Source organism: Heterocephalus glaber, unplaced genomic scaffold, assembly GCF_053883595.1.
Source record: "Heterocephalus glaber isolate CG9 unplaced genomic scaffold, H.glaber_assembly_v1.0 deba00001613, whole genome shotgun sequence".
Classification (NCBI taxonomy): Eukaryota; Metazoa; Chordata; class Mammalia; order Rodentia; family Bathyergidae; genus Heterocephalus; species Heterocephalus glaber.
The window spans coordinates 15378656-15622448 of record NW_028258384.1 but is presented as its reverse complement, the minus strand read 5'-3'; the positions used below and the strand labels follow the sequence as shown (position 1 = coordinate 15622448).

General features: G+C 35.1%; 2 protein-coding genes and 1 non-coding gene across 3 annotated transcripts; 1 reads left to right on the top strand and 2 right to left on the bottom strand.

Moving 5' to 3' along the window:
* Positions 1 to 23388: 23388 nt before the first annotated feature.
* On the bottom strand, positions 23389 to 132062 carry Pcdh11x (protocadherin 11 X-linked). Its single transcript, XM_021251257.2, has 4 exons — positions 131699 to 132062; positions 71737 to 72320; positions 30497 to 32992; positions 23389 to 26982 (listed from the first exon to the last, which is right to left on the bottom strand). Exons 2-4 carry the CDS (start codon positions 72274 to 72276, stop codon positions 26938 to 26940), a joined length of 3081 nt encoding a protein of 1026 aa, XP_021106916.1. The 5' UTR covers positions 72277 to 72320; positions 131699 to 132062; the 3' UTR covers positions 23389 to 26937.
* LOC147822501 (U6 spliceosomal RNA) lies at positions 48606 to 48709 on the top strand. Its single transcript, XR_015445628.1, has one exon. It is a non-coding gene; the product is annotated as a U6 spliceosomal RNA (small nuclear RNA).
* Positions 132063 to 229261: 97199 nt separating the features above from the next.
* LOC147822500 (uncharacterized) lies at positions 229262 to 235036 on the bottom strand. The gene is made up of 4 exons (XM_087196573.1): positions 234752 to 235036; positions 234509 to 234633; positions 231382 to 231567; positions 229262 to 230462 (listed from the first exon to the last, which is right to left on the bottom strand). The coding sequence occupies exons 1-4, from the start codon at positions 235034 to 235036 to the stop codon at positions 230438 to 230440; spliced, it is 621 nt and encodes a 206-aa protein (XP_087052699.1). The 3' UTR covers positions 229262 to 230437.
* Positions 235037 to 243793: the final 8757 nt, after the last annotated feature.

Below are 243793 nucleotides of genomic sequence, written 5' to 3'. Positions count from 1 at the left end.
CTGTGCTGCTATGAACATTGGTGCACATATATCACTGTGGTATGATTCTTTTAATTCTTTGGGGAAGATACCCACCAGGGGAATAGCTGGGTCAAATGAGACTTCCAGTCCTAATTCTTTGAGGTATGTCCATACTGATTTCCACAGTGGTTGCACCAGTCTACACTCCCACAAGCAGTGGATCGGTGTTCCTCTTTCCCCACAGCCCTGGCAGCATTTGTTATTGGTTGATTTCTTGACAGTAGCCATTCTTTCTGGAGTGAGGTGGAATCTCAGTTTTGTTTTCATTTGCTTCTCTTGAATGACCAGTGATGTTGAATATTTTTTCATATGTTTATTTGTCATTTCTACTTCTTTGTGTGAGAAATGTCTGTTCATTTCAGATGCCCATTTTCAGATGGGTCTTTAAATTTGGGAGGTCTGATTATTTTAAGTTCTCTATAGATTTGAGATAGCAGACCTTTTTCTGAAGGACAACTGGTGAAAAGTTTTTCCCACATTGTGGGTTGTCTCTTCACACTGCTGGTGGTTTCTCTTGCTGCACAGAAGCTTTTCAGTAAGAAGAGATCCCACTTGTTGATTGTTTGTGCTAATTCATGGGCAACTGAGGTTTTGTTCATAAAATCTTTTCATACACCAATGTCTTCAAGAGTTCTAACATCTGATCCAGCCAGTTCAGCATTTCTCTTTTAATATTTAGATCTTTGCTCCATTTCGATTTTAGTTGAGTGCATGGTGAGAGATAAACATCGAGTTTTAGTCTTTGGCAAGTTGAAGCCCAATTTCTCCAGCACCATTTATTAAAGAGGCTATCTTTCCTCCAGTGAGGGTATTTGGCTCCTTTGTCAAAGAAGAGTTGGCTAAGTGTGTCTGGAGTTGTTTCTGTATCTTCTAATCTATTCCATTGGTCCTCAGGTCTGTTTCTTTGCCAGTACCATGCTGTTTTTATCACAGTAGCTTTGTAGTATAGTTTCAAGTTGGGGGTTGTAATACCCCTGCCATGTCTCTGTTACCTAGAATTGCTTTTGCTATTCTGGGTCTCTTCTTGTTCCAAATGAATTTTTGGATGGTTTTCTCAAGGTCCATGAAGTATGCTGCTGGAATCTCAATTGGAATTGCATTTAATCTATATAGCAGTTTTGGAAGTATGACCTTTTTCACTATGTTGATCCTTCCTACCAAGGAGAAAATGATGTCTTTACATTTTCTGATATCATCTTCAATCTCTCTTTTCAAAGTGCTATAGTTTTCAGAGAAGAGGTCTTTGATTTCTTTTGAGGTTGATTCCTAGGTGTTTCACTTTTTCAATGCTATTGTGAAAGGAATTGTTTGCTCTATTTCTCTCTCAGTAAGTCTGTTGCTTGTGTAGAGGAAAACTATTGATTTTTGTGTCTTGACCTTGTATCTGGCTACTTTATTGAATTTGGTTATTAAGTCCAGAAGACTTTTGGTGTTCTTGAAGTCTTCTATAAAGAGTATCAAGTCATCTGCAAATAATGAGAATTTGACTTCTTCATTTCCTGTTTTTATTCCTTTTATTTCTTTCTCTTGTCTAATTGCTGTGGCTAATGTTTCCCAAACTATATTGAACAGGAGTGGTGATAGTGGACATCCTTTTCTTGTTCCTGATTTTCATGTGAAGGATTCCAGTTTTTGACCATTTAGTATGATATTGGCTGTTGGTTTGTCATAGATGGCTTTTATCAGACAGAGACTGTCTATTCCAATTTTTTGTAGGGTTTTAATCATAAATGGGTGTTGGATTTTGTCAAATGCTTTTTCTGCATCTATTCAGATGATCTTATGTTTTTTGTCCTTGATTCTATTTATATAGTGTATTACATTTATTCCTTTGTGTATGTTGAGCCATCCCTGAATCCCTGGGATGAATCCCACTTGGTCAGGGTGTATGGTCTTCTTGATAATCTTCTGGATTCTATTTCCCAGTATTTTATTAAGGATTCTTGCATCTATGTTCATTAGTGAGATTGGCCTATAATTCTCTTTTTTGGTTGGATCTTTCTCTGCTTTGGTGATCAAGGTGATGCTTGCTTCCAGGAATGAATTTGGGAGTATTGCTTCCCTTTCAATTTCATTGAAGAGTTGAAACAGTAGTTGCAGTAGTTACTCTTTAAATATCTTGTAGAATTCAGCAGTGAAGCTGTCAGAACCTGGGCTTTTCTTAGTTGGTAAGTTTTTAATTACATTTTCAATTTCATTAATTGATATTGGGTTGTTTAGAATTTTTAGGTTTTCCTCCTTCAACTTTGGTAATTCATATGTATCTAGGAATCTGTCCATTTCTTCTGTGTTTTCCATTTTTATTGGCATATAGGTTCTTTGAGTAGGTATTGATGCTCCACTGGATTTCTGCTCTGTCTGTTATAATTTCATTCTTTTAATTCCTAATTGCATGAATTTGGGCCTTTTCTTTCCTTTTGCTGATAAGTTTGGCTAAGGGCTTGTCAGTTTTGTTAATTCTTTCGAAGAACCAACTCTTGGCTTCATTGATTTTTTTGTATCGTTCTCTTAGTCTCCATTGCATTGATTTCTCCTCTGATCTTTATAATTTCCTCCCTTGTATGAGCTTTGGGGTTGTCCTGCTCTTCTTTTTCTAGAAGCTGGAGGTTCAGCATCAGGTTGTTTAATTGGGCTCATTCTGTTTTCCTAATATGCATATTCACTGCTATGAATTTCCCTCATAAGATTGCTTTCATTGTGTCCCATAGATTTTGATATGTTGTATTGTCATTGTCATTTAATTGAAGGGGCTGTCTGATTTCATTTTCAATTTCGCCTGTGACCCATTGTTTATTCAGAACGTGTGTTGCTCAGTTTCCATGTTTTTATGAAATTTTTGCTGTTTCTTTTGCTATTAATCTCCAATTTTATCACACTATGGTCTGATAATGTATAGGGGATAACTTCATTTCCTTTGCACTTATCTAAAAATGTTCTATGAGCAAATATGTGGTCTATTTTGGAGAACAATGCATGTGCATCTGAAAAGAATGTGTATTCTGATTTTGTGGGGTGGAACATTCTTTAGACATCTGTTACGTTCATTTGTTCAAGAGTTTGGTTGAGTTCTAGTATTTCATTGCTTACTTTTTGTCTAGTTGATCTATCTATTTGTGACAATGGGGTATTGAGTTCTCCAACTACTATTGCATTAGTGCTTATATGATTTTTCATGTCTGTTAGTATTTGTTTTATATAGTTGAGCGGACTACCATTTGGTGCATAGATTTTTATGATTGTCATGTCTTCCTCTTGGATTGTTCCCTTTATAAGGATGTAGTGCCCTTCTTTGTCTCTTTTAATCAGTGTGGGTTTGAAATCTACTTGGTCTTCAAAGAGGATAGCTACTCCTGCTTTTTGGGGGGTGAGGGGGCTCCTGTTGCATGGAGTATTGTTTTCTACCCTTTAAATTTCAATCCATGAGTTACTTTTGGAATTGTGTTTCTTGTATGCAGCATATTGTTGGATTTTGCTTCTTCACCAATTCTACCAGTTTATTTCTTTTGATTGGTGAGTTGAGAACATTACCATTCATGGTTATAACTTATATGTATTGAATTATCATTGTCATGACATTTTCTTTTTGTTGGATTCTGCCCATTTCCTTTTAATATCTTGTTGTGCCTGGTGGATTCATTCTGCTGAGATTCGGGGGGTTATGATCCTCATTGTCTTTTCCTAGGATTTTGTCTAAAATATTTTGGAGTGCTGGTTTGGTATTCATGAACTTCCTAAGGTGTTCTATATCATGAAAACATCTTTTTTTTTTTCAGTGCAGGGGATCAAACTTGGGTCCTTGCGCTTGTGCAACAGGTGGTGAAACCACTGAGATAAATCCCTGGCCTTGTCATGAAACTGTCTTATTTCACCATCAACTTTGAAATATAGTTTTGCAGGGTACACCAATCTGGGTTGGAGGTTGTTTTCCTTTAGGTCTTGACATACATCATTCAAACCTCTTCTTGCATTGACGATTTGCCTTGAGAAGTCTGCTGTGATTCTGATGGGCTTTCCTTTGTACAAAATTTGTTTCTTTTCTCTAACTGCTTGTAGAGCTTTGTTCTTATGTTGAGTTTCTGGAATCTGAACAATGATTGGCCTATGTGTAGATTTGATGAAGGCTAGTTGGAGTCCTATATGCCTCACTTATCTGTATGTCAAATTCTTTTCCACTGCTTGGAATGTTTTCTGCCATCACTTCTGTGAACAGTTTTTTTATGTCATCTGTACTCTCTCCTGTTTCTTCATTGACGCCAATCAGTCTTATTTCATTCTTCTTTGCATCATCTAGCAGCTGCTGGATTGATTTCTCATGATCCCTTATAATTTTAAATAATTATTTTTTTTCCTTGTCACTAATTGCAATCTTATCTTCCATATCTGAAATTCTGTCCTCACATTGGCTCATTCTGCTGCATAGGCTTTCAATGGAGTTTTTAATCTCCTGGAAATCTGTTTGCATCTGTTTTATGAATTCCATTTGTTTTCTATGTTGGGATTCCATCATGTTCTTCAGCTTCTCTATTTGTTTATCTGCGTCCTCTCTAGATTTCTTAATCATGTCTTGCACTATGGGCACAGTCTTTGCTGTTATCTGAGAAATTATTTCTAATTTCATTTTTTCCATTTCCTCTTTCTTTTCTAGGTCAGGGAGTCCAGGTGGTTGAGTATCAGAGTGTGCCATCTCCTTTCCCTTTGGGTTTGCTGTAGGTGATCTACAAGTCTGGTTCTGAGGCTTGTTTACGTGTCTTCACATTTCAATGGGGGGGTGCTGCTGGCACTCACCCAGCTCACCTCCTCTGTGCTGGAAGTGGTGGTAGGTTGGCCTGGAAGCGTGCTTCTCTGCACTGGGAGCTGTAACATGTTGACCTGGAAGCCTACTCTGTGGTGGTAGATGTGGCACATTGACCTGGGAGCCTCCTCTGCACTGGGAGCTGTGGCTCATTGACCCAGAAGCCTCATGTGCTCTGGGAGCTGTGGCACATTAACCAACTTAACTTTACTATAATCTCTGTTGAATAAAACACTGCATTTAAATTTAATAGGTCCCATTTTCCCCATAAGTGTAATGGAGAAAATAGTGCTTGTAATATGCAGATTAATTGGGAAAATATTCTTAAAAATTTTGATACAATACCTGACATGTAGTAAATTTCCAAAAATATTATCTTCTGTTATTTTAGTTATATTTTTATGTAAATTCAAAAAACATTCACTGAACTGTTGGAATGGGAGAGAGAGAGAAGGAAATATGGGATGTTATCTGGATTTTTAACCTGAGTGATTTGAATGAATGATGATTCCATCAGTTATTATAGGCTATGGATTAGATTTGTGGAAAAGGAATTAAAAAGTAATCAAGTTTAGTTGGAAGGCACTCAGCTTTTTGTTCCATTGACCATTGACAGGGAGATGTTCATTGAAGAGTTTGATATTTTAATATAAATGCAAAAAAGGGGCCACAACTACATAAGGAGGTTAGAAATCTTCTCAGTATAGATCATATATGAAATAACAGAGAGAATACAAAACAGTGAGAATGGCAAGGTGGGGATATATCTTCAAGAAAATACTACTATTTATGCCATTTGTGAAGTGCCTCCATACAAAAAATAAGTAGACATATCAGAAAACAAGAGAAAAATCACTAAACAATATCATCAAAGAAGCTAAGAAAATAGAATTTCAAAAAAAAGTAAGTGAAATAAATAGAAACAAGGATAAAAGTCATATGTAACCTAAGTTGATGTAGGAAAAAAAGTCTTCTACAAAATTCAACATGCTTTAAGAAGACTAGTACAGAAGAGGCAATCAGACTGCTGCAACTGCGCCCAGCCTAGTAGTCACTGCTCACTGTTTATGTGTCCTAGTTCTCTTTCCACAGAAAGTCAGAGCCTAGTGAATGATGTATTCACAGGATAGTGCCTCCTCAGGTCAAGGCACTAAAGAAGGCTTAGGTCAGAGAACCACTGTGAGAGCAATGGTGGAGTTAGTGTTCATGAGCTCTGGGGAAAGGAAGAAGCAAGACCACAGCTCTGGATAGGAAGATAGAGCCAGTAATCAAGGGTTAAATGGGTCTGTGAGTATCAGAGGCATGCAGCAGCTGTGACCAGTGTGACCAGTGTGACCTGAGGATGGAGAAAAAGCACTATAGCAGCTAAAGAGTGGGCACTCTCCAACCACCTTCCCAAATGCCTCAAACTCTGTGCCCCTGTGGTATCTCACCCACGATTTACTCTCAAATGCCACCAAAAGCTCAATCTATGTGAGATCACCAAAGCAGCTGAGTTCAGAGCTCCTGTTTGCTCCCTCTAATTGGCTTCCAAATGTTATTCAATTCCAGGCAGAAGCAGTCTCTTCTGACAAACCCTAAACACCACTGAATCCATGGGAAGGATAGAGATACCTTGAGAGGAACTAGAAGACAGTTTAGTGCAAGGAGAAAGCCAGAGAGGACTAGGGGTAGGGTGGAGAGTAGAGGTCAGAAGGTAATGCATGGTGTGCTTAGTTAGGCACAGAAAGAGCAGACATGAACAGCTGCAGAGATTTTCATAGAGAGAGGGACATGGAGATCAAGGAAGGGCTCCTAGAAATCAGCAGAATACTAAGTGTTTGACCAGTCCTACTCAGATCTCCATTCCAATGCAATTAAAGGTATCCAATAATAAAATAGAGATACAAAAATTTAGGTAGTCATGACCACAGAAGTGCAATTGAAGTCTAACAAAGTTGTGTCTGTAGAGGAAACAAGAAGCAGGCTCAATGGTCTGGCCAGACTTTCAAACCCCTCACTCACAGGTAAGAGATAATATCACAGTGGAGTGTGGGGAGACCCTGGCCAAAAGAGTGATTAAAGTGCATGGGTAAAGATGAAGGGACCTTGGAACAAGTTTCTAGGCATCTGGACTGCATGGTTAGAGTTTAGAGCAGAATGTGCAGGGCAATAGACAGCAGAATTAAGTGCAGTTTGTTCTCAGAGGTGTTTGCTTTGGACATTGTGTCCTCTCTACCAGAATAAGATTGCTTAAACTAGATCAATATCTGTCACATGACCAAACCATCCCATTCTGGCCCTATACCCTGATCAAATGTTGCAAAAACTTTTCTTTTACATCTTTGTTCTCATGTCTTTGGGCAACAAATAAATAACCACAGAGGTCTCAGATTATTGCTGTTTCCCTGAAGCTCTCTTATGCTGAGGAAGCGGCCCCTCTGTGTCCTCTCACTGACTGAACTAAAGTCTTGTGTCTGAGGAATCTTTCTCATCCTCTGCACAGTAATGGTCGCCACCCTGCAACAGAAGGGAACTAGCTCAAGCACTACTGTCCTGATGACAACCACAGAGGACAGAAGATCAGCCTTCCTACAAGACAAAGTCTCTCATTTTCAAAAATTTATATTTTGTATTAGTACGTGTTTATAGTATATAATGATCTCATTCCTCATGGGGAGTTAGAACATGTACATTAAACATATTAATTCTTTTTAAAATCTCCTTCTCCCTTCTTTCCCTCTGCCTTCCCTCCATCTCTACATCCTGTTCCCACATGCAGAAAATCTCTTGTTATTTCATATAATCTATCTTTTATTGTGCATTTTATTTATATTTTGAGTTTCTCATATAAAAGTAACATACTTAAGCTTGTTTCTCTGATTTATTTCACTTAATATTATGGTCTCAATATGTATCCATTTTCCTATAAATGACTTAAGATTATTCTTCTTTATGGCAAGTTAGGACTGTATTGTGTATAAATATCTCATGTTCTTATCCATTCATTACTTGATGGACATATAAAATCATTTTTGAAATAAAAGGGAAGAACACAGTAGTTAAATTCTGACTGAAGAATAAATAAGACTGAGAAGACTCTTTTTTGTTTTGTGTGTGTGTATGTTTTCTTTTTCCCCTCTCATGAGGTAATTTTATATGTGAAATAAATAGAAATTAATTAATTCTTTATTTTAAATACTATCTTTTATGGATATGTCACCAAATATTGTGTATGTAGGTTTCAAACACAATATATCTACTAGCATATTAATTGCTTCTGACTTTCTTTTTGCTTCCCCAATATCCCATTATACTTTCCTCTGCACCTGCAAATAATTTCTCAAAACCTTCATTTCTCCCTCTATTCCAGACATAAAAATGATACCACAAAAGTGCCATGTCTTTTCTGTCTTTTCTTTACTCTTATCATTTTTCTTCTTCCTTTCTAAGTTATTTTCTTCCTTTCCATTTTTCTTCTCTCCTTCAATCATCCTCTACATGCCACCCTACTTGACATCAAAACTACTTCACAGTTTTCCTAGATTACTGAAAAAGTGTGAAATTATTAAAACAGGTTTTAATTTATATGATTGAAATGTCATTGTTTCTGTAGATAAGAATATAACCAGTAGCTGTTCTTTCCTTACAAAATAGTAACCAGGAATCTTGTTACATTGTATAGATTGATTATTTGTACTATCACAGAAACATACAAATTAAAGGAATCTCCACAGTAGCAACACAACATTTCTACCCTAAATGATCTTCAACCTTCAACACAGAGGCAATAGAAACATGAGGAAACAAGACAATAAGATGCCACCAGTATCACTTAACTATCAAAAAGATGATCTTACAATGACTGAAGTGGAGGAAGTTTCAGGTAAATAATTTAAAAAAATGTTTAAAATATTCTTTGAATGGATCAAAGAAGAAACTAATATGCAAATACAAAAGATACTCAGTGTGCCTATAGAAAATTAAACAGATAAAGGATTAGATTGATAAACTGTTCAATGAGTTTAAAAAGACACAAATAAAAGTTGATTAAATTGAAGAAGACAATCTCATATATGAATTACAACTTTTGCAAAGATTTAGAGAATATGAAAAGGAATTAAACAAAAATAATAGATATGAACATTCAATTGAAAGTATGGGCAACAGGAATGACCAATATAAGAGGATACTACCAAAACTTGAAGACAAGATTGATGTAGAACATGTAGTCAGCAACACCCCAAAAACAAAGACAACATAGAACCTGGATGCAATAGCTTCTAGATGACTAAAAAAATCAACCTAATAATTATAGGACTTATCGATAAATCAGAAGATGTCACTAAAGTTATAATAATTTATCTACCCAAATCATAGCAGAACATCTCCTAAATCTAAGAAGAGTTCAATATATAGGTAAATGAGACATTTAGAACCCCAAACAGGCACAATCAGAAAAGAACATCCCCAGAATACAGGAATTAGTCACAAAGGAACAACAGTAAAATCTATAAAGTTAAGGCAATTAAGTAGGAACAGATTTTCAACACAAATTCCAATAAAGCTTGGAATGAAGTTTTTTCAATCCATAAATGAAAATAATTGCCAATCAGAATTTTTATATCTTATAAAATGATCCCTCCAAATTGATAGATAAAGAAAAAACTTTCAGCAGCAAAGTGAACCTAAAGAAATTCATGACTACCAAACCAGCACTACAGAGAGTGTACATAAAAACACCCTAAATGGAGACACACCATCATATGAAGTGAAGAAAATACAAGGATAAATATTACTTGCCTTCTCTTATCTCAGAAACTCAAAGTATAAATAACTTAAAGAGTGAACTAAAAGAGAGGCAGTAGAAAAAAGGGTTGTAGATTTTATGGAGATGGGAATGGATCTGTGGAAAGGGTAGGATGAGGGTACCAGAAGTAAAAATGATCAAGATGCAATTTGAATATTTACCAATTTCCCAAGATGAATGTAATTATTATATAATTCAAGGATAAACAAAAAATAAAAAACACAAAAACAAAAACATTCTTTACAGAACTAGAAAAATCTATCTTAAAATTCACATGGAAATCCAAAAGGTCAAGAATAACTAAAGCAAACCCAAGAAACAGGAACAATGCTGGGGGCATTACAATAGCCAATCTCTTATTATTCTACAAAGTCATAGTAACAAAAAAATATTATTGGCACAAAAAAATGGGCCAGGGATTTAGCTGAGTGATGCTACTGCCTGCCTTGCAAGTGCAAGGTCCTAAGTTTGATCAGCGGTAACAAAAAAAGAAAAATACAGTGATAGTAATTGTATGAAAGATTCAGAAATAAGCCCAAGCACCTACAGCCACCTATTATTGACAAAGGGCACAAAACCATGTGCTTGAAATAAGACAGCCTCTTAAACAGATGGTGCTGGGAAAACTGTACATCTACATGCATAAAATTGGAACTAGATTCTTACCACTTACCCTATAACAATATCAAGTCAAAATGGATCAAAGACCTAGACATAAGAACAGAAATGTTGAAAATGCTACAAGAAATATGGGAAACTCTTGAAACCATAGGCACAGGCAAAGACTTCCTGAATAAGAATCTATCAACACAAGAAACAACAGAAAAAAATTAACAAATGTGACAACGTTCAGTTAAAATCTACTGTTTGCCAAAAAACAGTAAAAGAATAGTTTATAGAATGGGAAAATATACTGCCAGCTACTCTTCTGATAGGAGATTAATATTTAGAATATGCAAAGAATACAAAAAATTAACAAATAACTCAAGGAAACCAATGAATAAAGGGCAAATAAATTGAACAGATATTTACAAAAAAATAAAAATGGTAATTAGTATATAAAATATTCAACATATTTATCCATCAAAGAAATAAAAATCAAAATTGTATTGAGATTTCATCTCATCCTGGTCAGGAAGATTATCATTAAGAATACAAAAACATGTGTGTCCTATTTATTTCACTTAAGAGTATGGCCTCAATGTGCATCCATTTAGCTATGAATTTCTCTAATTTCTCATGCTTTAGGGCTGAGTAGTACTCCATTTTATTTTTTAAAAATCACATTTTTTTATCCAGTTTCCAGTTGATGGGCAACTGGGCTGCTTCCAAATTTTAGCTTTTCCAAACTGTGCTGCTATGAACATGGGTGCACATATATCACTGTGGTATGATCCTTTTAATTCTTTGGTGAAGATACTCAGGAGAGAAATAGCTAGGTCAAATGGAACCTCTAATCCTAGATTTTGAGGTATCTCCATACTGATTTCCACAGTAGTTGCACCAGTCTACACCCTCACCAACAGTGGAGAAGTGTTCCTTTTTCCCCACAGCCCAACCAGCATTTGTTATTGGTTGATTTCTTGATACCAGCCATGCTTTCTGGAGTGAGGTGGAATTTCAGTGTTGTTTTCATTTGCATCTCAAAAATGGCCAGTGATGTTGAACATTTTTTCATATGTTTATTTGCTGTTTCTACTTTGTCTGAGAAAAGTCTGTTCATTTCAGATGCCCTTTTTTGGATTGTGTCCTTAAATTTGGGAGGTCTGATTTTAAGTTCTTTATATATTCCAGATAGTACCTTTGTCTGAGGAACAGCTGGTGAAAAATTTTTCCCATATTGTGGATTGTCTCTTCATGCTGTTGGTGGTTTCTCTTGCTGTGCAGAAGCTTTTTAAGAAGAGATGCCACTTGTTGATTCTTTGTGCTAGTTCACAAGTAACTGAGGTTTTGTTCATGAAATCTTTTCCTACATCATTTTCTTCAAGAGTTCTACTTAACGACTCTTCCATCAGGTTTAGTGTTTTTGTTTTAATAATCAGATCCTTAATCCATTTCAACTTTAGCTTAGTGCATGATGAGAGATATAGGTGCACTTTTAATCTTTGGCAAGTTGAAACCCTATTTTTTCAGCACTATTTATTGAAGAGGCTATCTTGCCTCCAATGAGGGTGTTTGGCTCCTTTGTCAAAAATGAGGTGGCTGAATATGTCTCGAGTTGTTTCTGTATCTTCTAATCTGTTCCACTGATCCTCAGGTCTGTTTCTTTGCCAGTACCATGCTGTTTTTATCCCAGTAGCTTTGTAGTTTAGTTTCAAGTTTCTACTTGTCATTTTTGACTAGAATTACTTTTTGACTAGAATTACTTTTGGTGTTCTAGGTCTCTTCTGGTTCCAGATTAATTTTTGGATTGTTTTCTCAAGTTCTGTGAAGTATCCTTTTGGAATTTCAAAATCTAGTGTGAGAAACTGAAAGTGTGAATAAGGATAAAAAGGTATAATAGATAATGTGAAATAGGAAGAAAATGTCCAAAGGAGAAGGGGAAGTGGGAGGGAGAGGGGAAAGGAAAGAAGGAAAAAGAATAAGTATGAGAAAAGGAAAAAAACAGAAACAAAGTCTTTGTAAATAGGAATGGGTGGAGGGTTGAAAGGAGGGGAGGGTAATGGGGAAAAAATAAGAACCATGATATATTATGTAAAGGCAAAAATTCCCAATGATTAATGTCATCATATTGTATGCCTAAAATGTACCAATAAAATTAATAAAAATTTTATAAAAAGAATACAAAAACAATAAGTGCTGGTGAGAATGGGATGAAAAAGGAAGTCTTCAGAACTAATGGTAGGAATGTAAGTTAGTAGAGTCAATATAGAAATCAGTTTGGATATTCCAAACAGATTGACAAATAGATCTACCATATGACCCAGCTATAGTACTCTTTGGTATATTTCTGAAGGAAGAAAACTCAGTATCTAGAGGGATCCCTTCAAATCTATGTATATTACAGAACAATTCTCAGTACCAAATTATGGAAACAGACTAAATGCCCACCAACATATAATGAATAAATAAAATGTGGAATATTAGTCAGACATAAAGAAGAACATGATTATGTCATTTGCGGGAAAATGAATGGAACTGGAGATCATCATGTTAAGCAAAATAATTCAGACTCAAAAAGAAGTATCACATGTTTTTCCTAATTGTGGAATCTTAAAAAAATGATATGAAAACAAAAGGGAGACTATTAGACAATAGGAAGGGAACAAGTGGGGGCCGAAAGAAGAGGAATAGGTGCGGTAAATGAGATAAAAATATACACATGTATAAACAATCTACACTGAGATTCAGTATTTTGTAAATTTAATAGGCACTAAGAAATTATTTTATATATTTATATATTTAAAAGAAGTGCATGAATGAAGAAAACTATTAATGACACATAAAGTTATAGAAATGAAAAACTGATTGCTGTGAGTTAGAGGCCAGCCTGGGCTACATAGTGGGGTCAAAGCCAGCCAGAACTACATAGTGAGAACCTTTCTAAAAATGTCAAAAAAGAAAAAAGAAAAACTTTCACTGAATTTAGCAAATAGGTGACCACTGTTAATCTTATGAGGAATGTGAGCAGTGAGCAGACTAGTTTACAATGTTTTAAGGAACAAATGGGAATTTACAAAGTTTTAGATAGTTGATGTAAGTTTCCCATTTGAAAAGGCTATCAGAGAAAAAGTATTCAAAAGTATATATCTTTTATCTGCTATTTATTTTTTCCAAAAAATTGTTTATAACTTGGTTGTAAGATCTTCCTAACTTTTTCTCAAAAGATAATGAAAACACTGTTCCAAAAATACTCTAGGCAATTTGCTTTCCATAGTGTATGAACTCTAATCATGTTGAAACTGGACTCTAATAATACTACTTATATTTATACATAATTATGAACAGATTTGATATTAGTTTCTGACCAACAACCTGATTTTGTTCTTTACTCAAATGGGTAAATGTAGAGAGGTCATCCAACTCTGCAAAAAAAAATATTGCACCTATTTTCACCTAGAGTGAATAAAACTATAGGTGATTATAATCAATGCATATGACAAAGCTATATACAATTTAAAAATTTATTTTGATGTTTTATGTCAGGACATCAATTTTAATTAGTGCCATCCTTTGTAAGATAGCAATCCATATAACATCAAATAATGTGGTTTAGGTTTTAAAAATAATAGAGGGACAGGAAAGGGAAAGGGGATAGGAAAGAAAGAATTGAAGGAAAATAGAGCTTTTGCAAAATAGAAAGGGAACAAGAGTTGGAAGGAGCAGGGAGGGAGTGAAAGGGTAGAAAACAAAAGAAAGAATATATATTATGTACATATCCCAATTTCCCATGATAAATGTAATAATTATGTATGACAAACATGTACTAATTAATAAATGACTAATATTAAGAACACATATTAAAGTCAGATTCATATTATATTATAAAATTTCCTCTCCTAAAATAATATATTCACACTTCAGAACCTAGTGTCCTACCCATATCTCCTCATGCTAAAGAAAAAGTGTAAAAAGCTATGCAATTTAATGTCATGCATAATGACTTGAATTACCTGAATGTATAAACTGTCTTAACCAGCAGCAGAATTGTGGGCAGGAAAGGACTCAGAAGAGTCCATTGAGAGTTAGATCAATTTTGGTATAATTCCAAACAAGTCACTTACCAGTTGCCTGAAACTGAGCAAATCCCTAAAACTCTGAAAGTTTATGAGAAAAGAAAAAAAATGGAAACGAAGTATGTAAATAGGGAAGGGTGGAGGGGTGAAGGGTGCACAGGTAATGGGGAAAAAATAAGAACCAAGATACATCATGTACAAGTACAAGCACACAATCATAAATGTAGAAGTATTGTATACCTAAAATGTACCAATAAAAGAATTTAAGCAAAAATAAATAAATAAATAAAATAAAACTCTGAAACTCAGTGTCCCAGTTTAGTTTATGATATGAGGACAATGCTAGTACTAATAGCCTACCAGGCAGTGAGATAAGTTGTCTGCAGTAATGGATGAAGAAGATAACACTTCTTAAAGTGCCTATTATATTCCAGAAACATTATATAGGTTGTCTAATTTAATTCTCCCAGTAGCCCTATGAATTTCCCATTTTTCCATTTTGTGATTGATTGTTTTAATAGTCAGTAACCTTAAACAGTTTTATGGAATGCCCAACTGCTAAGGACCACAAAGTCAGGTTACAACACATGCTCTCTGATTTTGAAGCGCATCTACTTCCTGCTTACTCAGCATGACTGACACAGTTTAGGCACACAAGAAAAATTTATTCTCTTCCATTTTTTTGAGAAGAGTGACTATACTTAACATATTACATGCCCCCTACTTGCCACTGAAAGTTGTCTAAGGTTTCTTAATTAAATGTCATATAAAACCAATGGTTTTAAGGAATCTGATCCTTCATGCTTGTGAACTGTTCTAAGAAATACTTGATATAAATTTACTTCCTGAATAAGGAGGTGTATTTCAGAAAAACAGGAGTCTTCCAGTCTTCTCCATATAATGATAAGTTGGACATTTTGGATACTTGCATGTAATATTACTAAGATAGCTGTAGTCAAGACTTCATCAGTTTCAGTGTCTCATAAGAAAGGAAATTTTATTGTAGAGCAGTTTAAAAGGCTTATTTAGTTACATAGTATTGATAACAATTACTTATATACAACCTTTATTTTTCTAATTTTTAAAAGTCATCTTACTGAGGTTCTGAACAGGCCACCACCTCCATTTTTACCATAAGAATTAGGGTTTGAGAGAGCATGAGTGATCTTTGAAGGTCACATTAGATATATTTAGACAGGAGAGTTAAACCTCAACCATACTTTGGAGCCTAGGCCAGTTTTATTTTTGTTACCTTCACTTTTTCTTAATCTTAAAACTATTTACTCTCACTGTATGTGGTTGTTATTCTGGCCACAAAGTTATCACATACTAAACAGGCTGTATACATAGTGGTAAGAATTTTGAACTGAAAGTCAGGAATTTAACAATCACCACCTTACTTTTTAAAATATAACTGTATGAGTGCCAGGGATGTAGCTCAGTGGTGCCACCCCCTGCCTCACAAGTGGAAGGTCCTGAGTTAAAAAAAAAAAAAAAAAAAAAATATATATATATATATATATATATATATATATATATATATATATATATCCTGGTACCAAAAAAAGAAATATATATATATATACATATCTGTATGATATTGCATAAATAACCTTTACAATCTGAACCTTACCTTCTTTTTTTTTTTTGGCACTGGGGATCGAGCTCGGGACCTTGCGTTTGCAAGGCAGGTGACAGAACCACTGAGCCAAATCCCTGGTCCTAACCTTACCTTCTTTTGACATTTTGTGATTCTAACGGTAAACTGTTTTGTCAATAGATTTGACAATCATTAGAATGCAAAATTAGGGAATGGGAAAAAAATAAGAACTAATATATACTATGTAAAGTACAAATTTCCAATGATGAATGTCATATAGTATACCTAAAATGTATCAATAACATTTTTTAAATCACTGAACTGCAAATAAAAGGGTTTTAAATTTAACATTACTATTCAAATCAATACTTGGCATTTCTATATAGACTCCTGCAAAAAACAAATAACAGGGTTGAAAAGACAACCATCCTATCATATGGATGAACTCTTATTAGGCAGTTAATAAATTAGGGACCTCAGACTCTTGATCTAAGACAGCTGTGGAATAGGGGAAAGAGCATGTAAATAAGTTAAAGTGGGCTGGGGAAAATTATTGAAACTCTTGGAGGATCAGGTTTTTATTTTTAGTCTATAAAGTGTGTTATTACACTGATAATATTCAAAACATTATATTATAAAATTAGATTAGTTCATCAATAGAAAAGTGAATTTATACTAATTGAGTATGCACTTTATGCTGTGATAAGAACATTTTATACATTATTTCATTTAATCCTCACAATCTTGTTACTTGGATATTTTGGGAAAATAAAGATCCTGTGGTTCAAACTTGCAAATCCAGATTTGAAAAAAAAAGTGTTCTATCTGGCTTTGGTAGTCGGTCTTGCCTCACCACCCCTTACATCCCAATGTGCCTAGCACTATGTCTGGCACCTACCAGGCATTCACAAAGTTTTCTTGAATTAATTCTCCTCCAACCTTTTCTTTTTTACAAATCCTTATTTTTAGAACTTAATGTAGCACAAGTATCTAGTGCATCCTCTCAAAGTGACACCTAAGGCATTAATATATTTTCACAAATGAGTGCTGAACCTTGCCTATTTGGAACCAAATGCCTTAAAATGCATGGTTAAAGAATGTTGAAAATTAATATTTCACTTACTATATATTAATTGAATGAGTAAAATACAAAACACAATCTAAAAACAATATATTCTTCCAATTTCTGCTACAAATTTTTATTAATATATGTTTGTGATACATAATAATCACATTCATCTTGGAGAACTGGTACATATACACATTGCATCTTAATCATTCTTACTTCCCCTTTCCTTTCCCACCCTTCCATTTTCCTCCATCCTATGTTCCCTTCCAATCACCACAAAGTAATAAATGTAACTAATTATAAATAATTAAAGTGAAGATTTATATTGTACATGAATTTGTGACTTTTAATAACTTTTATAAATACTTGTATCTATTTGGTATAAACTTCTTGTTATTAAAAAAATGGCAAAGCAGACTTAGAAATTCATAGCTATGTTGAATGTATTAAAATGTTTTTTCATTAGACATGGACAATTTGCCATTCTTGCTGTTTTCTGTTATCCAGCCCTTACCCAATCTTCTACTTTATTGCCCCTTTTAATAGTAGTTCTATATGACCAAAGGCATATTCATTGAAGAAAATAGCCACTTACTTTAAATGTAAGAATATTGATGGCTGCTTTTGTTTTGCTTGGGGTGGTTTGAAAATCCTTACTAATTATAACTATAAGGGAGAAGAATGTTATTTTCTTACTTACAATGATGTTCATTTCCTTTACAAAAAAGAGATCGCATAAGTGATAAATTTTTGTAAAGCATCATGTACTATTAAAATGTTTTCACATTAAAATTGGTGTTGGTGCTCCAACATCAAGATATAAAATTTCCTAACAAAGTTATGAAAAAAACTAACCACAACAAAACCCCAATCTCCCACTATGTTTCCTGAAAATGATTTAGAAGGACTTTTCTTCTGTCATAAAAAGGACAAAAGAAAAATGAGCTACTTTAAGAACTAGATGGTTTATTTTTATCTCTTCTACTTCTAGGAAATAAGTGGTGTATTTACTATCAACATGTACATGAAGAAATACATTCTCATATATATATATATGTATATACATGTATATATATATTTAATTTAGAGTAGAGATATATAGTTTCTGAATTTTCAGTATAATATTATCATGTTAAATCTTACGCATTATCATAGAAGGGAAGGGATAAACTGATTTTCACTTGGGATAACGATTTCATCTCAGTACTTCAATGATAAGATTAATTCATGTATATACAAGCACAACCAACCAGATATGTCGATACTATTTTTGATGATTCATCATGGAAAATATGTTTCTCTAGTGAAGACAAGAAAATCTTTCTCTTATCACAGTGCACACTGACAATATTTTTCTTTCAAGAAACAACAAAGTGAGATGCTTCTTTTATTAAAAATCCCTGAACCCTAACACCATATGTGGTTCTTTCACTCCTTTGTATGTGGACTATTTGCAGATCAACAGCATTCCATTTTTACTTTTGTACTTTATATTTTGAGTAGAACTCATGGACAGGAACTGTAACAAGAATCAAAATATTTGAAATAAGTATTTGTAATCTTTCTAGAATTAGTGAAGTAAAGTAGTGTAATAGAAATTTTTTGCGAATAGTTTTCAAAAATTAATGCTTAAAGGTTATATGATATACTCATTTATTTGAGGGATTTTAATTATATGGCAATTATATGGTTTATTCTAATAAATTAGAAAGATATGTAAGAAAAGTATACCATCCAGGCTTCTATTATTTTTTTAATAAAATCACAGATAGCATCAGGCTTTCATTTTGTCATATTCTCTCTGGTATTAAAAATTATTTGCATGCATGACTTATCTCCACAATTGCACTTCTACTTAACTGACCACGGATTAGTAATGTTTGTTGTCCCCACAGAAGTGTCTTAACCAAAGAAAGTGCTCAATGTGGTTCTGGTAAATTGTACAGATTTATAGAAACACTAAAAATCATGGTACAGTCAGGGAACAAGGAGTATCACACTAAAAATCTGGGGTACACAGAATGGTAGAAAAGAGGACCAACAAGTAGACCTAGTTAAGATGGCAGACTCTTGAAAATTGAACTAATTGAGACTTTATTCTATATGTAATAGAGAAAGATTCAGATTTTTTTTGGTCATAGGCTTCATTTGATCAAATCTGTGTGTTATAAAAATGTTCTGATTATAGTGTAGAAAATCAATTGGTGAGACAAAAGTAAAAAGGAAGACAACATGATAGGTGTGAAACAGGTAGTTCATCATGAAAACTTGGAAGTGGGAAAGAGACAGATGCAAGAGTTATTTTAGAGGTTAGAACAGGATTTAATTGCTAGTTGGAATAAAGTGTTACTGACTTTAGAATGCTTCCTGAAATAGGTTACTTACATTCTCACTCAGGTCTAATACATACATTCCACGTAATTTATTTATGATACATACACACACTAATTATTGTGATAAAAATAACTAAGATTTTATATTTTGTCACTTTTATGTATCTTTTTTATCCAGTTATGCTTAGAGATTTTTCTTCAGTAAAAAATAAAATATTTTTAACCTACTTGATCTAAAATTATTTTGCAAGGGGCTTTTGACACCAATAGTAACTGGAGGAGAACATTAATTGTCTTGGATTTCTACACCACTGCACCCCATCCTTCAATGAAACCAACTGTACACTTCATATTGCCTTGCTCATAGAAGTGTGACACATATTTAGCTAATGTTGATTGAATTCATGATAAACTATCTTCCATGTTTTATCAAATATAGTGGATAATAAATACTATTTTACCAATATTCAAAGAAAATGAATACAGTAAAATACATAAAACCAGAACTTTAGTACATATAATTTATTATTATCTACTTTATTGCTTTGAGTTATTGAAAAAAATTAGTTACCTCACAATGTTGGTATAAAAGAACAGCAATGTATAGAGTTCTGGCTAATTCAACACAGATTATGAATTTTAGCATGAAGAATGCAAAATGTTATTTTGCTTAAAATATTTCAGATCATTGATGAAGTTAATAAAATTATTAGCCCCCGATGACAATAATTCCTTCAAAAAATATCAGGAGATGTGTTATTGCAATGCAGAAACAATTTTATTTATAGATATTTCACTTAGTACAGACTACACGCACTTTATGCACTGAAGTTCCATGAAATACAACCAGTGTTAATATCTACACATATTCCAGTTGAAAGATGTTCTTTAATATTCAGTCTATTATATTCAAACAAAAATCTATTTATTCTTTTTAAAAATTCAAAAAAGTAGAAACCAAAAACAAGAGTTTAAAAGCAACACATATTTTAAACTTTCACAATTTTAACATTACACATTTTTTCAATTATCATTTTAATACAAACTCCACTCAAAAACAGATATTACAGAGATAGGTATAGTGGCACATGCCTGAAATACCCATACTCAGGAAGCTGAGGCAGCAGGATTGCCATGAGTTTGAGGCCAGCCTGGGTTACATAGTGAGTTCAAGACTAGCTTGAACTGGATAGCAAGTCCTTGACTCATAAAGACAAAATGAAGCAAAATGAAACAAAATTATAATAAATTTTATATATTACATGATCTGAAAATTGGATCTACCCTCATAAATATTTCCATGATGTAGATTGAGCCATAATTCACACTAATATTTTTACAAAAATGAATGTTTATATACATAGATAGGCATATACACATGTATATGAGGATAGCAAATCCATATTATAATCTCTTGAATATCGATTCAATCCATAAAATTGTAGTCATATGAAATTGTAAATCTGACATTGAACAAAGCTCCTTGATTTGCTCTTTTTTCATAGTCTTTAAGGTTAATAAAGAGCTAATACAAAATAAAGGTGAAATGCCAAAGGATTTTTATTTGGATATATCTTAGTTGTACCAACTGAGTCAAACTTTGATGCTAATAAAAGCAAAATTTTCTTTCCTTTTTTTTTTTTCAAGAGAAGCAGAACCTGTATACTAATGCTTAGGTAACCGAACGCAATGTAGTGGTTTTTCATAATACTTGAATATTACTGGATCTTTATTAATTCAGAAAACCTTTATGAAGAGAAGTACTGCCACTACATACAAACCAAATAACTTGATTTAAATAAAGCATTACATTAACATATATTCTGAATGCACTGAATATGACAAGAAATTTTACTAAATGAAAGATGGTATGCAGGATTATATGAAGAATACAGAATTAATATAGTTTGGAAGTGAGGCACAATAGTTTAAAAGAAGCTAATGATATTGTGAATATAAATACATAATCTTTGCATAAAGTGTTTTCATATTGAAGTTTATATCACATTATTTCTGCTAGAAATTTGACAAACACAAATAAACACATATATGTAAAGATGTGTGCATATAAATACACTAAATTTTTAAATCTCATTGTATTAGAAGTACTTAAAGATCAAATTAAAATGAGTCTTCTTCTAGACACAATTAGGTATATTAATTTCTAAGCATGAATTTATTATGCTTTATTTCAATTTTCAAATCTAAAACACTTGGTTATACATTCCTATCTTTTCTATAATTTGTGTGCAGTTTCAAATAATATTTATATAAGTAATGGTGAGTTGTAGCACCATGTAGAATGTTGTGGTTAAATATTATCAGTCTAGACTCAGACAATGAATTTATACAACATATTGAACTATTTTTTCTATATAAGATGACACTATTACCATATAGCTTTTTATATTGAAATTTGTGTGTTTATGAAGTCAAATAATTTTGTCAGGTTAACAAAAATATCCCCATGTATAGTAAAAATTACATTTTGCTACAGATGTCTTGATAACTGAATCTGTGTGAAAAATGTGATTATTTAATATGAGCAACAGGAATTATGTATACAATTTTCTGCAAAAAGGCATCCAGTGCATAATCTTGAACAACAAAGTTATCGAATGAATGAAAATAATAAATTATAGTTTCTTATTAAGAAGTATATCAACTAATTTTCCAGGATAATGCAATTTCATTTTTGTGTTTGTTACAACTTTGAATATGAGACTGTGCCTGTTTTTACATGCCAAAAGAGCTGTTTATAATTTTTATTTTAGTTACTTGAAGGTTATGATGTGACAATGAAGAGCTATTTGACTTGCATGTTGCAATTAATGGAAATATTTTTACGTAAGGTGATAATGTTTGTGATCAACTCTCCTTAGATGTAAGACAATATTAAAACCATGATCTGCAACGATTTTTAATTAACATTAAATCTGATATGTAATAAAATTAGTAAATATATTTTTAATTTATCAATTTTTGTAAATAATATTTTTATCAGAATTATATACTGCATGGTATTTGTTTACTTTTGACTATATTTCATAGAGTGAAACCAGAACTATTTAAATTTTTTCCTAATCGGTTACCTGATGAAGGCATTATTTTCTTATCTATTGTTTTACCAAGTTTAAAAAAAAAAAAATTAAATGGTTATATAAGACAACTGTATTCAAAGAAAATAACAATATATGAATTCAATCAATAATTAATAAAATTGGCCTTTTGGCTAAGATCAAGTGTAATAATTAATAAATGTTTCCATAATAAGAAAAAAAAGTGAAAATATCTTCAGAAAATCCACTGAAATACTTGATTTTCATTATTATATCAATTCGACTATCTAAAAGCTAATGAAATGTGACTTTAAAAAGAAACTTTTATTCCTAATTGAATAGTACCTTTGGATATGTGGGTAATTAAATAATTAAACACTTTAAAAGAAACATTTAGGGCCGGGGATTTAGCTCAGTGGTTCCGCTGCCTGCCCCGCAAGCAAAAGGACCTGAGTTTGATCCCTAGTACCAAAAAAAAAAAAAAAAAAAACAATTTCAATTGAGAATATCTACAATGTAGAAAATTAAAAATAGTTTCTTATGAGGATACCTGAAATAATTAAATAATTTGGTTGTTCAGCATAAGGGAAGTTTTGGTGGAAATGTAGATAGCCTTCTTTTTAACTAAAATTATTTTTTCAGGAAGCCTTGATATTTTCACTGAAGGGAAGTTAGTTTCATGGTGGAGATATGTAGCATGCCTGCATTATTACACTATAAATTCATCAAACTATGCTATTGTGTGAATTTGCTCAAGCATACAACTACAAAAATAAATATGCATAATAAAGAAGTCATTAATGAATATGTGTAAAAAGACCTGCATGTGTAGTTTATAATATAAAGGAAAGAGAATAGTTTGTATATTCAAAATACAACATTTCCAAAGTTATAGAGCTTTCAAAATGAATTACTAAATTATAAAGCAATTATTGATCTAGCTTAAAATAAATAACAAATAATTTAAAAATTCATCTATAATCTACTTATAGTTTTCTAAACTTTTCTACAACAAATGTGTATTACACATATAATTAAAAAAAGTCTATAGCTACCCTATAATTTAAAAGAATCATACTTCTAATTCTATAGTAAAAGGCGAAAGATTTATACAATCTGAAGAGAAACCAGAGCATACTTCTAATTCTAAATACAACATTGAAACACAGTTGTCATGTGTGAACATCCATAATAAAAGAAAAAACAAATTGCACTAAAAAAGTAATTTTATATGACATGTACAACTTTACATTATCACAGTACTTTGAAATCTAAATAATATTTAAAATAAACAATATTAAGCTTTACAAAATCTAAGAAATCATGTCTATTACACAAGAGCATGTATAGGAAGCATTTATAGTGTGGCTTAAATTCACACAAGATTACTTAAAATGTTTTTCCTGTATCATATCTCTTGAGATGAGGCAACATATTATACCTAGCTAGACGCACAATTACAGTATGTAATTAAACAGTGAGGAACACAGATGACTAGAAACATGAGGCACCAGTGTTTTGTGTTGAAACAGGAGTTATAAATATTGTACAAAATAGTGATTGATTGAATCTAAATTCAACTTTTGAAAATTATTCTGAAGTATATAAATTTTATTGGCAGTGTGGACAGGATGGTCAATAGAGAAAACAGAAGATATACAGAAAACTTTAATTAATAGACGAATTTAAATTTGTTTTTATAATTGTACATAAAGACAATATCAGAAATATAATTGCTTATGTGTCATACTGTTAAAAATAAATTTTTATATTTAAAGTAAAATGAAGGACTCTTTTTCACTTTTATTTTCAGTGTATGAACTGTGGTTTTTAATAAAAATAATACTTCTTCAGAGTGTTTGCAGGGGAAAAACTACACAGTACTTTTGACCTCACTATTTATTCTACTTAGAATTAAGGAAAGTTCACAAAAAGTTATTTTTCTTTGTCTATAACTGCTAGTTTTAAGAGTTGCTGTCTTCTTGCTTTTTCCTATTCACTGACTAAACTAAGAACCATACACACTTTTAAAGACACTTTTAATGCCAACAAAGGGATTGGAAGATATCTGAGACCTCATGTTATAATAATGATAATTAAATTAAAAGTATTACCAAATCAGCTGCTAAGAAGGAAACAAGTAGAGAAATATCTATTTCTGTTCTCTTTGGCTTTTGTTAAAAATTAGTTTCAATGCCCTCCATATTGTTCTCAAGTGCAAATATTGCCTCAAATAAAAGGAAAGAATAGATCAAAGATAGTTAAAAGTGAAAAGTAGAGTCTATTTTCATCCATGGTTCAATTTTAATACTGTTAAATCTCACCATTGGGTAAATATTTTCACACAAAGATCTGGAAGGAAATCAGATTAGAAGTTTCTTGCTCAAAAAAGCTGCATTCTGAGAGATGGAGTTACTTATAGTTTTAAAAATAAATTTTTTATTTTCATGTTCTGCAAAGAAGACACTCATAAAACCATGGAGGAATGTTTTAATAGATTCTAGATAATGATTTCAAGATATTTTAATCTACATACATACAGAGGAATAATTAGGAATTATTCATAAACAAAATTAAATGTAAAAAAAATGAGGTACCTGCCCTTAGCTCACAAGAGTGTGTAGAAAGGGAGGGATCAGATTAGTCATGACACAATCATTTAAAATGCATTTATGTAATAATTGTATACACAAATGATCATGAAGCCAAGGTACTATATTTTGAGACACTAAAACTCCTGATTTACTTTTGGGATCTCAGTTTAATTACAATTACATTGAAACTGTAGATTTTAGAAATCTCACGCTTAAAATATCTTAGTACCTGCTGTGAACTGACTTTAGAGGTATACTAAATTGGCTAAATTTTCACTTTTTCAGGGAAAAATTTGTGTCACACTGAAAAATTTAATTTATCAAGAAAAAATGTTGTAGAACTGCAAAGTTGTCCTATGTGATTATCTTGCATGAAGGTAAACTTAACTTTTAAGTATTTTTATGGTAGTTGTTTATAAGTATGTAATATAAAATGGCGACTTACATGATATTTCTCATTGCTAGTAAAAGTAGTTACACTCAGAAATTATAATCAACTATTTACTGTTTAACAGTTTGATAGCACATACATTCAAGGAACTTGATATCATTAGAGGTACAAAATTCACTATTGAGTCAATGAGAACATAAATTTTAACACAAACTTATTTAAAATATTACCTATACTTTAAATATCCAGGAGTTATAGTAATTTGAAATGCTAAAATACATGAACCTTTTCTAAATACTTTTACATCAAAGAATATTTTAAATAATACACTAATTTTAATGTACATAACTAAGAGAACAATTCTGCCCATAGATTTCAATGTCAAATGATATATAAGTAAGAATTTGAATGAAAATTCAGGAAGCATATGCTTTGACATGTTATATCATAAAAGATCCTTTATACTTCCTTTTTGTCCTAAGAAATTATTAGTTTACTTTTTAATTCTATTTAGTAAGTGATAAGCAGCTTAAAGTGTATAGTATAAAATTGGAACATGTTATTTGTTTTTCAATAAAATATAACATCTATCCAATTTGAGGTATTTACTCATGTAGAAAAGGAGTTAATCAAATTACTGTGAAAAGTTAAAAAATTGTAAAAGGCAAATAACTTAATACTATGACACATAGTCATTTAAAGCCATAAAAATAAAATGTCTGTTGATTTACTCTAACAACTTAAATTTTCCCTAGATAGTTTCAGAATTAAACTATGATAATTTTGAAACAAACTATCTCAATTCTTGTTTTTCTACTCTCATATGACTGGAGTTATGTTTCATAATAAAAGAAATATCAATTTTTTTATTATCAGGGATTATAAAGAACTTTATGTTCTTCTTTTGGTATATAAAAATAGAAAGAACTTCTTTCTCTTCAAAATTTATAGAAAAATGAAACTTGATTACACCAAAAGTAAGTTTTAGTTAGTTCCAAAGTAGTGGAAAAATGCGATTAAAATCAACATAAAAACCCCAAAAGATTACTTTCTACCATCCAAATTTTTGGCAGAGCAGTATGCAATTACAAGTTTTTTTGATGAAATTTTGTTAGTGTGTATTTTCAAAACATTGGAACAAATATTTTTTTTATTTGGTCTTAAAAATATCTTGTGCCCTGGATAACTTTCAGAGGGTAGCTTGGGTAGTTCCGCCTCACTTTCAAACTCCCAGAGATGATATTTAAACTTTTCAGCAATCAAACAGGGCAAGTAATTCCATGTTTTGTGATAGACATAACATCAGTGTGTACAACAAGAAAATATTATATTACATCACAGTTATAGACATTCATAGGAAGCAAACAGAGATACAGAATGATAAAACTCTGTTAGTGAAATGCATTGTTTCATATATTTTTAATTTCAATTATCAGATTACTGCTAAAGAAAGCACAAGGTTCACTGGGACATCATTTTTAAGGTGGCTTTTGGTTTGCTTGTTTTTATAATGGGAAATCCAGATTATAAAATTAATGATCTTAGCCAAATTTTGAAATCACAATTCATTGAAATATTTTGGTAAAGGTATGGAATTTGCTATTGCTAGAAAGTTATATCTCACTGCAGATTTCAATAGTTGATGTCCTGGAATCAGTCTAGGACAAGAAAAATAACACGTTATCAAAATCAGATGGTTGTGTTCTACAAATCTCATTTGCCAAGCATGCTACATGGCTAAAATTCACATACCAAAGTACAGATGCACAAAATCAAAGTTATTAAATTTAACCATAGTGACTACTAATCCCATTCCAGGGTAATTCAGACGCTGTTACCATTTGAATCCATGTATCACATCTACAGCATGACTTCAGCCATGAGTTACAACTGTCCAAACCTTTCAGCATTCTTTTTACATCATTACCATAATTGTGAGATTATTCAACTCAAATTATGGAAATTTATTAGAATATTTTTGGAGTTGGAGAAATGAATTAACTAAATACATGCCTAAGACTGATATATAGAAGACCCCTCAAAAATAGTACTTTCGGGGCCAGGGATTTAGCTCAGTGGTTCCGGCGCCTGCCTCGCAAGCGAAAGGTCCCAAGTTCGATCCCCGGTACCAAAAAAAAAAAAAAAAATTGCACTTTCTATTTTTCAAATGTATGGTTTTCAACATATTTTAGTGGAAGAATTGTGCTAATCAGCTCTTCATTTTGACAATGTATTTCTTATATATAAAAATTAACAAATTTTTTTCTAAATTAGTTATTTATACTTAATAATTTTTAGGGCCATATGAAACAAATATTATAGGCTTGCTCTAAAAGGTATTAATAGAAGATCATCTGTGGATTTGCTCTCTTAAATTTTGACTACAAATATATGTGAAAATGTTTTCTATAATGTAAAAACTTAGGCGAGGGAAGTTCATCATGTTTCGTGTAATAGGTGCACTACTATACAATGACAGCTCTGTATTTTTCTGAACAGCCAGTTGGAAAAATTAAATTCTATAGAAAATATTTGATTCCCTTTTAAAATGTAAAATTTTTGATAAAACTCCTTGTATCTTACAGCTACTAGGACCCTTTTATTTCTCTGCATTTCTTTTATTTCTTTTCAGGTGAATATTGAAACAAATGTAAATATCATCCTAAACCCTCCTTCTGAAAATATATTTCTCTGTCTGTTTAAAACAAAGTGGAATATTTGTGACATTTGCTATCAGTAATATTTTATTTCACTGGCTGAATTTCCTTAAAAATGAATTTTTATTTTATTAACACATACTTCTATTTTATATGACTTTTTAAAAAAGACATATACTGTATTTGAATTTTTAAATACATAATTTCTTTTTTAATATTCATTTATCTCATTAGCATTCAGCAATAGTGAAAATAAGATTCTTCTTCTGGAATTAATCATAAATTGAAAAATATACAGAAAGAGTAAAACCATAGCATAGGTAGCATAAAATGTAAACATCCAAATAGTTTTTAGTATTCAATTAGACTGCCTAAGTTCACAAACTTATATTGAAATGATAGCAATAAGTATGAAACAACTGTGAGTCAATGACACAAAATATACAATTTTTTAAAGATGTGAGGAAATAATAACTCACTGATTTTAAGACAGTCCTTTTAGTTAATTAAAACGTAATCAGTAACTCATTCTCAGCACTTCTCATACTTTGTCTAACTCATGAAGGCATTTGTCCTATGTTTAGCGAAAAGCCTCTTAACTGTATAATATAAAATATCATGGGACAGGGTTATTAATTTAATGAATGCCATAAAAATTGAAAAATATCAAAAATAAGAGAACATTTGAAAAATACTTAATCTTTTCTTTTCATCCTTGCATTGTTTACTGTCTGTTCATATCAAGTCCAGCTCATAAAATATCTCTGAGCCTTCAAAATCAGTAAAAACCAAACTTTGCTGTATTAACTATGTTTGTGAGCCAATCTAATAACAATGATAACCTACAAATGTGATTCACAAACTCCACCCTTTGTATGTTTTTCTAAGGAAGTCATAAATTTAGCCTAAAAAACGCTAAAAATAGAACTAAGATTAGAAAATAGCTACATTTTAATGGCTAAATATAAATGAAAACACATCCGGAGAAGATATTAAGCATTTATTATGTGTGTTGCCCATCTATGACCCAGCAGTGTAGAAAAACATTGAACTTATTCAAATTGTAGATGAATTGTAGCATAAAATCATTCACAGCATAACAAGAATTCTATACAGAAACAAAGGCTCCATTTTACTTTCTGTAACATCATTTAATTGCAGATCTATTGAAGCAAAAAATTCACCCACAACTGAATCAGTACCATACCTTCACTCTATGATTAAAATAGAAACGTTAATATTATTATATATTATTTAACTGTGCATATCCTTGAATGATTTGCATTTTTAAAACCATCCAAAAGTATGGGACATTCTTTGCATGGTTATCTTAAATGTGGTAAATGTCTTCAATATCTCTAACTATTCATGAGAGGACATCTATTTTGACTTTTACAGTACAACTGTTTTATTAAGCCTGAAAAACTTTTCTAAAGATTTTATATACTGCAGCTGAGATAAATGCTTCTCTAAGAGGTACATAGGCAAAATAATGAAGTCAACATGTGGCATGACTCAGAGAGAGAAAAATAAAAGTAGATAAATTCTGTCACTTACCATTATTAAAAAGTAATAGTACTTTAGATTTTCCAGATAAATTTATTTTCATTTATACATCAAATACAAGTTTTAAGAACTGCTGTATAAACTCTAGTTTTTATATTGGGCTTTAAATTATTGTGCAAAGATATATCGAGTCTTATTATGTTCTTATTTCCCTTTGTGCCCATTATAGAAAGCAAATATACTGCATTTTCCAAAAATCACTACATTTTAAGAATGTCTTCTGATGGGTTCTGAATATCTTGTATAAATATGCAAATGCTTAACTATTTAGTTAAAATAGAGATTTCACATATATTTCATTCTTGACTGGAAGACAAGAATGAACATGCCATTATTTTTCTAATCCCACTCTTCCATATATATATATATATATATATACATATATATATGTATACGTATATACTGATATATACATATCAGTATGATTTTGAGCTCCTAATTTGAAAATTACACTGCTTTCAAGGGTCTGGGAAGCACGTTGAGGTATGGAGGATGCATATCTTGGTGTCATTTAATAGCTTTGGGAAGCCACAGATTTTCCCCAATTAAGCTGGAATCATCAACACCTTTAAGAGCTGCTTATCAGATTTAAAAAACTTTGTGTGAGGTAGATAACTCCAACTTTTCTGATGCCCATTCACACAGTGGTAAGTAGAGCAGTGTTAGAAGCCTTCTTATGGAATTTTTCTGGTTTACAGGCATCATACTGCCACCTGTAGACAAAATTGCCCCTATTATGACCACCATCCTGCATTTAAATTTCCTACAATAATCACTTATTTTGTTCTGATTTTTTATGAAACAAATAAATTCATGTATTTATTTTTTACATTATGATTACATTTATCCCTCTTTCAAGTCAATAGATTCTATAAAGTTTTACATTAGTTAGTTGAAAATTATAAATTTATAAAGACAGAAAGTTTAGTTAGAAATTTAGATTACCTACCAGTCTGGTGTGTACAGACACAGGGGTCTTGAATGTTGCCCCTGGATAGCTGCACTCAGAAACACTGTAGGGATCAGAACTGCTGGAGGAACACTTGGAGATGGAATCGCAGGCCATGAAGGTATTATCTAGGGGCAGTTCTTGGATGATGTGGTGTTTCGAATTCAGGGGAGTTTCAGGTTGGATCTGAAAGGCTGGCTGTGGAGAGGCAGATTTGTAGTGCTGGGCCAAATCAGGACTATCAGGCTTGAAGGTAGTTGGCGTAGTGCCCCAGTTGTATTTGCCCATGTGTTTTTCTTCCAGCTCAATGGGAAGGTCTAGTGTGACACCATTTCCACCATTATTAGCATCATCTGTCTTTGTTTTTTCAATAGTGACAAAGTTAAGCAACAAGTTTTGGGGGGCATGCGTCTTCATTTTCCTCTTCTTTTTCTTCATCACTCTCATCTGCCTATTTTCTGGGTTTGGAGTAACCCATTCAGAATTCTGCTTGTTTTTCTGAGCAGATTTAAGCTGTGGTGATTGGCAACATCTTACTACAGCAGTGAGGAAAATTATTAGGATGACAGTTATGGTTCCAGCAATAATGGCAACCATGATTTTAACATAGTCACTTGTTGTTAGGGATGCATCAGCTGTTTCAATATTCTGGGTCACTGGTGTTTCAATGCTTTTGTGGACCAATTCATGAATCTGTGTCACATTAGAAACTGACTCATTCACAAACAGATTGACAATTACAACACTGAAGAGAGAATCAGGTTGTCCTAAGTCCTTAACTTTAACTACTAGTCTGTGTAAACCGAGGTCTGCAACAACACATCTCTCTTTCAGTGTGATATTGCCTGTTGTTTGGTCAATTACAAAGAGTCCTTTTGTGTTTCCTCCTACAATACTGTAACGAAGCTCTGAATTCATGCCAGTGTCATTGTCAATGGCAACTACCTTGAAGACGACTGTTCCCGGATTAGTGGATGGAAGAACCAATTCATAGGAGTGGTTAGAAGGAGGGACAACAAAACCTGGTTTGTTGTCATTGACATCAACCACATTTATGGTCACTTTAGCAGTTGAAGAATGTGATACCCTACCACCATCCTCAGCCTTTACATAGAAAGTGTATGATTCTTGTTTTTCTCTATCAAATGAAATATTTGGCCTGATGACACCTGTCTGTGGATCAATGGTGAACTCATCACTCACATCTGAAATGGAGAGGGTAACTGCAGAATTCTCTCCATAATCAGGATCAGTCACAGTAATTAGTCCTACTGTGCCATGCCTTGGAAGGTTTTCTGGGACATAGAAGTTGTACTCATTGTGAGTGAAAATTGGGCTGTTATCATTCTGATCAAGAACAGTCACAAAAACTGTGGCATTGGTCATTAAGGGTGGCATCCCATTATCTTTTGCCAGAACAGTGAAATAATATTTTTCCTGTTTTTCTCTATCTAGTTTCTTCACCACAGTTAAGATGCCTGTACGACGATCCAAGTTGAATTCAGATGGAGCATCCATACCCAGAAGGTAACTGATCTCAGCATTATGCCCACTATCTGTATCTGTTGCACTTATTTTTGTCAATTGGGTGCCAGGGGAGTTATTCTCAGGAACAGAAAGACTTATAAAAGGCTGAGTGAAAATGGGAGCATTGTCATTTTCATCTTTCACTTTGATGAGGAGCATGGATGACTGATTCAAAGGGGGTTTGCCAGCATCAGCAGCCAGTAATTTAATGGCATATTCTCTTGTAGACTCATAGTCAAGATATGCAGCAGTCTCCAGGAGGAACTGATTACTGAATACTGGCCTTAATCTGAAAGGAACTTCATGATCTGTGAAGCATGTCACCCTACCATTGTGCTCAGCATCCTTATCGGTCACAGTTATTAGAGCAATTTTGGTGTTGAGTGGAGCGTTTTCTGAAAGAACGACAGTGCCATTGGTTGGATTGATGATGTATCTAATGTCAATTGATGGGACATTATCATTAACATCTGTAATATTTACCAGCACCGTTGCTTTTGCAGGCATTGATCCACCATCACTTGCCAAAACAAGTAATTTATGGCTCGGTGCTTCTTCTCTATCCAGTGGTTCTTTGATTGTGATAAGTCCAGTGGTAGTGTTAAGGTGAAATAGTCTCTTGGCCATATTTGAGATTAGATTGCTGAAGTAGAAGTGAATCTTGGCATTTTCACCAATGTCAGCATCTGTGGCATGGAGCTGTGTCACTGAAGTACCTACAGGAGCATTTTCTGGTATACTAACTTCAATTTCCTGCTCCTTAAAGACTGGATGATTGTCATTTGTATCAGAAACACTTACTTGCAAAATAGCAGTACTAGATCTTTGAGGAAAGCCACCATCTTCAACCTTTACTTTCATCACATAGGTATCCTTCTCTTCCCTATCTAACTCCTTTTGTACTATTAATTGAGGCATCTTATCTCCCTCTGATGTTTCAGTGACATCAAGTCCAAAACTATTTTGGCTCTGGAAAAAAAAGAAATGAAATATACTTTTACTTACATTAATATATTAATAAAATATAAAATAACATGTTCACCTATGTAATGAGAATAATTTTCAATTTCTTGAAGTGATATAATACAGTAGAATAAGGCCAAAATATAGTGTCAGAAAATTTTTATTCTAAGTCTCAGCATTACAACCACAATCAAGTTGCTTGATTGCTCTGCATAGCTGTGAAATTACAGAGTTGTGCTGAAAGGTATAAGATAGATAGATAGATAGATAGATAGATAGATAGATAGATAATTTTATATATTCTAATACATTTTAAATGCAAAAGTTGCTGACATGGAGCAGCTAGAACATGTTCTGCCAAAATTTTAGTGTGCAGCATAGCATTTTGTGGTAGTAAATGTAACTCATTTATATAAACTAGTTTTCAAAAGGAGAAAATACACAGAATTTTAAAAAACAATCGTCACCAAACTTCATATGATAAATGAAGCTATAAGTGAATTAAACATTGCAGGAGACTGAAATATTAATTATGCCCCAAAGCACGCTATAAGCAGTGTAAAGAGTTAACCCCACAATTTGCTTATTGAATTGAGTTCAGCCAAAGCCTACCTACTGAGGTCAGAGTAACTCGCACCCAAATTCTGTTCCCACAATTAAAATCTTCTTACTAGAAGGACAATGCTCTAATTACAACCATATATTTTGTCTATTCTGTTCTTAATTCAAGCATGCTTTGTCTTGCCCTTCACGAGCCTTGCTTACATTAATTTCCATAGAAATTGCATGATTGCTTGTCCTCCCACATAGTTCTGCCCTTGCATATAGCTCACCTTTATCTCAATTGATTACCAATAAATATCAGTGGCTTGGACTGGCCAGCGCCTTTGTCAGTTGCACAGGCATTGGTCATCCTGGCACCCCGCTTTCTGTCTCTCTTAGTTCTGTCTTTAATTTTTTGTCCCTCAGGCCTGCATTGTACACTGGGCAGGAGACTGGTGCCTACTGCAGAGGTTTCTGGTAATATTTCAGGGGTCCCCAGTAACCCATGATTAATACAAATGAATTAAAATGTTTTTAATGTCAAATTCAGTTGTTTAAAATGCCTTTTTATCTCCAAAAATAACCAGCAAGTATAAAGTATTTATCAAAGACAGTAACATAAGAATTGTATCAATAGCTACAATATTAAAACCTTTGACAGATGGAGAAAATACACAAACATTGATTAAAATATAAACTTGTGTAAAATGCACAAATTTTCTTTTAGAAATAAATGACAAAAATTAAATGATCTTGGAGACTAACAACACAATGTTATTTTACTATCCTTTTTTAATGAGCGAGTACAATGAGCCAAAACACATTTCCAAACATAAATTTGGAAATGGCAGCTTGGAATACTACAGTACATATTTTCTCTTCATGAAGTCAAGGTATGAGGATATTTAAAAACCAGTTCCTTTTCTGAACTACAGTAAAATAAGACCATGAGGGACAGTGATCATACTAGCTCACAGAAGAGTAATATAGACTGGCTCTGAGGTGTAGATATGTCAAGGCTTAGTTGTAGAATTTTTAACAAAATGAATAAGATAGAAATTCACTAGAGGGTGTGAAGAAAAGATCTGAAGAGGATTGTTAAATTACCTGTCACATGTGATTTTTGAATATATATGTATATATTTATATGCACATATACCTGCATATATTTTTTGACAAATGAACCAAAAAACATACATTGGAGGAAAAATAGCCTCTTTAATAAATAGTATTAGGAAAACTGGCTATCCACATGCAGAAAATTGAGTATAAACTGATATCTCTCACCATGTACTAAAATAAAATTAAACTGGATAAAAATCAAAATGGTAAAACAGAAACACTTAATTTGCTGGAAGATAAAATACACAAAACTCTTTAAGTCATAGGCATAGGCAAGGATTTTCTGAACAGAACCTGGTTTGTAAAGGAAATATTACTGTGAATCAACAAGTGGGATCATATCAAATTAAAAATATTGTACACAGCAAAAGAAACAACAAAGAGAATGAAAGACAACCTACACAATGGGAAAAAGGTTTGCCAGCTATTCCTCAGACAGAGTACTGGTATCTAGAATACATAAAACCCACAAAATAAATGACCCAATCAAAAAATAGCCAAGTGAAATGAAAAGACAGTTCACAGAAGTGCAAACGGCCAATAAATACATGAAGAAATCCTCAACCTTGCTGGCTATTACAAAATAAAAATTAAAATATCACTGAGAATCCATCTCAGCCCAGAAAGAAATGCCATCATCAAGAAATCAAATCCGGCCGGGGATTTAGCTCAGTGGTTTCGGGTTTTGCTGCGTGCTGTGCAAGCACAAGGACCCGAGTTCGATCCCTGGTACAAAAATAAATAAATAAATAAATAAAATAAAATGCTAATGAGTTTATGGGGGAAAACAGAACCCTTCTACATTGTTGGTAGGAAGGAAAATTAGTATTTACCACTATAAAAAGCAGTGTAGCAATTTCTCAAAAAACTAAAAATAGAAATTCCATTTGACTCAGATATTCACCTTCTAGGTATCTTCTCGAGTTAAAAACATATTACAATGATACATGCATACACATGTCTTATAGCAGCACAATTCAGAATAGCTAAATCTTTGAAGTGGTCTATAAGTCCATCAGCAGATGAATGGCTAAAGAAAATGTCATATTTAAACAGCATGGAGTATTATGTACTCTGCCATACAGAAGGATAAACTTGAGTCATTTGTAGGAAAATGTATACCTTGAGACCATAATGTTAAGTGAAATGAACCAGAAACTCAAGCTTAAATATCGCGTGGTTTCTCTTATATGAGAAATTCAAGTTATAAATAAAGAGCCAAATAAAAGGTAGATAATAAGAAGTAGGGCGATAGATCTTTCTAAAATGGGAAGGGGATCGATAATTGGGGGAATAAGAACAAAGCAATGAAAAAGGGAATTAAGATGTCTATGTACATGTAGCAATTACAAATAAATCATGTAAGCATTATTTACTGCAAAAATGCACTAATAAAAAATTTGAAAAGAAAAGTTGCTGACATACAATGGTCATCATGTATCTCTCATTTATACATTCTGTCAGAAAAGAAGCATAACATCTTAGATTTTCATAGTTTTGTCATATCACTGCATAAGCACCTTAAAATTAGAAATTAATAAATCTTACCGGGTTTTCATGGACAGTTGGAATATATAGTCAGTTGTTAAACATATTCCATATCAAACTATTTGTTTTTATTTGTAGTGCTAGGAATAAAATCCAGGGCATTAAACAAGCTAGCCAAAAACTGTAACAATAAGCTACATCTTTGGCACAACATCATCATTTAAAAATTTTTCAATGTATTATAATTGCTTACATATAATCTTATACAAAACTCAAGTACAGTTTCTTTTTTTTCTTGTGAATTATTTGAAAATATTTTTGCAACTTTTAAAAATTTTCTTTTGTGTTGATTCACTTATACTTTTTAAAATATAAAGCCATAATGCACTGTAGTGAAAGAGTAAATGTTCAATATGAAATTTAAGATAACATTTCAGCAAAATTAATTAAAATCATCAGTTTGCTTCAGTGTAATTTAAAATTTTTCATATTAATTTACCAATTCCCACTGGTAATCTTGTTTTTAATTCATACAATTAAAATGAGCACATTTTATATGTCCGCTAAAATCTAAATCAATAAGCCAGACATGGTGGTACATGTGTATAATTCCAGAACTTTGGTGGGCTGAGATTGGAAGATCATAAGTTTGAGCCAAGCCAGGGCAACTTTATAATTTGGTAAAACCCAGTCTCAAAATAAAAATGTATTTAAAAGGGCTAAGGATATAGCTGAGTGTGAAGGTCCCAGGTTCTATGACCAGTGCTGTCAAAAAATAAATTAAAATAAATAAATAGATAAAAACCAAACAATGAGAATTTTGTGTATCATTTTTATATATAGCATAGTTTTTCTTTTCTTTGAAAATATGGCAAGTTAATATTTTTTAATATTATGGCTATATCCAGTGCAGAAATTACCAAGCTGAAATCTATTATTTCTTATATTGCACATGTTAAGAAAAATATAATTTTATAACAATATTGTTGCATGTAAATAAATATATTATTACTATTAAAATTTGATCTAAAACTATTTTGCCAAAATGGCCATACTTCCAAAACTGCTAGGCAGATTCAATGCAGTCCCAATGAAAATACCAACAGCAATTCTAAAATTTATATGGAGCCAGAAGACACTGAGAATGGCAAAAGCAATTTGGGGCAATAAGAGCAAAGCAGGAGGCAATACCTGACTTCAAGCTGTACTACAAAGGAATAGTGATAAAAATGACATATTACTGTTCAAAAACAGCTATGTGGGTCATTGGAACAGAATTGAAGATACAGAAAGTTCCCAAGACACATTCAGCTATTGGATCTTGATAAAAGGTCTAAAAACATATGTTGGAGGAAAGATAGCCTATTCAACAAGTAGTGCTGGGGAAACTGCATATCACTTTCCAAAAGACTGAAATTGGACTCTTATCTCTCATGATGTGCTACGTTAAAATAAAAATTGATCAAAGATCTAAACATTAAAACAGAAATGTTAAAACTATTGGAAGATAAAATAGGTAAAACACTTGAAGACATAGGTGTAGGAAATTATTTTTCTAAACAGAAACTCAATGGCACAAGAAATAACAGCAAGAATCAAAAAATGGGATTATTGCAGACTAAAAGTTTCTATACAGCAAAAGAATCACTCAGTAAAGTGAAGAAACAACCTACAAAATGAGAGAAAAGTTTGCCAGCTGCTTCTCAGATAGCATACTAATACGTAGAATATACTAAGAACTTAAAAAATTAAATCACCTAAAATTGAAGACGTAGTCAAGAAATGAGCAAGAGACATGAAGAGACACTTTAGCGAGAAAGAAATACAAATAGTCAATAAATATATGAATAAATGTTCAATATCTCTGGCTATTAAAGAAATGCAAATTAAACCAATGCTAAGATTCCATCTTACTCCAGAAAGAATGGCAATCATTAAGAAATCAAAAAAATACAAATGCTTGCTTGGCTGTGGCAAAAAAGTTGGGAAAGTAAACTAGTACAATGGAAATCAATATGGAGAAATCAGTATGGATATTATGGAAATCAGTATGGAGATTTCTCAAAGAACTGAAATTAGAAATTCCATTTGATCCAGCTATCTCCCTGCTAGATATCTTCCCCAGAGAATTTAAGATATCGTACTACAACTATATATGCTTACCAATGTTTATAGCAGCACAATTTGTAATAACTAAAACCTGGAAGCTGCCTTAATACCCATCAAGAGACAATTGGATAAAGAAAATGTGGTATCTATATATAATACAACACTAATGACAAATTTAAGACATTTGTAGGAAAATGGAAGCACCTGAACACATAATGTTCAGTGAAATGAACTGGACACATAAACTTAAATGCCATATGGCATCTGTCATTTGAGTGAAGCAAAGTACGAACAAAGAAATAATAAAGGATGGATAGAAGGGGACAAGGGGATTGATCTCTTGCAATAGGGAAGTGGTCCAAGAGAACAAGGGCAAGGGGTGAGTTGTAGGGGAAATGGAAATAAGAATTAAGATATGTCATGTATAGGAACCTAATAACCTCAATTAATATAAACATCACATGAGCTACGATTATTAATATTAACAAGAATGAAAAATGACACAGGGGAAATTGGAGCAGAAGGGATGGAAAGAGTAGGAGAAGGGGATTAAAAAAAGAAACAAGATGTCGTATGCACATGTAACCACTCCCCAAGATGATTTTAAATTGCATGAACTACAAACATGTACTAAAATTTTTAAAGTTTTTTCCTTTTACCTCTGTAATGCTATACAAAAGACAATTTCAAAGTAATTTTCAGAAATAATAATTGTTGTTAATATAATAAAAGCTACAATGTCAATAGATAGTAAAACTTTGCATTCTTATTTTAAAATTTTATTGTTAAAAGAAATTATTGCAAATGATAAGTGTGTGATATGTGGCCAGGGGATTACTTATAAAATATAAAAACTTACTTTGAACAAACCCACATGTATACTATCCATAAACAAAACAAAAACTCAGAGAAGAAAATACCATATATGAACTGAATGCAAGAATAATTTACACATGCTACATTGATTTTGAATTCTGATATATGTAACATTGATCACAAGTACACAAAATTGCCAACTCAGGTTCAGGTCAAGAAAAATGTACGGGCTTTTCAACAATCTCATATAATGCAAAAGATTTTATTTCATTTGTGAGTGACCTTTCTAAATATAAAAAAATAAGCTGTGGGATTGTGAACATAGGACAAAAATCTGAAATAAGCACATCTGAAGTCTATCTGAGACCTTAATTCTTTATAGAAATTAGTGCAATCAAAGAAGCCAGGTCTAGTGGCAAATATAAAAGTATTAACATCAAACAGGGTGAGGTAGTGCATGCCTGTAAACTCAGCACTCTGAGAGGCTGAAACAGGAGGATGCCAATTTAAGGCTAGCTTGAACAATTTAGAAACTTAGGAAGATGCTCTCTCAAAATGAAAACTGAAAAGTGTAGCTCAGTGAGAAGCCCCTGTGTTCAATCTCTACTACCAGAAAATTTTAAAAAGTATATCTGATGCTGGATATGAAACTTCCAAGAGAAGAATATTTTGCTTTTAAAAAATTAAATAAACAATATTTGTTGCTAAGTGGAGTGCATTGTAAAAAGCTGTATTTTTTTCTATTTTGGGGGTAAGAATTACCTGAATGAACCAGTGCTGTAAACTTCAACATTTTTGACAATCTCATATGAAAGTCACCACTTTATTGCCTCTTGGATGGTAATAAATAAAACAGCACTTTTGGAGCTATAAATCTGGTACAGTCATCCAGAAAATTCATATTGTGCCAGTAAGTAATAAAAATAGTCTCAAAGGGATTGAATTCCGGAACTGATTAAATAAAAACTGTTTTCTATACATCCAGGAATGCTGGTGGAAAAACTAAAAATTTATTTCTGTGGTTTTGCCACTGCTTGCTTTATGAAGAATTTTTTTAAATTTTTTCTTACACATAAAGGTGCATCATTTTTCACAGAAACACAAGAACATAGTTTCAAGTGGATGAAACTACAATTATATGGCAATTTGAAAAACAGTAAAGAAATACATTTCATAATCTCAATTTAAATATCAAGTGTACAATAGTAAATTTACTTTCCACTAAAATTTACCTAGGTTTGGTATAGGCTGTCCAAAAGTATTAGAAAGAATGAGAAATATTGCTTATATATTCAATGATGTCATACCATTTAGATTCTATGCACTATTTCTGAAACATTTCTTTCAGCATCCATTTGTGACATTGTCGAGGGAAATACAATAAAAATGTGTGACAAATCACATATTTACCAATTATCCTAAATTCACCAAATCCTTCTTTGTTTTAAAGGTATAAAACAGAATAAAGAATAATGTGTAAAAAAACACCAACTCCCTTTAAAAGAATTGAATTTTCACTAAAATATTGATGGTAGTACTATACATAAAAGGTCTAAGGTAACATAAAATTTCATAAATCAAATTGTGTATTTAATTTACTGGTGTAACAAGGTCAGTTTGTTTAGCAAGCATTATTATTCAAAGAGGGTGTCTTTTTTCTTTCTTTCTAATTATTAATCCAAACAAAAATTCCTTTATTTGTTTTTCCTTTGTTTTATAAGATTTCAATGCTCAGAACTTTCTTTTTCCTTTTGACAAAAATGTAGTCAGCAAGGGAGGTTCTTAAAATGACTATTTTTGTACCATGTTCTATCTTAATGTGTACTCTTCCTTCAGATCTCTTCATATATGATAAATATTATTGTCTTTTTATGGCGGTATGCCATTGTCACTTCCTCTTACCTCATTTGAGAGAATAAGCAACATATCTGATTATATTATGTGGAATATGTACCTAGATTAAACTCTTTCAGTGTGCCAACAAATTAATAATGGTAAAAGCTGGGAAAAATGAGATTTAATTGATATCAGGGTTGTTGTACCCATGAAAACAATTTAAAAAGTGAAACACATCCATTGATCATTTTTCCATCTGTAAGTCTACAGAATTCTTCATTTAGTTTTGAAAGGGTAAATTTTGACTTACAGAAAAAAAGAAAAACTCTTAAGCAAATGATTAAATATGAGGTGTAAAAAAGAAACTAAAGACATAATTTCATTCACTCTACAAATCTCCTAGGAGGAAAAATATCCTCGCCCTTTCTTTCTGTCTCAGACTTTTTCTCTCTTTAGTTTCTCTAACTTTCAAGATTTCATCATGTCTTATGACACAGAAAAACTCTTTAATACATGTATGTGTTTAAAATATAAATTGAATTTTACATAGATATTTTGTTATTTTATATTTTATTGTAAAATATTTTCTTTTTAAGAATATATTTTCAAGTGATTTTAACCAGTTTTTAATTGAAAAGTCATGCAAAACAATGTGTCACATTTAAATATTGCTAGTCAGCTTTTTTTAGCAGCTGATCTTTTGTATTCAAGTGACATGAATGAAGACAAAGATCATATCTTGAATTCCTGAACATCAATATTACAATGGACTTTAGATATCATCTAAAATGACTTTCAATTTTCAAAAAGAATACTGTGACTCAGTGGAGTTTTATGACTTGCCCATGATCACACAGTTTGAAAGCCAAGCCTCCTATGAGTTCAATGGCTTTTCCATTAATTTACAGTTACCTCTGAAAAAGAAGGTGTTTTTGGTGCTCAAGAAGAACCCTGTAGTGTGAAGAGTTCTCAGTTGGAGTTGATTGTCAAGTAATTACTACTATTCAAAACAAAACAGAGCAAAATCAAAACAACAACAAAATTATGTTTCTGATTTCAGAGCACTGAGCCAGGTCATGTTTCTTTCCTACTCTCTTCAAAATGCCTATAATCTCAGCACTCTGGTAGGTTGAGCCAGGAGCATCATAGGTTTGAGCCCAGTCTGAGCAACTTAACAACCTAGTAAGACTCTAACTCAAAATAAAAATAAAAACATAGGGCTGAAAATGCAGCTCAATGGAAAGTCCCTGGGTTGAATGCCAGATGACCCCCGCCTCTGCCACAAAAACAAATACCAAACAAATAAAAGCACTTTTACTGTTCATGAAGTCTTTCAAAAATTAATTAATATGAAGCCAGAACCAGTATTTATGTGGAGCAACATTCAACAACTATGTAAATCAAAGAAATAAGGAAAACTTTTACTCACAACCAATTAATCAGCTCTACAGACTCAAAGACAGGCTAAACAAAACTGAGTCTGAGTTGCTCATGGAAGCATGGACATTTTCAAATGACTAATAGCCTTTTAGATAGAAATGACTAAGAATGTATAGTCAAAAATATTTTTTCATGTACCACAATGTTATAAAATACTATAAAACTCAGGAGATAAGAACATTTGTGATAATGAAATCCATTGATATATTATGTTATTAAATGCTATTTTAACATTATGACTATATTAGTTCATTATACAACAATATCAACTTTTATGCACAATTCATGTAGTGAATTTTCAGTTAATTTTAACTTGCTTAACTCTAGTTGATGCTAATTTTCATCACATCTTATCCATCTTATCAAATAGCAGAGATTTTTTAGTTTATTATTTTAACATTACTAATAACTCTTACAGTATCCTGAGATGAGATTAGAAAAATGCTTCCCTAAAGAATCAATCTTTCTGTACTAGAGTTCCAATTGTCTATAACACACATTAGGACTTATACCCATAGGGCTGGGAAATTAGCTCAGTGGTTCCACCACCTGCCTTGTAAGTGCAAGGTCCCAAGTTTGATCCCCTGTACAAAAAAAAAAACTTATACCCATATATAACAATTTTCTCCTCCCATGTTTTTTGTCTAAAATTGAAAGGTAGATTGGTAAAAAGGCATTCATAATTAACTGATACAAATATTCAGTTTTTGATGCGGGCACATTACATAGGTTAAAACTTTGCTAATAATAATAAATATATTTTCTATATATATATAACAAAACAGGATATTGAAAAAACCATTATTCGATTAATGAAATATAAATTTCTCCTTAAAATTAGAAGTAAAGAATCACTCAAAACTCTACCTTTTGGCATTCTGTTCCCCTTCACACAGTATTTTCAAGTGCCTATATCCTATTCTACTAGACCTAATCATTTTCCTAAAGATAAGTTCAAATTTGATGCAGAAAATATTCTACATCGATGTAGGGCATAATGTAGAGTTTTATTTTAATCATCAGCTATAGATATTAGAATCCCTTATGTCTTTTATATCACATTATTCATAACAATAAGTTATTGCATGAATTACTATACACATTGCAAGCATGTTTATTTTAAATTTGCCCTGAATTTTTAGAGATATTTTGAATAGTTTAGCATAGTCCCTAAAAATAATTGAATTATATTCAAGTAAGTATCTAGTTGATACAAAGATGACTAATTCTGGTAATAATAAAAATCAATTCATATACAAAATGTAGTACAAAGTCTAGTCAGCTTGATAATCTAATGATTTAATGGTACAAGCTTGATTTTAGACTAATGAGCTTGTAAAATGCACATTGCACATTGCTTCATAACTTTATATTGTTTTTCTTCTACCTCTGGGCACTTTACCAAATTATAAATAGGTCTTTTACCAGAGAAAAATGAATTTATTAAGTTAAATTCAGCATTTTAAAATGTTTAACTATCTACTATCATTGATAGGATTTGCTATATATTTAGAGTCCAGTGTTGTCAAAATTTGAGAAAATGTGATTTCACTAAATTACTGTTTGACAATCAAAACATAACTTCGAAGGCAATCACCTGAGTGCTACTTTAGTATCCGAGATTCTTTGGGCTTGCTATGAAGTGTATGAAATTAATTTGGCACAACTCCATATAACTCATTCATTAAAAATCATAGTCAGTGCTTCATTATCCAGTAGTTGAATGAATCATGCATGTCCTTCCCCATTATATTGTATTTTCCTTCCAAATACTTCCTAGAAATTCTCTACTTCAGCATTTTTATACCAGGATTCCCAGGAAGCATTTTAAAAGTCGAGAATTATTTATAGCATTAGTTAAACTCACATCTCCATTAGATGTTCTTTACAATAGTTAGTAGCTCTCCTGTTTAGATCAGTGTTGCAGCACACTTGCTCTTGGTTTCATTATGGAGAAACTATCTTTCAAGAAGGACATCTTCCTTCTTCTAAGATGGTAGGTCAAAGCAAATAGTTGTGTTTATTTACAAGATTAGAGATTATAAAGGGGATTTCAATTTAGACTTTGTAGGTGTTAAGGTATATATCTAAATGTATCCTCAAAACCTCATGTGGTCATAGGTGGGGCTTTTGGGAGGTAATTGGATCATGAATGTATGCTATTCATCAATAGATTAGTCCACTGATGAGTTTATAGCTGGATGCGATGTTGGGAGGTAAAGTCTGGTAGGAAAAGAAGGGTCACTAGGTGTGTGGCTTGGAAGGGTATATCTCCCTCCTTCCTCTCTTGATTGCTCTCTGTACTTTTTGTCACCATGCCATGAGCTGTTTCTCTTCTGCCATGCCCTTTGCCATTCCACCCTGGCTTGGAGCTGGACCTCTAGAAACTGTAAGCTAAAATACACCTTTCCTTTGTTAAATTGTGAATGTTGGATATTGTGTCTCAGGGATGAGAAAGTAAAACAGTAGGTATAACAAATCTCAACTAATGGGCATTGATGAAGAGATTTCTCTTTTACCAATTTATATTGGTGTAGCTACATACACTTTAAAGATGTTTAATAGCCTATTTAAATTTTTTTCTTACAACTATTGGCTCCACATTGAGGCTGTAATAACATGCAGAAACAGTCGATACCTAGTTTTAATTACTGTTTTGATTCCCAGTAGGGAAGTGCTTTTAGGAGTTAAGAAAATAGGAGTGGGTCATTGAGGGTGTGATATGGAAAAGTATGTTCTTCTCCATGGATCCTCTACTCTCTCTTTACTTCTGAGCCATCGTGCAGTGAACAGCTTTCCTCTGCCTTGTCAAACTGTCACGCTATTTCTGCCTTGAAGCTAGCCAACAATGGACTGAATCTACTGAAGCTGTAAGCCAAATAAAACTTTCATCCTTTAATTTTTAGGTGTTGGATATTTGCAAACAACACAAAAATGACTAATAAAAAATTGGAGCCACAGGGCTGGTGTCATTGTTATGACTGCACCTGAACATATGATATAGAAGCATTCAGAACTGATTTGCAGGAGTAGTTTGGCAAACTTTGGAAATGCCGGCTAGAGCAGTCCGATGATGCTGTAAACTGAGCTTGGTGAGAGATTCTTGTCAGAATACAGAAGACCAGAATGCTGATAGGAACTCTGAAAGTAAAGATTAGGCTCAAAAGGTTTCAGTTAGGAAGTTCTCTGTTGGCAATTGGACTAGAGGCTGTTAGCAAAAAGGTTTTCTTCATTTTGCCTATGTACTGAGACTTGGTGGAAGAATGAGATTAAATGTGGTGGAATAATTAACCTGGCAGAGGAAATTTCAAAGCAATTTAATGTTCAAGATGTGGCATGGGTACTGCTCACTGCTTTTAGAGAGGAAATCCACAAGTAGTAAACATAGCCACTATGAAAGAGGCCATGTAGGCTGCAACTGTCAATGGGTCAGGGCCTTCCAAACAATTTAAAGCCCACATCTCAGCACACCCCTCCCTGGGTGGTAGACATGGAGATAAATTATTTAATATTTGCCCTGCCTGGTTTTAGTATTGTTTTGCTGCCATTCCTTTCTATCTTTCCATTTTCCCTTTTTGGACTGGGAACGTTTATCTTGTGCCATTGTGTATTGGAAGTATCTGAAACTTTCTTTTTTATTCTGCAGGGGCTCACACCTAAGAGTTTGTCCTGAGTCTCAAAAGATACTCTGGACCCAGCCTGGACTTGTCAGAAGGGCTGGAAATGTTAAAACATTAGTGAGCACTAGTTTGTTTTGTTAATCACCCATTATTTTCATTACTAATGGAAAAATTTTCTATGTTCTATTGTCCCTAAGATTCAGGCTAGTTATTCTTTTATGTTTCCCTGGTTCAACTATTTTACATGGATACTTCTAAGCAGGTTCTTATCCTCAAGAGAATATCTTGGTGCTCTCATAAAGCAGGAAAAAATCCTAGAATAAATTAAGGCTTGTTTTAGCAAATCTCTTACTTAAAATGACATTTAAAATCTAATTCATTTAGAACTAAGATAAAAAATTCAAATAAGTTTTGCCATATCTGTCCTAGAAAATTGACTGCAAAAAGACAGTCATGATTGACTTCTAAAGAAAGGGATAGAAAAACAAAATAAAAGCTCACAATATGAGAAAGAAGAGAGAAAATCTGATTTTTTTAAAAAATGGCATACAAATGAGATGTAAATAAAGCAAGTCCAGATGGTGGAAACAGTATATGAGATAGTACTCATATTTAGCAATATCACTATCACATGAAGGCACAGGAGGAAGCAGTGGCAAAGAGGAGACATTTGATTCAAGAGATAAGCTAAAGGCAAATGAAAGATTTTTTTAAAAAATTGAACTAGCTCCAGATGTAAATTTGGAGCCAGTGGCATCAATGGAGAAATAGAGTATTCCTGTCATATTTTTCTATATATATGTACATAAAATATGTATAAAATACCAAATTTAAGATTTAAATGGTGAAATAAGCTAATTAAAGAGTATTAAGCATCAGTTCTTTAAAAAGTTGAGAAAGACTATAATCTTAAACTGTAGAATAAATCGAATAACTATTGTTTATAGAACTTTTGTTTGAGATATTCAAAAACTTTTATAGATTGTTTCTTATTTCATTAATTTGTACATCTCAGCTTTTTACATAATTTTAGTTTTCCATGTCTTATAGTAGGGAAAAATGGAGGCACACATACCATAATCAAAAAATATAGAAAAATTTATATAATTACCACTAGTACTACATGTGAATTGGCATTGTCATCAAAAAGCTTTTATTTCTGGTTTCAAAGTGATTTGGCAGATAAATGTGGGTAAAAAGTATCACTGCCATAGCTGGAGACCTAGTGACAAAAAAGTCATAAATTACTGAAGATCCTTTGTGAAATTTAGAAATTTTAAGTTTTCTGTAATTATAAAGACTTAAAATAATGCCATATTATTAATGGCTCCATGACCAATTCAAGATCAAATGTTCTTTTTTTTTGGTACCAGGAATCAAACTCAGGACCTTGAACTTACAAGGCAGGTGGAAGAAGCACTGAGCAAAATTCCCGGACTCAAATGTCCTTTTTTTATTATTAATTATATTGGTACACTTAAGGTATACAATATAGTGACATTCATCATTGGAAATTTGTACCTTTACATAATCCATCTTGGTTCTTAGTTTTTGCCCATTCCCCTGCCCTCACTTCAACGCCTCCACTCCTCCCTATCTACAAAGACTTTGTTTCCAGTTTTTCTTTTTCTCATATTAATTCCATTCCCTTCTTTCCTTTCCCCTACCCCTCACACTTCCCCTTCCCCTTTGCACCTTTTCTTCCTATTTCATATTATCTATTATATATTTTGGTCCTTATTTACACTTTCAGTTTCTCACACTAGAGAAACTTTATGGTATTTACATATGTGTGTCCTATTTATTTCACTTAAGAGTATCGCCTCAATGTGCATCGATTTAGCTATAAATAGCTCTAGTTTCTCATTCTTTATGGCTGAGTAATCCTCCACTTTAATGAAACAAAAACACGTTTTCTTTATCCAGTCTCCAGTTGATGGGCAATTGGGATATTTCCAAGTTTTAGCTATCATGAATTATGCTGCTATGAACATGGGTCCACATATATCACTGTGGTATGATTCTTTTAATTCTTTGGGGAAGATATCCAGCAGGGAAATAGCAGGGTCAAATGGAACTTCCAGTCCTAGTTCTTTGAGGTATTTCCATTTCCACAGTGGTTGCACCAGTCTACACTCCCTCCAGCAGTGTACATGGTTACTCTTTCCCGACAGCCATGCCAGCATTTGTTATTGGTTGATTTCATAATAGCAGCCATTCTTTCTGGGGTGAGGCAGAATCTCAGTGTTGCTTTCATTTGCATCTCTCAAATGACCAGTAATGTTGAACATTTTTTCATATGTTTATTTTCCATTTCTACTTCTTTGTCTGAGAAATGTCTGTTCATTTCAGGTGCCCATTTTTCCATTGGGTCTTTAAATTTGGGAGGTCTGATTTTTAAAAATTCTTTATGTAGTCTAGATAGTAGATCTTTGTCTGAGGGACAGCTGGTGAAAATTTTTTCCCACATTGTGGGTTTGTGTCTTCACACCTTGGTGGTCTCTCTTGTAGTGCAAAAAGCTTTTCAGTAAGAAGAGATACCACTTTTTGACAGGGAATTAGTTCAGTGGTTCTGCTGCCACCTGTCTTACAAGCACAAGGTCCCGAGTTCTGTCCCCATTACCAAAAAAAAAATGTGGTTTTTTGTGCTCGCTTCAGCAGCACATATACTAAAATTGGAAAGATACAGAGAAGATTAGCATGGCCCCTGCTCAAATGTTCTTTTTAAAAAGCAGCTTTCCTAGCCATGAAAGGAGCTGCGGGGGCACTTGCGCTCCCACTGGAGGCCCACCATTCCATAGGTGAGTGAGTGCAGATCCCAGGGAGCAGCTGTGTGGCTCAGAGGCTCTGGAACAGCCAGAAGTCTGCCCAGAGCGGAGCTGCAGTGGCTCACAGGCTCACACAGGAGGCACACAGATCCCAGGGGACAGCTATGTGACCCAGACCAGTGCTGCTGCCAGTAGATCCCAGTCAAGGCTCTGCTCTGACCCCAGAGGCTCAGGCACAATTGCCCATGCCAAAGGCCTGCCCAAAAAGGGATGCATGGGCACAAGGGCTTCAGCCAGAGACTCACCATATGATCGGCCACAGCCAGGGACCTGCCTGGAGAAGAGCTGTACAGGCACACAGGCAATACCCAGATGCTTGCTCCGCTACCATTGATAAGTACAAGGAGACCCTAGCCAAAGCCTGTGCAGACAACAGAAATTGGGGTGCGCAGCCCCCAACCAAAGGTCCTCCCAGACAATAGCTACATAGGGGCCCCAGTGAGAGGAACACCTAGATACCATTCCATGTGTGCTCAGGCCCCAGCCAGAAGCCCACCCAAACAATCGGTGAGCTCAGGGATATAGAGGGCTACCACTCTGAATTCAGGAATTGGTGTACTGGAGAGCAGCAGAGTAAAGGCCACTCAGTAGCTTGCTGAGAATTCAAGACAACTGGGTGAGCAAAGAGTTGCCTCAACAAAGGCATAGCAGGCTGCATCTGTTGAAATGAGAAGGCATGTAAATAAGTCACAAAAACAGACTTCCAGATGACCTAAGGGAACCCCAAAAGGCAATGAGAAGGAACAATCTGATACTCAAACACCTGGACTCCCTGGAACTGGAAATGAAAGGGGACCGGGAAAAAATGAAATCAGAAATAATTTCTCAGATAACAGCAAAGATTGTGCCCATATTGCAAGACATGATTCATAAATCTAGAATGGACACAGATTGAAAAAAATAGAGGAGCTGAGGAACATGATGAAATCCCAAAATATGAAAAAAATGGAATCCACAAAACAGATCCAAACAGATTTCCAGGAGATTAAAAACTCCATTGAAAGTTTACACAGCAGAATGAGCCAATGTGAGGATAGAATTTCAGATACAGAAGATAGGATTGCAATTAGTGACCAGGAAAAGAAACATTTCTTAAAAATATGAAGGGATCATGAAAAATCAATCTAGCAGCTGCTAGATGATGCAAAGAAGAATAACATAAGACAAATTGGAGTCAAGAAAGAAACAGGACAGTGTGCAGACAACATAAAAAAGCTGTTCACAGAAGTAATGGCAGAAAACTTCTCAAATAGGGGAAAAGAACTTGACATAGAGATAAGTGAGGCATATAAGACTCCAACTAGCCATGATCAAATAAAAATCTGCATGCAGGCACATAATTGTTAAGATCCCAGAAACACAACAAAAGAACAAAATTCTACAAGCAGTTAGAGAAAAGAAAGAAATCACATACAAAACAAAGCCAGTCAGAATCATAGCAGATGTCTCAACACAACCCCCAAGGCAAGAAGACTGTGGAGCAATGTATTTCAAGCCCTAAAGCAAAACAGCCTCCAACCCAGATTGATGTACCCTGCAAAACTGTCTTTTTTTTCTTTTTTTAACTGTATATCATTTTATTGGTACATTTTAGGGATAAAATATAATGACATTCATCATTGGAAATTTTCACCCTTACATAAACTTTTGGTTCTTATTCTTTACCCCTTCCCCTGCCCTCCCTTCAACCCCTCCATCCCTCCCTATTTACAAAGAATTTGTTTCCTTTTTTTATTTTCTCATATTAATTCAATTCCCTTCTTTCCTTTCCCCTACCCCTCACACTTCCCCTTCCCCTTTGCCCTTTTTCTTCCTATTTCACATTATCATTTATACATTTTAGTGCTTATTTACACTTTCACTTTCTCACACTACAGAAACTATTCAGTATTTACACATGCGTGTCCTATTCATTTCAAATTAACATTATTGCCTCAATGTGCAACCATTTAGCAATAAATGTCTCTAATTTCTCATGCTTTATGGCTGAGTAGTGCTCCAGTTTATTAAAGAAACCACATTTTCTTTATCCAGTCTCCAGTTGATGGGCATTTGGGCTGTTTCCAAGTTTTAGCTATAAAAAATTGTGCTGCTATGAACACGGGTGCACATATATCACTGTGGTATGATTCTTTTAATTCTTTGGGGAAGATACCCAGCAGGGGAATAGCTGGGTCAAATGGGACTTCCAGTCCTAGTTCTTTGAGGTATCTCAATACTGATTTCCACAGAGGTTGGACAAGTCTACACTCCCACCAGCAGTGGAACAGGGTTCCTCTTTCCCCACAGCCCCACCAGCATTTGTTATTGGTAGATTTCTTGATAGCAGCCATTCATTTTGGGGTGAGGTGGAATCTCAGAATTGTTTTCATTTGCATCTCTCAAATGACCACTGATGTTGAATATTTTTTCATATGTTTATTTGCCATGTCTACTTTTTTGTGAGAGAAATGTCTGTTCATTTCAGATGCCCATTTTTTGATTGGGTCTTTAAATTTGGGAGGTCTGATCTTTTTAAGTTCTTTATAGATTTGAGAGATAGACTTTTGTCTGAGGGACCACTGGTGATAAAATTTTCCCACATTGTGTGTTGTCTCTTCATACCGCTAGTGGTTTCCCTTGCTGTGCAGAAGCTTTTCAGTAAGAAGAGATCCCACTTGTTGATTGCTTGCGCTAGTTCAAGGGCAACTGTGGTTTTGTTCATAAAATCTTTTCCTACACCAACGTCTTCAAGAGTTCTACCTAACCTCTGTTGCAGCCAGTTCAACATTTCTGTTTTAATATTTAGATCTTTAATCCATTTCAATTTTAGTTGAGTGCATGTTGAAAGATATAGATTTAGTTTTAGTCTTTGGCAAATTGAAAACCAATTTTTCCAGCACCATTTATTAAAGAGGCTATCTTTCCTCCAGTGAAGGTGTTTGGCCCCTTTGTCAAAGATGAGGTGGCTAAGTGTGTCTGGAGTTGTTACTACATCTTCCAATCTGTTCCACTTGTCTTCAGGTATGTTTCATTGCCAGTAACATGCAGTTTTTATCACAGTAGCTTTAAAGTATAGATTCAAGTTGGGGTTGTAATACTCCCTGCCATGTCTCTGTTACCTAGAATTGCTTTTGCTATTCTGGGTCTCTTCTTGTTCCAAATGAGTTTTTGGATTATTTTCTCAAGGTCAGTGAAGTATGCTACTGAGATTTCAATTGGGATTGCATTTAATCTATATAGCAGTTTTGGAAGTATGGCCATTTTCACTCTGTTGATTGTTCCTACTGAGGAGCAAGGGATGGCTTTCCATGTTCCAATATCATCTTTAATCTCTTTTTTCAAAGTGCTATAGTTTTCAGAGAAGAGGTCTTTGATTTCTTTTGTTAGGTTGACTCCTAGGTGTTTCACTTTATTCAATGCTATTTTGAAAGGATTTGTTTGCCCTATTTCTCTCTCAGTGAGTCTGTTGTTTGTGTAGAGGAAAGTTATTGATTTTTGTGTGTTGACCTTATATCCAACTATTTTACTGAATTTGGTTATTAAGTCTAGAAGACTTTTGGTGGAGTTCTTGGGGTCTTCTATATAGAGTATCATGTCATATACAAATAATGACAATTTGACTTCTTCATTTCCTCTCTTTATTCCTTTTGTTTCTTTCTCTTGTCTAATTGTTGTGGATAGTGTTTGCAAAACTGTATTGAACAAGAGTGGTGATAGTGGATATCCTTGTCTTGTTCCTGATTTTAGTGTGAAGGATTTCAGTTTTTGACCATCTAGTATGATATTGGCTCTTGGTTTGTCATACAGGGATTTTTTCAGATTGAGGTAGAGACCATCTATTCCAATTTTTTGTAGGGTTTTTATCATAAATGCATGTTGGATTTTGTCAAATGCTTTCACTGCAACTATTGTCCTTGGCTCCATTGATATAGTGTATTATTTTGATTGATTTGCATATGTTAAACCATCCCTGCATCCAAGTGGGATGAATCCCACTTGGTAAGGGTGTATGATCATCTTGAGAATCTTCTGCATTCTATTTGCCACTATCTTAGTAAGCATTTTTGCATCGATGTTCATTAGTGAGATTGGCCTATAGTTCTCTTTTTCAGTTGGGTCTTTCTCTGCTTTGGGGATCAAGGTGATGCTTGCTTCCAGGAATGAATTTGGGAGTATTGCTTCCCTTTCAATTTCATTGAGGAGTTGAAACAGTAGTGGCAGTAGTTCCTCTCTACATGTCTTATTGAATTCAACAGTGAAGCCATCAGGACCCAGGCTTTTCTTAGTTGGTAACTTTTTAATTATATTTTCAATTTCATTGATTGATATTGGCTTGTTTAGAATTTTTAGGTCCTTCTACAACTTTGGGAATTCCTATGTATCTAGGAATCTGTCCATTTCTTCTGTGTTTTCCACGTTATTGGCATATAGGTTCTTGAAGTAGGTATTAATGATCCTCTGTATTTCTGCTGGGTCCATTGTAATTTCATCCTTTTCATTCCTAATTGCATGGATTTGGGCCTTTTCTTTCCTTTTTCTGATAAGGTTGGCTAAAAGTTTGTCAATTTTGTTTATTTTTTTGAAGAACCGACTCTTGGCTTCATTGATTGTTTGTATTGTTTTCTTAGTGTCCATCGCATTGATTTCTACCCTGATATTTATAATTTCCTCCTTTCTATGGGCTTTGGGTTTGTCCTGCTCTTCTTTTTCTAGAAGCTTGAGGTTCAGCATCAGGTTGTTTAATTGGGCTCGCTCTATTTTCCTAATATGCGTATTCACTGCTATGAATTTCCCTCGTAAGACTGCATTCATTTTGTCCCATAGAATCCAATATGTTGTACTGTCATTTTCATTTAATTGAAGGAACTGTCTGATTTCTTCTTTAATTTCCTCTGTGACTCATTGGTTATTCAGAAGTTTATGGTTTGATTTCCATGTGTTTATGAAATTTTTGTGGTTTCTTTTGCTATTGATCTCCAATTTCTTCACACTATGGTCTGATAATATACAGGGGATAACTTCAATTCTTTGCACATGCCTAAATATATTCTATGAGCGAGTATGTGGTCTATTTTGGAGAATGACCCGTGTACAGCTGAAAAGAATATGTATTCTGATTTTGTGGGGTGGAACATTCTATAAACATCTGTTAAGTTCATTTGTTCAAGAGTTAGAGTTCTAGTATTTTGTTGCTTCTTTTTTGTCTAGTTGATGTATCTATTTGTCACAGTAGGGTATTGAGGTCCCCCACTACAATTGTATTAGTGCATATATGACTTTTCATGTCCTTCAGTATTTGTTTTATATAGTAGGTCACAGTGACCTGGAAGCCTTCTCATCACCTTGGCAGTAGCAAATGTGATGGGCAGCATCCCCTGGCCATGAGGATGGTCCTCAGGCTCTGTGGCCATGCTCTCAGAGGGGCAACCAGGCTCAGCCCTGGGATTCCTGTATATCTGGTAGCACACAAGGCTGACCAGATACCCACCAGCTGCCACCATGATGCTCAGCTCTCCCCAGCACCACTGCCACTGCCTCTAAGCCTCCTGCCTGTAAAACTATCTTTTAAAATTGATGGAGAAATAAGATACTTTCATGACAAAGAGCACCTTAGAAATATCATGAATACCAAACCAGCACTCCAAAAAATTTTTAAACAATATCCTAGGAGAAGACAATGAGAATCACAACCCCAGGAAGCACTACAGAATGAATCCATCAGGCACAACAATAAATTAAATACAAAGGGGGGAGAATCCAACAAAAAGAAAAAGTTTTGACAAGGATAAGTCAATACATATCAATTGTAACTATCAATGTTAATGGTAACGGTCTCAACTCAAAGATTAAAAGAAGTAGAGTGGCAGAATGGGTCAAGAAGCAAGATCCAACAATATGCTGCATACAAGAAATACACTTAATTCAAAAAGAAACTCATAGACTGAAAGATAAAGGGTGGAAAACAATACTCCATGCAGCGGAAACTAAAAAAAAAACAAAAACAAAACAAAAACCAGGAGTATCTATCTTCTTTGAAGATCAAGTGGATTTCAAACCCACACTGATTAAGAGAAACAAAGAAGGACACTATATCCTTGAAAAGGGAACAATCCAAGAGGAAGATATGACAATCATTAACATACATCCAACAAACACTAGTGCACCCAACTATATAAAACAAATGCTAATGGACATGAAAAATCATATAACCACTAATACAATAGCAATGGGTTTTCTCAATATCCTACTCTCACAAATAGGTGAACTAGACAAAACATAAACAATATAATACTAGAACACAATCAAACTCAAACAAATGAACTTAACAGATGCTTACAGAGTGTTCCATCCCACAAAATAAGAATACTCATTCTTTTCAACAGTACATGGGTCATCTCTAAAATAGACCACATACTCACTCATAGAGCATGTTTAAGTAAGTGCAAAGGAATTGAAGTTATCCCTTGTATATTTTCAGATCATAGTGCAATGAAATTGGAGATCAATAGCAAAAGAAACCACAAAAATTTCATAAACACATGGAAATTGAACAACACACTTGGGAAAACCCAATGGGTCACAGAAGAAATTAAAGAAGAAATCAAATAGTTCCTTCAATTAAATGACAATGACAATACAACATATTGGAATGTATGGGACACAATGAAAGCAATCTTACGAGGGAAATTCATAGTGGTGAATACTCACATTAGGACCACAGAGTGAGCTCAATTACATAACTTGATGCTTAACCTCAAGCTTCTAGAAAAAGAAGAGCAGGACAAACCCAAAGCTCATGAAAATGAGGAAATTATAAAGATCAGGGCAGAAATTAATGCAATGGATTCTAAGAAGACAGTACAAAAAAAAATCAATGAAGCCAAGAGTTGGTTCTTCGAAAGAATAAATTTGAAAAACCCCCAGCCAAACTTATCCAAAAAGGAAAGAAAAGGCACAAATCCATGCAATTAGGAATGAAAAGGGTGAAATTACAGTGGACCCAGAATAAATCCAGAGGAACATCAATACCTACTTTGAGAACCTATATGCCAGTAAGATGAAAAACACAGAAGAAATGGACAGATTCCTAGATAAGTGTGAATTATCAAAGTTGATCAAAGATAACCTAAAAATTCTAAATGAAACAATATCAATCAATGAAATTGAAAATGTAATTAAAATCTTACCAAGAAATGTCCCTGTCCTAACAGCTTCATTGCTGAATTCTACAAGACATTTAGAGAGGAACTGCTGCCACTACTGTTTCAACTCTTCAGTGAAATTGAAAGGGAAGCAATACTCCCAAATTCATTCCTGGAAGCAAGCACCACCTTGATCCCCAAAGCAGAGAAAGACCCAACCGAAAAGAGAACTATAGGCCAATCTCACTAATGAACATCGATGCAAAAATCCTTAATAAGATTCTGGCAAATAGAATGCAGAAGATCACCAAGAAGATAATACACCCTGACCAAGTGTAATTTACCCCAGGGAAGCAGGGATGGTTCAATATATGCAAATCAATAAATGTAATACACTATATTAATAGAACCAAGGACAAAACCATATGATCATTTCAATAGATGCAGGAAAAGCATTTGATGAAATACAACAGGCATTTATGTTAAAAATCCTCTAAAAATTGGAATAGATGGTCTCTACCTCAATCTGATAAAAGCAATCTATGACAAACCAACAGCCAATATCATACTAAATGGTCAAAAACTGAAATCCTTCACACTAAAATCAGGAACAAGACAAGGATGTCCACTATCACCACTCTTGTTCAATATAGTTCTGGAAACATTAGCCATGGCAATTAGACAAGAGAAAGAAATAAAAGGAATAAAGATAGGAAATGAAGAAGTCAAATTGTCATTATTTTCAGATGACAGGATACTCTATATAGAAGACCCCAAGAACTCCACCAAAAGTCTTCTAGACTTAATAACCAAATTCAGTCAAGTAGCTGGTTACAAGGTCAACACACAAAAATCAATAGCTTTTCTCTCCATGAAGAATAGACTTACTGAGAGACAAATGGGGCACTTAATTCCTTTCACAATATCATCTAAAAAATTGAAATATCTAGTAATCAACCTAACAATAGAAATCAAAGACCACTACACCAAAAACTATAGCACTCTGAAAAGAGACAATGAATAGGATATCAGAAAATGGAATGACATCTCTTGCTCCTTGGTAGGAAGAATAAACATAGTGAAAATGGCCATACTTCCAAAACTGCTATATTGATTCAGTGCAATCCCAATTGAAATGCCAGCACCATATTTCACAGACCTGGATAAACAATCCAAAAATTCATTTGGAACAAGTACAGACCTAGAATAGCAAAAGCAATACTAGGGAATAAAGACAAGGTACAGATATCAAAATCCCCAACTTGAAAATATAGTGCAAAGCTACTGTGATAAAAATAGCATGGTACTGGCAAAGAAACAGACTGGAGGACCAGTGGAACAGATTAGAAGATGGAGAAACAACTCCAGTCACACTCAGCCACCTCATCTTCAACAAAGGTGCCAGCACCATCACTGGAGGCAAGATAGCCTCTTTAATAAAGTGTGCTGGAGAAAACTGGGTTTCAACTTGACAAAGATGAAAACTAGACCTATATCTGTCACCATGAACTACACTAAAATCAAACTGGATTGAAGATCTAAATATTAAAACAGAAACACTAAACTGGCTGGAAGAGAGGTTAGGAAAAACTCTTGAATACATTGGTATAGGAAAGGAATTTATGAACAAAACCTCAGTTGCCCATGAACTAGCACAAGCAATCAACAAGTAGGATCTCTTCTTAATGAAAAGCTTCTGCACAGGAAGAGAAACTACCAAAAGTGTGAAGAGACAACCCACAAGGTGGGAAAAATTTTCACCAGCTGTCCCTCAGACAAAGGTTTACTGTCTCGAATCTATAAAGAACTTAAAAAAACTCAGACTTCCCAAATTTAAAGACCCTATCCAAAATGGGCATCTGAAGTGAACAAACATTTCTCCGACAAAGAAGTAGAAAGAGCAAATAAACGTATGAAAATGTATTCAACATCACTAGTCATTCAAGAGATGCAACTGAAAAGAACACTGAGATTCCACCTCAACCCAGAAAGAATGGCTGCTATCATGAAATCAACCAATAACAAATGCTGGCAGCGCTGTGGGGAAAGAGGAACCATGTCCACGGCTGGTGGGAGTATAGACTGGTGCAACCACTGTGGAAATCAATATGGAAATACCTCAAAGAACTAGGACTGGAACTCACATTTGACCCTGCTATTTCCCTGCTTGATATCTTGGCCAAAAAATTTAAAATAATCATACCACAGTGATATATGTGCACCTATGTTCATAGTAGCATAATTCGTGATAGCTAAAACTTGGAAACATCCCAATTGCCCATCAACTGGAGACTGGATAAAGAAAATGTGTTTTTTTAATAAAATGGAGTATTACTCAGCCATAAAGAATGAGAAACTAGAGGCATTTATAGCTAAATGGATGCACATTGAGGCGATACTCTTAAGTGAAATAAATAGGACATGCATATGTAAATACCATAGAGTTTCTCTAGTGTGAGAAACTGAAAGTGTAAATAAGGACCAAAATATATAATACATAATGTGAAATAGGAAGAAAAGTGCAAAGGGGAAGGGGAAGTGTGAGGGGTAGGGGAAAAGAAAGAAGGGAATGGAATTAATATGAGAAAAAGAAAAACTGGAAACAAAGTCTTCATAGATAGGGAGGGGTGGAGGTGTTGAAGTGAGGGCAGGGGAATGGGGAAAAACTAAGAACCAAGATGGATTATGTAAAGGTACAAATTTCCAATGATCAATGTCATTATGTTGTATATCTTAAATGTCCCAATATAAATTTTAAAAAGTAGCTCTCCTCTTTACTGTCATTTATCAAATATTTTTCTTGTAATACCTATTATTAAGCTCCTTAATGATGGTGACTATTTTTCAAGAATTTGATTTTGAGCACTCATTGAAAAGTGTTAAATTTAGATGATTGGAATTGGACTTATATATTAATATTTACTGCTACAACTAAGACAAAATTCAACAGAACAGATTTCCAATATTCATATTTTTACTTCATTCTGATGGAAAAGATTAAAATGCTGTTCTATATATAAAATAACCAAAAGGATCAGACATGATCTTGACAGTACTCTACATAAAATCTCTGATTGACTGAGATCTTATGGACAAATGTAAATTAGATTAGATAATGCAAAACACTTCATAATACTCAACTTAAAAATTATTTTCTTTAATGAAACAAGTTTCACTTTTTCTAATAGGTCTTTTCATATTATGTAAATTCATACTTCTTTTCTTAGTTTACCTAGAAATGTAGAGATGTGTACATATAGCAATTAAAATATAGTTCTACTAAATACTGTACCAACGTATTAAAAAATAAGCAATATTGTCATCCAGAATTGTATTTTACTTTCACAGCAAAAGAAAAATACATAATCAGCTATATTTGTTTCATTTTAATTGCTAAAATATGTGGCTGTGTATATGTATGTGTGTTCACATATGTTATTTTGGTGGGCTTAGATCACCCGTGATTATTTAACCCTTAAGGGCAAAGCACTTGTAACATATTTGCACAATAAAATTGGTGAAGTTATAATTTCTGCTAGCAAATATCAATGAGAAAAGAGCATTCTTTTCTATTTAATTAAATTGAACTCACTATTTACTTTCCTTTGGTAACTTCCACATGCATGTGGAAACTAAAAATACTTCAGCAAAATTTTTCTCAAAGTCAATTTGTGGTTGAAGCAACTTATTTGATCCATGATTATATTGGGATATTTAATGATTCACACTTTTTTTCTTTTTGGTACTCCAGATTGAACTCTGTACCTTAAGCTTGCAAGGCAGGCATGGTGCCACTGATCTAAATCCCCAGCAATTCACCCTTTCTTGATTGATTTTGTGAAAATGACTGTAAATTGATAAAAACAAATGGAGAATATTAATTTCTTTAGTGCTTATTTTAAAGTGAAAATTATTTTCAGGTGTTTTTTATATTTTGAGTTGAAGAAAACCTACCTTCAAAGACTGGTCCAAACTGACATAGGATAAAAGTATAAAGTTATGTAAAGTATTCTATAGATTAAATTCAAACAAAATCAGAAATTTCCCCCCACAATGACTATGTTGCATTTATCATCACTTCTGGTGTAAAGTGTCATCACCTCTGATATAAAAACTTATCTTCTATTAATTTATATTGTCTAAGATTGAACCATCATACTTAAGTTCATTAATAGGGGTCCTGTCATACCCGGCCTAGAGGAAAGGGCTTTTGGGCCGCCTTCTGTCCTGCCACTCCCTCCACAGAGGAAGGGGCTTCTGGGCTGCCATCCCTCCCACAGCTCCCAGCCAAGAGGTAGGGGCTTCTAAGCCACTGTCCCAGTGCTCCTGGTACAGAGGAAGGGGCTTCTGGGGCACCATCCCTACCACCACTCCCAGCCCCTGCCCCACCTATCCCATCTCCGAGATGAGCTGCATGGGTGCCAAGAGCACTCTCCCGGCCCCCCAAGTCAAAATGAGAAGACACGTAAATAAGTCTCAAAACCAGACTTCCAGGTCACCTACAGTAACCTCAAAGGGAAATAAGATGGAACACTCTGATATTCAACCACCTGGACCCACTGAACTGGAAACAAAAGGGGATCTGGAAAAAATGAAATCAGAAATAATTTCTCAGATAACAGGAGAAATTGTGCCCCTAGTACAAGACATGATTAATAAATCTAGAGAGGAGCTCAGGAACATGATGGAATCCCAACATAAGAAACAAATAGAATCCATAAAACAGATGCAAATAGATTTCCAGGAAAGGAAAACTCTATTGAAAGTCTACACAGCAGAATGAGCCAATGTGAGGATAGAATTTCACATATAGAAGATAAGATTGCAATTAATGACCAGGAAAAGAAAAATTGCTTCAAAATTATAAGGGAAGATGAGAAATCAATCAAGCAGTTGCTACATGATGCAAAGAAGAATAACATAAGACTGATTGGAGTCAATGAAGAAACAGGAAATAGTGCAGATGACATAAAAAATCTCTTCACAGAAATAATGGCAGAAAACTTCCCAAGCAAGGGAAAAGAGCTTGACATACAGATAAGTGAGGCATATAGGACTCCAACTAGCCTTGATCAAAAAATATCTACACATAGGCATATAATTGTTAAGATTCCAGAAACACAACAGAAGAACAAAGTTCTCCAAGCATTCAGAGAAAAGAAACAAATCACATACAAAGGAAAGCCTATCAGAATCACAGCAGACTTCTCAACACAAACCATCAAGGCAAGAAGAACTTGGAGTGACATATTCCAAGCCCTAAAAGAAAACAGCCTCCAACCCAGATTGATGTACCCTGCAAAACTATCTTTCAAAATGGATGGAGAAATAAGATACTTTCATGACAAAGAGCCCCTTAGGAACTTCGTGAATACCAAACCAGCACTCCAAAGAATTTTACACAATAGTCTAGGAACAGACATTGAGGATCACAACCCCAGGAAGCAAAGCAGAATGAACCCAGCTGGCATGACAAGAAATTAAATGTAAAGGGGGAGAGCCCAACATAAAAGAAAAAGTCATCCCAATGACAAGTCAATGCATTTCAGTTGTAACCATCACTGTTAATGGTCTCAATTCACCAATCCAAAGAAATAGACTGGCAGAATGGGTCAAGAAGCAAAATCCAACAATATGCTGCATACAAGAAACACACTTAATTCAAAAGGAAACTCATAGACTGAAAGTTAAAGGGTGGGAAACAATACTTCATGGGACTGGAACCCCCCAAAAAGTAGGAGCAGCTATCCTTTTTGCAGATCAAGTAGATTTCAAACCAACATTGATTAAGACAGATGAAGAAGGACACTACATCCTTTTAAAGGGAACAATCCAAGAGGAAGAGATGACGATCATAAATATCTATGCACCAAACATTCGTGTGCCCAGCTATATAAATCAAATACTAACGGACATGAAAAGTCATATATGCACTAATACAACTGTAGTGGGGACCTCAACACCCCACTGTCAAAAATAGATAGATCAACTAGACTAAAAATAAGTAGTGAAATACTACAACTCAATCGAACTCTGGAACAAATGAACTTAACAGATGTTTACAGAGTTTTCCACCCCACAAAATCAGAATACACATTCTTCTCAGCTGCACATGGCTCATTCTCCAAAATAGACCACATACTCACATATAGAACATTTTTAAGTAAGTGCAAAGGAATTGAAGTTGTCCCTTGTATATTATCAGACCATCGTGGGATGAAACTGGAGATCCATAGCAAAGGAAACTGGAAAAATTTCATAAACACGTGGAAATTGAACAACACACTTCTGAATAACCAATGGGTCACAGAGGAAATTAAAGAAGAAATCAGACAGTTCCTTCAATTAAATGACAATGACAATACAGCACATTGAATCTATGGGACACAATGAAAGCAGTCTTATGAGAGAAATTCATACCAGTGAATATGCATATTAGGAAAACTGATTGAGCCCAATTAAAGAACCTGATGCTGAACCTCAAGCTTCTAGAAAAAGAAGAGCAGGACAACCCCAAAGCTCATACAAGGGAGGAAATTATAAAGATCAGAGGAGAAATCAATGCAATGGAGACTAAGAGAATGATACAAAAAAATCAAGGGAGCCAAGAGTTAGTTCTTCGAAAGAATCAACAAAATTGACAAACCTTTAGTCAACCTTGTCAGAAAAAGGAAAGAAAAGGCCCAAATCCATGCAATTAGGAATGAAAAGGGTGAAATTACAACAGACCCAGCAGAAATCCAGAGGATCGTCAATACCTACTTCCAGAACCTATATGCCAATAAGATGGAAAACACAGAAGAAATGGACAGATTCTTAGATACATATGAATTACCAAAGTTGAACGAAGACCTAAAAATTCTAAACAACCCAATATCAACCAATGAAATTGAAAATGTAATTAAAACTTATCAACTAAGAAAAGCCCAGGACCTGATGGCTTCACTGCTGAATTCTACCAGACATTTAGAGAGCTACTGCCACTCCTGCTTAAAATCTTCAATGAAATTGAAAGGGAAACAATACTCACAAACTGATCCCTGGAAGCAAGCAACATCTTGATCCCCAAAGCAGAGAAAGACCCAAGGGAAAAGGAACACTATAGGCCAATCTCACTAATGAACATAGATGCAAAAATCCTTAATAAGATACTGGCAAATAGAATGCAGAAGATCATCAAGAAGATCATACACCCTGACCAAGTGGATTCATCCCAGGAATGCAGGGATGGTTCAAAATATGCAAATCAATCAATGTAATACACTATACGAATAGAGCCAAGGACAAAAGCTATATGATTATCTGCATAGACACAGAAAAAGCATTTGACAAAATCCAACAAGCATTTATGATAAAAACCCTACAAAAAATTGGAATAGATGGTCTCTACCTCAAACTGATAGAAGCCATCTATGAAAAACCAACAGCCAATATCATACTAAATGGTCAAAAACTGAAATCCTTCACACTCAAATCAGGAACAAGACAAGGATGTCCACTAGCACCACTCTTGTTCAATATAGTTTTGGAAACATTAGCCATGGCAATTAGACAAGAGAAAGAAATAAAAGAATAAAGAGAGGAAATGAAGAAGTCAAATTGTCATTATTTGCAGATGACATGATACTGTATATAGAAGACCCCAAGAACTCCACCAAAAGTCTTCTAGACTTAATAACCAAATTAAGTCAAGTAGCTGGTTACAAGATCAACACACAAAAATCAATAGCTTTCCTCTACACCAATGACAGACTCACTGAGAGAGAAATAGGGCAAATAATTCCTCTCACAATAGCATCCAAAAAATCAAAGAAATCAAAGACCTTGTCTCGAAAACTATAGCACTCTGAAAAGAGAGATTGAAGATGATATCAGAAAATGGACAGACATCCCCTGCTCCTGGGTAGGAAGGATTAATATAGTGAAAGTGGCAATGCTTCCAAAACTGCTATACAGATTCAGTGCAATTCCAATTGAGATCCCAGCAGCATACTTCATGGACCTTGAGAAAACAATCCAAAAATTCATTTGGATCAAGAAGAGACCCAGAATAGCAAAAGCAATTCTAGGTAACAGAGACATGGCAGGGGGTATCACAATTCCCAACCTGCAAATATACTATGAAGCTACTGTGATATAAACAGCATGGTACTGGCAAAGAAACAGACCTGAGGACCAGTGGAACAGATTAGAAGATGCAGAAACAACGCCAGACACACTCAGTCATTTCATCTTTGATAAAGGAGCCAAACACCTCACTGGAGGAAAGATAGCCTCTTTAATAAATGGTGCTGGAAAAATTGGGTTTCAATTGCCAAAGATAAAAACTAGACTTATATCTCTTGCCATGCACTAAACTAAAATCAAAATGGATTAAAGATCTAAATATTAAAATAGAAACTCTGAACCAGTTGGAACAGAGGTTAGGTAGAACTCTTGAAGACATTGGTGTAGGAAAAGATTTTATGAACAAAACCTCAGTTGCCCGTGATCTAGCACAGACAATCAACAAGTGGGATCTCTTCTTATTAAAAGCTTCTGCACAGCAAGAGAAACCACCAGCAGTGTGAAGAGACAACCCACAATGTGGGAAAAAATCTTCACCTGCTTTTCCTCAAACAAAGGTCTACTCTCTCAAATCTATAAAGAACTTAAAAAATCAGACCTCCCAAATTTAAAGACCCAATCGAAAAATGGGCATCTGAAATGAACAGACATTTCTCAGACAAGAAATAGAAATAGCAAATAAATACATGAAAAAATGTTCAACATCACTGGTCATTTGAGAGATGCAGATGAAAACAACTCTGAGATTTCACCTCACTCCAGAAAGAATGGCTGCTATCATGAAATCAACCAATAACAAATGCTGCTGGGGGTGTGGGGAAATAGGAATCCTTCTCCACTGCTGATGGGAGTGTAGAGTGGTGCAACCACTGTGGAAATCAGTATGGAGACATCTCAAAGAACTAGGACTGGAAGTCCCATTTGATCCCACTATTCCACTGCTGGGGATCTTCCCCAAAGAATTAAAAGAATCATACCACAGCGATATATGTGTGCCCATGTTCATAACAGCACAGTTTGTGACAGCTAAAACTTGAAAACAGTCCAAATGCCCATCAACTGGAGACTGGATAAAGAAAATGTGGTTTTATTATAAAATGGATTACTACTCAGCCATAAAAAATGAGAAATTAGAGACATTTATAGCTAAATGGATTCACATTGAGGTGATACTCTTAAGTGAAATAAATAAGATAAACATGTATAAATGCTGAATAGTTTCTCTGGTGTGAGAAACTGAAAATGTAAATAGGGACTAAAATATGTAATGGGTTATGTGAAATAGGAAGAAAAGGGGCAAAGGTGAAGGAAGTGGGAGGGGTAGGGGAAAGGAAAGAAGATGGAATTAATATGAGAAAATAGGAACAAAATTTTGTAAATAGGGAGGAATGGAGGGGTTGAAGGGAGGGCTGGGCAAGAGTGAAAAATGAGAACCAAGAGGGATTATGTAAAGGTGCAAATTTCCAATGTTGAATGTCATTATATCGTATACCTAAAATGTACCAATGATTCGAATGAATAATCGATAATGCAAAATAGGAAGAAAAGGTCCAAAGGGGTAGGGGTAGTGGGAGGGGCAGGAGAAAGGAAAGAAGGGAAAGAAAAAATGATGAGAAATGGAAAAAATGGAAATAAAGTCTTTGTTAATAGGGAAAGGTGGAGGATGTGAAGGGAGGGCTAGTAATGGGAATAAAATAAGTGCCAAGATGCATCATGTAAAGGTACAAGTTCCCAATGAGAAAGGTAAACATGCTGTATACCTAAAATGTACCAATTAAAGAATTTAAGCAAAAAAATAATGTGGTTCTTTTATAAAATGGATTACTACTCAGTCATAAAAAATGAGAAATTAGAGACATTTATAGCTAAGTGGATGCACATTGAGGCGATACTCTTAAGTGAAATAAATAGGACACACATGTATAAATACCAAATAGTTTCTCTGGTGTGAGAAACTGAAAGTGTAAATAAGGACTAAAACATATAATAGGTAATGTGAAATAGGAAGAAAAGGGACAAAGGGGAAGGAAGTGGGAGGGTTAGGGGAAAGGAAAGAACGGAATGGAATTAATATGAAAAAATGGATAAATAGGAACAATATCTTTGTAAATAAGGAGGAATGGAGTGTTTGAAGGGAGGGCTGGGCAAGGGTGAAAAATAAGAACCAAGAGAGATTATGGAAAGGTGCAAATTTCCAATGATGAATGTCATTATATTGTATACTTAAAATGCACCAATGATTAGAATGAATAATCGATAATGCAAAATAGGTAGAAAAGGTCCAAAGGGGTATGGGTAGTGGGAGGGCAGGGGAAAGGAAAGAAGGGAAAGGAAAACTGATGAGAAATGGAAAAAATGGAAATAAAGTCTTTGTAAATAGGTAAGGGTGAAGGGGGTGAAGGGAGGGCTAGGTATGGGGAAAAAATAAGAACCAAGATGCATCATGTAAAGGTACAAGTTCCCAATGAGAAATGTAATTGTGTTGTATACCTAAAATGTACCAATAAAAGAATTTAAGAAAAAAAATTCGTTAATAGGGCCTCTCCAACGAAAGGAGTGTTATTATGTTCAATATAAAGTGGTGTAGACCAAAAAATTATGTTAAGCAAATTATCATATTAGGATATTTATCTTTGATTAGCATTGATCAGAACAGTGAAAGCCAACTAGGCCTCGGGAACCAAACCTCATACTCATTCTAATTAAAGAGTTCTAAGTCACATAATTTTGTCTTGTTTAAAAATATTTCCATCTTAGGTTTCGTTTTGTCAGGAGTTAAAGTAAGCATCAAATTTATTATTATTTAGATCTAACCAATAAAATAACAAATCATGTCTGCCCCTAATAAGAAAATTTAACAGTGCATCTTACAGTTATTTGGTAATATTCAGTTAAGGGGTATGATATTAATAAATTATTTGGATGTGGAAACACATTTGTTCTTCAGAAGCTCAATTTATAAATTCTAGAATTGTGCTATCTAAATATCCCACATGTATTATTCCATGAGGAATTATTATTAATGGGTATATTTAACTTAAAGCATTACTGCACTATGAATACTAATCAGGACTCTAATAATAGTAATGAAGTCAAAATTTACTTAAGCCTTATAGCATCACATTCTTATTTTGATATGAGTTGACAGGATCAATAAAAATATGCATTTATGAAAATAATGAATTTTATGCTGTTTTTTTTCTACACTGAAAGTGCACTTTGATAATAACATCAGTTTAGTCATTAGCATCTGGCTCTCTTTGCTTTCCAACACAGATCAAAAATGTTATTCTGCATATAATAAAATTCAGAGACTATAAACTCAAGTAATTGTAAAGCTGCAAATATGATCTGCTAAGTAACACTTCACTTTATAGTTGAAAAAATAAGGAAAAATATATCAAACTCTTCTGAGTCTCTTGGAGGGAAGTCAGCTAAGTAAGCTTTCTCAAACAGTTACAGACATTGTTTTGTTATGCCTGTAATCAATCTTTACTCCAGTCTCCTGATGTTACACACCTCTTTGAGTTATAGTTTAGAAACACTACTTTTTCAGAATGATAAAATTTGCTAGCTTTTTGTCTCCACAATATATTATTTGATGCATTATTCTCAGCAATTTGAGTCAACACCAATTTAAGTCGATCTCATCTAGTGAGATTTTCACAATTTGAATTTTCTCAACAGATTTCAAAATAAATCCAACTGTATCCTTATTTTCATAACTTCAAGTCTAGTCTTAATCAATGAGGAAAATGCTTAACTAAAAAAGAAACAAGGGCCCAAAGCCTTGATTATATGTATACAAACTCCAATTTACATTAAATTATCTCTTGAGGTTCCTAGAAAAGATCAGGATGCATTATGGGATGGGAGGAAATAGGTTAGAACTTGGAGTGCGATCACTAATGTGAGAAAAATTTATCTTTATGTACTGTCAATACAAAATGTCAATCTGAAACACTGTCATGTCTCCCTTAAGGAAACCTAAAACACTGTCATGTTTCCTTTAAGGAAACCAATAAGCAGATTGTCAGGGGGTTAGTTTAGGAATTTTACTGCTGATAACCTGCCAGGTAAGATGGAAGCCTAAAGCAAGAAATGCAGACATCTGTAACATCAGTATTAGAATTAATTTCCTCTGAGTTCCAGCCAAACAGAGAAGTAGGTCCCTGAGGTTTATATACATATCTTGGGTCAGTGTGGGTGCTTGAGAGATATTTCTATTCATGAAAGTGTTGCCTTCCCTGTCAATTAAAACTAGAAAAATTTTAAAAAGAGCTTTATTAATGAGCAGCCATTGGAATAAAAATGTAAAAGTTAAAGAGATATAGATACTGTACTTTCCTACTCTGGATCTCTTTCGAATACTAATATATCTGGTATGTTATATATATTGGTGTGTATATGTACACACTTATGTAGATATGTTATATGTATATAGAGATATGTACATATATATGGAGAAATTATATCAGAATATCATGGGGGATTCTCATTGCACCTGACTTTACTTAAAATACAGAAAAGACAAAGTTTCATGTCTGAATTTTTATGACAAGCGATAACAATAAGAATCCTTACAGATGAATCATTTTTTCTTTAAGAATTAACACTCTCTTTTAAAGATGCAAATTAACCTTACATGATCATACAGATAAATTTTACTTTAATTTACATTTTCTACCAAGCAAAATAACATAGTAATCATTTCATTCATTGCACATTTTCACCTTCTTTTCTTCATTCACTCTTTTCTTCTCATATCATGAACTTGCTATGACCCTCTTCTCTCAAGATTGTCTGCCTACTTTTTATCAAATCTAAGAGTCGGAACTTTGTTCACGTTTCCAACTCTATCATTTACTTCTGTTGTGATCATAAGAACTATACATATTCACTCTGAAACTCATTTTCCAAATATTTTAAATGTGAAAAATAACTCTTTTTAAGCCAAAGCATACTTTAAGTAATAAAAAACTGTATAACCTAAATTAAGATGTTTATATTAATGAAAGTTTTAGAAATAAATACTATGTTAAGTTAGAATATTTTTATATTACATACATTTGGAAACATTTAATAAATTGTTTCCACTCTTGCCTTTAATTTCAGTTATTTAATATAAAATTGTCAGCAGCAGGATCCCTTCATCTATAAAATGACCTAATTTTTGTTTTATTGTTTTTCTGTTTCTCCCAACCTCCCCTTGCTATTAAAACTTTTCATCTATATTTTATATTACCCTAGTTAGGACAAACTGATTTTACCATTCTTGTCTATTCAGCAAATTAATATTAATTAAATTCTCATCCTGCTTTGCAAGACCAAGAGCCTTTAAAAGAAATCAGTATGATTAATCTACTTACTTTCAAATTATAAAATTTACTAAAGTTTATGAGAGAGTCAAACACTTTATTTTTCTTTCTACCCCACCCCCACATCTGCTACTTTCATGGTAGGAAATTTTTACAAGTCAAAGTGAGCTCTGTTAATGTCACTCATGTCATGGCTCTGCATGCTTGGAAATTTACTTTGTGTTCTATTCTCATTATTTCTAACAGAGGCTCAGAACAGTATCTGTCTAGAGGGCCATCCAAATGTTCTGCAGTTTAGGCACATTGTATAGTTATTTAAGGCTTATCACATATTCTAAAGCCAAAAAAACTTTTTAGAGCATTTCTGTTTTTACAACTTATCTAAAAGCCTCCAGTGAGCTTTTTTGTCATTTGCTGACAATCTTTCAAAGAAAGTCAAATGAAAACATATTTAAACAAAGCTGAAATTGTGCCATGCAGTTTGTTTTATTTGAATTTGTTAAACAGCTTTGAAGACAAAGGAGAAATTTCTTAGAAATTCATTGTTGTCCTGAGGGAGAAATGAGAAAATTATTTTTTTAGTAAAGTACTGCATTTTAATACAACACAAGTCAGAATGTTGGTAAAGAAGAGACCCTATTTCTAACTCTTGATTTAAATTTGTTAAAGTGCAATTTTTATTTTGCTTATTAGTTTTATTTTCCAAATAAATTCTTTTTGTTGAATCTGTGCTGTCCAATATGATAGCAACTACTAGTAGCTATTATTATTAAAATTAAATTAAATTATTAAATTAAATTAAAATTTCAGTTCCTTAGCACTATTTGTGTTTCAAGTACTCAATTGCCATGTGTATCTAGTGGATACCATGAATATCACAGATTATAGAACCTCTATAACTGCAGAAAATTATATTAGACAGCATTACTTTATAAATAGTATCTACTCTGCTACAAAATTTATAATTTAAAGTGATAAAGTTCCCATTTCTATAAGTAATCAAATGTTTTATGAAACCATATCCAAGTGCATTTTATACAGGTACACCTACTCTTACATAGTGGAAATTCTTCCCAATTCCACCCCTGTCATAATTACATTATCATTTATAAATTACAATTAAATAAATTACATCAGAATAATCAAGCATGAAGTAGCATGTTTAGAAAGAGGAGAGCAAAAAATGATGGTTAATAGCTTTCAAACTCCTTAATAGTTTTCCATTTCATGTGTAAAGGAGATACAACTGTAGTGACTTCACCTAAAAATATTTATTTAAAAATCATTAAACCCTCTCTATTTTTACTTCATATACTCTAACATAACTATTTCACTCGAGATCTGTAATATTCTATTTCTGAATATATTCATAAACAAATATATCTTTAGAATATATCAGCATCAGTTGAGAAGTTTTCCAATAAGATATATCTTTCAGATCAAAATTTTAGATGATATGAATCTGATGCATATTTGTGTTCATTGAATACCTTTAAACCTTTGTCATAACATCAATCATATTCTCACAGTGAATAATCAGAAAATATTTGTAAATGTTGAAAATCTCATTATAAAAATATGAAAGCTGCTCATTTAACTGCACTGTACTCTTTCACATATCCAAATCTATGTTTTCTACTAGTCCCTGTAACTTATAAGTATTTAAAAAGAGTTGTCAATTCACTTGGTAAATGTGATCCTTATAACATTCTATTTGCCCTTTGTCTTTCCCATCCTAAGACAAATCATATCAAGCCAAAATAGTTTATTTTTCACTACAAGCCCTAGTTATTTTTACAGAAAATGAATAGTTACTTTTAAAAAATGAAACAAAATGAAAATATTTATCATTAACAGCCCTTGGCTCAAATTTAATCTCATTTTAATGATTCAGAAAATGCTTAAAATCTTGACTTGAAATCATCATGAAAAATATTTCATTAATCTATATATATTCAGAAATGTTGGCATAGTAGTAAAAATGTCATATACATCTCTCAGATAAATTTATTCAGCATCTTTTTAAATGGCAACATAAGGTTTTATATCTAAAATAATCACTAAGAAAAATTGATAGTTTTGTAGAGTTATTTTTAATCTTCAGATTTCCTTGTTTTGGTCAAGTTTGTAGAACTGTCATGACTTAAACAAATTAAAAGTAAAATACTGGACTACAATTGATTTGTAAGTAGCAGAGCTGAGCTTGTCTAACCTCTATAATTATAAGGGAAACATAAATGTTTTAAAAGGAATATACATACAACAGTTCATAAATTCCATGTAATTGCAAAAATGGCATTGATGAATTTTCTCCTATATGCTTTGATTAAACTGAATATTTGAGGTCATGGTTTACTCAAAATTTGAAGTACACAAAAATCCTGGCTTGTTGTTTGTAAAATAAAATAATTTATTTAACAAAATGTTTTAAATACACACCTTAATCAGTTGGTAGTTTTGAACTCCATTTATTCCTATGTCAGGATCAATGGCCACAGGGAGAGGATACCGAGAGTTTATAGCAGAGTTCTCTGGAATTGATATGTTGATGACTGTTGCCGGGAATAACGGTGCATTATCATTTATGTCTTCTATCAGAAAACGAATCTTAACCAGTTTAAATATTTCATCTGGCAAAACAGCAACTTCCACTTCGTAAAAGCATCTGGAATCTATCAAGATACCAGCGCATAATTTTTCGCGATCAATGCGAGCGCCAGTAGTGAAGATCTCACCAGTACTCTCTTCAATCCGAATCAGTGGCACATCCCCAGTCTTGTACACTAGCTTGAACTGCATAGGAGATGTTAAGGACTTGTCGGGAATGAGTGACAAGTTGAGGTCTTTCAACAAGTCACCTATTAGGACGTTTTCTGGCATTTCTTCTCGGACTGTATAGTTCTTCTCTTGGGCGCCAGACTGAAACACGACGCATGCTAACAAGACTGCAAATATATACGTCCCGGACAAGAAGTCCATACCAGGCACGACTCTAATGATTCTTTGTATCAAGATACAGAAAACTGACAAAGAGAAAAGAAGAAAAGAGACAAAGGAAGAAAAAGTAGAAGTAATTATTAGGAATTCAATCATAAACATACCTATTAACTAAATACTCAGTTTTAAATATAAATCATTAATTGAAATGTTAGCACAATTGACACTAATAAATGAATAGCAAATTGGTTTTCAATCAAATATTGTGCGTTTTTACATTTAGAAGATGAAAGAAGACCTAGACAGCAATTAAGAGACCTAGGGTATTTACAAGTACCCACTATTGATAAAGTACATGAAATATATTTTAATATACCAAGATAAAGTTAGTATAAGTAATTATAATCTTTAATTCAACTATTAAGAAAATATAAAAGGATATTTGTTATCAATCACAAAATACATTAGTATTCTTTGTTATGAATTTCAGAGGTAATTTTTGGCAATGAATATTTTATTTTTTATTTTTTATTGGAAATTTGCACCTTTACACAATCTCTATTGATTCTTATTTTTTTCCCCATTCCCCTGCCCTCCCTTCAATCCCTCCATCCCTCCCTATTTACAAAGACTTTGTTTCCATTTTTACATTTTCTCAAATTGATTCCATTTCCTTCTTTCTTCTCCCCTACCTCTCCCACTTCCCCTTCCCTTTTGTCCCTTTTCTTCCTGTTTCACATTGTCTATTATACTTTTTAGTCCTTATTTACACTTTTAGTTGGAGTGTCTTGGTAGCCTTTGCCACTTTGAATCTAGAGTCCATTTTGTTGCTGCCTATTCTCTTTTGAGCTGATGGTGGAGAATTAACATTCACTAATTGGAATGTAGAGAACTCTGAATGTATTATGGATATGTTCTGAGTCCTCACAGGTGACCTCGCTAAGGAAAACCATTGGCAGAGAGGAAATGCAATCTGCACTTTTTATGTATCCTTAAGTGTCCGCAATGAACATTTTATACAACATTAGGTATCATCAATTCTGGACATCAAAATACAAAATTTGACCTGGATAAAAGTAAGTAAAGAATCATGACATATGAATCACTCAGGAAGTCTGACTTTAAAGAAGTCCCTTGGGAGAGATGAGGGGTTGATGTGACAAATTCCTAAACATGAAAAAAAAACTATTGTGTGAAAAATGGATTTGAGTTTTCTTACTTGACTTGAGATAAACGAGAATAGGTAAGAATTATAGGGGAACAACTTTTACATAAACATAAACAAGAGCTCATTAAAAATTCTCAGTGGATAGAGAATATCATACACTTAGAGTTACTGATATAATACAGAAGCTGGACCATCAGTCTCCATCCACATATTCAGTATTTTTGTGTGTGTGTGCAAGTACCTTACTTTTTATTTTGTTTATTAATACATATTTGCAGTACACTAAGTTTACATTGATCTTCGAGGTAGGTACATGTACATAATACATCATGATTCAGTTTTATTCCCTCCCCCATCCACCTACCTCCCTCTCTCTGTCTATAAATCCCATTTCCCTCTTTTGATTATTATTATAAATTTTAGCTTGTTTATATGACATATAAGGTTTACATTCCTTGGGTATGTTTGGTACATATACATGACACATCTTAAATCATTTTCTTCCCCTTCCCCACTTCTCTTACCCAACCCTTGGCCTGCTGGAACCCTTCCCATTTGTAAAAATCCTATCTCTCTGTTTATTTCTATCCATCCTCTATTTTGCTATTTATTTATAATTGCCTTGCTTAAATGAGAGATACCATAGAGCATTTAAATTTGTGTGTCATATTTATTTCACTTAATGTTATATTTTCCAGGTATAATCATTTTCCTACAAATGTCTCTAACTTATTCTTCTTTATAGCTCAGTAGTATTCTATTATGTATCAATACTACATTTCTTTATCCACTTGTCTGTTGATAGACATACAGGCTCCTTTCAAGATTTATTTATGAATAGGGCTGCAACAAACAGTTGTATACATGTAGCACTATAATATGATCACTTCAGTTCTTTTGGGAAGATGTCTAGTATGGGCATATCTGGGTCAAATGGAATTTCTACATTTAATTATTGGAGGAAACTCAATATTAGTTTCCATAAGGCTTGTACTAGTTTACATTCATACCAACAATGTACTATGGTTCCTTTTCACAACAGCCACAACAATTGATGTTATTTAATTTCTTGATTACTGTCATTCTTTCTAGTGTGAGATGAAATTTTAGGATTATTTTAATTTGTATTTCTTTAATGGTCAGAGATGATAAACATTTTTAATTGTTTACCATCTATTTGTACTTCTTCTGAAAAGTGTCTATTCATTTCATTTGCCCATTATTTGATTGGGTTATTTATTTTGGGTGATGTGATTTTTCAATTTTTTATATATCTTAGATATTAGTCCTATAAGGAATAGCAAGCAAAATTTTTTCTCATCCTATAGGTTGTCTCTTTATTGTTTCCTTTGCAGTGCAGAAGCTTTTTAATTTGATATGGCTCAATTTGTGGATTCTTGCTGTTATTTCTTATGCAACTGGAATTCTGTTCAGAAAGTCCTTCCTATATGTATGACTTCAGGTATAAGTCATATTTTATCCTCCAATAGGTTTATTATTTCTGTTTTAATGTTTAGATGTTCTTCCATTTTGATTTTAGTTTAGTACATGGTGATAGTGAGAGACACAGTTGCAGCTTCAATCTTCTATATATGGATAGCCAGTGTTTCCAGCGACATTTGATAGTTTATTTTTCCTCCAAAATATGTTTCTGACCACTTCCTTGGATATCAAATAGCTGAATGTGTTTGGGTGTGTTTCTGTATCCTCTGTTCTGTTCCATTGATCCACATGTCTGTTTTTGTGTCAGTATTGTACCATTTTTCTCATTGTGGCTTTATATTATAACTTGAAGTCATGTATTGTGATGCCTCCTGTTTTACTCTTGTTGCCCAGGATTGCTTTTGCTTTCTGGGTCTCTTCTGGTTCCCTATGAATTTAGGACTGTTTTTTCCAGTTCTGTGAAGAATGCTGTTGGAATTCTTTTAGGTATTTTTGTATTTTTTAAAATTTTATTGGTACATTTTAGATATACATAATGATAACTCATCATAAGGAATTTGTACCTGTACATGATGTATCTTGCTTTTTTCCCATTCCCTTCCACTCCCTTCAACCTCCTTCCCCTCCTTATTTACTAAAGCTTCTTTTCCATCTATTCTCTTTTGTTTCTTCTCCCTTCCTTCCTTTCCCCGTCTCCCTCCCTTGTTCCTCTTTCCATTTGAACAGATTAGAAGATTCAGAAACAGCTCCAAACATACTCAGCCACCTTATTTTTAACAAAGGGGCCAAACACCTTCACTAGAAAAAAGTCTCTTTAATTAATGGTGCTGGAAAAACTGGATTTCCACATGCCAAAGATTAAAATTAGACCTATATCTCTCACCATGCACTAAACTAAAATTGAAGTGAATCAAAGATCTAAATATTAAAATAAACACTAAACCTGCTGAAAGATAGAATACGTAAAACACTTGAAGATATAGGAGTAGTCAAAGACCATGAACAAAACATAGACCATATGGAAAATACTACAAAGAATCAACAACTGTTATATCATCTTATTAAAATGTTTTGCACAGCAAAAGAAACCACCAACAGAGTGAAGAGCCAACCCACAAGGTGGGAAATAATTTTGCCAGCTGTTCCACAGACAAAGGACTAAAACTTAGAATATATAAAAAAAACTCAAAAGAATCACACCTCCCAAATTTAAAGACCCAGTTCAAAGATGAGCATCTGAAATTAATAGATATTTCTCAGAAGAAGAAGTACAAACAGCAAGTAAACATATGAAAAAACGTTCAACGTCACTGGTCGTTCGAGAGATGCAAACGCAAACAACGCTGAAATTCCACCTCACTCCAGAAAGAATGGCTATTATCAAGAAATCAACCAATAACAAATGCTGGTGGGGCTATGGGGAAAAAGGAACCCTTCTCCACTGTTGGAGGGAGTGTAGACTAGTGCAACCAGTATGGAAAGCAGTGTGGAGACTCTTCAAAAAATGAATACTAGAGATTTCATTTGACCCAGCTCTTCCCCTTCCTAGTATCTTTCCAAAAGAAATAAAAGCATCATACCACAGAAATGTATGCACACCCATGTTTGTAGCAACACGGTTTTTAATAGCTAAATCTTGGAAACAGCCCAAATGCCCATCAACCAATGAATGGATAAAGAAGATGTGAAATTTTTTATACAATGAAATAATACTCTGCCATAAAGAAAGATAAGCTTGAGACATTTCTATGTAAAGGGATGCACTTGAGACCATACTTTTAAGTAAATTAAATCAGACCACATATTTAAATACTGTTTCTCTGGTGTGAGAAACCAAAAGTGTAAATAAGGACCGAAATGTAAAATACATATTGGGAAGTGGGAAGAAAATTCTGTTGGAACTTTGATTGAGATTGCATTGAATCTATATACAGGTTTGGGGAGTATGGCCATTTTGACAATACAGTATTGGTTCTGCCTATCCAGGAACAGGGGACATCATTCTAATTTCTAATGTTCTTTTCAATCACCCTGTCAAGAGTATAGTGATACTCCAGTTGTAGAACATCTCCAACCTCAAACTTTCCACTACACCCACGGCAAAGTTTAAAAAAATAGTTTGACTTGAAAAAAGTTGTACTGGCTGAGAGTGAGTCATGCACCGTGTTTCATCTCTGACACAGAAGGGTGACACTTCAGTCTAAGTGTTGCTCTTGCACAAACAACATACCTTTATTTGCTTTTCCACTTATTTCTTAGGGGAAAAATCAGTTCTCAAACTTTTCAGTGTTCGAACATGAACTTGGAACAAATTGAGTTTTACAACCAAGGATTCACTGTAGTTTAGTTTTCATTGTAGAGGTCTTTGACTTTATTAGAATAATTACTAGGTATTTAGTTTTTCTTGATGCTATTGTGAATGGTATTATTTTCCTAATTTCCTTTTCATTGAGTTCATTATTAGTATGCACAAATGCTATTGATTTTTGTGTGTTGCTTTTGTAACCTGCTACATTGCTGATATTGGTTATTAATTCTAAGAGTTTTTTGGTGGAATTCTTTGGATTTTCTATGTAGAGTATCGTGTTATTTGCAAATAATTATACTTTGACTTCTTCCCTGTATGTATCTCTTTTATTTCTTTCTCATGCTTCATTGCTCTGGGTAATGTTTCAAGTACTATGTTCAACAGAAGTGGTAATAATGGGCACCCTTGTCTTCTCTCTGATTTAAGCTGGAAAGTTTTCCATTTTTCCTTATTAAATATGACATGACCATTGGTTTGTTATAATGTTTTTTATCATAAGGATTTCTATACTATTTTCTTCAGGATTGCTATCATGAAATGCTGTTGGATTTTGTCAAAAGCTTTTTCTGCATCTATACATGTGATCATTTTTTTCCTTGTTTCTGTTTATGTGGTGTAGTGTATTTCTTGATTCGCATATGTTGAGTCATTCTTACAACCCTGAGATGAAACCTACCTGGCCATTGTATATAACATTTTTTCATGATGTGTTGCTGTTGTAGTCAGGGTTATCAAGGGACTAGATTTAACAAAGGACACATAATTTATGGGATTATTTTATAATATTCATCCAAAAGTCAAATGCAGAATAGTGCAAGAAATCTATCCACATATTAGAAACTTGAAGGATCCAGCTGAAGGCCTAGAGCCCAAAGCCCTGTCCTCCATGAGTGCAGCCAGAGGCCTAGAGCCCACACCAATGTCTTATGCAAGTCAGCATGGAGGATGTACATGGGAAGGCCCAAAGGCCAGCGGTCAAAGCTTAAAAGCCTGAGCCAGTGTGGTGAAGGATCTGCATTACCAGACTGAGGGATCTACACTGGAGCCAGGAAGCGATGCTCAAAGCAAAGATCAGGACTCCCCTGATGATAGGACAGCAGCCATTCCCAGTGACAGCAGAGCCCCAAACTCCTCCTATGATAACAGCCAAGTTTGCATCAGGAAAACCAGCTATAGCAAGTTTCTCCAAAAAAATCAACATCTTATGTTCTTCCCTTCCAGTTCTCTTTTTATGCCATTGGCGGCAATCCTCAGGTAGGTCTTCCATGCCCAAACTATGCTGCTTCAGTTCAGCTGGGCATTAAAAGTTGACCATTAGTTAATCTGCCACAGTTGCATTTTATTTGCTAGTTATCTTGAGGATTTTTGAATCTATGTTCATTAAGGAGATTGGTCTGTAGTTTTCTTTTTTAGTTGGGTCTTTGACTATTTTGGGGATTGGAGTGAAGCTGGCTTCCAGAAATGAATTTGGAAGCACTCTGTCCCTTTCAGGTTATTTGAAGAGTTTCAGAATTGTTGATACTTTATCCTTAAAAGTGTTTTAGAAGGGCTGGGGATTTCGCTTGAGCTAGGGATTTAGCTCAGTGGTTCTGGCGCCTGCCTCGCAAGTGCAAGGTCCCGAGTTCGGTCCCTGGTGCCAAAAAACCAAACAAAACAAAACAACAAAAGTGTTGTAGAATTCAGTGGTGAATCCATCATGTCCTGGACTTTTTCAAGTTGATAGGTTTTGAATTATTGCCTCAATTTTATTGTTTGTTAATGAGTTATCAGCATTTTTCCGTCTTCTTGCTTTAGTTTTGGAAATTTAAATGAGTCTAAAAATCTGTCCATTTCTTCAAGATTTTCCAATTTGTTTGAAGACAATTTTTCATAGTAATTACTATCCTTTTGATTTCAATGGTGTTCATTGTAAATTTGCCTGTTTCATTTCCAATTTCATTAATATCAGTCCTTTTTCTCTTGCTACCTTTGGCAAAGGATTTGTCTGTATTTCTTAATCTTTCAAAGAGCCAGATTTTTGATTCATTGATTCTATGAATTGATTTTTCATTCTCAATTTTATTAATTTCTGCTTTAAGATTTTTCTCCTTAATTTTGGTCCGGGTTTGAACTATTGTTTCACTAGTATCTTGAACTTCCTCATTACATTATTTATTTGAGTTCACTTTGTTTTTCTAATGTGAGCATCAATTATAATAAACTTCCCTCTTTGGACTTTTATTGTGTCCCATAGGTTCTGGTGTGTTGTACTGGCAATGTATTTGCTTCCAGAAATGTATTAATTTCTTCTACAATTTCTTCTATGCCCATTGGGTGTTCAGGAGTGTGTTATTACATTTCCATATTTTTCTAAATTTTTGTGGTTTGATTGTTTTCTAGTTTCATTGTCCAATGGTCTATTAGTAGATATTGAGTAATATTGATTCCTTTATATTTATTTACCAAGTGTTACAGACTGAAACCAATATGTGACCTATTTTTGAGATAGCTCAGTGTACTGTAGAGAAAAATGTGTACTCTGTTGTAGGAGGATGGAATATTTTGTAGACATCTATCATGTTCAATGATCAAGGGTGTGGTGATTCAGCTCTAATATTCCTTTATTGATTTTTTGTTTAGTTGATCTATCTGTTAAATTGGGACAATTGAGGTCATCTGGTATGATTGTGTTCGTGTTTATTTGACCTTGTTGTTCAGTAGTATTTGTTTTATGAAGATAGGTGCTCCAGTATTAAATGCATATATCTTTATCAGCGTTATCTCTTCATGTCTGATTTATTCCTTTAACTAGTGTGTGGTGATCTTCTTTGAGTCTCTCATTAGTTTTATCTTGACATTTACTTTGAGAGGAAAATCATTATCCCTGCTTGTCTTCAGGGTCCTGGTGGATGCAATATTGTTTTTATTCTTTGCTTTTTACCCTATGAATATCTTTTTGGATTAGGTAAGTTTCTTGAATGCAATGATCTGTTGGATTCTGTTTTTTGATCCAGTGTGTCAATGTGTGTCATTTAATTGGTGAGTGAAGCCATTAACATTTAACGTTATTACTGGGAGGTGTTTATTAACTGCTAACATTGCATTCTTTCTCTGTTGATGACTTCTTTTCATTTACCTACTTTTGTTTAACCATTCACCTTGCTTGCTGTATTTATTGAATGTAGATTTTTGGCTTTGTTGGCTTTCTCATAGCTGTCTCAGATATTCTTGAGTATTTTCAGGAGTACTAATTTTGTATTCATACATCTCTGGAATTGTTCTTTTTCATAGAATGTACTTACATTTTCATATATTTTGAAGGAAAGTTTTGCTGCATATGTTAATTTAGGTTGCAAGTTGTTTGCTTTTAAGGTTCGAAATATTTCATTCTGAAATCCTCTGATCTTTAAATTTTTTGTTGAGTAGTCTGCTGTAATTCTCAATGGTTTACATTTTCATGTGATTTTTTGCTTTTCATGACAGCTTTTAAAATTGATTTTTTGGAACTTTTTTTTTTTTGGTACCGAGGATCAAACTCAGGTCCTTGCGCTAGCACAGCAGGCGGCGAAACCACTGAGCTAAATCCCCAGCCCTAAAATTGATTTTTGTTGGTCCTCTGGAATCTTAATTACAATGTATCTTGCGCAGCTTTTTTTTTTTTCATTGTAATCGGTTGCTGTTCTGTATAACTCACTTCTATTTTGAAGTCTTTTCTCATATTTAGGAAGTTTTCTATTATCATTTCTGCAAACCAATGTATTGTTCCATGTTTTCTCTTTTATTTTCTCTCCAACTCCATTTAGCCTTAGATTGGTCTTAGTGTCATCTAGTAGCTGTTGAATGAATTTCTCTTGTTCTCTTATCCTTTATGAGGCTTCTTTGAGCAATTCATCATAATTTACCATCCTGTCCTCAATTTCAGAAACCTTATCTTCACATTGGTCAGTTTTGCAATTTATGAATTTGATACATTGTTTTAAATCTGGTGTTTTTGTCTGATCCCTTTTTGTGCATTCTGTATCTGTGGCAAATTTGTCACTCATGCTTTGAACTATTTTGGTCAGTTCTTCCAATTTTTGTTTTCCCCAAATCCACATTGGTCATTCTGTTTAACAATTCCATGAACTTCTGGTTTGAACTTGCCAAGTTTGTCAAGTTTCTTTACCTCTTGTTTAATCAATTTAAAAATCTTCACTACCTCGAATTTGTTTTCCTCTCCATTGGAGCCTTCTGGATCTTTCATGGGAAAGTTGAGACACCTTGGCAGTTCTTTGTTGCTTTGTTTTCTATGTTCCTGTGTGTATGTATATGTGGTTTTTGTTTTCTTTGTTTTTCCACATTTTATGCTTTTTTGGCGCTGAGGGCTGAGGTCAAGTAGGATGGGGGAGATTGTAATTTATATGAAGATCATTATAGTAAGATACTACTTTCTTGTGATATGTTTTCAGTTTTATTTCTCCAGAGATAGTCCTTCAGCTATTTAAGTGATTTGGACTCTGTCCCTATATTTTGAGGAAATCATTATTTTTGTTTAAAACAGCATCATCAGATTAAATCATATATTGCTTGTATATTACAGACTTTGAATTTATACTTTCACCCTTTATCAATACTCTTTGCAGCCTATATTCAATTGTTATTAGCATTATTCTGCAATGTGGAAGGAAAAGTGGAAGGAAGACATTTAGGGATGGGTGAAAGAGGAATGTGCCTCACTAAGAAAGGAGATTGTTAGGAGGAAGAGTAATGGGTGAAAAAATAGATATAAGGTCAGATTCTGCTCAAAGTCTTCTAGTCAGATTGAAGGGTTAGTCCTGAGAGTTTTAAGAAGATATTTGGGGGGACAAGGATAGGATATAAGAGCGGAATGCATATTTTGGGCATGAGAAAAGCTATGAGATTGTTGGAACCTGTTGATATATTGGTGCACCTGTAAAGTAGAAAAGAAGCAAGGGAAGACAAATGGCTAAGACAAGGAATGGCAAAAGAAATAAAATAGAGAAGTCAGAATGTTAATACAAGTGAAGACTAGAATGACTGAGAAAGAGCAGAATGTGGTGAAGTAAAAATTTGATGGGAAGAATTTAAAAAGTGAATGAAACAAGTAAAAAATAGTATTGTAATAAGAGCCTGAGTTGAAGAAACTAGATGAGGAGGTGAGAAGAGGGAGATAAAGCAAACATCAACTAAATCAAAGCAAAACAAAATACACACAGACACACACATGCACACACACATGCACACACAAATATCCAGTGGGAACACAAATCAAATACTCCAGAAAGAGAATGTACATGCAATTTACATATGCCCACATTGCTAAAAACCCTGTGTTCATACTGTTCCCATCTTGCATTGGCTGAAGTCTTCTTGTAGGCAACCACACCACTTTCACCTCTTTCCCTTGTACTCAAAACCCAAACAAATGTAATCTCAGGAATTCTCTCTGCCATCTCTCAGGAAGGATGCTCTTCCTGGACTTGGTTTAGGAACTCTTCCTCCAACCTCCAGGCATGATGGGGGAATCTGTTGGCAGGTGCACTTCAGGACTATGTAGTCAGGGGTGCATTTGTACTTGAGTGTGGGTCCTTGGGATTCCATGAACATATTTGCATGACATCAAGGGGTCTGCAGGGGAAGGTGTGCTGGTGTGGAGCTGTGGGAATTGAGATTCACTATGAGACAGAATCTGCAGGTACTTTACCCTTTCTCTGGGGGGAGGGAGGGAGGCAGCTGTTCTTGCCCTTGTTGAATGCTAGTGAAGATACAAAGAGCTGCAGCATTCTCCAGTGTTTGGTAGAGAGGTGACAGGGCAAAGGGTCTGGTAGGTGCAGAGTCTGACACAAGTGTCCAGTCTCCACAGTACTCATGAATTATTCATTCCCTCTCTCAGGTTTTTTGGAATTCTCTATAATGGCTGCTTCTCAGAGCAGCAAAGCTGAAGCAGTATGAACCAGCTATCATGGTTCCTCTTCACCTATCCTGTAATCCAACTGCAAGTTTTTGTTTACATGTATTGTTTTCTGAATTAATTTTCTGGCTTAGGGTGTAAGATTCTCCCTCACTGCAGAGTACCTGTGCCTTCAGTAAGTTATCTGAGTACCTCTGAAGCAACTCCTACTTCAGTCAGCCATGCTGGAACTCCTGTTTGACTATAGATTTATAGATTTAGTAGACAACATTCAAGTACTCAGTGGAGTTGGACTAGAAGACATTGCAATTCTGGGAATTTGTTTTTAGATGGCAGACCACAGCCCATGTAAAAATGAGTTTTCACATCTACAAACTGATAAGAATTGCCCAACTACCAAAAAAAAAAAAAGCTTAAGTCTTAAAAATAAGAAAGGTGTGGTTTTGTATATTTCAAAATTGCTGAAAGTATATTCCTACATAAATAATTTGGTGAGATGACAAATATATTAATTATCTTGATTGAATCCTACAATGTAAACAGGGATCAAAATATTCTATTGTATCCCATTAATATACACCAGTATTATTTTTTAATTAAATAGTTTTTTTAAAAAGATAAAACTAAATGCAGTTTGAAACATTTTTCTGAGTGAAAAGTAAGTCAAAACAATCTAGAATTCTATTTTTACCCCTTGCTTATTATTTTTCATTCACTGAAATTTTGAATATCATTTCGTTTCCCCATTTAGACTGGTAAAATTTAATAAAGAATTTTGTTATAATCTGCAAAAAATTGTCTTCAGTTTCCTTTCTTAATTTTTAATTCCTTTTCTCAAGTTGATTTGCTTGATTTAGTCTCAGTATAACACATTAATTATTTTTAATCCCTAGTGCCATGAAATCTTCTAATATGCCTCTGGATATTACTGGTAGATAATATGTTATATACACAGAAAGTGGCATTTGTTCACATTGCACTAAAATCTATTAGATGATATTTTTATAATTCAATAGGGGTTAACACAGTTATCAAGGTATTTGGCAGTTTTAAAAGGTCAGTGAACAGATGATCCCTTAATCTATTATCAAAAAGTGCTAGTAAATGTAGGTATCTAATTAAGGAAGGTCTTAATATTATTTGGTGATCAATAACATTAAAGAAGTTTTATTACTGGTACTGAAAACAGAAGGATTTGTGATATAAATAACTTACTGTGGATATTATGATGTATTATATTACATTTTCTCATTTAATAGCTACACATCTGCATTTTCAAAAATATGCACATGCAAATATTGAGTGACACAAATTAAAAAAAGTCTTCCTATTTCCAATCAGCAATAGAATAAATATGTATGTTTCAATAATTAGCTTAGATTATGAATAGAACCAATAGTTGAGCTAAATAAATTTTAAACTATTCATTTCATAAATTCTGATCACAGAATTTGAGAAACATATATAGGTCCAACAACATTCCTGTGTTGATCAGTTAATTAGTACCATTTATAAAACATTTTAGGTATAGTAATGAGAAATACTATCCTCATAAACAACACAAAAACACTGTTGCCTGTAGTGTTGTATTTTTAGCATTACTATTCAATGATGAGCATTGAGATTACTCAGTATAAAAACTTGCTCACGATTTTGCCTCATGAATTACTGGTTTTACACTCTGTTATGAATGTGAAAATTCACTGTTGACACTGAAAGTTAATATGTACAGATATGTGTGTATAATATATAGTATATATGTATATACTATATTGGTATATATAGTGTATATATGTATGTGTCCTATACACTGTGAATCCAGGACATTTTACAAAATTTGAACATCGGTGTGATTTTATAAATACTGTGCAAATATAAGCAAAAATAAAAATGGTGCAGTGGCAATTGGAATTATAGCTACCACTGTATTCTTATCTTACCCTTAGGTATTACATATAAATTGCATATATATTAGAATATCTAAATAAAGAAATAGAATTAAAACAATGACCTAATCCCAAAAATCCCAATGCATTCTCAATCTGTTCTACTCTACCTTTAATACCATCATTAAATAAAACACTTTGATATCTGTTTCATCCCTTGAAATTGTTACAGAGATTTTAAAAACCTGAAGGAAAAGACCATGTAACTTCTAAAGCATAAGTGAATATGAACACTGGCAACATAGAAGGTGTATTTATCCTCTAATACTATGGCTTATATCTAGGTATCACCCCAAAGCCTCAGGCACTAATAAGTGGAGCTTTGGGAGTTGACTGACTCATGGGTATGTGATGCTGGATCATGAATGTGTAATACTGGGTTAATCAACTGATGGGTTTATAGCTGGGCGTGATGCTGGGCGAAACCTGGTGGGAAGAGGTGAGTCAGTGGGGGCATGGCCAAGAAGTATATATCTTTCCTGTTCTCTTGATTGCTCACTCTTTCCTGTCTGCCATGCCATGAGCTCTTTCTCCTCTGACATGCCACCCTGCCTTGGAGCCAGTAGACTGAGGACTGAAACCTCTACAAACTATAAGCTTAAAATGATCCTTTCCTCCTTTAATTTGTGAGTCTCATTTTGCCTTAGCAATGAGAAAGTAATTAAGACATCTAGTTATTAATTAATTTTGAAAGAATTCAATTCATGAGGGCCTAGTCACTTATCAAAGAAATATTTTAAGCATTTTTTCTATATCAAGCATTGTTTTAGGCTCTGAGGGCCAATCAGTAAGCAAAAGAGACAATAATCCCTGCCCACTGAGAGTTTACATTTGATCATGTAAATATTTTAGAATGTCTTCAATTCAGCATTCAACTTCTATATAATGAAGTTCTATATAATGAATGCCTCTTCCAGGATGTGAGTGTGCTTGCTTAAATAACCTGAATCTCCAGGTACTGTTTCCAACCCTCATATTTAACAATTGAAATTTTATTGTTATTGTTTTGGCTTATGTTTAGATGCCCCCCTAAAGATTCATGTGGTCACAGGGGCCCTTTTCAAAAGTGGCTGGATCTAGATTGTGTGATGCTCAGATTAATGGTGTGTGATTACCAAATCTGTTCACTGATTGGTTTGACATAGTTCTGGGTAGGATTAAGGGTACCCCACACTCGGTGTGAGTGCTACCTACCTTCAGGACAGGTAGCCTGGATACAATATAAGGGACAGAAATAGGACTAATGTTGTTATTTGCCTCTTGGTTGCTGCTTGCTACATTCTGCTTGCCGTGCTCTGCCATGGATTGTTTATCCCCTGCAATGTCCCTCTGCCATGGCACCTTGCCTTGGAGCCAGCCAACTATGAACTGACACCTCTGTAAACTGTGAGCTGAATAAACCTTTCTCATTTAACTTGTGGGTGTTGGCAATGAGAAAAGTAACTAAGACAGTTACCTTAAACATTAAAAGGGTTTTCCTTGTAGCACTCTGGGAGGTTTATTACAGGAGGAGGATTATCTGTTCAAAGCCTTCATAGGCAATTTAGTGACTTAGCAAGATGTTATCTCAAGAGAAAAAAAATACTGGGGATACAGCTCAGTGCAAAAGCCCTAGGTTCAATTACCAATTCTGAAAAGTGTGTGGGTATATGGGGTAGGTTTCCTCTAACATGTGAGGTTTATTTCTTAAATTACTAGTAAAGAAATTTAGCTACTAAATATAGATATAAATATTCACTGTTTAGTTTTAGGGAAGCACAATAAATTTGACTCAAATATTCGTAGAAAATATGACTAGAACATACCTTCTCTTGGCTCTACTTTTTCACTCTCTTATGATAAAATAAGATAACGTTGGATTTGTTGCCCTTTCCCTTAAAGCCATTCCCTCTACAAACTAAGGCTAATTTGGAAATTGGTAAGGTAAGAAGATTGAAAGCAGATACAAATAATTTAAAAATTCTACAAGTTTTAGTTGTACTGGTGCTATTTCAGTAATGCCCATTTCTGGTAATATATAGTGGTTGAGTAAGCAATGGATGTACCTACAAGGACAGAATCATGGCTGAAATACAATAAGTGTCTCCAAAATTGTTTTAAAAAACAAGAAATGTAAGTTTATTTACCATCTTTGAGAAAAGCAGTTTAAAAAGGTAAGTATATAAGGCAGATAGGTCTCATATATGCAATTCTATAAAGTTCAGACCACAAAATTGATAATCAAATAGTTTATCTATGTTTTTGTGAGAATGGTCTCCATATGTTTCTTAGGCTGGCCTGGAACTTCTAGGCTTAAGCAATTCTCCTGTCTCAGTCTCTCCTCCCCTGATAGCTGGGACTACAGGTATGTGCTACCTCACTCAGCTATTCAAGTAGTTTGACCAAAGAACACAAAAGCATAATTTCCTTGATGTTCTTGTTACATTTCCCTTAATTATATTTTTGATTTCATTTGTGGTATATTTAAGTTAATTTTATGTGAATCATTGGTTTATATGCTGCAACATAAAACTATTAAAAGAGTACAAATATAAATATTAGATGAAAATAAGGTGTATTTCTATTCTGCTCATTATCCTAACTCCACTTGACTCCCATCATCCTAATTAGTTTAATGTCTAATATAAATACACTTTTCAACATCCATGATGTATTTTGCAGTCAATTCCGCATTTGAGTTCCAATACACAAGCAAAACTTCTTTCATAGCCTTGATAAACAATACTGTAGTTCTCGAGGTTGGCAGGAAGGAATCTTGGACATTGCAAGGGAAGTAATTAAATTGGAAGAGTTATAAAATGGAGCAACTGATGAACCCAATTCTCCAAAAAGGACTGATACAGCAAGCAATGTTGAGGCAGGTACATTGTCTGCTTTATTTGACATAACTATTTCCTGTGTACTCTCAAACTTGAAATGTCCAAATTAAAGATTTTACTAAAGGACTGGTGTTATATAAAAAATGGTATTTTCATTAAGGTTTATCCTTCAAGGATTCATTTACTGTACTCCTTTTTGTATGTGTCTAATTTAACATTTGGGTCTAAATGTCTCTGAGAAGTAGATCCCATCTGTGCTGCTTTTTTCTCTAAAATACTTATAATTTGTTGATTCATTCTAACATTTCACACCAGTTAGTGCTATTTCCTCTAGCAGACTTTCAAAATTTTTAAATAATCAATGTTCATATAGCATTTGTAAGACAATTTACAAAAAATTATTATTTTATATATTTTTCTGGATTTTTGTTGTTATTTTGGGCTCATTTGAAACATGGATCTGCAGATTAGTAAAGCAAGAGACGTATTTTTTTTTTAATGCATTAAATTCTTTTATTGGTACATTGTAGGTATACAACACAATTACATTTCTCATTGGGAACTGTACCTTTACATAATGCACCTTGGTTCTTATTTTTTCCCCATTCCTAGCCCTCCCTTCATGCCCTCCACCCTTCTCTATTTACAAAGACTTTATTTCCATTTTTCCATTTCTCATCATTTTTCCTTTCCATTCTTTCCTTTCCCCTGCCCCTCCTACTACCTCTACCCCTTTGGACCTTTTCTTCCTATTTTGCATTATCAATTATTCATTCTAATCGTTGGTACATTTTAGGTATACAATATAATGACATTCATCATTGGAAATTTGCATCTTTACATAGTCTCTGTGGTTCTTGTTTTTCACCCTTGCCCAGCCCTCCCTTCAACCCCTGCATTCCTCCCTATTTACAAAGATTTTGTTCCTATTTTTCCATTTTCTCATATTAATCCCATTCCCCTCTGTCCTTTCCCCTAGCCCTCCCACTTCCTTCCCCTTTGCCCCTTTTCTTCCTATTTCACATGACCTATTATACATTTAGTCCTTATTTACACTTTCAGTTTCTCACACCAGAGAAACTATTTGGTATTTACACATGTGTCCTATTTATTTCACTTAAGAGTATCGCCTCAATGTGCATCCACTTAGCTATAAATGTCTCTAATTTCTTATTTTTTATGGCTGAGTAGTACTCCATTTTATAAAAAAACCACATTTTCTTTATCCAGTCTCCAGTTGATGGGCATTTGGGCTGTTTCCAAGTTTTAGCTATCACAAACTGTGCTGCTATGAACATGGGCACACATATATCACTGTGATATGATTCTTTTAATTCTTTGAGGAAGATCCCCAGCAGTGGAATACCGGGGTCAAATGGGACTTCCAATCCTAGTTCTTTGAGGTATCTCCATATTAATTTCCACAGTGCTTGCACCAGTCTACACTCCCACCAGCAATGGAGCAGCGTTCCTCTTTTCCCACAGCCTTGCCAGCATTTCTTATTGGTTGATTTCATGATAGCAGCCATTCTTTCTGGAGTGAGGTGGAATCTCAGCGTTGTTTTCATTTGCATCTCTTGAATGACCAGTGATGTTGAACATTTTTTCATGTATTTATTTGCTATTTCTACTTCTTTGTGTGAGAAATGTCTGTTCATTTCAGATGCGCATTTTCGGATTGGGTCTTTAAATTTGGGAGGTCTGATCTTTTTAAGTTCTTTATAGATTCAAGATAGTAGACCTTTGTCTGAGGAAGAGCAGGTGAAGATTTTTTCCCACATTGTGGGTTGAAGAGACATATTTTATATGGTAAAAATATAATGCTTTCCAATAAACAAACATTCTTTTATAGTATTGTGGTGATTATAATCACGATTGTTTTGATATCTAATAATTATATTTACATAGTTGATAATTAATTACCAGATTCTCACAATAAATAAATCCTAAATTCACCAAAGTTCAAAAATTAATTTCCATTCCTATACCATCTTCATTATTCTAAGTGATTTTGAATCAGTTATTTCATTCAAACACTATAACACCTATTATATGTATGAATATCTGTAGGCAATAATTGTATTACACACATAAAGCATATAAATTTATAAATTAGTCATTAATTTTGCACTTTATAAATCACCAGATGTTTATGTTTTAAGAAAGTGCAAATTAACTAAAGATACACCATGTATAAAGGTAAATTATTTGCGAAAGAAAAGAGAGAAAAAACATGGATTTTTCATCTATCATTTAGGTATGAAGTGATAGAGGTACTTTGTATCATAAAATCAAAAATATCAAAAGGGAAAAGAGAGGTGCTATTTAATAACAGAAAGTGACTTGCATGACCATTTTAGTTATTTGTTAACAAAATATGACTTCTTAGAATACATATATATATATATATATATATATATATATATATATATACGAATTTGTGACTTCACCAGACATTTGCCTAGCATTGTGACATAAGCCTATAATTCTAGCTACTTGAGGGGCTGATGAAGCAGACAGGATCACAAGTTCAAAGTCAGCATGCAATTCTTAAAAGAACTTGTATCAAAAAAAATAGAGCTGGGGATGTAGTTTAGTGGTTGAGTGTTGGGAGCAATGCTACATAATTCTAGGGAAAAATCATTTGGTTAGCCTAGTTCTCTTGCCTACAGCCCAGCTACAGAATAACTCCAGTTTGGCCTCCGGTCACAACTGAGACTTCAGTGATCCAGTGATGCTGTGATTCTCCAGGACAAGAAACATCCTGGGAGAACAAACATCTGCTCAGTTCCTCATTGTTCTTGGACTGTTAACATCTTGTTTGCCCGAGATGTACTGAACTCTCTGCAAGCCTTCTGTTACACCTTGTTTATCCCAATGTGAACTATTGAACTCTCTGCAAGTCATTTGTTACATTTGTTTCTCCCGATGTACTGAATTCTCTGCAAGTCATTTGTTAGGAGGTACTGAATAAAAGGTGTGGTAAGCTGGGGGCTTTTGTCTTTGCCGCCCAGAGCAGCACTGATCAGACCCAAAGCTCAGCTTCTTCTCAGTCTCATTTTTCTACCTTTCCTGTAATTCGCCATGTGCTGCCGTGGCTCGCAGGAGACCAGGACTCACTGCAGAGGTTCTGGTAACGTCCCCTTCCCCTGTCCCCTACAATTGAGCAACCTTAGTTTCAATAACTAGCATCTTAAGGAAAAAAAGTTAAACCAGGAAAACAAGGATGTTAATATTTATCATATTAATGTTTACATTATTTTGATAGGAAGACCAATTAATATTTTACTATTGAGTTTCCTACACTTATTTATAATTACACTATATTCTCAAAGCATTTTATCAGATTATTCCTCTATGTACATGGATATTTCAGCACAATTTAGTATATATTTTTTATTTGTGTTATCTTCTAATATATCAAAATTATGATCCAATAAGATCAATAGTTTTAAAAAAGCAAATGAGATACATCACAGGAATATTGGAAATGGTATTTGAAAAAAGATCAGAGTTAATAGTTGAAAAATGAATCCAGGTAAAATATTAGTTATCAGAATGTGTATTCTATCTATCAACCTACTATTCCAAGAAAAAGGAAGAAAAATTTCATCTTTAATACCTGAATTCATTCACTCAGAAATAATGAAACTGTTTCTGGAAAAGTGATTTTATAGTGACATAATCCATAGTCAGAAGCTAGAAATCGTAGACCACTAAGAAAAAGTGACATTGCAACTTTTTAAAACAATCTTTCTGCTTGATTTACCAACTGCCTAGTAACAGGTTCCTCAGTCTACAGGTTCAGCAATATCCCATAGTTCTTACACTTTTACACTAACCCTTCAACTCCTCCACCCTTCCCTATTTACATAGACTTTGTTTCCTTTTTTTTTTCTTTTCTCATAATTTTTCCTTTCCCTTCTTCCCTTTCCCCTTCCCCTCCTGCCACCCCTACACCTTTGGACATTTTCCTATTTCAAATTACCAATTATTCATTTTAATCATAACTAAGACAGAAACACTAAACTTGCTGGAAAATAAGTTAGGTAGAACTCTTGATGACATTGGCATACATAGGAAAAGACTTTATGAACAAATCCTCAATAGCAAGGGAGCTAGCACAAAGAATCAACAACTGAGATCTTTTCTCATTAAAAAGCTTCTGCACTGCAAGAGTGACTACCAACAGAACTAAGAGACAACCTACAATGTGGGATGAAATTCTTAGCAGCTGTACCTCAGACAAAGGTCTACTATCTAGAATATATAAAGAACTGAAAAAAATCAGACCCCCCAAATTTAAAGACCCAATTCAAAAACGGGCATCCGAAATGAACAGACATTTCTCAGACAAAGAAGTAAATGCAGCAAATAAATATATGAAAAAATGTTCAACATCACTGGTCATTAGAGAGATGCAAATGAAAACAACCCTGAGATTCCACCTCACCCCACAAAGAATGGCTGCTATCAAATCAACCAATGACAAATGCTGGCTGGGGTGTGGAGAGAAAGGAACCCTTCTCCATTGTTGGTGGGAATGCAGATGTGAGACCTAACTAACTCCATTTTAAAGTTTGACCCCATCTTAAATATAAGACAGTAAAGTGGCCTTGAATAAATTCCACTTCACTGAAGTTAACTATTCCCCTAGTCTCCTTTGTGCCCATAAACTAATGATAAAATGTCCTTGCTGTGAGACAACAGATAAAAAAAAGAGACACAGCTCCTAACTCAATCCTCTGTCTGCCCAGAAAACAGATGCTCCCGGGCCCATTATCTATAGAACATTCTGTCAATGTGCTGATTGTTCCTTTTTCCCATAAACTCTACATGTAGCCACCCCTCAACCCCCCCATGCTTGCTAAATATCAACCAATCATGTAACTGCTAAATGGAACATCCCCAAACCTTGAGGTAGCCACAATAAAAACCCTGCTGATTTGGAATTCGGGGCTCTCAATACTGATCCGCTGCATCGGTGACGGTTGAGTGCCCCTGCTCAAGCTTGAATAAACAACCCTCGTGTGTTTACATCGGAAACGGCTCCTTGGTGGTCTTTGGGGACTTTGTGATCTGGGCACAACACAGACTGGTGCAACCACTGTGGAAATCAGTATGGAGATACCTCAAAGAACTAGAACTAGAGGTCCCATTTGACCCAGCTATTCCCCTACTGGGTATCTTCCCCAAAGATTTAAAAGAATCATACCATAGCGATATATGTGTACCTATTTTTATAGCAGCACAGTTTGTAATAGCTAAAGCTTGGAAACAGCCCAAGTGCCCACCAAACTGGATAAAGAAGTTTTTTTTTTATAAACTGGAAACTGGATAAAGAAGATGTGGTTTTTTTAATAAAACGGAGTAGTACTCAGCCATAAAGAACAAGAAATTAGAGACATTTATAGCTAAATGGATGCATATTGAGGCCATACTCTTAAGTGAAATAAATAGGACACACATGTGTAAATATTGAATAGTTTCTCTAGTGTGAGAAACTGAAAGTGTAATAAGGATGAAAATGATTCACTTATATTTTTTATAATCTTTAATTTCAAAATCAATATGAAATTAGATTTTGAGGAGATAAATTTAAATATTTTTGCAAACTCATAATTAACAAATTTCACATTATGTTTTTATAAACTGTGCAGTAGCTAATAAAAATAGCAATGACTACAAATGCCTAAACACCTATGACTTTTATGGTGTATATATATTATGCACTTGAAAATGAATGAGTGTTGAACACAGTGTAAATACTGTATTTTGGGTCTGATTTAATATGAGTAAATCTCACTGCACCATTTGCATTTCAACTATTGTTCAATATGACGACATTTCAATTGTCAATTTTTCTTAAAGTCATTGTGTGCACATACACATATACAGACAAGGACATATATCCAGCTTAGAGTACAAAGATTATTACTTTATATGACACATCTTCTATGTACCAAATACCCACAAAGAATATAAACATATGCCACAAACATGAACTAAAATAAATAACAATAATAATGAAAATAATAATAATAATAATGAAAATGGGGAATCATGCAATGCAAACTGCTGTTTTCTAGAATTTCCAGTTATTATTTCACTCAGTCTTTCTTTTATGTCCCCTGTATTTCTGTGTTGTGTGCCACATTAATGAAAAAATAACTAGTTAACAGGTTATTCTACCATGCATGCAAACGCTGTTTCACAGAGGAATTATTTGAATATACTTTTAGTTTTAAAATCTAGTTACAAAGATAAATGACAATTTTTCCATCTATGCAATAAATTAAAGTACTCCACAGAGATCTATTTTTGACCACCTTTTTATTATCTTTAAGACAACTCTTGATTTTTTCAGACAAATCACTCATTCAGGGATTCACATACATTGTAATATGGCCATACATTTAAAGCTATTGCAAAATGTACTTGAGATAGAAACAGACACAATCATTGATTTCCAATACTGAAGAATCAAAGTCATAAAATGTTACCATACTTAAATAGGACTGATGATATAGTTCAATGGCAGAGTATTTGCCTTGCAGGTGCAAGGCCCTGGATTCCATCCTGTGGCAGGATGAAAGGGGGAAAAGAGAGGAGAGGAGGGATGGGAAGGGAAGTGAGAAGGAAGAAAGGAAGAATAAAAGTTTGTAAGGGCCTGAGCTCTATCCACAGCACCACACACACACACACACACACACACACTAATAAGAAAATAAATAAATAAATGAATAAAGTGTGTATATTCTGCCCTCACAAAGACAATTCTAAGGCTCTGTGAGAAAATAACTGGGCTACAATTCTGGCACCATATCTTTAAGTAGTTAAAAATTCAGACAAATCATTTAATTATCTATACCTCATTGACCTCACTGAATATGAGTAGTGTTAGGGCTCATTTTTAAAATCTTTTCTTGTTCTAGTATTGTGTGATTGAGATAAAGGTTCACCAGAAACCTGTAATAATTTGCATAATGGCTCTAAATTAGGAGCTTTAAAAGGTTTTTGCATCACAATTCCACATATAAAGCCAAAATATCTTATTCCCAACTGCATATTTCATATAATTTTAATTGATTTTAAAATATAAGGTTTAAATACTGTGTACTTTGTTTTGAGTAGATAGCTATTTTATGGTTGTTTCTAGTTTAACAACAAATAATTTTTTCAGGTAATTTAGAAGGAAATCTTTTTTTAAAAGAGTATTTTAATGATCATTTTTCATTTCAAGGTAAATTTGGTAGTAGTTTGGAAATAAAATTTTCACTCAAAATGTTATAACTCGTGATAAAATTTTCCAGAACAACATATCCCCAATGGCATTTATTATAATGTGTTGTCAAATGTTTATATTGATTAAATTACTGTTTTGATGAAAGAGGAACCATATACTGATCCACTTGATGATATTAGGTGATACTTAAATGTTTCAAGTGGCAATATTAGGGAAAGTGGGGAGGGTTATTTTAATCGGATAATTGTAATATATTTTGAAGTTCTGTAACTCAGCATTGTGTTACAAATATTAATGCAAACACATCTCAAAAAAATCAAATGATTTTTGAAATAGTGTTTGTAACTAAAATATATGAATTATGTCATCATGATTTTGTGCTGGAAATTATAAAAATTTAACATCTCTGAATTTAACCATTTTAAAATGAAAAAGATAATTAAAACTTGTTATAGTTGACAACTACCACATTGCACCTTTCAAATTTTCCACTAATTACAGCTGTTAATTTTCAAGAGGAGCTGTTAAAGTGAGTCAGATTTGACATAAGATCAGTGTTTCTCCACCTCTTTTTAATTTTTATTCAGAATAAAATATATTTAAATGAATTATTTTCAAATATATTAGCTACCCACCAGTACTTTCTTAAAGGATTAATTTTACTTTTTCTGGTGTTTGAAAATAAATATTAATTATTTTAAAAGATATTACACACAACAACAAAAACTGAAAATAAAACTGTATTTTATATATATTGAAATCTTTATTATGTAAACTGGAAAGTTTACCATTCAAGGTCCTTAATTATATACTTCCAACAAATATCTTTCTCTATAATTTGTAATCTATGATCTCTCTTTAGCTAAGTGAACACTAATTCTCTAGCCACAACTTTTTCCCCATCTTTTCTGGTCTTCTAAGGTCAGCATCTGTACAGGGCAATGCAAAACTCATTTCCTCTAAGAAAATTCCCAGATTAGCATAACATGGGAAATATCAGAATAAGCATAAGAATGATGTTAAATGTAAGTGCATAAAAGACTTGTGGTAAGACTACCTCTGGTGAAGGTTGTCAGCAAAATCTTGGAGCAATGAGGTTTCTTAACTTTAATTTTTAAAAAATCCCATTAATAGTTACTATGTCTCATGTATAGTCAAATGAAATATTCCATTACTCATCTACCCATCAATTCTTTCTCCTTGCCCCTTGAAAAGCAGACAGAAGTGCCAAGTATGTTGGAGTTTGCCTGTACTCCAAGCACTCAGGAAAGACAGGAGTATCTCAAGTTAGAGACCAATTTGGGCTACATAGGAATACTCTGTCTCAAACTAACCAAAAACCCTCAAAAGGCACAGAATACTATTTTGAACTAATTTTACCTTGCTTTAATTAGGCTTCTCTATATTAAGGGTAAGGCACAGGGACTACACCTTCTAATTTTTTGCAATTCTCCTCTTTTATCTCAAGCTTTAGCAAGTAAGCATGGTACAAATATCAGGGCTTTATAATGTTGTATGCATATTAAGCAGCCGTAAAGAACAAAATTAATCTGCCAGTGATTAAGCTACAAAATGTCTTAGTAATAGGATTTTGTAAAATTTAAGCTGTTTCTAAATATAGTTATGTGATTAATAATGTTTCAATTATTTTTAAGGGGTATAAATATTTTGGAAAGGGCTATGCTGTACTAAGTGAAACTAGGGGAGCAAAAGATATAAATGGGCCTTTGGAGAAAACCTGGAAAGAATGTGGATTCTAAGATGTTGCAACTGCTGACTGAAAAGCAGAGAATGATTCAGAGCATTTGGGTTGGGGGGACTAAGTAAATAAGAAGTTTTTATAGAATCTAAGCAGGTCAAGGAGAGGCAAACAAATTGTGGGAGAATTTGGAGTGACAGACAAGATGAAGAATTTAAGGATTAGGTAGAAGTTTGGAAGAATTATAGACACTCAAAAAGGAAAAGGAGATATTTAGGGAAACTAATGAAACTGAGACTTCAATGAATGAAAGATATATAGGCCTGAAAGGAACAGGGAGGGGTTGGGGAGGCTTACTGAATCTGGAAAGTTCCAGGAACTATTCAGAGTGTAGATTTGTGGATTTGGAGAGAAGGATGGAAGTGATAATATGAGTAAGGGAAAGAACAATGAAAATAATCACATATGTTTAGATCTTTCCTAAATAAAGTTTAAAGTAACTGTGAAATTTGGCATTGATGAGAAGTATTTTTTTCTTGTGGTAGTAGGTATAGAACCTAGGACCTTCACACTGAGTATATACTCAGGTTTGATTGATTGATTGTGACAGGGTCTTGCAAAATTCCTACATTTCCTAGGCTGATTAGAACTTGCGATCCTCTTGCCTCAGCCTTCCAAAATACGTGTATTACAGTTATGTGCCACCACATGATGGAAACTTTTAAGAAATGGCAGAAGCATGCATTTCACTTTTCTTCATCCACATGGAGAAGAGAAATTGTGACCAGACATTTGTGACAAAAAGAATTTAAATATACAGCATGATGGCACATATCTGTAATCTAGAACTCTGGGAAGCTGAGGCAGGAGGATTGCAAGTTTGACACCAGTCTGGGAAGTTTATAGACTTAGCAAAAACATTTTTTAAAAATCTTTTTTAAAGGCTGGGGAATGTAACTCAGTGCAAAGGCCCTGGGTTCAATCCCCAGTACAGCAGTACATAGATTATAGATAGATAGATGATAGATAGATAGATAGATAGATATGTACTTATTATTATATGAAGAATATTGTGACAAGATTGAGGGCATGTACTAAAGGACCCATTAAGCATTAACTTTACATACTAAAATTATTTTGAAAGGAATTAAAATCTCCAGTGACACATCATTATTTCCAAATCTTGTTTAATTAAATAGAACACTAAACAACTTTTATTCATGTATATGTAGATTTGGGGATATGTACTGCTTATTTAATCAAATCATCTTCTTATCAGTACAAGAAATTCCATGTACTTATTCTTTAGAATAGTCTTACTATTAGTTTGGTGCATAAATTTGTTAATGGCATTCTATGCAAAAATGAGGAAGAACAGTCCCTGTACTCAGGGTACTCAAAGTCCACAGTAGTACTTGTTTTAATGTGATATATAAAATATATAAAATGGAATTTTATTCAGTTATAAAGAATGCATCAAGTCAGTTGTAGGAAAATGGATGAATCTCAAAACCATAATATTAAGCAAAATGTGTCAGACACAGAAAATCAAATATCTCATGGTTTCTCTTCCATAAGAAAATGAATATATAAATGAATAAAATAAAGACAGACTTTTTGAAATATAGGAAAAGGACCAAGGGAAAGACGGAGAAGAGAGGGTGGGGGAAGAGATCAAACTTGATCAAAATATGTAAATTAAATATATATAAAGAGTCTGCAAAAATGTGTACATATTTCATGAAAAGAAAAACAGGATGAAGTTTTTTCGACAGATTGTGTTACTCGTGTATGGGGGACCCTAGAGCATGCTATATATCACAGAAAACGCACTACCCTGCCAGCCCTTAGAGAAGAAATTGAAAATGCATGTGCAGCAATCTCAATGACCAAGGTTACCCAAGCAGCAATTTTCTGTACTAATAAATGTCTGGAAGCTAATGGCCACCATTCTGAGCACCTCTTGTAGTTGTAGAGGCCAAAGGTAACTTGTATTAATCTCATGATGTCTCAATAAATTTAGTAATAAAATCTTTATACAAAGCTTTTATAAATAAGGAGAGGAAGAAGGATTGAAGGGAGGGAAGGGAATGGAGAAAAAAGAAGAATCAAGGTATATTATGCACAGGTACAAATTATGATGAATGTGATCATTATGTATTTCAAAAGTGTACCAATAAAATTAATTTTAAAAACAAGAAAAACAAAAGGAAAATATTTATACAACTTTTCTTTTCCCTAAATGTGTATACACATTTTGGCAGATTTCATATATATATTTCATTCCCCCAAATAAGGGTAAATATTATGTATTGCAGACATATACCAATAAAATTTTTAAAAGTATTTGCTCTGAAAATAGGCACTTCATAAATTGATTAGTTACACAGATAACTAATGATCTTCTATGTGACCTAGAGGGGCCTTTACATCTTCATTTTTTACCATCAGCAGTACTATAATTTTTTCATTATTTATTCTTTAGCAATTGACAGCTTGCTGATCACCAAGTGTCATATATTGGTGACCTAGGCCAATAGAGATATTTAATATAATTTCTGAGACTTTTGTTGTTGCTTTACATTTCCACACATGATATCTATCAGCACATTTGAATAAAAGTCTTTCCTTTTTTTATCCATTTTCACAATTAACGTTTAAGCTTGAGGTACATATTTTGAAAAAGAAACATCAAAAAATGGGAAGTCAAATAAATTTAATGCTCCTAAAAAAGACTGAGAAAAAAGAGACTGATATGATAATTAATATATATAAAACTCACCTTGAAATACTTAAATTAAAACCCACTTTCCTACCACCCTTATACTGTTCAGGAATTAGCTGTGGGATAGAGGATAAAAAGAGGGGAGAAAAAAAGGTCTTTGCCTTCCGTAAAATATAATCAATTAAACCTAAAGTAGATGTCCTGAAGACACAGGGCTTCAATAACCCAGATGCACTACATAGGAGATTCCACAGTCCCTTTAGTTTCAAGGACTCAGTGATTCTGTATTCCCCGATGCATAAAGTGCTTTTAGCAGCAAATAAACCAAAAATCTGAAATATAGGCCCAAAATATTCTATAAATTTAAACTGTCTTCTCTTTTTATTTGTCTGCTAAGGATAGTTTTAATAATAATGTCATATCCACTAATTGGACTATACCCTCTCGATTTTTATAATACTTCTATAAACCTAAAACATAGAACTCAGAATTTGCAGTAAGTTTATCAAACAGTAGAAAGCATAGATTCCAGGTGCAAAATATATGTGCTAGGTGTGATCCTGGTCCAATAGACTAGTAGTACTTATTTTTCTGACTGGGGAAAATGGACATGTCTCCTTTGACTATTGTTAATTATATATTGGGTCACTAAGACATTAATTACCTATATATTAATTTTAAAATTTTTCAGTCATTAAAATGTTCTCGACTATGATGGATTTTGATATCAATTCACATTACCTTAGATGAGAATTTCAAATTTTTAAGAAGGACATCAAAACATTGTCTCACCCGTGCTTGTCAGCTTCCAAAGATTACAAAGTTGAGAGCGGCTGAGGAAGGACCTCTCTGACATCTGACCTCTGAAATGCTTCTCACAAAAGTTTTCCTGAGGCATGTCAAACATTTTAAATTGGAGTGAGTCGAGCCGGGGATTTAGTTCTGTGGCACGATCCCCGATACAAAAACAAAACAAAACGGCTAAAGAATTTTTCCCAATTTTAAATCTTGGAAAGGAGGAAGCAGGAATCATAAAGATTGTGTTTTCAGTATAATATTATGAGATCTCTTGGATTAAAAAAACAAAAATTCCACAATGCTTTTGGAGGTAGGATATGCAGGAGAGATATTTAAGTTTTGACCAGGAAAAAGATTTTACACTTTTGAAAAACCTATTTATGGGATTATTTGTTAATTTATTTATTTTTTGCAGTACTGAAGACTGAATCCAGGGAGAGTTGAATTACATCCCCATCTTAGGTTTTATAAATTTCTTATTTATTTTTTATTTTTATTAGTACATGTTTGTAGTACATTCTGATTATATTCATCATGAGGAGAAGCTTTTATACTCCTTGAAAATCCAGCCTATAGCCCTATATTCTTAATTCTAATTAAGCCATTTTGTTAAAGTATTTAAGGAATATTTATATGAAAGTTATGGCAACTTTACATCTGTTTAAATATATACTGTGTTTTGTATTAGTGCTTTGCAAAAAAAAATCATTAAGAGAAAAGTGACAAGAATGATACTTATATCTTTGGAGTATAATTGATAATCCTGTAAATTACACTTTTAAATATGGGAAATTGGACCATGTACCTTATGATTTTATGTTTATTAACTTCTAGAATTCCATACTAGTATTTTTTACTCCATCAGAAACTTCTGCAGTTGTATACAATAGAACTTTCTGCAATGTTAGAAATATTGTGTATCTACACAGTCTAATACGGTAGCCATTATAAGTCTTTGAGCCACTGAAATGTGGCTAGTGCAGCTTAGGAACTGAATTCTTAACTTTATTCAAGTTGAGTTAACTAAAATTTAAATAAAAACATGTAGCTAGTACCTACCATACTGGGCAGCACTCTTTAGAGATAGTTCACATTCTGTACTTAATCTGAGGCATATATGAATTTACTTAACGCAAATGTGTTTTATTAGAATATTTTATCCTATTTTACTCAGCCACTCATCAGATACACCTACCCATCCAGTTGATCTGTGCTTTTTAAATATCCACTGTGTCTAAAACATGTTTAAGTATATGTTGTAGGGCATTTCCAATTTGGAAATGATAAGTAATCAGATTATAATAAAATTTTATATATACATTAATGGAAAAATAGCCACTTGTTTTAATCACATTTTTGAAATTCATAGTTGACTCAAAAGATATAACCATGTTAAAGCAGGTAAATATATTTTTCTCAATGAAACTTTACCTCTGGGTTCACAGAGCTAGTAGATTGCAGTCCTATTTCTTTCAAGGCAATTGTGAATTCCAGATACTTGATTACCATGAGTGAATTTGTTCAATAATGTTTATAACAAGAAATTTTCAAATTAAAAGATTGTGGTCTTTTATGTGTACTATTTTGGAAACTGCCCGGGTGACTTTTAATGACTTGGGACTTTGCTTATGTTGATAATTTTCCTCCTCCTGGAATAATATACAAAGGACAAGAGGTTATGGTTGCATAGTTTTTTGACCCCCGTATTCTTAATTTCTAGAATGTGTGACCCTTAATGAAAAATCTCTATGAGCTTGTCCACTCAGTCAAATGGTGGTGCATGAGTTATTTCTCTTTTACACACCAGTTTTACTAAGAAGAGTGTAAATGGCAAATTATGAGTGAAATATTTTAATCTCTTTAAATTACTTTTGCTTCTTGATAATGAAGCATGTCATTGTCACAAACTCATTCCAAACTAACTCATGAAGATATAATTGTCTACAAGAATAATTACCCATTAATTGACTTGATTGTACACAGCTGTTCTGAAAACTCATGACGTTGCTCAGAACTTGGCTGGGATAGTAGTCAAAATATAGCTTGCTACTGTTGACCTCCTCTCAAAGATCAGATTTTTTTCTTGATAAATTCAATTACAATAAAGCTGGAATGGCCAGTATTTAATGCTTTGGGTTCTTCTAATTTAACCCTGATAGTAAGATGGCTTGCTATCGTAGTAAATTTGTCTCACTGCAAAGTGAAGCAAAAGAATCACATGCATGATCATATTTACAGTAGAAACATTGGATATTGGATGAAATACCAAATTTTAAATACAGCATTACTACAAAAAAATTTCCTGCCAAGTATTGAGTCTAGTGATACTAACTGTATTTCACACTGGATAGAATACAGCAAGAGATGATGCAACGTTTTAAGTGTATGAAAAAAATGGACTACAGAACAGACATAGAGACATTCCTCATTTAACAACTGAGTTCTGTTCCTGCAACTAGGCCATTAAATGAATTGGTTGGTAAATGAGGAATTTTATATAGTATGTACATTATAATATTCAGAACAAAGAAATAGTCAAAAGAAATTCCAGTGTGATTACTTTGCTTTTATTTGCATAACTGTTACATGTAGTTCTGTAATGTATATCAGAACATAAAACTACAGTATTGTATTCTACAGTACAATCAGCAAAAATTACAGTACTATATGAACAAGGTGTACTGTACTAAAAAAATCGAGGCTCTATAAACAAGAACTACAGGACTGTACAAAAAAGGAAAAAAAAGATGGGTCATAAGTTCAAGTGGTGGGTCATAAGTCCAAACAGCATGCCTCTGTGGTAAGTCCAAACAGTTGTTAAACAGGTAGTTCATTAAACGAGGAATATCTGTAATATGAAAGGATGTTTGAAAAGTTTAACGCAAATAAGTACACTACACTTGTAAGTTACTTCTTTCCGTTTGGTAAACATATTTTCACCAATTCAGATAGATAAAGAAATTCCTTGACTTTTGTTTACATGACTCTGAGAATTATCTAAAAAGTTCTTGGGATAAAATACAGGACAATTCTTTAAAAGAATTCGTTTTTTGAGCCAGGCTTGGTGGCACATGTCTGCAATCTCAGCATACTGGGAGGCTTTCACAAGAGGACTGCAAGTTTAGGCCCATCCTGGGCAACTTGGAGAGTTAAGGAGATCCTGTCTCAAAATAATTATATTTTTTAAAAACGAGCTGGGGATGTAGCTCAGTTTGACTGTCCTGGGTTCAATCTCAACTTTAAAAAATGAATTAGTTCTTCATAAGAATTTTTAAATGTAAGAAAAAGAACTTCTAATAATTTTAAAGTTAAAAGAAAGTCAAATGACACAGCTAAAAAGTTGAAAGTTTTAACTTAGATTTTTACTTATTTTTATTCTACACTTTATGCTATAGAATAAAAATAAAGATGACTCAGGATAGAGAAAACTAACATATTACCAAAAAGAAACATATTGTTCAATAGTCTCTATAGACAAACATTTTCACTGGTTGTCTAGATTATGAAATTAATTTATCAATTATAGTCGCTGTCTCCCTTAGTTATTGATTGACCCTGTTCACCTTTACATCAGTAAGTTTTATAGAGACATTTCTATTAAAAGTTAAACTACTTGAGCATTGTTTAGTTTAGAGTATTTATCTCATTGCCTCTCCCTAATCCTTAGAAGGTATAGGTCAATAAGGCCAGACCCACTATGTTACTGATAAAAAATTTTCCTCTTTATTCAGATATTGTAAAAATTGTGAGTAAAATGTTGTCTACTCGCTCCTTTTGTACACATTTTGAGATGTGATAATATGGATATAGTTGGATAGAAACACCACAAAGTATGTGGAACACTAGCTTCTGTCAACAGCAAGAAATTTCTTTGGATGACATATAGCTCACTGGCAGAGCTCTTGCCTTACATGCCAGAAACCCAAGTTCTATCACCATCATCACAGAAAAAAAAACAATAAATTTCAGTGAAGAAAAAAGAAAAGTTTTTGTTGTTATTTGTCACTTATCCTACACTAAGTAAGTGTCATGTCATCAAGTATCAAATTCTACCTTTGTCAATTACCCTTACATCAGTTTTGGCCTAAAATTAACCTTAAATTATATCTGCATATGCAAAGTTAACTTGCATGGAGAGATTAATTTTTGGTGAGATTAAAATTCCCATAACCTGTGTGCCTTATTAGTTGAAAAGATTTTAGGAAAAGAAATTTCCACAGATGATGTAACTAAAGTTTATGCTCTGTGATTTATCTTGAGAAAAGTTTCTTTCTACTTCCCGATTTCTGTGCTCCACAATTTATAAACACATATACTGTGAAGAGTATGACAAATCTCAACCTAGAAAATTTAGATAGCTAGGATAATTATCACAACTATGAAAAGTAAAAAAACATCAAATGTCCACTCTCTTGTTTTAAAACAACTTCTTTTTAGTGGAAATAAAACCCTTTAAGTGGCTATGATTTAACATACAGGAGATATCCCTTCAATTTCATTTTCTTTATTCTAGCAAGTTTTATTTTGGTGCATGTCAAAAAATGAAATAATAAAGTCTTTTTCCAGATTTGCAAAAGTTAGTAAGTCCTTACAATATTCATTATAAATAGATAAAAATATTCAAGCATACATCATTACAAAGTAATTTAAATCAAATTTTAATAGCAACCTTTCTTTTCCCCCTCACTTTACTGTACTGCTGATCTCCCCAGTTTACAGCCTCTTAAATTATTCACATAAAATATACTAAATTATTCAATGAAAAGCTCTTGGGACTTCATTTAGCCAATGTCACCTTCATATAAATAAATATTATTTCCTTTTTATTTTGGGAAGTGAACAATCCATTTAGTTTGCCCTAGTCTTATTTATCCTGAACACTTAATTTAGTATGAAACTGATCTACATATGTGTAATCAGTAAACATTATTGTGGTGAATATAATGTTTCTATTCTAACATTAGAGCCTTAAATTATTGAAAATTTATTTTTGATTTGTTGCTACAAATACTTAAACAACTGTATACATATACACTTATATATGTATGTATATATGTATGGATATATATATACATATATATATATATTACATATACAATATATAATACCTAAATCAAAGGGTCTATTGTTTAAAGAATACTGAAAGATTTGATGAGAAATTTACATTTTGAGGAGAAACAGAATTCTTGAACTGAAACACTTATATTTTTTATATATTCCCTTTATCTTGGGGGATTAAAATTCTGCAAAATAACTACTACATTTAAATACATTGTAATAAGCATTATTTAAATACATCAACTGAGTGCAAGTAAAAGTGGTGGAAGAAAATTTAAATATGACATTATCTTTTATATTCATGAAAGAAACCTACCTTAGAATAAAGTTAGATATATTCATCACTTTGTATTACATCACAAATGGAAACAAGTTCTTGGAGGACAGTAAGTGATTTTAATAGTTTTTAATAGTCAGTTACCATAAATAGAAATTTAATATTTTCTTAGCCACTTTAATGTATGTTACATTTACTAGTTTTCAAATCTGTCCAAGTGAAAAATGAAAAATGCTTTTAAAAATAAAAGAAAACCATTATTCTTGGATTTCTTTGAAAGACTGGGCAAAGTTCCTCATGAAAATTAGTCTTTCTGAGTGGAATCAAGTAATATGTTTTTTGGTTGTCCTTTATCATGAAATTTTGCAGTGCACATATTTTTATGGAAAGAATAGTTTATTTAGTTAGGTTATGACTAAAGCAGATAGCTATGGTAAGGGCCTGAGATGGAGTTGTGTGACCAGCGATATTGATAAGAATTAAGAATAGACAGTGAACTAGACTTTGGACCAAGGATGAACTTTTTTAGGCAACATGGAATGCAGCCCCCTCTCTAGTAAGCTCCTGAGTTTTAAATAATTTAAAATTCAAAATAACCAGTTTTTCTCTAAAATCCCAGTTTCCTTTAAACCTTGTGTTGTGGCTTTTATCTAAATGCCCCCCAAAGTCTCCTGTGGTCATAGGTGGGGCTTTTCAGAGTTGGTTGGATATAGGGTGTGTGATACTGATATTAAGTTTGTGATGCTGGGATTAAGGATGTGTGATTACTACATTAGTCTACTGAATGGTTTGGCAGAGTTCTGGGTGTGGATAATGGGAAGACCCACCCTGGATGTGCATGGCACGACCCAAAGGGTGGATAGTTTGGAAGAGATAAAAAGGGGAAGCAGCCTGCTGCAGCAGCTGCTTCACTACTTCACTGCTTTGCTGCCTTCTCCCTGCCATTAACTGTTTCTTCTCTCTGATGCCCCTCTGCCATGCCACCCTGTCTTGGAGCCAGCCAATTATGGACTGAAACCTTTACAAACTGTAAGCTGAAATAAACCTTTCCTCCTCTAACTTTGGGTGTCAGATATTTTGTGTCAGCAATGAGAAAAGTAAGTAAGACCCCCTACATGCCGAGGAACTGGCTTAGAGAGCCTGAGTCCCAATTAGTCATTTTTAAATTCACAGATCCACCTGTGATAGGTGGTCACTAAACAATTGAACAATTCTTGTGCTCTGTGAATCTATAACTGAGTCTGGACTGAGAGGCCATTCAGCTACCCATTCTGGACCCCTTCTGGAAATCCAGGAAGTATTCTTATTGTTTCCAATAAAATGCTCCTAACCTCATCCTTTGGTTTGAGACTTCATTGCTCGATGTTGTGAGACCATGGAATCAGCACATCTGACATCTAATAAGTTGGGAGTTACATTCTTTGTCATAGTTATATGAATCTATTTAAAACTTGCACACTTCAGTTATTAAAATGTCTGATGGTTCAAATGTAAAACATTTGTAAATATATAATTTATCAATAAATAGTTTAAACTATATTTTAAACTCTAAAATATATTTTCTGTGTTAAGATATGGGCATAAAAAAGGAAATCCTCAACCATAGACACATTGGCTAAGTAGTCATTTGAGAATGATGAAGTAATATTTATTTTAAAATGAAACTTTCAAATAATAGTGTTCAATTAGGAAAAAATGTCTGCATCTTGAGCCATGGGCCTTGTCATCACCGCTAAGCTTATTATATGGAGAAACTTAGGCCCTAACACTAATATCTTTGGATCATAATCTATATTTTAACAACATCTCTTGACCATTGTCATACACATTAAAATTTGGCAGGTGCCCACTTAACTTTCAATGAGTTTTTTAAACAATTTATATAATTTATCATGTATGATATACACATGTAGCCCTTAGAATGTGTATTACTGCATCAATTCCTTAATTCTATACTTTATACTCTATATAAATATAGAATCAATACCTGTAAATTAATAAATAGCTGCTCTCCTATTTTTTGTTTTAGGAGTTAACCTTGGTTTATAATGAAGTTGTTTGGGAGAGTCAATCCTAGTTTATATTTAAGTTTCTCTCACCTATTGCAGTAGCTTGAATAAAATTTGTCTTGCTGCCTTAAAAATAAGTAAATAAAATACTTTTTTCAGATAAGGCAATAAATATATTAATTTATTAAAGATTTTGTACATTATAAATATAAAATAAAATTATAATGTAACATAAAAATGACTTTTAGTAGCCTAATTTTCTCTTGTTTTCTCACTGATTAAATATAAATACCAGAACTACTTAAAATGTAACACTGCCATTTCATGTTTTATATTCTTATAAATAATATTCTGAATTATCAAAACTCAATTAAAAGCTGTGTGCTTTAATGGTATAATATTGTTAAATAATTTCATTGATTTCCTTTAAAACAGCCAAGATTAATATTGCAAAAAATTTGAGAAGACATGATTTGGTAAAATGAGAACATATCACATTGACACTACTTAATAATATTATTTATTTTTACTTACTATTATTGCCAGAAATGCCACCAATTCAAGAAGTTCACAATTTTTACTATTTAGCAAATAGTAGGCTTTATCAGTAACCACACTATCAATAAGTAATTGAGAAAAATGGTAAAATTTGATACTTTTCCTCTCAGATTATTTAAACTCCTGCTGCCAAAATTATTTATATACTCATAAAATTTAAATTCTACTTCTATTAATACAAAACAAAATAAAAATCTACATTTCTGCAAATTAATAGGGGAAAATACTGTGATACATTCAGCAGTTGGAGTCACCTTAATACAACTTCCAAAGTATGTTATCAACTATTAAAATCAGAGTAGCTAACATTTATGCAGTTCTTACATACCAATAACTGTGCTAAGTGCATTTAACATCACAATTCTCTGACACCAAGTGCTGTTATTGTCACTTAGACTTACATTTCAAGAAATTGGGTCTAAGTAAGTAACTTGCTCAAGGTCACAGAGCTATTATAATATCTAGGTAGAATTTGAAAGCAGATATAGGTGATTGCAGGCTTATGGTCTTAGTTACTTCACAGACTTTATACAAGATAAAGCATATTTATTTGTTCACTTGTACTCAAACAAACAAAACTTAACAATGTTTTGGAATCAGAAAATAGATTGAAATTATCAAGGCCATGACCCAGTAAAGAGCTATTTTACATAAAATGTAACTTGAGGGAAAATTGTAAACTATTTGATATTAAAGAGTTTTGTATATTTATGTTTTTCTCAGAAATCAAATTTTCTGATAATGGAATAAGTAAGTATTATTCCATGTGTTGCTATACTAAAGTGCAAATACATCTGCAGAAACACCTAAATAATATCTTTTGATCCAAATGCATAATCTTTATTAGAAAAGTGGCTACTCAGTCTGTAAGTAATTAAATTGGAAAATAGATTTACTTGATTTTACATCTTATTAAAATTGTTGTTGTATAACTAAGGAAATTGCACTAAAGACATTTACAGGAACTATGCTTTGTTTTTCAGGAACTCATGTTAAATTTAGATCAAAAGTCCCAAAGTTACAAATCTCACTTTCTCCAGAAATATGCTTTTTTTATAAAGAATTCTCCAGTAGCAATTTTTATTTAACCTTTATGTAAATGCCGCGACAAATCTGCATATGTAAAGAAGAATTCAGGAAATATCTCTACTGATAATTTACTGTAACTTGGTGCTACTAATGGGAAAAGTATGATGATTTTTTCCCCTTCAGTAAATCTTTTGGACTAAGATATCTGATTATTAGGTTGAGCAATATGAAGCCGCTGATATTCAACAAAGCTGACTTGTAATACACCACTTTATTATGGTCCAAATTCTTATATTCTGTGTAAGTATTTAATTAAGCATTTCACTAATATTCAATTCTCTATAAAACACCATATCAATTAGAAAAGACTTATTCCAAATATCTTGGGAATACACAAAGTATACAGGAAAACTTACTTCATGCAGATAAACATGAAAATTATCAAAATGTATGGACCTTCTCAATGATGTAACTTTGATATGACATGAGCAGTAGGTTGCTTATTAATCACTTTCCCCTCACTGGAAAAAAATCCCGAACAGCTGCAACTTAAAGGAGGAGAAGTTTATGCTGTCTCAAAGTTTAGAGATCTCAGTACATTCATGGCCTGCTGGCTCCAAAGCAGAAACAGCATGGTGGAAGAAAGCTGATCAAGCCCTGGGAACCAAGAAGCAGAGGGATGGAGGGAGCCTTGGACAAGAATACACCTTCCAGGTCATACCCCTAACAACCTCCCCCTTCAATCATATTTCACCTCCTAAAAGCACATGAACAACTGAACACATCAAAGGATGAACTCACTGGTGAGCATAGCATCATCATGATCCAATCACTTTACAAACACATGACACTTTTAGGGGGCATCTCAGATTTAAATCATAATATATTCCTAGATCTAATCTGAAAGAAATTATATATGACACATTTTTAAATGTATAGTTACGCACTTGTATTCTAGAAAAGTGATTCTAATGATTCTAATTTTTCAAGATTTTATAATAGCATGATACAATTTGGAAAGCAAACTATTTTCCTACAAGAACGAGCCTACTTGGGCAAAATTCTCCCATACTAAGTTTCTCCACTTGTAAATATCAAGCAGAGGAATTAGTCTCCATCATGTTTTATATTTGGACTTCCTAAGCATTATTGCACGATAATATGCTAAGTATTAAGAAAGTAAGCCCAGGAGAAGATAATTTAGGTTTTGACCTTAATATTTGTGACCCACAATTTTTCATTCTGGTTGATAAGCTTTAAGGATATGATTAAATAGAACAAGACTTTGCTAAATTTCAACTGTCTTAACTAGAAATATAGACTTTCATTTGGACAATAAGGTTAATTTCCACATAAAAATAAAACTGGCAGTTTATTAGGTAGCAAATCAGGTAAAAAAAATTTAATCTATTCTTCTAGGCATGGTTCTATAAGATTGAGTAAAGAAGCTCAATTGTCCCTTTGTAGTTCAAGATAATATTATTGAGTTATTCAATGCTGTGAGGCATTTTATTGCTCCAGTACTTAGCCCAGTACTATGTATCAGGATTTCTGAACAGAAACTAGACTTGAAAGCTATTATTTAAAGTGAAATTGTGAAACAAATCCATTTCTCCTCAAAACTGCTACATGCTCCTAGATGAAACTGGTCAAATTTCTAATAAATGAAACAAAAATACAATGATCTTTGATGAGAAAGGCTATAAGGCAGTTAAATTTTAGTTTTCTTAAACTGATGATATAAACTACAATAAAACTAGAATTATCAAGAGAAAATCTAGGTTTTAAATTAGATGCTAAAATGTGTAAGTTCACATTTTCCAGGCTGTAAATGAATTATTAATGACATGTGATTTTATATATATATATATAATTTCTCTCACAAGTAAGATGTCCAAAAGAAAAAATACTTTGTAATCAGTTTAACTGTTGTAGTTTTTTGTTTCTTCAAGGAGTGTTATACAGTTCTAACAATTAATAAAACTGGGAAGTATAGTTGAAAACATTTGTATAAAGAGCTATTTTTCTCCTTATTTCGAATAAAACTCTCCTGACTTTCTCTTTTGGTTAATGACTTCATTCCTCAGTATTTTGAGACAACAAACTTGGAATATCTTGCATCTTGGGAGTTATTTTTCCCACAACAATTTCTATAATATGGACCAGTATCCTTTTTGACCACGTTTTTCTGGGGTTTTTACCTGCTTAAAAGAAGCATAAGTGTTCCCAGATTCAGGAAATAAGGGGCTTCTCTGTGTGTCTTGAGGGCCTGCAATCCATTCCCAGACCTTTTAATTTCTACTTAGTAAAATACTTCTCATGCCTCTAACTGGCTAGTCCTTAAAATTCTCTTTTCTGAGATGGGAGTCAGCGAACCTGCAAACCTATTTTATGGGTAAGGTGAGTTAGATTCCTTATCTCAGCTTTTGAAATCTCCTCAGACTATTTTCTGGTGACAAGCATACTGTTAATTCCTTCAAGCCTGAGTATATTATCACAATTTACATTTTTTTTCAGAGAAAATTAAACCCTAAAGTTCATTCTGTATCTAAAAAGTATCTGCTTTCTTTTTTAAAACAAGTTCAAATCACTAAATAATTTCCACTATAAATTATGTTGAAGTAGTAAGGTAATTTAAAGGACAAAATGAAAAGTTCAAGGAATTTGAAATTACTAACTTATTTGATAATCTAGCTATTTGGCTGATCTAGACAAACTTGATTCTACATTTGGAAAAAAAGAAATGGAAACAGGAAAGGAGAGGAGAATAAAGATGTCTATTACACCTAACTCAAGTTGTTTGAATTGTTAAGAACAAGTTCACAAATAAATATCAATATTATGTACAAGAATTGCAATTTTAAAGAAATGTTACTATAAGGATAAGGTTGATTCAGTAGCACTTTGGCAGGATATCCATGTGTCATCAATAATTTTAAGTCTACTAATTATCTCATGAGATTTATTAAAAGAAACTAAACAGGGTTCCCTTCTCTGACAACAAAGATATTTTTGTAATACCATCTTTTTTTTTTTTCTTTTTCCAGTATGGTACCAGGGATAGAACTTAGGACCTTGCGCTTGTGAGGCAGGTGCAGCACCACTGAGCTAAAGCCCAGCCCTGTAATACCTTCTAATAATCTAGTTCTACTATTGGAAAACAAATGAAATCTCCCAGTGGGTAAAACTATTCACTCCACATGGTTAACCACCACTTCAAAAATAAGATTTAGAAATGAGATTCCAAAGATATTATGGAAAGAGTTGAATATAATTAAAATAAAATGATAAAATGTAAAACCTCCCACAGTTCTGGGTTTCAAGTATTGCCAAGAGGTAGATAGAGTAATAAGTTAGGTTTTATTTTACAATCTACAAGCCAATTCATAGCTGTAATAGATTTTTCTTTTTTCTCCCAAATACTCTCTTCCTGCAGACCTATTTTCTCAAATATTTTATCTTCACAGAGAAGAAACTCATAGGACCTTGCCACTGGTTTCTAAGCCATTTTAAATTAAACCCAAATCTTATTGTTCTCCAAACTAGTACTAATTTCTTATTCATCTCTTACTTCTAAACTATTAACTACAACATCTTAATAACTATAACTTATTTCAAAACTATTAACTATAATATATTTTAGTCACATTTGAACCTAAAAACTAGCATACATTGGCTGATTGAATGATTATTATTCCAGGGATAAGAAGGGTCTAGATACAATTGTGCATTTCATGAGAAAAAAACTTTGTTTTTTTAGTTTATCTGTTTCAAAGACAGTAGTTTCAGTTACCACGGGGATCTAGATGTTATCACTGGTGTGTTTATTTATTTATTCATTTATTTATTTTTGGTACCGGGGATCGAACTCAGGTCCTTGTGCTTGCACAGCAGGCAGCGAAACCACTGAGCTAAACCCCGGCCCCTACTGGTGTGTTTAAAAGAAGTTACAAGGTGTACCCACATTTTTAAAGGCTATGTTAAATATTATGTTTTCAGAATGACTTTCATTTTTTAAATCATAATGCTCACTTGATTTGTCAATCCTTATACTGCAAACTAATTTTATATTTGAAATATTGTTTTCCCAATGAATATAATTAATCCTGTTCCTTAGAAACATTATTACTCATTTTTTGTAATCCTATCATATTATTAGGAATTGTAAATACTTTGACATTTAGTGTACATTTTATATTATCTTCTGGCTACATTTGATCAACTTTCTCTGTTGTCTCTTTAATGTCTATACTATAATTATGTGACTTTTAATTAAAATGTTGTCCAGTTATACAATATGCTCTATTTCTAAAATTCTCAAACTATTAATAAATATTGAAATTGAAGCAGGAAAAAGGAGAATTGACTCAAACTTCTGTAGTTTAGTTGGATTACTCTAAATGATACCATTTTGTTTAATATATTTAGCATTTCCTTATGGCTTGTGTCTAGATGTTGCCCTAAACCTCCAAGCAATCATAGGTGGGACTTTTCTAAGGTAGCTGAATCTAGTGTGTGTGATGCTGGGATCAAGGGTGTTTAATTACTAAATTACTCCACTGATTGGTTTGACATAGTTCTGGACGTGGATAATGTGAAGGTCCACTCTGGGTGTGAGTGCTACTTGCCCTAAGGGCATGTAGCCTGGCTAGAATATAAGAGACAGAAAGACAGCATAAAGGGCTGCTGTCATCACTTGCTGCTCTAATACTTTGCTGCTTGCTGCCTTCTGCTTGCCATAAACTGTTTCTTCTCTGTGATACCCCTCTGCCATGCTATCCTGCCTTGGAGCCAGTCAAATATGAAATGAAACCTTTACCAACCGTGAGCTACAAAAAACCTTTCCTCCTTTAACTTTGGGTGTTGGGTATTTTGTGTCCACAATGAGAAAAGAAACCAAGGCACATTTCTAATATTTGCTAGTTTAATACAAGAAATTATCTCATATTTTTTTAGTTGTGATCTTGAGAAATTCATTCTTACATTGTATTCAATTTTAAATGATTTTCATTTTAATGTCTTTTTAAATTTACTCAACTGTTTCTCATTCTGCCTCAAACTTTAAGAATATGTGGGTTTAAAATGATATTCCTACTTTCAATAGAGTGGGTATCCTTCTCTAGTCTTTGAAAATAGAGTCAAACATGTTTTGGTAAATTTCATGTTTCTTTTGTTCCTCATTTTCCTGTTCAGTTTTGTATATTCTGAAATTTCTCCCTTGAAAAAGTTATGTTATATATTGGCTGCTATATTGAGCCTCCTCAGGCTCAAGAAAAGTCTAAGCTTAATATTATTAAGTAATGTTAGAGTAATGAAATCTAAGGCAATTTGGCAGACACCCAAGTCCATTTAGCACTTACAAAAATATTGTAATCCACTTGGTCCTGTAATTCACTGGAATCCTCAAATTGCTACCCAAAACCTCCATTGTTGATATTAAAATATCAGAGATAAGAAAAGACATACAGTTTCACTAGGAAGGCCATGACTTCTGAGACCTAATGCCACAATTAAGACATGAATCTCATTTTTGAAGTGACTTTTCCAATTATTCCCTTGACTTTGACAGAATCATATGGAACCTCTTAAAAAGCACTTTTTAAACATCTACACTTGACTTATTTCAATAACTGCATTTAATGTTGTATGCTTGTTCTAATTTGACAGTGGCTCTATACAGAGATGAGCTACACAAACAGAAATGGAACTACAAAAATTTCCCAAGATTGATTATGAATGACTGGTTAACTTAGATTAAGGAGTTGCCCTCTTACATTGAACAACAAAAGCCTAGTTGTAACACAATCATAAGCATGATTTCTAATTTATCATTTGTTCCTGCTTTTGGATTTTTTTGTAAACAACAAATACAAAATAACATTTTTCACTGTCTCTTTTATTGTCTTGAAAAAATGTCAAGAAATTAATAAGAAAATAAGACATCATCAAATTAAGTAAATGAAAATTCAATTGACTATTTTATTCTAAAATCAGAATGATTAACTGATATGGTAATTTTTAATATTTTATAGACTAATACCTTCAAAGGATTTATACTCTGTTAAAACTGCTCAGAACCTTTAGATCTCTTTGAAATTTAAAAATAAAAATGGAAAACTACACTTATCACCAATGGTTCTCATTTACTAATCAGTATAAATGTATGCATATGAAGCTTGTGAAATAAGAGTTTACTGTAAAACAGGCAAGCAACTGGTTTTTATTCTGCACTACAGCTTTAACTGAGTTACACCAAAGATTAAAATCTGTTTTAATATTCAAGTACAAATAATTGTATGCCTATTTGATTTTTAAAATTTTTATCCTTTGCAAAATGCCAATTGTATCTTTCAAAAAAATAGTTACTGTTGGCTTAGTTCAAATTTGTCATACATGTTTACAAATTATAAATTAGTCCCTTTCTGCTAAGTCTGGTCTGAGAGGCAGCAACATGTATACATACGCCCACAAAGCTCCTTAAAAATGCAAAATTTCAGGCCTTGCCTAGAAGCTACTAAATCAGAATCTCCATTTTAATGAAATTTCCAAATGATTGATCTAGACATTAACATTTGAGAGGCACAGGAATAGAATGCAACTTCCTAGAAACTGAGGTTTAAAATAAAGTCATTAGCATGATGGTGATTGATTAGAAATTCTATATTGGTTCTATTTCTTTCTAAAGTGATTTATTCTATTATGGCTACCCAAGTATATATTTCTTGAGCATTAGCCTTTATTACTCTCAAATTTGTTTACCCTTGTATGCAATTTAGAGACATTCAGAAAATGTATGATGTTCAATGGATTCATAGTCTCTCTCTCAAAGCATCCTGCTTTGTATTCATTCACATTATAAAATAGCTGGTATATATTTATAACTGCTTTGTCTCGTGGATGTTAAAATTCAGTTCTTGGACTAAGAAAAGCTGATGACAAGGAGAGCCGGAGGCTAACTGAGAGCTAAAAGTACAATTTTGAACTGAGCAAATTCTTTCCTGAGCTTAAAAGAATGACAATGGAAATCTTGCCTGATGAATATAGAGCCAGATTTCATGCCAGGTTTTGTCTTGTTTGTATGTATGTGTGTGTTACCTGTTCTTAAGGTTCTCTTTTGAAGAAAAGTATTTGGAAGATTTTGAATCCTAGTAAACTAGCAAACAAGCACCAAATAACACTTAAGTTACCCTACATATACAATATTAGAAGCTTGAGAGAGAACCCAGCCAAGGCAATTTCAAAAGTTTGCATATTTCACACTAAACTGAAATCCAGGCCCTATCTCCTAAGTGGCAGCTCTCTTTCTTTTCTATTTTTCTCTTCCCTTCGCCATTCCCCTCTCCTTTAAAGTAAAGCAGTGTAAGGTTATTTGGGAAAGAAATGAAAGCTTTGCTTTGTCATATTTTGCCTGCTACCTTTGCCTGACATATACTCCTTAACAGAGGCACATACACCTTGAACAGATTAAAGTTTGAAAAATTCATTCCAAATGTTTGCCAAATTGCAGTTAAACCATTATGTTAGTATGCATTTAATTTATTAGGGTAAATATGTACTTATAAAAATTAAAAAAAACCCTTTCAGGATGTATATTTCTAGCCATCTTCAGTAAATGGAGGTTTCCAGTCATTTTTAAAAGTTAAAATATTTATATCTTTCAGTGCATTGATACTTTAGTCTGTTCACTTGAGCTCCATGTCAATGTATCATTTAGTTCATTTTATATCCTAATATGTACAATGTGGGAGGCTTTTCATAACTGCAATTCAAAACAAAGTGTGGAAAACAGTATTTTCTATATCTAAGTCAAGAGTAAGAAGTTGTCCACCTTAATAAAGTCAAAGAAATGAGCAAGATTTGGATACACTTAACTTTCTGATAAGATACAAAAGTATTGTATTTATGCAAATTTATAAAGTAATACGTCATGGTATTTTGGAATTCTGAACATGTTGTAAAGTGGTGAACATGTTGGAAAATAAATTAATCTTCACTCAGTACCTTATATAAAACCCGAGCACTCATTTCAAGTCTCTGAGCTTTAGTTTTCTTATGTGCAAACTGAAGGTTTTGACCTCAGTGAATGTTCTGGTCCCTTCCACTTTTAAACTCTGAAACCTGCACCCCACTTGGTGTACTAAAATGTAGAATGAGATACAATAAATATTTCTTGAATTAAATTTAATATCACTATTAGTTTCCTTGTACATTGTTCTTGCTTTATCAGAATGTTATCTTCTCAAGAGGTTACTTTCTTAAATTTCTTTGAGTTCCATCCTTCACAACTCCATCCAACCCCCGAAATCTAAAGTATTAAAATGCAGGATAAGCCATGGGTTTTTGAAGCTGATAATACCTGCAGAGCCAAGGGATAAGGAAAAAAAAAACTTATATATTGACTTTTGTAAATCATCACAGGACTTTCCCCCATTGGAAAGAGCCTTGAAATAACCAGCAACTCCTTCATTTACTTTTGGGGAAACTAGTCCAGGAAAGTGAAGTTATTTGTCTAAGGCCATTCATTCTCTAGAAGTTAATAACATATAAATCATAAGATGCTTGATGTTTACACACTTTAAATAAGCTTTTTGCACTCACGTACTATGCTAGAAAATGCAGGAAAAAGTTAATAATCCTAAAGACAACAATGATTTGAATATTCAAAGCCTAATATCCTTTTAGCTGATAAGATAAAAACCTACATGCAATTGATTACCAAAATCATGTTTCTTCAAAGAAAGCATGTTCAGAAGAAACCCACTACTTACAAATAACTGGCCAACATCCATTTGTAATTTACATACAAATAAATTGTATGTAAAAATACAGATGTTATAGAAGAAAGACAAATTGATATAGCACTAAATATTTGCCACATAAATAAACTCAAAAATAATGGAGTGACATTATAATGGGTCATAATCTGAATTTACTCTAAATAAAGTGAAAGGAATGTACTAATGTCTTTGGTGATTGTGTAGGGTTAACATTTCAACAGTCTTTCTTTTTCTTTTTCTGTACTAGGAACTGATTTAACTCATGAGCACTCTACCACTGAGCAACATCCTCGATCTTTGTATTTTTTATTTTTAGATGGGGTCTCACTAAGTTTCCTAGAGTGGCCTTTAGCTTGCAATCCACCTGCCTCAGCCTCCAGAGTATCTGAGGCATGCACCAGAGCACAATTTTTAATCCTACTATTTTATCAAAATTTTATATGATCTGTGCACAAAAACACTAAATAGAAGAATATAATGCAAGAAGACAATGAATATTAAATGAGGTTATTTTAATATACTTGATTATATTCATTTTTGAGATTTTTTTATATTTGAGATTCATATTATGTCCTTTTTTAAAACTCAGAACTCTGATAAAACATACTCCAAGAAAGAAGAAAGGCTTTTTAGAAAAAGCCCTGGCTTGGAAACTAAAGATCAGCAACCCTGTTTTAGGCCTCCTCTCCTCCTTACTGGTTAGCCTTAGCTAAGTACACCTGCCTGAACCTCAGGCTCTCCACTTATAAAAGGAGGTATAATCATGCCTTCCTTTCCTACTCAAAGTTTTTATGAGACTACAATGATATAATTATTCCCTAAATGATATGAAAATATTGAAGACTGTGTGTATTGAAAGTATTAACTAGAAGAATTAGTCAAGATGAAAGTGTGGCAAAAAATAATGTTTGATTTTCATTTTACATGATGATAGTGCCTAAATTGTAAACTCATTTAAAGTCTTAGCTTTCATTCTAATAATTTAAGCATCTTAAAATAATTTTTCTCTTTTAATTAAAATGCATCGGCAAATTAACTTTATTATTGCTGTGTTAAAAGATGATAGATTATTAAAACAATTTTTATTGAAAAAAGAAATATCCTCTTCTAGAATTTCTTCTTTGCACTTTTTGTTTACCAAATCTCATCATTCAAAATGGATAGCTTGAGTGGACTAAATCATTCTTTCAGATTTGGGCTGGAAATGACAACTATATAAGAGAGAATTAAAAGAGCAGTTTAAATCCTTGAATAGTTGGGGATTTTTAACTGCAAAAGATAATAGAAACATTTATGATTTCGGGCAAGTCACTCTTCTAATTCAAAACAGTAATTTAAAAAGATTCTTCTTTCCCAATTTTTGAACTATTGGATAATGTGAATGCAGTCTTTCCTCAGATATAACTGAACCTAAAAAAACATTTCTCACCTTAAAATAGTTACTTTATTGATAAACTTGTGCTTTACAACTGATGTTGTACTGGGCCAAAATCTTGAAAGACTGTGGCACATAGGCAAATTAATGTTTTCTATCCACAAAAGGTCACATTTTAGGGACAATGCCTTTGTGAAGAAATTCTATTGAAAAATAGTACCACTTTCAAACATGATTACAGTAATTTGAACATTACAAACTGGTCTAAAATATTAACAAATCTTACCTAGTTTTCTTCATTCTGAGTACTGAATAATCAATAAAATATCCAAATAATATAACTGCTCAGATGACATGCAATATGGAAGGTTATAAAGTCAATCCAATTAAATATGAATTTTATTTTTCCCAAAAGTAAAATTCACATAAATCTTTGATGCAAAAACATACCACCTATTTTTATGGCATACTCTTTCTTTTTAATCCAAGTCCTAATGATCTCACTGGTGAAAAGATTGAAGAGTGCCCCTTTTCTACTCACACACAGAAAAAGAACTTTCTAAGAAAGTAGTTTTTATAAAGGTGGTTCCTTTGTCTCTGAAGACATAGTAACTGCCATGTGTGTTGGTATAAAAGCACATTGCTAAAGGCCTTAAAATCCTGTGTGTGGGCAGGTGGAAGGATCTGTGTGGGGGGAGGACCTCTCAAAATATTTGCACTTACACCACATGGACAATCATAGTAAAAAAAGGAAAGGTGAATAAAATAGGAAAGCATTTATATTTTAAAAATGATCCATGGGAAGAGAACACATCAGAACACACAGGATGTAGAAAAACAGTGCCAGGAGTATGAAGGAAAAAAATCATAAAAGTTGGAATTGCTCCCCAAAGTATAATATTGGAATCCTTATTTGCAATAAAAGAAAAACAGTCATTTTCAGGCATAATAAAAAATAACAAATTAGAGTAATTCCACTAAAAATCTTGTTTTAAATGAAAAACAACAAAAGCTCAGAGACAGCAAGAAAATTTGATGATGAATCACCCCGCTGCAGACAGGCGGGTCTGACCACATCCTACCGAGGTCCCCAGTCGCACTGAACACATGCTGAATTACCCCACTGCAGACAGGCAGCCACCTGATTCCACATTACAAAGGCGCAGAGGACACCAGATCACCAGAACAAGGTACTGAGTCCCACTGTTCCCAGCCCAGAGGTAGGGGCTTCTGAGACGTCGTCCCACTGCTCCTGGTCCAGAGGATGGAGCTTCCTGGTCACCATCCCTCCCGCTGCTCCCAGCCCAGAGGAAAGGGCTTTTGGGCCACCTTCTGTCCCACTGCTCCTGGGCCAGATGAAGGGGCTTCCGGGCCACCAACCCTCCCACCTCGCCCGGCCCAGAGGGAGGGGCTTCTGAGCCACCATCCCACTGCTCCTGGTCCAGAGGAAGGGGTTTCCCGGCCACCATCCCTCCAGCTGCTCCCAGCCCACAGGAAAGGGCTTTTGGGTCACCATCCCTACCGCTGCTCACGGCCCCTGACCCACCTCACCCACCTCAGAGGAGGTAATCCGTGCAGGTGCTAACAGCCCCCTGGCCCAGTCAAAATGAGAAAACATGTAAATAAGTCTCAAAACCAGACTTCCAGATCACCTACAGCAACCCCAAAGGGAAATGAGATGGAACACTCTGATACTCAACCACCTGGACCCACTGAACTGGCAACAAAAGGGGATCTGGAAAAAATGAAATCAGAAATACTTTCTCAGATAACAGGAGAAAGTGTGCCCTTAGTGCAAGACATGATTAATAAATCTAGAGAGGAGCTCAGGAACATGATGGAATCCCAACATAGGAAACAAATGGAATCCATAAAACAGATGCAAATAGATTTCCAGGACATGAAAAACTCCATTGAAAGTCTACACAGCAGAATGAGCCAGTGTGAGGACAGAATTTCAGATATAGAAGATAAGATTGCAATTAGTGACCAGGAAAAGAAAAATTGCTTTAAAATTGTAAGGGAACATGAGAAATCAATCCAGCAGCTGCTAGATGATGCAAAGAAGAATAACATAAGACTGATCAGAGTCAATGAAGAAACAGGAGAGAGTGCAGATGACATAAAAAAATCTCTTCACAGAAAAAATGGCAGAAAACTTCCCAAGCAGGGGAAAAGAGCTTGACATACAGATAAGTGAGGCATATAGGACTCCAAATAGCCTTGATCAAAAAAAAATACACATAGGCATATAATTGTTAAGATTCCAGAAACACAACAAAAGAACAAAGTTCTCCAAGCAGTCAGAGAAAAGAAACAAATCACATACAAAGGAAAGCCCATCAGAATCACAGCAGACTTCTCAACACAAACAATCAAGGCAAGAAGAGCTTGGAGTGACATATTCCAAGCCCTAAAAGAAAGCAGCCTCCAACCCAGATTGATGTACCCTGCAAAACTATCTTTCAAAATGGATGGAGAAATGAGATACTTTCATGACAAAGAACACCTTAGGAGCTTCGTGAATATCAAACCAGCACTCCAAAGAATTTTACACAATATCCTAGGAACAGACATTGAGGATCACAACCCCAGGAAGCAAAGCAGAATGAACCCATCTGGCATGACAAGAAATTAAATGTAAAGGGGGAGAACCCAACAAAAAGAAAAAGTCATGGCAATGACAAGTCAATACGTTTCAGTTATAACCATCAACGTTAATGATCTCAATTCATGAATCAAAAGAAATAGACTGGCAGAATGGGTCAAGAAGCAAAATCCAACAATATGCTGCATACAAGAAACACACTTCATTCAAAAGGAAACTCATAGACTGAAAGTTAAAGGGTGGAAAACAATACTCCATACAACAGGAACCCCCCAAAAAGCAGGAGTAGCTATCCTCTTGGCAGATCAAGTAGATTTCAAACCAACACTGATTAAGAGAGATGAAGAAGGACACTACATCCTTGTAAAGGGAAGAATCCAAGAGGAAGAGATGACAATCATAAATGTCTATGCACCAAACACTAGTGCACCCAACTATATAAAACAAATACTAACAGACATGAAAAGTCATATATGCACTAATACAGTTGTAGTGGGGGACCTCAACACCCCACTGTCACAAATAGATAGATCAACTAGACTAAAAATAAGTAATGAAATACTAGAAGTCAATCGAACTCTTGAACAAATGAATTTAACAGATGTTTACAGAGTCTTCCACCCCACAAAATCAGAATATACATTCTTCTTAGCTGCACATGGGTCATTCTCAAAAATAGACCACATACTCACACATAGAACATGTTTAAGCAAGTGCAAAGGAATTCAAGTTATCCCCTGTATATGATCAGACCATAGTGCAATGAAATTGGAGATCCATAGCAAAAGAAACTCAAAAAATTTCATAAACACATGGAAATTGAACAACACACTTCTAAATAACCAATGGGTCACACAGGAAATTAAAGAAGAAATCAGACAGTTCCTTCAACTAAATGACAATAACAATAGAACATATCAGAATCTATGGGACAAAATGAAAGCAGTCTTACGAGGGAAATTCATAGCAGTGAATACACATATTAGGAAAACAAAACAAACCCAATTAAACAACCTGATGCTGAACCTCAAGCTTCTAGAAAAAGAAGAGCAGGACAACCCCAGAGCTCATACAAGGGAGGAAATTATAAAGATCAGAGGAGAAATCAAGGCAATGGAGACTAAGAGAACGATACAAAAAAATCAATGAAGCCAAGAGTTGGTTCTTCGAAAGAATCAACAAAATTGACAAACCTTTAGCCAACCTTGCCAGAAAAAGGAAAGAAAAGGCCAAAATCCATGCAATTAGGAATGAAAAGGGTGAAATTACAACAGACCCAGCAGAAATCCAGAGAATCATCAATACCTACTTCCAGAACCTATACGCCAATAAGATGGACAACACAGAAGAAATGGACAGATTCCTAGATACACATGAATTACCAAAGTTGAACGAAGAAGACCTAAAAATTCTGAACAACCCAATATCAACCAATGAAATTGAAAATGTAATTAAAAACTTACCAACAAAGAAAAGCCCGGGCCCTGATGGCTTCACTGCTGAATTCTACAAGACATTTAGAGAGGAACTGCTGCCACTACTGTTTAAACTCTTCAATGAAACTGAAAGGGAAGCAATACTCCCAAATTCATTCCTGGAATCAAGCATCACCTTGATCCCCAAAGCAGAGAAAGACCCAACTGAAAAAGAGAACTATAGGCCAAACTCACTAATGAACATAGATGCAAAAATCCTTAATAAGATACTGGCAAACAGAATGCAGAAGATCATCAAGAAGATCATACACCCTGATCAAGTGGGATTCATCCTAGGGATGTAGGGATGGTTCAATATACGAAAATCAATCAAAGTAATACAATATATCAATAGAGCCAAAGACAAAAACCATGTGATTATCTCCACAGATGCAGAAAAAAGCATTTGACAAAATCCAACATGCATTTATGATAAAAACCCTACCAAAAATTGGAATAGATGGTCTCTACCTCAAACTGATAGAAGCCATCTATGAAAAACCAACAGCCAATATCATACTGAATGGTCAAAAACTGAAATCCTTCACACTCAAATCAGGAACAAGACAAGGATGTCCACTATCACCACTCTTGTTCAATATAGTTCTGGAAACATTTGCCACAGGAATTAGACAAGAGAAAGAAATAAAAGGAATAAAGATAGGAAATGAAGAAGTCAAATTGTCATTATTTGCAGATGACATGATACTGTATATAGAAGACCCCAAGAACTCCACCAAAAGTCTTCTAGACTTAATAACCAAATTCAGTCAAGTAGCTGGTTACAAGGTCAACACACAAAAATCAATAGCTTTCCTCTACACCAATGACAGACTCACTGAGAGATAAATAGGGCAAATAATTCCTTTCACAATAGCATCCAAAAACCTGAAATACCTAGGAATCATCCTAATGAAAGAAATCAAAGACCTCTTCTCTGAAAACTATGGCACTCTGCAAAGAGAGACTGAAGATGATATCAGAAAATGGACAGACATCCCCTGCTCCTGGGTAGGAAGGATTAATATAGTGAAAATGGCCATACTTCCAAAACTGCTATATAGATTTAATGCAATTCCAATTGAGATCCCAGCAGCATACTTCATAGACCTTGAGAAAACAATCCAAAAATTCATTTGGAGCAAGAAGAGACCCAGAATAGCAAAAGCAATTCTAGGTAACAGAGACATGGCAGGGGGTATCACAATCCCCAACCTGCAACTCTACTACAAAGCTACTGTGATAAAAACAGCATGGTACTGGCAAAGAAACAGAGTTGAGGACCAGTGGAACAGATTAGAAGATGCAGAAACAATGCCAGACACACTCAGCCATCGCATCTTTGACAAAGGAGCCAAACACCCTCACTGGAGGAAAGATAGCCTCTTTAAAAAATGGTGCTGGAAAAATTGGGCTTCAACTTGCCAAAGATTAAAACTAGACCTGTGCCTCTCACCATGCACTAAACTAAAATCAAAATGGATTAAAGATCTAAATATTAAAATAGAAATTCTGAACCAGTTGGAACAGAGGTTAGGTAGAACCCTTGAAGACATCAGTATAGGAAAAGATTTTATGAACAAAACCTCAGTTGCCCATGAACTAGCACAAACAATCAACAAATGGGATCTCTTCTTATTAAAAGGCTTCTGCACAGCGAGAGAAACCACCAGCAGTGTGAAGAGGCAACCCACAATGTGGGAAAAAATCTTCACCTGCTCTTCCTCAGACAAATGTCTACTATCTCAAATCTATAAAAAACTTAAAAAGATCAGACCTCCCAAATTTAAAGACCCAATCAAAAAATGGGCATCTGAAATGAACAGACATTTCTCAGACAATGAAGTAGAAATAGCAAATAAATACATGAAAAAATGTTCAACATCACTGGTCATTTGAGAGATGCAAATGAAAACAACACTGAGATTCCACTTCACTCCAGAAAGAATGGCTGCTATCATGAAATCAACCAATAACAAATGCTGGTGGGGCTGTGGGGAAAGAGGATCCCTGTTCCACTGCTGGTGGGAGTGTAGACTGGTTCAACCACTGTAGAAATCAGTATGGAGATACCTCAAAGAACTAGGACTGGAAATCCCTTTTGACCCCGCTATTCCACTGCTGGGGATCTTCCCCAAAGAATTAAAAGAATCATACCACAGTGATATATGTGCACCCATGTTCATAGCAGTGCAGTTTGTAATAGCTAAAACTTGGCAACAGCCCAAATGCCCATCAACTGGAGCCTGGATAAAGAAAATGTGGTTTTTTTAATAAAATGGAGTACTACTCAGCCATAAAAAATGAGAAATTAGAGACATTTATAGCTAAGTGGATGCACATTGAGGCAATACTCTTAAGTGAAATAAATAGGACACACATGTATAAATACCGAGTAGTTTCTCTGGTGTGAGAAATTGAAAGTGTAAATAAGGACGAAATGTATAATAGGTAATGTGAAATGGGAAGAAAAGGGGCAAAGGGGAAGCAAGTGGGAAGGCTAGGGGAAAGGATAGAAGGGAATGGGATTAATATGAGAAAATGGAAAAATAGGAACAAAATCTTTGTAAATAGGGAGGACTGGAGGGGTTGAAGGGAGGGCTGGGCAAGGGTGAAATATAAGAACCAAGAGAGAATATGTAAAGGTGCAAATTTCCAATGATGAATGTCATTATATTGTATACCTAAAATGTACCAATTATTAGAATGAATAATCGATAATGCAAAATAGGAAGAAAAGGTCCAAAGGGGTAGGGGTAGTGGGAGGCACAGGGGAAAGGAAAGAAGGGAAAGGAAAAAATGATGAGAAATGGAAAAAATGGAAGTAAAGTCTTTGTAAATAGGGAAGGGTGGAGGGTTGAAGGGAGGGCTAGGAATGGGGAAAAAATAAGAACCAAGATGCATTATATAAAGGTACAATTCCCAATGAGAAATGTAATTGTGTTGTATACCTACAATGTACCAATAAAAGAATTTAATACAAAAAAAAAGAAAATTTGATGATGAAGGAAATTAGAAAAATCTGTAGGCAAGTTTGAAATAAAGATTACTTTTTTATTTGTTTAAAGTTTCTCTGAGATCACTAGAGGAGAGCTTAAGGTGATTAGTAGAGGGGAGACCATAAATCTCAGATAAAAAATGGGCAAATTAATAGAGTAATTAATGAAAGCTAAAATGGTTGAGGGAAAACTGAAGATAGAAGACAAATAAAATTAAGATAGAACTGATTTTTAGTATTTAGAGGAAGAAAAATGAAGATTATAGAGCTCTAAATTGGTAGTAGTGAGAAAGCTGAAGTGGGTAAGGGTAGGAGAGATGTTGTAGGATGCAAACATGATGCAAGGATGTGTGTAGGAAATGGAGCCAGAGGGGATAAGTATGCTTGTTGTAAGAGGCTGAAGGAATGCAAGCATCCAGGACAAAAAAGTGTTTACACTTTTGGTGGATGATAGGGAATATGGAAGCTGGGTCAGGAAAGCATGATGAGTAAAATGATATAATAGAATGACAATGATTGGTAAAAATAAAATTTTATTCCCTAGAGTAGCATTCCTTTCTTTTTTAGCCCAGACTTAATTTACTTTCGGTCCTCTTCATTTAGCTTGTTTTCTAGCTGTTACAGTACCTTCTTATTGGCATCTACTCTCTGGTCCTATGCATCAGTTCATTCACTGACAAACAACAGCATTTCAACTGTTTCACCTACTGTGAAATATTCCCACTCTTTTATTGTTAACATACTTACTTGAAAAGTCTTCAAAAGTGCCCTGTATCTAGGAAGCACACATACCTCTTAACTCCATAGCAAGCTATCAAGCCTCTATTCCTTTATTTAGCCTGTATCCAACATAAACTTCTCTGTAAACTTCTTGGTTAGTCATTGACTAGGAATGGCTATTTTCTAAAGTCTGACACTTTTTTAAAAAATTAATTCCTTCCTCCATTATGCTCAATTAAAGCGTTTATCAATTGTATCCTAGTTTTGTAAGTCTCCTGACTCAAAGAGGTCCAAGTCATGTTTTTTCATAATCCGTTTTATACAGTATTCCTGAAGCCTGATACATGGTTTGGCACTGTAGGTGACTAAGTAATGTTTGTGGATTCTTAGGTGAATAAATAAACTTATGACACCTCCTTTAAAATATGTGAAGTCAGATTATTGGAATTAGCTCTCAAATATTCATCCTCTGTGTTATTTCCTTTCCTACCCATAGAAAATGTAGCAGGTATACATGTTTTGTCAATGTAACTCAAAGCCAGTGGTTTATATAGCCTCTTTGTTGATGTACATCTCCTGGTTCCTACAAAAATCTTATAAATTCTGGCTGAAGGTTGTTGTGGACTGCTCAAATTGAGAAAAGGGGAAAGAATAATTTTTAAATCTTTCACCAGATTTCTTCCTGCTACCAGTAGTCTGAAAGCTCTCTATCAGGAATTTCTATCTTAGAAGAACAAAGTTTTGAATACCAATAGAAGGAGTAATGTGAAATCTGCTGTCCTTTCTGCCAGGGCTTACAGCTGCCAAAACCCAACATTGCTTGGGTGTCCAAAAAAATACTGTTAGGTGTTAAGGGGAAGGAGAGGCTTCTTTCAACTTTTAGTAAATGATTGGGTTTTGGGGAATGAATATATTTTTATTATTGGTCTAAGTTTCTTTCCTATTCCCCTATCTCAAAAGCGCAGCAACTTTTAAGTTTGCTGCCAGTGATATATCATGTAAGAGAAGCTTTCCATTGAAGGGAAAAAGGAAAAGGGGGGAATCCTACATTTACAGAATGGAAGAATTTTTAACTCCTGCTCCTTTTCCCCATCTCTGACCTGCCTCCAAACCAAAATACAGTACTTAGTCTGTTGCGATCCCTCTTGAATGTAATTTCCTTAGAAATATAAGTCAATTTGAGATGCCACTTGCCTGCACAAGGCCTGCCTTCATCTCTTCCCTCTTGCTGGGTGCAGCCTTCTCCAATGGTGCCTTACAGCCCTTCTCTCAGAACTAAATAATGAGCTGCCAGCAATCAGGGAAAACAAATTAGCCTAAAAATTCGGGAAAGTAGAGAATGGCTCCTTAAAACGACAGAAGCAAACTCAGAGGGGAAGCGGAGGCTGGCTTTCGTCTCCTAAAAACCTGTTCAAGAATCTTCCCCATTTGGCGCGCAGATCTCTAGAAGAGATATAATAAAGAGAGAGCACTGTGGCTGCTTCCCAGCGGCGGCAGCAGCAGCTGGAACCTTTCTCTCTTCAACTTTCAATTTCCTCTCCCTTCCTAACAGTTCAGGGGACTCCGACTCCAGTGCCTAAGCTTCCGATTTTCCCCACCACTACCACCACCACAGCATTTCTTTCAGAAGAGGACCCTCTGCTTCTTCTAGGGAGCTTGTTGTGTGGGAAATGAGACTGACAAATTTTTATTTTTAAAAAGCCGCGATCTTCACATCCTTCTTCCTTCTCACGGTGCAGGGGCGGGGGAGAGTGCAAATTTAACACTTTTAACTATTATTGTATCTGAAAAAACTTGCCCTCTAAACTGCTAGTAAATAAATAAATTGGCTGTGGACAGTGAAGGCTGAAGGCGGGAGCCTAAAAAGGGCAGAGCCCGGGGCTGGAGAGGGGGGAGAGAAAAAGGATAGGGAAAACCTCCGAATCTGGGTTTGATCCCCGCATTCAAAAATCCAACGTGGCCCAGCAAGTAGCTGGGCCTTCAGCACTTCTATGGGCTAATGCGGATCAGGGGAGCTGGAAGCAAGGACAGTGAGCATAAGCGTTTGAAGGGACCTAAGGTGTCAAGGTCAGCTGTGTGGAAGGAGCAAGCAGGCAGGGCTGCGGTGCCTGTTCCACCGCCTCTCCTTCCGCCGAGTCTCTAGGGGGCTGACATCATTGGCAGAAGGAGGGGCTGAGCCAGAGAAGGCGAGGAGAGAACAAGGATCTCGGGAATCCCTTGAGAAGGCTCTCCCCCACAGCTCAGAAAGCTCAACTCTCTGATAACAGTGGCAGGACTAGGATCTTGGAGTTGCGCGCAGCAGTTGCTAATTTAGCAGAGACAGAAATGTATCTTTAGACCAGATCACGTCCATGTCTCAGTTGATTCGTCAAAAGCACCCTTACAGTATGCGCTGCTTCCTATGAACCAGACAGACAAAGACATGAAAGGGGACATACACATATACCATTACTTCGAATTCGAATTTCTTTCCAATGCCCCTACACACACACACACACGCACACACACACACACGCACACACACACACACACACACACACACACACACACACACACACACACACACTGGAAAGAGCAGTCCTGAGACAGATTTCCTGCAGTGATTTCGAGAATTTGTCAAATAAGATTACAAGTGGAATTCCATTTGGTTTTTACCAAGTTGCCAACATCTGTAGGAATACCCACCCCCTTTTCTTGAGTCACATCTGTCTTACTTTTTATGGAGGAAGATATTTTCTTTCAGTCACAAAGCGCTGCCACCTTATCTGGTGTGGTGCTCAGTGTTCAAAATCCCAGCTCCTCAGGTTGTTTCCTAGTTGCAGCACTAGCTAGGGTCACGCATGCTGCTCCTCCAACAGCATCGCTCCAACTCCATCTTTTTGCCGCCTTATCCTTCGCTCTCTATTTTCAATCACTTTTTCCTTCCCGCACAACATAATTTGTATAGAAGCACCTCCTAGGCTAGGTTTAAATTCTATCTTGGCATGTTTCCACACACAAGTAAGGACACGTTTTTTTATTTTGTTTGTTCCTGTGGCGGTTTACTTTTATTTCTTCTGTTGTCCTATCTCTCATCTCTCCGGGCTTTTCTTTGTAGCTGTGTGCCTCGGTGGTGCAAGTTTCCCAGATCCGAGACAACCTTTTTGAAGGGCACTCTGCTTTCAGAGGCTAGGGCCCGCCCGCAGGCTCCAGCGCGCACACGCAGTTCAGACACGCATCTCAGCGACCCACACCCCTAGCCACAAAGGAGAACAAAACAGCGGAGCCCACAATAAATCGTTCTGGAAGCAAAGGAAACGTACCCAGTTAAACTCTAAAAGTCTTCCCCCTGGCGAGGCAAGATAGCAACTCCCGCTTGGCATTAGTGACCACCCAAAAGAGGAGTAAATTAGCTACTGACTAAACGCTCCTGTATAAGTCTTGTCTCTAACCCAAGGCCCACAGTCGCTCTACTCTACTAAAGTCTCTAAAGAAATGTCTTCATTTGCAGGTTTTTTTAAGTCATCTTTTACAATGACGCTCACATTAACAGAGAAAAGGAGCCGTTTTACTATCCACACTTTAGGAAAACAATTTTTTTGTGGAGAGATGAACTGGTTTTCGGATCTTAGTGCCAAATGTTTAGGGGATCGGTGGGCGGTTTTTTTAGCTAAGGGATTACAAGTCATTTCTTTAGAGAATGAGAAACACTTTTACATTACACTCTTAGAAAGTCATTTTGTAAATGATAAAAGGATGCTTTTTTTTTTTTTTTTTTTTTGGCTACTCGATTATGAGAAGTTGCCTTTAAAAATTAAAAAAAAAAACCCGTAGATGTTTCCACACCTACAATCGCCACCTCCAATGGGTGCTGCTTAAACACAGCCCAGTAAATAGGACGGAAAGGGCTTGAAAGGCAGGAGTGCCAGGAGGAGCTGCTGGATGCCCCTTGCATGCCACATGCTGGGCTCCCCTTCAGTCTGCGCCAAAGGTAGAGCCCCCAAGGATTAAATCCAAACCCGAGCACCAAAGAGAGGCACGCAGAGGGGCTAGCAGCAAGAGGTAGGAGATTCTCAGCTCTGGCTATTGCCCCCCAATTCGAACCTTCCACCAGGCCATCCCAGGAGTAAGAGGCATGTTCTTTTTTCTGCATCTGCCCAATCTTAGAATTTCTTTCATCCTCGCTGAAGCTGGCTGTGTTTGTGAAAGACATTTTTGCATAGCCAATGTCAGGGAGATTCGTGCGAGGACACATTTTTTTTTTTTTTTTTTTTTTTTTTTTTGGCAAAAGTGAGTTTTCTAAAAGTAACCAGACCGATTGGTGGCAGTGCCAAAACGATACTCTCTGAGCTTACCCCGAGGGTTTACCCTTTCTCTTTCCGATAGGGAAGAGAAGGAGGAAGGGGAAGGAAGGACACCAGAAGCATCTTTAAAATTCCCAAGGTGATCATAGTCTAGACCCCCAAGCGCAGGCGCCCAGCAGTCTCTCCGCACTAAGTGCGGGATCTGTCAAGTCTCCCGTGCCGCAGTCTATTCTGGCAACCGAACTGGACACTTACCTAGTCTAAGACACCTTTTGAACAAGATGAAAAGGTAAATGAAAGAAAGAAAAGGCTTCCGAAGACTAGACTCCTATTGCTATAGCGGGCTCCACCTCCACAGCTCTCAGTCCCGAGCAGCTGGAGCCCTTGAGGCTGTTTCTGAGGCTGTTCAGGCGCTGAGGCTGTCTGAGCTGGCCGGTGCCGCCTGTGTCGCCGCCGCCACTGCCACTCTGCTCACTCTGGCTGGCCTTCTGCTTTGCCGCGCCGGCCGGGCATGCCACTAAGCCTCACTGCTCCTCCACCCTGACAATTTGCCCACCGCCAGGAGCCAGCGCCGAGCCAGCCCTTTTAAATGGCGAGGAGGAGGAACTAGGCTAAGCGGGAGAAGGGGGAAGGAAGGGGGGTGAGTGAGTGGAAGGGAGGGCAAGAAGTGAATCAGTGCCCGGGGCGCCTGCTAGGAGGGGACCGAGCCGCACCGACTGTTGGGTACTCCCCTCTGACCCCCACTACCCTCACTCCTCACATCTCCATCGCTCCGGAGGCGGAGGCGGGCTCTCCCTTCCAACTGAGATCCGCCAGGGAGATGGAAGGGAGGATGGTGGTAAGCTTAGGAAATTACTAGTTGCTGCCCGGAGCCGGCTGCTGAATTCGTGCTGCTGGCACACTTGCATGCAGGAACTGCTGCCTGAGAAAACGCAAACTTTCCTGTTGCCTGCTTCCCCAAACCAGAAAACGAGGACATGCATTGGTGCCTTAAGTTTGCTGCTCTTGGCTCCCTTAGCCTCTCCTTTGGGTTTCGCTCATTTACATTATCTTAAAGAAGTTTTATTTTTCTTGTTCTGTATACTTTTCTTGAGATCCGCCTGGCTGCCCTGACTCCAGCAAGAGGACAAGCACTCAGAAAGCAGCACCATTTTCTCATACAAAGGATACTTAAGACAAACTAGTGGAAGTAGGGGCAAGAGCGGGCAGTTTGAGCCCAGAGGCTGTTTCTACATGTATCATACTCTACTGTGAGGAGGAATGGTACCTTGTTTGCCTTGCCAGACTCAACCTCCGGGTGTGATGGGGGCGGGGGGGGGGGGCGTTCAGCCTTTGGCTACTCCAGAGAACAAGTAAGAGCAAGCTTAAGGATGTGGGTTCCTGTGGGCTACTTTAGGAAGGGTCTGGGTGCATCGCTGCTGCTGGGGAGTGGTCAGTATCATGGACATGGACAGGGAGTTTCCAAGGTAGGAAAGGATCGAAGAAGAAGGAAGAATCCCGCCTGGAGCCACAAGGCCAGTGTTTCCTAGCTCACTCCTAGTGCCTAGTGGACAGCTCATTGGGGGGTGCCAGCGCTTCTAAGACCATTAAAACGACTCTGGACCATATGACTGTTTTGTAGCTCAGATGGGTCCTGAGTATTAAGAAGCAGGGGCTAATTCCCCTTTTCTGGTATGAGATTAAAAATTATTTACCCAGAGGCCAAAGAAAGAACCAGGTGAATTCTGTAAATTATTCATGTATGCAGTTTTAGGGGAATAATCCACTGTCTTTGCTTAACTTGTAGAGCAACTTGGTCTCTCTGGTATCCTGTTTTGATTTTTTTGGTACCGGGGATCAAACTTGGGTCCTTGCGCTTGTGAGGTAGGTGACAGACCACTGAGCTAAATCCCCAGCCCTCTGTTTTGATTTTAAAAGGAGAAGAGTCTTTCCTGGAATAGGAGGCCCAAAAGTAGACTGTATCTGGCCCCAAGAGTACAGTAACTAGGTTTTATTTTTTGTTTGTTGAATGGAGTGTGGGATGGCAAGTTCAGAGGGACAGAATTCTAAGAAGGAAAGGTTTTTGTAATTATTATGAGTTATTACATTCTAATTGCTTTTTCACAGAAAAATTTTTAATTGAAGGGCAAATTTTTATGACACTTTCCTGTGTCTTCCATCTTCTTAACTCCTCTTTTCCAATTCCTGATATTTTTAAAGGTTAAAACTTGATTAACTGTTCTTCATATTCCAGTTTTTAACTTGCAATATTTATTTATTTATTTGTACTGGCAATCTAACTGGGGACCTTGCACTTGGGAGACAGGCTGTGGAACCACTGAGCTAAATCTCCACCCCTAACTTGCATTATTTACAATTAAAACCATTATTAGGAGAAACGGAGAAGTGCATCTGTATGAAAGAAAACACAAGGAAGTATTTACTCAAACAAGTCTAGGTAGGTGCTTTATCATTACATTTTATTCCTCTTGTGACTCTGTCTCCATTATTCATACTATCTAGCACAGGCATTGTCCTCTTCTTGAGAGATGAAATCAGAAACTGTCAAATGGTTACTGCTCTGTCTCAGAGTTTACACTGCTCAGTGGTACTCTCATAAGAGATAGCAGGAACTCAATGAATTTAAAATCACTAATTGATCTAAAACAATGTGGCAAAGCCATTTCTTAGGAGTACTTTCAGAGCATTAATAATTACTCATAATGTACACATTATATACTAACTGGTTTCTTAAGATTTCCATCTCAACTTGAGGAGGAGAGAACTATTCAGTGTCTGTTCTAAAGATTCGAAGTTACAATCATGCAGGCTTATGAAGTTAATATTATTATGTTCATTTTGCAATTTCAGAAAGTGAAGATCATAGAGGATAGATAATTTACACAAGATTATGGAGCTAAACAGTACAGGCTCTGGATTTTTATTAAGCGTGACTAACTCCTAAATTCAGCTACAAAGCATGGGTGCTTTATAGTTAACCTGGATTCTTCCATAATATAGAGCACAAAAGTTTAAATTTTATAGTTCAACAGAAAATTATTTCTGTAGACCCATTACTTAGAGACTATGGAAACTATTAAGTTCAACTAAATAACGAAAAATCATCTGAGAGATTCAGTTTGTTAAAAAGACTGACAGGTACATCTGAAAATAATGAAAAGAAATTTCCCATTTTCTTTTCTCCTGTGTTCTGACTGTTGCTAGCACCAATGAGCAGTGGAATAACCAAAACCCAGGATATCTGACAAAAGCTCTTTCTGACTCAGAGGACTGATTAGCAATCTGCTCTGCCCAGAGAGGACTCTCCTTTATTAAGTGCATTTATGCACCAACTTCATTATATAGATTGTCTTATTAATCCTCAAAAACATCCTATGAGGAGATATTGTTAAGTTCATTTTTTTTTTAACAAATGAGAAAACAGAAACCAGGTAAAATGTTTCATAGCTATAAAATGGGGAACACAAAATCTTGCTATTTCCAGTCCACTTTGCTATCCCTCAACATATAGTCTTTAGATTGTGTGGTTACAATGTTTGTGCAATGTACCTTCTATCAAAAATGCAATTAACTGGGCCAGGGATTTAGCTCAGTGGTTCCATCGCTTGCCTTGCAAGTGCAAGGACCCGAGTTTGATCCCTGGTACCAAAAAAAAACCAAACAAACAAAAAAACCAAAAATCCAATTAACTAAAGGCCTCAAAATTAAAAAGGACACTGTGCCAATCTACTTTTTTTGGAGCAGATCACATGAAGGAATTGTGATGTTTATTTCAACTTGTTTTTTTAGTGTTCCTATTAGGAACCTGAGCCATGGTTTTACTATGATCATAAAAGTGAAATTATGGTAATACACATGTTCTACAAACATGTAAATATGCCTACTCTCAAGGTAAAGCAATAAAGCCATTATACGTTTATATAATGGATCAAATAAGAGGTTTCTAAAACCTTCAGTGACTAAGGCCTGTAAGAATTGATTAAAACTGAAAAACAGTGTGTTAATCTGAAGACTGATCAACTGTGGTATTCTAGTAAAAGAAGACAATAAGGAAGAGAATTGGCACTGCCTATTCATGTACATTTCATCTTTCTTTCAAAACATCTTTTATATGACATTGATGAAACAGATCAAATAATCTGTTATTTCAATTGCCCTTACATTATATACCTCTTATCAAGAAATCTGCATCCTACTGTCATTTGCATTACTATGTAGTCTCTGTGTAGAGAGAGAATGCACAGTTCATATAGATGGACAAATATTTTATATCACATGACTGTTATAACAAATGCCATTCTTTTGTGTTGTACATAAATTTAACTATACCTTGGGCATAAATGTTATAATCAATAGATCATCATTGCTATTGGGAAAGTAGGTAAGGCTGGATAAAGTACATTGTCCATATTTTTCATTTTTACTATTAAGCCATCAGCAAAGATTGCAATTAGTATGAGGCAGTGATACTCAATGGTTAAGAAAAAGACCAAATTTGGAGTCCTGGCTCTGCCACTTTCTAGCTGGGTGGCTTCAGACAAATTTACCTTTATACTTGTACTGTTCAGTAAGGCAAGTACTAACTACCTGTGACTATTCAGTGCGTGAACTATGGCTCACCCAAGTTGAATTGTGCTGGGAGTACAAAATTCACATCCTATTCTGAAGACATAGTACATGAATATACATGTACACGTTTATATAAAATGTCAGTAATATTACATATCAATTACATGGACCAATAAAAATCTGAGTAATTGGTTAAATATATTATTCTAGTTAATTTCACCTGTTTGTTTTCAATGTGTTTAGTGTGGCTTCTGGAAAACTTAGAGCTACATATGTTCACTCCATTATATATTTTGAGGGCAGAGCTATCCTAAGAAAGCTTCAGTTTCTTCATCTAAAAATGAGGCTAATAACCATATCCACCTGAATATATTGAAGTGATATTCAAATAAAATAATGACCCTAAAATGCTTTAGCACAGTGCTTGATATTAATAAAGAATGTTACTCTCTGTCTTAGTTACTTTTCTTGTTGCTGAGACAAAATACCTGATACCCAAAGTTAAAGGAAGAAAGGTTTATTTCAGCCACAGTTTGCAGAGGTTTCAGTTCATACTCATCTGGCACCAAAGCAGGGTGGCATGGCAGAGAGGATCACAGAGGAGAACCAGTTCATGACAGGCAGAAGGCAGCAAAGCAGTGAAGCAGCAAGGCATGTCAGCAGCACACTTTCTGTCCCTTATATTTTATCCAAGCTACCTGTCTTTAGAGTGGGTAGCACTCACACCCAGAGTGGGGCACCTTTAATCCTAGCATGGCACCATGAATCAATCCTGGCATCACATCATTAATTCCTGCTTTACACACTCTAGATCCAGCCACCTCCAAAAAGCTCCACCTATGGCCACATGAGACTTTGGAGGTGGGGAGAAGTCTAGATACAAGCCATAGCACTCTTCAAGACTTCTGAAGTAAAGATGTTATATAAAATTAAAAGATAACATAAAACCTAATGGGATAGTGACTGCCTTAAGCAAAATCCTTAGTTAATTCATTTATTTTTTATCCCTAATAAAATGATTCTTCTCTCTCTCGAAAACGTGATTTCATAAGGGAAGGGATGTATTGTAACATAAAAATGGTAAAAATATATGCAAGTGTTTTCAAAAGTTAAAAGTACTTTTTAAATTCTAAATATTATTTTCATCATTAGTTCAGATACTTTCACATTTAATTGGTAGGTATTTCTAGTGTTAAGGCATTCAAGCCAAAAATGACAATAAGTCTGCTCCTGTTAGAGGTATGAAAAAAGCAAATTAATTTACGATGAAACTATGATTTAGAAATGGGAGAAACTCTGGTAGACACAAACGGACATGCTGTCAATAGTTTTAAGCGCAGTTTTTTGTACCTAGCTGGTGATCAAATGTATCGCTCAACTAGAGACACTAGAGGGTGCTGTTGTTGAAAATTTATAAGGACAAAAAAAAAGGTACTGTACAATATTCCAACACCCTTCCCTCTCTGTACAGTCAGATTGTAAGAATTTGAGAAGGGTGTGCCTGTGAAATGAAATTAACACTTCTCCATTCCCTTCTGGACATGATTGGTAAAGATTTTTGTTGTTTGTTATTTTTCTAGCCTTACAGCATTACCAAAATAATAAAATATTAGAAGTATGCTATAGTGCTTTGGCAAATAATTGGGAAAAGTTTGAAATAGAAACTTGCTGTGAGAAGAACTTTTCAAAAGTTCACGAAAGGGAGGAGGACAAAAAAAAACACCAAAGAAAGGGCTTTCCAAGGAGAAAAAAATTCAGTAGGAATTCCGGACTATACCAGGAACCTCTGTAATTAACTAGCGGAGGAACAATTGTTTTGTCATTGGGTCATGTAAGATTCTTTTCTTTCTAGCCCGGAGTGGTGACCCATGCCTGTAATACCAGCAACCGGAAGGCTGAGACAGGAGGATCACCGCGAGTCCGAGGCTGGGCTACAAAGTGAGTTCAAAGCCAGCCTGGAAGATTCTTTTCCTTGTAGACTTGAACAGCTTCACAGTTCCAGTAGACAGAAGTTACAGGTGAATATTTTCCACCCAAAATTGGGAGTTATAGCCTTCTGTGTATCCTGAAGTTTGCTGAAGCACTGGCCTCTGATTAATGCAGTTAAATGAATAAGAGTATGTGGTGTTGTCCTCAAGGTTGCTGTTTCCTATTTAAGAATATGTTTCTCCTATTGTACTCTTATTTTTCTACAGAATAAATAGCTGCAAACTGTATCCGATGATGCTTTCCTTCTGTATATTATTTGTATATTATTTGACATATTTTGATAGTAGCACATGAGTAGGGAAGATTATTGTGTCTCTTAAACAGTGGAAAGATTAGAATGTTATTTACAAGTTCTATTCTTGTTTCCTGAGAACAAGTTTTGATTTGAGTAATCCAAACGTTATTTGGTGAAGTGAAAAATACCAAAAGGTTTTGTTTGTTGACGACATATTTTTTCATTTGTTGCTGTTGGTCCTTTGAACATTTGAAATAATTTTTTGCGTCCTACCAACATTGTTGTCTATCTCTTTAGGAAGTAGATATCAGCTACTGCTTTAAATTTAGAGAATACACATACATACATGACAACAATCACACATTTCCAAAGCAATATATTGAGATTGATGAAATACACATTTTTGAAGATCTCAAGCTAATCCCATACTAGTCTGAGCCTTCATTTTTTGAAGCTTCTTTTTCTAAGATATGGCTATGAGCTAATTAGATTCAATTTTTGTATGGTTTGTGAAATCAGTTGCATTTTCTTATATAACAAAAACACTATGCCTTTTGTTGCAATGTGTAGAAAAACTAATTATGATTGTGGTGGCCAAGATTTACTGAATAAAATAATTAATATTGATGAACTACTGTAGACATTCCATTTAAAATTATTAGAGGTGCATTTAGATAATCACATGAAATTTTTATTTTTCATTTAAGATTAAACAGTTTTTATTTCATCATTAATAAAACTTGTCTGAACTTCAGTTTTCAGTCTTTGGATTAAATATAAACACCCTGGATTTTTCTCAATTACCAAAATGCAGCTGATCTCAACTATTTCTTTTTGGTTTCATTTCATAATAGGTGAATAATGACAATTAATTTTACTTTGATACAAAAAAGAAAGATCTCTTGAATTTTAAAATTATTTGTTCTTTCTTAAGTAACTTCTAAATAAAGTGAAACTACAAATATGATTTGGCATACCATTGTTTCTACTGTGGTTAACTTTTTTTTTTTTTGGTACCAGGGATTGAACTCGGGTCCTTGAGCTTTCGAGGCAGGCAACGGAACCACTGAGCTAAATCCCCAGTCCCCTGGTTAACTTTTTGATAGGTAGATAGTGAAGGGAAAGGACTTGGAACATAAAGGATCCTCATTTTAAGGAAGAAAAATATAACACAAAACTGGAAATAAAAATAAAATATTGTGCCTATATTCCTTCTACTACAAGTGTTATTATAGCCTCCAACTTCTCTAGTATTGTTTCTGGAGCAAAGAATCTTTTAGAAAGCTCCACTTTGTCAACTGGTGGATTTAAAAATTTAACCTCATTTTAGACTCAGTGTTCAGTATTTTTGAAGTGAATCCAACAAATCTGTATTGTCTAGTTTGTACAATTACCCATATACCTCAGTTATCTGAAGACACTCTAGTATCCACTGCTAGTACATGTGGATAGGCTGTCACACTTAGAGCACTGGCACCCTATCTGGTTTCTAGCAGTCCTTTTTCAAACTGACCTGAGCTTTGTGTCACCTGTTTGATTCATGATCATGATATCAATAAGACAAACTTTGCAGCACTGTCTTGACAAATAACAAAATAACATGACTTTGGCCTTACATTTTATGTTTTACATTCTTAGACCACTTATTCTGTTTAAGATGCTGAAGTGGATAGGCTATATGGTTAAGACTTTTGTAATTCATCACAATAAATAATGATGTTATTCAAAGATATTTATTATTATTAAAGTGTGCAACTGAATTACTTGACACTCATACTTTCACTCCCATTAATTATAAATTATTCTCCAAAAAATAATCATGAGGATATAGCCATTATTAAAAAATTGAAAATAAAATGTGAATTAACTTGTCATAAAGTTGTTAAGTGACACAAGTTTCCAAACCTTTTATGAATTATTAAAATTGCCAATTTTTTTACACTGATTCCCTCAAGGAGAGCTTGAATGGATTTCTGCAAAGCTGTATATAATTTTTCAAAATCCCATTTACAAATATAATGTGTGGTAACTCTGAAGTATATCTCAATTAATGAGACATAATAAAATATGTATCTTCAAAGTTAGCTAAGAATCTCAAGACTTAGATTCTTACAATAAAAATATTAAAGAACATTAAACTGTATTTGTCAGCTGTTATAAGTTAATTTCATGAAAAATTAAATGCTACTAAAGTCTTTACTAAATTAACTTTTATCTTTAAATTTGTGTCATTCTAGTCTGTTATTCAAGATCTCTCTGGCTTCACTATTGACAATAAATAATATAAATTAACAATTTCACTGAAAAATAGTATCTGCTTGTTATATTTTAAAGAAGTACTTGAGTCTGAGATGCAGGTCTAGACCATCAAAATTATCAGATAAAAAAATACCTCATTGTTACATTGGATTTGATTCCAAGAACCTATGAATTATATACCAATAAAATTTTAACAGAATTATCTTGGCTTACAGTTCTATTCAACTAATATTAAATAAAAATAACCCCCCAAAATAGAAGATAATATTTTGTCTTCAAGTCATATATAGGAACTAATAATCTGCATTAGGTCCCAGAGGAAGAGAAGGAGAAAGAAAGTAAGACATAAAAATTCAGCAAAACCCAGGGTACTGAGGGAGGAAAGTCAGTAAGGACCTGTACTGCCACTACTGTATTTCTTTTACAGTTAAAATTTATTCTTGCTACTCTCTTTCAACTTTTCTAGAAGTTGGGGAAAATAGAAGTAATAGCAAAAACAAACAAATGAGTAAAACATTAACCATAATAGCCACAGTTGAAGGCACAATTCCCTTCAAAATAATTTTCTTTCCATAGACTCTGCAAAAAGAGAGAAGCATGTTAGCAGTCAGCAAACACTGGAGAAACAATAATTGGTGTTCAGACTATCACTGTACTTATAATGCGCTTGAGTTCCCCAGACCCAAGTTGAGGCATTAAGTGTGCAATAAAAAGAGGAAGTAGGAAGGGAGAAGATGTTCATGATGTGTATGCTGTAGACAAGACTTTCTAGGGGTAGCAGAGGAACAAATTGAAGTTTAGGAAGTTAGAGTGATGCAGTGGTGGGAAACAGGTTAATTTATAGGAGGTCGGTTAGTAAGCTTAATACATAAATATCTGTTGTGGCTCTCTAGTAGAGGCATAGAGCTTATACAACCAGGGAGCCCTTTTGAAGTAGTAAGAAAAATGATGTAAAAAGCAACTGTATAAGTACTTTTGTATCTTCAAACTTTGTTATCACCATCGTGCCAAGATCAATTGCTCTGCATATATTTATGTTTTGCTTATATTAGCATGCTTTTATATTAACCCTAGATGTGCCATTGTCCAAAGCAGACCTGCCCAAATTTCAAAACTGGGGATGTGATAAGCAGTTTATGAATATGGAAATGCAAAAAATTAATTAAAGAAATCTGTACATTGTAACACAGCAAGGGATCCATTGCAACTAATTTTTTGACATATTACATTTTTTGTCTAAAATTTATGACATACAAAGATTTTAATCTAATTAGGTACTTTTCAAGGACTATGTTTTTACAGAATGGCTTGAATGGAACAGAAAATAGTATGGTATTTATTACCTAAGAGTCCAGAAAGTCTGAATCTAATTTGTGATTCTGTGGAACCCTAGCTGTAGAACATTTGGTAAGCTGTGTAAATACTCTGATTTCCAATTTCAATAAATACGTAGTGAGAAAATTACTTTGATAATTGTTATGAGGAATAAATGACATAATGAACATAAAATCTGCTGATGGAGTTTCTGAAACAAACATTTTAATGTAGTGTAACATTTCAAAATTTATACTTCATTAGACACGTAAAGCAGTAATTGACTAAAAAAAGGGAGAGTGAAGAGAGTATAGGTGTATTATTCATTTATTCACCTGTTAGTTCATTTGCTCATTCATAAATAAATTCATTGAAGAACAGTGTATTTGAGGCCTTTATCAAAGCATATTAATTCCTCAATAACATTCTACTTTATGGGTGTTTTATAGCTCTACATAGTGAGATACTTAATCCTGAATATAACCCCACTAATTGAAGTAGGAAAGAAGGGATCAATACTCTTAACTTGCAAAAAAAAAATGTTCTCTCCTACTCCACTCAACACATAACTTACATATCCCCTGAGGAGTTATATCCTTAAAAATAATCCAAAGATCAATATTAATGATTTGCATAGTATAGGCAAGTGCACAGAGGTGTGTTTGTGTTTGTGTACAGTAATTTCCCTGATTTTTTTTGGGGGGGGGAGTATTTTCCAGATCCATTAAACCACAAACAGTTGGAAACCCTGTATACTTTATATTTTTTTATTACACACATATTGCGGAGGTTAGCTAAACTGTGTCAGCTTGATTGGTTGAAGGGTTAAAATTAAATGTAGAAAGATCTTACCTGTTCATAACAGTGCTGCAGCCTTGTTCTAAATATTCTATGTCAAGATGCCCAGCAGAACATCTTGACATGAGCGGATACTCCTTGTGAGCCTGCCCCATTCTCAGGGTCATTCTTTTCCTTACCTATCTGGAAGATGCAAATGTTTGTTCCTTAGGGCACTTGGCCAGTTCCTGAGGGCAGCAAACTCCCTGTCTGGTCACACATACAGTTGGGACATTGGCACTTTTGTCTCAACTGCTGTATAAGGGCCCTCATTGGTAGGGGAATGTAAGAGTCTCATTCATGGAGAGGTTGCTCTGCTGGGAACCTTTCCAGTCAGAAACCTGAAAACTGTATATGGGAGTCCCCAGCGATGTATTTTCAGGAGTTGGTGCTTTTGTGATCTAGTGATGTAATCTTTTTTCTACTGATATACTTTCCTTCTTTCCTGTTTGTGTATATGTTAATCAACAGCTTATTAAACTTTATTTTATTATTTTTATCTTGGTGTTAAAAGCTTTTGTCATTTGTGGATTTGGACCTCTAAAATTAAGAAGCTGTAACTATATAGTCTCTTTAAGGCTACATTGGTTTGTGTTATAGTTTAGTTCTAAAATGTCCCACAAAAAGTTTCATGTGTTCAGAGATGGGGTGTATGGAAGGTGATTGGATCATAGGAGTGCTAAACTCCACTGCAATGCCCTTCCACCATGCTGTCTATCTTTGAGCTAGCCTACTATAGAATGAGCCCTCTAAAACCAAGAGCTAAAACAAACCTCTCCTTCTAATTTCTAGGTGTAGAGTATTTTGTACCAGCAGGAAAGTTACTAATACAGCTTGGGAGCTACTGAGAAAATTAATAATGCACACTTTTGGAGTGTCTGGGTGAAACATTTAGGCCTGACCTTGAGTACTCAATAGGATCCCCAGCTCATTCCTCTATGGTGCTGTTCCTCTACTCTGCTTCCCAGCAGTCATGAAGTAAGCAACTTTGCCCTGTTACACCCTTCTTTTCATGGGCCCTTTAATTAAACAACGTGTACAATATGTTACCATAAATAACTCTGTATCAATTTGGAAATTTTAAGTATTTGTTCAAGTTTGGACTTTAGGTGATAACACATTTTTCTTCTCAGATAATGCCATCTCTAAGGGATATATAAAATTCTTGAGAAAATAAATAATGTGGAATTTCATATTGAACAAATTCTATGACAATGCCTTGGATTACATTTTTTTCACTTTGAACCGTTAAATGTATTTCCTTCAGAGAAAGCCTTCCTCGATCTTTAAAAATTTTGTCAGGCCAGTTAACATCTTTGTAATTTTAAAACGACAAGAGATAGGAAGAAATCACAATGATTTTCTGGATTCCAATTGAAGTTCTGTGCTTTTCTTTACAATCTGCTCTGATAAGAAAATGGAATCATACTGTACAGACTAAATCAAAGTGAATGGGATTCCAACATGAAAATACAAAGTAACTAGACTTTAGAAACTAACAATAGCCTATAAAATCTCTTGATTTATATTTGCCCTAATACTACACAGTAATTTAACTAGAAAATAGTTATATTTCTTTAAGAGATGAGCAACTTGAAATTTATTAGTTAAGTAGAGCTTTTATTAGTTAAAATCTTGAGTTTTTCTCCCTTGGGAAAGTCTTTTTTTTAAAGTAAATCATATGTTTAGAGCTTTGGCTAAAGATCTGTTGTTAATAATGATGAACAAGTGTGCAGTTCACATATGCACATAATTCAGCTTGCTTTTTTTAGTAGCAGTGGTAGATTTCTTTTATAATCGAAGAATAGACATTTATTAGATGCTTGGTTAATGGCAAAGGGCCTAGTGTGGGTGGAAACAAAACATTTTTCTGTACAGAATTAACTGGCCTATTTGTGACTCAAATCCATGACTTTGGACTCATTAGCACAATGTTATAATTAATTAAACTAATGAATCTCAAAATAATCACAAATTCTAATTTGGAAAGAAGGTTCTTCTTTAACATAGCTTGTTAAAACTGATACAGATTATTAAGCAAGGATGCCAAAAATGTGCTAACAGTTTCTGAAGTCACAACAACGATAGGGAGAAATAATTATTTTTTATTCCTTCTAGTAGTTGTTGATAAATGTAGAGAATGTTATAAATTGTTGTTCTGTAGGTCCGCTGGTCAAATGTTGACAGCAATAACTGTAAAAAGTGGTAAGGGTAACTCAAATACTAAGAAATATGACAAGTTGTAACCTTGAGATAAGTAATACATTGCTTGATTTTTAAAGTGAATTTAGATATGTAGGGAGAGGAAAACTTTTTCCTCTATCTCAGAATCAGGTTCTGGAAACCTGAAAATTAAACTAACAAAGGACAATGTAAAAAGAACGAGGAGTTTGGCTTAGTGGCACATGCCTATAATCTCAGCACTCGGGAGGCTGAGGCAGGAGAATTGCTTTGAGTTCAAGGACAGCCTAAGTTACATTGTGAGTTCAAGCTAAGTCTGAACTACAGAGTGAAACCCTGTCTCAAAAACTAAAAGCACTCAAGCTAAAATTATGAACAAGTTAAGGATGCCCACTATGGTCATGTCTTTTCAACAAAGTACTTCAAACAGGTGGACAGAGTAATCAGGCAAGAGAAAGAAATAAAAGGGATATGTATAGAAAAGGAAGAAGTAAAATTATCATTATTTGCAGATTATATGATACTTTACATAGAAAACCCAAAGAACTCCACCAAAATACTTTTAGAATTAATAACCAACTTCAGCAATGTAGCAGAATACAAAATCAACACACAAAAACCAGAATTTGTGTATGCCAATAATGAACTCAATGAGAAAGAAGTTATAAAACCAATACCATTTATGGTATCATCAAGAAAACCTAAGAATGAACCTAAGCGAGGAAGTACAAGACCTCTGCCAAGAAAACTATGGTATGCTGAAAAAGGTGATCAAAGAAGACTTTATGGAATGGGAAGATGTCCTCTACTCATGGATATTGTCAAAATGGTCATTCTCCGCAAACTATTAAGTAGATTCAGTACAATTCCAATCAATGTACCAACAGTATACTTTACAGAACTGGAGAAAACAATCCTAAAATTCATATGGAACAAGAAGAGACCAAGAATAGCAAAAACAATCTTGAAAAACAAGAGCAAAGCAGGGGGCATCACAATACCTGACTTGAAGCTATACGTCAAAGCAACAGTGATAAAAATGGCATGGTACTGGCACAAAAACAGAGATGTGGATCAATGGAGAAGAATACAGGATAAAGAAACAGCCCCAGGCTGAGTCAAAGAGAACATGCTGAATCAGCCCGCTGCACACAGGAAGGTCTGTGCACGCCCTACCTAGGTCCTGAGTCACGTGGAAGACACTGAATCACCCCGCTGCAGACAGGTCGCCACCTGGTTCCACACTACAAAGATGCAGAGGACACCAGACCACCAGAACAAGGTACTGAGTCCCACTGTTCCTGGTCCAGAGGTAGGTAGGGGCTTCTGAGATGACGTCCCACTGCTCCTGGCCCAGAGGAAGGGGCTTCCAGGCCACCATCCCTCCCACCATTCCCGGACCAGACGGAGGGGCTTCTGAGCCACCATCCCACTGCTCCTAGTGCAGAGGAAGGGGCTTCACGGCCTCCATCCCTCTGGCTGCTAACAGCCCACAGGAAAGGGCTTTTGGGTCACCATCCCTACTGCTGCTCACGGCCCCTGGCCCACCTCACCCACCTCAGAGGAGGTAATCCATGCAGGTGCTAACAGTCTCCTGGCCCAGTCGAAATGAGAAAACATGTAAATAAGTCACAAAACCAGACTTCCAGATCACCTACAGCAACCCCAAAGGGAAATGAGATGGAACACTCTGATACTCAACAACCTGGACCCACTGAACTGGCAACAAAAGGGGATCTGGAAAAAATGAAATCAGAAATACTTTCTCAGATAACAGGAGAAATTGTGCCCCTAGTGCAAGACATGATTAATAAATCTAGAGAGGAGCTCAGGAACATGATGGAATCCCAACATAGGAAACAAATGGAATCCATAAAACAGATGCAAATAGATTTCCAGGACATGAAAAACTCCATTGAAAGTCTACACAGCAGAATGAGCCAATGTGAGGACAGAATTTCAGATATAGAAAATAAGATTGCAATTAGTGACCAGGAAAAGAAAAATTGCTTCAAAATTATAAGGGAACATGAGAAATCAATCCAGCAGCTGCTAGATGATGCAAAAAAGAATAACATAAGACTGATTGGAGTCAATGAAGAAACAGGAGAGAGTGCAGATGACATAAAAAAATCTCTTCAAAGAAATAATCACAGAAAACTTCCCGAGATGGAGAAAAGAGCTTGACATACAGATAAGTGAGGCATATAGTACTCCAAATAGCCTTGAGCAAAAAAAAATCTACACATAGGCATATAATTGTTAAGATTCCAGAAACACAACAAAAGAACAAAGTTCTCCAAGCAGTCAGAGAAAAGGAAAAAATCATACAAAAAGGAAAGCCCATCAGAATCACAGCAGGCTTCTCAACACAAACCATCAAGGCAAGAAGAGCTTGGAGTGACATATTCCAAGCCCTAGAAGAAAACTGCCTCCATCTCAGATTGATGTATCCTGCAAAACTATCTTTCAAAATTGATGGAGAAAAAAGATACTTTCCTGACAAAATGCACCTTAGGAACTTCGTGAATACCAAACCAGCACTCCAAAGAATTTTACACAATATCCTAGGAACAGACATTGAGGATCACAACCCCAGGAAGCAAAGCAGAATGAACCCAGCTGGCATGACAAGAAATTAAATGTAAAGGGGGAGAACCCAACAAAAAGAAAAAGTCATGGCAATGACAAGTCAATACATTTCAGTTATAGCCATCAACGTTAATGGTCTCAATTCACCAATCAAAAGAAATAGACTGGCAGAATGGGTCAAGAAGCAAAATCCAACAATATGCTGCATACAAGAAACACACTTAATTCAAAAGGAAACTCATAGACTGAAAGTTAAAGGGTGGAAAACAATACAGCATGTCACAGGAACCCCATAAAAAGCAAGAGTAGCTATCATCTTTGGAGATCAAGTAGATTTCAAACCAACACTGATTAAGAGAGACAAAGAAGGACACTACATCCTTGTAAAGGGAAGAATCCAAGAGGAAGAGATGACAATCATAAATGTCTATGCACCAAACACTAGTGCACCCAACTATATAAAACAAATACTAAAGGACATGAAAAGTCATATATGCACTATTACAACTGTAGTGGGGGACCTCAACACCCAACTGTCACAGATAGATAGATCAACTAGACTAAAAATAAGTAATGAAATACTGGGACTCAATCGAACTCTTGAATAAATGAATTTAACAGATGTTAACAGAGTCTACCACCTCACCAAATCAGAATACACATTCTTCTCAGCTGCACATGGCTCATTCTCCAAAATAGACCACATACTCTCACATAGAACATGTTTAAGTAAGTGCAAGGGATTGAAGTTATCCCCTGTATATTATCAGACCATAGTGTGATGAAATTGGAGATCCATAGCAAAAGAAACTCAAAAAATTTCATAAACACGTGGAAATTGAACAACACACTTCTGAATGACCAATGGGTCACAGAAGAAATTAAAGAAGAAATCAGACAGTTCCTTCAACTAAATGACAATGACAATACAACATATCGGAATCTATGGGACAAAATGAAAGCAGTCTTATGAGAGAAATTCATAGCAGTGAATACGCATATTAGGAAAACGATTGAGCCCAATTAAACAACCTGATGCTGAACCTCAAGCTTCTAGAAAAAGAAGAGCAGGACAACCCCAAAGCTCATACAAGGGAGGAAATTATAAAGATCAGAGCAGAAATCAATGCAATGGAGACTAAGAGAACGATCCAAAAAAATCAATGAGGCCAAGAGTTGGTTCTTCGAAAAAATCAACAAAATTGACAAACCTTTACTCAACCTTGTCAGAAAAAGGAAAGAAAAGGCCCAAATCCATGCAATTAGGAATGAAAAGGGTGAAATTCCAACAGACCCAGCAGAAATCCAGAGGATCATCAATACCTACTCCCAGAACCTATATGCCAATAAGATGGACAACACAGAAGAAACAGACAGATTCCTAGATACATATGAATTACCAAAGTTGAACGAAGAAGACCTAAAAATTCTGAACAACCCAATATCAACCAATGAAATTGAAAATGTAATTAAAAACTTATCAACTAAGAAAAGCCTGGGCCCTGATGGCTTCACTGATGAATTCTGCAAGACATTTAGAGAGGAACTGCTGCCACTACTGTTTAAACTCTTCAGTGAAATTGAAAGGGAAGCAACTCTCCCAAATTCATTCCTGGAAGCAAGCATCACCTTGATCCCCAAAGCAGAGAAAGACCCAACTGAAAAAGAGAACTATAGGCCAATCTCACTAATGAACATAGATGCAAAAATCCTTAATAAGATGCTGGCAAACAGAATGCAGAAGATCATCAAGAAAATCATACATCCTGATCAAATGGGATTCCTCCCAGGGATGCAGGGATGATTCAATATACAAAAATCAATCAATGTAATACACTGTATCAATAGAGCCAAGGACAAAAACCATATGATTATCTCCATAGACGCAGAAAAAGCATTTGACAAAATCCAACATGCATTTATGATAAAAACCCTACAAAAAATTGGAATAGATGGTCTCTACCTCAAACTGATAGAAGACATCTATGAAAAATCAACAGCCAATATCATACTAAATGGTCAAAAACTGAAATCCTTCACACTCAAATCAGGAACAAGACAAAGATGTCCACTATCACCACTCTTGTTCAATATAGTTCTGGAATCATTAGCCACAGGAATTAGACAAGAGAAAGAAATAAAAGGGATAAAGACAGGTAATAAAGAAGTCAAATTGTCATTATTTGCAGATGACATGATACTGTATATAGAAGACCCCAAGAACTCCACCAAAAGTCTTCTAGACTTAATAACCAAATTCAGTCAAGTAGCTGGTTACAAGGTCAACACACAAAAATCAATAGCTTTCCTCTACACCAATGACAGACTCACTGAGAGATAAATAGGGCAAATAATTCCTTTCACAATAGCATCCAAAAAACTGAAATACCTAGGAATCATCCTAATGAAAGAAATCAAAGACCTCTTCTCTGAAAACTATGGCACTCTGCAAAGAGAGATTGAAGATGATATCAGAAAATGGACAGACATCCCCTGCTCCTGGGTAGGAATGATTAATATAGTGAAGACGGCCATACTTCCAAAACTGCTATATAGATTTAATGCAACTCCAATTGAGATCCCAGCAGCATCCTTCATGGACCTTGAGAAAACAATCCAAAAATTCATTTGGAACAAGAACAGACCCAGAATAGCAAAAGCAATTCTAGGTAACAGAGACAGAGCAGGGGGTATCACAATCCCAAACCTGCAACTATACTACAAAGCTACTGTGATAAAAACAGCATGGTACTGGCAAAGAAACAGAGTTGAGGACCAGTGGAACAGATTAGAAGATGCAGAAACAATGCCAGACACACTCAGCCATCGCATCTTTGACAAAGGAGCCAAACACCCTCACTGGAGGAAAGATAGCCTCTTTAAAAAATGGTGCTGGAAAAATTGGGCTTCAACTTGCCAAAGATTAAAACTAGACCTATATCTCTCACCATGCACTAAACTAAAATCAAAATGGATTAAAGATCTAAATATTAAAATAGAAATTCTGAACCAGTTGGAACAGAGGTTAGGTAGAACCCTTGAAGACATCCGTGTAGGAAAAGATTTTATGAACAAAACCTCAGTTGCCCATGAACTAGCACAAACAATCAACAACTGGGATCTCTTTTTATTAAAAGGCTTCTGCATAGCAAGAGAAACCACCAGCAATGTGAAGAGAAAACCCACAATGTGGGAAAAAATCTTCACCTGCTCTTCCTCAGACAAAGGTCTACTATCTTGAATCTATAAAGAACTTAAAAAGATCAGACCTCCCAAATTTAAAGACCCAATCAAAAAATGGGCATCTGAAATGAACAGACATTTCTCAGACAAAGAAGTAGAAATAGCAAATAAATACATGAAAAAATGTTCAACATCACTGGTCATTCGAGAGTTGCAAATGAAAACAACGCTGAGACTCCACTTCACTCCAGAAAGAATGGCTGCTATCATGAAATCAACCAATAACAAATGCTGACGGGGCTTTGGGGAAAGAGGAACCCTGTTCCACTGCTGGTGGGAGTGTAGACTGGTGCAACCACTGTGGAAATCAGTATGGAGATACCTCAAAGAACTAGGACTGGAAGTCAAATTTGACCCCACTATTCCACTGCTGGGGATCTTCCCCAAAGAATTAAAAGAATCATACCACAGTGATATATGTGCACCCATGTTCATAGCAGTGCAGTTTGTATTAGCTAAAACTTATAAACAGCCCAAATGCCCATCAACTGGAGACTGGATAAAGAAAATGTGGTTTTTTAAATAAAATGGAGTACTACTCAGCCACAAAAAATGAGAAATTAGAGACATTTATAGCTAAGTGGATGCACATTGAGGCGATAGTCTTAAGTGAAATAAATAGGCCACACATGTATAAACACTGGATAGTTTCTCTGGTGTGAGAAACTGAAAGCATAAATAAGGACTAAATGTATAATAGGTAATGTGAAATAGGAAGAAAAGGGGCAAAGGGGAAGGAAGTGGGAGGGCTAGGGAAAAGTATAGAAGGAAATGGGATTAATATGAGAAAATGGAAAAATAGGAACAAAATCTTTGTAAATAGAGAGGACTGGAGGGGTTGAAGGGAAGGCTGGGCAAGGGTGAAAAATAAGAACCAAGAGAGAATATGTAAAGGTGCAAATTTCCAATAATGAATGTCATTATATTGCATACCTAAAAAGTACCAATGATTAGAATGAATAATCGATAATGCAAAAGAGGAAGAAAAGGTCCAAAGGGGTAGGGGTAGTGAGAGGGGCAGGGGAAAGGAAAGAAGGGAAAGGAAAAATGCTGAGAAATGGAAAAAATGGAAATAAAGTCTTTGTAAATAGGGAAGGGTGGAGAGAGTGAAGCGAGGGCTAGCAATGGGGAAAAATTAAGAACCAAGATGCATCATGTAAAGGTACAAGTTCCCAATGAGCAACGCAATTGTGTTGTATACCTACAATGTACTAGTAAAAGAATTTAATACAAAAAAATAAATAAATATAAAAAAATAAAATAAGAAACAGCCCCAGGTACATCCAGCTATTTGATCTTTGACAAAGTTGCCAACAGGGTACAATGGACATACCATAGCCTCTTCAACAAATGGTGCTGGGAAAACTGGATAGCCCTTTCCAGAAGATTGAATCAGGACTTATATCTTTCACCACGTACTAAACTAAAATCAAAATATATCAAAGATCTAAACATTAAAACAGAAACATGCAATCTACTTGAAAACAAAGTAGGTAAAACACTTGAAGTCATAGCTTTAGGAAAGAATTTTTAAAATATAACTCCAATTGCACCAGAAATAATAATAAGAATCATCAAATTAAAACTTTCTGTACAGTAAAGACATCAATTAGTAGAGTTAAAAGACAACCTTCGGAATGGGAAAATGTGTTTACCTCATATTTCTCAGAGAACTACCATAATATCTAGACTATATAAATCAAAAATCTTAGATCACATAAAATAAAAGACCCAATCAAGAAGTGGGCAAATGACATGAATAAACACTTCTCAGAAGAAGTACAAGTGGCCAACAAATGTATGAAAAAATGTTTATCTCTAGCCAAGGATAGCAATCTTGAAATCATGGCAAGATGTGAAAGAATAAAGAATGCTGTTGTGGCTGTGGTGAAAAAGAAACCCTCCAGTATTGTTAGTAGGAATGCAAACTAGTACAAGCATTATAGAAATCAGTATAGAGTATTCTTTAAGAGTTAAAAGTAGAAATTCCTTATTACTTAGTTATTCATCTTCCAGTTATCTTCCCAAAAGAGCATCATACCACAATGATATATGCATATCAGTGATTATAGCAGCACAATTTATAATACCTAAACCCTGCAAGTAGCCTGCATACTCATGAACAGATGAATGGATAAAGAAAATGTATTTGTTCATAATGGAATAGTACTTGAGTATAAAGAAGGATAAATTCAAGACATTTGTAGGCAAATGGATCCATTTGGTAACAATAATGTTGAGTGAAATAAATCAGTTACACAAGCTTAAATACCACATGGCATCACTCATTTGAGTAAGGCAAAGTATAAGCAAAAGGAGTAATAAAAAATCCACTGAAGGAAACAAGGAGGTCAGTCTTTTGCAAATGGGAAGGGCTCCAGTACACCATGGCCAAAGAGAGAGGAATGGGAAATAAGTAGCATTAAAATATGCTATGTTCACAACCTAACAACATCAAAGAATATAAATGTGTTATAAACATGAGCTTAGAATAATAATAACAGCGAGAATAAAATGGAGAAAGGTGATTTAAAGGCTGAGAAAAGGAGGTGGGTGGAAAGATGAAGGAGACTAAAAAAAGGAAAGAAATAAGCAGTATCATGTATATGTACCCACTGTCCAGTATGAATATAATCATTATGTACTGAAAATATGTACTAATAAAAGAAAAAAATGGGAAAAGGGGGGAATAAAGGCATACCAATTGAGTCATGTTAATAGTGTTTTGTTTTGCTTTTTGGTTGTACCAGGCAGTGAACCCAGGAACCCAGGGTGTTCAACTGAACAACTTCCCTGGCCCTTTTCATTATTTTTTATTTGTTATTGATATGTGTTTGTCATACATAATAATTACATTAACTTTGGAGAACTGGTACATATATCCATCCAATCTTAATCTATTCTACTTTATTTTAAATTTTGAGACAGGATCTTACTAAATCACTAAGTTGCTGAGGTTGGGTTCCAACTTGTGATTCCCCTACCTCAGTCTCTGATAGTGCTGTGATTGCATACATGCACCACCCATACTGTTTTAAGTTAACTGGAAAAACTTCAAAATTTAAAGAGCTGGTTAGACCAGGAGACTTATATATTATTTAAACGAAGTGTGATAAACTTGGGAGAAATGACTAGACAAAAGCAAAGAGGATATGGACTTCCAATGGAAGGTCACTAGAAAATATGAAGGAAGGACTAATGGTAGATAAGGGTTGTATATATAAACTCATCTTTGTGCCATCTCTAGTGATGAGTTCTTCTCTTTCTGCTATGGGAGACTGAAGTGCTTTTATAAATTGACATTTCCTTTGCAAATGGAAATTTCCTATACTAGAGAGAAATTTATGGCTCCTTCCTGTCAGGCAAAGGAAGGACAGAACACTCCTTGTGTGTCTGCTGCTTCACAATTGTCTTTAACTCAAAGGAATTTTGGTGCCCAAGTGTCATATTTTGAGGTGGCATATTCTGATCTACTTCAGATGTTAACCACAGTGTGAGTAAAACTCATTTTATTTTCTTGTAAATTCTTTGTTAATTTCATTTTTTGTTTCTTTAAGAGATCGAGTATTTTTAAAGACAGAAAAGAGCACTATCATATATTCCACTGTACATAGCTCAGGGCTGGGGATTTAGCTCAGTGGTTCTGCCATTTGCCTCACAAGCACAAGGACCTGAGTTCAATCCCCAGTACCAAAAAAAAAAAAGTGTATGTAGCTCAGCAGATGAACTAACTCAGTGATCTCTCATAAAATTATTTCACTTTAGTGATTATTGGCATGCTAGGAGATTGTGTATGGCATATCAATTTGGTTCTCAATTGTTAAACATAGACACTAAGGCCACACATTTAAACTACTGTTACTTTGGATTCAAATTAAAAATAGTTTTTAGCACAGCACTCAAGAGGCTGAAGCAAGAGGATTGCCACAAGTTCAAGGCCAGCCTGAACAACATAGCAAAATCTTGTCTCAAAAAACAAACAAACAAAAAAAGAAAACCTAAAAAAAAAAATAGCCTGCCACCATTCCACGTCCCTAGGGCAGAGAAGGTGAGCCAATCACAGTGCCCAGGAGGAGGCTCCCCCACTGCCATTCCATGCTCCTAGGGCAGAGAAGGTGAGCCAATTCCAGTGCACAGGAGGAGGCTTCCCTGCCTCCATTCCATGCTCCTTGGGCAGAGAAGGTGAGCAGCATGGGTGCCAGAAGCATGCCCCCTTGGAAATGAGAAGACACATAAACAAGCCTCAGAAACAGACTTCAAGATCACCTACAGCAACTCCAAAGGGAAACGAGATGGAACAATCTGATACTCAAACACCTGGACTCCCTGAACTGGTAACAAAAGAGGATCTGGGAAAAATGAAATCAGAAATAATTTCTCAGATAACAGCAAATTTTGTGCTCATAGTGCAAGACATGATTAATAAATCTAGAGAGGACACAGATAAAAAAATAGAGGATCTGAGGAACATGATGGAATCCCAACATAGGAAACAAATGGAATCCATAAAACAGATACAAACAGATTTCCAAGAGATTAAAAACTCCATTGAAAGTCTATGCAGCAGAATGAACCAATGTGAGGACAGAATTTCAGATATAGAAGATAAGATTGCAATTAGTGACCAGGAAAAGAAAAATTGCTTTAAAATTGTTAGGGAATACAAGAAATCAATCCAGAAGCTGCTAGATGATGCAAAGAAGAATAACATAGGACTGATTGGAGTCAATGAAGAAACAGGAGAGAGTGCAGATGACATAAAGAAAACTCTTCACAGAAGTGATGGCAGAAAACTTCCCAAGCAGGGGAAAAGAAATTGACATACAGATAAGTGAGGCATATAGGACTCCAGCTAGCCTTGATCAAAAAAAAATCTACACATAGACATATAATACTTAGGATTCCAGAAACCCAACGGAAGAACAAAATTCTACCAGCAGTGAGAGAAAAGAAACAAATCACATACAAAGGAAAGCCCATCAGAATCACAGCAGACTTCTCAATACAAACGCTCAAGGCAAGAAGAGCTTGGAGGGATGTATTTCAAGCCCTAGAGGAAAACAGCCTCCAACCCAGATTGATGTACCCCACAAAGCTATCTTTCAAAATTGATGGAGAAATAAAATACTTTCATGACAAAGAGCACCTTAGGAACTTCATGAATATCAAACCGGCACTCCAAGAAGTTTTAGATAATATCCTAGGAAAAGGCAATGAGGATCACAACCCCAGGAAACCCAGCAGAATGAATCCATTGGGCATGACAAATTAATTGCAAAGGGGGAGAATCCAACAAAAAGAAAAAGTCATGACAAGGCTTTTAAAACTTTTAACTTCATCTCCCTAATGAGTGTATAATTTAATCTTGTTATTGTACTGATTAGTAATTTTCTGATTCTAGTGTTGCACACCTTTCTTTGTGCTGTACTGGCTATTTATCATCTTCTCTTGTCTACTTTTTAATTGGGTTGTCTATTAATGAGCTGTAAGAGTTCTTTATATATTCTGGTCATAGGTTATATGCATTGTAAATATGGTCTGTTTAAGGATTACTTTTCATTTTAATGATGTCATTTAAAATTCTAAAATTTGATGGAATCTCATTTATCAATTTTTTTCTTGTTTACATCATATTTTTTGTATCCTAGGAAGTTCTTGCCTACCCTAAATTCATAAATATTTTCCCTTATAATTTCTTCTCAAAGTTTTATAGTTTTAGTCTTTCATATTTAGGTTCATAGATCCTTTCAAGTTATTTTTATATATGAAAATAAAGGGTTGAGGTTAATTTTTTATACACAGATACCAGGTATTCTAGTGCCATTTGCTGAAAACACTATCTTTTCCTCTGCTCTTGAACTGAGTTTATATTCTATAAAATGTTAATGTTAAATAACCTTTCAGAACTCAGTGGACCATATATGTGTGGTTCTATTTCCAGATTTTTTCTTTCATTCCAATGATCTATGTCTTTCCTTACACCAACACTGCCTTGATTACTGTAGCTTTAGAAGAAGTCTTAAAATTAGGTACTAAATGTCTTCCAACACTTTTTTTTTCTTTTTCTTTTTACTTTTCTAGGTCCTTTGTACTCCTACATAACTTTTAAATTTCAATATCCAATTCTTCATTTATAGCAAGTATACATAGACCTGAATTTTTATGTATACCTTGTGGTTTCTAATCCTGATAAATTCAAATACAAGTTCTAGGGGCTCCAAGAGATTTCTTAGTATTTTCTCTGTAGATGATCAGTTCATCTACATATAAAAATTTTGCTTCTGCCATGCCAATCCTATGCTAGTTGTGTCATTTTATTGCCAGACTATTTTGGTTTGGGCCTAGGTTTCAAAGTTTAATGGACTGATGAAGAGTAAGCATATCTGCCCTTGTTCTCCACCTTAAGGAGAAAGCATTGTATCTTCTCCATTCATATAAGGCTTTCTCGCTGGAAGTATGGAGTACATGTCTTATCTGTTGAGAAGGTTCTATTCTACTTCTAGCCTCCTGATAGCTTTTACCATGAACAGCTGTAGAATTTAGTCCTAATACTTTTTCTGCAACTACAGACAGGATCATATGGCTTTTTCCTTTCTTCTGTTAAAATGATGACTTATGGGGGTGGATCTTCCAATGCTGAACCAACTCTGCCATCCCTATAATAAAACCACTTTCTACATACTGCCAGATATGTCTTCTAATAGTTTGTTTTGTTAAACAAATTTCTATCTATGTTCATACTTTTTTCTTCTATTATCTTTATCCAGTTTTAGGATTAGCACAATGTTGAGTTCCTAAAATGAGGGGAGAAGTGTTCCTTTTTTTTTTCTGCTTTAAGTGTTTGATATAATTTATCAGTTAAAATGTATATGAGCCTGTTGTTGTCATATAGGTAGGTTTTCAAGCTAGGAATATACTTTCTTTAATAGGTAGTATTCAAATTTTATATTTCCTCCAGAGTTAGTTTCATTAATTTGTCTTCCAATGTATTTCTTAGAAGTTGTCAAATTTATTTCAAAACAGATTTTTGAAATGTGCTTTCCATATCCTTTTAAATTCTGTAAAATCTGTGGTAATGTCTCCTAGGTCTTGACATTTTAATTTTTAAAATGTATAATTGATATAGTGTAATAGCAAGTAAAGGTCTAAAGGTGCAGGGGAAGTGGGAGGGTTAGGGGAGGAAAGAAGGGAAAAGAAAAGATATGAGAAAAGGAAAAAAAGTAAACAAAATCTTTGCAAATAGGGAAGGGTGGGTGGGGTGAAGGGAGGGCAGGGGAAGGGGAAAAAATGAGAACCAAGATACTCATGTAATGGTACAAGATCCCAATGATGAATGTAACTGTATTTTATACCTAAAATGTACCAATAAACTTAATTGGGAAAAAAAAGAATCCTCCCTGTTGCTTCAGACACACTTAAAAAAATTTTTAAAAAAATAGTTTTCAGTAAAGGAGAAATTGAAAGTATAACATTTTTTAGTATTCTTGTTAAACTTTCCACAATAAATAATATACTTGATAGATCAATGACAGTTACCATTTTATATAGTTAACAAGGTCATTTTTGAAAAACAATGATTTATGGTACTAATTTTTTCATTATTATTTGCATTTTCTTTTTTTTTTGGAGACAGAATCTCACTATGTAGTCCAGACTGGCCTTGAATTCACTATGTAGCTCAGGCTAGCTTGGAACTCGTGGTGATCCTCCTGCCTTAGCCTCCCAAGTGCTGGGATTATAGGCCTGCATCACCACGTCTGGCTAATTATTGCATTTTTCTTTAAATTTTTCAGACATATTCTTTCCTAAAATTAATCTGACTCAGTTACATATGTAGTCTTTAAATTAGTTTTTAAATTATGTTTCTAATTGGCTAGCAGAATATTCCTTTGCTGCTGCAAATGGTGACTCCTGTGTAAACTTTGTCATAAGTTTAAGACTAATGAAAATATTTCTAGTGGAATTCTACATTCATGAGAGGTATGTGCTGGGTACCCAAGAAATGGTTATTTATTAATTGAATAACCTGTTTGAATAGTAGAATTACCTATTTTTAGTTTTCTTATAATCAACTATTTTCAATAACGTTTTCAGAAAAAATAACACAAATACATGTAATTGCATGATCACAGAGTTAGTTTTTATCCTTTGGAAAGGAATAAAATATTTTTTCTGAAATGAGTAAACCTAATGGGATCTGGGGCTTATTCATAAAATCAGTAGTGTATTTACTTTCTCAATTCACAAACTTAATTTCTTGCAAGATTTTGGGGAAGATGGCCTAATTCGTGCTCTTGCTGGGAAGATTGCCACAGTCCTGTTTGTCACCTGATATGGAGTTTGCAAAGTGAAGCATAAACTGTGGTATTACTATATTGTGGCATTTATTTATTTTTTTTGTTTTATTTTTTCCTTTTTTATTTTATAAAAAATTTCATAACAAAATAATAATAGTTAATACACTGTGTATCGTTATCTTCAAAGTAGTTACTCCAGAGTACAAGAGGTTGATAAAAAAGATTCTGTCTTACAAAGAAGAAACAGATATTAGCACAAAACTTTTTTTTCAATGAGCTAAGAGAAACTAGTAGTATAAACAAATTAGCATATATATTAAAATATTTTTGAAACAGTAGAATAGGTAATTTGGGGAACCATCTGAACCTCTACTTTCTATTTATCTAGCTTACATTTTGCTTCTCATTTGCATAAATGTATTTTGAGTTTCTCATACAAGAGAAACCATTCTATATGTAAGTTCGTGTCTGACTTATTTCACTGAACATTGCATTCTCAAGTTGCATCCGTTTGTCCACACATCCGTTAGTTTTATCTTTATGGCAGAGTAGTACTCCACTGTGTATAAATACCACATTTTTCTTATCTATTCATCTGTTGATGGACATATACATTGTTTCCAAGATCTAGCTATTACGAATTGTGCTGCTATAAACATGGGTATGCATATATCCCTGTAATATGATAATTTTAACTCTTTGGGTCAGACCAGGGAGAGGCATAAGCTAGGTCAAAAGGATTTCTATTTTTAATTTTTTGAGGAGTCTCCACACTAGTATTATTATCTTCACACTGTATTATTTCCATAATGATTGTGTTAGTTTACATTCCCACCAACAGTATAGAAGAGTTTCTTTTCCTCATATCCTCACCAACATTCATTATTATTAGATTTTCTGACAATAACCATTCTTTGTGGGGTAAGTTGGTACCTCAATGTAGTTTTTTTAAAATTAATTTTATTGGTACATTTTATTGGTACACTTTAGGTATACAATTTGTTTACATTTATCATTGGATGTTTGTACCTGTACATGATATATCTTGGTTCTTATTTTTTTCCCCATTACCTATGTGCCCTTCAACCCCTCCACCCTTCCCTATTTACATAGAATTCATTTCCATTTTTTTTCTTTTCTCGTAGTTTTTCCTCTCCATCTTTTCCTTTCCCCTTCCCCTCCCTTCACTCCTTCGTCTTTGGACCTTTTTTCCTATTTCAAATTATCAATTATTCATTTAAATCATTTTAACTCTTGTTTACACTATCAGTTTCTCACACTAGAGAAACTATTTGGTATTTACAAATGTGTGTCCTATTTATTTCACTTAAGAGTATGGCCTCAATATGCATCCATTTAGCTATAAATGACTCTAATTTTCCATTCTTTATGGCTGAGTAATACTCCATCTTATAAAAAAAAACACATTATCTTTATCCAGTTTCCAGTTGATGGGCACTTGGGCTGCATCCAAGCTTTAGCTATTACAAACTGTGCCGCTATGAACATGGGTGCACATATATCACTGTGGTATGATTCTTTTAATTCTTTTGGGAAGATACCCAGCAGGGGAATAGCTGGGTCAAATGGGACCTCTAGTCCTAGATCTTTGAGGTATATCCAAACTGATTTCCACAGTAGTTGCACCAGTTTGCACTCCCACCAACAATGGCAAAGGGTTCCTTTCTCCCCACAACCCCACCAGCATTTGTTATTTGTTGATTTCTTGATAGCAGCCATTCTTTCTTGGGTGAGGTGGAATCTCAGGGTTGTTTTCATCTGCATCTCTCAAATGACAAGTGATGTTGAACATTTTATCATATATTTATTTGCTGCTTTTACTTCTTTGAGAAATGTCTCTGTTCATTTCAGATGTCTAGTTTTGAATTGGGTCTTTGAATTTGAGGGGTCTGATTTTTTTCAATTATTTATATATTCTAGATAGTAGTCCTTTGTCTGAGGTACAGCTGCTAAAAAGTTTTTCCCATATTGTAGGTTGTCTGTTAGCTCTGTTGGTGGTTTCTTTTGCAGTGCAGAAGCTTTTTAATAAGATGAGATCCCAGTTGTTGATTCTTTCTGCTAGTTCCTGTGCTGCTGAGGTTTTGTTCATGAAGTCTTTTCCTATGCCAATATCTTCAAGAGTTCTACCTAACTTATCTTCCAGCAAGTTTAGTGTTTCTGTCTTAATATTTAGATCTTTAATCCACTTCAATCTTAATTTAGTGCATGGTGATAGGTATGGGTCTAGTTTTAATCTTTGACAGGTTGAAATCCAGTTTTCCACCACCATTTATTAAATAGGCTATCTTTCCTCCAATGATGGTGGTTGGCTCCTTTGTCAAAGATGAGGTGGCTGAGCATGTCTGGAGTTGTTTTTGGATCTTCTAATCTATTCCACTGATCCTCAGGTCTGTTCCTTTGCCAGTACCATGCTGATTTTTTCACAGTAGCTTTGTAGTATAGTTTCAAGTTGGGGATTGTGATACCCTCAGAATTGTGGCATTTATTAATAGTGCTATACAAATGTCACAGTCATTTTCAGAAGCTCATATTAAATTCTGTTATGAGAGTTTTAGAACTAGTTATTTTATAATGATTTTTAATGAAAATCAACTTACCTTCTATAATAGCCATTAAAAAATACTAAATATATTTCACTACACTGAACTTCACTTCATAATTGGTAAGACATTGTGGTGTTTTAAAGTATGAAAATCAAAGGGCACACAACTCTACAAAAGTGTTTAATTTGCTTACTCTTCTTGGAACATAAAAAATTTCTATATAAAAACAACTATTAGCTTCCTTTATCTGTTTAATTTTAAACAGATATTTGAACCTAGATGACCTATAAAAGTTTGTCTATTCAAAATATTTTCATACCACATTGTTCAGAACCCTAGAATTTAGTGGAAGTGCATTAGAAGCTAAGCTATAGGATAAAATGAGGAGGAAGTTGGGTGGGCAAAGCCCTGGGTCATCTTAAGTTAGAATTGCTCTGTTCTTTGCTGATGTACATGCACAGTTCCACTTAATAATTTTTAAAAGTCAGAGCTATATTGTTATAAAAGAAAACTTACCTTATGAAAATCACTGATCTAACCCATCATCTTCATTTTGTAGTTGAAAAAAATTGAAGCCCAGTGGATTTAAATAATGTATTCATGAACATACCTATTTATTGAGTGGCATAATGAATTGTTCATCAAAGAAACTTTCCCGGAAATATTTATTATTCCTCATTTTTATATATGATTTTGAAGTTTTCAAAGCACTTTCATGTATGTGATTTTTATTTGATCTTCAGAAAATAACACTAGTAAATAGTCTTAGAAAGCTTTAGCTCCAGTTTAAAGATGAGGAGATGAGATTGAAAGAGATGAAGGAGCTCGGCCAGGGATGTAGCTCAGTGGTGCCATGCCTGCCTGACAAACGCAAGGTTCTGAATTTGAGCCCCGTAGTGGGGAAGAGAAAAAAGAGATGAAGCTGCAAGTGTGATATTACATTACTGGTACAATTTAGATGACAACTCTGTTTTTTGATGTCCAGCAGTTTGGCCTATATCGTAGCTTATTCTATTAATAATATGCTTAGAAAGTGACAGTTTACACAAAAGTGACACATACACTTGCAAAAAAAAGTACTCATCAACATTCCATTATGCTGGCATCATAGAATCTCAATTCATTGAGACTCTAAAACATATCTAGGCCTGCATTCCTAATTTTATGATCAAGCTAAATAAAAGAGCTTATAGTGAAGATGTGTAAAATCACATATCCTAAATCCACATTACTGATGTTTTTTCCATCAAACTGCATTGCATCTTAATTTGTAACATGTTAAGTAGTGAAATAAATACATTCTTGCTAGAGTTCTCTAACCATGCTTTTAATCATTTAGCTTCCCTGTGTTAGAATGCCAAAAATATTGCAGCAATAGAATTAACAAATCCTCTGAGATGGATGTGATATACTGTTTGATGAATTGCAGTGTACTGAAGGAAAAATGGAATGATCATTGTTCAACTAGGGGTTATAATCATTTAACATTTGCACAGAAATTGAATTTTTCTTGGCCAGTTACTGTGAAAGTTTGCAAATGATAAGTTCATACTCACTTTTCTGCCCAGAAAAGAGATCCAAGCCCCATGGTTTTTAGTTAAATCAATCAACTGTATGTTTAACATTCTTGGAAGGTAACTAAAATTCTGTTTTAGTTCCAGAAAATTCAGCCATAAAGATGGTGCTAACTAAAATAATTTTTTCTCTAAATGTCTATGAGATCTATAAAAATGTTCCATTAGTACTTAGTTTTCTAAGCACTTCATTTTTACCATCAATGTTATCTCAGATGCCTTCTCATGCCGTTTTTTTGGTAAATACAGGTAAGAATAAATGGAATTTAATATATCTTAACTAGTAATATTAGCACAAATATGAATTTTTCAATTAACCCTTGTTGATATTGGAATTTAGCAATAAAATTTTGGGCATTAACAAAATGAAAACGAAAACAAAAACTAGTTTCATGCCTCTCAGTTAATTGATATGAAGTAAGAAGTTATCGAATAAGATTCATTTGAATGGCACAATTCCTTGAGGGGGCATGCCTTCAGTGGTAGAAAGAAATTAGATATAGAAATGTATTGTAGTATCAACACACATTTTAAAGATCAAATACAGTGAAAAACATTAGAGTTTAGAAGCAGGTGAAAAGGTGTTTCATGAAGATAGAATCTCTTCAATAAATAGTGTTGGACAGGGTATAAAAGTTGTAAGGAAATAAAGAAGCCAAAAGATAAGGGCAAGGCCTTATGACTTCTAGAAGATATAGGTTAACTCTGATGTTTGTGATTGTGCAATTTTTCACACCACAAGAGATTAACAAGTAGGGGAAGTGAAGACCTAAAGGCAATTTATGTGTCCTGGAGATTTCATCCTCTTAGAGGAAGGGATGTTGTGGCAGGCAAAATTTTAAGGATGTTCTCTTCTCCTCTTAAAACTTACCCAAGATTTCCACACACTAATTATTCAAACACTAATTTACATACTATTATGGAGGGATTTTTCAAATTTAATATTCAAACTCAATTCAATCTAAAATATAGATTGATAGAGCCCAGATAGGGACAGAGCCCACCCTTCTTCTTAGAGAAATGTAGGTTTCATTTAATTTAGGTGCCAGAGGACATGTCAGTAGGTCACAGAGAACAGCCAGCAGGTCCATAAACAGTTCCCCAGGGACACGTCAATAGGTTACAGAGGACACATCAGCAAGCCACAAGCCTGCCATTCTGTCCCACCCCTCAAAAGCCCACCAAAAAAACTCTATTAAAAAGCCTTTTAGCCTGTAAGAAACACCTCTGTTCTGCTCCCAAAGAGAGGTCCCTCTCAAGTTTAGCAATAAACTTGCTTGGACTGCTGAGTTTGTGTCCCTCTTTCCCACTCATCTGGTGCCAAAACCCAGGAGCTGAGAGCAGGGGCTCTTTTGAAAACTAGAAAGCAATGAGCAGTGGAAGCTCACCCTGGGGTTACTCTTAGATCCTGAGAGTCTCCTGTTTCTCACCCCATTTCCCCTCCTTCCCAAAGAGTTGGTTGCATAGGATCCACTGTCCTCTGTGGCAGGATTGTGAGGCTCTGGCCAAGGCTACATTTTGGTGCACCCTCAAAATCTCCAGTGGCAACTTTCAAACCCCAACCACCTGACTGGTAACCAGCTTTCCCTTCCCTTCCCACTAAACTCTCTCTTTGCACAAACTCCAGTCCCAGGACCACCCTGCCAGACCTCAAACCAGATATCAACCACCAGCTGCTAATTCATCACCGCTCCTGAGAGGGTAAGATTCGGGCCCATTTGACTTCCTCTTGGTGCTCAGAGAAAGATTATTGGAGACATCCTTTTCTTTTTCTAACTGTTTTCCTTTCTCCCAATTCTCTATTTGAGAACACAAGAAAAAAGGGGACAGCCTGCATTTTGATTTTGGAGGGCACTTCCTTTCAATATGCAGGACAATCTTGTCCATCTCAAAGCTTACAGACCCTGGTTGGGAGGCCAATTGCAGGGAGACATCCCAGGGACCTGTTTCCAGATCCCCACTGCCTTTCTTCCCCTCTACAATGTGCAGTTCTCCCTGAAAAAACATGAAGAGTTACCCCCTTCAGCTGTCTCCTGTGTAATCTTTCCAAATTGGGATTAAAGGAGATGTTAAAATGAAAAAAAATAATCTTTTACTCCACTTCCATGTGGCTTCAGTACAGAATTGATAATGGATCACCCTGGCCAGCTGAGGGTACTTTTGATTTGCAAATTCTCTGAGACCTTGATAACTTCCTCCAGAGGAATGGAAATGGTCAGTTTCCCTATATCCAAGCCCTCCAAGAACAACCTTCCTTCTATACTACTCTCTTCTCTCTCCAATTCTTCTTGCTGAAAAATCTTCCTACTCCCACAAAACAACTATCTCCACTCCAGACCCAATGTCATGCCTGTATCCTCTTCTACCCTCCTCTATTGAAAAATTCAATCCCACTGATGATCCCCTGCCCCATCGCCTCCCACTTCCTCAATAATCTCAACCAGACCCATAACCTTTCCAACACACAGCCCCATCCTCTTCCAAGTATTCCTCCTGTGTTCCAATATCCTGCAGTCTGCCCACCTCCTCCAGCCAAATTCTTTCCTCAAACTCACCCTTTTCTCCCTCTCAGACAGCTTCTTGAACTCTCTCTTTTCACCTGACACCTCCTCAGACCACTTCTCATCCCATTCTAGCCTTTTGTGAGGTAGCAGGCATTGAGAGGCCCAATCAGGTTCAAGTCTCTTTCTCAATTATTCATCTAGAATGTATCCAACAAAGAATGGGATCCCTCTCAGAAAATCCCAATAAATTCAGAAAAGAATTCTTTCTCCTTATTGAAATGTATGTCTTCACTTTGGGAGATATTTACCTTATCCTCTTGTCCACACTTACTGATGACAAAAGGGAACTTGTTTGGAAGGTGGCTGAAAACCATGTTGATGAGCACCACAGCCAGCACACTGATAGGCACACTGAAGCAGCTGGAGCAGTACCCAGGGATAAATCCTGAGACTCCAAGTGGACATATCAACTTGTCCAGTCTGGTAGGACAGATCACAATCATATGATCACTTCCCTTCTGGCAGGAATGGAAAAATATAAAATTAAACAGGTCAACTATGAGAAATCCCCCAGAGGGCAGATGAAAACCCAGCCCTCTTTATTAACTGCTTTCCATATGCCATGATTAAATATACAAACACCAACCCTAAGTATCCTGAAGGTTCATTTTTCTACAACTTCACTTCATCTCCCAATCTTATCCAGACATGCAAAAAGCTCTAAAAATTAGAATATGGACCCCAAACACCAGAGAAAGAGCTCATAGATATTGTTTTTAAAATTTTCAACAACTGAAATGAGGAACAAAGAAATCTAAAAGAAAAACAGACTAAAGCCAAATCCTAGACTCCCTAGTTCGACCCCAGGCAAAAAACCTGCCAAAGGCTCCACCTCACACCCATCTAGCAACTCTTTTTGCTGTGGCAATGTGGGCCACTAGGCAAAAGCTTGGCCTAATTCCAGGCCTCTTACAAAGCCATGTCTGAACTGCAGACAGTGGGGTCACTGGAAAATGGATTACTCTCTGGAGAAGTCAGCCCCTTCCCTGAATTCTCTCCCCTCCAGGTGACCTGACACATCTGAAGAAGACCTGGCAGGCCTCATGGCCTTATCTTCAGCTGCTAATTGACATGGTCTGGATCCCAAGGCCCTTTCCATAATATCATCAAGGGATCAGTGGGTAACAATGGTAGTGGCTGGGAAAAAGATTTCCTTTCTGGCTGACTCAGGGGCCAGCCTGTCTTTTCTTATTAAATATTCAGGACCTTTGCTGCCCTCTTGGTTGTTGGAATGAAAGGTCTAATAGAAATACCAGCCAAGACTCCATCATTATATTGTTCTTTAGGCCATATAACTTTCACTTTTGTTAATCCCCCATTGTCCCACACCCTTTTTGTGTATCCTACATTACTTGGAGCCATATATATATATATATATATATATATATATATATATAACCCTCTTATCTGAGGCTATCCAAGTCATCAAATCACAAATTAACCCTATTGTTTGGGACACAAAAATCCCTTCCATAGCCGTACATCTCCAACCCTTCAAATTAGTTCTGAGGTACTCTACTCAAGCTGTCATAGTCAACAAATAACCCCTTATCCCCAGCGGCCATCTTGGCCTCCAGCCCATTGTCAACTGCCTTATTAAAGCCAAAATTCTCATCCCAACCCTCCCAACCCACAACACTCCCATCTTTCCTGTAAAAAAATCCTGGTGGCTCCTTCCAATTAGTTCAAGATCTCTGAAAAGCTAATGAAGCTGTTGTTTTTATTCACCCAGTGGTCTCCAACCCCTATAACCTCCTTTCCCATATTGGCCCCAATACTCAATATTTTACTGTTCTAGACCTCAAATATGCCTTCTTTACTATTCTCCTCAGCCCTGATTCACAACAACTTTTTGCCTTACCTGGACGGACCCCATATCCCTGCCCACTGAAAAACTCACATGTGTGAGAAATAGGGTTTGTCTTTTGTGCCAAAGCACAAGGCCAAAGCAACTCCATTTTGGATTTAAATGACCTGACCATCTACTCACTACCTACCCCCCCCCGTTAATATCCTGAGCTCCAAGAAATGGTGACTATGTACTTTTTATCTGATTACAGCCAGTTTCCAAGATAAGAACTAAAGACTTTCTGTTTCAAATCATATGTACCCTCTCCCTAACCTACCCAACAATGCACCACCCTCTCACTCATGCCACTCAAGTTAGCCAACCATAATAGATTGTAAGCCTTTGACTTCAGCCAATGAATTCAAAAGATAGCTGCTTCCCATGTGTTAGGGTTTAAAAATCCCTCTTCCTCACATCTTGACATCCCTTCTGCCTTGTGTCTAATTGTGATCCTACCCTTCTGCAGAAGTAACTTTAACTTTTCCTTGTAGAGACCTCTTGTTGTCTGAGTACATTCTTTCTGGCACCAAAAATTTTAGTCTGGGGCCGTATTTCCAACATATGGACTGTTATTCCCCAAGGATTTTGGGATAGCTTCCACCTCTTTGACCAAGCATTGCAAAATAATATCCAAACTGGGTACATTACCCCCCTCCCCAGCTGCCTGCTCTAATATATCAATGATCTTTTGCTTTGCAACCCCTTGAACAATGACAATAAGTCCTATACTATCTCCCTTCTTAAACTGTACTCAAAGAACAGGAGACACACAAGAGGAACAGTGGCCTCCATGAAAAATTAGTCTTTCCCGAAAACTTGCAAAACAAATCCCTTTCATCTTTCCATGACCAGTTCCATACCAGATCAATCCCTCTGCTCTGATTCCTATAGACTTACATACATCTCACTCCTAGTTTCCGGATCTCCCTACAAAAGATTATCACCCAATGCTCCATATGCCAAACCACCAACCCCCAGAGCAACCTCAGACCACTTCCCTTCCCCACTCATCAATTTCAGAAATTCCTCACTGGCACTGACTGGCAAATAGACATTACTCACATGCCCCTGGTTAAAAAAGAAATGATACCTTCTTGTCCTAGATGACACATTCTAAGGATGGATAGAGAACTTTCCTAGATCAAAGAAAAGATCCTCCACTATAGCACATATCTTACTCATTGAGATCATCCCCTGCTTCATACTCCCAACCTCAATTTAAACTGGTAATTGACCTTAATTTACCTCACAGATCATGCAACAGGTAGCTTCCACCCTAAATATGAAGTTCCACCTCCATATAAAGCCCAATCTTCAAGTAAGGTTGAAAAGGCTAATCACTTTCTTTGTTTTGTTGATTTGGTTTTTGTTTTTGTGGTACCGGGCATCAAACTCAGGACCTTGCACTTGAGAGGCAGGCAAGGTGCCACTGAGCTAAATCCCCAGCCCAGCTAATCACTTTTAAACTAAGCCTTAGCAAGTTTTCCCTCCAGATCCACTTAGACTGAACTAAACTCCTACCTTTAGCCCTTTTCAAACTCAGGTCTCTTCTCTGCAAACATCTCATGCTCAGCCCCTTTGAGATTCTATATGGAAGGCTTCTCATCGCCTTCACATTTCCTGCCTCCAATTCAAATCTACTCTATCCTCTTTGAAGTTCTTTACTTAACACCCTTAGGTATCTCATTTAGAACTATACTGACTCTACCCTCCCAAAATCCTCAAACGTTGCCTAGACACACTTATTGCTTCATTCCTACAACTTAGAGACTGTGTATATATAAAGTCCCCCAGTCTCAGGGATTAAAACCAAAATGGGCAGGGCCTTTTCAAATAATCTTGACCACTCCCAAAGTGGCAAAATTAAAAAGTCATTCCTCCTGGCTCCACTTCTATTTTCTGAAAAAGGCTTCCCTCTTCCAGTACACACCAATTGGATCTACCTGCCTGAAGGTCACCAAACTGCCGCCTGTACTGAAGAGATCTAAGACACATCTGGAAAGCACCAAGAGTCTCTCTCCTCATAACTTTGACTGTTTCTTGACTACCCTAAGAGAAGAATTTCCCATTTATTCACCCTCTTCCTCCCTAGACACCATAATCCAAGGTATATGGCTACAGGAAACTCACCCAGACTTCTCCCTAGAACAAATCATCACCTTTACTTCCTGTGTTCTCCTGCTCCAATTCTTTCTTTCTCAATGTTATTCATCCTCTTAACCCCTAACATCACAACACAGACCCTTCCTACATACCTTAATCAGACACTCTCTCATATGGCTAAAATCATCCAAACCTTTAATGAAACCATTCAATCACCCTGCTGTGTCTTCTTCCATCTTTCCCAGATAGCAGATTCAGTAATACCTGCTCCCCTTGGAACATGGATAGATATTTCTGCAGGGTTACACTTTATCAAAACTGCCAATCCCAGGGGCAAAGCTCTATTTGAAGGATCTGACATCAGGTTCCTGGGGGCACTGAAGGGTATCAGACAGATCTTAAAAGCTGAGTTTCCTTATGGTGATCATATAAGGGGAAGTGACAGATCAGAAGAACTAAGAGATTCAGCATGTCATTCCGGGCTTTGAAGATGGAGCAGAGGATGTGAGAAGGGGTATCAGTAGTCATTAGAAACTGAAGCAGCGCTTAGTTGACAGCCAGTAATGGAGCAAGACACTTAATCCCATAACTGGAGTAACTAGATTCAGCCAATAACTTAGATGACATTGAAACCAGATTCTTCCCCAAAACTTTCAGTGAAGGAGTTGCAGAATTTCTAGTACCCTGAACAGAGAATCTGGATGAATCCACCTGGATTTCTCACCTGTAGAACTGTGAGATGAAATAGGTATTGTTTTGAGCCTCCAAATTTGTAGCAATTTGTTATGATAGCAGTAGAAAACTAATGCAGGTGGCTTTTTAAAATATCATAGAAGCCTTATGAACTAGGAGTAACTCCCTCAATGGCTTTATGACAAAGCCTCTCAGAACAGCAGATGAAAATCTGCAAGGTGACTAATCACATTTTTCTTTTTGATCTTCACTCTGGTCAACCTTACTTTCAGAGCCAGTAGTGACAATTGTTAGAGTAACTATGAACCTAAGAAAATCAATCAAAAGTAGACAGTTGTTTGTTCTCATGCTTGTTTTCCCTTTCAATTTCAACTTTCCACAGAACATCATTAAAGTGCCTTCATCACAAGCTTATTAATGAAGTTAATACTTCCACAGTCAGATTTAGGTAAGATTTATAATTGTTAATATTATTAAATACTTCTTAGAACTGACATCCTGTTTATTGGAAATTGGTGATTATTCATTAGGGCTTTGAGTGGAACATAACAAAGAAAGCTAAAGGGAGTAAGATTTGACACTTAATCTTGTCAACTAAAAACCAGACCTTTGTAACTAAAAAAATCAATGAAATAAGGGAGGGTAGAACTTTTATGACTCAAACATAAGTATTCCTTGAAAAAATAACACAAAACAGAACAACAGAAACAACAAAAAACCAAAACCTCAAGAACATGGTATTTTGGATTGAGGAGGCACAGTTGAAATGTTTTCAATTTCAATACAGAAGGGATTTTTATCACTCTACTGTGGACATTAAAAAACTATAAAAGGGCTTTTGCATTTGTACCTTTTTCTGTGCATTGATAGTCATCTTTCTGTTTTACACAAAGAGACACATTATTTCAACATGTAAGATTCAAATTGGAGAATGCTAGTCAACTCTACTAATGAAAAGTTTAGCTAAAAGTTTCAGTTAATTCACATCAAAATTTTTGAAGCAAAAATAGAAATCAAATATAACCAAATAAAAGAAGTGGTGTAATGCTAAGCGTGTGAAATTTCATTTATTTACTTACATGGAGGTAAACCCAGGGCTGCTCACATGCTAGTTAAGTGCTTTTTCAATGAGCTATATCCACATCCCCAATGCTCAATCTTTTCTTTTTAAATTTTATTTTATTGTTACATGTTTCCAGTATGTAAAGTTTACATTTATCTTGGGAAGTAGGTGCATGTATATAACGTGGCTCTTTTTAGTAATCTCTCCCCCCCTTCCCACTCATGTTCCTATATTTCTAAATCCTGTTTCTCCATTTTCATTCTTGCTTTTATTGTTCTTTTCTCATGTCTGTGATAAATTATATTTACATTAATTGTGGGTATTTGGTACCTTACATGGCATATCACAAATCTTACTTCCTTTTCCCTTGCCTCTCTAACCTTGTCCTAGACCCCTTCCCATTTACAAGATATCTGTCCCCTTATTTTCTTCAGTGCTTCCTTTATTTTGCACTTTGTTTCTAGTTTGTCTTATTCAAATGAGAGATATCATATGGAATTTATGCTTGTGTATTTGATTTATTTCATTTAATATTATATTTTCTAGGTGTATCCATTTTCTTAAAAATGTCTCAAGTTTATCCTTCTTTATACCCGAGTAGTAGTCAATTATATATAAATACATTTTTTTTCTTTCTTTTTTGTACCGGTGATCGAACTCGGTACCTTGCACTTTGGAGGCAGGTGCCAGAACCACTGAGCTAAATCCCTGGACCCTATACCACATTTTCTTTATGAGTTCATCTCTAGGTGGGCATATAGGCTGCTTCCAGGATTTAGTATTGTGAATTGTGCTATTATAAACTATCAATGTGATATGATGTCTTCAGCTTTTGGGGGAAGATACCTAGAAGGGTAATAGCTGGGTCAAAGGGAATTTCTAACTTGGTTTTATTCTGGGTCTCCTGTGGTTCCATGTGAATTGTAAGATTGTTTTCTTTAGTTCTGTGAAGATGCTGTTGGAATTTTGAATGGGATTGTGTTGAATCTCTGTATCAGTTTTGGGAGTATGACTTTTAAAATATTGGTTCTGCCAATCCAGGAGTAGAGGACATCTTTCCATTTTCTGATACCCTCTTCAATCTCCTTTTCAGAGGATAATTTTTTTCCTTGTAGAGTTCTTTGACTTCCTTGGTTGAATTAACACCTAGGTATTTAATTGTTCTTGATACTACCATAAATGTTTTTCTTTTCATAATTTCTTTCTCAGTGACTATTACTGGTGTACATAGAATGTTTTTGATTTTTGTGTGTTGATTTTGCATTCTGCTGCATTGCTGAAATCCATTAGTAATTCTAAGGGTTTTTTTGGTAGGACTCTTTGGATTGTCTATGTAGGATTATCATGTGATGTACAAATAATGATGATTTGACTTCTTCCTTTCCTTTATGTATCCTTTTAATTTCTTTCACTTAGCTAATTACTCTGGCTAATATTTTGAATATTATATTAATAGAACTGGTGATAGTGGGCATACTTGTCTTGATGCTGATTTTATTAGGAATGGTTTCAGTTTTCCCAATTTAATATGATGTTGCCCATTCATTTGTCGTTTATCAAATTCAGATATGGATCTTCTATAATGACTCTCTTTAGGGATCATATCATGAAAGGGTGTTGGTTTTGTCAAAATACATTTCTGCATATACTGATATAATCATGTGCTTCTGTTCTTGATTTTGTTTATATGATGAATAACATTTATCAATTTACATATATTGAAACTATTCTTTCAACTCTGGGATGAAACCTCCTTGGTCATAATATATGATCTTTTTGATAATGTGATCCATTTTATTTGCTAATATTTTTTTGAGGATTTTTGCATCTATGTTCATTAAGGAGATTCACTTTTGTTTGGTTTTTTTTTTTTTCAATTGGGCCTTTGGCTTTAGGATCAGAGTGATGCTAGCATCCAGAAATTAATTTGGAAGCACTCCACCACTTTCAAGTTTTTTGAAGAGTTTCAGGAGTACTGGTAATATATCCTTAAATATTTGTAAAATATAGCAGTGAATTCATCGGGTCCTGGTCTTTTTTTAGTTGATAGATTTTTTTTTTTTTTTTTTGTACTGGAGATTGAACTCTGGACCTTGAGCTTGCAAGGCAGTTGGAGCACCACTGAGATAAATCCCTGGCCCAGTTGATAGATTTTTTTAATATTGCCTCAACTTCATGGCTTGATATTGAGTTTGCAGTATCTTTGTGTATTCTTGGGTTAGTTTTGATAATTTGTGTTAGTCTAGGAATCTATCCATTTCTTCAAGATTTTTCAATTTGTTGGAATACAATTTTTTTGTAGTACCTACCATCTTCTGGATTTTTATGGTATTTGTTGTAATTTCACCTTTTTATTTCTAATTGCATTGATGTGAGTACTTTCTTTCGCTTGGAAGGTTTGGTTAAGGGATCATCTATTTTATTATTTTGTCAAAGAACAAGTTCTTCAATTCATTGATTCTTTGTATTATTAATGTCTAAATTCCATCAATTTCCATACTAATCTTTATAATTTTCCTCTTAATTTAAGTTGGGGCTTGGGTTTTTGTTGTTTCTAAGTATCTCAACATTCTTCAGTAAGTTATTTATTTGATCTCAGTCTGTTTTCCTAATGTGAACATTGATTGCAATGAACTTCCCTCTGAGGATTGCTTTCATTGCACTCCATACATTCCAGTGTATTTTACAGGAATTGTCATTAACTTCCAGAAATTGTTTAATTTTTCCCATCATTTTTTCTGTGACCGATTTAATGTTCAGGAGTGTGTTATAAAATTTGGAAGTGCTTCTAAATTTTCTATGGTTGATTTCTATTTTCATTGCACAGTGGTCTAATAGTAAACATGAGGTGATTTTGATTTTTTATATTTTATTTAAGCAGGCTTTGTGGAATAGTGTGTAATTATTATTGGAAAAAGTTCTATGTACTCTAGAAAAGAATATATATTCTGTTGTAGTAGGGTGGAATCATGGGTAGGAATCTATTAAGTCAATATGTCCAAGATTTTGGTTCAGTTCTGATATTTATTTTTTTGTTTAGTGGATCTATCTCTGCAAAAAGTAGGGTATTGAGGTCATCCACTATGATTATGTTAGTGTTTATTTGATCTTCTTTTGACAGTATTTGTTTTATAAATATAAGTACTCCAGTATTCAGTGCATAAATATTTGCAAGTGTTATCTCTTCTTGGATTGTTTCCTTCACTAGTATGTAGTAGCATTCTTTGTGTCTTCTGATCAATTTAGCTTGAAATTTACATTTTCTGAGATTAAAATTGTTGCCCCTGCTTATTTGGGGGATCTTAGTGCATGAAATATTTTTTCCATCCTTTGATTTTTCTAAATCTTTTATACAGATTTTGTTTACTTTTTAAGTGTGCATTATTATATTTATGCTTGCTCAGATTTAGAAATTTCGGATTTCCTGAAGAAATACAACTATACTATGCAGTCCTGAAATATGTCTTCCTGTGGCCAGGGACATGTTTAACTTATGAAGTAATCTTTAATGTTCCTGTATTTTCATTTGTTATTTTATAGTAAAATAGCACTGATCTCTGCTTGGCTTGCTGACTTTTCTGAATTAATATACTCTGACAAAAAAAAAACCTCATTGTCTTTCAAGGCTACAATCGCTAATGAAATGGATGAACATGAAAGTATCATTTATGGTATGATTAGATGCAGATACATTTTTATTATAAAATTTTATTATTGCAAATGCAATGATAGTCCTCTTATATTGTAATCACTAGTTGGTAAAGCTAAATTATTGTACATTCTAATAGGAATAACAATACATAAAATATTTCACTCAAGTTGGCTGTACTCTGACAGTGTTTAAAATTACACTATATTCAGACATGTATAGTGCTTATCCTGAAACTTTTATCATTCATGATTTTCTATTTAGACAGTGCTTCATATTCCTAAAATTTAATGATTGGCCTGTTCTCTAAATCAGCCCTGTTTATCTACTTTGCACGTCTCCATTTCATTTCAGCTATTGTTTAGTAATGGAAAATGTAACATTTAAGAGAACATGTTTTTTCTCTTTAATAAGTGTTCTCTAATGAAACATTAGCTTGTACTATGTTTTGATTCATCTGTAAATAATGGTTACTAACATAAAATGATAAAAAAATTGTAATGGTTCCTCTTTGTTTCTGTGAAGAAAAAATGAAAAATTCTTCAGTCGTATTCATATTTATATATGGCACTATGGACCAGTCACAATATAAAAAATAGTAAACTACATTTAACAAACTGTGACTTTCAAAAAAAAATTGTAAATCTGTATATGCTTAAATTTAAAGAAAAACTTCATACAATCATTTTTCTGAGATCTTGAAAAGTTTGTAGCTCTATTTCCTGATGATTTTAAAATGGCTTGCTTTACTCATTATTTTTTGGTTTAATTTTTGTTTATTCCTACCATGCCTTCTTCTCAAAATTACCCTTAATCACAGCTGAATTGAAATGCCAAAGTAATTATTTGCCACTATTTGTAAAAACTGCAATGCTGCTGTGGGAAATGTATGGATGTAGGATGGAAAATAACCTACATGTTCTAAGTGCTGCATTGCCTTTCTTTTACACCATTTAATAAAGAAGCACAGATGCTAATAAATATAATTATTTTCATCAAATTTATCATGGATCTGGGCTAAAAGGAATTTATAATACTCTCTATTACTATACAATTTAAGTCAGACAACTATTCTCAAGACTACAGCTGATAGGATTTTTATGATGAATACTCATTTTAAATGATTTTTTTGCAATATAATGCCAATATCAACCCTAGTGATAAGCAGGTAACTCTATAGAGGTAGACAAAAACTGTAAAATTCAAAAGCCAGCTATAGTAATGGAAGTTTGATAGCTAAATACAAAACTAGTCATGGGATATTAGAAGGTAAGACTTAGGAAGACAACTATCACGGGTAATGCAAAGCTCGTAGTTTTTCAGTCATGGCAGTACACAAGACTATGAGTCAAAATATACAGTAATAACACAATTAAAGTCATCATCGAATCTCTCCTATGTAAAAATAACATTATTCTTAATAATTGGGAAATGGCTAAACCTGCAGGTAGAGAGAAAATAGCTAAATTTTAGGAGGAAAGTGGACTTATAAACATTTAGGGATAAGGAAGAGACTTTCATGACCAATGTATAAGAACAAGGGCTTCTCAATCTCAGCACTGTTGTCCTTTTGAACTAGATAGTTGTTGTTGGGTGTTCCTGGGCAGGGTAAGATATTTAGCAACATCTCTGGCCTCTTCTCCACTAGATGTCAGTAGTGCATCCCACCTCACAGCTGTAATAGCTCAAAATATCTCCAGACATTGCAAAATATTCCTGAGGAGCCAGTAAGTCCTAGGTTAAGAATCATCTGTTTAGAGTACAGGAAAGGCTCAATCCAGTATAGAAACAAGCTTGAAGTGGAGAGGAAAAGGCAGTTTATGACCACTAATAAAAGTGAGTCCACTGAAAAATACTCTTTAAAATGTTCTACTGTCTGTCCTTGAGTGAATACTAACACAAATATTAATCACTGCAATGATTAATTATATGCCACCACAATATTCATTATTTTTGTAAGACAATATTCATTACAAGGTGAAAGCTCTATTCATCATTATATTCCCCTCATTTTTTCCCATCCTTTCCCTCCCCTCCTTCCCTCTCCTTTCATCTTTTGTTCCCCATCCCTTTGGAAAAGATCTCCCTACTTTCTGTTTATCTATCTTCTATTCTGCTCTCTGTAGGTATACATCAAGAAAAGAAAAACTTGTATAAATATTTTAATGCTAAATTTATTGATACATACTTTCAGTTACATTGAAAGTTTTGCTGAAAAAAACTCATAGACTCAAAGTCAAAGAATGGAAATCAATACTCCATGCAACCAGAATCTGGGAAAAAGCAGGGGTAGCTATCTTATTTGCACAAAAATGAAATACACACAAAAACAATTGTAGTGGGGGACGTCAATGCCCCACTCTCACAAATAGATCAACTAGAAAAAAGAAAACAACAATAAAACACTAGAACTGAGACAAACTCTTGAACAAGTGGACCTAATAGATATCTACAGAGTGTTCTATACCACAAAATAGGAATACATGTTCTTTTCTGCTGCACACAGGTCATTCTCCAAAGTAAACCACATTGTAGCTCATAGAACATGCTTAAGCAAATGCAAAGGAACTGAAGTCATCCCCTGTATTCTGTCAGACCATAGTGGAATGAAATTGGAGATCAATAGAAAACAAACTACAAGAACTTCACAAACACATGGAAATTGAGTAACAACCTCCTGAACAACCAGTGGGTAACAGAGGAAATTAAAGAAGAAATTAGACAGTTTTTACAATTAAATGACAATGCCAATAAAAAATACCAGGATGTATGGGAGACAAAGAAAGCAGTCACATGAGGGAAATTCATAGCAGTGAATGCCGATATTAAGAAAACAGAGGAAGCTAAAATAAACAACTTAATGTTGAACCTAGAACTCCTAGAAAAAAATAAGACAAACCCAAAGTTCATACAAGGGAGTAAAGTATAAACATCAGAGCAGAAATCAATGTAATGCAGACTAAGAGAACAATATAAAAAAATCAACAAATCAAAGAATTGGTTCTTCAAAAGAATGAATAAAATTGACAAACTCTTAGCCACCCTTATCAAAAAAAGGAAATAAAAGACTCAAGTTCATGTAATTATGAGTTAGAAGGGTGAAATTAAAACAGACCCAGAAGAAATCCAGGGCGTCATCAATACCTACTCTGACTACTTGTACTCCAATAAGACAGAAAATACAGAAAAAATGGGCATATTCCTAGATACTTATGAATTATTACCAAAGTTGAAACAAGAAGACATAAAAATTCTAAACATCCCAACTACAGTTAATGAAATTGAAAACATAATTTAAAACTTACCAACAAAGAAAAGTTCACATCCTGATGACTTCACTGCTGAATTCTATAAGACATTTAGAGGAAAGACATTGCCACTACTGCTTAACCTCTTCAATGAAATTGAAAGAAAGGCAATACTCCCAAATTCATTGCTGAAAGCAAGCATCACCTTGATCCTTTGATATTAATACAGCCAAGAACAAAAACAATATGATTCTTTCAATAGATGCAGAAGAAGTGTTCAACAAAATCCAACATGCATTCATGATAACAACCCTACAAGAAAATTGGTCTCACCCTGCTGCAGACAGGCAGGTCGGCCCATGCCCTGCAAAGGTCCCCAGTCAGGCAGAAAATGCTGAATCACCCCGATGGAGACAGGCAGGCACCTGGTTTCACACTACAAAGACACAGAGGACACCAGACCACCAGACCAAGGTACAGAGTCCCGCTGCTCCTGGCCCAGAGGTAGGGGCTTCTGAGCCCCCATCCCACTGCTCCTGGTCCAGAGGAAGGGGCTTCCCAGTCACCATCCCTCCTGCTGCTCCCAGCCCACAGGAAAGGGCTTTTGGGTCACAATCCCTACCGCGGATCCCAGCCCCTGTCCCACCTCTCCCAGCTCAAAAGGGGTAAGCCACATGACCACCAACAGCACCCCTCCTGCCCCCACAGCCAAAATGAGAAAACACATAAATAAGTCTCAAAACCAGACTTACAGATCACCTACAGCAACCCCAAAGGGAAATGAGATGGAACACTCTGATACTCAACCACCTGGACCCACTGAACTGGCAACAAAAGGGGATCTGGAAAAAATGAAATCAGAAATAATTTCTCAGATAACAGGAGAAATTGTGCCCCTAGTGCAAGACATGATTAATAAATATAGAGAGGAGCTCAGGAAAATGATGGAATCCCAACATAAGAAACAAATGGAATCCATAAAACAGATGCAAATAGATTTCCAGGACATGAAAAACTCCATTGAAAGTCTACACAGCAGAATGAGCCAATGTGAGGACAGAATTTCAGATATAGAAGATAAGATTGCATTTAGTGACCAGGAAAAGAAAAATTGCTTCAAAATTATAAGGGAGCATCAGAAATCAATCCAGCAGCTGTTAGATGATACAAAGAAGAATAACAAAAGCCTGATTGGGCTCAATGAAAAAACAGGAGAGAGTGCAGATGACATAAAAAATCTCTTCACAGAAATAATGGCAGAAAACTTCCCAAGCAGAGGAAGGAGCTTGACATACAGATAAGTGAGGCATATAGGACTCCAAATAGCCTTGATAAAAAGAAATCTACACATAGGCATATAATTGTTAAGATTCCAGAAACTCAACAGAAGAACAAAGTTCTCCAAGCAGTCAGAGAAAAGAAACAAATCACATACAAAGGAAAGCCCATCAGAATCACAGCAGACTTCTCAACATAAACCATCAAGGAAAGAAGAGCTTGGAGGGACATATTCCAAGCCCTAAAAGAAAACAGCCTCCAACCCAGATTGATGTACCCTGCAAAACTATCTTTCAAAATGGATGGAGAAATAAGATACTTTCATGACAAAGAGCACCTTAGGAACTTCGTGAATACCAAACCAGCACTCCAAAGAATTTTACACAATATCCTAGGAACAGACATTGAGGATCACAACCCCAGGAAGCAAAGCAGAAGGAACCCATCTGGCATGACAAGAAATTAAATGTAAAGGGGGAGAACCCAACAAAAAGAAAAAGTCATGGCAATGACAAGTCAATACATTTCAGTTATAGCCATCAACGTTAATGGTCTCAATTCACCAATCAAAAGAAATAGACTGGCAGAATGGGTCAAGAAGCAAAATCCAACAATATGCTGCATACAAGAAACACACTTAATTCAAAAGGAAATACAAAGACTGAAAATTAAAGGATGGAAAACAATACTGCATGTTACAGGAACCAAAAAAAAAGCAAGAGTAGCTATCCTCTTTGGAGATCAAGTAGATTTCAAACCAACACTGATTAAGAGAGATGAAGAAGGACACTACATCCTTGTAAAGGGAAGAATCCAAGAGGAAGAGATGACAATCATAAATGTCTATGCACCAAACACTAGTGCACCCAACTATATAAAACAAATACTAACAGACATGAAAAGTCATATATGCACTAATACAATTATAGTGGGGGACCTAAACACCCCACTGTCACAAATAGATAGATCAACTAGACTAAAAATAAGTAATGAAATACTGGAACTCAAATGAACTCTTGAACAAATGAACTTAACAGATGTTTACAGAGTCTACCACCCCACAATATCAGAATACACATTCTTCTCAGCTGCACATGGGTCATTCTCCAAAATAAACCACATACTCACACATAGAACATGTTTAAGTAAGTGCAAAGGAATTCAAGTTATCCCCTGTATATTATCAGAACATAGTGGGATGAAATTGGAGTTCCATAGAAAAAGAAACTCAAAAAAATTCATAAACACATGGAAATTGAACAACACACTTCTGAATAACCAATGGGTCACAGAGGTAATTAAAGAAGAAATTAGACAGTTCCTTCAACTAAATGACAATGACAATAGAACATATCAGAATCTATGGGACAAAATGAAAGCAGTCTTACGAGGGAAATTCATAGCAGTGAATACACATATTAGGAAAACAGAACAAACCCAATTGAACACCATGGTGCTGAACCCCAAGCTTCTAGAAAAAGAACAGCAGGACAACCCCAGAGCTCATACAAGGGAGGAAATTATAAAGATCAGAGGAGAAATCAATGCAATGGAGACTAAGAGAATGATCCAAAAAAATCAATGAAGCCAAGAGTTGGTTCTTCGAAAGAATCAACAAAATTAACAAACCTTTACTCAACCTTGTCAGAAAAAGGAAAGAAAAGGCCCAAATCCATGCAATTAAGAATGAAAAGGGTGAAATTACAACAGACCCAGCAGAAATCCAGAGGATCATCAATACCTACTTCCAGAACCTATACGCCAATAAGATGGACAACACAGAAGAAATGGACAGATTCCTAGATACATATGAATTACCAAAGTTGAACGAAGAAGACCTAAAAATTCTGAATAACCCAATATCAACCAATGAAATTGAAAATGTAATTAAAAATTATCAACTAAGAAAAGCCTGGGCCCTGATGGCTTCATTGCTGAATTCTACAAGACATTTAGAGAGGAACTGCTGCCACTACTGTTTAAACTCTTCAATGAAATTGAAAGGGAAGCAATACTCCCAAATTCATTCCTGGAAACAAACATCACCTTGATCCCCAAAGCACAGAAAGACCCAACTGAAAAATAGAACTATAGGCCAATCTCACTAATGAACATAGATGCAAAAATCCTTAATAAGATACTGGCAAACAGAATGCAGAAGATCATCAAGAAGATCATACACCCTGATCAAGTGGGATTCATCCCAGGGGTGCAGGGATGGTTCAACATACACAAATCAATCAATGTAATACACTATGTCAATAGAGCCAAGGACAAAAACCACATGATTATCTCCACAGATGCAGAAAAAGCATTTGACAAAATCCAACATGCATTTATGATAAAAACCCTACAAAAAATTGGAATAGATGGTCTCTACCTCAAACTAGTAGAAGCCATCTATGAAAAACCAACAGCCAATATCATACTGAATGGTCAAAAACTGAAATCCTTCACACTCAAATCAGGAACAAGACAAGGATGTCCACTAGCACCACTCTTGTGCAATAGAGTTCTGGAAACATTAGCCACAGCAATTAGACAAGAAGAAATAAAAGGAATAAAGAAAGGAAATGAAGAAGTCAAATTATCATTATTTGCAGATGACATGATACTGTACATAGAAGACCCCAAGAACTCCACCAAAAGTCTTCTAGACTTAATAACCAAATTCAGTCAAGTAGCTGGTTACAAGGTCAACACACAAAAATCAATAGCTTTCCTCTACACCAATGTCAGACTCACTGAGAGAGAAATAGGGCAAATAATTCCTTTCACAATAGCATCCAAAAAACTGAAATACCTAGGAATCATCCTAATGAAAGAAATCAAAGACCTCTTCTCTGAAAACTATGGTACTCTGAAAAGAGAGATTGAAGACGATATCAGAAAATGGACAGACATCCCCTGCTCCTGGGTAGGAAGGATTAATATAGTGAAAATGGCCATACTTCCAAAACTGCTATATAGATTTAATGCAACTCCAATTGAGATCCCAGCAGCATCCTTCATGGACCTTGAGAAAACAATCCAAAAACTCATTTGGAGCAAGAAGAGACCCAGAATAGCAAAAGGAATTCTAGGTAACAGAAACATGGCAGGGGGTATCACAATCCCCAACCTGCAACTATACTGCAAACCTACTGTGATAAAAACAGCATGGTACTGGCAAAGAAACAGACTTGAGGACCAGTGGAACAGATTAGAAGATGCAGGAATAATGCCAGACACACTCAGTCATCCCATCTTCGATTAAGAAGCCAAATACCCTCACTGGAGGAAAGATAGCCTCTTTAATAAATGGTGCTGGAAAAATTGGGCTTCAACTTGCCAAAGATTAAAACTAGATGTATATCTCTCACCATGCACTAAACTAAAATTAAAATGGATTAAAGATCTAAATATTAAAATAGAAACTCTGAACCAGTTGGAACAGAGGTTAGGTAGAACCCTTGAAGACATCGGTGTAGGAAAAGATTTTATGAACAAAACCTCAGTTGCCCGTGAACTAGCACAAACAATCAACAACTGGGATCTCTTCTTATTAAAAGGCTTCTGCACAGAAAGAGAAACCACCAGCAGTGTGAAGAGACAACCCACAATGTGGGAAAAAATCTTCACCTGCTCTTCCTCAGACAAACGTCTACTATCTAGAGTCTATAAAGAGCTTAAAAAGATCGGACCTCCCAAATTTAAAGACCCAATCCAAAAATGGGCATCTGAAATGAACAGACATTTCTCAGACAAAGAAGTAGAAATCGCAAATAAATACATGAAAAAATGTTCAACATCACTGGTCATTCGAGAGATGCAAATGAAAACAATGCTGAGATTCCACTTCACTCCAGAAAGAATAGCTGCTATCATGAAATCAACCAATACCAAATGCTGGCAGGGCTTTGGGGAAAGAGGAACCCTGTTCCACTGCTGGTGGGAGTGTAGACTGATGCAAGCACTGTGGAATTTAGTATGGAGATACCTCAAAGAACTAGGATTGGAAGTCCCATTTGACTCCACTATTCCACTGCTGGGGATCTTCCCCAAAGAATTAAAAGAATCATACCACAGTGATGTATGTGTGCCCATGTTCATAGCAGCACAGTTTGTAATAGCTAAATTTGGAAACAGCCCAAATGCCCATCAACTGGAGACTGGATAAAGAAAATGTGGTTTATTTATAAAATGGAGTACTACTCAGCCATAAAAAATGAGAAATTAGAGACATTTATAGCTAAGTGGATGCACATTGAGGTGATACTCTTAAGTGAAATAAGTAGGACACACATGTATAAATACCAAATAGTTTCTCTGGTGTGAGAACCTGAAAGTGTAAGTAAGGACAAAATGTATAATAGGTAATGTGAAATAGGAAGAAAAGGGGCAAAGGGGAAGGAAGTGGGAGGGCTAGGGGAAAGGATAGAAGGGAATGGGATTAATATGAGAAAATGGAAAAATAGGAACAAAATCTTTGTAAATAGGGAGGACTGGAGGGGTTGAAGAGAGGGCTCAGCAAGGGTGAAAAAGAAGAACCAAGAGAGACTATGTAAGGGTGCAAATTTCCAATGATGAATGTCATTATATTGTATACCTAAAATGTACCAATGATTAGAATTAATAATTTAAAATGTAAAATAAGAAGAAAAGGTCCAAAGGGGTAGGGGTAGTGGGAGGGGCAGGGGAAAGGAAAGAAGGGAAAGGAAAAATGCTGAGAATTGGAGAAAATGGAAATAAAGTCTTTGTAAATAGTGAAGGGTGGAGGGCGTGAAGGGAGGGCTAGTAATGGGGAAAAAATAAGAACCAAGATGCATTATGTAAATGTACAATTCCCAATGAGAAATGTAATAGTGTTGTATACCTACAATGCACCAATAAATAATTTAGTAAAAAAAAAAAAAGAAAAAAAGAAAATTGGTCTCTAACTCAACCTGATAAAAGCCATCTAAGAAAAACCAACAGCCAATATCATACTAAGTGGTCAAAATCTGATATCCTTCACACCAGCATCAGGAACAATACAAGGATCTCCCCTATCACCACTCCTGTTCAATATAGTTCTGGAAACATTAGCCCCAGTAATGAGACAAGAGAAAGAAATAAAAGCATTAAAGACAGGAAAGGAAAAATTTAAACTGTCATTATTTGTGGATGACATAATACTCTCCATAGAAGACCAGAAAAACTCCACCTGAAGACTTCTAGACTTAATAACCTAATTCAGTAGAGTGCCTGGATAAAAGGTCAACACTCAAAAATCAATAGCTTTCTTGTACACAAATAATAGATTCACTGAGAGACAAATTGGAGAAACAATTCCTTTCACAATAGCATCCAAAAAAATGAAATATCTAGAAATCAATCTAAGAAAAGAAGTAAAGAACTTCTAGTTTGAAAATCACTGCACTCTGCAAAAGAGATCAAAGATGGGCCAGGGATTTAACTCAGTGGCTCTGCCACCTGCCTCGCAAGGGCAAGGACCCAAGTTTGATCCCTGGTACCGAAAGAGAGAGAGACAGACAGAGAGAGAGAGAGAGAGAGAGATCAAAGAGGACATCAGAAAATTGAAAGACATCCCCTGACCCTGGGTAGTAAGAACCAGTATAGTGAAAATGTCCATATTTCCAAAATATAGATTCAATGCAATCCTGCTTGGAATCTCAACAGCATATTTCACAGAACTAGAGAAAATAATCCAAAAATTAATTTGGTATCAGAAGAGATTTAGAATAGTAAAAGCAATTCTAGGCAACAAATGCAAAACAGGAGTATCACAATCCCCAACTTGAAACAATACTACAAGTCTATTGTTATAAAAACAGCATGGTTCTGGGAAAGAAACAGAGCCAAGGATCAATGGAACAGATTAGAAGTTGCAGAAACAACTTCAGACAAACTCAGCCACTTCATCATTGACAAAGGAGCCAAACACCCTCACTGGAGGAAAGATAGCCTCTTTAATAAATGGTGCTAGAAAAACTGGGTTTCAACTTGTCTAAGATCAAAACTAGACCTATATGTTTTACCTGCACTAAATTACTATCAAAGTGGATCAAAGATCTAAATACTAAAAACAGAAAAACTAACCTTGCTGGAAGATAGGTTAGGTAGAACTCTTGAACATATTGGCATAGGACAAGACTTTATGAACAAAACCTCAATCACATATGAACTGTCACAAATAATCAACAATTGGGATCTTATCTTATTCAAAAGCTTCTGCAAAGAAAGATAAACCACCAACAGAATGAAGAGACAACCTACAATGTGGGAAAAAATTTTACCTGCTGTTCCTCAGACAAAGCACTAATATCTAGAATATATAAAGAACTTTAAAAAATCAGATCCCCAATTTAAAGACCCAATCCAAAAATGGGCATCTGAAACGAATAGATATTTCTCAGATGAAGAAGTTGAAGCAGCAAATAAACATATGATAAAATGTTCAACATTACTGGTCATGCAAGAGATGAAGATGAAAACAACATTGAGATTATATCTCACTCCAAAAAGAATATCTGCTATCAAGAAATCAATCAAGGACAAATGTTGGTGGAGCTGTGGGAAAAAAGTAACCCTTCTCCACTGTTGGTGGGAGTGTAAACTGGTGCAACCACTGTGGAAATCAGCATGGAGATTTCTCAAAAAACTAGGATTAGAGGTCCCATTTGACCCAGCTATTCCCCTTATGGGTATATTCCCAAAAGAATTAATAGCATCATACCACAGTGATATATACTCACCCATGTTTATAGTAGCCCAGTATTTTAATAGCTAAATGTTGGAAACAACCCACTTGTCCATCCACTGGTGAGTGGCTAAAGAAGATGTGGATTTTTTTCACAAAATGGAATACTACTCAGCCATAAAGAATAATAAACTAGAGGCTGGCCATTCCATCTGTAAGTGCACTCAGATCCTGGGGAGTAGCTGTGAGGCCCAGACCAGCATGGCTGCAGTCAGATTCCAGCCAGGGCTCCACCCTGACCCCAGAGGTTCCTGCACACCCACCCCAGCCAAAGTCCCACCCAGAAAAGAGCTGCACATGTGAACAAGCTTCAGCCAGAGGCCCGGCATACTATTGGCCACAGACAAGGAACCACCTGGAAAAGAGATACAGAGGGACACAAGCAATACCCAGAGGCTCACAGCAATATCATTGATAAGTGGATGGAGACCCTAGCCAAAGCCTGCACAAATAGGAACTGGGGTGCACAGCTCTCAGCCAGAGATCCTCCAGACAACAGTGACACAGGGACCTCAGTGAGATGCATACATATATACCACCCAAGTGTGCACAGGCCCCAGCCAGAAGTGCATCCAGACAACATCAGCTCGGGGATACAGAAAGCCACCATTCTGAACCCAGGAATTGGTGTACTGGTGAGCAGCAGAGTAAAGGCTACTTGGTGGCTTGCCAAGAATTCAAGACCACTGAGTGATCAAAAAGTCACCTCAACAAAGGCACATCAGGCTGAATCTGTTGAAAGAGAAGATACATAAATAAGTCTCTAAACCAAACTTCCAGATCACCTAATGCAACCCCAAAGGGCAACAAGATGGAGCAATCTGATAATCAACCACCTGGACTCTCTGAACTGGTAACAAAATAGGAACTGGAAAAAATGAATTCAGAAATAATTTCTCAGATAACAGCAGAGATAGTGCTCATAGTACAAGACATGATTAATAAAACTAGAGAGGACACAGATTAAAAAAAAATAGAGGAGGTGAGGAACATGATGGAATCCCACCATAGGAAACAAATGGAATTCATAACAGAGATGCAAACAGATATCCAGGAGATTAAAAACTCCATTGAAAGTTTATGCAGCAGAATGAGCCAATGCAAGGATAGAATTTCATATATAGAAGATAGGATGGCAACTAGTGACCAGGAAAAGAAAAATTTCTTAAAAATAGTAAGGGACCATGAGAAATCAATCCAGCAGCTGCTAGATGATGCAAAGAAGAATAACAATAGACTGACTGGAGTCAATGAAGAAACAGAAGAGAGTGCACACTACATTAAAAAACTGTTCACAGAAGTAATGGCAGAAAACTTCCCAAATAGGGGGAAAGGACTTGATATAGAAATAAGGGAGGCATATAGGACTCCAACTAGCTGTGAGCAAAAAAATCTACACATAGGCATATAATAGATAAGATTCCAGAGACCTAACAGAATTTCAAAATTCTACAAACAGTTAGAGAAAAGACACAAAACACATACAAAGGAAAGCCCATTAGGATCACAGCAGACTTTTTAATGTAAACCCATGAGGCAAGAAGAGTGTGGAGTGATGTATTTCAAACCCTAAAGAAAACAATCTCCAACCCAGATTGTTGTACCCTACAAAATTATCTTTCAAAATTGATGGAGAATTAAGATACTTTCATAACAAAGAGCACCTTAGGAACTTCATGAATACCAAACTAGCACTGCAAAAAATTTTAAACAATATCCTAGGAAAAGACAATGAGGATCACATCCCTAGGAAGCCCTGCAGAATGAATCCAGCAGGAATAACAAGAAATTAAAAGCAAAGGGGGAAAATCCAGCAAAAAGAAAAAGTCATGAAAAGGATAAATCAATACATATCAGTTATAACCATCAATGCTAATGGTCTGAATTCACCATTTAAAGGAAATAGAATGGCAGAATGGGTCAAGAAGCAAGATCCAACAATATGCTCCATACACGAAACATACTTAATTCAAAAAGAAACTCATAGACTGAAAGTTAAAGGGTGGAAAACAATACTCCACCTGACAGGAACCCCCAAAAAAGCAGGAGTAACTATTCTCTTTGTAGATCAAGTGGATTTCAAACCACTAATGATTATGAGAGACATAGAAGGACACTACGTCCTTGTAAAGTGAACAATCCAAGAGGAAGGGATGACAATCATTAATATATATGCACCAAACACTAATGTGCCGAACTATATCAAATAAATATTAATGGACATGAAAAAAAATATAACCACTAATACAATAGTAGTGGGAGACCTCGATATCCCAATGTTACAAATAAACAGATCAACTAGACAAAAAAACAATGAAATACTAGAACTCAATGAAATTCTTGAACACATGAAATTAACAGATGTTTACAGTGTTCCACCCCACAAAATCAGAATACACATTCTTTTCAGCTGCACATGGGTTGTCCTCTAAAATAGACCACAGACTTGCTCATAGAGCATGTTTAAGTAAGTGCAAAGGAACTGAAGTTATTCCCTGAATATTATCAGACCATAGTGTGATGAAATTGGAGATCAATAGCAAAAGAAACTGCAAGAATTAAATAAACACATGGAAATTGAACAACACACTTCTGAATAACCAATGGGTCAGAGAAGAAATTAAAGAAGAAATCAGACAGTTCCTGCAATTAAATGACAATACCAATACAACAAATCAGAATCGATGGGAAACACTGAAAAGAGTCTTACTAGTGAAATTCATAGCAGTGAATACTCACCTTAAGAAAACAAAGCGAACTCAATTACATAACCTGATGCTGAACCTCAGGCTTCTAGAAAAAGAAGAGAAGAACAAACCCAACACTCATATAAAGGAGGCAATTATAAAGATCAGGGCAGAAATCAATGCAATAGAGACTAAGAGAACAAGATAAAAACATCAATGAAGCCAAGAGTTGGTTCTTTGAAAGAATAAACAAAATTTACAAACCCTTAGCCAATTTCATTTAAAAAAAGGAAAGAAAAGGCCCAAATTCATACAAATAGGAATGAAAAGGGTGACATTACAATGGAACCAGCAGAAATCCAAAGGATCATCAATACCTACTTTGAGAACCTATAGGAGAATTAGATGGAAAATGCAGAAGAAATGGACAGATACCTAGATACTTGTGAATTACCAAAGTTGAACAAAGATGATGTAAATATTCTAAATGACCAAATATCAATCAAGGAAACTCAAAATGTAATTAAAAAGTCACCAAGAAAAGTCCGGGTCCAGATGGTTCCACTGCTGAATTCTACGAGACATTTAGAGAGGAACTACTGCCACTACTGTTTAAACTCTTCAGTGAAATTGGAAGGGAAGCAATATTCCCGAATTCATTCCTGGAAGCAAGCATCACCTTGATCCCCAAAGCAGAGAAAAACCCAACTGAAAAAGATAACTATAGGCCAATCTCACTAATGAACATAAATGCAAAAATCCTTAATAAGATAATGGCAAATAGAATATAAAAGATCATTAAGAAGATCATACACCCTGACCAAGTGGGTTTCATCCCAGGGATGAAAGAATGGTTCAACATACTCAAATCAACAGATGTAATACACCATATTAATAAAGCCAAGGACAAAAATCACATGATCATCTCAATGGATGCAGGAAAAGCATTTCACAAAATCCAGCATGCATTTATAATAAAAACTATAAAAAAATGAAATTGACAGTCTCTATTTCAATCTGATAAAAGCCATCTATGAAAAACCAACAGCCAATATCATACTAAATGGTCAAAAACTGACATCCTCCACACTAAAATCAGGAACAAGACAAGGATGTCCACTATCACCCCTCCTGTTCAATATAGTTTTGCAAACTTTAGCCACAGCAATTAGACAAGAGAGAGAAATAAAAGGAATAAAGATAGGAAATGAAGAAGTCAAATTCTCATTATTTGTAGATGATATGATACTCTATAGAGAAGACTCTAAGAACTCCAACAAATGTCTTCTGGACATAATAACCAAATTCAGTAAAGTAGCTGGATACAAGATAAACACACAAAAATCAATAGCTTTTCTGTACACGAAAAATAGACTCACTGAGAGAGAAATAGGGTAAACAATTCCTTTCACAATAGCATCCAAAAAAACTGAAATACCTAGGAATAAACCAAACAAGAGAAATCAAAGATCTCTTCTCTGAAAACTATAGCACTCTGAAAAGGGAGATTGAAGATGATATCAGAAAATGGAAAGACATCCCCTGCTCCTGGGTAGGAAGGATCAACAAAGTGAAAATGGCCATACTTCCAAAACTGCTATATAGATTCAATGCAATCCCGATTGAAATCCCAGCATCATATTTCACAGACCTGGAGAAAACAATTCAAAAATTCATTTGGAACAAGAATAGACCTAGAATAGCTAAAGCAATTCTAGGCAATAAAGACATGTTAGGGGGTAAGACAACTCCCAACTTGAAACTATACTACAAAGTTACTGTAATAAAAACAGCATGATAATGGCAAGAAACAGACCTGAGGACCAGTGAAACAGATTAGAAGATGCAGAAACAACTCCATATACACTCAGCCATCTCATCTTTGACAAAGGAGCCTAACACCCTCACTGGAGGAAAGATAGCCTCTTTAATAAATGGTGCTGGAAAAATTGGTTTTCAATTTGCCAAAGACTAAAACTAGACCTATATCTCTCAACATTCACTATACTAAAATAGAAATGGACAAAATATCTAAATACTAAAACAGAAACACTGAACTGGCTGGAACAGAGGTTAGGTAAAACTCTTGAAGACTTTGTTGTAGGAAAAGATTTTATGAACAAAACTTCAGTTGCCCGTGAACTAGCACAGACAATTAACAAGTGAGACCTCTCCTTACTAAAAAGCTTCTGCACAGCAAGAGAAACCACCAACAGTGTGAAGAGACAACCCACAGTGTGGGAAAGAATTTTTACCAGCTGTCCCTCAGACAAGGGTCTACTATCTAGAGTCTATAAAGAACTTAAAAAAAAATCAGATCTCCCAAATTAAAAACCCAATCCAAAAATGGGCATCTGAAATGAACAGACATTTCTCAGACAAAGAAGTAGAAGAATCATACCACAGTGATATATGTCTACCCATGTTCACAGCAGCACAATTCGTGATAGCTAAAACTTGGAAGCAACCCAATTGCCCATCAATTGGAGACTGGATAAAGAAAAATGTATTTTTTTAAATGGAGTATTTCTCAGCCATTAAGATCGAGAAACCATAGACATTTATATCTAAATGAATACACATTGAGCTGATACTCTTAAGTGAAATAAATAGGACACACATGTGCAAATATCGAATAGTTTCTCTAGTGTGAGAAACTAAAAGTGTAAATAAGGACTAAAACATATAATAGATAACGTGAAATAGGAAGAAAAGGTGCAAAGGGGAAGGGGAAGTGTGAGGGGTAGGGGAAAAGAAAGAAGGGAATGGAATTAATATGAGAAAAATAAAAATTGGAAACAAAGTCTTTGTAGATAGGGAGGGGTTGATGGGTTGATGGGAGGGCAGGAGAATGGGGAAAAAATAAGAACCAAGATGCATTATGTAAAGGTGCAAATTTCCAATGATGAATGTCATTATACTGTATACCTTAAATGTGCCAGTAAAATTAATTTTAAAAAGGAATGATAAACTTGAGACATGTGTAGCTAAATGTATACAACTTGAGGCCTTACTCATAAGTGAAATAAATAGGACACACATGTTAATACCAAATTATTTCTTTGGTGTGAGAAACTGAAAGTGTAAATGAGGACCAAAATGTATAACAGCTATTGTGAAAAATGAAGAAACTGTTCAATGGGGAAGGGAGGAGGGGGCAGGGCAAAGTAAAGAAGAGAATAAAGATGAAAAAAGAAGGAAAAAGAAGAAACAAAGCTTATGTAAGTAAAGAAGAGTGAAGGTGTTGAAGGGAGTTCAGAGGAATGGAAAAAACCAAAAACCAAGGTATATCACGTACAGGCACAAATTCCCAATGAGGAATGTGATCATAATGTATACCTAAAATGTACCAATAATTTCAATATATATAAAATAAAAAACCTTCATTTTTATTCTTATAATACTCTATCTTCATATAGAAGTACTTTGCTATTCATTACAATTTTTACTTGGAAATTGCATAATCCAGGTAACGTGTGATCTTTGTAATTTAGTACTCTGTTTCACAAAAAGTTCTTTTCATTCAGTATACATTCAGTTACTGTAAATGGAATCAGGTTTTCAGATGCATATTCACAGCTCCTGCTAATATCAGTGGGTGTGTCATATGTGTGTAGATAAAGAAAGGTCCTGGGTGAATGTTTTTCTCTGTTCTCTAAAACTTAAGCATTGTCTATGGTTTGCATTCTGAATATAAAAGTTAAAAAATGTCCGATTCACAACACTTTCTGTTACCTCCCCAAAGGGCTAAGTTTCATTTTTTTGGAATGTTGTTGCTTATTAATTTATCATTGGTTTTTCAAATATATATGCCAGTCATCATTCTATGATATCACACATAGTTACAAAACAAAACCAACAAAGCCAACAATGTACCTGCCATCTAAGACATTTAGTCTTAGAAATAATTCTTTGTTGGTGTGTGTGTGTGTGTGTCTGTGTGTCTGTGTGTGTGTGTCTGTGTGTGTGTGTGTGTCAGGGTAGGGGACTCTAATCATAAGCAATGACTATACAATAACAGTTAAATATTAAGGAGATTTTCTATTTCACACACTTTTATTTCTCATAATAGTAGAAAAATATTTTTCCTAATAGTGGAAACAAGGAGGAATGCTAAAACAGAAAAGATGGAAATAGGAGAGGGAAGAGAGTATTATAGAGTGAAGGATCAGGATAAGAATTAAATGCTTCTCCAAAGAGGCAGGAGTACATTACCAATCATGGGGATATTTGTGGTATTCCTTGTTCTGTGTTTCTCCCTGTGGATGTCACACATTGACAGTAGAGAGATTTCATTAAATAAATGGACTCAATTTGTTACCTGGCTTATGCATTGTAAAATGTATGCATTGTATTACTGTTTAGTAGTTTAGAACAATTGCTTTCATGTTCCTTCTGAAAAATAGCTATGCAAATCCTGTAGTAACAAGCATAGTCTATCTGTTTATGTAAAAACATCAGTGCTGCTTTCCTGCTTTGGACAAATGGCAGTAATATTTCATCAGAACTTTTAGTACATTCTTATTTTAATACTATAATGTCTTAATCACCTGCATGCAACTTATTATTGTTGAATTTGTTTTGTTACAGTTGCATTTGTTTATCTGTGTTTCACAGACTTTATGGTCTTATATAAATGGGCAGCTGAAGGAGATAAGGAGAGCAGACTGATCAGAGAAACAAAATTGTTCCTTTCAAAAAGTTCTCAGGAGTGATAGGAAGATCTCTAAAGCCCTTTCATTTCAAAAGGACTGGGTTGTAGTATAATCTGTTTTTATTTTTCTTATTCAAAAGACTGCTCTCTGGAAGCAGCATAATAATTTTTTTCCTGCGAATGCATTTTTTTAACTACTGAGGCCATAGAAACTAAAATTAGTGTATTAAAGAAATGATATTAAAGAAAATATATTTCAGAATATATTTTTGGAAATGTTTAAGGCCATTAACTCAGAACCCTTATTTATTGTTCTCACTCCTACTCCATGGTAGAAAATATAACTACTCTAATTGCATTATCAGATCATTTTTAAAGAAGAAAATAGTCTCACTGATTAAAAGACCTACAACTAAGAAGAGAGATATTTTATATTTCAGGAAAATACTGTTAGTCAACGTTAATGAAATTTTATTTTGTTAAAAATAAAGCACCTTGAGACCGTAATGTTAATTGAAATAAGTCAGACATACAAGCTTAAATATTATGTGGCTTCTCTTATATGAGAAACCCAAGTTATAAATAAAAAGTAAAATAAAAGTTAGATAGTAGGAAGTAGGAAGATCTTTCTCAATGGGGATAGGAATCAAGAGATGGAGAGAGAGGAGAGGGAGGTTAGGAAAAGGGAATAAAAAAAGGAATAAAGATATTTTAGGGTTTTTTGTACTAACTACACACAAGGAATGTAAAAATTATGTATTCCATACATTTACAGTAAAAATTTTAAAAGAATGTAATTGTGATATTCCTTTGAGTTTCATGTTTTTCATGGTAATGTTTTTACACATTCACTACTATCATTCTATTGTTAAAGATAAATGTTTAGTAAATTTGATGCCTCCTAAAATTATGGCATGACTGGCTTTGTAGTTATTAACATTTATTAAAATGCTATTTCCCTGTTAAAAGCTCTAAAAACATTCTTTTGTTCTTTTACTTTTTTCTACTGTCTCCTTCACTCAGTAGGTAGGTGAGCTGCTCTTTGCTTGTTTAATAATTTGGTTGAAATTTGGTATTTATTATTATTTTACACAATGCCTGAAGAAGAATAAAAAATCTTATAGAAAGACCTCCTGAGAAGGTTTTATCCTAATCTCATTAGCTCTGTATGCAACATCTATGAAAATAACTTGCCACATGTGTAGTTTATAACTTTCCAGATAACTCTTTTTGCCATCAAACACTTTATGATCCTTAGCTCACACTATTTAAACTATGATTTTTGGTAGCAGATAGCAATCAGGCATCCATATCATTAGTGTCAATGATTCTTTTTAACTGAGGTCAGTATTGTAACATGTCATTACAGACTGGCAATTGAGTCATAGCATATCAGCCCTTAGAAATCTCCTCTGAATAACTACCATGTTTTATTAAATTATCATTGTTTAATAATTAATACTCTGTAAACATGCTGTGTACTAGAATCACAATGATAATTTCCCACTCACATATAGCATAATATAGATATTTCCAGAAGTTTTTATCCAATGCTACTATTTTGGAGACAAGATGATCCTTATTAATGTAATCTATAATCTAGGGTAATAATGTCCATTATTTAATTTGTTGTCCTCACCAAAAGAAAACTACCATTGTTAGTTTTGTCAAATTGACTTGAGAAGGTATTAGAGAAAATAATTGGACTGCATTTTATGACTGGTTAGTGGCTTCACAGAATCAGACATTTAGAGTTACAAAGAGCTCACATGTATTTTTGTCCACCACTCACTTTCTCAGACAGGAAAACTGAGGACCAGGAAAAGTTGTGTTCCAGTTAAAGTGGGAATCAGCTCTTCTGATCCCAAATCAGGACATTTTCAACATGAAGTGCATAAGTTTTAACCATAACAACTTACAGAGTTATACTGGGTCATCACGTATAGTATAACCTGCAGTATAAAAACCTACTGAAACATTCTCATAATTCAAGGATTGCTTTGAAAGTTGTTGACTTTATATCTTTTGGTGGGCTAAAATTGGGTACAATTTTTATGCCATTAGACATAATGTAAAATAAAACTGGAAAGTAAAAAATAATGTTGCTAATGTTAATATTTTAAATTATTGGACCCCTGTGGAAGGGAGCTCAACTTCTGTATATAAATGCCTCCAATATAATTGATTCCAAATGTGAATTGATAGCATTGCTTTTTATTATTTAAAAAATATTTCATTCCGGGGAAGGAAAGAGATATTATCTTTTTATGCTTTCCTCCAAAATCTTAGCAATGCAGGGATTATTTGTGCTAGTTTTGCCTATAACATTCAGTTGTATAATGTATGCTTTAAGATTAAAGGTATCAACATATGTACATGGGTTAGAATAATGTTTAATGCATGACACATTGCATATCAGTTCTTTACCTATTAGGTTTTTAAAATAATGACTAACAGTGTGGCTTTTGTAATAAAAATATAGATACAAATCTGCTTCCACCATTTACTTCTTGTGTTACTTTTCCATTTACTCTCTTTGTTTCAGTTTCTTGATCCATAAAATAAGAACACCAACAAATTATGTGGTAGGTTATTGTAAAGATTTAAGTAAATAAATACTGTATAAAGCACATAGAACAGTGTCTAGCAGATAGAAAACATTTTTCAGTGATAGACTTCATTATTTTTCATGTTTGGTACATTTCCAGAATATAATGTATTCATTCATCCTAAAATATCATCTGTACCCTTGCTATGTTCTCCACATAATGGGACTAGTCTATTGGTGGAAGTAGACAAATAGTCAATCATTGTGCAATGTCATTAGTGATACACTCTTGGTGATGCAGTGTGTTCTGGCAGCACATTTAAAAGCCACTACTTTTTGTGAGTGCATAGTTGGGAGGTGGATGGTGAGGTGGGATTGGTAGAAGAGACATTAAAGAGTCAAAGAATGCCTCCTGGAAGAGATTTCAATTAGTCTGAGAGAAAAACCATGAATAGAAGTTGGGATAGAGTGAGAGGAATTAAAAGAAGAGAAAAATCAGGAGCAAAAACTGTAGAGAAAGAATGTCAAATTTAAGGAGATGAAATATCTTTAGAATGGTTGGGGAATAGAGTGTACACTGGAAGTGAAGAAGTAAACTAGAGAACTGGATAACCATACAATTACAACAGATGCAGACCCTGTAAGCCATGATAATGCATTTTCAGTAAAGACTGGAAAGTCAATTAACTTTTAAGAAAGGAAATAAAGTGATAAGATTTGTCTTTAAAAATATTACTTTGGTGACTACAAGGAAGAAATAAACCAATAACAAATGATTGTGAAGCTGTAGGGAAAAAAAGAGCCCTTCTTCATTTTTGGTAGGACTGTAAACTTATATAACCACTATGGAAATCAGTATGGAGACTGCTCAAAAAACTAAAAGTAGAAATTCCACTTCTAGGTATCTTACTAATAAAATTAAAGATATCATACAACAGCGATGTATGCATGCCCATATTTATAGCAGCAGAATTCATAACAGCTAAATCTTGGAAGCAACCTATATGCCTATCAACAGATAAATTGACAAAAAGTATTGTATATGTTAACAATAGAGTGGTATTCTACCATCAAAAGGATAAACTTGAGTCCTTTGTAGAAAAGTGGGTACATTTTGAGACCATAATATTGCACTATTTCTCATATATATATATATATATATATATATATATATATATATATATATTCAAATAAAAAAGAAATTCTTAATGTAAGATATTCCAGATTGAAATTTTGGGGTGATAAGTTTTTTAAGTGTCCTTTTTCTTTCAACAAGCATTAATGCAGCACTAATAAAAACCCGACACATACACATATAAAAGGTATATTCCCAGATTGGCAAGGAATAAAAATTATCTTCACAGTTAAAAAAAAAAAAAGACAGGTAATAGGAAAAAAGAGAAAGAAAAAATGGTATTGCAGTCCAGTATTGACAATTTATCTTTTTGAAAAATTAATATTATTGGTACATTTTAATGACATTCATCATTGGAGATTTGAACCTTTACATATCTTTTTTTTTCTTTTGGTACTGGGGATTGAACTTGGGGCTTTGCACTTGCAAGACAGGCAGCGGAACCACTGAGCTAAATCCCCGGGCCCACATAATCTCTCTAGATTCTTATTTTTTCCCCATTCCCCTGTGCTCCCTTCAACCCCTCCACCCCATCCTTTTTACAGACCTTCTTTCCATTTCTCCATTTTCTCACGTTAATTCCATTCCCTTCCTTCCTTTCCGCTGTCCCTCCCAATTTTCCTTCCCCTTTGGATCTTTTCTTCCTATTTCACATTACCTATTATACATTTTGATCCTTATTTACAATTTCAGTTTCTCACACCAGACAAACTGTTTGATATTTACACATGTGTGTGCTATTTATTTCACTAAAGAGTCACCTCAATGTACATTCATTTAGTATAAATGCCTCCAATTTCTCATTTTTTATAGCTGAGTAGTACTCCATTTTATTTTTTTAAAACTCCATATTTTCTTTATCCAGTCTCAAGTTGATGGGCAACTGTGTTGTTTCCAAGTTTTAGCTAGTACAAACTGTGCAACTATAAACATAGGGGCACATATATCACAATGGCATGATTCTTCTAATTCTTTTGGGAAGATACTCAGCAGGGGAATAGCTGAGTCAAACGGAACATCTAGTCCAAGTTCTTGGATGTATGTCCATATTGATTTCCACAGTGGTTGCGCCAGTCTACACTTCCACAAAAAGTGGAGAAAGGTTCCTTTTTTCCTACAGCCCCACCACCATTTCTTATTGGCTGATTTCTTGATATGAGCCGTTCTTTCTGGGGTGAGGTGGAATCTCAGAGCTGTTTTCATTTGCATCTCAGAAATAGCCAGTGATGTTGAACATTTTTTCATATGTTTATTTGCTATTTCTAATTCTTTGTCTGAGAAATGTCTGTTCATTTCAGATGCCCATTTTGGGGTTGGTTCCTTAAATTTGGGAGGTCTGACTTTTTAAAATTCTTTAAATAGTTTAGACAGTAGACCTTTGTATGAGGAACAGCTGGTAAAATTTTTTTCCCACATTGTGGGCTGTTTCTCCCCGCTGTTAGTGGTTTCTCTTCATGTGCAGAAGCTTTTTAATAAGAAGAGATATTACTTGTTAATTCTTTGTGCTAGTTCACGTGCAACTGAGGTTTTCTTCATGAAATCTTTTCCTATGACACTGTTTTCAAGAGTTCTACCTAACCTCTCTTCCAGCCAGTTTAGTGTTTCTGTTTTAATATTTAGATCTTTAATCCATTTCAACTTTAGTGTAGTGGATGGTGAGAGATATAGGTCTAGTTTTCATCCTTGGCAAATTGAAACCCAATTTTTCCTGCACCATTTATTAAAGAGACTATCTTTCTTCCAGTGAGGATGTTTGGCTCCTTTGTTGAAGATGAGGTGGCTGACTGTGTCTGGAACTGTCTGGGCATCCTCTAATCTGTTCCACTGGTCATTGGGTCTGTTTCTTTGCCAGTGTCATGCTACTTTTATCAAAGTAGCTTTGTAGTATAGTTTCAAGTTGGTGATCATGATATCCCCTACCTTGTCATTGTTTCCTAGAATTGCCTTTGCTATTCTAGATCTCTTCTTGTTCCAAATAAATTTGTTGATTGTTTTCTCAAGTTTCATGAAGTATGTTGCTGGAATTTCAATTGGGATTGGATTGAATCTATATAGCAGTTTTGGAAGTATAGCCATTTTCACTATATTGGTTCTTCCTAAGCAGGAGCAAGTAATGTGTTTCAATTTTTTGATATCCTCTTTTTTTTGTATTAAATTCTTTTATTGGTACATTGTAGGTATACAACACAATTACATTTCTCATTGGGAATTGTACCTTTACATAATGCATCTTGGTTCTTATTTTTTCCCCATTCCTAGCCCTCCCTTCAACCCTCCACCCTTCCCTATTTACAAAGACTTTATTTCCATTTCTCATCATTTTTCCTTTCCCCTCCTTCCTTTCCCCTGCCCCTCCCACTACCCCTACCCCTTTGGACCTTTTCTTCTTATTTTACATTATCGATTATTCATTCTAATCATTGGTACATTTGAGGTATACAATATAATGACATTCATCATTGGAAATTTGCACCCTTACATAGTTTCTCTTGGTTCTTATTTTTCACCCTTGCCCAGCCCTCCCTTCAACCCCTCCAGTCCTCCCTATTTACAAAGATTTTGTTCCTATTTTTCCATTTTCTCATATTAATCCCATTCCCTTCTATCCTTACCCCTAGCCCTCCCACTTCCCTCCCCTTTGGCCCTTTTCTTCCTATTTCACATTACTTATTATACATTTAGTCCTTATTTACACTTTTAGTTTCTCACACCAGAGAAACTATTCAGTATTTACACGTGTGTCCTATTTATTTCACTTAAGAGTATCGCCTCAATGTGCATCCACTTAGCTATAAATGTCTCTAATTTCTCATTTTTTATGGCTGAGGAGTACTCCATTTTATAAAAAAAAAAAAACACATTTTCTTTATCCAGTCTCCAGTTGATGGGCATTTGGGCTGTTTCCAAGTTTTAGCTATTACAAACTGCGCTGCTATGAACATGGGTGCACATATATCACTGTGGTATGATTCTTTTAATTCTTTGGGGAAGATCCCCAGCAGTGGAATAGCAGGGTCAAATAGGACTTCCAATCCTAGTTCTTTGAGGTATCTCCATACTGATTTCCACAGTGGTTGCACCAGTCTACACTCCCACCAGCAGTGGAGAAGGGTTCCTCTTTCCCAAGAGCCCCGCCCGCATTTGTTATTGGTTGATTTCATGATAGCAGCCATCCTTTCTGGAGTGAAGTGGAATCTCAGCATTGTTTTCATTTGCATCTCTCGAATGACCATTGATGTTGAACATTTTTTCATGTATTTATTTGCTATTTCTACTTCTTTGTCTGAGAAATGTCTGTTCATTTCAGATGCCCATTTTTTGATTGGGTCTTTAAATTTGGGAGGTCTGATCTTTTTAAGTACTTTATAGATTCGAGATAGTAGACGTTTGTCTGAGGAAGAGCAGGTGAAGATTTTTTCCCACATTGTGAGTTGTCTCTTCACACTGCTGGTGGTTTCTCTTGCTGTGTAGAAGCCTTTTAATAAGAAGAGATCCCACTTGTTGATTGTGCTAGTTCACGGGCAACTGAGGTTTAACACACAAAAATCAATAGCTTTCCTCTACACCAATGACAGACTCACTGAGAGAGAAACAGGGCAAATAATTCCTTTCACAATAGCATCCAAAAAACTGAAATACCTAGGAATTATCCTAATGAAAGAAATCAAAGACCTCTTCTCTGAAAACTATGGTACTCTGAAAAGAGAGATTGAAGATGATACCAGAAAATGGACAGACATCCCCTGCTCCTGGGTAGGAAGGATTAATATAGTGAAAATGGCCATACTTCCAAAACTGCTATATAGATTTAATGAAATTCCAATTGAGATCCCAGCAGCATACTTCATAGACCTTGAGAAAACAATCCAAAAATTCATTTGGAGCAAGAAGAGGCCCAGAATAGCAAAAGCAATTCTAGGTAATAGAGACAGGGCAGAGGGTTTCACAATCCCCATCCTGCAACTCTACTACAAAGCTACTGTGATAAAAACAGCATGGTATTGGCAAAGAAACAAACTTGAGGACCAGTGGAACAGATTAGAAGATGCAGAAACAATGCCAGACACACTCAGCCATCTCATCTTCAGCAAAGGAGCCAAACACCCTCACTGGAGGAAAGATAGCCTCTTTAATAAATGGTGCTGGAAAATTGGGCTTCCACTTGCCAAAGATTAAAACTAGAGCTATATCTCTCACCATGCACTAAACTAAAATCAAAATGGATTAAAGATCTAAATATTAAAATAGAAACTCTGACCCAGTTGGAACAGAGGTTAGGTAGAACCCTTGAAGACATCGGTGTAGGAAAAGATTTTATGAACAAAACCTCTGATATCCTCTTTAATCTCTTTTTTCAGAGTGCTAGTTTTCAGTGTAGAGGTCTTTGATTTCTTTAATTAGGTTGATTCCTAGCTATTTCAATTTTTTAGATGTTACTCTGAAGAATTTTGTTAATCCAGTTCCTCTTTCAGTGGGTCTGTTGTTCCTGTACAGGAAAGCTATTGATTTTTCTGTGTTGACCTTGTATCCAGGTACTTTACTGAATTTGTTTATTAAATTTAGAAGACTTTTGCTGCAATTCATGGCATCTTCTATTTAGCGTATCATGTTGTCCACAAAGAATGACAGTTTAACTTCTTCATTTCCTATCTTTATTCAATTTATTTCTTTCTGTTCTCTAATTGCTATGGCTAATGTTTTCAAGCTATATTGAACAGGAGTGGTGAAAGTGGCCATCCTAGTATTGCTCCTGATGTTACTGTGAAGGATTTCAGTTTTTGACCACTTAGTATGATATTGGCTGCTGGTTTTTCATAGATGGCTTTTATGAGGTTGAGTTAAATACCAATTTTTGGTAGGGTTTTCATCATGAATGCATGTCGGATTTTGTAGAACACTTTTTCTGTATCTATTGAGATGATCATATAGTTTCTGTCCTTTACTCTATTAATATAGTGTCTTAGTTTTATTGATTTGCATATGGTGAACCATCCCTGCATCCCTGGGATGAATCCCACTTGGTCAGGGTATATGATTTTCTTGATAATCCTCTACATTCTATTTTCCAATATCTTATTAAGGATTTTTGCATCTACATTCATTAGAAAGATTGTCCTGTTTCTCTTTTTCAGTTGGCGCTTTCCTGGCTTTTGTGATCAGGATGATGCATGCTTCCAGGACTGAATTTGGGATTATTACTTCCCTTTCAATTTCATTAAAGAGTTTAAAAAGTAGTGGCAATAGTTTTTCTCTAAATGTTTTGTAGAATTCAGCATTGAAGCCATCAGGGCCTGGGCTTTTTTTTGTTGGAAAGTTTTTAATTTCGTTTTTATTTTCATTGATTGATATTGGGTTGTTTAGAATTTTTAGGTCTTCGCTCAACTTTGGTCATTCATACATATCTAGGAATCTGTCCATTTCTTGTGGGTTTTCCATCTTATTGGCATACAGTTTCTCGAAGTAGGTATTGTTGATCCTCTGGATTTCTGCTGGATCCATTGTAGTTTCATCCTTTTCATTCCTAGTTGCATATGTTTGGGCCGTTTCTTTCCTTCTTTGATAAGATTGGGTAAGGGTTTGTCAACTTTTTATTCTTTCAAGAACCAACTTGAGGCTTCATTGATTTTTTTGTATTGTTCTCCTAGTTTCCATTGCATTGATTTCTGCTCTGATCTTTATAACTTCATCTCTGTGTGAGTTGTGGGTTTGTCCTCCCCTTCTTGTTCTAGAAGCTTGAGGTTCAGCATCATGTTTTTTTATTTGAGCTTGCTCTCTTTTCTTAATATTATTATTCACTGCTATGAATTTCCCTCATAAGGCTGCTTTCATTGTGTCCCATAAATTCTGATATGTTGTACTGACATTATAATTTAATTGTATAAACTGTCTCATTTTTTCTTTAATTTCCTCTGTGACCCATTGGTTATTCAGAAGTGTGTTTTTAAATTTCCATGTGTTTATGAATTTCTTGTGGTTTCTATTGCTATGGATCTCCATTTTCATTGCACTATGGTCTGATAACATGCAGGGGATAACTTCAGTTTCTTTGCACTTATTTACACATGTTCTATGAGCAAGTATGTGGTCTATTTTGGAGAATGACCAGTTTGCAGCTGAAAAAAATGCATATTCTGATATTGTGGGGTGTAACTCTCTGTAAAAATCTGTTAAGTCCAGTTGTTCACGAGTTTGACTGAGTTCTAGTATTTCATTGTTTATTTTTCATCTAGTTGTTCTATCCGTTTGTGACAGTGGGATATTGTGGTCCCCCACTACTACTGTATTATTGCCATTTTGATTTTTTATTTCCATTAATATTTGTTTTATATAGTTGAGAACACTATTATATGGTGCATATATATTTATGACTGTCATCTCTTCCTCTTGGATTTTTCCCTTTATAAGGATGTAGTGTCCTTCTTTGTTTCTTTTAATTATTGTTGATTTGAAATCTATTTTATCTCTAAATAGCATAGCTACTCCTGCTTTTTCTCAGGTTCCCATTGTATGGAGTATTATTTCCCCCCCCCTTTAACTTTCAGTCTGTGAATTTATTTTTGTATTAAGTGTGTTCCTAGTATGCAGCATATTGTTGGATCTTGCTTCTTGATCCATTCTGCCAGTCTATTTCTTTTGACTGGTGAATTACAACCATTAACATTGATAGTTATAACTGATATGTATTGATTTATACTTGTCATGACTATTTCTTTTTGTTGGACTCTCCCCCTTTGTATTTAATTCCTGATGGATTCATTCTGCAGGGATTCCTGTGGTTGTGATACTCATTGTCTTTTCCTAGGATATTGTTTAATATTTTTTGGAGTGCTGGTTTGGTATTCATGAAACTTCTAAGGTGCTCTTTGTTATGAAAGTATCATAATTCTCCATCAATGTTGAAAGATAGTTTTGCAGGGTAAATCAATCTGGGTTGGAGGTTGGTTTCCTTTAGGCTTGAAATATGTCACTCCACACTCTAGTTGCCTTGTGGGTTTGTGTTGAGAAGTCTGCTGTGATCCTGATGGGCTTTCCTTTGTATGTGATTTGTTTCTTTTCTCTGATTGTAGAATTTTGTTCTTCTGTTGAGTTTCTGGAATTTAACTATTATATGCCTAAGAGTAGATTTTTTCCATTAAGTTTATTGATACATATTAGATATAAAATACAGTTACATTCATCATTGGGATGATGAATGATGATGATGATGTACCTTTTCATGGTCTATTTTGGTTCTTATTTTTTCCCTTTCCCCTGCCCTTTCTTCACCCCCTCCACCCTTCTCTATTTGCAAAGACTTTGTTTCCAATTTTTTTCCTTTTCTCATATTTTTTCTTTTCCCTTCTTTCATTTCCCCTACCCCATCCCACTTTCCCTAATCCTTTAGATATTTTCTTCCTGTTACACAATATCAACTATACATTTTTAAATTACAATATCAAAATTTAGGGGACATTATCACAGATTTTATGGAATTTAAAAGGATATAGAAAACATATTACAAAAATGTTTTTTGAAATAAATTTGACAGCTTCTAAGAAGTACCTTGGAAGACAAATTAATGAAACTGATTCTGGAGGAAATATAAAATTTGAATAGCATCTATTAAAAAAAGTATATTCTTAGCTTGAAAACTTACCCATATGACAATAAGAGGCTCATATACATTTTAACTGATGAATTATATCAAATATTTAAAGCAGAAAAAGGAAGAACACGTCTCCCCTCATTTTAGGAATTCAACATTGTGCTAATCGTAAAACTGGATAAAGATAATAGAAGAAAAAGTATGAACATAGATAGAAATTTGTTTAACAAAACAAACTATTAGAAGTCAGATCTGGCAGTATGTAGAAAGTGGTTTTATTATAGGGAGGCAGTGTTGGTTCAGCATTGGAAGATCCACACCCAAAAGTCATCATTTTAACAGAGGAAAGGAAAAAGCCATATGATCCTGTCACTAGTTGGAGAAAAAGTATTGGACTAAATTTTACAGCTGTTCATGGTAAAAGCTATCAGGAGACTAGAAGTAGAACAGAACCTTCTCAACAGATAAGACATGTACTCCATACTTCAGCAAAAATGCCTTATATGAATGGAGAAGATACAATGCTTTCTCCTTAAGGTGGGGAACAAGGGCAGATTTGATACTTTTTATCTGTCCATTAAACTTTTAAACATAGGCACAAACCAAAATGATCTGACAATAAAAAGAAAAATTAGCATAGGATTGGCAAGGTAGAAGTAAAATCTTTATATTTAGATGAAATAATCATCTACAGAGAAAATACAAAGAAATCTCTAGGAGCCCCTAGAACTTGTATTTGAATTTAGTGGGATTAGAAAACGCAATGTATACATAAAAATATGGGTCTATGTATACTAGCTATAAATGAAGAATTGGATATTGAAATTTAAAAGTTATGTAGGAGTACAAAGGACCTAGAAAAGAAAAAAAAAAACAGTATTGGAAGATATTTATTACCTAATTTTTTTTTTTTTGGTACTGAGGATGGAACTCAGGACCTTGCACTTGTGAGGCAGGTGGTGGAACCACTGAGCTAAATCCTCAGCCCTTATTACCTAATTTTAAGACTTCCTCTAAAGCTATAGTAATCAAGGCACTCTTGGGATAAGGAAAGATATATAGATCATTGGAATAAAACAAAAAATCTGGAAATAGAACCACACATATATGTGGTTCCATACTGAGTTTTGAAAGAGTATTTAACATTAACATTTTATAGACTATAAACTCAACTCCAGAGCAGAGGAAAAGATAGTGTTTTCAGGAAATAGTACTAGAACACCTGTTATCTGGATGTAAAAAATTAACCTCAGCCCTTTATTTTCATACATAAAGATACCTTGAAAGGATCTGTGAACCTAAATATGAAAGACTAAAACTATAAAATTTTAAGAAGAAACTGTAATGGAAAATGTACATGAATTTAGGGTAGGCAAGAACTTCCTAGGATACAAAAAACATGATGTATAAAAGAAAAAAAGTGATAAATGAGACTCCATCAAAATTTACAACTTTAAATGACATTGTTGAGTAAATGAAAAGTAGTCCTTCAACACACCACATTTATAATACATATACCCTATGGCTAGAAAATATAAAGAACTCTTACAGCTCATTAATAGACAAACCAATTAAAAAGTAGACACAAGAAAATGATAAATAGCCAGTACAGCACAAGGAACGGTGAGCAACACTAGAATAAGAAAAATACTAATCAGTACAATAACAACACCGTATTATACACTCATTAGGGAGATGAAGTTAAAAGTTTTAAAAGAACAGATGTCTGCTTAGGCATGAACCAGTTAGAACTTTTGAATACCACTAATGTGAATGTAAAATGATAAAACCATTTTGGAAACCAATATAGAAATTACTTGCATTACTGTTAAGAAACAACAGTTCTGTTTTTAAGTTTTAACTTAAATGGAATGGAAACACATGTTCACAATAGATTTCTACATACAAGTTGACTATCCCTTATCTGAAATTCTTGGAACCAGAAGTGTTTCAGATTTTGGTTTGAAATCCACTTGATCTGCAAAGAGGATACCTACTCTTGCTTTTTTACAGGTTCCTGTCACATGGAGTATTGTTTTCCACCCTTTAACTTTCAGTCTATGAGTTTCTTTTTGGATTAACTGTGTTTCTTATATGCAGCATATTGTTGGATCTTGCTTCTTGACCCATTCTGACAGTCTATTTCTTTTGAATGGTGAATTCAGACCAATAACATTGATGGTTATAACTGATATGTATTGACTTATCATTGTCATGACTTTTTCTTTTTCTTTGATTCTCCCCTTTTGCATTTACTTTCTTCTCTTGCCCAGTAGATTCGTTCTGCTGGCCTTCCTGGGGTTGTGATCCTCAATGTCTTTTCCTAGGACAGTATGTAAAATTTTTTCAAGTGCTGGCTTGGTATTCATGAAGTTCCTAAGGTGCTCTTTGTCATAAAAGTATCTTATTTCTCCATCGATTTTGAAAGATACTTTTGCAGGGTACATCAAACTGGGTTGGAGGCTGTTTTCCTTTAGGGCTTGAAATATGTCATGCCAGGCTCTTCTTGCCTTGAGGGCTTGCATTGAGAAGTCTGCTGTGATTCTGATGGGTTTTCCTTTGTATGTGATTTCTTTCTTTTCTCTAAGTGCTTGTAGAATTTTATTCTTCTGTTAGGTTTCTGGAATACTAATTATTATATGCTTATGTATAGTTTTTTTTTGATCAAGGCTAGTTGGAGTCCTATATGCCTCACTTATCTATATGTCAGGTTCTTTTTCCCTGATTCAGAAGTTTTCTGCCATCACTTCTGTAAAAAGTTGTTTTATGTTATCTGCACTCTCTCCAGTTTCTTCATTGACTCTAATCAGTCTTATGTTATTCTTCTTTGCATCATCTAGCAGCTGCTGGATTGATTTCTCATGGTTCCTTAAAATTTTAAAGCAATTTTTCTTTTCCTGGTCACTAATTGCAAGCTCATTTATATATCTGAAATTCTGTCCTCAGATTGACTCATTCTGCTGAGTAAGCTTTCAGTGGAGTTTTTAATCTCCTGGAAATCTGTTTGCATCTGTTTTATGGATTCCATTTGTTTCCTATTTTGGGATTACATTATGTTCCTCAGCTCCTCTATTTTTTTTATCTCTGTCCTCTCTAGATTTATTAATAATGTCTTGTACTATGGGCACAATCTCTGCTGTTATCTGAGAAATTATTTCTGATTTCATTTTTTCCAGATCCTCTTTGGTGCCAGTTCAGGATGTCCAAGTTATTGAGTATCAGATTGTTCCATCTTGTTTCCCATTGGGGTTGCTGTAGGTGATCGGGAAGTCTGGTTTTGAGGCTTGTTTATATGTCTTCTCATTTCAACAGTTGGGGGGTGTCTCTGGGGCCCATGTGGCTCACCTCCTCTGCACTGGGAGTGGTGCTATGGTGGCCTGAGAGCCTCCTCCTGGGCGTTGGGATTGGCTCACCTCCTCTGCCAGGAGTAGATTTTTTTTTCACAGTTGGTTGGAATCCTATATGCCTCACTTATCTCTATGCCAAGTTCTTTTCCCCTGCTAAGTAATTTTTCTGGCAGTACTTCTGTGAACAGGTTTTTTATGCCATTTGCACTCTCTTCTGTTTCTTCATTGACTCTGATCAGTCTTATGTTATTCTACTTTGCATCATCTAGCAGGTACTGGGTTGATTTCTCCTGGTCCCTTACTATTTTTAAGACATTTTTCTTTTCCTAGTCACTAATTGCAATCATTTCTTCTATATCTGAAATTCTGTCCTCATGTTGGCTCATTTTGCTGCATAAACTTTCAATGGAGTTTTTAATCTCCTAGATATTTGCTTGTATCTATTTTATTGATACCTGTTGTTCCCTATGTTGGTTGAGATTCCTTCATTTCCCTGTATGTTTTTAAATCTGTGTCTGCTCTAGATTCATTAAGCATCTCTTGCACTATGGATGCAATCTCTGTTGTTATCTGAGAAATTATATCTGATTTCATTTTTTCCAGTTTTTCTTTTGTTGCCAGCTCAGGGAATCCAAGTTGTTGTGCATCAGATTGTTTTATCTCATTTCCTTTTGCAGTTATCTTAGGTGATCTGTGAGTCTGGTTTTGAGACTTGTTTAAGTGTCTTCTCATTAAAACAGATGCAGCCTGATATGCCTTTTTTAACATGACTTTTTGCTCACCTAGGGTTCTTCAATTCTCAGTAAGCCACCAAGAGACCTTTTCTCTGCTTCTCACCCCTGTACCAATTCCTGGGTTCTGAATGGTGGCCTTATGGATACCTGCACTGCCCTGTTGTCTGGGTTGGGTTCTGGCTGGAATCAATGCACACTTGGGATAAAATCTGGGTGTGCTTCTGGCTGGGGCCTGCTCTCACTATGTACCTGTTGTCTGGGAGGTCCTTTGGCTGGGGGCTGTGCACCCTGGTCACTGGTTTGACAATATACCTGAAATTATACCTTGATTTAGTATAATTGTCTTATATGTTTTATGTGTTCTTTGCCCTATTGGTCTGGTTTTCCATCTGTATATATGATAATTAACTTTATCAGATCTTATAAATTAAAAAATGAATCTGATGCTGGAAAAACTAAAGGGGCATGGAGGGATGGGGGGGAGAAAGGAATTGTAATGTTGAGATGTGTTATGTACTTGTACCAATCCCCTACAATGTATATACTCATTATGTACTGACAACATGTACTCATAAAAGTAAAAAAAATAAAGATAATAATTTGAAGGTTTGAAAAAATATTACTTTGGTTTCAATGTGGAAAACTTCTCTGTAAAGGTAGAATGGGGACACCACTTAGAATGCAGTTATAACAATCACTGTGAGAGGTAATAATAACCTATACTACGGAAGAAGAAATGAAATTGCACAGAAGCAGATTCCAGTCATATTTAAGGTATCAAATCAAAGCAATTAGATAATGAATGTAGAGATGATAAGAGTGAGTGATGACTCCCAAATTCTTGGCTTGGGAGACTAGTTGATGGCATTATCTACTCACATTAGAATGACACAAAAAGGAACTCTGTTGGGGGAGAAGGATAAATAGACATCATCAGCTTCCATTTTAACTTGCTTTGAGTTATCTAAGTGGAGATGTGAGATAAGTAGTTCTATGTGCTGGTCTCATTCTTAGAGGAGAGAATAAGACTGGAATCTTGAGAGGTATTATATAGAGATGATAAACAAATGAATAGGAATAAGTGAGATGACCCAAAGAATATGCATAAGTTTACAAGAGAAAATAACTTAGGACAGAAGCAATAATTCTTATCTCTATTTGCTCCACCAAAATCTTTGCTACTCTCATGAAACCTAAAGATTCCTTTTCACAATTATATTTCCTAAATATATTTCTGCATGTGTACATGAGTGTGTATGACATAATATGCATCTATATTATATACATATTTACTCTACATAACTTATTTTAAAATATTAATGATATAATTATAGAAAACAAACTGAATTTCAACATATTTTAAAATAACATAATTTACAAGAAAATATATATGCATTTTATTAACACCTTATGCAATATTACATAGTGGGTTTAATAGCAACCTTAAATTAAAAAGTAATGAGGATGATAAAGGACATTTTAAAATATCTCTAATAATTACAATGTAATGTGTTATGAAATGACCTGGTTCCTGTTGCTGATTTAGTTACAAGTATGGTTTAAAATATTTTGGTCTTTTGAAATTACCTGTTTTTGTTTAGACACTAAGAAGTTTATGAATATAAAGGTATAAGTTTTCATAATCTATATCATAACTTCTTGAACACTATGCATGAGTTCTGGGGAATCTGCAGACTTCAGTTTAACTGTTCTGGATTAACTAATGGTCAACTAGAAATGGCAAGCTGAACTGAATAAGTGTTGTTCTAGGTGTGGAAGACCCACCTGAGGAATGTTGCCAATGGCATAAAAGGAGAATTGGAGGGGAATATCATAAGCTGATGATTTTCATGGAGAAGCTTGCCATGGCTGTTTTTCCTGATGTGAACTTAGGTGTTCTCATTGTTGGAAGAGCTTGGGTCCTCACTGTGACAGGGAATGGCTGCTGTTCTCATCAGGGGATCCCTGATCTTCACCTTGACCATTGCTTCTTGGCTCCAGTGTAGATTCCTCAGCCTGGTGGCACAAATCCTTCTCCCTGCCAGTGCAGGCTTTCTGGCTTCCACTACTGGTCTTTGGGTCTTCCTGGTACAGATTCTTGATACAGACTTGCATGAGACATTGCCGTGGGCTCTAGGACTCTAGCTGGATTCATGGAGGACATTGCTTTCGGTTCTGGGCCTTCAGCTGGACTTGTGTGGGACATTGCTATGGGATCCAGCCCCTTGTCTGGATTCTTGGGGTATCCAATGTGTGGATAAATCTCTTGTACTACTCTGCATTTGACCTTTTGGGTGAATATTATAAAATAATCCTATAAATTATGTGTCCTGTAATAAATCTATCCCTTTGCAAACCCTGACTACAACATTAACAGTGGGTTAGAGCCCTGAAAAGCAGTAATACTTAAGGGATGTGTAAATTAAGAGGAACTCAAAAAAAGGATCAAAATAGAGATGTTAGACATAGAAGAAAATCCAGAATAATGGAGTTATATAATGGAAGGCAAGGAAAAGGTGTGTTTCCAGAGGTAATTGCTAGAGAGATGAAATGAAGAAATAGGAAGTGTCCTTCAGATGTAGTAGAGAAGAGTTTGGTGCTAGGCTTGACAAGAGCAACTTCAGTGATGGTAATTGATGGATTGTTTATGGTAATCAGGGTGTTGAACCAAATTGTGTTGTGAGCTTTGTAGTTGTTCCTCAAGACATATGTCCACTTCCTTATCTTTGGAATCAGTGAATATTATTTTACACAGTGAAAGGGTAAATACTAAATTTCATAGCAAAGGATATGAATAAGTTAAAGATTCTGAAAAGAGGAAAATATCTGGAATATTCAAAGGGTACTAAATCTTGTAGCAAATATCATCCCAAGGGAGAGGCAGAGGGACCTAAGAGGAAGAGGCAATGTGACCACTACAGAAGTGACACAACCACAAGTATTACTTGTGGATAAATTGTCCCTGAGAGTGTCTGGAGTAAGCAGAACTGCAGTAAGGCCTTAAGTTTTTACTTCTAGCTTTGAGAACTGAGAAAATAAATGATTCTTGTTCTAAATCATCAAGATCATGGTAACTTGTTTCAGCAACCCTATTAAGCTATTATACTGGGACATATTTGGTTAGTTGTTTTTGTTAGGCTCATCGTTTTTCATATTTATCATGACACTAAAGCATTATTTGATTTTTTCACTTCTCGATTGATTACATGTTTTCAGATGTCAGATTATCAATATATACAAAAAAGTAATTGAGATAACATACTAACTATTTAACAGTGTTTTAACTCATTATTAGTTAGACAAAGAGATGTTATTTACTTGTGAAAAATGTACATTGCATGATTTAACACTTTCTCCTTTGACATAATTGCTATCCCCTCTACCTTAGCTTTTTGGTAAGTATTTAATTCATTACACACTTTCCCACCTATTTTTATTGTGCTTTATTCTTCCACCTGTGGATCCTTTTATTTTTCTTTGGTTTTTTTTTTTTTTTTTTGTACTGAGGATTGAACTCAGGACCTTGTGCTTGCAAGGCAGGTTGCAGAACCACTGAGCTAAATCTCCAGTCCATGTGGATCTTTTTCTAAGATCAACTACCATATTGCTTAAAGCTACTTTAATGTTTTTCATTTTATATTTCACAGAAAAGTTAACTTGATCAATATATTAAATCCAAGGTAGTCATGTCAAAATTATTGTAATTTTTATAAATGAGGAAATTTAGGCTAGAAAACTTAAAGGAGCAGATATAGGCTTCAAACATATTCATTATTCTATTACAATATCATTTATGATTTTATTCATCCAATATGGGACTAGAAACTGTGGATAAATTTTCCAGACCATTCAAATGCAGCTTGGTCTTTTGGACACACTTTGAGTAGCAAGGAGGTTTTAGGTGATAGATTTTAATATTTATAATAGATATTAGAAGTTCAAGATAAAAAGTTTTAAATAGCTATAGATTTAAAGTTTAAATATCTGTTTTGTGGTCACATGTTTCAAAGCAAAAAAAAAAGATATCTAAAAGTCACAAATTTAGCTATGAACATTTATATGTGCTTCAAACTTTATCATTGAAATTTTTCAGATTTTTGTGAAAGATGTCCCATGAGAAACTTTTCATGTGTTTGTACAGAACATGTTATTGATATACTAAACTCTATACATAGTATGAATAAAATAGATGTGGCTTTTAAACTCACATAGAACTGTCAGAAATCAATGATAATATATTTTTTTCAACCTGGAAGTTTAGTTATTCATTGAGTCTATTTGACATTTATGAAGCATTGTGCACTATTGTGTTAGCTTACATATTGCGTTGATATGACTTAAGCAGTTGGGTGTATAATTGTTCAAATGATTTTCCCCCACTGCCTGCACATCATTGCTTCTTCTTGCACCTGAAAATATGTTTCCACTTGACTCTTAAGGAGCAAATTTTCAGTTATTTGGCAACAAATACATACAATTTACAACACATCTCATTCATATTATTAGGATTTAAAACGTACTTGATTGTTGTAAACGATTACAGCAAATGCACAGGAATAATAGATTATTATGGATTTTTCTTTTCTTTATGTCTTTCTGATTTGCTTTCTCTCTCATTCTTTTTCTCACCTGCACTCCCTCCCTCCATTGATGTCTCTTTCTCTCTCTCTCTCTCTCCCTCCTCTCTCTCTCTCACTCTGTGTGTGTGTGTGTATGTCTCCTTCTCCCCTCTCTTTTCCCCTCCCCTCATTCTCCCTCTCTCCACCACTATGAAGTAAATTAAAACAACGGATTAGTTTTGCCTCTCACCAAGCCTATAGTGCAAGCTAAGTCAAGAAAAAGATTAAAAGTAAATTGCTCTTTCTTAGTTTACCCTAGTGATTTCAATTATTTATGATGTAATTGGAAAGTGTCTTGAAAGTTGAGCTCCAAAAGGGAGTAAAAGGCCCCTGCAGGAAGAAATCAAGTACTTCTCAGCAACAATAAGAGAAATAGGGCCATTATATTTTTTTTACCTTTAGAAAAAGATGTTCCTTCAAAACTTAGATGCCTAGGACATCATTCAGGTATAATGATGTATTACGTCCTTGGGCACTTGTACAAGGGCATTTTTATCATCAACTCACTGTCACTTGGAGAAATAGCAGTTATAAAGCTCTAGTCATTTTAAATATTCCTTCAGTGTTATTAAATATATCATATATTTTATCTGATATTTTAATTATCATTTTAATATTAAAATATACTGCTTTTCCTTTAGTATCTACCTTTGCTATTTCTGTCTTCAGGAGGGCTAAAATGTATTTTGCAAGATTCTCTGTTTGCAAATATTTCCCTACTAGTATAGTGACATCTACAAGGTACTTCAAAAGACATAAGAAAAACATGTCACATTTTCCACATATTACAGAGTGAAAAGAAACTCCTTGTATTTATGGTTTTGTAAAAAGAAATATTCAGTCTCCTAAACTAACTTGTTTCTACCTAACTTCTCCCTTTGTTCACCTACCCCAATGTGATTTGAATGACTGAAAGTAAGATTTCTTACTATTCTTTATATAGATTTGTTGTCCTTCCTAGAATGATCTCAGTCAGAAGGAAAGGGGAGATATGCTTTTAAGCTGAACCAGATTCAAACATAAATATGCATCTGGTAGGAGGAAAAAAGAATAATTCTGAAATAGATGTTGCAACAATTTTGACATGCAGATATTTATTTCTTTCTAAATATATATGGTTGAGAGAAAAGTGTTAATAATTCTTCATATTATTTACTTATCTTGACATGCACATATTTGTAAATTATTAATTTGTTTCTATCCTTAGAAACTAATTCATCACACATCATTGATGAAACATTTGTATAGAATTTTATTAAATAGCTATTTCCTGTGTTAAATTTATAGGAATGGAGTATTTTTAAAATATCAAATATTCTCTTAATATTAAGGAAAATAAATTTCTTTCTGTTATGTATTTCAAGAAATACAATTGTGCATCTGTATGACAGATCAATAAGATCATTTTGATGTTAGTTAATTAGGAAGCAGAGATAATGTAGATTAATCATGAGGTCTGCCACTGTCTTTCTTTGTTACCACAACTATACATATTGTGGCTTCTTTTTAGAGTTAGAATAATAAAAACCTTGATCTTTTTCAGAAGAATTTGATGCAAAAACATAGAATACTTCCTTCTCTTAATGCTCACCGAATCTTCCCAAATAGAATAAAAGGCCTCAAATCATCAAACCACCAGTGTGCAAATTGGAGGTGACTACCAATGTTGCTTACATCAGTTCAAGACTCCTTTGACCATTAAAGGCTTATCTTCAATATAAAAACACATTGAGAGAAGAGGAGAACAAACTCAGGTAAGATAGAAATGGAAATTATTATTTTGAAGGGAAATGGTTCTAAGGGACCAAAATGACAATTAGACTTCTTACTTCTTGAAAAATGGGAGCAGTGTCTTATTTAACCACATCTACAAGGTCTAGCATCTACTAGGCCTTGACTAATTTTTTAACAGAATTGAGAATAAATGTTAAACATTTGAATTGATTGAAGAGGGTTTTGATTTGGCAAAAGTGTTTTAGAAGGCTATTTTATGTGGAATTATTTGAAGGTTGGTGTAGTTGATGACAGGCATTGCACTTGGAAATAAGGCCTTTTTGTAAAATGAAGCAAGTATATTGCTAAATTTGTCTAATGCAATTTCCTTCCCTTACTGAATACTCTGCATTTATTGTCAATTTCTTCATCCAAAAAGCTGCTGAATTGTGAGTTCTTATATAGAATCAAGAATGACAGTGAATGACCCCAAGAGTAAATGAAGAATAGTCCTTAGTAATAGTATATCTATCCCTATTGGAGTGTGAATGATGGATGACAGAAGAATTTGTGTATAATTCTAGTTGATGTATTTGAGTGTGTGACAATTTCCTTGAAGTCCTAGAAGAAGTGATATTTCAAAGGAGAAACTATTGTTTCTTTTAATAGACACTGCAAAGTCTAGATTTCTGTGGACTCTGAGTTCTATGATTGATCAACATATCTGGGTGCAGTAAAGTTACACATAGATGGTAAATCCTCAAATGTTTACTTTTTCATTGTGAGGGAAAAAAATCTTTCCTTGAAAATGCTAATCACTGACTTCAAGCTTTCTTGAAATTTCCTTTCAGGAAAGCTTGAGTTGTATTGGATAAAAAACAAATTTCAACCTCAGAAGCTGTTACAGTTTAGATGTAAAATGTCCCCTCAAATTCTGAAGTATGTGGAAGATGATAAGATGATTGGCTCATGGGTGTGTATACTCAACAATGGACTAACCCATTGATGAGTACATGGTTGAATATGCTATTAGGAAGTGGGTCCTAGTTGGAGCAAGGGCACTGGAGGTGTGACCTGGAAGGATGTATTGAAGTTACAGGTATCAAGTATTGTGTCTCAGCTGTGGAAATGTGACTAAGACAGTAGCTTATAGTGAAGAAAGTTTATTCTTTGCTTACACTTTTTATCCCATGGAATCAGGCAGTTCCTGGTGTAACTGTTCTCCATTTGTTGGCTTGACCATCCAGATTCCTTATAGCAATCCTATGTCAAGCAGTTTCTAACACAATTGTATTAAAGAAAAAATATAGGGTCCAAAGTCAAGCACCAATACATTTTATTGGCCAAAACATGATATTATGGTTTAGATATAAAATGTTCTCTCAAATTCTCATATGTTCAGTGATGGAACTTTAGGGAGGGGATTGGATCATGGGGGTGCTAGGCTCATCAGTGTATAAATCCATTCATGAATTCCTGAGTTCATAGCTGAATGTGATGTTAGAAGGTGAGGGCATAGTTGGAAAGTGAATCACTAGGGTTGTGCCTTTGGATCTCTCTCTCTCTCTCTCTCTCTCTCTCTCTCTCTCTCTCTCTCTCTCTCTGTTTTTCTGCTTCATGGATGCTATAAGTTGGGCAGATTTCCTCCACCAGGTGCCTCTATCATGACATTTCTTCCTTTAAGGCAGCCAATCATAGACTGAATTGTCTGAAACTGTGAACCAAATAAACCTCTGCTCATTAATTTGTGTCAAATATTTCATCAAAGCTTTAGGAAAGAAAATGATATACATAACATATAGCTAAATTTCATATTGGTTCATGTAAAATTTTTCCTTCATCATTAACTATATCTTAACACAGTTTAATGTGGCAAATCATAGAAAAGTACTGTATACACTGTCCACTTTAGCTAAAATATTCCTCTGTGCTTGATATGGCCATGGATTCCTTCTTGAGTGTATTTACATGTATCTTCCAAATTTTTTAAATTTTAGACTTATTTTCTGAACTCAACCTATGAAACACTCTTTGCAACACTTCTTTCAAGTGATATTCATATTTTTCTTTTAATATAAAATCTTATATTTACTTTGTAGTTTTTCTTTTGTGAAGAGTTTTATATATAATTTTGTAATCAGTACTATTACTTTACCAGAATTTGTTGTTGTTGTTGTTTGACTTCTACAAACAACAAAGAGTTTGACAGGCTGCTCGAACCTATTTTTCCTACTGTGCTTTTTCTTTTTATTGATTTTTCAGAATTTAAGTTTTTCTTACTAATGCATATATTGTTTATAGCATAAATGTTTGTATTGCAGTAAGTTTTATGTCAGTGCAAGGAAAATGGATGTAGATTAGCATGAAGAAGTAAAAGGATCTTTGTTCCAGCAACCACACCATCTCAGGTGAGAGGAACAGGTGCTAGGAGTCTATATAAATTATAGTCCCTAGGGATTTTGAGTAGTAATAGAGTAGTCCAGAACATTAACAATATTTTCAAAATATTTTTATGTCTATTTCACTGTCTCCTTGTCTTACTCTTTACTACTTTTATATGTGTGTTCTATAATACTGGTGTTATGGTTTATATCTAGATGTCTTCCAAAAACCTCATGCACTCATAACTGGGAAGTGCAATGGGGACCCCAAAATGCTGGAAAAGCAAGGAATGTGGAACATCTGAGGAAAGATACAGGGAGCGAGCAACATTGACTTAACAAAGAGTCCATGAGGGCTGCAAACATCTGCAGTGCTGTAGGAGTGGGGCTACATAAGCAGTTTGGAATTCATGTTTTGCCACAGATTGCCCTGGATGTTGGACAAGGTACTGTGGGATTTATTGTTTGGCCTGCTGAATTTTGGTCTGGCTTTGGTCCCATTCCTGTCTGTACCCCATTTTTCCCTTTTGGAATGGGAATGTTTGTCCTGTGCCTTTGTATGTAGGCAGAGTTTAACTTTGTTTTCTTTTTCACAGAGGCTCACAGCTAAGAGTTTGCCTTAATTCTTAGAGGAGACATTGAATTTGAATATTTCTGAAATGCTGAGTATATTAGGATTTTGGCCACTCTTAGAAATGGATTAAATGCATTTTGCATAAAGGGGTTGTATGAGTCTTTCAGGGGCCAGGGCAAAAAATGCCATTGTTCATATCTATTTGTTCTTCCAAACCCTCATATACTCATAGATGGACCTTTGGGGAAAGTAACTGGATCATAGGGTCATGATACACAACAGTGGACTTGTCCACTGATGAGTTTGCAGCTAAGTATAATGTTGGGTGTGGCAAACAGCAGAAGAATGAGACCATCCAAGCAGGCTAGTGAAAAGCAATGAGGCACAGGCTTTAATGACCTGAGTGCAGGCCAACTAAGGGTGAGAGGCCCATTAGTGGTGAACAAAAAAAAAAAAGCAGGAAACTTTATAAGGATTAGAAGAGGGTTCTGGGACATTTGTCACATACAGGGGTTGGGGCAAATATTTGTGTTTGGGGTCCATGCAGCATTCAAGGCAGATGTATGGATGTTATCAAGTAACTTGAAGTAACTTGGCATCAGGAAGATGTTGTGCTGTCCTTTGTAGTCTTATCTCTTTTCTATAGCATATTTTTTCTATTCTATATCCACCTGGAGATGGCATAGCCTGTTTCTGCAGCATGTTTTGCTGAGAGTGTGGGTTTTTTTTTTTATTTAATCTATTAGGACTGTGGCTTGGAATTAAACAACATATCCATTAACCATGTCATGACCAGATCAGGCCTGACATTGGTAAGTAAAACTGCGTTGGAAGAGATGGGTCACTGGGGGCAAAGTCAGAAAGCTGCATCTCTCTCCCTCCTCCCTTGATCTTTCTCTCTACTTCCTGGCTGATATAACATGAGCTGTTTTCTCTGCCATTCCCTTCTGTCAGGGCACCCTGCCTTGGAGCCATTCAACTGAGGATGAAACCACTACAGTGACTGAAACTACTACAAACTGTGAGCCAAAGTAATCCTTTCTCCTTTAAATTTCTGAATGCTTGTGTATTGTGTCTCAGCAATAAGAAAGTAAATAAGACAGTGGGTAATAATTACTTTTATTTTAATAAAACATCCTTTGTGACTTGTTAAGGCCAGAGTGAGTATAAAATGAAAATTTTGTACCTTTTGTTAGGCAGGCCAGTTGATATATCTCTTGTATATTTACATGGAAGTTTATTGCAGGGAAGTATTAATTAATGTAAACTATTTTATCACTATGTTCTTATTTGATCATTGTGGTGGTTAGTTGTTTAATTGTCAAATTGAGTGGAGAACACCAAACTGAATTGAGTCAGCATGATTCTGGGCATCAAAGACTCACTGTAAGGAGGACTGTTGTCAGAATTGTATAAAAGGAGAACAGGTGTAAGGATTTCAGCTGATTTGCCTTGGAAGAGCTTCACTGTGGCTGATTCTCCTTGAAGGAGCTTTGGGTGCTCTCTTCCGATGAGCTTTGGTCCTTGCTGTCACCAAAGATGGCTGCTCTTCTCTTTGGAGGAGTTCCAGTCTTCACCTTTGCCTTGGGTGTCATCTCCTGGCTTTTGATGCAGACAGCTTCAGCTTCCAGCACCAGCCTTTCGGCCTGCCAGTGCAGACTCTTTAACTTCTAGTGCTAACCCTTTGACATCCAGATGCAGACTCATATGGGACATTGCCACAGGCTCCAGGGCTTTGGTTGGATCCTTTGGATTTTCTAAAATGTGGAAAGATCTTTTGCACTCTTCTACATTTGACTCTGTGGGTGACCACTGTAGGCCAATCTTGTAAATTTCTGTGTCCTGCATTAAATTTGATTCAGAGCATGTGCAGTCTTTTGAGGAGCTTTGCCCCAGCCCTGAAATCTCTTGGAAATACTGATTAATACAATCACTATATGTATAACTCTACTAACTAGAGAAGCTTTCAACCACAAAGGTGTTATTTAAAAATAAGAGCATTATATGAACCACATGAAAAGTTAAAGTGAAGTACGTTTTATAGAAGTTTACAAAGATTTTTAAAAATCTGTCTGCTTTCTACGTGTTCAGATTGATATGACTATACGGAGAGGTTCCCTGGAAGATCTTAGTTGCTATGTTGTAACACCTTCCCTTTTTCCTAAAAGAAAAACGTTACCGTGAACATAAAAGAATTACAACAAAATAAATGACTATGAATGATCATTTATTTGTAACCTTTGTGCACAATTATTAATTATGGAAACTTATTTTCCCTTCCTTTAATGAGAGCGTGGGTATGCACTTCTCCAATTTGAAGTTCTGTGAAGGTAATTACTGTCAATAAAAGGGTTTTTATAATCTCATCACATTTAAATAATGACTATGCTCATAGTGCTTGTTACAGGGTTATTTCTTGTAGTGAAATTATAGGATGATGAAATAGGAAAAGTTTCCTAATTTTAAATTTTTTTTGATTTATATAAAGGCTTAAAAGTATGTAATATATTTTAATATCATGTTCTCTCTCTCTCTACTTTGGTGAATGAAACAGTGAGTGCATTAATCTAGGGTAAATTTTGAAGTTTTAGATTGAGACGAATTTTGTAATCTGTGTGCCTAGCTGCCAAATGTGCTTCAGCTTTACAATAAGAATACTTTTCAGAGAGATTTTTTTCTACTTCTGCTTTTCTGGGATTCTTTGGCTGTGGAATAGGAACAGCTATCAAAAAGGGCTTAAAAATTATGTATTATAAAACATAGTTGTTGAATACCAAACTAGACAGTAGCACTAGAAAAGCTGCCATCATTTTATGAGATGAATATAAAATGGAAGGTGAAAATCTTTAAAATTTCCCAAGGCCTCTTCATCAGTTATCATCTTTATCCTGCAGAAAGAAGTTCTCATTCTTCCAAAGGAAGTGTATTCAATATTTTTCTATCCTTAACTAATAAAATACATTTACTGTTAAAATAATAGCACCTCAGTGAAAAATTATCTTCAAGCCTTTGTTATTATAAATAAAAGGTTGTTCATCAAATGTGAAATATTTGCAAATTCTTCTAAATCAATTCTAATATCCTATATCATAACATGCATTTATGTCTTCTGTATATACAAATGCATGTGTACAAATACAAAAATATTTCAACTTCACTTGAGTTTTGAGACTTCAACGCAACAGCTGATGGTCATGAGTATAAATTTATAGAGAATAAAGAGGGAATAGTTGGTTGTATATTAGAATGATATATCTGCATAGTAAAACAAGAGGTAGTTTGTCCATTTCATATCAGTGTGAAAAAAAACAGTGTTGGGAGCCATGTACAAGTTGGACAGGATGTGGAAGAGTAGGAAAATCAAAGAAGAAAAAATCCAATTGACAATATCTCTCTGAATATGTTAATTAGCTATACTAAAATAAAAATTAATGATACGTTTTATCTAACACATTTCAGAGGAGATTGGACACTTTCAGGGTAGTATGGCCGTAGACCATCTAACACATTTCAAACCACTTGAATTCACTACTGTTATCTTTTTTATTTTATTCTTGTATTAAATTCTTTTATTGGTACATTGTAGGTATACAACACAATTACATTTCTCATTGGGAATTGTACCTTTACGTAATGCATCTTGGTTCTTATTTTTTCCCCATTCCTAGCCCTCCCTTCACCCCTCCACCCTTCCCTATTTACAAAGACTTTATTTCCATTTGTTCCATTTCTCATCATTTTTCCTTTCCCTTCTTTCCTTTCCCCTGCCCCTCCCACTACCCCTACCCCTTTGGACCGTTTATTCCTATTTTACATTATCAATTATTCATTCTAATCATTGGTATATTTTAGGTATACAATATAATGACATTCATCATTGGAAATTTGCACCTTTACGTATTCTTTCTTGGTTCTTATTTTTCACCCTTGCCCAGCCCTCCCTTCAACCCCTCCAGTTCACCCTATTTACAAAGATTTTGTTCCTATTTTTCCATTTTCTCATATTAATCCCATTCCCTTCTATCCTTTCCCCTAGCCCTCGCACTTCCTTCCCCTTTGCCCCTTTTCTTCCTATTTCACATTACCTATTATACATTTGGTCCTTATTTACATTTTCAGTTTCTCACACCAGAGAAACTATTTGGTATTTATACATGTGTGTCCTATTTATTTCACTTAAGAGTATTGCCTCAATGTGCATCCACTTAGCTATAAATGTCTCTAATTTCTCATTTTTTATGGCTGAGGAGTACTCCATTTTATAAAAAAAACCACATTTTCTTTATCCAGTCTCCAGTTGATGGGCATTTGGGCTGTTTCCAAGTTTTAGCTATTACAAACTGTGCTGCTATGAACATGGGTGCATATATATCACTGTGGTATGATTCTTTTAATTCTTTGGGGAAGATCCCCAGCAGTGGAATAGCTGGGTCAAATGGGACTTCCAGTCCTAGTTCTTTGAGGTATCTCCATACTGATTTCCACAGTGGTTGCACCAGTCTACACTCCCACCAGCAGTGGAGCAGGGTTCCTCTTTCCCAAGAGCCCCGTCAGCATTTGTTATTGGTTGATTTCATGATAGCAGTCATTCTTTCTGGAGTGAAGTGGAATCTCAGTGTTGTTTTCATTTGCATCTCTCGAATGACCAGTGATGTTGAACATTTTTTCATGTATTTATTTGCTATTTCTACTTCTTTATCTGAGAAATGTCTGTTCATTTCAGATGCCCATTTTTTGATTGGGTCTTTAAATTTGGGAGGCCTGATCTTTTTAAGTTCTTTATAGATTCGAGATAGTAGACCTTTGTCTGAGGAAGAGCAGGTGAAGATTTTTTCCCACATTGTGGGTTGTCTCCTCACACTGCTGGTGGTTTCTCTTGCTGTGCAGAAGCCTTTTAATAAGAAGAGATCCCAGTTGTTGATTGTTTGTGCTAGTTCACGGGCAACTGAGGTTTTGTTCATAAAATCTTTTCCTACACGGATGTCTTCAAGGGTTCTACCTAACCTCTGTTCCAACTGGTTCAGAGTTTCTATTTTAATATTTAGATCTTTAATCCATTTTGATTTTAGTTTAGTGCATGGTGAGAGACACAGGTCTAGTTTTAATCTTTGGCAAGTTGAAACCCAATTTTTCCATCACCATTTATTAAAGAGGCTATCTTTCCTCCAGTGAGGGTGTTTGGCTCCTTTACTGAAGATGAGATGGCTGAGTGTGTCTGGAATTGTTTCTGCATCTTCTAATCAGTTCCACCGGTCCTCAAGTCTGTTTCTTTGCCAGTACCATGCTGTTTTTATCACAGTAGCTTTGTAGTATAGTTGCAGGTTTGGGATTGTGATACCCCCTGCCATGTCTCTGTTACCTAGAATTGCTTTTGCTATTCTGGGTCTCTTCTTGCTCCAAATGAATTTTTGGATTGTTTTCTCAAGGTCTACAAAGTATGCTGCTGGTATCTCAATTGGAATTGCATTAAATCTATATAGCAGTTTTGGAAGCATGGCCATTTCCATTATATTAATCCTTCCTACCCAGGAACAGGGAATGTCTGTCCATTTTCTGATAACATCTTCAATCTCTCTTTTCAGAGTGCCATAGTTTTCAGAGAAGAGGTCTTTGATTTCTTTCATTAGGATGATTCCTAGGTATTTCAGTGTTTTGGATGCTATTGTGAAAGGAATTATTTGCTCTATTTCTCTCTCAGTGAGTCTGTCATTGGTGTAGAGGAAAGCTATTGATTTTTGTGTGTTGACCTTGTAACCAGCTACTTGACTGAATTTGGTTATTAAGTCTAGAAGACTTTTGGTGGAGTTCTTGGGGTCTTCTATATACAGTATCATGTCATCTGCAAATAATGACAATTTGACTTCTTCATTACCTCTCTTTATTCTTTTTATTTCTTTCTCTTGTCTAATTGACATGGCTAATGTTTCCAGAACTATATTGAACAAGAGTGGTGATAGTGGACATCCTTGTCTTGTTCCTGATTTTAGTGTGAAGGATTTCAGTTTTTGACCATTTAGTATGATATTGGCTGTTGATTTTTCATAGATGGTTTCTATCAGTTTGAGGTAGAGACCATCTATTCCAATTTTTTGTAGGGTTTTTATCCTAAATGCATGTTGGATTTTGTCAAATGCTTTTTCTGCATCTATGGAGATAATCATATGGTTTTTGTCCTTGGCTCTATTGATACAGTGTATTTCATTGATTGATTTTCATATATTGAACCATCCCTGCATCCCTGGGATGAATCCCACTTGATCAGGGTGTATGATCTTCTTGATGATCTTCTGCATTCTGTTTGTCAGTATCTTATTAAGGATTTTTGCATCTATGTTCATTAGTGAGATTGGCCTATAGTTCCATTTTTCAGTTGGGTCTTTCTCTGCTTTGGGGATCAAGGTGATGCTTGCTACCAGGAATGAATTTGGGAGTGTTGTTTCCCTTTCAATTTCACTGAAGAGTTTAAACAGTAGTGGCAGCAGTTCCTCTCTAAATGTCTTGTAGAATTCAGCAGTGAAGCCATCAGGGCCCGGGCTTTTCTTAGTTGATAAGTTTTTAATTACATTTTCCATTTCATTGGTTGATATTGGGTTGTTCAGAATTTTTAGGTCTTCTTTGTTCAACTTTGGTAATTCATATGTATCTAGGAATCTGTCCATTTCTTCCGTGTTGTCCATCTTATTGGCATATAGGTTCTGGAAGTAGGTATTGATGGTCCTCTGGATTTCTGCTGGGTCTGTTGTAATTTCACCCTTTTCATTCCTAATTGAATGGATTTGGGCCTTTTCTTTCCTTTTTCTGACAAGGTTGGCTAAAGGTTTGTCAATTTTGTTGATTCTTTCGAAGAACCAACCCTTGGCTTCATTGATTTTTTGTATTTTTCTCTTAGTCTCCATTGCATTGATTTCTCCTCTGATCTTTATAATTTCCTCCCTTGTATGAGCTTTGGGGTTGTCCTGCTCTTCTTTTTCTAGAAGCTTGAGGTTCAGCATCAGGTTGTTTAATTGGGCTCATTCTGTTTTCCTAATATGTGTATTCACTGCTATGAATTTCCCTCATAAGACAGCTTTCATTGTGTCCCATAGATTCTGATATGTTGTTTTGTCATTGTCATTTAATTGAAGGAACTGTCTGATTTCTTCTTTAATTTCCTCTGTGACCCATTGGTTATTCAGAAGTATGTTGTTCAATTTCTACGTGTTTATGAAATTTTTTGAGTTTCTTTTGCTATGGATCTCCAATTTCATCACACTATGGTCTGATAATGTACAGCGGATAACTTCAATTCCTTTGCACTTACTTAAACATGTTCTATGTGTGAGTATGTGGTCTATTTTGGAGAATGACCCATGTGCAGCTGAGAAGAATGTGTATTCTGATTTTGTGGGGTGGAAGACTCTGTAAACATCTGTTAAGTTCATTTGTTCAAGAGTTCAATTTAGTTCCGGTATTTCATTACTTATTTTTAGTCTAGTTGATTTATCTATTTGTGACAGTGGGGTGTTGAGGTCCCCCACTATAATTGTATTAGTGCATATATGACTTTTCATGTCTGTTAGTATTTGTTTTATATAGTTGGGTGCACTAGTGTTTGGTGCATAGATATTTATGATTGTCATCTCTTCCTCTTGGATTGTTCCCTTTATAAGGATGTAGTGTCCTTCTTCGTCTCTCTCAATCAATGTTGGTTTGAAATCTACTTGATCTCCAAAGAGGATAGCTATTCCTGCTTTCTTTCAGGTTCCTGTTGCATTCAGTATTGTTTTCCAGCCTTTAACTTTCAGTCTATGAGTTTCCTTTTGAATTAAGTGTGTTTCTTGTATGCAGCATATTGTTGGATTTTGCTTCTTGACCCATTCTGCCAGTCTATTTCTTTTGATTTGTGAATTGAGACCATTAACATTGATGGTTATAACTGAAACATATTGACTTGTAATTGCCATGACTTTTTCTTTTTGTTGGGTTCTCCCCCTTTACATTTAATTTCATGTCATGCCAGATGGGTTCATTCTGCTTTGCTTCCTGGGGTTGTGATCCTCAATGTCTGTTCCTAGGATATTGTGTAAAATTCTTTGGAGTGCTGGTTTGGTATTCACGAAGTTCCTAAGGTGCTCTTTGTCATGAAAGTATCTTATTTCTCCATCCATTTTGAAAGATAGTTTTGCAGGGTACATCAATCTGGGTTGGAGGCTGCTTTCTTTTAGGGCTTGGAATATGTCACTCCAAGCTCTTCTTGCCTTGATGGTTTGTGTTGAGAAGTCTGCTGTGATTCTGATGGGCTTTCCTTTTTGTATGATTTGTTTCTTTTCTCTGACTGCTTGGAGAACTTTGTTCTTCTGTTGTATTTCTGGAAGCTTAACAATTATACGCCTATGTGTAGATTTTTTTTGATCAAGGCTATTTGGAGTCCTATTTGCCTCACTTATCTGTATGTCAAGCTCTTTTCCCCTGCTTGGGAAGTTTTCTGCCATTTTTTCTGTGAAGAGATTTTTTTATGTCATCTGCACTCTCTCCTGTTTCTTCATTGACTCTGATCAGTCTTATGTTATTCTTCTTTGCATCATCTAGCAGCTGCTGGATTGATTTCTCATGTTTCCTTTTAATTTGGAAGCAATTTTTCTTTTCCTGGTCACTAATTGCAATCTTATCTTCTATATCTGTAATTCTATCCTCACATTGGCTCATTCTGCTGTGTAGACGTTCAATGGAGTTTTTCATGTCCTGGAAATTTATTTGCATCTGTTTTATGGATTCCATTTTTTTCGTATGTTGGGATTCCATCATGTTCCTGAGCTCCTCTCTAGATTTATTAATCATGTCTTGCACTAGGGGCACAATTTCTCCTGTTATCTGAGAAATTATTTCTGATTTCATTTTTTCAAGATCCCCTTTTGTTGCCAGTTCAGTGAGTCCAGGTGGTTGAATATCAGAGTGTTCCATCTCATTTCCCTTTGGGGTTGCTGTAGGTGATCTGGAAGTCTGGTTTTGAGACTTATTTACATGTTTTCTCATTTCGACTGTGCCAGGGGGCTGTTAGTGCCTGCACGGATTACCTCCTCTGAGCTGGGTGAGGTGGGACAAGGGCCATGAGCAGCGGTAGGGATGGTGACCCAAAAGCCCTTTCCTGTGGGCTGGGAGCAGCCGGAGTGCTGGTGGCCAGGAAGCCCCTTCCTCTGGTCCAGGAGCAGTGGGATGGTGGCTCAGAAGCCTCTCCCTCTGTGCCAGGAGTGATGGGAGGGATGGTGACCTCGAAGCCCCTTCCTCTGGGCCAGGAGCAGCGTGACAGAAGGTGGCCCAAAAGCCCTTTCCTCTAGGCTGGGAGCAGTGGGAGGGATGGTGACTGGGAAGCTCCATCCTCTGGACCAGGAGCAGTGGGACGACAGCTCAGAAGCCCCTACCTCTGGGCCGGGAACAGTTGGACTCAGTACCTTGTTCTGGTGGTCTGGTGTCCTCTGCTTCTTTGTAGTGTGGAACCAGGTGGCTACCTGTCTGCAGTGGGGTGATTCATTGTCTTCTGCGTGACTCAGGACCTTGGTAGGGCCCACTACTGTTATCTTGATGAATTTATTTTTAATTTAAAATACAAACAATAAATTTATATACAGTTTCTGAAATAAGATCTATTGTGTTAGACTTTCTATCTCTGGGAAAAATATCTGACACGCACAACTTAAAGCATGAGAGGTTAACTTGGCTCACAGTTTCAGTGGATCCAGTCCATGGTGGCCCAGGTTCAAGGCAAAAATTGTATGGAGGAAGGGCCTCATAAAAGAAAGCTGCTTATGTCTTATTGGGCAGGAAGCAGAGAAAGAAACAAGAAGCTAGGGATGACAATATATCCTTACAAGTCACAGTCCTAGTGACCTACCCCTCTGACCAAGACTCATCTTTGATCATAAGAATTTTGAATGACATTTTGAATAACATTCTTTCCCTGGGCTCGTGGCCCCCAAAAGACTCAAGGTTATCACATTACACAAAATGGATTTAGTTCATCTCTAAGAGTTGCAAAAGTCTTAACATTTCCAGCATTGTTGAAGCATCCTTGTGCACATCTTCTCAGAAATTCAAGGCCAATTCTTATTTTTGAGCCACTGGAAAAATGAAAAGAAAGTTAAATATTTCCAACAAACAATGGCATGGGTTATATATTGTCAGTCAAAAAAAAAAAAAAGAAAGAAAGAAAAATAGGGGCAAAGAAAGGAATGGAACCAAAGCAAGTCTGAAACTCCACAGGACAAATATATAATCTTGTAGCACCACCTGGGGCATGTGGTGGTGACATATGAGCTCTAAAAAGCTTGGGAAGCCTCAGCCCTATGAGCTTGCAAGTTACAACACATAGCTTTTTTCTTGGGCTACCTCCACTCACTGCCTGAAACTTTCCTCAGCAGACATTCCATGTTCCTGGCATCTCCAAGATTCTGGGATCTCCACTGTAATTTTAGTTTCAGCCTCGCAGCTTCATACTCTTTCTTCTCAGAAACACATTGCTTGGCCTCCTAGGCCTTCTGAAATCTAGATGGATGCCTTCCTTGCTTCATATTTCTTGTATTTTGCATGATTGTAAAACCAATACCACATGAATGATGCCATATCTACCACTGCCTCAAGGAGTAGTATTGTCCACTTGACCAATGGCTGCAGGAGCCTCAGAGTACTGAATGGCAGAGCATGGTAAAATTAACCCCAAGGGGCCAAATTTCTATGTGGCCCTTCTTGAGCAAGGCACTCTGGGGGTCTCATCTCAAAGAACAGTATTTTATTTTATTTTATTGGTACATTTTAGGTATACAGTACATCTACATTTATCATTGGGTGTTCGTACCTGTACATGACATATCTTCGTTCTTATTTTTCCCCATTACCTGTGTGCCCCACAACCCTGCACCCTTCCCTATTTTCATAGACTTGGTTTCCTTTTTTTTTCTTTTCTCATAATTTTTCCTTTGCCTTCTTTCCTTTCCCCTTCCCCTCCCATCACCCCTACCCTTTGGACCTTTCTTCCTATTTCAAATTATCAAATATTCATTTTAATCATTTTAACCCTTCCTTACACTTTCAGTTTCTCACACTAGAGAAACTATTCGATATTTACACGTGTGTCCTATTTACTTCACTTAAAGAGTATGGTCTCAATGTGCATCCACTTAGCTATAAATGACTCTAGTTTCTCATTCTTTATGGCTGAGTAGTACACCATTTTATAAAAATCCACATCTTCTTTATCCAGTCTCCAGTTGATGGGCACTTGGGCTGTTTCCAAGCTTTAGCTATTACAAACTGTGCCGCTATAAACATAGGTGTACATATATCTCTGTGGTATGATTCTTTTAATTCTTTGGGGAAGATACCCAGCAAGGGAATAGCTGGGTCAAATCAGACCTCTAGTACTAGTTCTTTGAGGAATCTCCATGCTGATTACCACAGTGGTTGCACCAGCCTTCACTCCCACCAGCAATGGAGAAGGGTTCATTTCTCCCCACACCCCTACCAGCATTTGTTATTGGTTGATTTCTTGATAGCAGCCATTCTTTGTGGGGTGAGGTGGAATCTCAGTGTTGTTTTCATCTGCATCTCTCGAATGACAAGTGATGTTGAACATTTTTCATATATTTATTTGCTGCTTTTACTTCTTTGTCTGAGAAATGTCTGTTCATTTCAGATGCCCATTTTTGAATTGGGTCTTTGAATTCAGGGGCTCTGATTTTTTTCAGTTGGTTATATATTCTAGATAGCAGTCCTTTGTCTGAGGTACAGCTGCTGAAAATTTTTTCCCACCCTGTGAGTTGTCTCTTAGCTCTGTTGGTGGTTTCTTTTAAAGTGCAGAAGTTTTGTAATAAGATGAGATCCCAGTTGTTGATTCTTTGTGCTAGTTCCCATATTACTGAGGTTTTGTTCAGTCTTTTCCTATGGCCATGTCTTCAAGAGTTCTACTTTACTTATCTTCCAGCAAGTTTAGTGTTTCTCTTTTAATATTTAGATCTTTAATCCACTTTGATCTTAGTTTAGTGCATGGTGATAGATATGGGTCTAGTTTTAATCTTTGGCAGGTTGAAATCCAGTTTTTCCACCACCATTTATTAAAGAGGCTATCTTTCCTCCAGTGAAGTTGGTTGGTTCCTTTGTCAAAGATGACGTGGCTAAGTATGTCTAGAGTTGTTTCTGCGTCTTCTAACCTGTTCCACTGATCCCAGGTCTGTAAAGAACAGTATTTTATTTTATTTTATCATGTATGTATGTATGTATGTATTTATTTATTTATTTATTTATTTATTTATTTTAAGAACAGTATTTTAAAGGAATTCACCTTTACACTTTTATATACTCAAGGTTTTCAGAGTGATGTCTGCTCATTTTCTAAGATGCCCTCAAGCCACCTTTCCTATTGTCTTAATTCAAAGCACTCAGTTTCATTTTAATAACAATGTTTTTAACAACTATGATTTTCTTTACACCAAACTTGCAAGCATTTCCTTCCTGGCAAAATGAGAAATATGTCTTTTGACTTTGACTTTTTCTCCCAATTCTCATTATATATCAAGTTATAAGACAGTCATATCCATGCCAAAACTTCAATGTTTGACTGACTTGAAATTTCCTGTCAAATTAGTCTGCAACCCTTAACCAAAGTCTCCCACAATGTCTTGGGAAATGGGCAAAAATATACAAACTTTCTGCCAGAGTGTAACACATGTGGTCTCTAGTGCAACTGCCAATTTCCTTGTGCCTAACTAAAACCTCCTGAACCAGCTTTCACTGCCCACATTTCTATCAGAAATCTGGCTGTTCAATCTCCAACTAGAATCACTACTCAAATTCTGCTTACAAAATTCTAGGGCTTCTGTAGCTAGCATTTCCAAATCTTCCCAAGCATTTCCTGCTAAACTATTTCAAAATTTTCTAAACTAAATATTCAGAAACAGTCAAAAATTATTCCAGGAGCCACTTTTCTGTATTGTTAGCTTTTCTATAATTGAAACAAAATACTTGAAACTTGCAACTTGAAGGAGAGGAGATTTACTTGGCTCACAATTTCAGTGAGTTCAGCTTATTGTCAGCCACCTTCAAAACACAAATGACATGTTCAAAGGGCCTGATGGAAGACAGCTGCTTACCTCTTGTCAGCCAAGAAAGAGAGAGAGGAGCCAATCCCCGCCAGAGGTGACCCATGCACTGAGCCAGGAAAATCCAGGAACCATTTACCATCCCATGATCTGAAGCCACTGTCTTTCTGGGCCCCAAACGCAAAGTCCAGGAGGACCCTGAGACCATATGCCCCCACGTGTGGGGTCTCCATAGACCTGGAAAACAGGGTGACAATCAATACACTGACCAGATCAAAGATGAGGTCAACACCCAGGAGGAGAGTTTTGCTTCAGAACAGTAGATTTACACACCCATAGAAACCAGATGACAGACAGCCTTGAGAGACAGGCCTGGAGGGTGAGAGCTAAACAGAGATCTCCAGGGATATCCTGGGAGGCAAGGGTTAAGACCTGGGAGATCAAACATCTCTATTCTGCTTTTAGAGGCCAAGTTTGTAAGCTATAATCATCAGAAGGGATGGTTATTGCATTAGTTATTTTTTTCTCATTGCTGAGATGAAATACCTGACAACCAAAGTTAATAAGGAAGGCGTTCATTTGGCTTACAGTTCATAGAGATATCAGTCCATAGCCAGCTGGCTCCAAAACAGGAGTGGCAAACAGACATCACAGAGGAGAAACAACATGGTGCTTACAAGGCAGCAAAAGTAACAAGAGGGCCTTAAGAGTGTCTCCCTGCCCATTTTATCTTATTCAGACTACTGAGGGTGGGCAGCACTCACAAACTTAATCCTATTGGCCTTGAGCCTTGCATTGCACTATGAATCAATTCCAGATTCACACGCTCTAGATCAACCCTATGACCACATGAGGCTTTAGAGGGACATCTAGATGCAAACCATAACAGTTCTGAAGAAAGCATTTAATCTTGTGGTATGTTTGAAATCAGGCAGAAGAAAGTAGTGGTCTAAAGTACTATAGGTCAATGTAAGTGTGCCCTAATTTTCTTCACTATATCCACAGTTCTTTGTGTTCTGATTAAGGTCTGTTTATGAGTGGTTCCTAGGATTTTTCAATATTTAATGCCATTGTTGTCAGTGAATTTACTACTATAGCCAAGGTAACAATGGCGTCTGACAATTGATTTTTCTCTCTATGCTAATATATGGATTGCCTGTGGGTCATAAACAATAAAAATGGGTATAAATACACACAGAATTATGCAAAAGCAAGGCAACAGAGGAGCTTGAAGTATTTCAAGCCTTAAGAGCAAACAACTTCCAGCCTAGATTTACCTACCTAGCAAAGATTTCCTTCCAAATAAATGGACAAATAAGGACATTTCATTAAAAATATTAGCTCAAGAGATTTGTAAGTACAAAGCCAGAACTCCAGAAAATCCTGAAGAATATCTTAGAAAGAAATGATGAACCCAATAAAGCTAAAAATCCAGATGAAATAAAAACACCAAACAATGCCTATTGATGAAAAACAAGAAGAAAGAAAAACACAGAGGTCACCAAAAGCAAAGGTGTACAATGGAAGTAAATGATCAACACTTTTCAGGAATATTTCTCAATATTAATGGTCTCAAATCTTCTGTTAAAAGACACAGATTGCCAGACTGGATCATAAAACAGTATTTGAGTGTCTGTTGCATTCAAGAAACTGATCTATTACAAAATGATATTCACAAACTAAAAATCAAAGGATGGAAAACAATATTTCATGCACCAGGACATGGTAAACAAGCAGAGGTAGAAATTTTAGTCTCAGACAACATTAATTTCAAGCTAAAACTGATTAGAAGAAACACAGTAAGTCATTTTATCATACTAGATAGTGGAACAATCTAACAAGAAGTGATAACACTTTTATATGTATATGCACGGAATACTAGAGGAACTAGTTTCATAAAACAAGTACTGCTGAAAATAAAAGATCAAATAAACAGTAACATAATCATAATGGAGCATTTTAACAGCCCATTTTCACAAAGAGATAGAACAACTAAATAAAAATCAATAAAGAAACATCAGGGCTGAACCACACACCTGAACATAAAGACTTAATGGATATCCAGAGTATTATACACCACTACATTAGAGTATAAATTCTTTTCTATAGCACATGGTACTTTCTCCCAAACAGATCACATACTAGTCCACAAAACCTGCTCAAGTAAATACAAAAGAATCAAAATTACTCTCAGACAATTCTACAATGAAATTAGGAATGAATGACAGAATAAATCACAGAAAATGTTAAATCAACTGGAAAATTAATAACATTTCTGAACAACTAATGAGTCACAGAAGCAATAAAGGAAGAAATTAAATAATTTATGGAAGTTAGTAAAAATTCCTGCACAACTCATTTGAACCTCTGGGAACTATGAAATCAGCGCTAAGAAAGAAGTTCATTGCAATCAATTCTCATGTTAAGAAAACAGAGCAAACTCAAATAAACAACCTAATGAGTGACCTTATGATATTTGAGAAATAAAAACAATCCAGGTCCAAATCAAAACTAAGGTGGGAAATCATGAAGATTAGAGTGGAAAACAATGAACGAAAGACTGAAAAAACTATAGAAAAAATTAATGAATTAAAGAGCTTGTCCTTTGGAAAAAAAATAGATAAAACCCTTAGCCAACCTTATCAAGAGAAAGAGAAATGACTCATATCAGTGCAACTAGAAACTAAAAAGGTGAAATTACAACAGAGGCTTTCAAAGCCCAGAAGATAGTAATTGTTATGAAAAATTGTATTCAAACAAATTGGAAAATTTTCAAGAAATTGACACTTAGACTCATACAAATTACCCATGAACCCAAGAAGACACAAAAATGCTGAACAAACCAATAATAAGCAATGAAATTATGAAAGTAATAATCTATCCAATAAGAAAATCCCAGATGGGGCCGAGCCTCATCGGGGGCCCCAGACAAAGGCGGCCTGGCCGGGGCTGCGCACCACCAGGAGCGGGGCCGCCGTGCCTGGCTCCGCTCCTCCTCCCGCCGCCGCCGCCGCCGCCGCCGCCGCCGCCACCGCCACAGCTCAGGCTACGCTGAGGGCAGTAGGGTGCAGCCGCGAGATCCGGGCGAGGCGAGGCCAGGCCGCGAACATGTCCTAGGCCATGGGGCCCCCGGGCCTCTCCCGCCGATGGTGCCGCCCCGATGCACGAGCTGCCCGACCTGAGCCACCTGACCGAGGAGGAGAGGAACATCATCCTGGCAGTGATGGACCGGCGGAAGGAGGAGGAGGAGAAGGAAGAAGCCATGCTCAAGTGTGTTGTCAGGGACATGGCGAAGCCCGCTGCCTGCAAAACACCAAGAAATGCTGAAAACCAACCCCACCAGCCTCCGCCGAGATTGCATCAACAGTTTGAAAGCTATAAGGAACAAGTAAGAAAAATAGGAGAAGAAGCCCGGCGTTACCAGGGAGAGCACAAAGATGAGGCTCCAACTTGTGGAATTTGTCGCAGGACAAAGTTTGCCGATGGGTGCGGCCACCAGTGTTCCTACTGTCACACCAAGTTCTGCGCCCGCTGCGAAGGCCGCCTGTCCCTGCGATCCAACAGTGTGAGTGTCCCAGGGACAGGAAGGCTCCCCGAGGGCCCAGCCAGGCCCTCTGCCTCCCAGGCCCAGCCCGGAGCACTCCTGCTGGGAGCCAACAGACACAGGCAGAAATCTGCATGCTCCTGTGCCCCTCCCTGTCCGCATGGTGCTCCAAGACTCATGCCTACTGTATTATTCCTAAAAAGATCCTGCCCTCAGTGTGCAGGGTAATAGATGGTTCTTCTTCCAAAGCAAAAGTAGATTACCTGCAGAGTAACTTTACCCATGAGAGTAAATTTATTTTTAGAATGTGGTAAATGGGGATTTAGCCTCTGAGAATTATGAAACTTTTGAAAGTTGTTATGGCCAATTCTTCTTAGAAAAAAGAGTTAACTATGTTTAGTTTCTTCAACATTAGTTTTCAGTTTGAATGAAGGTAATATGTAGGGCAAAGGATGTCTGGAAGTTGAACCCAAGATAATTTATTAAGTGACGATTAGCCTCTATGACAGTAACTTCACATTTACTCTCATGTGAAAGAAATATAGTGCTAAATTTATTTTATGGTGATTATTTGAATATTTAACAAGTATATCAAAATACATTGTTGTTCTTTTAAATTTTGAGATTTGCACTTCTTGTTCTCTTCTCTATGAGATATATTTTTGCCTGATACAACTTCCTTGCTTGGCTTAAATTTAAGCTACTTCTGTGTTTTCACAGGGTTTTAAATATATGAACTTTTTTATCTTTTAACATGCTAGTGTAGTAGAACACAATATTATTTATGAAATTCTAGGTTAACTATTTAGTTCACAATACATTTTAATGTTGACTTTATCATATTCCCTAGATTGCTCTCATAGAATTATTTATAGAAAAATCTGGATGAGTTTTCCTTGATATAAAATTGCATCATAATATAGACAGTTATGATAATCAGAGACCGAAAAACTTTCCAGTGTTTTTGTAAAGAATCTTTCATACTATTTAATCATGTAGAGAATTTAGCATAAAGTTATATTTTAAAATAATATGAAACCTTTAAGCAGTCATGATATATTTCTAATTTGAAAATCACGGAAGGAATCTCTCAGTTGACATGGTAATCTTTGTTACTTGAGTTTTAAGTAGATATTCTCAAGTCACTTTTGATGGAATTAAGGTATTTAGTATTGACATATTTTTAAATTTAAGATAAGACTATTACTATTGCTGTTGTTTTGAGAAGATAATTTCTGTAAACCGCAGCTTATCTGTAAAACTGGATAAAATATTTACCTTGTATCATTGTTATAAGAATGAAATTAAAATCCATGTCTATAATATACATAATCTTTCTTAGGTTCCATCCTATTACAGCATGAGTTTCATTTTTCCCTTTCAAAAGTGATGCATTATAGTTCATCCTGAAGTGATCTTAAAGCCATCTAGAGCAAGCTTGGGTATTGTCTGGCACATAGAAAGCACACCAGATATATTTGCTAATTTTCCTTTTTTAGGGTTCTTAAATATATACTTTGGAATGACTTCTCATAGGTGATATCTTGAGGTGATACCTACATATTTAGCAGGCGATGTGGAAAGGGTGCAGATCAGGCTGCAAAGGCTCTGTGTCCTGAGTGATGAGGTGTAAAGCAGCCGAGTGTGCCTTATAGCTGAGCCCCAAAGATGCTGGATACTTTTATTCAAATTCTTTCCAGGTCTGAGGCAAGCCAATACCAATACAGTTAGCTGTTGATATATTAAAATCATCAGAGTCAAACTCAGGATTTAAAAAGCAGAGCCTGTTTAAAGATAGTTGACTTACTTGGGCTTTGAAGAGAACACTCTGCCTATAGTAGTTCATCAATCTTTACTAAACCCATCCAAATTTGGAAAAGCTATTTAAAAGAACAAAATAATGGAAGACCTGACTTAAATTTTTTGTCTTGGGCATAAGACCAAAAAAATTGTGTTGTTGGTTTTTCCTATGACCTTAGTGTTGAAGTAGGTATCACCAACAACTATTGTTTTGGAATAGCCTGTGGCCAAAATAATACATTGCTTTTCCCATTTTCATCTGTTAAAACATTTACCATTGTTAAATAGTAATTTGATAAAACAATTTAGGACAATTTTATGCATTTTAATAAATTATTTCTTCTTAATAATAAACTACCTGTGGTAGTAAATTCACTTTTCTGAAGAATATTCTAAATGTAGATCTACTAATCTAACTTCTAAAACATTAGGAAATTGTTGTGTCCAAGTCATCTATATGACATGGAGTAGGTCCGATGTAGACATTTTTAATGGATTTACTTTTCAAAATATCTGTTTAACAGTTTGCAGAAACACATAATTGTATTATTAAAACCAATTTATTGACCAAAAAAAAGAAAAGGAAAGCCCAAAAACTGATGGGTTCACTGCTTAATTCTACAAAACCTTTAAGGATTGTATGTCATCTATGCTCCTTGAGGTCTTCAAAAAATTAAAAAGGATGTATGATAGTTAACTGAAGCAGAAGACTCACCCTGGGTGTGACACCAATGAATAGGATTATAGCCTGAATGGAATAAAAGGGAAACAAAAAAGGAAGACTCACTTTTTTTTCTCTTTAAATTTTTTTATTGGTACATTTTAGGTATACAATACATTTACATTTAGGATGTATCATAGTTCTTATTTTTTCCACATTCCCTTGCCTTCCCTTCAAATCCTCTACCCCTCCCTATTTGCAAAGACTTTGTTTCCATTTTTATTTTTCTCATATTTTTTCCTTTCCCTTCTTTCCTTTCCCCTACCCCTCCCACTTCCTCTACCACTTTGGACCGTTTTCTATTTCACATAATTAATTAATAATTTTAAGCCTTTTTTACACTTTCAGTTTCTCACACCAGAGAAACTATTCGGTATTTACACGTGTGTCCTATTTATATTACTTAAGAGTATAGCCTGAATGTGCATCCATTTAGCTATAAATGACTCTAGTTTCTCATTCTTTATGGCTGAGTAGTACTCCATTTTATAAAAAAAAAACCCACATCTTCTTTATCCAGTCTCCAGTTGATGGGCAATTGGGCAGTTTCCAAGCTTTAGCTATTACAAACTGTGCCACTATAAACGTGGGTGCACATGTATCACTTTGGTATGATTCTTTTAATTCTTTTGGCAAGATGCCAAGCAGAGGAATATCAGGGTTAAATGGGACCTCCAGCCCTAGTTCTTTGAGGTATCTCCATATTAATTTCCACAGTGGTTGCACCAGTCTACACTCCCACCAACAATGGAGAAGGGTTCCTTTCTCCCCACACCCCAGCCAGTATCTGTTATTGTTTGATTTCTTGATAGCAGCCATTCTTTCTGGGGTGAGGTGGAACCTCAGTGTTACTTTCACTTGCATCTCTTGAATGACCAGTGCTGTTGAACATTTTTTCATATGTTTATTTGCTGCTTTAACTTCATTGTCTGTGAAATGTCTGTTCATTTCAGGTGCCCAGTTTTGGACTGGGTCTTTAAATTTGGGGGGGGGGATCTGATTTTTTTCACTTCTTTATATATTCCAGATAGTAGTCCTTTGTCTGAGGGACAGCTGATAAAAATGTTTTCCCATATTGTAGGTTGTCTCTTAGTTCTGTTGGTGGTTTCTCTTGCAGTGCAGAAGGTTTTTAATAAGATGAGATCCCAGTTGTTGATTCTTTGTGCTAGCTCCCTCGCTACTGAGGTTTTGTTCATAAAGACTTTTCTTATGCCAATGTCTTTAAGAGTTCTACCTAACTTGTCTTCCAGCAAATTTTGTGTTTCTGTTTTAATACTTAGATCTTTAATCCACTTCGATCTTAGTTTAGTGCATGGTGATAGATATGGGTCTAGTTTTAATCTTTCGTAGGTTGAAATCCAGTTTTTTAACACCATTTATTGAATAGGCTATCTTTCCTTCTGTGAGGATGGTTGCCTACTTTGTCAAAGATGAGGTAGCTGAGTATGTCTGGAGTTGTTTCTGCATCTTCTAATCTATTCCACTGATGCTCAGGTCCATTTCTTTGCCAGTACCATGCTGTTTTTATCAGAGTGGATTTGTAGTATAGTTTCATATTGGGGATTGGGACACCCCCTATCATGTTTCTCTTGCTTAGAATTGCTTTTGCTATTCTAGGTCTCTTCTGGTTCAAAATGAATTTTTGGATTGTTTTCTCTAGTTCTGTGAAATATACTGTTGGGATTTCAATTAGGATTGCATTAAATCTATATAGCATTTTTGGAAGTATGGCCATTTTCACTATATTGGTTCTTACTACCTAGGAACAAGGATGTCTTTCCATTTTCTTATATCCTCTTTGATCTCTTTTTTCAGAGTGCTGTAGTTTTCAATGTAGAGATCTTTTGCTTCCTTCATTAGATTGATTTCTAGATATTTCATATTTAGGGTGCTATTGTGAAAGGAATTGTTTCCATAATTTCTCTCTCAGTGAGTCTGTTATTTGTGTACAAGAAGGCTATTGATTTTTGAGTGTTGACCTTGTATCCAGCTACTCTACTCAGTCTATAAATTAATTCTAGAATTCCTTTGCTGCAGTTTATTGGGTCTTCTATGTAGACTATCATATCATCAGCAAATAATGACAGTTTAAATTTTTCCTTTCCTAGTTTTATTCCTTTCTCTTGTCTAATTGCTGTGGCTGATGTCTCCAGAACTATATTGAACAGGAGTGGTGATAGTGGGCATCCTTGTCTTGTTCCTGATTTTAGCGTGAAAGCTTTCAGTTTTTTGCCATGTAACATGATGTTGGCTGTTGGTTTTTCATAGGTAGCCTTGATCAGGTTGAGATAAATACCATCTATTCCAATTTTCTGCAGGGTTTTTTTATAATGAATGGGTGTTGGATTTTGTCGAATGCTTTTTCTGCATCTATTGAGATCATCATATGGTTTTTGTCCTTGGCTCTGTTACTGTAGTGTATTACATTAATTGATTTATGTATTTTGAACCATCCTTGCAGCCCTGGGATAAATCTGACTTGGTCAGGGTATATGATCTTCTTGAGCACCCTCTGTATTCTGTTTGCCAGTATCTTGTTGAGGACTTTTACATCTATGTTTATTAGGGAGATTGGCCTGTAGTTTTCTTTTTTGGTTGGGTCTTTCCCTGGTTTTGGAATCAAAGTAACACTTCCTTCCAGGAACGAATTTGGAAGTATTGTTTGCCTCTCAATTTCACTGAAGAGTTTAAAGAGTAATGGCAATGATTCTTCTCTAAATGTCTTGTATATTTCAGCAGTAAAGCCATCAGTACCTGGGCTTTTCTTTGTTGGTAAATTTTTTATTACATTTTCAATTTCATTCATTGTAATTGGGCTGTATAGAATTTTTATATCTTCTTCATTCATCTTTGGTAATTCATATGCATCTAGGAATCTGTCCATTTCTTCTGTGTTTTCCATTTTATTAGAGTACAAGTTCTTGAAGTAGGTATTGATGATCCTCTTGATTTCTGCTGGATCTGTTGTGACTTCACCTTTTTCATTCTTAATTGCATAGATTTGAGCCTTTTCTTTCCTTTTTTTTAATAAGGTTGGCTAAGGTTTATAGATTTTATTTATTCTTTCAAAAAACCAACTCTTTGATTCATTGATATTTTGTATCATTCTATCATTCTCTTAGTCTCCATTCCATTGATTTCTGCTCTGATCTTTATAATTTCCTCTCTTGTATGAGCTTTGGGTTTGTCTTGCTCTTCTTTTTCTAGGAGCTTGAGGTTCAGCAGTAGGTTTTTTATTTGAGGTCTCTGTTTTCCTAGTATGGGCATTCACTGCTATGAATTTCACTCAGAGAACTGCTTTCATTGTGTCCCATAGATTCCTGTATGTTGTATTGGCATTATCATTTAATTGTAGAAACTGTCTAATTTCTTTTTTAATTTTTTAATTTCCTCTGCAACTCATTGGTTTTTCAGGGAGTGTGTGGGAAATGGTAGAATTCAGCTATCTAGTTGTAAGAATAGATCACAAGAAGTTTGTTAACTAAGAGAATTAAGTCGTTTCTGGGAAATTCCACAAGTCTGTTTGTTAAAAGAATACCAGAAAACTTTGAGACCTTGTAAAAGTCTCACGGGGAGAAAAACAGGTTTTCCTAGTTTTCTTATTTACCATTTTCTGGGATCAGAGGACCACGACCCAGTGACTCCACGGGTAGTAAGAGAGATAGGACTGCACATCTGTGATGTTTATGGTGGGCCGGTGGGCTTGATTTTTGGCTAAAAGTCATCCTGCTCTCTTGATACTATCTGATAAGAAGAGGGCTGTGGTGTGCTCTTTGATGTACAGGATTGGTGAATGGAAACAGGGGACTTGTGAATTCTCCTGTAGCTTTTGTGAGTCACTTAAAGTCACTGGTTATCATCAGAGGTGAAAATCAGAAAGACAATAGCCAGAATAACTAAGCTGCTTTCTTATCGCTTCTTGGCCTTTTGGCTAAGATCAAGTGAAGCTGCTTTCCTACATGTATAAAAGCCTTGTTTCTTTCCTTTGTGATTGTGGAATAGGGCCAGAGAAATTAAACTGCTGTTCGTCCCCCAGGCTGTCTCTTTTTCTTTCTTTAAAAGTCAGTGCTTTCCGGGGTCTCCAGTTTCCCTCAAGAGAAAACAACAGGAGTGTTATTCATTTTCCATGCTTTTGGGTAGATTTTGTGGTTTCTTATGCTATTAATCTCCAATTTTATTGCACTATGGTCTGATAATATACGGGGGTAATTTAACTTACTTAAACATGGCCTATGAGCTAGCATCTGGTCTATTTTGGAGAATTCCCTGTGTGCAGTTGAAAAGAATGTATATTCTGATTTTGTAGGACAGAACACTCTATAGACATCTATTAAGTCCATTTGTTCAAAAGCTTGGTTCAGTTCTAATATTTCATTGCTGATTTTTTGTCTGGATGATCTGTCTATTTGTGACAGTGGGGTATAGAGGTCCCTCACTACAACTGTATTTGTGCTTATTTGGTTTTCATGTCCATTAATACTTGTTTTTTATAGTTGGGGGCATTTGTATTTGGTGCATATATATTTATGATTGTCATCTCTTCCTCTTGGATTGTTCCCTTTACAAGGATATAGTGACCTTCTTTGTCTTTCTTAATCAGTTTTGGTTTGAAATCTACTTTTTCTGCAAATGAGATTGGTACCCCTGCTTTTTTCTGGGTTCCTGTGGCATGGAGAACAGTTTTACATCCTTTTACTTTTAGTCTATGAATTACTTTTTCCATTAGGTGTGTTTCTTGTATACAGCATATTGCTGGATTTTGCTTCTTAATCCAGTCTGCCAGTCTATTTCTTTAGATTGGTGAATTTAGGCCATTAACATTGATGGTTATAATTGATAAATATTGACTCATCCTTCTCATGATGTTTTACTGTTGTTGGCTCTGTTATTTTTTACTTTCCCCCCTTTCCCTTTAGTTTCTTGCCTTGCTTGCTTGCTTCACTCTGTTGGGCCTCATGGAGTTGTGACCTTCTTTGTCCATTTTTTAGGATGTTGTTTAGAATTGTTTGGAGTGCTGGTTTGGTATTCATGAAGTTTCTCAGGTGTTTTTTGTCATGGAAGTACCTAAATTCTCCATCAATTTTGAAAGATATTTTTGCAGGATACAACAATATAGGAAGGAATTTATTTTCTTTTAGGGCTTGAAATACTTCACTCCATGCTCTCCTTGACTTGAGGCTTTGTGTTGAGAAGTCTGCTGTGATTCTTTTGGGCTTTCCTTTGCATGTGATTTATTTGTTTTCTCTAACTACTTGTAGGATTTTGTTCTTCTGTTGGGTTTCTAGGATCTTGACTATTATATGTCTAGGTGTAGATTTTTTTGATCATGGCTATTTGGAGTTTTATATGCCTCACTTATCTGTATGCCTAATTCTTTTCCTCTGGGAAGTTTTCTGCTATTACTTCTGTGAACAGTTTTTAATGTCATTTCTACTTTCTTCTGCTTTTTCATGGACTCCTATCAGTCTTATGTTTTTCATCTTTGCATCATCTAGCAGCTGATGGATTGATTCCTCGTGGTCCCTTGCTATTTTTAAGAAATCTCTCTTTTCATGGTCACTAACAACAATCATGTCTTCTGTATCTGATATTCTATCTTCACATTTGTTCAATGTGATGTGAATACTTTCAATGGAACTTTTAATCTCCTGAATATCTGTTTGAATCTGTGTCATGTATTCAGTTTCTTTGCTTTGTTGGGCTTTCATGGTTTGTATTTCTTTCTTATGATGGGCATTCATGGCTTCCAGGATGGTCCTGAGCTCATCTATTTTCTTCATCTGTTTCTGTTCTAGTGTCTCTAATCATGTATTTCATTCTGCTCACCATCTCTGTAGTTATCTGGGAAATTATTTCTGTTTTGAATTTTTCTAGAGCTTTGTTCATCTGTTTTGTTACTTCCTGTCTTATCAGTTCAGGGTGTCCAGGTGGTTGATTATCAGATTTTTCCACCTCATCTCCCCTAGCATTTGCCTTTGGCAGGCTGGAAGTCTGAGTTTGCACCTTGCTAAGGTCCCTTCTCATTTTTAATTTTGTTGTTAGTGCTGTTTTTTGATTTAATTCCTGGGCTGATACTTCAATATTTCTTATTGTGAGTATTTTTATTACTTGTGTTTAGAGTCCTTATGGAGTGATTGCTTCTCAGAGATATCTTCCAGGTCTAGCTGGTCTTTTTAGGCATTGAGTCTCTAATGACTCTTAGGCAATCTCGTCTTCAATATACCAGGGAGTACAACTGATTAGATCAATCATGAGACCTTAACCCAAATGACACAATCAGCATCAACAATAGCAACAAACACAGCTTAGAAAATGACAATTTGTGGTAGCAGTTTATCTATCACCTTTGACCCTATGAGCTAGATTAAAATCTAGGGCCAGCCCAAAATATGTTGATA

Excerpts from the sequence above, each read along its gene's own strand:
- Pcdh11x (XM_021251257.2), bottom strand. The coding sequence starts at position 72,276 with ATGGACTTCTTGTCCGGGACGTATATATTTGCAGTCTTGTTAGCATGC. Across the intron at positions 32,993-71,736 it reads AAAACTACCAACTGATTAAG|AGCCAAAATAGTTTTGGACT; the intron begins GTGTGTATTTAA and ends TTTTTTTTCCAG. Across the intron at positions 26,983-30,496 it reads TGTCTGTACACACCAGACTG|ACTGATTCCAGGACATCAAC; the intron begins GTAGGTAATCTA and ends TTCTTGTCCTAG.
- LOC147822500 (XM_087196573.1), bottom strand. The coding sequence starts at position 235,036 with ATGCGGACAGGGAGGGGCACAGGAGCATGCAGATTTCTGCCTGTGTCT. Across the intron at positions 231,568-234,508 it reads TCCTCGGTCAGGTGGCTCAG|GTCTATGGAGACCCCACACG; the intron begins GTCGGGCAGCTC and ends CCTGTTTTCCAG. Across the intron at positions 230,463-231,381 it reads TCTTTCTTGGCTGACAAGAG|ACCTGGGATCAGTGGAACAG; the intron begins GTAAGCAGCTGT and ends TGTTCTTTACAG.